The sequence below is a fragment of the Argiope bruennichi genome, chromosome 1 (genome assembly GCF_947563725.1).
Source record: "Argiope bruennichi chromosome 1, qqArgBrue1.1, whole genome shotgun sequence".
NCBI lineage: Eukaryota > Metazoa > Arthropoda > Arachnida > Araneae > Araneidae > Argiope > Argiope bruennichi.
Window position 1 is genome coordinate 32643314 of NC_079151.1, and position 251585 is coordinate 32894898.

General features: G+C 28.9%; 3 protein-coding genes across 6 annotated transcripts; 2 read left to right on the forward strand and 1 right to left on the reverse strand.

Annotated features, from left to right (window-relative positions):
• The first annotated feature begins 9016 nt into the window (after positions 1-9016).
• LOC129964814 (unconventional myosin-Ie-like) lies at positions 9017-102881 on the forward strand. Of its 2 annotated transcripts, none has more exons than XM_056079134.1 (29): positions 9017-9232; positions 75342-75467; positions 77055-77144; positions 77235-77329; positions 79167-79254; positions 79476-79565; positions 80785-80862; positions 81725-81809; positions 82085-82188; positions 83255-83387; positions 83588-83784; positions 84609-84776; positions 85048-85221; positions 86756-86836; positions 87479-87564; positions 88524-88605; positions 89582-89688; positions 89781-89879; positions 90534-90678; positions 93414-93528; positions 94255-94424; positions 94521-94580; positions 95613-95698; positions 96087-96236; positions 97003-97151; positions 98291-98458; positions 99565-99727; positions 100480-100655; positions 101730-102881. In XM_056079134.1, the coding sequence occupies exons 1-29, from the start codon at positions 9230-9232 to the stop codon at positions 101804-101806; spliced, it is 3345 nt and encodes a 1114-aa protein (XP_055935109.1). In that variant the 5' UTR covers positions 9017-9229; the 3' UTR covers positions 101807-102881. The 2 variants fall into 2 exon arrangements, with proteins under 2 accessions (XP_055935109.1, XP_055935108.1); XM_056079133.1 differs by lacking the exon at positions 9017-9232 and adding an exon at positions 44635-44809.
• A 6391-nt stretch (positions 102882-109272) lies between these two features.
• Positions 109273-213089, reverse strand: LOC129977851 (trace amine-associated receptor 1-like). 2 transcript variants are annotated; one of them, XM_056090592.1, is made up of 8 exons: positions 212959-213089; positions 202975-203157; positions 175883-176370; positions 122500-122608; positions 119199-119531; positions 116937-117060; positions 113322-113390; positions 109274-111441 (listed from the first exon to the last, which is right to left on the reverse strand). In XM_056090592.1, exons 3-8 carry the CDS (start codon positions 176338-176340, stop codon positions 111047-111049), a joined length of 1488 nt encoding a protein of 495 aa, XP_055946567.1. In that variant the 5' UTR covers positions 176341-176370; positions 202975-203157; positions 212959-213089; the 3' UTR covers positions 109274-111046. The 2 variants fall into 2 exon arrangements, with proteins under 2 accessions (XP_055946576.1, XP_055946567.1); XM_056090601.1 differs by lacking the exons at positions 202975-203157; positions 212959-213089 and adding an exon at positions 199564-199785 and having other exon boundaries at positions 109273-111441.
• Positions 159125-238783, forward strand: LOC129978115 (WAS/WASL-interacting protein family member 2-like). 2 transcript variants are annotated; one of them, XM_056090621.1, is made up of 6 exons: positions 159125-159223; positions 228456-228665; positions 230215-230352; positions 231928-232839; positions 234350-234439; positions 238142-238783. In XM_056090621.1, exons 2-6 carry the CDS (start codon positions 228479-228481, stop codon positions 238270-238272), a joined length of 1458 nt encoding a protein of 485 aa, XP_055946596.1. In that variant the 5' UTR covers positions 159125-159223; positions 228456-228478; the 3' UTR covers positions 238273-238783. The 2 variants fall into 2 exon arrangements, with proteins under 2 accessions (XP_055946596.1, XP_055946587.1); XM_056090612.1 differs by lacking the exon at positions 159125-159223 and adding an exon at positions 223427-223720.
• The last annotated feature ends 12802 nt before the right edge of the window (positions 238784-251585 follow it).

Genomic DNA, 251585 nt, shown 5'->3' on the forward strand with positions numbered 1-251585 from the left:
GTTTTCGTTGCCATACTCCTCCGAAACGGCTTGACCGATTTTGATGAAATTTTTTGTGCTTATCCGGTATCTATGAGAATCGGCCAACATCTATTTTTCATCCCCCTAAATGTTAGGGGTAGTCAATTATTAATTAAAAACTAACTTTCCCGCCAAAAAAATCTTCCATTTTTCCCAACGCCAACTTTTCCGCCAAAAAAATCTTCAATTTTCCCCAACGCCAAATGATTTAGGCTTTAGTTCTTTTTTTCTCCCAACAGTAATGAGGCTAGGGTTAAGATTTTTCGGCGGATTATTTCAAACGATTCTGTTTATTTTCTTAATGTTTTATGCATTTAAAATTAAACATTGTTAATTAATCCATGTTTCAGATTCATTCTGAAGTACTTTTGAATTAAAATAGCACAGAATAAAGGAAATTAAAAATGTCTAATCTTCATAGCGTTACCCCAACTGGCGTAGAAAAATTCACGCATTTGCGTTACGTAAAAGGCGAAGAAAATTCACGCATGCGCACTGTGTTCTGATCGTTGGCATGGCAACCCTTATCAACGGACGATTTAAATTACTTTTAGGTTAGTTGTATGCTTTTGTAAGTAAATTGTATTTATGTTATATATTTTTTGTATATGCTTATAGTTTTAAGTACATCGTTTTTTAAGTAGTTTTTTTTAACCTGTTTACAATGATTTAAATTATTTTTAGGTTAGTTGCATGCTTTTGTAATTAAATTGTATTTATGTTAGTTATATATATATTTTTTATATATGCTTATAGTTTTAAGTACGTCGTTTTTTAAGTAGTTTTTTTTAACCTGTTTTCAATGATTTAAATTATTTTTAGGTTAGTTGCATGCTTTTGTAATTAAATTGTATTTATGTTAGTTATATATATTTTTTATATATGCTTATAGTTTTAAGTACATCGTTTTTTAAGTAGTTTTTTTAAACCTGTTTTCGACAGATTATTTTAAACGATTCATTTTATTTTCTGAGTGTTTGATGCATTTAAAATGAAACATTGTTAATGAATCGATCCATTCATGATGAATCTGAGAAAATTTTGTTGACAAATGCTTGAGATATTACATAAATTAAGAAAGATATTCTTTAGTGCCCATAAAGTTTAAACGCTCAGTGACTCTATTATCAGTAATCATATTATTAAAAAAATGCTTTGTTTCAGTAAAAAATATTGTTATATTAATTGCAGATTAATCCTTTACACTTTAATTTAAAGCATAAATTCTACGAGGGGTAACAGAAAATTAGTGAGATACATATCACGTTATGACTGAAGGCCTTTATAATATTATGAGTGAATTATATGACTATCAAAATTTGAAGTTTTAAAATATTTTGCTGAAGAATAAAATATTTTGCTGAAGAAGTTGGAATTGCATAAAATATTTAATTATTAAAATTTTAACGAACACTAAGATTGGCGAACAGGCGGCTAGTATATATATATATATAAAGAGAGAGAGTTCCCAGCAGCAGTTGCCTTTTACATTTGCAAATCAATGTTTTAATGTATTTTTACATTATAATACAGAATTCTTTTTGTATGTTTTACCTAACCTTAAGCTTTTCTCCTGATTTTAGAAACATCCTGTATAGACATAATTAGGGATTGCAATACCGGCAATACCGAATACCGGTATTTTGAGCCATTTTACAATTTCGTAATACCGGTATTCACAAGTTTAAATACCAGTTTTTCGGTATTTACTAGAAATTTTTTTAAATTGTCTCCACTATGTGTTCAGGGATCGCAAACATAGCAAAATAGCATACGTTTTTGCTTTTATGTCTCCCAAACTGGCGAAATTAATTAGCTAATTAATTGCTTAAATCTTATTTAGCGAAACATGGATTATCCTTGAAAGAAGATATTGTATCTATAACGACTAATGGAGCAACAGTTATGAAAAAATCTGGTAAGTTGATTGGTGCAAATCAGCAATTGTGCTATGCTCATGGATTTCAATTAGGGGTAATAGATGTATTATACCAAAAAAATAAAGAACAGAAGATTCCAAATATTGTGGATATAGAAACTTCGGATTCCGACATTGAAGAGAGTAAGAGTGAGAGTGATATTGACAATGAAGATAATGACAATGTAATTGTGGAAGAAGATATTGCTAATGAGGATGAAATATTAACCCATCAAGAATTGCTTCCTATAATTTATAAAGTTCGAAAAATTGTTAAGATATTTAAACTTTCCCCTACAAAAAACTCCATATTAAAAAATATATACTGACTGAAAATAAAACAGAATATATGTTAATAATATATTCTAAGACACGTTGGAACAGTTTACTCCTAATGATGGAACGGTTTTTGAAATTTAGAAATCCAATCCAAAAAGCAATAATCGACTTAAACTTGAAAATTAATTTTTTCAGACAGTGAATTCGTCTTAATATCCAGAACTATATTAGCTATACTTCCAATAAAACTGACTATAGAGGCATTATGTGGGAGAGATTTTAATTTATTAACAGCTAATGCAACAATAAATTTCATGTTGCAATCATGAAAAAACAGCACAAATCACTATTTGAAGAACGTAGACGTAGATGCCGAAAGAGCGGTTTCGACAGCTGGTAATTTTTACACAAAATTACTTTTCAGCTTTAATGACAGTACAACTGATGCATTATGTTTTTTAAGATCACATTTCAAAAATTTGTAATAGTATCACAGACTGAATAGTGATATTTACACTTTTTTTGTGATTTAAATAAATAAGTTGTTCCTTTTCTTTTTTGTGATTCTTTATATACTGTTATAATTTATAAGTTCCATATTCTTTTTTGTGATATTACACTCTCTTATAAAACTGACAAATAAAACAAAGAAACACCTTGTTTTCTTTCTTTTTCTAAAATTTCTAATCCCGGTATTAAGATCTAAAAAATACCGAATACCGGTATTGAAATTTTGGTCCGGTATTGCAATCCCTAGACATAATCTACTTAAATGTAACCAGCCTCATTTTACAAAGCTATTCTTACAAGAACATTTCTACAAGAACAAAATTAATAACACAAAAATATTTATGGGAGCTCTCTGCACACCTCCTGCAGTGGTTTCATAAAATTAATCGAGAAAGCATCCACGATAAAGATTATGCATGACGATGAAATGATGAGATAGATTGAATTTGGATTTTTAATATTATTAGATAAAGAAAAGGAAGAAGTGTTGTTGAGAATAATTTAAGGTTTAAACAAACTCATTGAAAAATCCAGGATCAATACTGGGCTGTTGTTGTCACTAGGATGAGAGAGATGTAACTTCGGTTTTTCACGGTTATATAAAGAGCTAATAATCCATGAAGAAAAGTTTAAAAAGGATTGTTGCAAGTATTAAAAAGAGAAATAAATTTTCCAATGTTAATACGACTTAAATTGGTCAGAAATAAATTACAAAAAAGGCGTAATTTTGGAAAAATATTTCTTAATATTTTTTCGATGAGAGCGATTTTTTTTTAAATTCCACTTAATTATGAGTTACACAAAAAGAAATATCTAATAAGAATTTCAGAACAATATCTGCATTATTTTTCAAAAACGCTGACAAAAATAGTTGTCAAAAACTGCCTTTTGGTATTTTTCTATCTGTCCTTACTCGCTGTCAGTGAAAAGGACTATTCTGAAAAATTTATTTTACAATTTCAGGGAGATTGATTACAGAGGTCAGTTAAAGAAAAAGCGATTGAAACACAGAAAATGATAGAGTCGAGCCGTTTATTGAAAAAACATAATGAGCTCATCGTTGCATTGCGTCCAAATTAGCGCCGAGAAACGCCTCTCTGTTTTTGTATTCAAAACTTCAACTTCTGTCCAGTACAGGTAAAAAAGCTGATATAAAAACATATTTTCTGATATTTATAAAAAATGTCTATTTTTATTGAAAAGTCCAAAGATTTGAATAATATCACGGGGGCTTTTTGTCCACCATTCCAGTTTTTGTCCACCAATCCAAGACAAAAGTTTGATTGCTCTCAGTTTCAATACACTTGATATAATTAGCTAATACCAATTGCAAAGTTTGTTTAAATCAAAAGTATTATCTGTTTTAGAAGAAGATTCGTAATTTATTACGAATAAGTTCCGAATTACTACGTCATATGTATTTTTTTTTTCATGTAATTGAAATAGTATTTAAAAATGACTGAAGACGAACTTTTCAACTTTGGAAAATGCAACTTTGCAAGACAATACTGATTACGTTGATTTATTTAATAACATCAAAGTTTCGAGTTTTGCTCGTCAGAATTATAATATTTACAAATATTATAATATTGTCTGAAAACAACTTGTTTGAATTCCATCCAAAGTTATTTATTGCTCTGAAGAATGAATTCGTCATCCCTATTAGCACAAAATACTCAATGTTATCTTCATGATATTGTATACGCCATTCAGAATATCGGACAATATTGTGGAGATATCACACAATACCTATTGCTAATAGGTATTGTGTTAGCTATCATCTAATCTAGCTATCATCTATTACTAATAGGTATTGTAATAGGAACAATTTATACCATCGCATTTCCAGTATAAACCTGTCTCAAGATTAAAAATAACACAAAGAATATTTCAGATCTAGTATTAATCACGAACAATTTTACTTTTTAAACACTTTAAATGTTCAGTATAAATTTGAGAAAGAAAAAAAAAACCCAATTTACGTATTATGATTTTAAAATCAACGAATTTTCTCTGAAACGGGTAAGAGAATGAGACAAAACTCACATATTGTACCTTTTCAAGTAATTTGCATAATAAATTGTATTTCATAAGTTATAAGAAGCAGTTATTTTTGTTATTTTATTTTAATATTTGATATTGATTTGTTATTTGACTTTTTTAAATCAGTTTCATTATTTATCGTTTTTGCGTACTTCATACAAAAGCGATAATTTAACAAACATAAATTGTTCATTAAAAAGAGTCAAATACAACAAATTATCATTTGCTGTCTGTAATTTCCTTCATGGTTTCCGCTTTTATTTGTGCTACACTTGTCCTTCCTTGAAATGATACGGAGAAACAGATCCCTTTCAGATTTTTATCATAAAAGGTCTGCTTCCAGGTGCTGCTGGTTTTTGCTGTTGGTTTTGCTGTTGATGGTGAGACGAGATGTAATGCACACATTATGAAGATGTACGGGCCAGTTGGACCTTTCTTTGTAAGAAAGGGGCCTAGAGCTAGATGCAAAAAATGCATTTGAACTTATTTAAAAAATAATAAAGAATCGGATTATTTTTAGAATCATTATGGATTTTCTCTTTCCTTTCATATTTTTAAATCCATTTGCTGATCTATGTTATCTTTCGTTTCTACAGCCATCAATATTACGAAAATTCTCATAAAAACCAGCGGGAGTAGTCTCCCTAAAACTTTCCCGCCTACTCTTGATTAAAAATATTATCACAGAGAACGTCTTGCATAACATTGGCGTACAATACTAACGAAATATTAACCTTTGGCGTGAATTTAATATTTTTATTGAATGCATCGTATGGAGTTTTTTGACGATTAATAACTGGCATGCAGTAAATAGTATCCAAAAAACGAATTTGTGTTTTAGACGTGCGTTTTAAAACCGACTGAAAGAAAACTTTGACACAAAACTACACATGTAGCCAAAAGCAAATGAAATTTCATATATTTAAATCATTGCCTTTTTGAGTTATCACATTTAAATGTTAGACGGTCAATCCAATACTAGATATGGCAGAAAAATTGACAGCTATGTAGACTATAGATGTTAAATCTGTGTATCGAATTTAATTTATTTAGCTGCCTTTGTGTTGTAGTTATCGTGTTAAATTATATTCGAACAGTTGGGCAGACAGACTTCCTCACAGCAGCTTTTGCTCTAAACACGACAGGAATCTACAAATTTGGTATAAAGACAGTATACCAAATTCCATGCGTCTAGCTTAAAGCGTTTTTGAGTTATCCTTGCAAAAGGCATATGGACATTTTCCGAAAATGTGTTTTTCGAACTGAAGGAGGGCTAAAACGTGGAGATTCGTCAAAATCCCGAGTTTGAATTTTTTGACGATTACTATACTTTCTTTATACTATGTGTACGAGAACATAAAAATAAAGAGAGGAAAGAGATAAAAAAACATATTGTAGTCACTTCTCGTAAGGATCGCTTTTTCCTGTATAAGGGGTGATCTCCCTTCCGCTTTGCTTACTGAGAATTTTTTATGGAATCAATAGCCATAAAAATCTGAATGTTTTTCTCGATCAGGATTTGAATGGAAGAGGTAGATTGTTTTTGACATAAAATTAATAACTATTTGTTTGAGAAAAATACGGGAAATTCCAACATTTATCTGCAAGAATAAGTTCTCCCCTTACTCTCATTCTTTCACATTAATCCAGAGAGGTTCATACTAGCTTATAAATAAAAGAGCTCACTTCCGTTTGGTAAAATGGCAGACTGGACAGTTGGCAATCAGTATAACAATTTGATTTTGGGATTACAACATTTGTGAAATAGGATTCCAAATGGACAAGTCGTAATAAATTTATAACTGAACTGTGTAACTGACCTAATTTGAACGTTTTTAATCGTAAATTTATTGACAGTTCGAAATTTTCTCTATCCCATTGACAGTTCGAAATTTTCTCTATCCCCTTGAATTTCTCATTAATATAATTTTGAATACAATTTAACATCTTCAAGATGAATTTATTTTGTTTAGTAAAATCAAGTTTACAAATTATCATTTTTTGGGGGGAGGGGGTTTCTGAGTTATTATTATTAGTTAAATATAATTGTACTTTATGTGCATGTGATCAGGAATAAATTACTTTTTTCATTTTGCTCTTCAACAAATGTATCCAATAAAAAGAACAATGAAAAAATTCTGAATTTTTATTAAATTTATAATAATTTTACCTGAATCTAAAATTTTAAAAAATTATTAAATTTTTATCAATAAATATTATTTTATTATTTTTTGTAAGCTTTTTGGTTTATTTAGTCATGTTATTCACTTTAGTAATATATTGAATGAATCTCCCTTTCCCTATTTCAATTTTAAATTCATCGTTTTAGTAAAAGTTTTTCTTTATTCAAATTTTGGACAAATCGAATTTTTCTGGAAGCTTTAAAGCAGTTAATTCTTTCCTTTTTGTCATTTTGCATTGGTTCTTTTGCATTAATTGTGTACAAAAATATAATTTATTTTAATAGATCTGCAAATGTACACAGAATAAATTACCATTGGAAGTTCAAGATAAAATAAAGAAAGAAAGCAGATATTTCAAATTTTGCGATGACAAATAAGAGACAACTCCTTCTACCGATCGAATGCCATAATGGCAAAGACATAATGATGAATAAAAATTCGAGTTTATTTGAATTTTGAAACATTCTTTAAACATCAGAATCATTATTATTTTTTTAAATTGTTTTTAGATTACTTTGATAGTCTGAAATATTACCTTTAAACTCATTTCCACAAAGTGATTTAAATAATAATATATATGTTAATTTTAATCAGGAAAATATTTATTTTTATAAATCATGCATTTCATGTACTAATGGAATTTTCATTCACTTCTTGATGTGGTAGAGTTTTGAAATGATTGGTATTCTCCGCTTTGACGTGCACAATTTCAGTTTTTTTCAGAATTTACTTATGAATTGAAACTTAATTTCAAATCTTAAGTTTTATTTCCATGTTAATAGTACCACTTGATAGAGAATTTGAGAGAAAATTTTCCTTTTAAGATTCCATAATGTATCTAATTCCATAATGTAATAATATTTAATCACTAACTTAATTAAAAAACATTTTTTTTTCATTATTAACGCGCTTTTTCTATTAAATGTATTTTATATTCTAGGTGAAAGTTGGCTGAAAAACAGGTGCTATCGAAAATTCTTTCCATTTGGGCCCCGCACAATCTTTCCCAAAGACAAATAAATGGGGAATTCTGTGGATGAGTTGAAAAGTGAATGAGTTGAAACAGAGAACGGCTATTCATTTTTCTCTTGGAATTTATAGACTCGCTGCAATTATTCCAAACAGCATATCACTGTAAGTGATGTTATTCACTGGAAAGAGTTTGAAATTGCGAAAGTGTGGTAATTGAAGATCTCCAGAAATTCTGTTTTATATTTGTGGTTTGTGATATTGCAACCAAAGCATATTATATTGCGAGTGCCGCCTATTGACAATATGTAGTAAAAAACACACAAATTTCAAATAGAATATAATAAAAAGAAATGTAATTTTTTAATTTTTTTTCAAAACATTTTTGTCAGAACAAGATATTTTAAAAATTGATAATAGGATTAAAATAACAATGATTTGGAACAGATATTTAAAAATAACTAAAGTATAAATATTACTATTGCAAGTATCTCGGATTAGACATTTCCTACAACTATTCGCCATTTGTTCTTATTTATTTACAAACCTTGGAACTTTTCCATGGGCAATAAGAATTGCTTTAAACAGAAGCTTTCATTTGTGCACTAGAACTCTAATTCTAATTCTTGTGTTATATAATAATGCTACTTATAATATAGAGAAATGGGTGAAATCAACAACAGCAACAGTATATTTTTATTGCTTTTTTATATTTAAAACGAAGTTTCTAGTAAAATACAGCTTGCACAAGTGTGTTTTTATTCCATCTTATAGTTATTTATTGTTGCTTTAGCTATTCAAACATCTTACTTTTCCCATTTTTACATATGATTTCTTCATAAAATGACAGTATTACTTTATAGTTTTCTATCATGTATTTTAATTTGTAATTCAATTTTAAATCTAGGATTATTTAACTTAGCGTCTTTAGTTTTCAATTTCTTGCTTGTTCAACAGTCACATTCATTTTCCTATCGACATCTAGTGGCAAATTTAATAACTAAAAGGATTTCTAACGATGAGTAATACGAAACTGTGAAAGTAATTTCCTATTTCAGTTAAGCTGGAATTGATTAGATTTTCAAAAGAAAAATCAAAACATTACTCAACTTTATGAATGAGAGTGAGAACTGTTGCGCTCTCTATATTTATTGAACCGACATCATTACAACAGATATATGAAATTTCAACATGATTTTACTCAGCGCGGAATTCGTTTTCTTTTAAAATGCATAGTTTGTAGCGAAGAAAAAACAATTAGATTTCATTTTTGAGTCTTTATTTAGAAAAATAAAAACGAAATAAAATGGTGAGTCATAATTCTAGAATTTATTTTTACCTGAGAATTTTGCATTTCCTATTTTTTTAGCAATTTTATTATTGATGCTATTTATTTATTATTTCTTGTTTAGTGATCGGGGGAAAAATTAATTTTTTTTTGTTTTGTTTTCCATTGCATTCAATTTCACATGTTTTTGACAGATGATTCTGAATATTTATTAAAATTATTAACCTAACTCATTTTCTAGTTATGTTTTAATTCTGATTTTTCCTTGCGGATCTGTGATTTCTATTACACTGTTAGATCTTTTATTTAAAAATACAAAATGAGGGAAGAGAAATAAAAAGTTTTTAGAATTATATTTAGTTTACCATATTTAAAAAAAAATGATTTTTTTATAATCTCTTAATTGAATTTAAGGGATAAAATATTATGCAGTATTTAATACAGTTGTAAATTGATATTATTTGTTGCAAACTGTTTTTTTTTTTATTTAAATGCAGACACAGAATATAGTTTGAAATAACCTGTCATTCATTCTAAGAAGGATTTTTAAAAGGAGTGATTTACCGTCATTTGATTTTTTTTATTGCTAATATATATATATATATATATATATATATTGTGGAAATAGATATGAATAACACAGTCATAATGGGAAAACAGAAAATTTATTTCTATCCAGTTGTTGTAATCATTAAGTTTACCTATGTTTATGTTTTTTAATGAGATAAATAAACATATCAAGAAATTTTACCAATATTTTCTTATATAGCTTGTGCCATAAATACAGATTGGCCATATTATTGTGTATTATACCCTTTCCTGATAAATTTTTTTTCACAAGATCTTAGAAAGTCAAATCAATATATCTTTATAAAATCATTAAAAATGTAATTAAAAAACAAAAATCAATTCAAAAAAATTTTCACTTTTAAAATTATACTTTTGTGCTCGAAATGGGAGGTGTAATATTATTAATGAGCATTTTGTTTTATTGAAAAAGGATTATTTTTATTTTATATAGTTTTAGAATTTGTATATTCTTGTATGTTATAAGTAATTGATATTTAAGGGCAGAATATTCACACATTGTTAACGGACTAATAAAATGTATTTTGTTGAATTCATAACAGAAAAATTTCTTAAATATTCATATTTTTGATTCATTTATTTATATTCTCATTGACAAGTTTTTCTCTATAAGGTACAAAGCTTATACATTAGTTTGAAATTCTGAAGTTGGTTTAAATAAAAATTCATATTTTATTATTTTACTTTTGATGACTGATGCTATTTTTCATTGTGAGTTACAATTGATGGCTAGAAAACATTCAAAAGGCTACATGCACATTAATATCATAGACTTTTGAAGTTTGGACTTCTTAAATATGTAGATATTCATATATTTGTGCATCTGATCTGATTATCTGAGATATATTTGGGAAATGGAATTTCAACTGAGATGTTATCTTCATCATTCAACCCTGGACATAACTGCAAAGTTCTTTTCACAACAATAATTTTATAATCTTGAAAAATGCATGTGTTCTATTTGCTGATTATGAATACATGATGCTTTCATATACTATGACAATTTTTCCAGAACTGAGTTGGTTTGCTTTTTCTTCCAATAACAGTTTCCTTAGTTATTGCTGGTAAACATCAGAATTGCAAAGTAATGATTAAAAAAAAAAAAATACTATGAAGGATTTTTTTTAACCATTTCAAAATATTTGGATTTTTTATTATATTACATTTTTATTTATTATTTGGACTGTTGGATATCTACAACAAATTCATTTTTAAGAAAGTATATTTAAGGAAGTATTAGTATTTTTAAGGAAGGGGGAGGGAGTCAAATTTTTATATTAGACAATCAATAAATAATGTAAACAATGAAATGTATCAGTGTTTAATCTGATTATGAACATTAGTATTATAGTTACCTAATTCATTGTAATACATTTATATTGCTTTTAAAATGAAATTCATTATTAGATTGTACACATCCAATACCACTCAATACTTTTGTTTAGTTGGACATCAATGGCAACAATACCACTGGTAACATTATAACTGTAATTTGTTTTCAGTGATATTATTGAATGAATGCATGAATTTTCATCTACCATTGGATTTTAAAAAGTTATGTTGTTAAGTATTGTGCTAATATGATTATATAGATTGTGACTCAGAGGCATATAAACACATGTGCAAAAAAAAAAAAAAAAAAAGATATTTAAGATTTGATATATGAAAATGTACTAAGGAGACTTGGGAGGCAACTCGACTGCATACATCATATGTTGGACTTGATAACTTTATCACTTCATCAACAACAAATTAAACTAAAATTTTAAGTTATAAAGAAAATGAAATTAATAGTTGAAGTTTTAATGTCATATTTAGTTTATAATTTTAATTCCCAACTTATACAAATTGGAAAATAAAATATAAGTAATAAGAAACATTGGATAAATTCTAAAAAATTAATCATAACATACTCACAAATATATAAGATTTAAGTGAAACATACTGATGTATTTCATAAAGACTAATGGTGACTTATGTTTTCATATATATTTTGTAGATTGAGTAAATCCTTGATTTTTCTGATAATATCAATAAAAAATTATTAGTTAGAAAGTTATGATGTTTTGTTTGTATTTCAGCTTTCTCTGTTTATCATTTCAATATATCAGTTATTTTTAAATGGGAAAATTATTTTCTCATATTAAAAGGCTTGAAAATAGGCTATAGTCTTCTTAAAATTTATAGTTATTTTTATATTAGTTCTACTTTGTATTTTCAGTAATTAAATTTAATTAAAAAATTCTATAATCCCTCCTAATATGCAATCAAATATCCTTAAATACAAATTTAAAATTGTAACAAAAATTTATATTTTTTCCGGTGAATTTTCATGAAGAGTCAAGTGGAAAAACATGATATTTGATTATTGTAACAAATACAGCTCTTTCATGCAAAATAGTTTATTAAAAAAAATTGCATTGTATTTCAAAAGTTGTTAGACTTTTTTCTTTTTCTTTAATAATATTTTATCAACTTTGGAAATATTTATAAAATTGAATTAAACCAAACTGTATAAATTTTTTATAAAGTCTCATAATTGATAGAAAACTTAGAAAGTCTGGAAATTTTGTTTCAGAAAATGCATTAAAGGTGTGAAAAAGTAAAAATTATAGTTATTAATTTTAAAATTAATTGATTATAAGGGAAAGGATGCATATATTGTTGCATAGTGAAGGACCATTTATTGTTCAACTCATATTTTCATTAAAACTCAGATTCTTAATTTGATATTTGAATCTGATAAAGTTCATTTTTAAAATTAAATTTGAGTTTGATTTCTGATTGATTCATTAAGTAATTTTGATTTTTTTTAAAATTATAATATTAAATATTATAATTTTTTTTTGTTTATAAGGCTTTCAGATTTAATTTTAAATTTATTGACATTTTTTCTTAGGAATGGAAAAATATATTTATAACATTAATCTCTGTATTTTCTGAAATATAGTAAATAAGTGAAGATCTCTTATTCCCTCTCCTATAGCCACTTGCTCCCCCCCTCCCCTTCCCCTGTGATTAGTAGATGCAATTTTTTCTATCAATCAGAAATGAAAAAGTAAAAGTCCATGCTTACAACCAGTGATTATTTTTTTAATTATTATTATTATTATTCAACAATAACTTTTGAATTAAAAGAATCAGAGAAAGCCTCCTGAAAAATAATTCGCCAATTAAGTTAAAAAATAAAATAAAATAAACCAAGGTAAATAATGATGGGAAGGCGTTAATAAGTAAAACTTTCAAGACAATCGTTTATTTGCAAATTTTTGTGCTGTGTTTATAATTTCTATATTTGAAGAATTGCTGTTTGAAAAATAGTCATATTTTTATAAAGTGGTCTCGCTAGATTCTAAAGTTCTCCAATCCAATTACTACTCCAGTTATTCGAAGATTTCAGAAGAGCCAATATGCGTGAAAGGGAGTCGATATACACGTCGATAACTGCAATATCATATTGTTAGATTTTGTGACAGTTGTGCTATGATTTTCTGCATATTTTTCTATACTTATAGAATTTTGTAAGAATTCTTTTCTTTTTTTCTTTAATATGTGTTTTATAAATTGCCTTTCATTTCTCCGGAGCTTTCTTTTATCAGATAGTTAATTCATCCGATCCCTTCTGAATTACCTAGAGGTTTGAATTTTCATTCCTCATAACTTCTTTCCGATTGATCATAGAAAAATAAATTAATTTAAACAATTTCCATCTCATTAAGTTGAAAAATTTTTGTATTTCGACTATTTTTAAAACAATTTGTATTGCCATTCTAAAATAAATTTATAAAAAAACTTATATTCTTGCTATCTTTTAATTTGGAATTATTTAAATGTGCAGGGATTAAAGTTTAATGACTTGAAGAAAATTGATTAAATAAAAATAAAATTTCAGATATTTATTTGCAACATTGTATATAAAAGGTCAGCTTTATAAAATTTCAGAGGCTACGCGTGCTTTAGTTCTTTTGAATGCATTTGATTATAATTATTTATGTATTTAAATGTGTTAATACAGATCATGTTGAATATTTATTTTGCAATAAATGCTGAATTATGCGAAATTAATGTAGTTATTAATGTGCTCTTCAACAGGCAATATTCCATTGTTTTTATCTAAGCATTAAAATGAATTTCAAAGTATTAACTTAGTTGATAAAGAATCATCTTGACCTCCCAATTTGTCCTCAGGGATTTTTATAAAATTAAAATTGTCCAACTTTCTTGCAATATGAGGTGAATTATTTAAATCACTACTTATTTAAGCAGACGAATACAATAGTGAGTTTGTTGAAAAGATTTTGGTTCTGAAAGAATTCGTTCTATAACCGAGATATTTAATTTTCCATTCCGCAACACTTCGTTTTAGTTAATGAATCATGACCTAATATCACCCTCAGTTGTTTGGGGCTTCTGGGTTATTATTCTGTAGATATACAAGTTTCAAGGTGATGGATAGGATGCCCCGACGACTAAGATACTTTTATTTTCTTATCTGAGCATGGTTCAAAATTGCAAAATCTATTTCTAATTCGCATTATTTCAAAAGGGCGCTTTATTATAATGGATCAGTTAATTAGTTAACCTTGACTTGAATAAGTAGGTCAGTTCTATTCCCAAGATTATTATTTTTTTTTTAAATCTGAACTATAAAATTTGCTGGATTTTTGCTTTCATTTTTGTGTATATTGGTTTGAAGAAATAGTTCGAGGGCTATAAGAAAATTGTTTCTATTAAATTGCTGTTTCCATTAATTGCTATTCTAATTGCTGACTTTTCTAAAGAATTGATGGTAATTTCTTGTAATCCACAAATATCTATGTAGTGAATCCAATTTCCAATGATGGTTTCATGTTCAAATTTCATTTCTTTTTTTTCTAAAACTTAAATCGTCTTTTATTTCTTTTATAAATAGAAAACAAGATTGTTCCATTGGAGCCATTAAAGAATATCTTTCTTTAAATGCCTTCGAAATGTTTTTTCCCCTCTGGCAAATAAATCCCCACCTTGTTTCGTTTTTAGAACAATAAAAACCAGACTTTTCTTCCACATATATTCCTCGATGTATAAATACATCATTCGGCCTCAGAAGCTCCTTAAGTGACCGAAAGCGAAAAGCGAACGAGTTTATTGTTCTCTTTTATTTCTCGCACTTTATTTTTTCTGTTCTTTTCATTAACGTTTTAAGAGAAAGGTTGGAAGATAACTGTTAACCTGGATGTGTCAAGAATGGGGCGGCCGTGACATTCACCGAATTGCTCTTGGGTGGAAGACAGGTTAAAACGTTTGCTGCTTGGGGCTGTCCTGGTTCTTAGATATCCCTGCCTGATAACTTAACAAATAGGTTAAGATTTGATCTTGGGCTATTAAAAGATAGTTAGATGGATGATTTGTTTGTTCGGATCAGCTGGTTGCTGCATGCGAAAATGCTTTAAGATGGTATTAAGACTGCTGGCAGGATGCATGGAATGCATATTGAAGCCATGAAACGGTTTTTATCTGATTAAGTATTACTTAAGGCTTACAACGTGTAATATGAAAAATGTCTTGTTTTTCCTCTGCTTTTTCCGCCATGTTCGTAATTTCTTATCTGAGTGACAGCTGCTGTTTGCATTGAAATTGGAGTAACAGTTCATTAGAGATTGATCTTCGAATACCTATTTTAATTTTTTCAGTATTTGTATCCGCTCAGTATTTTTCCCTTTAAATCATGACTGATAGAGTTGATATAACCTTGGAGATTCATTAAAATATCATGGCCTAATGTTTTTTTAAATTTTTTTTTAAATAACTGCAATATCCCCCCCCTCTTCTAAGATTTCGTATATGAGGAAGTAATACAGTAAAATACTTCGAATATTTGCATATAGAAACAATCGAGCTCTTTCATTTTATTTATTTATGTCATCAACTGTGTTCTGCTGATAACTGTTGGGGTTTTTGACTTGTCAATAGTGCTAGGCAAAGTCGTAAAATCTTATAATTCTTGTACCTTTTGAATCTTATTTATCATTAGTCGTCTTTGGCACGATCTGGTTTGCTTGGAATATTAATTATATATGATTTTAGTTAAATCGTTTAAATGTATTTTTATGTCGAAATTTCTGCCAAATTGTCAGGCTTTAAAGCTCTTTCTTTGCAATTGTCTTACATATGTTCTCTTCACGGTGTACATGAGCCTTTCTAATGGAGAACAGTCCCCACAACGTAATAGTGCTGTTAAGTATGCAAATATCCGATTCATCTGTCTTCTGAATTTTGAGAGAATTATAACTTTATATATATTTTTTTATTTATAATGTAAACCACATAGATATTAAACATAATCCTTTTTCTTTAGCTTTTCCCTGAAATTAAAACTATTTTCATTGTTTCATCAAATATTTAATTGCTTCATTGTTGAACGGAAGTATTCTGTTTAGTATTTATGTAGTTTATAAACAAGTAAAAAAATGAATAAAAAAATGTAAAGTTATAATACCGCGAAATTCAGAAGATTCATTTACATTCTTAATAGCGCTATGATGATATAAGATTATTCTGTTTTAGGGAAATTATGACTGATTTAATTGATTGACTGATTAACGGAATAAATTGAACTTCAATAAGAAAATTAAAATAACAATATTTAATTGTTTGGTAGAATCATGGCCATGAAGCTCTATCTAAACGTTTTAAATAACATTAACTTTAACCAATATCAATAGTGAACCAGATGATAGCCAAAGTTAACTAAGCTCTGTTTTTGAGATATGGATTGCTAAGGCGTAATAATGCAATCTGCTTTTCTAAGTTTAGAATGCAGAATTTTTATTTTATTCATTTATTTTTTCACTCTCCGGTCATCATTCATCGCATTTTGTAGCATGTTCACAGTGAATGAATGCAATTTATAACTTAAGCTCCCCCCCCCTCTTTTCCTAAGACTTTATAATGCATTATTTCTTTTAAGACCAAAAGGTGATTCAACTTGTAATTCTCAACCAATTAATAACATCCGTTGACGCTGAACTTCAAATGAGCTATTAATCTATTGAATAAGTTGTTTAAATTAAAGCTGCGAATTTTCGTAATCGCTAGAATTGTTCTGGGTGATTATTGCTTTTTGTAAGCTTTATTTGTTAAGTTGCTTACTTTCAACATTACTTTACCTTTTTTAAGCGGATGATTTTTCTAAAATTATTCATCCAATGAATCAAAGTTATAATTTCACAACGTTGTTGTTTTTTCCCCAATCGTTTTAGATAATTAATTAAATAAAAAAAATTATGTATATTAGTCGATGGTCTTTTCTTAAAAATTTGATCGCCAGATTTAATTTATTTCCTGATTTTATTGGGTATTGTTTGCTGTCATTTGAAACGTCGTATTTTATTTTGAACTGTGCTTTTAATTTATTATTTAGGAATCTTTTACTTGTAAAAGATATGTTTTAAATTGCAATATATATATATATATATATAAATTTCTATTTATTTTAAATTTTAATATTTTAATTTTTTGGCATCACATTTATGATTTTTTTACTATACTGCGGATCCAAGTCTAATAATACTTCTGAACTCAGTACACTGATTTCGGCCCAATTGGGAGCAAGTGATTCAATCAGCTAGAGGCTGGGAAGGAAGGGGGGGGGGATTTTTATTTCCTTGCCCAAATGCATTTAAATAAATTCATAATACAGTAGACTCCCGATTATCCGCGGGCGGGTTATCCGCGCCTGCCGCACAAAGTTTTTTTTTTTTTTTTGACTGATTTCTTCAAAAAGGTGCAGTTTTACAGTTATGCTTTTGTAATTTCATAATACATTACAGTATTAAAACAGTATATATGTATTAATTTTTCTGTGTATCCTTGACGCCTCACGTAAGTACAAAGCACTTTTTCTGTTTTCATTAACAAAATGCATTTTAGGTTAGTTTTGAGTGATATACTAAAATATTAAGCTTTAGTTAAGCATTTCCTGCTGTTTATTTTACGTTTTATTGTACATAAAACGATTTTTCAAAGTTGGAATGACTGTTTTCTCTTTTACTAAACCCGTTTTTAGCTTTTTTCGGATTATCCGCGATTTTTGTTATCCGCGGCGGCAGCGCCACCCAATTCCGCGGATAATCGGGTGTGTACTGTAATATTAATTTGATAATCAGGAGCAGAATCAATAGTCTTTGAGGATACGTGATTTTAAACTCTTAAAAGGGAAAAGATTTTCTGTTACTTGTTAGAACATTGTTGCTTTTTTAAGAATTTATCAAAACTTGAACTAGCTTACATCAGCAAAGATTAATAACTAAATGACAAATATATGATTTTCTTTCCTTTTTTTTTAAATTTCTTTTCAAGCATTATTGCATAGTATATACTTGTATATTGTTGCGTTTAACCATATGACCAGTTCTGAGAATCCATCAAATTTTATTGTGCAATTTCAGGACCGCAACCGAAATTAGCCCAAATTTTAAGTTATGTTTCTGTTGAAATGAACTTTTAATTGGGAAGATCCTACTCATTTGTGTGTAACGAATTTTTTTAATAAGGACAAAGAAATAAAAATCCCAACAGCCCTATTTTCAGTTTCAAAATTACATCGTTGACCTCTTCCTTGGCGTTGATCATAAATTTCGCGTTTTAGGAAAGCTGGTCGCAATTAACTTCATTAACGAGCGCGATGCTCTTTTTTTCTTTAGTTTCGCTGAAACAGCTTCCTTTTGTACAAACTGGCCGAGCATGAAAAGTACGCCAATTTAGTTAGTACCAAAAAAATAAGTAGAGCTTGTCCAGTCAATGGCTACTCTTCAATCTGTGAACTTTATACACACAGTCAGTGGATTTTTTTTTTTTTTTTTTTTTTTTTTTGTTTTAAGTGTCGTTGGAGAGAGCAGGTAATTAGGTCAGTGGCTATGTTGTCCTCCAAGAATTGACCGCAGTGTAAAAATCTGTTAATAATTCCGCGAATGAAGGTTAGAAACATTCTCAACTAAAAACCGATCTATAGGTACAGAAATGGTAGATGTCTAGTTGTTACTGTTTTGTGTTGATTATATTTTTAAGTGTTTGCTAATGTTCTCTCTTCTAATGCATTCTTTGTAGTAAAGTGAAGCATTGGTCCCTCGTGCCTAATTGTTTTGGAGTTCACATTCTACCAATAAAAATCTACATAATGAGGCCGTAACGTTTCTTGATTTCGACAAATCCAACCCCTTTTTTTTCGTGAAGCGTATAATTTAAATTTTAATTAAAAAGATATTTTAAATCATGAACATAGCATAATGTAAGATCCTCTACTTTAATATAAATCCTTTTATATAATTTCGTTTTTATTTTTTAAAAATAATGTTAACTAAAACTAAAATAATAATAATAATAATAATGTGCAATTGAGATTATTTTACCAATGTTATTTCGTTATTAAAACATGAAAATGCATTTTTCTAATACTTGAATTTCAATCTTGTACAAAGAGCGTATAATGTTCCATAAGAGTAATAAGAGCGTTTATGATTATGTTCCATACAATATCATTGTATTGTAATATATGTTGATAATTAAATCTTATCGTTAAATCTCGCTGCTGTAAATATTTTTTTTTTTTTTTTTTAAGAATATCGATCCATTTCAGAACTTTTACGAAATTAGTTAATCATAAAGAAAGCCGTAGCGTTTGACGATATTGCATTAACATTGTTTTTAAATTTCCGTAGGTGTGCGGATTTCCGTTCTCTTTTACATTATTTTTTCTTCTTTACCGCAAAGAAAGAAAGACAAAAAAATATTGCTTCGCTTCAAACTCCTCCACGTTTAAAGTTTTTTTTGGGGTTTTGTTTTTAAAATTGTTGATTTCACCATATATCTAACGAAACGCCTCTTTATATATATATATATATATATATATATATATATATATATATATATATATATATATATATATATATATATATATATATATATCCGCGTTATAGATCTATTCGAAAAACACATTTTTGGAAAATGTCCGTCTCTGTGTCCGTGATAAAGATAACTTAAAAACGTTTTGATCTAGATGAATGAAATTTGGTGCATGATCTTTATACCTAATTTGTAGATTTCTATCAAATTTTTATTAAAATCTGCCCTGAGGAAGTCGTCTGTCCGACTGTTCGAATACTTTCAAAAACATGCAAACGGGATAATTCAAAAACGCAATAACTTATATCAAATTAGGTGTAGGATTTTATGACTACAAGGGCCGTTTTGTGTGACATTTTTGTTTCAATCGATTGAGAAAAACGTGTCTAAAACACAAATTCGATTTTCGGATACTATCAACCGCATGCCAGACTTTAATCACGAAAAAACTCGCCAAGGATCACAGGATAGATTCGGTAAAAGTGCTAAATTCTCGCCAAAGGTTAATGTTCCGTAATTATTGCACGCCAATGCGATGTGTGGCGTTCTTTGGCATGATTAGTTTATTAGAGAGTATGAAAAAAAGTTTTGGAGTGACCTTTCCAGCTGATTAAATTTATTTTTATGTTTGTTTATTTATATTAGTACATTACGGGAAAATGTTGAAAAGAAAACCTGCAATTTCGAGTGTTTTATGATTTTATATTTATTTCTTTCCGGGCATCATCACCTAATGCAAGATAGTATATTAATTTTAATTACACTTTTATGTACCGCGCTTTTAAAAAGACCCACAAATGACCCTTTAAAATAACTTTTAATATCAATATTACTCTCCCACCGATTACATAATGAATTTTTAGATGTAACGAGTTTGTAGAATTTGCACGAATTTAAAAGAAATGCAAATTTTATTGCTTTTAAATTAAAAGCATTCTCACTTTTAACTAAATGTTTCTTTATCCCTCGGTATACTACAGAATATATTGGAAGAGATTATTAACCTATAATAGAATGAAAGCCGTTTCTTTTTTCACAGTCCATTAAGATCTTCATTTTTATGATTTATCAGAAATCTGGTCTGATGGTAAAACGATGGAAAAAAGAACGTAACATGGCAATGCCGCTTCCGGAAGTAGTTATCCGGAAGGAAAAGCGTGGCATTCCTTTCTCTGTTTTATCTGCTGCATTTACCTGCAGGATACCTGAATAGTTGAATAATATTTTCACTAGATTTTTTTCCCCGTCTCTTCTGCTTTTGATAAATGTGTATTCAAACTTTTTTTTTCCCATGAAAAACGTTTCTGAAATTTATTGTACGCGTCGTAATGATGTTTAATTTAATGATAAATAAAATTGGAATTTAATAGAGCAAAAAATACCAAAACGAGAAAAAAATTTAAAAAAATATATTAGGTTTTTTTTTTTCTCCCTACTTTCTTTAAACGTGTATTTTCTTTGAAAAAACTTCGCAGAACGTTCTTGTACGCTGTTATACATCTTATATTGATGTTTAATTGAATGGTACGCTGTGTACAACAAAAAGCGAATTTTAAAATTCTTTCAAAACGGAATTTTGAAGAATCACGCAAAAAAAGAAAAAAAAAATTATTTGAAAATATCACTGAACCAGCAATAGTGGTTCCATCTCCCTCAAAATAAATAATAAATAAATAAATAAAAAACACTTTTTTTCGCTTACTCTAATAAGGGTGTTATCCAAGAGGACGTTTTGAATGGCATTGGCATACAATAGTCAACGAAATATTAATCTTTGAATTTAGCATTTACTAAAAAAAAATCTATCCTCTCATCTGTGGCGATTTTTTTTTTTTTTTTTTTTTTTGCTATTAATCCCTAGTATGCGATGAATCGAAATTTTGTTTTATTGGTGTTTAAAATCGAATTTTTGTTTCAGACGCTTTTTTTCCCCTAAAATTTGACATAAAACTACACTTGTAGTCACAAAATCCCATACCAGATACTGATATATTAAAGTTTCTGCGTTTTTGAGCTATCACGTTTACATGTTTCTGAAAGTACAGACCGATAGACGGTCAACTCCTTGTTAGATTTGTCTCAAAATTTCGTAGATCTCTACACTACAGATGTTAAATCTGCGCACCGAAATGTATCGATCTAACTTTGTTAGTTTGGTAGTTACCGGAATGTTTATATCCGAACAACCGGACAGATAGACTTCTTCTGGACGGATTTTGCTCAAAATTTGATGGAAATCTACAGATTTACTTTAAAAACCGTATACCAAGTTTTACCCATCTAGTTCAAAGTGTGTTTTGAATTATCTTTATCACAGACGGATATATTCCAAAAATGTACTTTTCGAACTCAGGGAGATCTAAAACGCGAAGCCTCGAGTTCGAATTTTTTGACGATTACTTTCTCTATACTAAGTATACAAGAAAGTAAAAAAGTATCCATATTATTCCTACATTGACATAAACTCCAACATCTTGAATTTTATAATATGTTTAGTGAGTTGTTAATAATCTGTCAGTGGAAAGCTAAATTAGAGTTATTTATAAGTATTTCTTTAAGATGGGGTTCCAGTCATTCATTTTGGAGTCGCAGAAGCGAATATTTCTGTCTGAAGATTCTTCAATTATTAAGAGTGGGACTAGGATTGTTCTTTTCAACATTTTTCTTATTTTAATGTTTGTATGCTCCAAACGGTGAACAACTTGACTGAAAAGCTTCAAATAACATCAAAATACATTGTTATGTATGGAAATGTGTAATAAATGACTAAAATCTCTTCTTGATATATATGCTCGTATCCTGCTTCTCTGCTGACACCAGTTTCCTGTCTAATTTTCTGTTTTTTGGGTGTTTTATCAGCCACTTGATAATAAGTTGAGTTCGAGTGCAAAGCTGCCATTGGCGTTTTAATTCAAATATTTAACTGATGCTTTTCACTGTAATATTGCTTTCAAAATATCAACTTTACTTTTTTCACATCGACTTGTTTTTATTTAGTATTCCCAAATGTTTTAGTCCCATGTCCACCTAAATGTTGAATAACGGTCATAGCTAAAAAGATACGGGGAATGGGGAGCTTTCTATATGTTAAAATGAAAATCGAGTATTTCACAGCAGATATTTGACCTTTTACAGAAATAGATTTCCAAAATATTTAATTGTCCGTGGTGAAGAATTCATTACATTCCGTCTCCATTACGCATGCATAAAATTTTAAATTTTATGTCTGTTTTTCGTACATTAATACGTGAGAACAACTGCAGATGCATGAAAGTTTTCTCCGTTCTCCTCCATTGACTAGTTCATTTCATAACTGCTAGTTCCGAATTTTACTGCATCCACTTATCGATATGCTCGAAAGGACTCCCCGATGCGAATTCGAATTGCTGTATCATTTTGTAGCGCTCCAAAGGTGGTTATTAGTTGAACGCTTTTATCGTTCGGAGTGCTATTATGCATCTGAAATGGAAGGGGGCATGTTTGGAACAATGATTTCTCTTCCTGGTTCGTGTCTTACCGTTAGGGAATCTGGTGCGTCAATGACCTGAAAGTGGCAACAAGTGGCTGTTAGTTGGCACTTAGCTGGTAATCTGATTAGCGTGTTGAGATGGGGCATGTTTATCGCGCTTTGTATTCCTCCTCCGTGCTTCTGTGGAGGAAGATTTAAAAGAGGTTAAAAGAGCCACTCATTTGGACATTTTGCTTTCTCCCTAACCTGATTTTCGTTATTTTGCATCGACTCGTAAAAGTAATAATTTGGGAGAGGGTGGAAAATAGAGCAATTTAAGTAGAAGCCCAAAATGATTTCTAAGTACCGGTGAATGTATAACTCGTTTAGATTTTAAGGGATACTTGTTATTAAACAGTATTAAATATTTATTGCGATTTTTTTAATAAACACTATTTTAATGTTTCTACTGATATTTTCATGTACTGCATGTTTCTACTGAAAATTGATTTTACACCTGCTTTCTTTTTCGAGCGACTCGCAATAAATAAATAAAATAAAAAAATAAAAATAAGTTAAAAATGTTAAATAATAAACAGTTGATGGTAAACGCATCGATCTACCGCTTCTTAGACTTATAAACTGATATTAAATAATTAAATGATTCTAGGATGCTATAATTTGGTGGAAAAACAAATGTTTCAAGTATTCAATGGGTTTTTCATTTTATTGAATCAGCAAGAAAATATATTACCTAAACGGAAGGTGTCGTCGATTTTTAATTAAATGTTTTGAGGCTTCTGTACTTTTTTTATGAATCACACGATACATAGTGCAAAAATTATTTAAAGTGCTCTACAGGAGCTCACTATTGGGTCTTTATCAAGTGTAAGACGCAGTTATTTCTTAGTTAGAATAGGATTTTTTAAACTTTTGATTCGATTTTTTGACATCAAATTTAAATATGTTTTTCATTAGTTAAAAAATTATTCAAATATTGTTTGTTTTATTTTTTTTTATTAACTGTAGAACATAATATAGCACAAAAACCTTTTTTTTAACATTATTTATAAAAATTGTGAAGCGCATTTTATTTTTGTATTGTAAATTTTATTATTCAACGGCTGATGCAATAGATTCTCCATTGGAAGCTGAGTAATCGTTTAATTGTGGAGTCGGCTTTTACAGTCTAGTTTTGAATGGGAAAAAAATCAGTAAATTTGAATTTCAAATTTAATGGAAGTGTCTCACTATATTTCGAGACACAAAACATTTATGTGCAGGACTCTGAAAATAAAAATATGAGTTTTCGTGGCGTACATATCCTTTCTCAATTCTCTCAATTTTTCTACGGGAAGAAGAGGAATAGTACTTGCTTTTGAATTTGTGAGAAAGTTTCGCTGGATTTTCATTTCTGTTGATTAATCTGTTAAATTTTTACACCCTGGCTTGTCTTTTTCTGTAATTAATATTCAATCCTGAACAATTAAAATATGTTTCTCACCTCCTGTAAAATCGATGGGTAAACTGAAACATTATTCAACTTCCGTTTTTGTAAAAAATCCATTCTTGATATAGCTGTTGTATTGCTGTCATGCCAGAGAGAGACACATTTATTAGAATATTTATGTAAAATAAGATCCATTTTGACTGTAGACTTCCTATTGTCATTTTTTAAAAATTTGTTACGTATACAAATGCGATGCATTTTTCAGATAAAATATTTCGGAAACTATTTAAATGGCTGTCTAAATTTTATGATACATGAAAAGTTGCTAATTTTTCTTGTAGGCCATATTAAAACATTAATTCTCTGGGGGGGATTTTAATTTGCTGTCTAAATTTCTACGAAAACTATTTTTCGAAACCTGTTTATATTGTTGTTTAAATTTTATAATACATAAAAGTAGGTAATTTTACTTGTAAACCATATTAAAAACAATCTAAATTTCATGATACATAAAAAATGGCTAATTTTTCTTGTAAACCATATTAAACATTAATTCTGTGGAAAAAAAATTCTAAATTTGCTGTCTAAATTTCTACGAAAAATATTTTACGAAAACTATTTTTGAATAATTTTTGCATTGCTGTCTAAATTTTATGATATATAAAAAAGTAGCTAATTTTTCTTGTAGGCATCATTAAAAGATTAATTCTCTGAGAAAAGAAAGAAAGAGAAAATATAAATTGTACTATATATTACAGTTGAAGAAACAAATGTTAAGAGCAACATTACCAACATCTCTAATTTTCCATGTGAAAAAATATTACCACCATTTTCTTCTACAATATATTTCCTCTTTTACAAGCTGTGTAACAATTTATCCTCGTGCAATTAAAATTAAATAGCGTAATGAGGTCCTTGATCCTAGGAAACGGAACTTCCGAACGGCCCTCTCTCCGCCCTCTTCAAGAAATATTCCTCTCCCTCTCAACAAAGGTACTTCTTCACCATCTTTTTCGAAGAAATGAGTCGAAAAACCTCTTCACTCGATTCCTTTTATTCTTCCAGTGCCATCGAAACTGCATAAGTGACCGGAGACGGCGAATTAACTGGATGCCTCTTTTACGAATTTATCACCCTATTGTTTAAACGTTTGTTCTGTGAAAGAGGACTTTTTTTTGGCGAGGAAAAATTCTTCGGGAATGTGTTTATTCCCTTCCAGAGTCATTTGGCTATTACACAGCCGCCCCGCTTGGCGTGGCTATTTTGGACGTGCTAATAAGGATATGGGTTTGTGAGTTACTAAAAAAGACTGCTCACTCTGATTGGCCTAATTTGTAAATGGTGAGGAATAAAGAGAGAGAGAAGGGGGGGGGGACAGAAAAAGTCGTTTGTTAATGACAGTTTTTTTGTCGACAAAAAGCTGTTTGATGGCTTTCTTTAACATATCTTTTTGACTGTTATGAGCGTCATCTGGGATTCTGCTTTTTTTCGTACTCGTAGTTCTTGAGGACATCTGATGTGGGATGTTATGGTGATCCTGTTATCCCACTCGTTTATGATATAAAGGTCAAAATTCTCTCGCCTGTAATGTTTAATTGAGTTCCAACCTTCCCACATTCATTGGTAAATCGATTTCGGCATTAAATTAATTTAACCTGAAGGAAATCTTCAAGTAACTTAAGGGGACAGCCGGCTTTGAAATAAGCAACTTTATTTTTATGATTTCATCTCCATAATATATGTTTATATTCAACTAAAATAATGTTATAAAAATGGATTGTTCAATAAAATATATATTTGAAGGGTTAAGAGAAAAAAAAGTACATCTTAATGATTTCTCAAAATGATATTGTAATTAGATTTAAATACTTTCAAAATGTTCCAGGTGTCTTGATTTTTGAAGAAATTAAATGAAATTGGTAATAAAGATTTCGATCAAACATTAAAAGAAAAAAAGGTATGCATTTTATGTTTCGAGGTTGTTTTTTTTTTAACTTGTTAAAAGTCAATTTTAGTTCAGTAAAACATAAAATTCCTATGAAAATTCACTAAGTGTGCATAAAAATACTTCTAAAAAATCAGCCTTTAATTGGAATGACAAAATCATACGTAGTTTTTTTCCAAAGGAATTTACATTGGATAATAAGAAAAAATACTAGAAAAAATTAAATCGCCTGCAATATTTTGAATTTAGAAAAAAATTATGTATTTTTTAAGTTTTTAAAAATTAATATATTTTGTTTTAAAAAGTTTTTTAAGAAATTTGACGTATTTATATTTTAGTACATAGACATAAAAATTGTTATAACCCTAACTAAATAATTAAAAAAAGTGTCTAATAGAGTCCAGTGCCTCCTTAAACGAAATTAAAGGAATGATTAAAACATAAAAATGCGTTAAAACGGAGTCAACAAACATCATTTTTATCCACCTGTCTATATTTTTATTTAAATTAAATATCTGGCCAAAAACTGAATTGTTCTTTCCTGTCGTTCTTTCAATACACGTGAAGAACATTTGAAAACGAAAATAGCATTCAGAACCCTCTATTGTTTACCTTTCTCATGAAGTGTTACTGATAAGCTTCGTGGAGATTGCGCTATCCGGTAAAGTGAAAATAAGCTGTGACGAAGTTCTAATATTTCTTTAACAACATAATTTTTTTTAATACTTTGGATGAAACTTATTTTTTGCGAACATCTGATTTAATTAAATTTAAAAGATTGTCATGTGTGATTCATAAAATTATATTTTAGAGGGTTTTATTTTCTTTTTTAAAAAAATCTTGGTATGATTTCTAATTATTTATTTGAACTTATTTGCTGTATATATATATATATATATATATATATATATATATATATATATATATATATATATATATATATTCTAAAACTAAATCTGTTTTATTTGCTTTAAATCTGATAAAATTGCGTAATATTATTTTACTTACGTGTATACGAAAGAACTAAGAAAATGCACTAAGATACACTAAAAAAAGTATTTCAGTCGATAAAAAAAAATCGATGTCGATGTTTTTATGAATCCTCACTTTTCAGATAGCGGCGGCGGCTCGAATTCGGGACTGGCGGATTTCAAATTTGATTCCCAATGCGACTAATGATATGTCATGTATGCGTGCCTAATGTGTATTAAATCTAACGTTCTGGGCCGAACGTCTGGTGCGAAAGGTTGGAGAAAGTGTGCTAGCTCCTCTGAAAGTGTGCTTATCCTCTCTATCTGACCGGGGTTATAATTGGGAGTTCAGTCCCAAGACAGTCCTTGTGTTGTTTCAAAAAGAAAAAAAAAAAAAAAAAAAGAAAAAAAAAACGCCAATATATATAACTAAACTGAATTCCACATTTCAGATATTTCTGAATCCGAAGAAGCCATTTTTGGATTTATGTTTGTCTGTCTCTCAGTATAAACGATAACTCATAAATTAATTAGTAAAATATTGGACATTAAATTTTCAAATTTTTACTCGAAATTCATCTGCTAATTGACTGCCTATTTTTCGATTTGTTTAAATGCGTATGAATTCGATACCTGAAAGCAATTAATAAAAAAACTTTTCTCGATTTGTAATAAATTTTAGTTTAGATTTTTCTGTTTGTTCACTATTTGTTGGTAAGGTTGTTCGTGAATACAATTACTCAAAATTGTAAAAAGCTAGATAAATGAAATTTTGCATGAAGACTATTATCATTGATCTTTATTTTTGATCATAAATTTTTCACCCATTCGGCCGAGGAAAGAAATTTAAAATCACAATTTTTTTTTTTTTTTTTTTTTTTTTTTTGTATGCAAAGAATAAGAACGAGAAAATATTGCATTTTTCAAAAAAATTATACATCGAAATTTTGATGAATCTTCACATTTTAGATCTCCCTGAATCTTGAAAACATGCTTTTGAAATTATGTTCATTTGTCTGCCATTCTTTTTGCGAGCTTTATCTTTAATACATTCATTCTATAGTTTCATCCTTTGAACTGAATTAATCAAACTTTGTATATGGTATCAAAGTGGGTATAAAAAATATCTATATCAGATTTGTGTATTTTTATCAAATATTGAACGAAATTTTTTCACAGGAAGTTTATTTGTGTGAAAGCAGGTGAACTTCATAACTTTCAAAACGAAAAAAGCTAGATAAATAAACTTTAGCACACTGATTTAGCATCTACAGATGTGTATTAAATTTTGCATGAAATCCGTCTACGACTTAAAAATCAGGTCTATACATTCGCAGACATGTAAACCGATATTTGAAAAACGTAACGACTTACCTGAATGAAATAGCCTTGCTACCAAAACTGCATCAAATTTTGATTTCATTTTATCAGAAAAAAACTCCCCCTCCTTCCTTTATACCACGAAGCACAAAACGCTCATATTCAGGACTCTGAAGATTTTTAAAAAAATCTGAGAAGGGAGGAAGTGATGGCATCTTTATTAGGACATACTTTTAAAAAGTTTTGTGTAAACCATTTCCGTTTTTTTTTTTTTTTTTCATTATAACACGAAACTAAACGTGTGATAATCATATTGTGAAAGTATACAAAAATGTGAAGATAGAATACTTTCTGCCAATTAAAGATAAACCTGCCTTTCAATATTTGAAACGAATATTTCCGAAATTAGCTTATTCTTTTTTAAGTGAGAAATAAATAGTTTATTCTGTTTGTAACCTTCGCTGATTTCTCAGGCGAACTTTTTTGTAAATCGAATTTCCCGCTGAAAGCAGCCGCACTCTTTCCTTCTTTCTACCCTGTAATTGGCAATTTGTATCACTTATCTTGATCTACTGTTTTCTGAAATTCCCATCGATGGACCGCTTTGTTCGGTCATTGCGGGAAAAAACTATTTTCAGTCATTGCTCTTGTTCCCCTTTTGTCTTTTTTTAACTTTCTCGTATACGTTGTATAGAGAAAGTAGAATTATCGTCAAAAAAATTCGAACTCGAGATTTTGAGGAATTTCTACGTTTTAGATCTCCTTGAGTTTCAAAAACACATTTTTGGAGTTCAGTTTAGTTTAGTTATATGAACGTCCCGTTTGAAGCAACACTAGGGCTATTTTTGGACGGACCTCGTCATTTTGAACCGCGGTCAGATGACGAGGACGACACCTGAGCTGGCACCCCCCTCTTCACACCACACCAGCGGGAGGACGTTTGGTCAGGACGGATTTAACGTGCAACAGACCCCCTTACACGACGGTTCTTCGGTGGAATCGGGTCTCGAACCTGAAACCCTCCAGTACCGAAGCCGAGACCTTACCACCAGGCCACCGCGGCCTTAACATATTTTTGGAAAATGCCTGTCTGTTTGTGACAAAGATAACTCAAGAACGCTTTGATCTAGACGGATGAAATGTGGTATGCGGTCTTTACATCATATATGCAGATATCTATCAAATTTTGAATAAAATCCGTCGAGAGGAAGTCTGTTTTTCCGACTATTCCAATACAAGTTAACACGGTAATTATAAAACGAAGAGAGCTAGATGAGCACATGTATAACATCCATATTGCATACACGATATCTATCAGATTTTGAGCCAAATCCAACAAGTGTTTGACTGTTTGTTGGTCTGTCCTTTCAAAAACATATGAAAACGATTACTGAAAAAACGCAATGGATCAAATATATCACATTTGGCAGCGGATTTCTTGACTGTAAGCATGGCTTTGCGTGAAATTTTTGTTTCAGTCGGTTGGGATAAGCGCGCCTAAAGCACAAATTCGATTTTCGAATACTATTAACTGTCTTCAGTAAATAATCGCCAAAAAAAAAAAAAACTGGCCAAGGGAGACACGATAGATTCAGTACAAATGTTAAATTTAAATTGACGAAAGATTAATATTTTCTAACTGTTGTACGCCAATGCGATGCAAACGTTCTCTGCGATAATACATTTATTAGAGAGTAGCGAGATAGTTTGGGGGAATCCACTGCCGCTGATTATCGGAAAGAATTCATTTATATTTTAATGCTTTGATAACTTCATTTATGCATTATTGAAACATTAAATGTTTCCATAAATAATTTTAACCCTTTCTAGGACCGTGGGCAGTATGCTTTCCACCAAATTTTTCAATCTTTGTATGAATTTATGTAGGTTGGCATAAGTTCTAACAATTTTTTTTAGAAAGACAAAAACTTAGATTCTTTAGTTCTTTATTTTACACAAAATGATGTGTCTTTATTTGTTACTTAATTATTAATTAACCAAATTAATTAATGAATCAAATTAAATTTATCTACTTAGTTAAATGAATCCCTTTTCTTATTCTAACCCTTAATAGGGTTAAAGGGCCATTTTTTTCTAGTCATATTATGTTAAAATATTTTTAGGCTTGAAATTAGAATATGGAAAGGGATCCATTTAGCTTATTAGATAAATTTAATTTGATTCATTCATTAATTTGGTTAATTAATAATTAATTAACAAATGAAGACACATAATTTTGTGAGATAAAGAACTGAAGCATCTAAGTTTCTGTCTTTCTAAAAAAGTTTGTCAGATCTTAGGCCAACCTACATAATTTCATACAAAGATTGATAAATTTGGTGGGAAGCATACTTCCCACGGCCCTAGAAAGGGTTAAAGCAACTTCTTGAAATTAAATTATTTTTAAATAATTCCTTTACCATCCTATTGTAGATTTTTTTGAAAAAATCATTACTTCGACAGAATGTTTGCAAATGAAGCGATCTACTTTTGAAATAAGGGGTTATGAAATTCACCACTATAATAATCAGTATAAGGTCAAACACACTACTGCACGGAAATTGCGATTTGCAGCAAAATATAGATTAAGGGAACATGGCGGTAGACGCATTTGGTGATTTATAATTTTGTTAAACAAGGGCCTGCTCATAACAAGTTGCTATCGATTGTTAACATTGTAATTTCTTGGGAATGAATAATTGAATGAATAGCTTTCAGAGGCCGATGACTTGCATGTAATCTCTTATGTTTCAATATGAAAGTAAAGGCAATCATGGTATTAAAATGAAAGTCTCTCGTATTTGTAAACTTTACAGCGGATTCCAAAAAAGCCAAGAAAAATGACTAATAAAACTTTCGATCAACTTTATTTAGCATGGCATAATGGTACTGAAATGAAGCAATGTAAAGTTCAATTATATTTTTCTAACACTGAGACAATGTCTTTTCGCCCACCATATTGCATTACGCGATTCATTTTGAAACGATCAAATTCCAGTTTTTTATTAGCAAGGGAAACCGAAATTATTACATATTTAATTCATGACTATTTATTGGATTTTTTTAAAGGAATTATATGAAACAAACAAACAAAAAAGCTAGGGACTTTAAAGTCAGAGCTCGAGGCTCACTGCCACAAAATATCCTCCGCATATTGCATTATATATACGTGCCGTTTTGACAGGCTGTTATTTATTTATTTATTTGAAATAAGCACATTACAGAGATTGGTTCCGTTTACAGAGTGCTTTTATCATGAACACAAAAGGAACTTAAACCGCAAAGCAAATTTAAACCCACATAAAAAAAGAACAGCAAAGTATAAAGAATTACGAATTCTAACCCATTTATAAATAAAAATGTAAACAGCTAGCAAGACTATAAAAAGAAGTAAGGTCAAGTCGATAAAAGTTGAGAACAAGTCGCCTTAAAAACGCTAGGAGTCATATGATGAATGTCAAGTTATTCTGTTAACAATATCTTAGATTTAATTGCTACAGATGAACTAACGAACGTTGAAGTAGAAAGTCTCGAGAACATTAATAAAGTGCTTCAAAAATAAAAAGAATTATAATTTATAGCGACATTTTAGATGTAGTAACCTTAAAAGTTTTGTTTCCTTACCACTAAAACCAAAACTAGTCATTGAAATTGGATCGAAACGATTAATGATCTACTAACAGAAAGAAAATGCAATGCAAAAGAAAAATAGTGATGAAAGAAAATTTTTGCAATAATCTTCGACTGAGTTGACTTTCTTATTAATCTGCATAAATATAAATTAATAAGAAATTATGCGGATCTCAGTTCATTGAATTTCAGTCCAGCATATAAAAAAGGAGTGAATAAAATATGAAATTCCGATCTCATAACAAATTTTCATTCGTGCATAAGTTTATCTCCAAACGGGATAAATCAACTGAAACATTAATATATATATATATATATATATATATATATATATATATATATATATATATATATATATATATATATATATATATATATACTGTCTGAATTATTTTACTTCAACATAAAAGTTGGGATAGGTTCATCGGATAATTACGGAGACCAAAGAATCGATATTTTTAACCGGCCAAAGTTATAGATTTTGTTGGACTTTTCTCTTATAGATGATCCGCAGAGACCTCGTTACTAAAATCAAGGCTTAGGAGTAAGACGGAGATATAGAGAAGTGTCCATAGGCATGGGGCATACTGAATCCGTTGAGGATCAGACATCCTCCTGGTGTATTGTGGAGCTTTAGAGACAAGGTGACGTTGTCGGTTGCCATCCTCGTCATCTGAAAAAGATTTAGAATATTTAGGCTTGTCCAAAATAGACATTTGTTTCATTTCAAAACTAGACATTAATATAATTGAATTAAACTACATTAAACACGAAAAGGGAAAGAAAACGGAGGGATTTTAAAGAACGTATGTGTAGACATTTAATGTCAATTTATTTTTCAAATATCTATCTGATTTGAAAAGCATTAGAATCTAAGAATCGGAGTGTATGTGAAATATTCTTATATACTGGTTGCACACTCTGACCGGAGTGCGAAAGATAATTCCTAATTCTTCAGATATAGGCATATAGATACGAATGAGAACATGCTTTAACCCTTTAAAGGGCCTTTTTTTCTAGTCATATTATGTTAGAATATTTTTAGGCTTGAAATTAGAATAAGAAAAGGGATTCATTTAGCTTATTAGATAAATTTAGTTTGATTAATTAATTAATTTGGTTAATTAATAATTAAGTATCAAATCAAGGCACATCATTTTGTGTGAGATAAAAAACTGAAACATCTAAGTTTCTGTCTTTCTAAAAAAATGTGTCAGAACTGAAGCCAACCTACATCATTTCATACAAATATTGATAAATTTGATGGGAAGCATACTTCCCACGATCCTAGAAAGGGTTAAATAAAGTTTTTTTTATATTCTTTTTTTCTTTTTCTTTTACTTTCTTGCAATCAGCATATATATTGCTGAAAATATTACTTCATCTATTTTTTATACACTTCCTTTGTTCTATTGGGCATAATAAGTATTTAATAAAAAAAAGTACTCGACATATTAGCATTTTAAAGCGCAAAAAAGTTCTGTTCTCAAAACTGACCGAGATATAAAGCTTTGGATTTATTTAATTTCTGTAGATCCATCAATGATCACCTCGAAGAAATGGAGTCCTTTGATTGGATGATCTTCTTCCTATCAGTCGTTGCAATAGTTTAAAACAGTGATGTTCAAAGCTTCTAATTGAATTTGAATGATGATGCCAAAATATTTTATTAAATTTGAAGATCGAGAATTGTTCTAGATCTTATAAGATCGAGATTCTAGATCTTATAAGATCGAGAATTGTTTAAACATTTAAGTGTCACATTTTTTTAGTAGTACGTTCCCTAAATAAAACAACGTAAAGTATTTTTTTAACATCAGTTTGTTTTTAAGTTTTAAGAATTATTTATTGGGTCGAGATTAAAATGGACACCCTATATGAGTCATGTAATGAGGCATGAAGTCTTATAAACCGTTTTTGTGGTTTGTTTTTATATCCGTATCGTATTTTCATGGCTGCAGAGCCTTATCATCTTTTCAACACAACTCAATCTTATCCTAATTCTAAAATTGATCTATCTGTTTTGGAACACCGTCATTTTTCTTGTTTTCCACGGGCTCGAAACTCCATGTTCGTCACGGATATGTGAACGTCTATGATTTCGAGTGTTTAACTGCAACCATTGGAAAGCGGAAAACCATTTTGTTCAGGTGCCTTGTTTCCGATGATTTGGGTCAATCAATCACAGCAGTCGTGTTGTTTGCCGTGCACACTTTCTTTTCCGAACGCGTTCCAATTTCGGCACGAATTTTCCGAGAGCCTTCCGTGAGCGTTCAACACGTAATAGTGCCCAGAAGGGTTATTGGAAATTGTTTTTCTGAAACCGAAGATCTGCTTTTATGGCGTCGGGGAAAAGAGGGATTTCTTTAAGAAGTTTTATGTGTGGAAGACAAAAATACGATAAACCTGTTTAGAATCAAGGTCTTTAGAAATTTTATTTCTGTGTCTTGGATTTATTGCAGGATTAACTAGTATAGTTGGCTCTAGGGGAATGCAGTTATTTTTTTACTTTCTCGTATACGTTGTGTAGAGAAAGTATAGTAATCGTCAAAAAATACGAACTCGAGATTTTGACGAATCCCCACGTTTTAGACCCCTCTGAGTTCGAAAAATCACAATTTTACAAAATGTCCGTCTGTCTGTTTGTGACATAGATAACTCAAGAACACTTTGAGCCAGACAGATGAAATTTGATATACTGGCTTTATACCGAATTTGTCGATTTCTGTCAAATTTTGTGCAATATCCGCTCAGAGGAAGTCTGTCTGTCCGGCTGTACGAATATAAATTAACATGGTAACTACAAACGACGAGAGCTAGGTAAGATTCGGTGCGCAGATTTAATAACTATGGTGCAGATAGATACTCAGCAAATTTTGTGCCAGATCCAACTAGTGATTGACCGTCTGTCGGTCTGTAGTTTCACAGACATGTAAACGTGATAACTCAAAGATGCCATGATTTCAATATATCAAATTTGGTATTGTATTTTTTGAGTACAAGTGCAGTTTGAATTAAATTTTTGTTTCCATCGGTTGGGGAAAAAGCGTCTAATACACAAATTCGATGTCCGTATATTATTAATCGCATATCAGGGATTTATAGCCAAAAAAATCGCTAAAGATGACAAGATAGATTCAGTGAAATAATTCACGGCAAATATTAATTTTTCATATCTATGGCTCCAGTGCCATGCAGGGTGTTCTCTGAGGTAACATCGTTATTAGAAAGCATGCTGGAAAGTGATGTATTGTTGTTGTTTTTTTTCCTAAAAATCGTATAATTCTTGAAAATTAAGTTATAAAAACGCTTTCAGAGCTTTTTATCAAATCTGGCCTTTTCTTCAAGCCCCCTACACTATAAATTCTTTAAACTTTTGATTAAGGTTTTCTTCTAAAAATTACACTTATTTTAATAGTTAAAAATGTTTTACTTCGTGGGCATTACTTCTCATTATAATTGGGCGTATTACATCGACACACTATCCGATATTCGGTTTAATTCTTTATTAACCCGAATACTTAGGCAGGGTGGGGTTTGTGAATATGTTACATCTATTCAATGAGGAACAATGCTTATTTTATGAATTTCGATTCACCGTCCGAATGTGAATATTTTTTACATGTAATTTGAAAGACAAAATGGAAACAACTCCAGTCTGTTATTCCGAAGATCACTAATGTAGTAATTAAATTTCGAAGTTTGTAACATTTACATGCGTTTCTTTTTAAATTATATTTAACGTTTTGAAAAGCAGGTATATTTTAAATTGAATGAGCTTCATCAAGAATTCTAAATGCACATACAGTGTTTACAAATCGCGTATTAGTATATAGACTCTCGGCTTTAGTTATAACGACCGTGGGTAATCTTCCTTCCACCTTTTTTGTATAACTTGATATTATAATACTTTTGAACAAAAATTCAACTCACGTCTGCATTTTTTATGGTAAAATTAAATACCAAATTTCATTCATCTAGCTCTTTATGTTTTGTGAGTTTTCACGTTCGGTTTACAGCAGATGTAATTTATAAAGTTGCCTTCTACGGTTTTCGCTCAAAACTTTACAGGAATTTGCAAACTTCGTGTTAGAACCACATACCAGATTTCATCTCTCTAGCTCATTGCGTTTTTTTAGTTATTATGTTTAGACAGACAGACACATTTTCAAAAATCTCAAGTCGGTGCGTTTTGAGTTTTTTTTTTGATGATGACAATATCATTTTTTAAAGTAAAAAAGCAGCGAAAGACATTAAATAAATCAATAATGTAATCTTATATTATTGAAATTAGGTTAAAAAAAGAAATTAGTTCAAATTATTGTTATTATTAATAATTCCCACAGGGAAAAGAGTGTTTGGATCTTTCCCTCTTCAAATTACTTATTCACTTATGTCTCTGAAGAGATTGTTCCGTATTGTTTTACTGTGTCCTATTTACAGTCAAATAAATAAAGAAGTAATATTTTGACATAAATTTCCACAAATAAATCTAAAAGTTTCATAATAATCATTCAATTTAAAAGGTAAACATTTAAAAAAATTTCGTTTTTTGTATAAACTGTAATATTGATTGATAAAGATTTAGCAGACTGTTAGCGCTAAAGAAATTGTGTATTCATGAAATCTTTCTTCGCTTATCAGTTTTTAATCTACGCCATGCAAACACAGCGAACTGATACAGTAACCCTGATAAAGGACTAAGTAATCGATGCGTTATTCGACGCACCTGTAGTTTCATTTTATCGCAATGGTTTTGTAGCGTTTATTGGTAATAGCTATTTTCACATTTTAAGGTTATTTGTAAGGCATGTAATGGCGAGATAAATGATAATGAAACTAAATTTTGTTCTCGGAATCATCTCTAAAATTCCTTTTTATTGTCTCGCGTAGATAAGGAAAAAGAAAAATTTTAATTGTCAAAAAATGTGACGTATATCCCGAGATTTTGAAGAATTTTCACGTTTTGGACCTCCTTCAGATCGAAAAACAAATTTTTGGAGTGATGTCTGTGAACTCAAAAACATTTTGATCTAGACAGATGTAACTTGGAATATGATCTTTACACCAAATTTGTTGATATGTGTCAAATTTTGAATGAAATCAATGGATGGGAAGTCTTATCTGTCTTGCTGTCCGAATACAAGATTGGCTACCAAACGCATAGAGCCTAGATCGATAGCATTGGTGCATAGACTCAACATCTAAAATGTAAATTTGTGTTGAATTTTGAACCAAATCTGTCTGCGGATGGATCGTTTGTAGGATTGTACTTTTTTATGTACGCGATAATTCAAAAATCGCAATGAAATAAATGATATTTGTGACCATAAATGTAGTTCTATATCAAATTTTAGTTTAAAAAGATATCAAAATACTAATTCGGTTTTCGATGTATTAACCGCATGTCAGTGATTAATAGCCGAAAAAGTGTTTTTGTAAGTTTTTCTTTACAACGAAATATATGTTTCATTTGCGGGACTCTGAAAATAAAAATTTGAGTACTCGTAGTATTCACAGTCTTCGCCAAGATCCGCAATTTTATGCAGAAATGAGGAGAAGGATAATATCTTTATTAGAAAATTTGTGAGAAAGATTTAGGAAGACAACTGCTGCTGGTTTCTGCTCGTTTTGATCGGCCACAGTGGCCTGGTGGCAAGGTATCGGCTTCGGAACCGGAGAGTTTCAGGTTCAATACCCGATTCCACCGAAGAAGAACCGTCGTGTAAGCTTGTCTGATGCACGTTAAATCCGTCGGGGCCTCCCACTGGTGTGATGTGAAAGTTTGGAGAGGGGATGCCAGCGCAGATGGCGTCCTCGTCATCTGACCGCGGTTCAAAATGACGAGGTCCGTCCCAAAATAGCACTAGTTTTGCTTTAAAACGGTACGTTAATATAATTAAACTAAACTAGCTCGTTTTGATGAAATTTAAAAATTAATTGCTCAGCGGTTTCATAATAATTGACCATTTTTTCTTAGATTCAGTATTCAAACTCAAATCTTCTATTTCAAATCTATATTTTTAGCTGATCTAAAAATTTCTTAGCTTTCACCAATGGAGTAATAGTAGGCTATAGCTGCAGTCTCAAAACAAAGATAATCCTTAATTTATACTACGAATTAACCGACTAGTAAATTACGTGTACATTCTAGATTGCGTAGTATTTATATATTATTTTGTTATGCCTGCATTTTGAACTTAAAATGTTTACGTTTTTTTTTTTTTTTTTTTCCCTTTCATTTATATGAAGTATAAATAAAGTATTGTAATAATCAAAAAATTCGAACTCGTGATTTTGACAAATCTTCATATAATTGACTTTCCGAAGTTCAAAAATTACATTGTGGCAGTTATACCTGGCTTTAAAAAGATAAAACCGCTTTGAGCTAGAAAGATGAAATTTGGTATATGGTCTTTACACTAAATTTATAGATTTCTATCAAATTTTGAGTGAAATCCATTTCGAGGTAGTTGTCTGCTGTGCTGTCCAAATATAAATTGACATAATAACTGCAAACCGTGAAGAGTTAGATGGGTAACATTTGATACTTAGATTTAGTATCTAAAATGTAGATACCTTTCAAATTTTGAACCAAATCCTTCAAGAGGTTGGTTGACTGTCTGTCGATCTGTTCTATTAGCATGTAAACGCGATAGCCAGAAATCCAGTGATTTAGTTTTCTGAAATTAGTTATATTATTTTCTGATTAGAATTGCAGTTCTTTCTCTAATTTTAGTTTCGAGCGATAGAAAACAAAGCGTGTAAAGCACGATTCGTTTTTCGAATGCCTATTGCTAAATATTAGGGACTAATCGACGTAAAATCGCCAAGAATCATGCGATTGATTCAGTAAAAATGCTAAATTCTCGCCAAAGATCAATATTTCGTAACTATTGTTCACCAATGCAAGGCATTCAAAGTCTTCCCGGGTCCACAATTTTATACAAAGGGAAGGGGATAATGTATTTATTATAGAGTATCTGTCTTGTCTTGTCTTTTTTGTCAACTAAATGGTTGTTTTTTTTGACAGCTAAAATACATATATTGATCAAATAGTTAATTTCATTCTTTCATAAAAAGACTATGAGTGAATGGTGTTTCGACGAAAGATTATTTTGGTTAAACTTTGTGGAAACAATTTACTTTACCTGTATCGCGTGATGCAACGGTTCTCGGTAAACATGTGAGAATGGAACCGATTGGAAGTGGCGTGCAGTGAATCGTTTTTTGTGAGCGAAAAAATACAACTGCTCTGAAATTTATCGGAAATCGCATTAAATGTACAATGAAAATGCAGTGTCACGGCAAATTAACTCGAAGTCGTGCATTAAGCTTGAGACTAGACGCACATGTATTGACGACGCTGAGTGTGAAAAAAGACCATCAAATGCAACACATTCGGAGATCGTTGCTCGCGTGAATGGCGTTTGATGGGATTTCTTTGCAGAATGTTTTGAAACGCTTGTGTCAGCTTTTGACAAATGTTTAAATAACGGAGGTAATTGCTTGAAAAGTAGATCTTGCATGGAAGTTCAGGATGCAACCGAAGTTATTGCAAAACTTCGATCATGTTTTCTTTTCTTAAGCAGTGCATCTTACTTTTTGACTGACTCTCAGAAATTGTATTTGAAACCTTCCGATTGCGGTCGCAGTATGTTAACCCTTTCTAGGGTCGTGGGAAGTATGCTTCAATTTTTATTTATTTATCAATTTTTGTATGAAATTATGTAGGTTTTCATAAGTTCTGACAAATTTTTTTAGAAAGACAGAAACTTAGATGCTTCCGTTCTTTATCTCACACAAAATAATGTGTCTTGATTTGTTACTTAATTATTAATTAACCAAATTAATGAATGGATCAAATTAAATTTATCTAATAAGCTAATTGAATCCCTTTTCTTATTCTCATTTCAAGCCTAAAATATTTTAACAAAATACGACTAGGAAAAAAATGGCCCTTTAAAGGGTTAAATAAAAGGTTTTTACTTTCTCGTATACGTAATATAGAGAGAGTATAGTAACTATCAAAAATTTCGAACTCGAGATTTTGATGAACCTTTACGTTTTAGACCTCCCGAGGTCGAAAAACACGTTTTCGGAAAATGTCCGTCCGTCTGTTTGTGGCAAACATAACTCGAAAACGCTTTGAAATACAGGATTGAAATTTGCTGCATGATTTTTACATCAAATTTTTAGATTTTTAACAGATTTTGAGTCCAAATCGACAACAGGTTGACTGTCTGTCGGTCCGTACTTTCAAAAACAGGCAAACGGGATAATTCAAAAACGCAATGACTTAAATATATCAAATTAAGATGGGATTTTGTGATTACGAGTACAATTTCGTGTCAAATCGTTGCTTCAATCGATTGAGAAAAACGTGTCTAAAACACAAACTCGATTTTCGTATATTATCAACCGCATGCCAGGGTTTAATCGCGAAAAAACTTGTCAATAATCACAGGATAGATTCAGTAAAAATGTTAAATTCTCGCCAAAAGTTAATGTTTCGTAATTATTGTACGCCAATGTGGTGTGTGGCGTTCTTTGGCATGATTAGTTTATTCAAAAGAATACGAGAAAGTTTTGAGGAAGCCACTTCCGCTGGTTCTTGTCAAGAATTATGAAATTCGATTTTGAAGAATGCCAAGAAGTCTATAATTTATTCAATACAGGTTTTAAATTTATTAGGGTGTTTTTTATTGCTTATTAAATGTAATAGTTAAATATAGAAGTTGTACGTTTGTATCTGAACATTAAATCCAATTCGGGGAATATTGTCCTTTTCTGTCCAAATTGTCTTTTACCATATGATAATAATTATTTCCATCATTTTTCATTATTTCATTTCTTCTTGCATTTTCCATTATTTACTTTAGTTAACGTGACAAAAACAAAAATTATGCTTGTAAACAAACCTGTTCTAGAAACGAAAAAACAATTTTGAACTGAGCAACCTAATTTGTCTGAGTTTGGAAATATAGTTGTTGAGAATTCATACGCGAAAAGATGCATGACAATCTTCCGAAGTTTATTCATTTAGAGGAAATCGGAAGCTTCTACAGAGAAGAATTTTTCTTAAATATTCTTAAAATTCTTTTTATAATACTATCGTAAAATATTATATATTATTTTGGCAAAATATTTGCCTATTTATGAAATATTTATTTTTAACTAGTCGCCTCTGACGACCATTTAGTTCGAAGGGCATATTACTTATACTTAATTTCAGATAAATTGTTAAGAAATAACTCCATTCCATGATTCTGCCTAATTGTCAGTCATTAAAGTCTTGTTATTATAATGTCTTGCTTAGCTTCTTTTCATCGTGTTCATAAGTCTTTCGAATGGAGACCTGTCCTATCGTAGCTCTAAAAAATTGTCCAATTCATCAATCTAGGTTTCAGGGTAATTTAACTTTACCTTTTTATTCGTCCTCTAAACCACCCAAGTGTTAAACAGAGTCTTTCACCATTAACTTTCAACAACGGAAGAAAATCATGCAATTAAATACTGAATGAAACAATGAAAAAAGTTTGAATTTCAGGGCAACAATGCAATCTATTATCGGAAATTAGGCATGAATAGATAAATAAATTTAGGAATGATTCAAACGACTGTTAAATTGCTATTATTAAAAATACACTTTTTTTTTCTTAAATTTTAAAATAGTATAAAATTTATTTTTGTGCGATAATACTTTTGCCAAAATTGTGCTTGATTTTTTATGAACTCAAATTTCAAAAATTTCCACCTTTGAAGGTATTTATGTGCCAAGTTTAGTAACTATTAGATCGAATGGTCTGACTTGTAGAGTGCCAACACATAGACTCACACACATATCCAGCTTTATTATTAGTAGAGATGAAATAAAAAAAAGAACATCCTAGATTTTAATGATTAACAATAATTTTAAAGAAATAAAAATTTTATGTAAAATTATTTATTGTTTTTAATTTTCATTACTATGTTCCTCCTGTTTTTTTTTTTTTTGTGTGTGTGTGTGTGTGTGTGTGTGTGTGTGTGTGTGTGTGTGTGTGTGTGTGTGTGTGTGTGTGTGTGTGTGTGTGTGTGTGTGTGTGTGTGTGTGTGTGTGTGTTTACTTAAATAAAGGCCAAAGTTTGGAAATTTGTCCTATATAAACATGCGGTAATATTGTTTATGGCTGAAAATCGAAATCTGACCTGGAATTTGAATCAAAATTGATGTGCCATGATTAAATCCATTTTTTTAATGTCGTATAAATCGACATTTAGGACAAAAATAAACTAATGAGAGAATAATAGAGATTTATTTTGTCTTATATGATACCGCTATAACGAATCCTATTAACAGCAGGTCTTTTTTATTTTTGAGAGGGATAAACTTTTTAACCTTTACTCTTGATTTGCTTCAGTTTTTACCTTATAGTTTTATGCATCTCATTTGAATAACCCTAGCCTAGAATCAGAATAAATTATCCATATAATTATTTGTAACCTATCTACTTTAATCTAATATTTAGGTCATTAATAATTAATGCTGCATTTCTTTTTTATTTTCGTGAGGCTTTCGGAGATTATGTTTACTGATCCGTATCATTGAAGTGCATATGATGGGTGAGCATTGTTAGCTTTCTGAATAAATAAATAAGAGTTTTAATGATATTGAAAATAAAGAGAAGAGCACTCTTTACAACTGATGAGGAATTATTACATTTTCTCCTATTTGTTTAATGTTATTATTTTGTTTTAGAGTCACGGCACATTTTCGTTTACGAAAGTAATGATTAAAAGTTTTAAACATTGAGTTCATGTTTGCTCTATTTTGGTGCCTTCAAGTCGTTTGGTGTTTGTCGGTCAGTGATGACCGGTACGATGTGGAAGAGAAGTTGTCTGTGGTATCTGGCTGTCTAAGTAGTTCTTGATATTGTAATAAATTATGCTCTGCAATGTTTATTTAATTGTGTTGGTTTTCCGATCTGTTTTGATTGGTTTAAAAAATTGTAAAGCTGGTGTGCGGCTAATTAAATTTTTTCATATTTGGTAGATTTTTACTTTCTCGTATACGTAATATAAAGTGTAGGGATCGACAAAAAATTCGACCTCCAGATTTTGACGAAGCTCCACGTTCTAAACCTTCATAAATTCGAAAAAAAAAAAATTGGAAAATGCCTGTTTGTTTGTGACAAAGATAACTCAAAACCCATTTGAGATTGAAATTTAGTATATGATCTTTACACCCAATTCGCAGATTTTTATCAAAATTTGTTCAGAGGATGTCCGTCTGTCTAGGTATTAGAATATCAATTAACACCACGTGTAAGTTTTTAACCGCTTGACATAAGAATTTTTAAAACTTTTTAATTAAATGATACATCCTATTTGGAACATTTTATTATTATTTTAATTCTTATAATAATATAACGAGCTTTGATTTATTAAAATGTTACCGAGGGATTTTTTTTTTGCATTTAAATTACTTAATATTTTCACGTAAATTAAAAATTAAAATTAATCATTCAGTGATTGGATACGCGTTAAATAAATTGCGTAACGTACTATCTTCATGCCTCCTCTTAGACATTCATCCTGAATATTTAACTTTCCTTATTTCTCCCCCCCCCCTACGCACACACACACTTTCAAACTACTCCACTTCATCTAAATATGCCTTCTGTGGTAACTGAAACCACTCCTCCAATTGTTGTTACGCCACTGAACTGCAGAAACTTACAGAAGTGTAAAATATGCATCGACGAAAAGTTCTCGATTTTCTTAATCCTACCGTTATATTTTTGGCACGATTATCTCCTTTTATATACTCCATTAAGCTCTTAATGGAAAAAAAAATGTCAAATTCTACATACATAGACCTTAATTCTTACGCATCCCTCAATTCATCAAAGTGGAACATTTTCATCAAGCATTTTCCTCCATTTACTACACAAGTAATCGCAAACCATAAATAACCATTTAGAACATCGTTCGATTATCTAATTACTGTCCATCAGTTGCCTAATCCAGCCGAGACACACTTAATCCAAACCCACCTCTCGCTTTCACCGTCCTCAGAATTTCGGCGAGGGGCGAACGTAGGTGCTGCTACCTGTGGAATCAGGGTGTAGGAGTGGGCCGCCTAGTGGAGGTCAACACTCTTCCCGAGCGGCAGTCCATGACGAGTTGAGTTGCCGCCGCAGACGACCACTTGTCGTCAGATGCAACGGACGCGAGGGATTATTCTCTCTGGAGTGTGTCTCGCTGGATTTATCGCCTGTTTCTTTCTTTCCGTGTTTTTGTGAGCGGTGGTGTTTACATAGACAATGGGGATGAAGAAGAAGAAAGCAGAGGACTATGAGAAGGGTGGATATCGGATCAAACAGGTAGGGGAACGTATTTTAATATTTGATAATGTGTATTTTTAAAACCGTTTTTCTCTGGGGCGGGGTAGACGATACTCAATTCGTAATTTTTTCATTGAGTTTCATAAAAGTAAAATATCTTTGTATTTAATCTTTCTATTCAGTTATCTTGTTTTAATGTTGTTTTTTTTTAACGTTTATTGTAATTTCTTAGATCATTCTCTAGAAAAGTGATGCTTCTCCGTTGGTTTTATAAAATTATGCAGTATGTTTGTGCTTATCATTTTAACTAAAAAAAGTCAAAAACTCTAACTAAAAAAGTCACCTCTGTTGTTATGAAGATGCCATATAAAAGCCGGCTGATGTTTTATCGATTTGATATTGAAATTTTTTTAATTTTTAAATTGTTACTGACGGTGCTTCAGATACTAACAAATTTAGAATTTAACATTTATTGATTGTTTGTTTTATTCAAAATTCCTCTCTAAAATTTTCCTTTAACCGACGTTTTTCTTTTCTTCCCTTGGTGGTTAATGCCATTGTTTTCGTTCCTGTAAGTAGCTTATTTGTCTTAAACGCGTGTTTTTTGTGGCATTTTTCTTGCATAAAAAAATATGGAATATTTTGTGCCAGAATAATACCCACATCAATCAATCTCGAATAAAAGCTTAAAATTCTCCCTTTAGTTCTTAAGTTTAAATGCATTCGATGTGGCTTTTAGTTACTTTTCTGTCTTTTAATTGGTAATAAGTGTGTTTGCTTACTATTGCGACATCAGCTTTATTATGAGGATATTCATCTTTTCTGTAAATTATTAAATTTTAGCTTCATTTTAATTTTTAATGAATTGGATGAAATTTTCTGTTTAGTTACAGAACCAATTTGTTTAATCAGCAGGCACATCTATCTGAATTTTCTACGATTTTTTTTAATTAGTGGATTTTATTACTAAACTGTATGTCAATTATTTAATTATAAAACGCCTCAAAACTTTAAAATTCGCCATTTTACTGACATATTTACTGCATTGAGTTATTTTAAAGATAAATTGAAGTCAGCAGTTAACAAATCGCAGGTTATCTTGCTCTAACATGGATTTGGATGTGCGCTTAGTTTGGATCAAGTTTGAACCAAAAAATGCAAATTATTTTTCCAGTTATCTCTGTGTTGATTGTGAAATATATTTTAATGTAACCAAAATCATATGTTTAAGGAAAACTTCCAAAAGTTTTGCAACTTTTATGTTTTAAATCCTCTATCAAAAGGAAGTAGGCTCCTTGTGCAGTTCTCGTGAAAACGTTGGTACATGTTTTATTGGGAATTAATAGTTAATTGTATAAAGAAATCCCACTTTAAAAAAAGGGTAGACTATTCTTTTTGTTAAATTAAAAGGTTGAAACCCAAAAGCTTATGTCATCACGCGGTTCTCATGCTAATTTATAATTTAAAAAATATATATATATTAATTTTTGTCAATGGTTTTAACAATTTTTTTATTCAGTGAAATTGGGTTTTTTATAAACCAAATAGGTGAAATTATTAATATGTGGATTTAATTCCACTTTTTGACAATCAATATTATAAGCGAAAGATAAAATTTTCGATTTACTCTCCTTTTGACTTTCTTATCATTTCCATATAAGAATATCATGTATAATTTGTGGTATAGCTTTGTTTTATTTAGTCTAGGCTATGTTTTACAAAATTTCCGATTCGTTTTATTAAAAATATGATACAAATCATTGACTTGCTGTTTTCGAATTAACATGCTTCCCAAAGTGAAATTCAATAGCTTTCAGAGTGGAACTTTTTATTTCTGTTTCGAAGTTTTTTGAAAAAATTAAATTTGATATAGCTCTGACAATGTGGGGACAGATGAATGTATTTATATATTTTCTATAAGAAATCGTAAAAGAACGTCGAAATGAAATAAATAACTAAAAATGTATATGTATGCCTTTCTACAAATATAAGGTTATCGGGCAATTTTTTTTAAGTGTACTTACCAAAAATGAATATAATTTTCCATTGACATGAATGGCAACATGCGAAATAAAATAAACTTTATAAATTTGCATTTTTTCAATGCAAATTGAAGAAAACTGCATAAAAATAAATCCCTGTGTTGGATTTGGTCTAAAATGTGACGTATGTATAAAATGCTGATGGGAAAAATTGCACGCGAAATTTCATTCAATTTCAATTAACTCTGTGTCTTTTTTTATTATTATTTCTTTCATTCAGTTAATTTTATTTCATTTAGTTAGTTAAATTTCATTCGGTTAACTGTACTTTCTTTTTTTTTTTTTTTAGTTATTGTATTCATTTTCACAGACACATTTCCCAAAATGTTTCTTTTAACTATTTTAATGCTTTAAGTATCTGCATTTTGCGTATGAAAAAATAAAAACGAAAGTAAACTATACTTTGGGGAAAAAGTAGTGTCTATTTATCTTAACCAAAGTCTATGCATATATATATACTGTGTCTCCTCCCCTCTCTGTAAATATAATTGAAGAATTTAAGAAACTAATACATTTTTGAAAAAAAGGAAAACAGCATTTGATTCACGAATAACATTTGGCATAAGGAAGTGAAATAAATTTTACGAAAAGAAAAAATAGAAAAGAATATTTTGATGTGACAGATTCATAACGTTTCAAAAAAAAAATAATAAAGAAAGAATATATTATTAACTTAAAAGTATTGTCTTTGTCAGACTTCGCCAAATCATTTATTTTTGATTGAAATTTATTTAACGATAAAATTTTAAGTAACAGTTTCTCAAATTATTCAATGTCATTATAGTACAGCTGTATACCAATTATGCCTTCATTTCGAACAACAAACTTTAACCTTGATCTATTTGAGCTGCTTAAAAAATTTCCTACGTTTTCGAGCCTTCTCCTATTTGAAAAGAAGAATGGAAAGAAGAAGAAGGAAAAAAAAAAAAAAGAAAAAAAAAAGATGCATATTGGATCATTGATACTGGCCTCTGTGAAACCCTAAACCTTAAACTTGGTGACACCCATTCATGTTAAGAGAGGTCCTTGGAGGGGTTTTTCTATTGTGCTCGTATAAAAAGCGTTCGAAAGTTGTGTAACATTCTTTCAGACGTTGGCATACCTGAGTTTTTTGCTGAAGAGGGTGTTGAGTATTTGAGCTGTAGCTTCATGGTTGATAGTTTAGAAAACTGTTTCCCAACGGGGTTAGTAGACTTTCTTCGATATTTAAGCCACTATTGCAGCAAAGTCGTTTCGGATTATGTGATAGCTTTATATCACCAACAAAATATATCATCAGATTTCTGGACTGATTTTTTTAATACATTTTGTAAAGTCAGGCAATTTATTATAAAGGATCTTAGAATTTTGTGAGGAGGGGGATCCTCCTTCTTTTCCATTGCTAAATTTTGTGTAAAACAGATATAAGTTACCATTAAATGTTACACGTATTGGGCCAGTTACACACTTATTGGACCAGTTAGTGGTGCTTTAAAAATAATTAGTATTTGCTGAATAAGCAATCAAATATAGCCGGGAGGAGAGTTTAAGGTAATTATAAAAAAAAAACATATATCGAATCTTTAATCCAACATCATAGCCTGATAATATAGCATCATAGTCTTTAGTAGTATCCCGCTGGTGTGGTGTGGAGAGGGGGTGCCAGCTCAGGTGTTGTCCTCGTCATCTGACCGCGGTTCAAAAGTACGAGGTCCGTCCCAAAATAGCCCTAGTGTTGCTTTAAACGGGACGTTAATATAACTAAACCTAAACTAAACCATAGTCTTTAGTATCATAATCTGATAATATTCTTTTTTCACAGTTTGATCGCATCAACTGTTACAATCTGATCTGTGTAACGATATTTACATAGTTTACATCACATAGGTTTTTTTTTTTTTAAGAATCTCAGCCTAAAAAGAATATCATGTTGTAAATGTGAAAGCGAATTTTTTTTTTCAATTATATTTTTATTATAACATTAACAAAAGCATACAAATAAAAATATGATGGAACGACAACATTGATTTAAATTTCATTACAACATTAACTTTTTGCTTTCCGAAAAGTTATAAGATATGATACATATGTGGATGTAAGATTTCCTTTTAATACGTAGGATGCTTTAAGATGTAGTTATAAGTTTGTTATAATTCATGTAAATTAATATAAGAGCTTTTGCTGATAAACAGCTTTTATATTAATCATTATTTATCGAGAATGTGAAGACGATACTTCCTTCAGAACGACGAATCATATTCGACTTTGGAGTACAAACTATCAAAAAGCATTTTTAAAAAAATGTGAAAATATATTGAAATCAAAGAAAATATATCGCAAATGAAATGGATGGTACTAAGAAAAACTAATTATTTGTATTTTAAAGTACAAAAATGCTTTTCGTGTGATTATATGCTTCCAAGATGTCGAAAATAAACGTTAACCATTCGAGTGATTTTTTTAATTCATTAAATTTTAAATTAAAAATTTGTAAAACCTTTTCTTATTGAGCATCTTACTCAAGATGCATTCTGCTCGTAACGATATTCGTGCAGAAACATTATCGAGTTAAAAATATTTAGAAAATTTCAACTAGCATTAAATGAGTTGTTATTTAGATGTGTTAAGATCTCACGATTTATTTTTTAAGCAACCCGTAAAATTCTATGTGTAGTTTGTGTTTTTAATATGATAATATTCGTTTCTCTCCTCATTTATACTTTTTAAAATAAACATACTTTGAACGAAAGTGCGAATATTTAGAACGAATTAGAGTTTGTCGTACTCATAAACTTTCTTCAACTTTTGATGATAACTCGGAAGGTACTGTGAGTGGGACTTCGGATAACGGTTATAAGAAATAGGAAGGTAAAGGTTAGAAACTGCGGGTAAAGCCTATTTAGGTTTTTATAGCATTAACAACCTGTATAATATATATATTTTTGAGAGTGAAATGAAAGGATTTTTAGTTTGGAGAATTACATTAATTGTGTGAATTATAATGTAAAAAATTATTTGTCCTTTTTTTTTTTAATAGGATGTCTTTTTAAAATAACACTTTCCATTGCTATGATATTTTTGCTTGTCCTCTTTCATTTTTCTTTTTGCGAAAGTTTGGAGAGGGGGGTGCCAATTTAAGTGTCGTAGTCATCTGCAACGGTTCAGCATTACGAAGTCCGACCAAAAATAGTCAGCATGCTGCTTCAAAACGGGATGTAAATATAACCAACCCGAACTAAAATTCACTTTTCTTTTACCATTATTCCTGCACTCTAATCTGAATGCCATGTCTTTATCCTAACCCTCATTGGAATTTAACATTTAATTTTAAATATACGTTTGATACAACTTCAAAACTGTTTTCTTAATCATGTAAATATTGATAAGGCTACTGAGCAAAAAATTATTTTGTTTTCGTTCAGTGAAATTTGTAATGCTTTATCATACAAAAAGCATTACCTATCTTTGAGTTATGCGGATATTGTCATTTTACGAACGATTTAATTCAAAATTCGAAAGTAACTTTTCAATTTTAATGTAAAATACAAAATTCTATTTATACAGTTAGTAGTTGTTTCATGTATCATATTCACAAGCAAACGTAATTTTTTAAAAAAAAGAACAAAGAAAAATCGGAGTCGAAGAGGTGTAAAACGGTATTTTTCATCACAATCTCAATATTTTTTTTTATATAATTGGAGTTTTTTTTATACATAATTATTATGTTTTTTCTGCGCAAAAAATGCATTTTCCTTAAATTATTTTTTAAATATGGTATTATTTTAAGTGATATTCTGACGATTTTTTGCTACTTAATGCTAAAATGCCAATAAAAATAAAAGGAAATAAATTATTTACGTAAAAAAGAATTTTGAGTTTTGCCTAAATTAATAAACATAATTGACATTAAAAAATAAAAAATCGCAATGAAACAAGGAAATAATTTGCTGAGAACAAGACACTAAACATTGAAAATTCGCATTTTTAACCTTGGCTTTTCACTAGTAGCATCGTAGAGGCATCTTTAAATTTAAAAATTTCAGCATCTGTATGTCTTTTGATTTTTAACACAAATTTATTCGATGGTTTTTCCTGTGATGAATGAATTTCACTTGGCGGCATTCAGTACTTATTATTTTACGTTACGTAGTTAATATTAAACTTTCAAACCGAAAAATAAGATCATTTCTCTAAACATTTTTGCACCTTGGAAAGTCAAAGCTTTATTTTTTAATCAACAGATATAATAATATGGTTTGGCATTCTCAATACTATCAATATTTTTTTTATTTTCTCGAATATGAAATATAGAAAAAAGATCATAATTATCAAAAAATTCGAACTGGAGATTCCGACGAATCTCCAAGTTTCAGACGTCCCTCAGTTCAAAAAGTATATATATATATATATATATATATATATATATATATATATATATATATATATATATATATATATATATATATATCTGTTTCTGACAAAGAAAAGTGCATTTAAACTAAACGGATGAAATTTGGTTTATGGTATTTACATCATAATTTGTAGATTTCTGTAAATTTTGGGCGAAATTTATGCAAAGGCTGTCTGAATATTAGTTAACTACAAAACAAAGAAACTAAATGGATAAAATTCGATGCTCAGATTTTAACATCTGTATTGTAGACACTTGTCAAATTTAGCCAAATAAGTAGACACCTATTTTGTAGCTAAATCCAACTAGAGGTAGAACACCTGACGGTCTGGGCTTTCAGAAACATGTAAACGCTATAACTCAAAAATGCAATGACTTAATTTTATCCATTTTGTGTCTCAACTGTAGTTCTGGTTCAAATTTTGATTTTCGGGTGCCTATTATTAAATGCCAGAAGATCTTCTAAAGATTCGGCCTTGATATTTTGGTGTATCTTAATATTTCAAACTATTTTTATGCTTTATAAAACGACATTTGGATTTGACATTCTGTTAACTTGATAATTTAAAATCGGGATTAGATAATTATATGAAATTTAGTATGTGGTTTTTACATCACAATTGAAGATTTTAAACAAATTATGAGCAAAATCCATCTATGAACTTTGACTCACTATATAGACGGAAACGCTATAACTCAAAAACACGGTAAGCTAAATGGATGAAATTTTTTAAAAGGTTTAATCTGTAGAATTGGTGATATCTAGATTATATTTATTAAAAGATTAAATTTCTGACCTTTTGTGGCATATGTGAATTCAATGGGTCAGAAACATAACTACATAAATAAAATGATATATGCGATCTTAACATTAAAATTGTAGCTGTATATAAAATTTCGTACAATGTTTCAAACAGCAGTCCAAACATTTATTCGACTCTCTTTACTATGCTAGAAACATAATAGCAAATGCACCGCATTGTGCTCCAATGCGAAAGAGTCGAGAACAGACCATTTCCTAAAGGTCACGTAACATTTTTTTTTTTTTAATTGAGACATCTGTAGACGAATTCTAACATTAGGTTCGGAAAACTGTAAAATGATAACGTTTGAGATTTTATAATGTTCCTATTTGTGTGCGTGTTATTTTTTAAAACTTACTCTTAAACGTTCGCCGACAGCGACCGTCCATAATATTAATAGCATTCATTTGGTAGCCTCGGCCATTTTGGATGAATTTCATTTTATCGCTTCAAATGAAAATACTATTTTAAATTATATTTGCACAGTAATCATAGATCATCCTGATTAATTGCTTTGGAAGCAAAGTAAAAAAATTAATTGGTGAAATCGGTCCAGTTCTAGAAGCTGGGGTCTAGATCAAGATTTAATTTTGTGATATGTCTAAATGGGAGGGAAGATACGCAACTATTTATGACATGAATAAAAGATCATGAACTTTTAAATAAAAAAAAATGGCAAGATCAATACGGTAATAAGAGCCGGAGAAATTGGCGTAGTTTTTTCGCTTATAGGATGTACAGTAAAATAGTGTTTTTAAAAAAAATTTCTCGAAAAATGAGAATGGTAGAGAACAGGTGACCACAACGATATCTAGGAATTGTAAGTTTTCATATGAAATAAAAATTGGCGTAATCGGACAAAGGATAGAATTTGGAGGATATTTTTTGTGTGGTTATTTTAAGTGTGTAGCTTATATCAGTAATAACGTGTACACACAATCTGTGTTTAATAACGTTACAGCGCTCTTGTGTATAAACGCAGTAAATGAAACAATGAAAAATATTGTTGTAAAACCAACTTAATGAGTAATTGTTCTAAACTTGTAAAATTCAAAAATGTATTAAAATTTGGGAAACAGTTCCATGAAACTAAAATTAATATCATTATATCACTTTTTAAATTTAGTGGTGTAAAATTTTATGTTTCGCAGTAATATTTTTCGATTTTCATAAAGATACATTCATACTTGGATTAATTTTCAATTGATTCAAACTGTCTTGAAAAATCCTCTCTTTGTGACTACTCAATAAAGAAGTACCTGCCAAATTTGGTAGATGTCGATTTAACGGTCTGCCCTCCCCCCTAGATCACTTCACATCATACGTTCCACATCATATAGTTTACAAATAATATCCTACCATTAAACATGGATCTTATTAAAAAATCTAAATCTATTCTAAAGCATATTTTAATGTCGCGAAATAATTCTTTAAGAAGAAAGATATTAAAAACTGTAAATATAGCTATTTAAAGTGCGAAAACAGTTTATTTAATACACTTCTCATGAAAAGGCGGATACTCAGTGACCGGAAACCACCGAGCACGGAATTCTGAAATTAATAAAACGGAAGCTACTTTCAAGGACAGTTAAATGCTGAACCTAGTTTTACATTTTTAAAGGAAAAACAGCCTTAAAATTTCCACGACGACTTGTTAAGCTCTTGGGAACGTACTGAAAACACGACACACGCCCGTGACGGAATTAAAAAAGAAAAAAGTTAAAGTCTCAATCATCCAGGCATGCTTTTTTTAACGTAAAATTTCTGTATTTTTCCTGCCTTCTCATCTGAGAGAATCACATAAACCACTCTTCAGTCAACCGATTTAAAGGAGGCTTTCATTGTTAAGCCTTCGCGGTTAACTGGTGTTACCGTTACGGTCGTGCGGAACCAGTCTTGCTTATCCTTAAGAATGGATTTTGTTCTTTTTTTTTATCCTTCTTTTTTGTAGTGATTCCGTTAAGAATCCGTATTTAATACACTTTTCAATTAAATGCTCTTTGTTTGATGTTTTTGTTTTGTTTGGAATCTTCGGAATGTTTATTGTATTCATATCTGAAAATCTTGAAACGTGCATCTGTGATAAAGTATTAATATTTACAGTTTGTATTGTAATAGATTTTGTTGGTTTTTAAAGGCGTTCATTGGTTTTTAAAGGCGCCTTTAAAAACCAATTATCCGCTATTGGTAAATAAATAGCGGATAAAGTCGGTTTATCCGCTATTTATTTTTTTCTGAAATATGCTGTTTTCTATTTTAGATATTTTGTTAATGAAAATTTTCTTTTTTTCTGAAAAACAGACAAGTAGTGCTCATCAGAGGAAAAATTAAATCATGCATGTTCTCAATGAAATGGAAATAATTCGATAGAAAATATATATTATTTTATTTTATTTATTTAAAATTGGTATTTGTAAAGATGGGTGGGATTTGAAAATTTTTTTGCCATAATGCAAAAAACATTATTTATTTAAGAAAAAACTGTGCATAGTTGTTAAATAATTCTTTCTTAAATTCTGACACTTTAATTAGGCAACACTGTAAAATTTGAATTAAAATTTATTATCAAGGAAAAGCGACATCGTCCTTTTTAATAAACTTTAATATTTACCATTTTTTCATTATATAAGTACTCATTACAAAATATGAAAAATACTAAAAATGTTTTTCTCGTCTTAAATTTAGAGTTATAAAGAGTGTTTGAAAAACAATTTTAATTTATGGCAGTCGCAAAATTTATCTCCATCGTTGTTTAATATATTCACATTGAAGTTACCCTTTGTAGCGTGTCAGAGGGTGTTACGGGCAATTCAACCCCGAAATATCTTAGCTATCTATTTTACCTTTTTCTCTCTTCTCTTCTCTATCTCATTTGGATTTGTGATTGGCGAAACAGAGCCAAATGTGGCACTTACGCCACTAAATCCGCTAGCAGTATAATCAGGGAGATTTTTAGTATTGTTTCTTGAATTTTAAATCGTAAATTTTGAGATATTATTAATGATTATTAAATAAGATAATTTTGTTCCCCTTTCTTTGTTATTACAAGAGAAATATTAAAAGTATTTATTATATACGCATTTAAAATAATCAAGAAAACTCAAGGACCAGTCCCCATCCCCAAGGATTCATCCGATTTCGCCAATATTTGTTTCATAGCTCATGATCGCTAAATCCGTCACCAATTGTCGTCTGCGCTCCATAGCCTTCCATTTTGGAGAAAAATCTCTAAAACACTATTTCACTATATATTCTTTGAGGTGGCAGTTACAGATCTCCCAGTCACAACCACTGTGCCGATTTCGATAATTTTAATTTCACATAAAAAGAGTTCGACCGTAGATATCTTGTTCATGATCACCTTCCTCCCCCTCCACACCTGTTCTAAAGCCTGGAAAGATATCGTAAACGAATACTTTAACAGAACTTCCACTCTTAACTATTGGATCGGTTTTACCAATTTGTTAACTAATGACACTGTTCTACTTTTATTATTCGTTTTATTTAAAACTGCATTTTAGTTTGCTGTGATAAATGTGGTTCATTAATACTTTTAATATGGTTGACGAACAACTGATCGCTTTAATCGGCTAGTTATTTATTATACATTTTTGTTAAACTTTAAATGAATTACTTTATTTCTCATGTGAAGTTTCATTATAAATTTAATATGTTACGACTAGCGAAAAAGATGGAAGAAGTGGTATGATATGAAAGTGTTGACTTTATATTCTTCGACCTATTTCAAACGCAGTTGTGTAAACATGAAATGCTTTTTCCAGGTCAGTTTTAATTTCATTGTAGTGTGTATGTTTTCTTAAGATGCTATTTCACTGCTGCGCATTAGATTTGAAATATAAGGTCAATAGTTTTAAAGTCCGCTTCTTTCTGCGTTTCGTAAATATAAATTTTAAGAATTAAGAGAAATATATAAATTATTTCTTTAAATATTAAATTATTTCTTTAAAGAAGCTTTTTTTTTACTCCAGTTCTTATTATATTTAAAAAAAACTATTTGAATAATTTAATTTAGTATATAAACGTAATACAAATTGTTTCAGTTTAATTTTAAGTTTTAAATATATATGGAAAAAATTATAATTTTATGGTACTTTTTTACAATACTAAATAATTTAGTATGTAAAAAAAAAAAAAAAAAAAAAAAACTTTTATGAGCATGCGTATCTTGAAACCTCTGTCTCGATGCCTTTTTCCCCTTTGATTTTACATACAGATACATACTCACCCCCCCCCCAAAAAAAATTATTATTTGTTTTGGGTCCTTTTTTCTAAATTCTTCATTAATTTAATTTCATCTATTAATTTTTTATTTTGCTAACATCTTTATAGATAATTATATTTCTTGAATCTTCTTTTTAGTTGAATTAAATTTCTTTGTTAGTTGAAAAATCTCACTTTACGGTTATTAAATTCTTTGCTGTTATTTTTTTCTTAATCAAATACAATTTTGAGATTAATTCCAATGTAATTATAATGCGAAGTTGGTATAAGTTCTTAGAATCAAGAAAAACACGTGACTGCTATTCTGTTGTTCTTTGCCAAACGAGTTTCGTTGTACATCTGCTTCTAGCTGATATTATCACATTTCTTTTTTCAAATCACCATCATGAATATTTAAATTCAATACGTGAAGTTAATAGCGCACGTTCATAATTACTTTTATATTACCTTTCTCAATTATTTAAAAGCTAAAAATTCTATAAAAAATATATTATATAATTAAAAAACAATTTCCTGTATTTAATGATAAGGTTAGTTGGCGAAATTGGTTGGTTAACTCATGAGTCAAATTACCCTTGAAGATTTCCGGGATTCATTTACATCCATTGATTCTCCTACCTTTTTATTCTGCCTCTTCCGTTCAACAAAACCGCAGCTAAACTAACAAGACAACAAACACCTCGAGATCATTCTTTCAGTAGCCGAGTCTCGGATAAGAAAAAAAAAAAAAAAAAAAGAGGAAAAAGCCGAGGTTTGTCGTTTATATGGTCATGAAAGCAAAACTGGCATGACACAAAGATTTCCGTCCCTGAGTCACAGTTTCGTCAAGGTCGTACACACACACGGGCATGGAGCTAGCTCACTGTTTCCAAAGAAAAGCGGGTCATGTTCAGTTTCCGGATTGACTAAGACCGAAATTAGCAGCGTGTTTTACGTCAGATGAAAGGGTATTGTGTTCGCCCCGCGGTGGTACTCACAGCTTTTATCCCCCTTTTTCGAACCCTATTCCTGTAACAAAGTCACGTATTATGTAAATGAGCTTAATCCGATGAAGACGAAACTTAAGATGCAGCACTAATGTCCCGAGATGACGTGAAAACGGGTCACTAGCAAAAAAGCTGGCGTGTGTCGGGATTCATAATATGTTTACCAGTCTGCGCTGTTTGTAATTCATTTATCTAGGTTTACCTAAGTTGAAGGATAAAAATTATTTATAAAGCATGGATATATGGTCAAGGTTTATTTTTTATAAAACTTAACGTGACTTTTAAGGCTTGGTTTAGTCTTAAATGCCAGAAACTACTTTTAGAAAAAGCGCCAGTTTAATTTCTAAATTAGTCAAGAAGAAAATGATATGAATGGTACAGCATGTGTAGTTACGTTGCAAAATGACTGTGACGTCATTTCATTGACTCCATTCCTTTGTAATAACAGCAAAGTGAATGAAAATAATTTAACTGAAATGATCATGTTTTTTACCTATCAACATGCACAGTGTCTTTTTGACCCCACGCTTTTCTTTTTTTTTAGAAATTTTTGGATTTTATAAAATTTTATGTCTGTTATTTCATATACCTTCATGGAAAAGCTAGAAGAAGATCAGAACATGAGAAATCAATAAAACAATGTATATCTTTTTTTGACAGGATAGTTGGGGTCAAAATGCCCCCTACGTGCACTGACGTTTCAAATTCTTTTAATGCTATATGAGTGAGCAGAGTATATTCAGAGATATTCTCTGAAGTCTTTCTACTTATAGACAAAATGATGGCAGCTCAAGTTTGTCTATATTCATGAAATTTTGGAAAGTGATCATCATACAGAATCAGAACGAATCTCAGTTTCTGAATACTCTGCATAATCTCATCGAGTCCTTTCCTCCTCGTAAAAAAAGTCGCAAATCCTTATATAAAGGGCATTTTTTTATAATATGAATAAATTGTCTTGAAATTTATGATAACAATTCATTTTATTCTGAATGATTCATGATAAAACTATTTTTTGAATATGTATATAAAAAGGAAAGACAAAGTTATGAATTTTTAAAATTGTACGTTTAAGCTCCTTTCTCCAAAAAATTTCAAACGCAAACTCTATTTAAAATATAGATTTTCTTATTCTTCCAATATTTTTATACAGGAAAAATTACTTATATTAAAAATAAGGTTTTATATGTATGGAATGGGTGGGGGGGGATGAATACAGAAAATATGTGGAAAATAAAGGGCTAAATTCACTTTTGGGTTGTTGTTTTTTTAGTCGTATTTATATTTTAAATAGGAATATATTTACATATAAATATATATATGACCATATTTTATTTTTATACAAATAGCCAATAACATAAGGGATAAGTGTCTGATAATATTGGGTCAAAATAATCTGCTGATGTTCAAAAAAAGGATGCTTGTGCTGAAGAGTTAAACACCACACACTCCGCCTTTCTTGTATATTTACACAGTATGACACGTTTATGTTTAGAATCGAGAATGCGTTTCAGATTTCTTGTCACCGGTCGAGTGGTCTAAAATTTGGTTCATCATCTGTCTTGGCACAGCATTTCGTTTCTGAGTTGTCTTGTTCGCAATATAGCTGAAGAATATGATATAATAGTCATCATTTATATAGCGAATATACTATTTTCTCTCTGTATGCTATTCATACTCAATTATATTATTCTTTGATATTTTACACTAATGTATAATATATGTGCACTACTGGGGTCCATCGGTGGATTGCGCCGAACATGGAGAGAAATCTACGGTTTTACTTTAAAGAAGCCATATCAAATTACCTTTGTCTTTCGCTTTTCGTTTTTGAATTAACATAATCATCGACAGAACGTATATTTCGAAAAATGTGTTTTTCGATCTTGGGAAGTCCAACACTTGCAAATGCGTCAAAAGCACGAGGTCAAGCTTTTTGACAATTACGATAATATTTTCTTTTTGCGAGGGAGAAAAAAGTGGAGGAGATGAAGAAAGCATGAAAAACAATACCGACATCTTCTGTTTAAAGTTCTTTTAAATAGTTTCATGTAATATTTTTCCATTAATTATTATTCATAAAATTTCACCTCAGTTCTTGAATCGATCCAAAATTAAAATGTTCTCAAAACCATTGTCTGTTGTATCTCGAACCGGGTGAATCCGCATGGATTTGCTATATTATGATGGAAACTAGATGTTTTGGCCAGTGAAAATATTTCACTATTTTTAAATTCTTAATACAAAAACTATAGAAAACTAGATTCTTGAATACTGATTTGTAAAAGACAGGCTATATAGCTGTCTGTACACAAAATTATAAAATCACACCCACATACTGAACCCATCCATTAACTACTATTCTAACAATACCTGACTCAACATATTTTCGTTTTAATATGCTTGTTCATTTGTTAAATATGATAACGATTTTTCAGTCACCTACATTTATTTTTTAAAAGATTGAAATATTTGAAAATGAAATTGAATGGAATACATAAATCATATGATGTAAAATTTCAATTGCAAAGAAGGCTTTCTATATTAACTCGCTGAAAACTGGCTGAATTTAAAATTTTGTTTACAAGTATAAGCGTGTTTCATTTTTGTTATATTGTTTAAATGTTTTCTTTTCCGATTTGCGAATAGTCTTTGGTTTGAAGTATCGTAAACTGCCGTGCCATTTCGGCATAAGATTTTAATAGTAATGAAAATAAATTATAAATTTAACTGAACAATAAAAATAATTTTCTATTTCCCGAATGTCATCAGAATTTTTCCGATATTATCTGTATCTTCATTTAAAACAGTGATTTTCATCTTTTCAGTCGCAAAAGAATGCATTTTTTTTTTTTTTTTTTTTTTTGTTGTTGTTGTTTAAAATGTTACAGTTGAAATACTATTTTACTAAATGATTGAATGACTATGATTGAAATGACAGGAAAACTGTATCAAAAGTTATATTTCTTAACTTTAATATATATATATATATATATATCTAATATATAAAATTCTCGTGTCACAGTTTTCGTTGCCATACTCCTCCGAAACGGCTTGACCGATTTTGATGAAATTTTTTGTGCTTATCCGGTATCTATGAGAATCGGCCAACATCTATTTTTCATCCCCCTAAATGTTAGGGGTAGTCAATTATTAATTAAAAACTAACTTTCCCGCCAAAAAAATCTTCCATTTTCCCACCGCCAACTTTTCCGCCAAAAAAATCTTCAATTTTCCCCAACGCCAAATGATTTAGGCTTTAGTTCTTTTTTTCTCCCAACAGTAATGAGGCTAGGGTTAAGATTTTTCGGCGGATTATTTCAAACGATTCTGTTTATTTTCTTAATGTTTTATGCATTTAAAATTAAACATTGTTAATTAATCCATGTTTCAGATTCATTCTGAAGTACTTTTGAATTAAAATAGCACAGAATAAAGGAAATTAAAAATGTCTAATCTTCATAGCGTTACCCCAACTGGCGTAGAAAAATTCACGCATTTGCGTTACGTAAAAGGCGAAGAAAATTCACGCATGCGCACTGTGTTCTGATCGTTGGCATGGCAACCATTATCAACGGACGATTTAAATTACTTTTAGGTTAGTTGTATGCTTTTGTAAGTAAATTGTATTTATGTTATATATTTTTTGTATATGCTTATAGTTTTAAGTACATCGTTTTTTAAGTAGTTTTTTTTAACCTGTTTACAATGATTTAAATTATTTTTAGGTTAGTTGCATGCTTTTGTAATTAAATTGTATTTATGTTAGTTATATATATATTTTTTATATATGCTTATAGTTTTAAGTACGTCGTTTTTTAAGTAGTTTTTTTTAACCTGTTTTCAATGATTTAAATTATTTTTAGGTTAGTTGCATGCTTTTGTAATTAAATTGTATTTATGTTAGTTATATATATATTTTTATATATGCTTATAGTTTTAAGTACATCGTTTTTTAAGTAGTTTTTTTAAACCTGTTTTCGACAGATTATTTTAAACGATTCATTTTATTTTCTGAGTGTTTGATGCATTTAAAATGAAACATTGTTAATGAATCGATCCATTCATGATGAATCTGAGAAAATTTTGTTGACAAATGCTTGAGATATTACATAAATTAAGAAAGATATTCTTTAGTGCCCATAAAGTTTAAACGCTCAGTGACTCTATTATCAGTAATCATATTATTAAAAAAATGCTTTGTTTCAGTAAAAAATATTGTTATATTAATTGCAGATTAATCCTTTACACTTTAATTTAAAGCATAAATTCTACGAGGGGTAACAGAAAATTAGAGAGATACATATCACGTTATGACTGAAGGCCTTTATAATATTATGAGTGAATTATATGACTATCAAAATTTGAAGTTTTAAAATATTTTGCTGAAGAAGTTGGAATTGCATAAAATATTTAATTATTAAAATTTTAACGAACACTAAGATTGGCGAACCGGCTGGTCGCCAAAGGCGGCTAGTATATATATATATATATATATATATATATATATATATATATATATATATATATATATATATATATATATATATATATATATATATATATATATATATATACAGGGTGTTTATAAAGTCCCGGACCCATTTTGATGTTTAATAACTCATAAAATAATAAAGATATAAACACACTTATGGCATTTATTGATGGAATAACTCATATATTTTCCTTTTCAGGTTTGAATATTTTTACTTTTGTAAATATCGTCTGCGCGTGTGGTTAATTTCATATAATTTCATTTTCCAGTCTAAATATCTGTACTTTTCTAAATATTGTCTGCTTATTAATTGCATTTTTCTCTCTTTTGTTTCTGGCAACTATTTCAATGTTATGTTTACTTTTGATGTGTTTGTTCTATGTAGTACTTTTGTATGTGATGTTTTATTCGAGCGGATATTAAGGAGAATGCATACACCACAAGAGAAAGCACAGATTTTATGGGGGTTCATAGAAATGAAATCGATAGTGCAAGCACAGAGAAATTTCAGAAGAATTTACCAAAAAGATCCTCCAGCCAAAAACAGCTTCTTGCGGTGGAAAAAGAATTTTCTAGAAATTGGAAGTATCGCAGATAAGAAACGTTCCAGACGTCCTTGCACAAGTGATTTTGATGTTGAGCGTGTCAGAGAGACATTTTTACACAATCCTAGAATATCTGTGAGATCAGCGGCAACAGAATTGGATATGCCAATTTCGACGGTGTACAAGGTTCTTAAGAAAAAATTAAGACTGCATGCATACAAAGTTCAAATTGTTCAAGTTTTGGAACCGAACGATAGGCCTAGGAGGATGGCCTTTGCAACAGATATGCTAAGGAGGATAGAAGATGCTGCTGATTTTCTGAAGAGCATAATGTTCTCCGATGATGATCCTTTCATGTTTCTGGCATTGTTAATCGCCATAATGTGCGGAAATGGCTCTGTGGATGCCGACATGCTTGCCGCTACCTGGCGTGAAATTGACTATCGACTTGCTATTCTCCGTGCGACGAAGGGGGCACACGTGGAAGTTCATTGACAAGGGTCATGAAACTTTTTGAGTCTATTTAACCATTTATGTTATTAATTTAAATCTATCTTTACTATTTTATGAGTTATTAAACATCAAAATGGGTCCGGGACTTTATAAACACCCTGTATATATATATATATATATATATATATATATATATATATATATATATATATATATATATATATATATATATATGTTTATTGACTTATTTAAAGCATTTTTCCAGTTACAACTATATATCTATCTCCAACACTTTGAAAAAAATAGTTATTGGACCATAATAAAAGTGAGAACGCTAGGTATGTTTCTCAATGGAACAGGTACCTCTATTTACGTTTCTGCAATTTAGAGGAAATTACATGTGTATATTATCTTGTTAAGCATTATTCTCATTTGAACATTTTATTTCCTTCTGCATTCGCTTTTCTTTGTTCTAAAGTATATAAATGGCTTATTATTCTTTAAACGACCATCTTCGGTTTCATACATTATTTAAGTAATAATTGGCTTATTTGTCAATTAATTATATTGCTTAGTAATAATTAATTTATTACGGTTAAATTGGTTCAAAACATTTTTTAAAATTTCAGAATATGTCATTTTGAACGGTTTGTTAAGATTTTTCGGTATTTTGCCGTCTTCTTAAAAGTGCTAATTAACAAACAAAAAAAATTAAGTATGCAATTAAACCAGTTGGAAAAGGTATAAATAAATAAGCACACTTTTAATGCATTTTCTGTCAAGATTCAAATAATCTCGTAAGATATTTTAAAGCATTAAAATAGAATTAAAATTATAATTGCAAAACATATACAGTACACTCCCGATTATCCGCGGAATTGGGTGGCGCGGCCGCCGCGGATAACCAAAATCGCGGATAATCCGAAAAAAGCTAAAAACGGGTATAGCAAAAAAGAATCCAACTTTGAAAAATCGTTTTATGTACAATAAAACGTAAAATAAACAGCAGGAAATGTTTAACTAACGCTTAATATTTTAGTATATCACTCAAAACTGACCTAAAATGCATTTTGTCAATGAAAACAGAAAAGTGCTTTGTATTTATGAGAGGCGTCAAGGATACACAGAAAAATTAATACATATGTACTGTTTTAATACTGTAATGTATAATGTAATTACAAAAGCATAACTGTAAAACTGCACCTTTTTGAAAAAAGTAAAAAAAAAAAACTTTGTTCGGCCGGCGCAGATAACCCGCTCGCGGATAATCGGGAGTCTACTGTACTTAAAACTTACATGGATTCAAAGCGGAAACGTCATAGCTAATCTAAACAAAGAATACAATAAAATGCCTTAATGGAAATATTGCAAAAGTTGTCAAATTTAAAAGTGTTTATGTGTTGAATCACAAAAAAAGAAAAGTTCGACATGTATGTTCCTCTTTGAGAAATCACAAAATCTCCCCTGGGCATTTTAAAGATACACAAATGAAAAATAAAAGTGCGCAACCTATTTCATATCATAGACGTCACTTTGTTAAGTAAGATGGGTCTTTTGCTGCGGGGCGCTTACGTCATATCTTTCTAACAAGATGATCGCTGTCTCTCCAGATTCGGATGATCACCGCCCCCAAGGCTATTTTCATTTTAAGGGGATTTTATAAATGTAGGTTGCGTTAAAAAGGACGATTCATTTAAAGCCGCTTTGTTCGAATGACGGTTTGTTCCCTCTTTTTCCCTGTCTCTGTATTCTGTACCTTGAACACAAAAGCTTCATATTCGTCACATTATTAAGATTTTCTTGTGATATAGTTTTTCTTGAAAACTCTCTTTTATATTTTTTTGGCTTTGTTAACATTATTCAACCAAATCAAATCCTAAGAATATCATTTTCCTACTGGATTAAATTGAAATTGATGAGTAGAATTTTTTTTTTTTGTTATAATTCTGTCTGTATTGAAATTATTTTCTAAATAAATACAGGTATGAATTACCAGTTTTTTAAAACGCGTTGAATATCAAATCTTTTTTAAGCCGATGTATTTTAACGCTATATATAAAAATGGCCCTCCTCCCTTTAGTATTATTTATTCAATAATATATGCTTCAATAACCTATTGTGACCTTGACAAATCTGTTATTGAAGCGCATTTAAAGGAATTTGTTTATTATTATTATTGTTGTTGTAATTCCGTTATTTGATGGGAAATACAAAATTTCGTTCCCTTCATATATTATTTTATCGAACATTTAAGATCGGTAGATTTATGCATGAAAAAAATAATAAATTTTGTATTCTACCCTCTCTTTTTCTTTGATGTACGAAAGATTATAATTTTATAAGGAAAATTTATTATATTTTACGAAGCCAAATATTTAAAAAAGGAAATAAAAAAGATGCAATTTCTAAATTTTGATGAACTTCTACATTTTACATTTTTTTGTGTCCAAAAAGAAATTCTTGATACGTATGTAAAAACCATAATTAAAATTCGATTCAAGTTCGAAAAATAAAATTCACAATATTTGTGTAGTCTGCATTCTGAAATTCTAGATCTGTATTAAATTTTTGGTACAATCCGTCCATGGAAAGACTGTCTGTGCACTCATATTTATATGTAATGGTATTTTAAACTCTTAATTTCAATTTAATTAATTTCCAAGGTTTTATCTTAATTTAGCCCATAGTAACTTTATTCTAAAATATTCTCTTGGTCCAATTCCACTGTCTTTACTTAATTAATTCAAGAGTAGCTATTTAAAATTGCTGAATCGGCTAAAAGCCTAACTTGCCCACACTCCGCGTGAAGAGACAAAATACTGTTGATGAGACAAATTCTTTTTTAAAATCTCCCTGTGTTTCCCCTACCTCGCCGACGCATGTAACGAAAATCCCTATCGAAATCTCATTATATATTAGCACTATGAAGAAATATTTTCCCTATCAATTTCTCTGGTTATATAAGACCAGGGATAAAATGTCTAAGAGCTTTTTCCTCATATTCCTTTCTGTGTCGTTCTGTGTGCTCATCGCTTGTACATATGCCTGCTTCTTCAAAATGAAATAAAACGATGTCATGAAATCAAAAGTATCTTCACTGTCTTCAAACTGTATTCTGCTTCACAACAAATAATGTTACATATATATATATATATATATATATATATATATATATATATATATATATATATATATATATATATATATATATATATATATATATATATATATATATATATATATATTAAAGTTATGGATCTATATAAAACTTATTAACTAAATCGATGTTGGAGAAGAAGAATTGTTCCTCTTCCATCCTTGTGCGGCGATACTAATCTTAAAACGCGTCACACATTGTAAGTATAAGAAAAAAGCTGAGCAGAAAACACTTCTTCTGGTTTTTAATATAATACGCAAATAGAAAACGCCACCAAATCTACATATTCTGCAGCAGTTCATGTGGCTTACTTTTCATAAAACCAAGGACAGGGATAATAAGAGAACTGGAAGTTGCCGCATAAAGTTATGTAAACATATTTTCAGCTCCCTTGGTGACTTAATATCGATATTGTGGTTGGTTAACGGACCCATCACCAATAATGGGATATACCTCCCTTGGAGCTCTCCATAATGAAGTTTATTTTGCATGAAGCTGAGATCCCATGTGGTTTTGCTATGAAAACGATCCTGACATTCAATTTCTCCTACATCTTCAAATAGGATGGCGTTTTTATTTATGACTAGCCGCCTTTGGCGACCAGCCGGTTCACCAATCTTAATGTTCATTAAAATTTTAATAATTAAATATTTTATGCAATTCCAACTGTAATAGATTCTTCAGCAAAATATTTTAAAACTTCAAATTTTGATAGTCATATAATTCACTCATAATATTATAAAGGCCTTCAGTCATAACGTGATATGTATCTCTCTAATTTTCTGTTACCCCTCGTAGAATTTATGCTTTAAATTAAAGTGTAAAGGATTAATCTGCAATTACTATAATAATATTTTTTACTGAAACAAAGCATTTTTTTTAATAATATGATTACTGATAATAGAGTTACTGAGCGTTTAAACTTTATGGGCACACAAGAATATTTTTCTTAATTTATATAATATCTCAAGAATTTGTCAACAACATTTTCTCAGATTCATCATGAACAGATCGATTAATGAACAATGTTTCATTTTAAATGCATTAAACACTAAGAAAATAAAATGAATCGTTTAAAATAATCGGTATAAAACAGGTTTAAAAAACTACTTAAAAAACGATGTACTTAAAACTATAAGCATATACAAAAAAATATATAACTAACATAAATACAATTTAATTACAAAAGCATGCAACTAACCTAAAAATAATTTAAATCATTGAAAACGGGTTAAAAAAAAACTACTTAAAAAACGATGTACTTAAAACTATAAGCATATACAAAAAATATATAACTAACATAAATACAATTTACTTACAAAAGCATGCAACTAACCTAAAAATAATTTAAATCATCCGTTGAAAGTGGTTGTCATGACAACAATCAGAACAATGCGCATGCGTGAATTTTCTTCGCCAGTTAGTTAACGCAAATGCGTGAATTTTTCTACGCCAGTTGGGGTAACGCTATGCAGATTATACATTTTTAATTTCCTTTATTCTGTGTTATTTTAATTCAAAAGTACTTCAGAATGAATCTGAAACATGGATTAATTAACAATGTTTAATTTTAAATGCATAAAACATTAAGAAAATAAACAGAATTGTTTAAAATAATCCGCCGAAAAATATTAACCCTAGCCTCATTACTGTTGGGAGAAAAAAAAAACTTGAAGCCTTACTCATTTGGCGGTGGGGAAAATGGAAGATTTTTTTGGCGGGAAAGTTAGTTTTTAATTAATAATTAAAATTCTAATTAAAATTTCAGAAAAAGGGACCCCAGGTGCACATTCCCGACCTCTAAGGTATACATGTACCAAATTTGATAGCTGTATGTCAAATGACCTGGCCTGTAGAGCGCCAACACACACACACACACACACACACATTGAGCTTTATTATAAGTATATAGATTATTCAACGAAAAAAATTTATATGGAAATAGGAAAAATTCAAACACTTTTTGTTTTAATATATGTAACTATTTTGAGATTGTACGTATACTACAAATTTGGAGGGGCAGGGGAGGGCATTCAATCTAAATTTTTCCTTCCACGTTATTTTTTTTAATATTTTAAATTTATTTTAATTTAATGCCATGTATTTGCATTTTGTCCTTGGCTCCTTTACTTGAAATTGACTTTCAATTATTTTAAAGCTGATTACCTACGATGTCGATTACTTTATAGCTTAAAATTATTTGAATAATTTCCATTGTCTTAACAGTTGATTGTAAGCATACCTTAAAAAAAATGAACAACAAATTTATTTTGAACAGATATTTCCTAATAAAAAGAAAGTTTTCTAAGTATGCGACCGTTATCAACTGCTGAAGAATTATATAGATATATTAAGAAGTTTACCAGTTTTCAAATATCCGTCCACGACCCGTACATTGAATCGTAGCAAATCTATAAATTGTTTCTAAAACTATTGATGCTGAATGTTATCAGATTAGCATAGCTTGAACATTTTGTTGTCGAGGATTGTGTAAACGGAAATGGATACTGAAATCAAAAAACGATCTACTCAGTCATTTCTGCGTTCTTTAAATGCCGCACGCTGATCGTCTTCGGAGCTCAGATGGATGGCGATAAAATCTTGAATAAATCTGATGAATAAATATTATAGAATTAACAAAAGAAGTATTTCATGAAAATAAATAACTTATTGCAACAAAATCCCTCGTCACGCTGTACATTTACATATCAACAATGCCCATCAATTGCTATGTCGACATTGAGAACTGTGTTTGATTTCCATAAACTAATACTGCAATGATTCTTTTTTTTATTATTGTTTTCTCGGATACGAAATGCAAATTCACTTGTGTAGTTTTCTCTCTTAAATTGGTTATCTCTCATCATGAGTTTCGCCAGCCCTTTAAAAATACTGAAGTAGTGTTTTTGTTGTTGTTTTTCAAATTAAGAATATTTTCCCGTTTCGAAATATAAAAATTCTCACAATTTATTTTATTCTCGCTTTCTACATTTTGATGCTCACTAGTGGGATGCATAAATTTGAGCTTAAATTTTCAATATGATCATGGACTAATATCACCTAAAAGTTCTTCTAAAAATGATAATTTGATCGTTAAAAAAGAATACAAGGGGTAAAAAAGTTTGAATGACCGCTGTTTCTCAAACGAAAATGGCAAGACATATAGCATTTCAAATCGTCTATCATTACGGAAATATGTTAATCCTTTGGAAAGCTTAATATTACGCATATTATGTGAGCAAAGAATCTTATTTTCTTGCTCGGTATGCCACTTCTTCTCTATCTTAAAAGTCAATTTCTCAAATTTGTCAATGTTTCTTCTGATTACTAGATTATAATTACCACTTTAAATATTTTTCTTTTACAATAGTGTTTTAATACATTATCTACAACGTCACAGAAGCCATTATTCATTATAATATTCTGTAGCATCATCTAGTCGCAACGGAAGTAAATGGGACGTTGGCTTCTTTTATTTACCTTGATTTTTTTTCACTATCATTGTTTTTAATTGGAAATTATTTGCGTGTGATGACTATTTGTTGATGAAACACAGAATGGTCATGCTCCATTTCTTCCTTTCGTACAAAAGCATAATAATATCTTGAATAGTAGCATAGCTTAACTGAAGTTTGAAGCTATTCGATTAATCTACTTATTCGTATTTTCGAGTGCGCTAATTCTTAATGTTTGAAAATTTTTAAAATCACTACTTATATATAAATATTTTATTTACCATTTCAAAATGGCTGTTCTTAAACGTTGTGAATACCGAACATTTTTGGAAATATGATACATTAATGAAACTTGTCTATTTTAGGCTGTCATTTACTTGTCGCTGTTCGAAATGATTAATTTATCAGTGTTTGATTAATTATCTTGTGGTTTCTGTGTTAAAACGTTTTAGTTTGTGATTACTTACTTCTAGGTACCCAGAAAACGGATAGTTAAAGGGGACCTCCAGCCTGGTGAATGAGACTTCGGTCTCCCCCCCCCCCCTTTCCCCGCCGGGCCAATATTTAATCGCGTCTCGTCTATGAATTCAAATTTCTCTTCAAAACAAGTTAAACACCTTCAGTCTGGTTTTTCCCACCATTAAGTGAAAATTATTTTAGCGTCTGAAACCGCCGGTACCATCATTATAGGGTTAGAGCTCAAAAATGTGGTAAATTATTTTTTCAAAAACAAATTCTAAAAATAGTCTTTACAAGATAGTTTTTTCTAGTAATTTGATGTAAATAAAAATTATAGTGTCGGGTATAAAATTTCGCTCGCTATATTCGATTTTTTTTTTTATTGCAGTATTTTGTGCACTGTATTTTCTTTGTCTTTTTAATTTTTTAACTTTTTTCGAATAAAATTGCTAAAACTGTATAGTTCTGGATTGAACCAGACGATCCTAACAAGGCAAACATTAGTGTCTTTAGGAAATTAAAATTCAGTGAATAATGTCATTCATGGAAATTTCGATGAAAATCTTGCATATAGTGTTTTTTTCAAGTACTTTAAAAATGTTTGTGCCCAAACTCTTATAAGAAGAAAAAGAGAAAGTAGATTTAAGTACTCTCATGTAACAAAACATATTTATGCACTCATATACTATTTTATTATTCAAGGGTTCATATCTGATGGTTGTGCAGTCACTAAATTTTAATCTGTAAATATATTGCTGAAAAAATTATGATTATATTATTATTACACTGACATTTTAAATGTAAAAGTGGCACACTGTTCTTACCAAAAGTGACCGATTAGGAAACATTGAAATGCGTTATGTGAGGCATGTCAGCAGTTATTTCTTGGAATTGTTTTTGCGTTGATTGGCTGATCTTTGTCGAGACAGCTATTGAAATAGACCGAAATCGTCTAAAATAATGATATTAGATGATCATATCTAGGTCAATTTTAATTGAAGAATTTTTTTTATTTATTTATTTGCTAAAAATATATTTATATTTCTAAGAGTGCTTAGGGACCCGTATAAAAATTACGATGATATTTTTTCATCAAAATATTTCTGGACTCAAGGAGCATAAAATATAGTTCTTAGCTTCATTTAGAATCGATTTCCAACTGGAAGTGCAAGACTCTTCAAATTAAGTTTCACCAGTTCAAAGGACTGTGGAGGTTGTCCTATTAATCCAAATGATATGAAAATCAAACAACAAATATTTCAAATGATGCGCTTGATAATAATTAAATAAAAAAATTCTAAATTAAAAAAAATTCTTAAAATTATATATATACGGATTTTTACGATAAACCTGGTCATATAGCCACTAGCCATAAATCACATGGATTAAGATCAGGTTTGCTAGAAGACCAAACTGTTTTCGCAGCAAGTATCAACATCATTTCTTAAGAGGGAAGGTAAACACTTTTGCTTGAAAATTGAGTTTTATATGCCATTGATGTAGTTGAAGTTCTGGGATTGCAAAACTTGTGAATAAGTCATGATAGGTTTGCCCAGTAACTAAATATATTTGAATCACTGTAGAAGTGACCTCTGTAAATAATAAGAAAAAGGCCTTATGATTTTTGTTGCTTTTTCAGATCTTCTCAATCTTTCTTTTTAATTTTCCGAATAATTTGAATTTTTTATGCATAAACTTGCATTAGCGGAGGTGGAGGGGGGGGGGGTCTCGTATACGTATTATAGTGAAACTATTGCAATTGTCAAAAAATTCGAACTCGAGGTTTTGACGAATTTCCACGTTTTAGACTTTCCTGAGTTCGAAAAACGCATTTTCGGAAAATGTCCATCTGTCTGTCTGTTTGTTTGTGACAAAAAATAATCCAAAAACGTTTTGATGTAGACTGATGAAATTTGGTATACGGTCTTTATACCAATTTGTTTATTTCTATCAAATTTTAAGCAAAATCTGTTCAGAGGAAGTCTTGCCTGTCCTGTTGTTTCAATATAAGTTAACACGATAGTTACAAAACAAAGAGAATCAGATGAATAAAATTCGGTACACTTATTTAATATCTATAGTGTTGACACCTGTCAAGTTTTGCCCCAAATCCAATGAGGTCTATTGGTCTGTACTTTCAGAAGCACGTATACACGATAATTCAAAAACACAGTGATTTACATAAATGGAATTTCTGATTATTGAAAAACTACATTTGTGACCACAATTGTAGTTCTGTGCCAAATTTTTATTTCATTCGGTTCGGTTTCTAAAAATTCGATTTACAGATTCGGTTTACAGAAATTCGATTTTCGAATACTATAAACTGCATGACAGGGATTAATCGCCAAAGATGACACGATATATCCTGTAAAAATGCTAAATCCACGCCAAAAGTTAATATTTTGTAACTATTGTACGCCAATTCATACTAGGCGTTCTCTGGTATAATACTTGTATTATACAATATGCGAAAAAAATTTGCAGAGACCACTCCTAATTTTTTTGTTTGTTTGTCCTCCCCCTTCAATTTAATAAATGATGAGGGCATCATCTGAAATATATGTTCAAATTTCGAATCTTTTCGACTAAATGAAGTCGAAAGAAGAGAATCTCCACAACCTTCTGAATTAGCAACAATTAATTTGAACAACCCTATAACGCTTTAAAAAGTATATGTTTTATGGCTACAATTACATTGGATATCTTGTATCATTATGCCTGTGAAAAATTGTTGTTTGTTTTCTATTAATTTGAAATTTAAAATTCGAAATGGTGATTTAAAATTATGTGAATACTAATTTGTATCGTAAGTTATTGTTTACTTGAGAATATATAATATTTTACGCGCCTTAGGATCAATCGAATCATTGTTAAAAAATTACCTTCTATATATTCTAGTATTTATTGTATCGTATAAAATATTTATTTTTGCCAAAGATTGTATCGGGTTTGTTGATATGATGAAGATTCCATTCTGGCTGGAAATGACAGATGTTACCTCAGTTCAACTGATCATCTTTTAGATCCTTTAGAATACATTCAGTTTCGCTTCCGTAGAGTGAATACGAACGCCACCGCTTAATCTTCCTCAACTGCTATCATTTTTTTCAATACCTCTTTTATGTGAAGTGAGATAGCGTCCGATTTTCACTTTTGGATTGCGATAACATCTGTTTTACGAACGAGCGCACGCGGCAAGCGCTTCGCAAGACTGCAGTCGTACCTAGTGAACCGTTATTGAAAAATTGTAGCCACCTCGCAATGCTCGATTTCAGTGTTACATCTGGGCGACCTCTTTGAACGTCGACTTCCTTCCTCTGAATAATAATACAATCATTCCATTTATTGGCTTTTGCGAAAGCGGTCGTGATCTTTGGCGCAGGCGTGGTCAGATCATTGTTACAGGCCACCGTCTGTGTGCGTCTGTCATTACGTCAGACCCGGTTGCGAAGTCTGTTGTTATTTGCTGTGCACTCGCGTCACAGGGTCGTTCATGATTCAATTGTTGTAACCCTTTTTTTTTTTTTTTTTAATCCTATTTCACTCACACGTGTTTTTATTCTTTAAAGTTACTGGTCCTACGAAGAATCGTTCGAAAGATAGAGAACGATTATGGGAACATGAAATCGTTCTATAAATATTTTTAGGTTTATATCCGGCAGTAATATTTCTGATTTTTTTAAAAAAAATAAAAGTATTATTTATGTGCGAAAGTAATCTAATGTCACATACACTCGAAGATAATCTTGCCTAGATGGGCTGCTATCATGTTATTAATATCTCAGTTTAACAGGCGAAAAATAATGATAGAACATCCTATGCAAGTTGGCAGAGGGGTTAAGGATTTTTTTTAAATTATAATTTGTAACACACTTCAGATGTAAATATATAGTAATATTAAAAGTAAACAATAAAAATATGGAGTTCTATATACTAAAAACACTTCAAGAACATTGAAAATGAATATAATGAATCAGCATTAATTATATAAGGTAATAATTTAAAACGCATCGAAATAAATAGTGATCCTTTAATAGAAAAAATGCGAAACCAAATACAAAATTTTAAAAAATGCTAAAAGAAAGTATTAAAATTTTTCCAAATCGTCAGTGAATGAAGAATATAATGAATCAGCATAAATATAAAATAATAAAAATGCTGACATCAGCATATTATCTTTATTATTTTATTTACATCATCTAGCATAAAATGATGTAAATAAAACTCCAAGTTTACAATCCCGTTACTAATTTTTATTCATAACTTTATTTACATACCGATAAATCAGTCACTTTAAACATATAAAACATTCTTCTTTAAGTTGCTTGACACCAAACGGAAATTGAAATTTGCACATTCTATAATGTCCTAAATAAAATGGGCGGTGATATTTTTAAACTCCACCCAGCTATACAGATGGTGGGGGCTTATTCTATTATCGATTACGGCTGTGAATTCCTTTCAATTGATTATTTTAATTGTATTAACGTTCCGTTGTGAAGTTACACGAGGGCTACTTTGGAATGGACATCATAATTTAGAACAGTGGTCAGAATGGCGTGAGCAACATACCTTCCATTCACCCCTAGCCATTGGTATTGTGTGGAAGTTTCTAGGGAAGGGGTGAGAAAATGATCGCTAAAGTATTGTTCTCGTCATCCGCCCAGCATTCAAAATGATGAGAATTGTACCAAAATACTCTTTATGTAATATCAGAATGACATGGTAACTAAACTTAACTAATACGTATTTGTGTTTTATGTCAAATGCGCTTGCTCAATAAGAACAATACCACCGCTAATTGTCGTAAGTTAATTGGAACTGTGTCAGAGAGTGAACTTATATCTAGGCCTCTTCTAACCCAAAAAAGAAAGGGGGAAAAAAGGGAAATTTATCAACTATTAGAAATTGACGTAAATGTAGATCTTTGGTGTGTTTACAATTTGGAAATGTAATAAATTGAAATGATTTTTTAAAAGTTAATTCATGTCATAATCTTACTTTTTAAGATTTGTTAAGTTCAATGTTGCTAATTATTGCTGCCTAACTTATGGAATAAATTACTATATACCCATAACTCCTATAATATCTGTCTAATAAACTTTTTATTAATGCTTTTATCAGTAGTACTGTATTTATTTTACCCACACTACATAATGTGGCTGTTAGATGGAAGTTGTAACATAAAAGTAAATAATAAAAGCTTCATAAAAAAATGGGGTAAAAAAACGAGAACCATTTCAAAATAAAAGTGATTCCACAGGGAATCCATTATGAAGTGCCACGTGTCCCAGAAAAAATCCAATATTGTAGAGAAAACTCCGCATCTTCTCAATAACATCAAAATGAAAATATGCTGTGGAATACTTTAAATTCGTCACTGATAGAAGAGAGAAAATATGAATTTTATCTTAAGAATCGTTTTAACATTTTTTATCATTATTCTTAATGTTCTTGTCCATGTTTGTACTGTACATTATAGTAGAATTATTTCCCCTAATAATTCATGTAATAATTTTTAATCTTTCTTGTTTTTTTCAGGTGTACCACTGGCAAAGCCACCATATCAAACACAGCGGTGTGGATGATATGGTGCTGCTCACCAAAATTACAGAACCAGCAATTGTGGAGAACTTGCGAAAGCGGTATCTTGATGACCAAATATTTGTATCCTTTTCGCATTTTATGTAGTTATTGGGGTTTTTATAGAAATTAGCAACTTATATATTCATACTTCTCTTCAATATGCAAATAAAATGCTTTTAGTACTATAATTTAATTATTTATTAATTTCAATTAAATGAAATGTGCGAAAAGTGTGCACGGTTTTAGAGATGAAGATTTTTAAGCACTGCTATTAGGAATGGAATGAGTAGTTGGGAGTATTATTTATGCCATAAAATAAAACGATTAACAGAAAAAAAAATTACTTTATGAGAGTCTTTACTAAATAGCTGAATATATTTTAAAATGCCTTATATGTAATTATTATAGTATAAATAGTTATAAACCAATTATTTTTCATAAATTACAAAAATTTATAAATTATTAAAATTATCCATTTTTTTCAAATAAATTCTTAAAATTAAGTTATTATATTACTTAAATCGCTTATCATCTGAAAGATAATAACCAGTAAACTTTCAAATTGCCAAAAAAATTCTTTTTGTTAATAATCTATAATTTGGCTCATTGAAATTTTTTTTCTATCTACTACTAATCTAGCACTATAAATTCGTAATGGGACCAAATCCTCCGATTACAAACGTTGTTTTGCAAATGAATTATAACTATCATTTTCGCTTTAGAATATTCAGCTAATTTTGTCTTCAGTGAAATATTTCTGCATTGGTATGATGTAGAAGTTTGGAGAATGAAGAGCCTACTCATTTATGAATCTTCATGTTCTAACGAGGGCCGCGGTGGCCTGGTGGTGAGGTCTCGGCCCGTGAGCTGTAGGGTTTCAGGTTCGAGACTTGATTCCATCGAAGAACCGTCGTGTAAGGGGGCCTGTTGCGTGTTAGGGCCAAACGTTCTCCCGCTGGTGTGGTGTGGTAAGGGGGTGCCAGCTCAGGTGTCGTCCTCGTTGTCTGACCGCGGTTCAAAATTACGAGGTCTGTCCCAAAATAGCCCTAGTGTTGCTTTAGAACGGGGCGTCAATATAACTAATCTAAACTGATGTTCTAACCTGATGATTTCACACCAACTTGATGGCGTGATGTTTAAGTTTCGATATTCGGAGTTGAAAATCTCCGGGTTTGATTTTATTTGATTTTACCAAAAATCCACCATGTATATGAGCCTGGTTGACGTATATCGATTATCAGATATCTTCTCGATGGTATGGTGTTGAGGTTTTAAGGAGTGTCAGTTTAGGTATTGTCATCTGTCCATGTTTCGAAATGCCAAGATAATCCCAAGTACCTAAATTATCTTCTCATTACTTCAAAGTGGGATATGAATATAACTGAATTAAATTAGTTATCCCATCATCGTTGAAAATCATAAGATCCATTGGCAATATCAAAATATTAATTGAAGTGTTTTCATCTAAAAATGACTTTCTAAGAATTACGTTCGTAAATCTCTGAATTGAAAATTTTCAAATGAATCGAACTACAGAGCTATTGATAACGAAAATACGTTAAACATATCAGTCACATTTTTGCGTGTCTTAAAACTGCACATATGTATTTTACACAGAAAAAAAAAAAAAAAGAAAGAAAGCATTAGATTGCCCTTAATTATTTTAAGACATACATCGGTCCGGTGCTCATATCAGTCAATCCTTTCAAACAGATGCCATATTTTACAGAAAGGGAGATCGAGCAATACCAGGGTGCAGTAAGTTAAATTAATTTTACCATTACTTTCATTATTAAATTGTTTTAATCAAACCGAACTTTATGTATTAATATTATTTTATTTTTACAGGCATCCTATGAAAATCCACCTCACATTTATGCCTTATCTGATAATATGTATCGTAATATGCTGATAGACAACGAGAGCCAGTGTGTTATCATCAGGTAAAACTTTTATCTGTTATCAAAATATCTTTAATTAATTATAGAAGAAGCATTATTAAATCGGAGTGATGGTGTTAAAACAACAATAACAATTAAAGTATAAATTGGTTTGAAATTTAGATGCATTATAATTAAGTTTTAATTGTGATTAATCTGTCCGTGATAAAGACAATTCACAAACGATCTGAGCTAGACGACTGGAATTTGGTATTCGGTCTTTACAGACAAATTTGCAGATTTCTATTAAATTTTGAGCAAACTCTGTCCGGCTGTTCGAATATAAGTTAACACGATAATTAAAAAACGAAGAGAGCTTGGTGGATAAAATTCGGTGCACATATTTAAACATCTATATTGTAAGCATCTATCAAATGATGAGTCAAACCAACTACAGGTTGACTGTCTGTAGGTCTGTGCTTTCACAAACATGTAAAAAAACGCAGTAACTTTAGTATATCAAATTTGATATGGGATTTTGTGACTACAAGTAGAGTTTGTGTCAAAATAGTGTTTCAATCGGTTGGGAGAAACGTGTCTAAAACACAAATTCGATTTTTGGATACTATGAATGCATCCTAGGGATTTATCGTCAAGGATGACACGACAGATTCAATAAAAATGCTAAATTCATGCCAATAGTCAATATTTCGTAACTATTGTTCGCCATTGCCATGTAAAGCGCTCTCTGACGTGACAAGTTTACTTGAGAGTATACGAGAAAGTTGTGGAGAGACCACTCTCGCTGATTATGTTTTTGTGTTCAAATCAGTGCACATTTAAGATATTTTACGTTTTTTATAATTATTTTAACTTGTCTTTCTTAGTTTTTGACCATTTGATAAATTTACTAATGATTGGAAAAATTTATTGTTCTGAGCTATTTCACTGATACCCCCATCTAACAATCATAGAAATTTGAATTTGTTAACATCTGCATAATTTACATTTTCACACTCATATTTTCACAACAACAAAATATGAGAATAATTTTCCTTTTTTTTTTTTTTTTTTTTTTTTTAATGTTTTATGATAGAGTTGCCCTCTCCCGCGTCATTAAATATAGACAAAAACATGAACGTCACGAGTCCCCAGAATTTTATTTTCGCTGTCTTTCACATGTGCGTTTTGTGCTTCGAAGTGTAGTGAAAAAGATCGAATATGCGTTTTAGATATATCTTTACCGAGCGATTAAACCAAAATTTAATGCAGAACTACAATTTTTGCAGCAAAATTGCATACCAAATTTCATTCACCTAAATCATTGCTCTCTTATGTTATTGCGTTTATATTCATACGAATGTGGAGACCTCTAGGCGGTAAAGCCATCGACGGATTTGGTTAACAATTTTATAGGGATCTACACTTTAGATGCTGAAACTGTGTATAAACTAGCGGTATCATCCATCTAGCTCATTATACTTTGTAGCTATCATGTTCACTTGTTCTTGGACTGACAGTTATGATTTTGTGTAAATAGATTCGGTTCAAAATTTGATATACATGTGCATATTTGTTGTAAAAAACATGTATCAAATTTCATCCGTTTAGTTCAAATCTTTTCGGGATTATTGTGTTCAGAGACTGGCATAATTCCAGAAATGCATTTTTGGCCTTATAGAGATCTGAAATGTGGAAATTCGTCGAAAACTCTAGTTCGTGTATTTTAATCTTATCTGCAATCTTATGCTTTGTGCCGAGTCCGAACCAGGGTGAATTTTCATTACAAATGGGTCTTATTTTATAAATTAAATCGCTGGAAAGCTCAGTTTTAATAATTTATTGTTATAAGTTTATCATTTTACTAAAACTTATTCTGTTTTAATTCTGTCCATTTTAGTGGTGAAAGTGGGGCTGGTAAAACAGTCGCTGCAAAATATATTATGTCGTACGTATCACAAGTATCCGGTGGAGGATCTCGAGTCCAGGTTTGTAAACAAATTTTATGTGAAGCAATTTATTTTTTTTTGTTGTTGTTGTAAAATTATATTTTAGGCATTTATTTCTTATCTTCGATTGAAATTTTTAAAAGAGCATAAAAAATGATTCAAGAATATTTCTATACAGCCGTTAGTTATACTTAATCACATTAAAATGTCTTAGTTATTATCAAATTCATACTTAAATGGAAAAACGAATTTTCTTTCAGAATATTAAAGAAATTATTTTAGAATCAAATCCTTTATTGGAAGCTTTTGGAAATGCTAAAACAGTGCGCAACAACAATTCATCTCGGTTTGTAAGTATTTTTTATATTATTTTAGTCATAATAGTTTTTATATTATTTTTATCAGTGGCAGTTCAAATTAGCAATTCATAGAAATCTGAGGGTTCACTAGTGAAAGTGCAAGACTTGTTTCTTAACTTTTTACGCCGGGAATACCTTTTGTATTTACTTTCAGTTAAAATCTCTTATGAGTAGCTTGATGTTAAAGATTTCCTTTCCCCCTTTAAAAAAAGTCTAAGGATTAAATTGTGGCAAACTAAAGGTTATTTTAACAGCCTTACACGTGTTCTATTTATTATGTATATGAACAATCCTAATTTATTCATTCTGTTAATAATGTAATTGCCCAGTTAATATATCTTCGAATTTCCGTGATCCTATAATTTCACTCGACTCGTATTCACGGCGTTCTAATTCCTCATGTAAACTGCACTGGAATCTTTCTTCCATAGCTTTCAACAGTGGAAGAAAACCGCGCTTTTAAATATTCGACGGAATAATAAAAGCGGTTTGAATTTCGCTTCAATAATGAAATTTATTTTTGAAAAATATACAAAAAATGTTATTAAATTACCGGAATGCTGAAAATTTTTTCGCGATAATTAAATAGACATTATTAAACTGACGATCACAAACATGGTGTAAAAATTTGTGTTGTGCAATGCTATTTTCGGTAGTTATTGCCGAAAAGTGCCAAAATGTCGCTTACTTTTTTCATTAATTAAATGTGGAGTTAAAAGTTTTGAAAAATCGCTCAGATGTCACATTTTCATCCTCCAAAGTATATCTGTATCACATTTAGTAGCTCAGAAAAATAATCTCGGTTCTTCGCATTACCGTTTTGTTATGATTAACTATAAAATTAATTTACCCATCTTTTTGATGAATATCCATAGAGACGAATATGCATCATACAAAATTCTGAAATTACAGATTGAGGGAGAAATATATTCATCTAATTACGGCAGTGATAAAAAGTATAGTAATGATTTTTATAATTTTAATCTTAAAATCCAAAATTCATCAAAATCATGAGTCGAATAAACCTAATATTAAATCTGGTACAACCATTTTTTATGATGTATTGACATTGTTTGAGGGATTAGTCGTTGTGGTACACATTACAGATTTCTTTGTTCTGTTAATGTTGTAAATTGTCACTCATCATACTTCACTGTATTTTCTTCATTTAAAAATTGTAATATTATTGATTCAAATTTATACTTAACAGGGTAAATATATAGAAATACAGTTCAGCAAAGGTGGTGAACCAGAAGGTGGAAAAGTCTCAAATTTTCTGCTGGAGAAGGTAATTACAAATTTTCTTGAATTTTATCAAAGAAAAATCGAGTCAGTTTACTTATAATGGAATTTTTGATAATATGATTTTTATACTGGTTATCTTCAGCAATTACCATCTTCACTCATATTATTATTTATGACATTTCAGTTATATCAACAAAATTTAAATTGTAGAAATCACTGGAAAACAGTTGTTATTGTTGTATTATGTTGTAATAATTTGAAATTAAAACTTTTAAAAGAAGTAAACTCTTATTAAAATTTCTGATCAATTGATATTTTGTGGAAAAAATTTAGTTCATTTTTTAGATGTAATAATTCTAAAATCAGAAATGAAATGTAGGTACATCCAAAATTAAATAGATCGTCACATTTCAAACTTTGTGAGTTTGTAAATCAAATCTAAAGTTGACAAAATAGCAAATGTATTTTTTATTTCATTTGCAATATTCTAAGAAAATTCTAAATTATTAGCTACTGTTTATCAAATATTGATTTCATTGTCTTGTGTCATCACTCTCCTTTTATAAATGTTTTCAGTTGGGAATAAATTTGAGTTTCCTGTTTTTCAGTTTTCAATTTCCTGTTATTTTTCAGTTAATGTTGTTGTTGATTTGTACTTTGGAGTTATTTATGTTTAATGACTCCTGCTCTGATAAAAAAAACACATATAATAAATTTATGCTCAGTATAGGTTACTGTAATTCATTACAATTTATATATAATTTGTGTAGTTTCTTATGAAATGCAGCTTAGAGTTTTTTTGTTTTTTTTAAATCTCCTTGTTGAAATTTATTTTTATAGAAATGATTATTGATTAAATTTATTATTTGTTTAAATCCGTTTATAATGAAACGATTTTTTTTCAGTCTCGTGTGGTGAATCAAAATGTAAATGAGAGGAATTTCCATATATTCTACCAACTGTGTTCAGGGGTTACACAAGACATGCAGCGTAAGTGTTTTTTTCTGATTGCAACAATTTTACAATTTGATGTGCTACCTTAATATCTGAATTTTATATTATTTTAATAATTCTTTGTTTGTTGTATTTGGAAATTTAATTGTTTAACAATATTGTAAATGAATTTTTAGAAATAATAACATATTAATCTTTTATTGTAGCATTTCTAAGCAGGCTGTTTTTCCTTTAAATTCTATTTTTTAAATTACAGTTCTGTCCTTTTATATATTTTTAAATATTCAATTTAATCATGATAATTTTTACAGAAAATTTGGGTATAATGAATCCTGACTATTATTGGTACTTAAATCAGAGTGGTACGTTTAAAGTGGATGGTACAAATGATGCCCATGACTTTCAAGAAACTTTGGTAAGTGTGATTTTGGGGGGGGAGAGGGGGATATTTTTATTTAAATATTTACTTAAGAAATTTCTTAATATTATTTTGTATTTTCATAAATTGCTTTATTTTTAAATTTATTAAAACTTAAAAAAATATTTTTAAGAAACCACTTTGAACTACATTATCTGAAATTGTTTAGCACCTTTATAAAGAGAGATATTTGATTTTTAAAAAACATTTTAATACCACTTAAATTGGATTTTTTTTAAAGCTAAACTGTAATATATAGTTATAACATGATTTATCCTGAATTATTTGTACCAAATTGTTTTTAATAATTTATCTGTAATAATGTTAACATTTTAAATTAATAATTATTATGTTATATTTCTATGAATTTTTCAGAGTAATTGTAATGTGGCTTTCCAAAAAGGAATCATGTTTTATTGAGATTTACTCAATAAAATATATTAATATTTTGCTTCAACTTTTGTGTGCTAATTAATAAGCAGAATATCATATTATGCAGAATTGCATATTAAGAAATATAACGTGAAAATACAAGAAATGAATATCTCTCTGATTGTTATAAATTTATTTTCTTTATTTGTTTTTCATATACAAACACATTGTATTTTTCGTTATATTAAATATTACTGCAGCCAATATTTCTAACATTTGGTTTTTAATTTATTAGTGTATCAAACATATAAATCACAGGTTTTTACTCTCATCTTCTGAGATTTTTGTTTATTAATAAAGAGTATTTTATATAGAACTTGGAAGTCATGTTTGCCTTCCCCCTCTCCATAAATGAATTGCCATTTTTAAAAGAAAACAATAGCATGTTTCAAAATTAATCTTTATTTATACTAAAGGCTGGAATTTTTTTTTTTAATTTTTATATGGTTCATCGTTTTTAAAATGTGAAAATGTTTTATTTTATAAACATAAAATAACAATGTAGAAGTAATATGTTTTTTTTTAAATTTAAATTAAATAATTAAGCTGTAATTTTTAAAAATTTTATTGTTCTTAGTTACATCCATTCAAGTTTTTTAATGAATTATATTAAATATCCTCTTCAATATAGAAAGCAATGACAATCATGGGCATGTCAGAAGAAGAGCAAATGAACGTTCTACAAGTAGTAGCTGGTATACTACATTTAGGAAACGTTACATTTGTCGAAAGTGGAAACTATGCTGTTGTTGAAGATGAGCAGTGTGAGTTCTTGAATTTTTTTAGGTCTCTATTCATCTTTTATTCTATTGTAAATGCAAAATGCATCATTATTCTAATTCAGAGTAATTTTTGAATAATGTTAATTTAGAAATGTCAAATTTATATTTCTCAGTTTCAAGTATAATATCAGATATGATTATAATTTCATTCCAGTTATAATTATGTCTCAATCTTGATTCAGTTTTAGCTTTTCCTGCCTATTTATTTGGTGTTGATGCCGAACTGGTTAAATCCAAACTGACCAGTCGTGTCATGGACAGCAAATGGGGTGGACAGTCAGAGACCATCCATATGCAGTTAAACTTGGAACAAGCAAGTTATACCAGGGATGCTTGGGCCAAGGGTCTCTATGCTCGCCTCTTTGATTATCTAGTCAGCGTATGTAGTGAATTTATTTTATAAATTTATTTTCTTTCTTTAAAGGCAATGTAATAGAAATAAAATTAGTTTTACAAAATTTCTATCTTGCTAATGTAATTTTGAGAAGTAATTAGAATAAAAATACATCTTTAATTTAAAACATTTTAGAAGTTTTTTTTTTTTTTTAATTACTTACTTACTTACTATATTACTTAGTTTACTATATTTTTCTACTTTTTAAAAATGATTATTGTTCTTTTCCAATCATTAAGATTGTCATAATACATAAAACTCTTTAATTCAAAATTAAAGCTTGTAAAAATTCAAATTTGGGGGATATATTTGCTATAAATGTAGGCCAAATATTTACATTTTTTTATTTATTTGATATTTAAATTATTTTAAATCATTAAAGATTTATTGGATTTTTGCTCTATGTATTATTTCCTTATTCATATATTTTATTTAATGCTAATTAGGTTTCCTATTTAAATATATTATTTACTTTTGAAGTAAATTTCTGAGCTGATCTTATATTTAATTTGATAGTATTTAGATATTGTGAAGAAAATTAATGAAATTTTAGCAAGTAAATATAAGAGTTAAAATTAAATATCTAATTATAATTTTTCTTCTAAATATATTGTTTTAAAATAGATATCATAAAAAATACTATGTTTTTGTACAAAATGAAATTTTATTTGTGTTCAAAAATTTATTCAAATGTGAAAATTCTTGCATATTTTAAAAAAATATATGTGTATTTGTATATGTATGTATTATTAAATACTTATTATTTTTAACTTCTTATTTTTAAAAGAGGTATCATTCTTATTATACAGGTTGTAAACTCAGCCATGAAAACAGAAGTGTCTGAACTTACAATTGGAATTCTTGATATTTATGGCTTCGAGATTTTTCAAAAAAATGGTTTTGAACAATTTTGCATAAACTATGTCAATGAAAAGTTGCAGCAAATATTTATTGAATTGACTCTAAAAGCAGAACAAGTAAGTTTTAAATAGTTTATTACAAGTTTTTGTACTGCAAATTATGTATTCTTGTCTTTTCAAGTTGATTTTTTTTTGTAATTTTTATTTCATTAATTTTAAATTAATTTTACTTATTAATCATGTGATGATGAAAGTCTAATTAAGCTAAAAAGGCAAAAAAAAAAATCTATTCTTTGAAATGAATTAAAAGTTAAATTTGTTTTATACTAGTGATTTTTTTCTCAACATTAAAAATTTCTTTATTTAAAGAATTGTTTCTACTTTTTAGGAAGAATATATTCAAGAAGGCATTAAGTGGAATTCCATTGAATACTTCAATAACAAAATTGTGTGTGATTTAATAGAAAATAAAACTTCACCTCCTGGTATAATGCCAATTGTAGATGATGTCTGTGCTACAATGCATGCTGTTAGCGAAGGATCCGATGCTCAACTTCTTGGTGTAATATATTTTTCTGCCTTTTTTTTATTTCAAATTTTTGTTATTGCTTGTAATTCTAGTTTATGAACTAAATTCCAAATACGTAATTTTAACTATTCATTATCAAAATGAAAAAGAATCCAATATTATAAAATAATTACTTCAAATTTTCTTTTATGAGTTGCAATTATATTACAAACTTTTCATATTATTCATAATTTTGAACCAATTTTAACTGCCATTTCTGTGTTCTAGAAATATGCTTCTATTAAGGCATTTTTGTTGCTTTCCGTCCTAATCTTTAAATACTCTTGATGCTTTACTTCATTATCAACCTTGTTATGGTTTGGCATGTTTTTTCGTCTTTAATATTCAAAAAATCTTTGAATTGAAGTAATGATATTAAATTAGATTATACCTATTTTTAATATAATCTATATAAATAAAGCTGAAACATTAATTTACCCCTATAAAAATTCAAACTATTAAGTACAAATTAAGTACAAACTATTAAGAAGGTCAAGTCAAAAGATTTGTCATTACTTAAATAATTAATTTATTAATTGAAAATTATGTTTCCATTTTGCAGATGCATTATTTTTCAGTCAAAAACTATAATGATATCTAAGATTTTAAAGTAAATAACATTTAAAATAAGTAAAACAGACCAATCGAGAATTTTATTTCTGCCTTATTAGTATGAGAAAATGTCTAACCAAAATTATTTTGAGTTTTCCTGTTACTTAAAAATTAATTCAAAATTTGACTATATTTGCTTTTAACTGTCAGTGAAGATTGTAATTCATTGTTAAATTTGGTTGATTTTTTTATACTATATTATAAACATGTATTCATGTTAAATTGTTAATCATACTTAAAAAATTAATAACAATTATGAAAAGTAGGTTTTAAAAAATTGTTTGCGACAGTCTGTTATTTTCGAGAAATAATGAGATCTTTGGTGCAACACATCTTCTAATTTTAATTAAAAAATGAACTTAATTGGCATAAGGTGATTTTATTGATTATAATATGTTAATTTAATGTAAATTTTACTTTCTCTTGCATTCTGTGTAATAGCTGATTTAATGTTTATTAATTATAAAATCTGCTATAAATATTTGTTCACTAAAAATATTATACGTTTTGCTTTCAAATATTGAAGTATAAAAAATATCTTAATGAAAGTTTTTTTGACAATTCATTTTGCACTAGTTAAAAACATGGAAGTAATTTCTTCCAGAGTAATGCTGTCAAAAATAAAAATAATAATAATAAAAGTGAAAATCAATCTTCATATCAAAAATAAAAATTTAGGAATTTATCCAAATGATTGATATAGAAGTTAAATAATAAATCTTTATTTCTCATTATTTGCCTGAATTTTTTTTATATATTTCTTAATTCATGTCTTACTTTTTTAATAAATATTATTTAATAGGAACCTATAGCTATTTGTATAAGTATATTTGGACTGTAAATTTGATACAGTTTTTGTTATTTGTTTTAAGTTTACCATTTTATCGAATTTTCTCTTTTTCTGCCTTTATTATAGAAATTGTGTAAGGCTGTTGGTACACATGCTCATTTCCAAAGTGCTGGCGGTGGGTTTGTTATTCATCATTATGCTGGAAAAGTAAGTATTGCACATACATATAACTACTGCATATATTTTTTATTAAAACAATTGTTGTTATTTTTAATTAAATATTCAAAAACTTCAGCCTTTTAGAGATAAAAAGTTATTATTTAATGCTTATGATTCTTAATTTAATTTCCACCATTTGTATAAATTCTATTGATCGTCATAAAATTTATATATAAATTAGTTGGAAAACGACTTTTGGTTTCCTGTCTTATTCTGTGAGAATAGATAAATATAATTAGTACTTTATTATTTTATTTTTGACAAAGTTTAATGCTTATATACATACACATATATATGTATGTGTGTGAGAGAGAGAGGGCGGAGGTCACCAGTCCCATAATGGTGCTAATGAAATAATTTTAATACAAATGAACATACAATAGATTTCTTTCAAATAATATTCTTAGGCCAAATTGAAGCAAATGCCGAAAGGTCACATTATATAGTGAAATACATATTAAGATCCAGATCTGTCAACTTTGCCAGTCATTTATGATCTGCATTACACTACTTTTCAGATTTGTACTGATATCAATACTGTATATTTTGCATCTTTTGTTATCATACATTTGATGCAATTGTAAATTTTATCATTTAAAGTAATTTTTTTTTCTGAATACTTCCTTTTAGGTTACTTATAGTGTTGATGGCTTCTGTGAAAAAAATCGAGATGTTCTCTTCACTGATATAATTCAAGTTATGCAAAGTAGTGAAAGGTAATACTAACTTTAAAATTAGATTTGACTTTAATATGAATCTCGGTTATTTCATTGTTTATTTGTTTCAATTAATTCAGAAGCAATTAAGTTGATTCTTTGGTTTCTTGGTGTTATATTTGCAAAAAATAATATTAATACTAATAATAATGAAAATAAAAAAAAGTTCATGAAAAAATGTAATGTTATTTTCAATTCATTGCATGTGAAATTCATTTTAAAGTAATTTGTAAGAAATAGCATGGATATTTTTGTTTTTATATTTTTAATAAACATGATGTATATTAATTTTTTATTCATTCATTACATGAATATGTGAAATTTTTTTGTAGTATTTTAATATTTATTTCTTTATTCTAATTTCATGGTTTTAGATTTGCTAATGGAACTGCATTAATTCTTCTAATTTAAAAAAAAATGTAATAATAAAAGTAAAATATAAAAATGTAATTAAAAAATGTAAAAATGCAATGTAAAGGAAATCAAAATTATGGTTTTAAATAATATATCTGGTTACCTGTAATGAAACAGCTGCTGACATTAATATATTCAGTTCATGTTAACAATTTTAATATCATCATTTTATTTAATGTAAAATTGATTACTGTACATAGGAAATTTCAAATTATTTTCACATATTACTGTTTTTCAACAATGAAATACAATGCAGTTTTTAAATTTAAAAATTATTCTTTTTATAAAAGGGAATATCTAACTCCACAATTTATGCATTTTTGAATTTAACTGGAATCATTACTATATATATATATATATATATATATATATATATATATATTAATGGTATTTGGAATTTAACACTATAATTTGAATACACAAGAATTTGAATTTTATTTTATGAAAACTTTTACAGAATTGATTGTTTCTAAAACTATTACATGAATTGTACTTTTTAACAAACTATGTAAATTTTCACATTTATCACATATTTTTATTTTTAGTTCCTTTATAAGAAATCTGTTTCCTGAGAATGTTTCAGGCACTGTTAGAAGCAGGCCAACTACTGCAGGCAGTAAAATTAAAGTATGTTGATATTTTCTTATTTCATATTAATCATTATTACATTCATATTTATCCTGAGGCATCTTGAATCTAATTTTTTTGTGCTTGCTTTACTTTTGCTGTTAAAACAATCTTTTCAAAACTGTTAGAAAAATTGAGCATAGATTAAAGAATCTCTTAAACAAAATTTTGAGATATGCCGCTTTCATAAAACAAAATATTAAAAAAAAATGCTAATACTAAATTTTTTCCAAAATTATTGATTGAATTAGGAATATTTAATTTTGTGAAAAATTCCATCTATTAAAATTTTAGATGCAAATAAAATAATTAGTTACAATTTCTGATAATGAATCAATAATCCATTGAATGATAGTTGACTCTAACTATCTATTAGTGGTTTCAACCTGAAGTAGAAAATTTTTATGGGAGATCACTTAGCTTGTTCCAATACATATTTCTTGAAATAGTGCTGGAATGAAACAAAATGTATTCCTAAATCTGGATTTCCATTATATTTATGAAAAATATATCCCAGTGATAATTTATTAAGGGAGACTATCTATTTAAGTTTTTCAGGAGCATCTCATTCTTAACTCTGATTTACCATTGTCACTAATCTCATCCTTTTTTTTTAACGCTCTAGTAATGTTTCAAATTAAATATTACTAATCATTCGAGAATCCTTTTTTAGCATCTTTTTTTCCCTTTTTCTTTATGTTTCTTCTATAAACCTCTAAATTATCATGCATATTCCTTGGAAAGTACACACATTTTAAGTTGCAGCGAGTAATTAATTGCTATACAGTATACAATTGCCTTTAGATCCATTAGTTGAAAGCTAAAACATTAATGTATGATAATATTACATTAATTTTTAATAATTATTTATGAAGCTGTAATAGTATTATCAAATGCTCTATTATAGTATTATCAATGCTCTCTTATTGTATTATAAAAAAATTGTGTAAAAATAATGTGAATTATATCCTTTCAGACTCAGGCAAATCAGCTAGTTGATGCTTTGATGAAATGTACTCCTCACTACATTCGTTGTATAAAGCCAAATGAGACTAAAAAACCCCATGATTGGGAAGAAGACAGGTAATTTTATATAATTATATAAAAATTACTCTATTCAATTCTTTAATTGAAGTATCTTATGTGTCTCTAATCAATTTCATTTTTGTTTTCAGGGTTAAACATCAGGTTGAATATTTAGGTTTAAAAGAAAATATTCGTGTTCGAAGAGCTGGTTATGCTTATCGTAGGCCATTCCAGAAATTTTTACATCGGTATAATGTTTAATTTTCTACTGTTATATAACTTTGACATACCATTAAAATTAAAAACTCTTTCTATTAATTATTTTTATGGATTATTACTAGCCATATAAAATATTAAGTATTTGTTCAATTATTTTGAATTTTGATACTATAACTAGATAATGCAACATTTAATATTTTATAGATATTTCTGTAATTTTTGTAATAAAACTGTATAACAATTGTAAAATTTCAGTAAGTATTTGATTTTTATTATGATGGTTGAAGAATTGAATCTTTTTTTTGTTTTGTTTTTTTGTTAAAATTCCTTTAATATTTTCTAATACTGTTAATACTACAATAATATAATATTATAATAATAAGGCTATTTTCTAATGAAAACCTAATAAAAGCATCATAAAAACTTTCTTTCATAAAATTATAATTTTAGATTTTTGAATAACATTTTTTATTCAATTTTTTTTATTTAAATATAGAATTAATAGATAATAGAATGTTTTGATAAAGCATAGTTATTCTGTATAAAGTATTGAAATACATCATTATAAATTAATTATTTATATGTGTTAAACAAAGTTATGTCCATATCCCTATATTATATGATGCATCTTATTTTGTATTACTATAATATGCAATATAATTTTTTTATTATTTTCAATATAGGTATGCAATCCTTACAAAAGAAACGTGGCCTTCTTGGAGAGGTGATCCTAAACAAGGTGTAGTTCATATTTTGAAAAGTGTAAATATGGATGATGATAACTATCAGATGGGCAAAACAAAGATTTTCATCAAAGCTCCCGAGTCAGTAAGTTGGAGTTTTGATTTTTTTTAATAGTGTATCAGACATTTTTAAACATTTTGCTTTTTTAAATCCTTATTCAAAATTATAAGTTGCATTTAAAATAACCCATTAAAAATACTTTAATATAATAATAAATTTTCTAAGTGATTACCTCAACATAGTGGTCATTTGTCATATTTAATTGACCTATATTGTTGAAATAACTTCTTGGAACAGCCCTTCAAAACTTTGCAAATGACAGCACTGATTGCTGATTGATTCGATTTGTGTTCAATTATTTATTCCTGCCCTCCCCACTTTTTAAAATAAGAAATATAAACTTATTTATTTTTGTAAAAGAAAGGAGAGGGAAAAAAGAACAAAACAGCAGAAATTAAATCAGAATCTCTACTTTTATATACAGAGACTGCACCAAAGTTGGTTGTTATTACTAAACATAAAGCTAGGAGCTATTATCAAGTATAACCTTTTGTTCCCAAAACCATGTTTGAATTCTTGAATTTTGGCTATAGAAGTACTTTATTAGCACGATAACAGAAAGTTGACTGAAAAGCAGATTTATTAATAATGTTTAAAACTTAATTTAAAAAGAGCTTTCAGTTATAAAAAGATGTAGTTGTAATTATTATTTCTACTTTCAAAATAACCAATCCTTCAATACCTACTACCAAAGCAATCAACCCCTTCTGAATAGCAGATTTACCTTGGAGTGGAGAATGACCATTTCAGAGAGGTTTACTGTATTAAGAATTCTTGAAGATACATTAAAGTTATCTTAATAAGTGTGCAAGTAGGAACTCGATTTTTTAAAATTTTTTGGTCAAAATCAATTTTGTTGAAAATTTACTTGTTATAAAGATTGATTATCAAATATTCTCCATTACTATTTATGGTATTTTGCTTTTTATTGGGTAGATGATAAATGCCTTTGTGGTAATTAAAAAAAATAAAACCTGATGGTTTAGAAGCAAAATAATTATTGAACCATTTTCACGCATCTTAAAATTTTATGTACTGCTGAACTTTCAAATGCGAAGACATCGGTCTGGTTAAATGGTAATCAGAAATAACCAAGTCTGGAGAATGGACAGCATGCAGAACAATTTCTCAGCCTAAGGAGAAGATAAGTTCCTGGGGTTCGTTTTGCTGTTTGTGAACGAACGTTGTCATGCAACAATATCACTTTCCGCTTTTCTTTGTCATAAATAGTCATTTTTCCACCAGAACGTCACGTAATTGGATCAAGTGGGCCTGGTAACATTCATTTGTAAGTTCATAGTACATTACTCCTTTCCAATCCCATCAGACACTCAGTAACACTTTCTTGAAATGGAGATTCTTTTTTACAACTGTTGTTGAGGGATGGATAGATCAATCGATGCTCATTTGTGTTTAGGATTGTCATACAAAATCCACTTTTCATCACTTGTAAAGATTTTGTACCAAAAATTCTTTTGCACTGAAAAAACAAATTTGTGCAGCTATCAACTCTTCACTTTTTCTTTTCTTCTGTCAGTTTATGAGGATCCATTTTTCTATCTTCTGTAGCTTGAAAATTTTAATATTTTACTTGAATTTCAGCATCTTCAAATTTTTTTTTACTGCATCCAGACGTGGATCATCTTCAGGACTAAAATCTCCACCTCGATATTTGCAAACCATTTTACTGTTGAATGGCCTGAATTTCCAGAAATGTTCACCCAAAATTGAATTGATTAATTCCATAACTTGAACAGCATTTATTTTTTTATTATTATCTTTCTCCATTTTAAAACAGAAAAGAATACAATGGCATAAATATAACTTATCAACGCCTATCCCTCATGAAATTGATACTCATAAAATGACAACTTGTAAATTACTGAAACTTATGTCAGCAAAACCGCAATGACTAAGCTATTTATATTTAAAATGGTTAGCAAATTGGATGAATTTCAATATGTTTTTTGATACAACCAACTTTAGAACTGAGTTTTGACTTGCACAGTTATTTGGTAATTATTTAGGTTTATGAATTTCATAGGCTTCTGTGAATTTTCCTCTTAATTTTCATTGAATTAATGCTATAATATGTATCACATTTCAAAATTTATAGGGTTCTTTGCTAAACATATAGAAATAAATACTCATATGACATCAGAATTGAAATATGTATTATTATCTGTACTTTTTTTAGGATAATATACTTTATTATTTTGCCTATCTCACTAAAATTTCAGTAAGCATAATTGAATGCCTGGTCCTTTTGTTAAAAAAGAGGTGCTGTATTTATGCTTGAACATTTATCTTTTGAGCTCTCTGTTTCACATAATTAAAATATTTCATTCAAAACTATTCTTGCAGACCATATTCTTCTTTTCATAGTCCTGGACACATTAATGTTTGGTTGGATATTTTTTTAAAAAAATGTAATAAATTCATTGGAAACTGCTACCAGAAAAATGTATAAAAGGCTCATTTTCCCCCTGAAAGACTTATTTGATAGAAATTCTTAACCTTCAAAGACTCTGAGAGCATGAATTTTAACATCATCTGATATAAAATGATATTTATAATTTTCAGTTTTTTTAAGCCAGTGGAAGCTTTTTTGTTAATAAAATATATATAAATTTAATTTTTTTATTAATGAAATAAAAAAGGATTTAAAAATAACTTCTTCATTAAAATTGTTGAAAATGTACATTTTTTTTTTAATTTCATTTCTTTACGTTAAAATCTTTTCTGGATGCATTTTTTAGCTGTTCTTGCTTGAAGAAATGAGAGAGAGAAAATATGATGGTTATGCCCGAGTCATTCAAAAGGCTTTCCGACAATATTTTGCTAGGAAACAATACCAGAAATTGAAAGAACAAGGTAAATAATATAAATTAAATATCTCATGGTGTGTTTTGTAAAATGCTTTATTTGTTATATGTGAATTTTGTTCTTCAGCTGATTCATAGATCTTTGTAATGCAGTATTTAGATTTATATAACAGCCCTTATTAAATTTTCATTTCTTTTTATTTCATCATATTTTCTCTTCTAAGATGTGTACTTCTTAATTTTATATTTTTTCTGAGTGTAAATTAATTTTTCCTTTTGTAGATGTGTACTTGTATATTGAGTAATTTTCCATAGTTTTGCAGTTTATGTAAATTCTGTTTTCTTTATTTATTTCCATGTCTCATTTAATAATTCTTTCATATTGTATTGCTTAATTATTCAAGCAGCCTATTATTTTAAATTAAAATCTTTCTATTATGTGAATATTTTTAATTGGATAAACTATCTATTTTGTTATATAAATGAGTTTTTGTCAAATATTTTGATAATGTACTTTCTAAAAGACGTCATAACAAATGGATTAAAAATGTTTTGAAATTGAACATTAAAATTGAAAGAACTGGTTCAGCCTCTTGAAGAGTTAAATTTAAATGTATTGTTTCTGTTAATCAATACCTTGTATTAAGATATTTATTTCTTTTTAAAATTTGATAATATTATTTTTAAATTATATTTCACTTCTTCCCAGCTGTTTCAAATCATTTGTTTCATAATTATGTACACAAAAATGTAATCCTAAGTGTTCTTTCTGCAGCTTCTGATCTTTTCCTTGGTAAAAAGGAAAGACGACGCTATAGTATAAACAGAAATTTTGTGGGTGATTACATTGGATTGGATAATAACCCTGCTCTCAGAGCTTTAATTGGCAAAAGAGAAAGGGTCGAGTTTGCTCAAACTGTAAATAAATATGACAGAAGGTTTAAGGTGAGTAGCACATACAATTGCCACTATACTTTTATAAAGAAAGAAAATATATACTTTTTAAAAAATCTGTGGCTTAATTTTCTGTATTTTTTGCAGATTACGAAAAGAGATTTAATATTATCTTCAAAATGTGTTTATCTAATTGGTAGAGAAAAGGTAAGCACATGAATTTTGTTAAATTATTATTATATAAAATAAAATCTTGCTCTAAAAACTAGATATGAATTGTTCACTATATCACCTTTCCCTATCAAATGAGTAAAAAAAATTTAGATTTAAGTTATTAAAAGGTGAAATGATGCTTAAAATTATATGTTTTGCTCCTGTAAAATAATAATAATACTAATTTGTATTATATTACATCGATTAGAAAATTTATATTATTAGTTTTTCGTGCTCGAAATTGTGAGCTTAGTACTTATCTGCTTTAGTACACAAAGGCAGTGGGATATTTAATTATAAGGCTTAACAGATGTTCCCTATTATTAAAAAAAAATAAATTTTGAATATGTTTTTAATCAAAAAAAATATATGAAGTAAATTGTTTCACAATGTGTAAAAAAAAAAAAACATCTTGTTGATAATTTTTATTCAAAGATGAATGTTTATGCAACCTATCCTTATATTTTATTCCTTTTGTTAAATAAACTTTTAATTTCATGTACATCGGTTAGTTGAAATTAAAAAGTTTTATTCTGCCATACATTTCATAAGGAATCTTATTCTGTTTCATGTTATTTTTTTAATGTTTTCTCATAAAGGCTAATTAAATTTTTGTAATTTTACTTAATGAGTAAATTTTTATGCTAAAATTTTTAGAAATGAATACAACTATCGGAATGATAAAAAAAATGCCTTATTGTAAAATATTGCATTTTGTATGTGCTGATATTTAGTATCAAATATGTAAGTATACACTGAAGTGTGATCATGCATTATACAAGTTGTGTGAATACTATCCTGCTCCTCGTTTTCTCATACACATGGTCTATTGTGTTATAAGTTATATGTTAATTTAATTTTTACTTGGAAAAATGAATTGTGATGAATTATTTCCTGCCATTAAATCTTTCAAGATTAAAAAATAGCTTCTGAATGTTTTTTTCCCCCCTAGGAAATAAGCATTAAAATAATGAATGTTCATCACCTTTATGTATTCTTGTTTTTCATCTTTCAATTTTATTTTAGGTGAAGAAAGGTCCACAAAAAGGATACTATAAAGAAATAATAAAGAGAAAAATTGAAATAGAAAATATATCTCATGTTTCAGTTAGGTAATTTCTTTATGTATTTAATTACCATATTAGCTTATTATAGTTTCTTTAATATTTGTTTTATATTTTAACTTTGTAGGTATTTGAGTTTTGTACATCAAAATAAGGCAGGTTCTAAATATTATACTTTTAATGTTTGAAATATATTTCAATATTTTTTAAAGAATTACTTTAAAAAATATTATGTGTGAATAAATATATTTTTGTATAATTTTAATCAGATTTCTGTCGTATTCAGAATATATTAAAAATGAACTGCCAGGCTAATTGTGCATTAATTCTTGATTCTGATTTAAATAATTCTCCAAAATGTTCCATAGTTAAAACTTTTATTCAAAACTTATTATGACTTGTTTTTTTTTTTTTTTTTTTTTTTTTTTTTTTGTAGTACTCATCAAGATGACTTTATTGTAATTCATGTGAAAAATGACTACAGTAGCCTGTTGGAAATAGCCTTCAAGACGGAATTTCTGACACTACTGAATAAAAAATTTCAAGAAAAGGCAAATAGGGCGTTAAATATTCAATTTAGTGACTTGTAAGTTGAAACTTTTTGTTTGAATTTCAATACCATTTTTAAAATTTGTTTTATCATACTTACAATACAAGTTCCTTTAATTTTCTCTCTTCTTTAGTAAATGATGTAATTTGCCTTAATTGTTTTTCTTTAGTTTTATTAAGTCAACATTATAATAGATACCTGTACAAAAGGACAAAGTAAAAAAAAAAAATTCTTTTAATAAAATATGCTATTGATATTGAATTATTTCAACATAAAAATACCGTAAAATTACTTTTTTGTTGATTGGATCACTCAAAAAATAAGAAGTAGAAAGCTGGCATTTTTTAAAATAATTAAATAAATAAATCATTTTTTCAGATTTGCATTCAAGGTTTCACATATAATATTATTTGTTATTAACTTTATTTGCTACAAAAAAAAAAAAAGGAAAAGGATGCTTTATTGAGTTTCTTTTTTTCCTAAGTAATACAAATCAATTAACATTGAATTAAGTTTTATACGTTTATATAAGGTTTCACACTGTATAAGTATATTACAAATGAAATGTGGCAAATTATATTCATAATGTATAGCCATTTTTTTCAGAATTTTTTTAATTCATTGTTTTTTTGTGAAAATCATTGTGAAATAAAAAGCATATACATAATTTTTTTTTTTTTTCTTTTTTAAAAATTCTCTTGCTAATTTTATCCTTAAGATGTTGTTAAAAATTCAATGTGCTTTTGCTGTCACATTTAATAGCAGAATAATGTTTGTAATCTTTTTCTGTCTGTGTAATTAGACTGGAATTTAAAGTGAAGAAGGAAGGATTTGGTGGTGGAGGAACCAAACAAGTCAAAGTTGTGAATGGCCAAGGAGATCAGCCAGTTTGTAAAATAACCGGAAAAATACTTACAGTTAGTATTGGCACTGGCCTTCCTAAAGAATCAAGTAAGTATCAAACAAACTATACAATAGTCTGTCAGAATAGTTAAATCATTAGTATTCGGTAGCATGTGATTTAAAAACAAAAATTGTTTTAGATGAATATCTTTAATATCATTATAATAGACTTTTAGATTTACCTTAATATTTCAAATATTGTAAGAAACAAATAAAAACTTTTTTAATTGCTCTTAAAGAATATTCTCGTTTGTTGTGTATATTATTGAGATAATTTTAATACTTTTACATTGTTTTGACAATATATTATTGTGCCTAAAATATCTAGGTTATAAAATTATATTAAATCATATATTTAACTTCAATAATGCATATGCTCTATCTCATTAATAATATGTAACATTTTAACATTACTAATAAGACTTTTTAATTCCTCAACTGATTGGAACGTAGATAGTCATCTCAACAACTTTTGCCAGTTATGCCTGAAATGTAGAAAGTCGTTCTTTCTACATTCAGCGAGATACAGGTGCTGCATATTCACTGAACTGACTTTATAGACTTTTAATTGAATCAAAATGACAACTTATTTCAAAACAATATGCCATCTAGTTAATAGAAAAGAAAACTGTTGAATCAAGTGGCTAATACTATTATCTTCTTAAGGGCATTAAAATTTTGAGGAAGTTTTAGTGAGTACATAACAATTTTAAATCTAATATTCAAATGGGTTGTAATTTTCTGAAAAATTGCATTTATGCTAAACATTTGAAGGTAGTTTGAGCTCATAAAACTCATCACTCTTTTTCCTCTGACAGAATTCACAAGGGGCTAATAACAAAGTTATTAGAAACAAAAATAATAATATTTAGATCTTTAAAAAATATATGCATAAAAATGAAGCTTTTCCAAAATATAGGTTTTTAAACATAGATCTGATCTAAGATAGTAGTGTGGCGAATTGAATTGAGTGAGGATCGAACCTGGGACCTTGTGGTTCGCAGCCCAGTAACATGACCACGATACAAAAGCAATTGCTTGTGTAGCGTAGCTGTTTACTGGCTTATAAGCTTTCACCACAGTAGTATTAAAGTGCTAATAAAAACAATACCCCTCAAATATGGTGTTACTTTCTAAAGTATGAAAAATAACACTTTGTGATGTAAATGAAACTAATTTGTGTTTAGGACCTGGCAAAAGGGAATTGAATCTTAGGAACAGAAACTCTGTGCGACCCCTGGTGAATCAAAAGTCCAGGTCTTCCACTAGAATAGTTACTCGTAGAAATGCACCACCTCCACCTACTTCAAACCCAGCTTTGCAGTTAGCACACGCTTTGGAATCTAGAAAAATAGGTAATGTAATTTTTCATGCATCTATTTTAAGCATGAGAAGATAGGCTGTTATCCTTTTAACAATATGTGAAATCTGATTAAATATCAGTTGGCCTTGTCTCAGCCTCCATTATGTGATTCTGTCTTTTATTAACTTTTGTTTCTTTGCAGTGGAACCTTCTTTATCAACATAATGTTCATGAGCACTAAAATCGAATCAAGACAAATAATGAATTGCTAACAAAAAAAAAATGTATTGGCAAATGTAAAATAAAAAAATAATGAATGAAAATACTACCAATAATTTCTAACTGTTCTTGAAATGAGAATATAATGAATCGCCATAAATTTTCAGTCCTCAACTCATTTTTTGAGAAATCTAACATAAAATTGTAAATAGAATGGAAATTTACCATCCCATAGCTAATTTTGATTCATCTGTAGCTTTATTTGCACATAGACAAATTAGTCACTTTATGCCTTAAAAAAATTGTCATGAGTTGGAATTTATGCTTCCTATAATGACAAAGACCAAGTAGTCATGGAATATTTTTAATTCCGCCCAGCATTACAGATAATATGAGACAATTATATAAAAAAATGTGCTTTTTTTTTACATGTTGGAATTCTTTTAATTGAGTGAAAAAAGTTGTATGGTAACAAATTAAATTCCTTAAATTTATCACCTCTTTTTATTTGTTTATAAGAATTAGTATGATGTTAGTAGTGAATCAATTCAAACCAGAAGTTCTTTCTACTACTTTTTATTACGAATTGTACATAACACTAGATTACACTTCCAGAATTTTTATATTAACTCATTTGAGGTGAACTCTCAACCTTATCTAAACAGAACTAATAATCAGTGAAAATCATAGCATTGATATAATTTGTTACAGAAATAATTAATACCTTCTATTCTAATTTAAAACTTCCACTTTATTTAATATTATCAATTTATACTGTTGCATATATATAAACACAATATTTCAAAAACATAACACATTAAATAAATGAAATTTCATGTATAATCATATTACTAAAATTTCATTATGTGGGTCATTTGGAATATTTTTTGGTCGTTATTTGGAATATTAACAAGATAACGTGTTTCTCGTTTCTTTTAGCTGAAGCTGTCAATAATTCTAAAAATAATCAGAGGACTAGTGACAAAATGCCTGGTTTGACCAGAGCTTTCCTTGAGAAAAAGCTCAGTTCCCAAAACAAAGTCCAGACCAATGGAAATAATCCTCAAGATTTCTTGAAAACTCCTGAAGCAGGTGTAGCTGGGTAAGGTTTTTTTTTTTTTTTTTTTTTTTCTTTCTTTCTTTTGTACTTATTTATACAAATAATAATTTATTTATTATTTGTCAAATATTATTATTTTGCTTTTTATTATAATAATTAAATGAAGAAGCATTCTTTCATTTCTCTTCAGGCACAGCTTTTTTATAGTTAATGCAAATCTTTTGATGTAATTGTATAAACTTTGATTTACAGGTACATTATCAACAATCAGTGAGTCAGTGTTTTTTATTGACTGGAATTAAAAGGACTTTAATCTCCCTGATGTATGTTTCCACGTTGCTGAAATTTAAAATCCATTTTTAACTTGTGATTTGTTATTTTCACATTTAGAATAAATGGTACTTAGTTGTGAACAATATTTGTTTCTAAAAAGGAGTAATCAATTGAATACTAAATTTTTTTAAAAAAAAGGCAAAATGTTGCATGATTTAGCATATCCTGAATTGTTAACAGTATTTAATTAATAATAGATTATAAAAAGAATTCATTATTAATTGAATACTATCAATTATTTACATTCTAATACTTTAAATTATCAGCTTTGATAAATTTTAAATTTATCAAAACTTTTTATATCACTACCTGTAGTACTTACAACAGAACTGTAAAAATCAGTTATTTATATCTATTTGTTGTTTATCATTTCATTTGTATTTTGTTAAGAAATTACAATTGTTATAAATTATTATTGGTTATCTTCTGTTCTTTTTTATATTTTATTTTTATTAATGTAGTCTCCAGAGGCTGAATACCAGACAAATTAAACCACCTCCTGGTGGTGGAAGACCCAAACCACCAGCCAAACCTAAACCAGCTCTACCTCAGTGCAAAGCTATCTATGCTTATGAAGCTCAAGACACGGATGAATTAACATTTTCTGTGGATGACACCATAACTGTGATTAAGCAAGGTATGGCCTGTTTTTTACATAATGATATAAGCCTTTTAAAAGTGTTGATGGAGTTGATTGTCTGCCAGTCTGTATTGTTGCATGCATATAAGTGTGATATTTCAAACATGCAACAACTTAAATAAATGAAATTTGATATATAATCATGTGGCTACAATTTTAATTCTTTGTCAGAAAAAGGTACCCATAATATATACTCAATTTTTTCACTATACTATGTAGTAAAAGATGCTCATTATAAAAACTCAAAAAAAAAAATCTGAGCATTTGTGCCTTTTACAAAAATTTTATAAACACCTTTATTAGGTAATTTGCAAGAAAGTTTCAGAAAGATCGTTACCTCTTTATTTCTAATATTTATCCATCTAACTATGCTGTTAGATGAAGATAGTTTCAAATTGCTCTCGTATTTTAATGCATAGCATGTGAAATGATCTAATGCTCTCCATTAGAGAACTTTAAAAAAAGATATTCTCTCTTTGACCAAAAATATAGTATACATTTTGAAATAAGTTTTGTCTGAATGTATAGTAATCATTTAAATGTAACTGCGATATTGGTCATGTAGTACAAATGTATTAGCATTATTTATCATTTTGAGACCTAAATTTATTTCATGTAAAGATTTTTTTTTTTTTTTTTCAAAACATAACTGAATTCAGTGGTGTAACAGTCCCTCTCAATGAAGTTTGCTTTATTGATGTAAAAAACTTTAAGAATTTTGATTAATTGCTGCAATTTCCTACTTTATTTTTCCAAAACTATATTCTTTATTGAAAAAAAAAAAGTACTTTTTCTATTAATGATGGAAAGGAAAGTGGCAATATTACTCGTATTCAAAGCGTCTAACTCAATTCAAATTTAGATATTTATTTACTATCAAAAATTATCATTACTACTAAATACAAATAAAGCTATTTGATACTGTAATATTTATTTAAACCATTAATATTTATAATGTATACCATATTTTTGGGCTGAAAGAATATTTCATAAACCTCTGTCAACAATAATTAGAACATTTTTAGAAAGAATAATTTTATTGTTCTAAAATACTTTTTATTTTAATTCCAGATCCATCTGGATGGTGGCTTGGGAAACTGAAAGGGAAGGAAGGACTGTTTCCATCAAATTATGTTGAAATTATCTAAACCTACTGATTGTTTCATGCCAAGTTTAGATACTGAAAATGACATCCTAATAAGGAGTTCTTTCCCCTGCATCCATTTTGACACTTGAGAGCTGTTTAATTTAAACGATCATTCCAAAAATGATGAATTGTCTTAATAAGTCACATGAACTTTGTATATCCTGCTTTTCGTAGATAAATAACTGCAAAATTGTCATCCAAAAGTAGAGATAATTGACATCATTTTTCAAATTATGAAATTCTCTTTTTATTAGAAACTTTACAATCCAATATTTCTAGAGTATTGACTTCAAATTGATATTTTTTTTATCAATCTATTATTTAGCAATTAGCTAAGAAAATTTTTGTTATATGTAATTTTGCTGGAACTGTTTTTTATTATAAAATAAACCTGTTTTATCTTAAATTCAGGACATGAAAAGTTTTACTTGAATATAAACTAGAGCTTATTTTATTTTTAAAGCAGTAATCTATTCATGATTTTTTGGATTTTAAGTAAAACCTATCAATTTTCAAAATTTTGAACACCAGCAAAAAGAAAAATAAATGTATATGATATTATGATTTAAATAATGATGATTCTTAATATTTTCTTAATTTTATTCATTGTTACCTCCCTAGATAAATTTTTTTCTTTATTTAATTTATTTTAATAATTATTTTTAGTAATAATAATATCACAAATTTGAAATCTACAAGGTTCACTACACATATCTGTGATATTTCTATTTGTAAGTTAAATGGGGAGTTAAAAAAATGTATATATTTATGTAAAATTTTACATGTATGATAATAAAAATATTTTTTATGCATTATAAAACTTTCTACCCATTTATTACTTTTAAATTAATAGGTGCTTGTATTTTTTGTGATTTATGTGCTACCTTTAATCAAAAGGAATTTTTACAGTACCAGTAGGTGCCTTTAGTAATATGATATCTAGCACAATTAATTGAGCTTTAAATTAATTTTTGATTTTTCATCTTCGTATTGCATTATGTAGATCAAATCATAATTCAATAGCAATTTTATACGAATATGTTTTTTATACTGTACAAATATCCTACTAGTCTGTAGAGTAAATAAATATTTTAAAAGAAAAATGTTTTCCTTGCTCAGTCTTTCTTTTTTCTCTCTAAGAAAAATGTTATGTGCTTATATATATTTATATATATATTCCAAAAAATTTATTACTGATATATTATGAATGGAATATCTTTAACTCAATATACATGATTACATACTTACAGATGTGAGCTTACACAATCCATTGGAAAAGACCTGATAGTATTTATCTTTTTACATTCCTTAAAATAAAAAAAAAGTGTAGATATCTTCTCACATATAAATTCTTTTTGTATTGAATAAGACATATAACATTATAAAAATGATGTTGGACATTGGAGGTTAAAATGGAAAGAGAATTGAGTGAAAAAAAATTTAACTAGTAAGTACCTTCTTTTGAAATCAAAAAGATCAAAAGTAAACTCAAATCTATTGTAAAAGAAGTGTTGATGAATTTCAAGATATTAGAATATAATGTGCACTTAAAAGTTCATTTCCTATAAACTATTTATGAATTATGCTATTCTAATTATTATGCTGAAAATTGAAAAGCAAGAAGCGGGATCAAGGATTTCACCAAAAAAAATCAAAGAAATGCAAGAGTGATATCAGAAAAGGAAGAATAGACGTTTGTTTCTGGATAATAAAAAGCAGCATTTCTCGTTAAGTTTACAATATAAAACGCGAAGTTTTCAAAAAAGAAAATACTACTATAAGTAATTATAAAGCAGTAAACAAAATTAGTGGAACACCTCTGCAAATATTATTTAGAATTATAGTCTTCAAATAAATTGTTAATTTGATTATTGCGAATCGTTAGGTTTCAGGCAACTTTGAATCCGAATAAAAAATCATATCTAAATGCGAGCACCCCAGCTCTAAAATATAACGCATGCTAGATAGATGAAATTTGTTATACGTTTTATACATTAAAATCATTAATTTGAATGAAAAATTAAATCTTCTAAAAGAAGTCTATCTTACCACCTAAAGATGTACGCTCATAATAAAAAAGGCTAATGGATAAAATTTTGTACAGGCTTAATTGTCAGACTTATATATCTGTATCAAATTTTAAACTTTCAGTTCTATTAGAAGATGGTTAGATTAGTTATGACCGCTAAACTGTTCTTTATCGAACTTTTGATTCGATTAGTCGAAGAGACTAGACTTGAAAAATTATACTGAATGCAATAAAGGAAGAAGCTTATTTTATAGTTTATGGAAAAACAGAGGAGCTTAAAATCGTGAGCTCATTGAAAATCCCCGATGAATTATATGATCCTTTTAAATCCTTTTCATATTAATATTTAGATAGACATGTTGTCTATAAACTATGTGATAAGATTTGCGAAAACCACTCATTGAAACATAAGGGAGAAAAATTAGTACTATAAAGTTTACTAGTAAAAACTAGTACTAGATGGACAATCTGTAACAGAATGGTGGGGGCAATCAAAGCAAATGTAAACGAACTAAGCCACTCATAATATCATACTACAATTTCCAGAACTATGGTTTTTCATAGACAATATAAATAGAGGATACGAGTTCTTAACTGTGAGGGAATCATTTTAACAATATTTTGTAAATATCCTCCACCTTATTAAAGAAATTTTTTATTGAGTGTTCGATATTAAGTTTATAAATAATGTATGCTAATTAATTTCCTTATTTTATTGTTAATTAATATACTGAATGACAAGAAATGTTATTTCTATTTAATTATTTCTACAGTCAATCTGTCCAGCAATCAAATTTTATATCATTTAAAAGAAAAGAAAAAAAAATCTTTCATTTTTTTTAATAAAGCAAAATGTATGTTAAATTCAAATCGTCTGATCTGAAAATAAATTTAATATTTAATTAGCTGCGATATTATAAATGCTATGAAAGCTCATGCTTTATGAAGAGTAGTTTTATAAATACAAATAAATTTTATATACGGTTTCTCAAAAAAGTAGGTGTTACAAAACGCCTGCGGGAATTTACAATTTTTTTTTTGGGGGGGGGGGGGGGGAGCAATGCGTAAATTATTTGGATTGCGATATTTTAGCATGTTAGCTTTGCTTTCGTGCAAAAAATTTTACTATGTTACAATTCCCATTTTTCACACATTCATGTTAAAAAAAATCATAAAAAAATATTATATTTGTGTCATTTATGCATTTACGAAATGTTTTTTTTTTTTTTTTTCATTGAGTGAAAAGAAGTTTTGGAGAAAATATAATAGTTTCCGAGACATCGCCGAAAGCTCATAAGACTCATTTAAACACTGGAAGTATCATATTTCAAAAGCTTATAACTCTTAAAAGTATCATTATAATTCCATAAAATTTTATTGCAAGGTTAATTTCATGATAAAAAACTGATTCAGCAAAAAAAAAAATGTTAGCCATAATGGGAAAAATTCTAAGATAGTAGTTAATTAACTATGTTAATCAACTTAGTTAATCAGTTTTTTTTTTTTTTTTTTTTTTTTTTTGGAACAAACTTGTCCTCTCAAGTCATTTTCATCGACACCAAACTTGTGATCATGCGATAATAAATTAAAAAAATTAAGAGGGAATATTTTTTTCTATTAAAATTTTTTTTATTTGTAAATTTAGTTATTATGTAAATTATGATAAAGCTAGAATATAAAAGCAATGCATATATTTTAACAGTGATAAAATAATGATAATTATACCAAAGCATGTTGATTTATTTTTTCCAAAATATAAAATAATTTTGCAAAAAAAAAAATCCCGTAATTAAAAAAAAAAATGCATTTTTCGAATCATATTGGAAGATTAGATAAAAATTTTGCAAAATTGAAACAATTTCCAAAAATTATTATTTTCGTAGAAGTATTATCATCATAAGCAGAAACTTTTATAATTTTCTGCCTTTATTAGGAATGCATTTCATATCTAATTTTTGTATCATTTATATTATTTTTTTAAAAGTTTGCAACAAAACATTACATTTTCCTAATAAAATATAGTATATCGTACAAACTTGGAATTTAGATTTTGATGACAATTGTTTAAATGAAGTCAGATAAAAATAAAACATTGGATCTGCTGTTGCATCTAATATTATGTAATAATCCGAATAGTAAAATGCATATTTAAAATCTTTGATCGTGTATGACTTAATTCCATCTATAAAACATTTGCTTTTAAGGCAATTTAGAATGCTTCAAATAATCTTTTTTATTTATCTTTTTATTTATTTATTTAACAGTTTCTTATAATTACATACAAATAGTAATGACATACTTTAGATTTTATACATCTACGTCACTAAAAAAAAAAACAATTTTATTGATTTCAAAAGATGGAAATGTATTCACATACTATTGTTTTTTTTTGTTTTTGTTTTTTTGCAAAAAACAAAAAGCAAATAACATACAAAATTTTCTTCTAATGATTAATCACTTCAAATCAATTATTTCTCTGCCACTTTATTAATTAGGAGAAAAATTGCAATCATATTCAAATAAAAGAAGCAAGGACATGGAAACTATAATATTCCATTCTCTGTCATAGATTGTTCTCTTCATTGAATGACTAGAATATATATTCAATAAAACATAGATAATAACAATAACTGGATAATTACTGTAAATCAAGCAAATTATGACAATTTTATTAATACAGTAATATTTAATATTTTTAGGGCTAAAATTCGTATTGCGAAGACAATTTTACGCACGTCGGAAAATGACATAATAGTTTTGGATCATGAAAATTATGCTTTTTCTTTTCCAATCATTAAAATCTTTCGGTAATTTTCTTCGTTCTAATTCTTAATGTGTGATATGTCGTTATTTATATACAAGTTTTCTTTTTTGTTACAAAAGACCATTCACACTCCCGTTGCATGAATTCGATTTTCGAAGCATTGCTTAATCAGTGGAAATTTTAAAATTCTGTGAGTATTAGAAAGCTGCTTTTCGAATATTATAATTTGAAAATACCAATTTCGCTATGCTTAATTCTGTAGCTTTGGATGTTCGTTTTAGGTACTTTATTATTTTGAGAAATGAAATGGCTGCCATATTGATATATTTATCACTGTTTAAGGCGGTAGCAAATAAAAGTTGAGAATTATTAACCGTCTACTAGTCGCAATATCTAATAGATGCATTTGAGGTTATATAATTGATACTGATATAATTGCTGGTATAATTTTTTTCAGATAATTTGTTAATAATTTTTAAAAAAATACCCTTCAGTTTTCAATATCATGAAAACAAAATTGAATATTGCCCAGTAAAATTTTTCTGTCACAATTTAAAGCATTTTTGGCTAGCATTTTAACTGTTCTGCGAGCTTGGCGATGAGATCATACCATAGTTTTAAATCTAATTAATGATTATGAGTAATGGAGGGTTAAAGAGATTTTTTTCCTATTCGGATCCGAATAGAAACTGTTTGTTTGTTTGTTAAGAAACATTTTTTAGAAACTTGAATAAAATTCTATTATTCAAGGTATTCTATAGTATTTTGGGAGAAAAATTAAGATTTGATGCTCTGTCTGCAAGCAAAAGGACAAATTGCAACTTCATAGCTGAACTGACAACCAAGTGGATTTGATGACTGCTTGAGAGGGAAGGTAAGTGTATTGTAAATTTGGAGGTCCGTTTATAATATGAAACTTTATACAATAGTACACGGCATTTTACATATAAAATATCCTGTCTATGCCATTCGATATCCTTTTTATTGAATGTGAATTTATAAGATTGCGTATATTGAATATGTTTTCTTCCTGGCCATCCATAACTACTAACTTCAAAGAAAACTTCAAAACAAAATATTCATATTTTTATAATGTTTTCTATCTGATCAATCATTTACCGATATTTGTATCTTCTTGCCTTCAACCATAGACAGTTCATTCGGCACAATTTTTTCCCCTATCAAATTTTGCTGGCATTCTTCTTTGCATTTTTAGGTTCGGACGAAAATTTTTACTAGAAGAATGCTCCAAGATTTGATAATATAAACGTTAAAAATAAATCTTAGTATCAACATTTTCTAAAAAAAAAAAATAGAAAGCATTTACTTAAAAATTGACCATCTTTACTTGTTTGTTAAAATAAAGAAGAAAAACGCTGAATTTATCAAATAAAATCCTAATTCTTAAAATTTAAATTTTTTATTACTAACGATAAAGATGCGGACTACTGAAATTAAAAGTAAGTAAATGCTGTCGTATCAGTAAGATATTTTTATTCCATCCCCTTCATCGAATGAATCTGGCTTTTCATTATTTAAGAAGACCCGTTATTAAAGCAGAAATTCGGATCTTAACGCGATCCTTCACTGTCTAAAGACGAAAAGTGTCCAAAGGGTCATATTTACATAATTCGTAGTTTTTCTAAAAAAACGCATTCAAAAAATTCAACGACGTCATATCCGAATGTAACGATCACTTAAATATAACCTTATTTATAAACATGAAAGTTATAATTTATATCCTCATAAAACAAGGGCTGATTTTTAATGGGACTGTTTCTGAAAAATGATGCTTCGAATCATCATTAAAAAGAAAAAAAGAAAAAAAAAAAAACATAATTAAAACCAAAAAATGACACTATAAAGGATTGAACTTTTTTTTTTTTTCTTTTTGTAAACTCATTTATTATGTAAATTATGGCAAAGCTAGAAAATAGTGCCCGTTCCTATGCTGTTTGCACAATTTTAAAACCTCAGTACTAGATCAGGAAAAGTCGACATTTCAAAAATCACACTCCAATTAGCAAGGAGATTGTTTTATATTATTGTATAATCGTGTATTATTATTACCCCGTAAACAATATGCTTCTTGCTGCGCCTATTTTTTTTCTATAAAATTTCTTGCCGGGAGGTATTCCTGTTGGTGTGGAGAGGGGGCTGCCAGCTCAGGTGTCGTCCTCGCTATCTGACCGCGGTTCAAAATGACGAGTTCTGTCCCAAAATAGCAATAGTGTTGCTTCAAAACGGGACGTTAATATAACTAAACTAAAAACTAACTAAACTTGGCGGGAGGGATAGCATTGTCCAGGTCTGACTAGAAAACAAGCCACAAATCCGAAACTTAACTTCTGTATCGATATCTCCTTCTCTTGTATTGACTAACAATATCTCCCCCCCCCCAAAGAAAATAGTATAAAGAAAACCATAGGGACTTCAATTAAAGTGTGTCTTATTAAATATTTTTACAAAAATAAGTATAAATTATTTTTATCTCCATTATATCGGAATTAAAAAAAAATAGATTCAAAAAATTATTATTTTAAGAATTAAAACAAAAAATTTAATTTAATGAGAGCAAGTTTCAAAAACCATATTTACAAATGAAGCTGATAATTGGAATAATTTATAAACATCAAGAAAACTTTTATTATGATAACAGCTTTTTAAAAAAACGAGTTGTCAGAGGTTATAATGCAAATAAAATAATGATTCAAAAATGATATAACCTGCAAATATATATATTAAGAACAAAATTCTTGTATATAATTCATAAATGTAGCTTTTTTAAACGTAATTAGGTAATTTATCTTTGATGTTTAGTTATGAAAACTTGTTTGTAATATAATTAACTCTGGATTACTGTAAAGTAGTTTAAATTATTGCTAATCAAATATTCTAATGACTTTTTGAATCACAAATAATTCTTAATTTTAATATGACAAAAATTATTTCTCTATTTGCCACAAAATCGGATAGTGCTACGAAAATTCTTAAAACTTCAAGTCAAATTTCCAAAAATTTGATCTAGATTTCTTATGTAAATTTGACGATGCTTTTCTTTCTGGAGAACCAAAATGAAGTGTTAAGCATTTAAAATTTTCAAATGATTTGATTATTGGAAAAACTGATTTCATTTTTACAATACGTCGCTTTCTGCCAGTTGATAAATTACTGTCCAGACGAATCGTACAATGGTCGTCGATTTAGTCAAGTTCGCTAAATTTATCCGAGCAGTTCAAGGTCGTGATCGTGTACCGTCACAAAAGAATCCGTAGAAACAAAACGTAGAAAGTTAGAACAATAGAATGTTCTTGGTTATTCTCTTTCCGAAAACTAAAATAGCACTCCATCTGCCTTATTTTTACTTTCTGTTTTTCTCGTGGTGCGTCCTTTGATTCGCCCACAACAAATCCTATCGATACTGTTACGTTCAGTAATGGTGGGATGTTCGGCTGGACAAAAGAAGGTGCGACCTTTGATGTATCTTTATGGATATTCTTTAATTCTTAAAGTATTATTTTCTTGAAAGATTCGTATTTCTTCTGCTGTCGACGTATGATGAGGCTAAATACATGCATTATTCTTAAAGCATTGCATTATTCGTTATTTTTTAGTTCGATTTTCTCGAAAATTCGGAATTGTTTTCGGTACCCTCCTTCATCGACTCATAGCGAGAAATCGCGCTATGTATTTATGACAATTATGGTCCATTCTTTATTATCTTGTCATATTCAACAGGCTGTTGGAAAGTTGTTTATTAAAGAGGGAAAGCAAGAACGGTAAATTCATGAGTAACCGAAGGAGACCGCCTTCATGAGTAACCTTATCTTGCAAACAAGAGAAGGTCCTCTTCTTTTCGGTCTTCGAAATGCTTATAGTAAAGAGAAACTTGAATTTTTCTCCAGCAAACCATTATTTCTTGTTAAATGATATGGTCAGACATTTGCTGAATGCTTATTATTATTTTTTGAGTTTATTATTAAAGCATAAATATAAATAATTGCACTGAGTAAAAATTAGCTTGAGAGACATTATATTTACTCTCTGATCATTGATGCAATAATAATATGATGTAATAAATCACAGAGTATATGTAGATTAGTTAGTAAAAAGATGAGTTCACCATCTTTTTTGGTTAACCAGTCTTAAAGATCTACTCACTCGATTCAACTTGCGCAATCTTAGACATACAATTCTTTGTTCTACATCAACTAAGTCTACAAAGCAAATGTTTATTTGTGCGTTTCTGCGATATCAATGCTATTTCAGAAAGTTAAGAAGTTCAAAAAGAATAGCCTTCGTATAACACATGTTTATCAGACAGATACGTTAGTTCAATGCTAATTTCGCATGCATCCGTCCTATTCTCGACTTCTTAAGTACAGATATATACATGGTAGAATATTACCGCTTTTTGACAAGATTACCGAAAAGAATCATGCTTGTGCTTAGACACGGTCCTCTTCCTCAAAATCTTCTTGTATATCCCCATTTGGAGGACAGTTTTCACCACCATCTTCTTCGTCTTCTTCTCGGATCTCATGACTCAGTGAATGTCTCTTATTCGTATTCCATCGGGGAACATCGGGATCTGTCTGCGGCACTTCGATGGGCGAACGTCTGGGCCTCCAAAACCCACAAATTCCGCAATCGCTTTCCGGGACAGGAGACTCTTCAGGGGCCGGTGATTGTTCTGGTTCGGGATGGCTGTTGCTCGAAGACTTGGTCGAGAACGATCTTACGAGGTTGGGTATGAGTGGCATGCTTCTCCAGCTTGTCTGGGATAGCAGAGTGCGCTGTCTGCGGATTTCGGCCTTTGCAGGTTCGATTTCATGCGTTTTATCTATAAAAGAAGGTTAAAAGTACTTAGACTTTATCCATTTTAAATTTTTAATATATTGTATAATTTTTTTAGGAAATTTAAAATATCATTTAAACCAGACGGAGTGGTCTCTTGCATACTCTCTAATAAACTTGACATACCAGAGAACCCCCTACATGACAATGGCGTACAATAGTTACGAATTATAAATTTTTGATGTGAATTTGGTATTTTTGTTGATGGTATGGTAACAACATTAGCGAGTTATTTGGCGATTCATCCTTAGCATGCGTTAATAAGCATCCAAAAATCGAGTTTGGATTTTAGACACATTTTTCTCAACGGACTGAAACAGAAATCAGACACAAAACTGCACTTGTAGTCACAAAATCCCATACCAAATTTGATATATTTAAATCACGGCGTTTTTGAATTATTGAGTTTACATGTTCCTGAATGTACAGACTGACAGGCAGTTAGACTGTCATTGGATTTAATTCAAAATTTGACAGGTCTCTAAAATATACATGTTAAATCTGTGTTCCGAATTTTATCTGTTTAGCTCTCTTCGTTTTGTAACTATCGTGTTAACTTATATTCGAACAGCCGTATGGATGAAGTTCCTTGGAATGCCGGCGACCTGGCATAGGGGTAGCGCGTCTTTCCCTGATCTGGGCGTCCCGGGTTCGAGTTCCGGTTTGGGCATGGTTGTTTTTCCTGTTCTATCCTGTGAGTAGCAAAGTCGTACTCTTTGCCCAAGATGGCTCTACGATAAAAACAAGAGGCGCTCCCCCTTAGGCTTAGATCAGCTGTCTTCGAACAGCGGGCTTATCCGTGGCAAGTGCCATAAGAAACAACAACAGTTCCTTTGAATAGATTTCACTCAAAATGTGATAGAAATATGTAAATTTGGTACAAAGACCATATATCAAATTTCAACCGTCGAGCTCAAAGCGCTTTTGAATTATCTTTGTCACAGACAGAAGGATGGACGGACATTTTCCACAAATGTGTTTTTAATAAGCAGGGAGTTTTAAAACGTGGAGATTCGTCAAAATCACGAGTTTGAATTTTTTGTCGATTACTATACTTTCTTTATACTATACGAGAAAGTAAAAAACCGTTTGAGAAATTTTTTAAAGAAATATTGGCTTAAATATTGAGACAATAATCCAGTTATGATCAAATCTAGTCCTTTCACGTGACTGTATTCTGTTAAATATATGTTAACCTAGTTTAGTCATTATTTATTAAGGATGCTGAATTTAAAACTTAATTATTTGCTTATTTTAAAAATGTTGTTTTAAAAACAATTATGAATGATTATAGATTTCCGAAAATATGATAATTTGGCAATTCGAAAATGGCATGTAGTTTGATTCTTCAGATAACTAGTTTAAGTTAGATATTTGGATGTTTGAAAACAACTCAGAAATTTATCTCTACGGATTTATTTAAAAAAAAGTAAGTTTATACCAACACATAATGACATTTTTACATTTCTTTTATTCTTTGAAGTGACGGCCAAGAGGGTTGGCACATAAACGCATCATATTTGTCGTGTGGTGTTCTCTAAATTTGTCTTAGAGTATGATTTTAAGAAAAATGGTACTTCCAATCAAAATGAGATGATTTTTTTTCCTTTTAAAAATCACTTTATGGCCCAAGTCTCTCTTAACAGTAAAAACTATTAAACATCCTGGAACTATTTTCTTTTTAGACATAATATGACAATTTTTTACATCAAATATTTTCCCCCAATTACAAACAATAATTGGTTTTATGATGGTTGTTGTTGGTCTTTGAAACAAGAGAATGAATGCTGTAAATTATTTTCGCATGAAAATATTGTTCTATGTTGTAGCATCAATGATATTTTTCTTCAAGTGTGCAATACTTACTTATATTAACATTCGAACCAGATTTCAGTGATCCTCTGGCAGATCTCGAGCGGAAACTCATAGAATTCACTGAAAAAACAGTATACCATTATTTATTTACTTATTAAAAATTGAAATTAAGTTAAAATATTAAATGTTTAAGTAGCATTCATAAATAAATATTAAGAATACAAATTGCACAATAAAAATCTAAAACTGATTATAAACAGAAACAACTAAGTATTAAGAATTTATTTTCAAATCTTTTGTTAGTATAAAGTGGACACGGTTACAGAGTCCGAATCAATGCTAAAAATATCCATTTTGAAAAGTACTGAAAATCTCATAAAATATTACCAAAATGTCCTGATTTTTTTTTTCATTCTGATCATTAAAATGTGCACTAAAACTTCATTACTTATCAAAACTACTTTTAACAAAAATAGTTTGATTAACGACGAATTGTAATCAGTTTAATTTTGCTCGGTAAATTCTGTACGCTTAGGTTCAACTTTATTTAGTGAAAACGATTAACACATCTTAAGCAGGTTCTCACTCGCCAAATTCTTATCATATAGCGAGGAATTCTTTGCATTTCGCACGTAAAATGACTTCTGTGGAAAATAGCTATAACTTTTGAACTAATTTAATAATTTATAGAAAATGACTTTTGTTCCCTCCTGCGTTTTAAGAACTGTATGCCCAAACCGAGTTGAATCGTTTCCTGCTTAAGATATATCAATATAACTGTGTCCACTTTATCTTCCAAAAAAAATATTATTAATTTTATTCATTTGTTAGTAGTATATCATGCAAAACCATAGCACTTTAGTAAGCAGGCAGAGATCTATTTCACATATATCACAGTTTCTTGCTTAATTGTCACGACTCTCTCACACTCTTTTAAAGAAACAAAAGCTAAGACTTTGAAATATTAGTTTCTCTAAACAGTTTATTTTTGTTAGACCATCGATCAATGACATTGAAATGTGCAACTTTTGTGAAAAGAAATGCTGTCTGCTAACAGTTTTCTTTTCACTGGAAAATGAATGCGTTTTGCACAGAAATATTTTAGTTAATACAGACATTAGTAATCATGTCACGGATTCGTTTGTTTGAACCACGCCCAAAATAAAATATATTTATTATCAATGTAACAAAGGGTTATTAGAAAACTACTTATGAATTGTTTAAGAAGCATTTAAATACAACCTTCATTTGGGAAAAATATTTTTGGTTCTTTTGTAACCTTATAAAATTTTATAAGTGAACAAATTATCTATTTAGTGAATTAATTATTTTTAAAATTAGGTTCTTGAATTATAAAATATTGCTCAGAACAATTTTCTGGGGACATAGTAATATTGGACAGGAACAACTTTGTGACAAAAGGACTCGAGTTTAAGACTTCAATCCAACTTCGATCCACTGTGAGCGCAGCTTTAGTACACATTAAATCAGAAGGCTTCATTTTTCTCCCGTTGGTGTTGTGTGAAAATTCGGAAAAAGGATTGGTTCCGATGCTGTCATCATCTGATTACACTTCAAATGACGAGATCCATTCGAAAGTAGTTCTCTAGTGGCTTCAGAATGGGCATTAATATAATTAAGCTTATTTCATCATTTAGATTTCACCTTAAAGTTTCGGTATTGTAAAAGAAGAAATGAATACCAAAGAAATTAAATATCTCGGAGGAGTTTTAAAACTGTATTTTGTTTGCTCTCTAATCAAGTTAATAATAGGCGAAAGAATAAGAAGAAAAAAAGAAGAACGTTGCTGTGGCCTTAAAAAGAATGATGTAATTAATTAGATCTCGGATTTTAAAACTTAAATCATTTATTTATTGCTCCTTTAAAATTATAAAACTCCTAACTGCACGATTATAAAGCCTATTGCTGCGAAAGATTTTCGGTATCTCAGTACAAGTGCAAGTCCTCGAATTATATTTGTTCAGAAAAAAACTGAAGACGAAAACGACTGAATTTCAAAGAAAAAGTTTTATTTTGATTTACTTTTGATTCTACGAAGATATTCTTATAAAACATTTTATTACAGATCAATGCTCGCATTGCAAATGTTTGATGATGGTATGAACGCCAATTAGCAATTTATCTATGTTATGAATATTTTTGAATATCATTAGAGACATCTTAAGTAGATATATTTTTATCTTTAAAATTATCATTTGTTCTTTATTACTTGAAAATAAATACTGATATTGAACATATTTAATTTTATCATTGAGATAGTTAGATTTTTTTTTCTCTATTTCAAGAATATATGGATCATTTTTTTTCCTTTAATTTTCTTATTTAAACTATATAGTATTATCTTTACGAGTCCATTTGATATTTGTGCTAATGGCATTGCGGTTATAATTATCAATTGTTATTAGAATAAAGGCCATTTTCCATTCAGACAGCTCATGCATTACTCGTTAGTAACCGACACCAGACAAGGAAATAGTAAATGTTAGTAGGCTTAGTCTCTTGTGTTAGTACAGCCATTTACTGATGGATTCAAATGCAGCAGCTTATAGTGTTATCCAGCATAACTCGTGCAAAGTATTCCGCTAATTTTTACCTCCGCTGAGTCCTCAGAATTAGCAGATGTGTCATAATCAGTATCACAAAGCTGACTTCAAATACAAGAAGATTTCGTCGCCAAAACTTTTCTTTTTGAAGTTTTCTGCCTTGCCTTTGATTAAACTGGATGAGATGGGTGATTTCTTTTCTTTAAAAACTATTGATTCGACTAGAAATTTTAATACAAATGTTCGTGGTCTGTTTTATGTTTGGAATTATTGAAAACTAGAGCGCTTTCTATGTTTGTTTGTTTTTTCCTTCCTCTACTTTGAAAATATTGAATAGTTCGTTCTTATTAAGTTCTAACCAATGAATAGCGTATCAGACAATGCTCTAGCTCTCGTCGTTTTTGGATCATGTGACATTGAAAGAGTTCGTCGTCGAGAATTGTTCATTTCGTACCAAAAACGCATTTCTGAAAAATACATCAAACATGTTAGAAAATGAAAACATGATGGCGATAAAAACAACACTCACACACACAAAAAAAAATTAAAAAATTTGTCTATTAATTAAAAAATAACGCATTTAATTACTTTGTTTAGTTCTATAGTAATTAGCATTTCTATTTTAAGGTTCTATTTTCTTTTAAATTTTATCTGTAGTCTCATTTCCATTTGTATTGTGTTATTTAAATTTTCATGGTTTCCAGATTTTAAACTTAATGTCAATATTGAAGACAAAATACACAATGTAGTAAAAATAGATTTTAAATAAATTATCAAAATATTATATTGACTTTCCCTTTTCTAGCTTATCCGTTATATCCTTCATTTTTTTTAAAAAAATTCTATAACGTAATATCGTCGTTCTTTATTCCATCTCAAATACTGATTAGAGATTTTGCTTTTCTTTTTTTATGTTCTTTTTTCACGATAATGATTTTCATCTGCAAACGATAATTAAAATTATTTAAATATAAAATAAAAATACTTACAAATTCATCGATATTTGATCTGAAGATTTAATTATATTTGAAAGGGAGTATATTAAATCTAAATGTTTTATTATTTTGGTAAAAATGATACATAATAATTTTAAAATAATTACCTGCACTAAGCTTAGCAGATTGGGCTCCGCACATTATTTCTTTATATCCTTTCCTAAATGAAGGACTTCTAAATGCATATATGATGGGATTGCATGCAGAATTAAAATAGCCACACCAGTAAGCCTGAAATGATTCGAAATTATTCATAAGGTGCAGTACTAAAATATTCATTGGCTCAGAATGATTATTTGGTTAACACAAATAAAGCATTTGCTTCCATCAGTTAATGTAATTATGTTCACTGAAAAGATAAATGAGTTCATTCCTTTAATTATTAAATGAAAATTTCATTTTAAAAATAAACCTTTTCTATATTGTAGGATTTGAAATAAAATTGTTTGATTATTTGTTCCAAAAAGTCTCCGAAACTGATTCATCCTAAGAAAAAATGTTGATTGCAATAAATAACAATAATTTCTTGCTACATATCAAATAACTTTCATGGATATTCTACAAACATCAGTTTCCAGAGTTTTCAAAAAAAATTTTGAAATCGCTCTAGAAAACGAAAGTCCTACTTATTTAACTTGTAGTTATGTCCAATTTTTAATAATATAACTTTTGTCGTTTCAAGATATGGGTTTTAAAATAAGAGTTTCAACAGTAGTTAAGCATATTCCTATCTGCATTGATAATAAAGGTTTGGTTCCTTGTCTGTTTTAAGCATATTTTACAATATTTTCCATTATTGTGACGAAATTCAAATAATTTTTATTGGTATTACAAATATTTTATAGTGAGTTTTGTCCATTGTTGACTACCAAATTATGAAGTTAAGTCTTCTTTTTTCTTTTTCATTATATTAACTTCTTTTCAAAGTTGTGAATAAATAATTGTGAATAAAATTTTCAAATATAAGAAATGATATAAAAAATTTTATACTTAGAACAGTCAAAAATTATGATGCATTTGTCGTATTACAAATACCAGAACTGAATGATTTCAATTATTATTTTTATACATTTCATGCACATGTTTCGATTCAACAAACAAGTTATTGAGTTAGTTGAAGTCTCATCTTTTTCTCTTTCAAACTGATTTTCAAATATTTATTGTGATGATAGAGACAAAACACAATGAACAAAAACAAGAAAGTTTTTTTTAACATCCTAAAGCTCTTAAAATAATGCAAGTTGCCCGCCTATCAAAATTTCAGCCTAATATCGCAAAGGGGATATTTAGATGCTTTCAATAAATTTTAGCGTTTTTATTATATACATATTGTTTTTTTTAATAATTAAAATACATCTGTTAGTTAAAAAATTCCATATATTTGTGTATTATAATACATCCATTATTATTAATTGTGAACTGAGTGAGTTATTTGGAACTGTTGTCTAAGCCGTTTAAAGTGAAGATATATAACAAAATTGCTTTATCGAATATTACTTCTTGGAATCATCAACGTTCAAATAAGCTGGATTAACTATTTGTATGAGGATATATTTTTAGAACGTATATCCTTCCTTTTCCTGGAGAATAGGAAGGATATCAATTGGCAACCAGATCGGGTAATATTTTGATGCCACAAAGCAATCATTTGATGGAAAAGCAGGAAATATTAAAACGATAAAATTGTTCAACATTTTGCACTACCAATAACATATAGGTATAGGATAAAATAAAAGGAATACTTGTTAAAGAATTAAAAAAATCTATTACAAATGTGTTATAAACCCTTCTAGTAAAAATATGGCAACCCATTTTATAGATTATATGGAAGATATTTTAATTAAATTTTGTTTGTTAAATTGGAACAATATTTTAGATAGATTCTTTGTCGGGTTAATGCAGGATTTTGAAATGAACTGTGATTAAATTTCATGGAATAATGCTGAGAATAATTTTAAAATAAATGTGTACTGTAAAAATTTGAAAACGATTCCGGCAGGGTTCTGGATGTACGTTTGTATTTTTGATATCAATTTAACTTAGGCCTATGCTATTAAAAGTTTTTTAATAATATTTCAACGTATGTATACATTTCTTGGGACTTATAAATAAGTAATGTAAGTTATTGATTGTAAATAAGTTAGGCAATGTAAGTTATTGATTTTTCGTCAACTTTGGATCTAACATTTCTCCAAACAATTTGAATTATTTAAATTGTGATTTTATCTGATAATTGTTCGACTGGATGATGTACTGTCTCCACTCGGGACTGACATGAGTTTGGATATGCCACTATTATAATTCTGACAAAGAGAAACATTCTCATTTGAGATAAACTCAAATACTGAAAAGAAAATATGGTATCTCACCAAGGGATTCAGAATGGGAGGCAATTTGCTCTTATCCTTGACGAAAACCGCTGCGTTCGAATAAAGAAGATAAGGCGTCCAGCAAAGAAGAAAGCAGGCGAGCACCAGGAAGAGGGTGGTGGCCACCTTCTTCTGCTGCGCTACTGAGTTCTCCAGGTCGATGTTGGATGTCTCCCGGATTCTCTTCATGTGCACATGGATCTCTCGGAAGATCTTCGAATAGCAGAAAGTCATGACGCTCAGAGGGATGATATAATTGCTGGTAGTGATCAGAGCCGAATGGGACATGGCTGCTAGGCCTTTAGGGTAAGCTGGACCACACTGACTAGAACCCTGAATAGCAAAATATCGCATCATTTTACGAAATAATACATTTTTTGAAAACAATTATTGAAACATTTTGTGCTAAATATAAAAATATTCGAGTTCTGCGAATTATTTCTATAGATTCTAACATTTCCGATTTGCTGAAAGAGATAAAATTTATTTATAGATCTTACAATAACTCACAGATTGTCACATGACACCTTTATAATGGGTTGCTCAAAAGTTCTTAGGCATATTCCAAAAGAAAGTCATGTATTTGCACAGACAAGTGATTATTATGTAAGAATATACAGGTACAAATGCGCTGTACGATACTAGAGAAATCTCTATGACAATGCAATAAAAACAAGTACTACGGCGAACGCTCTGGAAATATTTTCTTCAAGAATATTCAACAGGTTCCTCAGAGGGAATGGCAGTAAGTATGCTATATAAGTATGTTTATATAACATATTTGCAACCACCATGTATTGCAACACAAGATGTTACAATGTTGCTCGTATTTTACAGACTTCAGCAGGTACCGGTTATGCACTGCCGTTTGAAAATGCACCAACTGCAGTGAAACACAGCAAGGCTAGAATAGCAGTTGATTTACTGTCTTCTGATAATCTGTCAGAGTAATCTCACTAATTATCGCCTGTATATATCTGACCATATCCGAAGGATTCTTAAATTTTATCTAAGAGCTTTCGATTCATCTTATATATACATCTTTATTGTTGCAATGATCGATAACATTATGATGCATCTTTAAATTATGTGTATTTGTGAATATAATAAGAACTGATAATACCCATTGAGATAATTAACCAAGTATAATAAATGTGTCTACATTGAAACTAAAATATTGTTACGAATCTGTGATGCTGCTTCCCAGCATAGTTGGTTCCATCATCTGAAAGACTGTTTTACAGTCATCTGTATTGGATGGAGTCCGGGTGTCGCGTCGGAGGTCCCGGAGCTTGGCGACAAACTTGGAGACCATTTGGTGACTTGGCGACGAATTTGGTGACTTTGGCGCCAAAATAGATTATACCTGAAACATGGAGAATTTTCCCGATCCGTCCATTAGGAACCGAGATACGCCTCGAAAGTTCCTGATTGGTTGAGGGGCTTCTAACCCCACCTCCTGAGACCTATAAAAGGAGGCAGACTGCAGCTGCCGGGGTGGTAGTCGGAATCGACGATATACAACGGTTCTTCCAGAGATTAGCAGAGCAGCGACGGAGTCAAGCTAGTGCTGAACTAAACTGTGCGCTACTGTCTGCAGTAGAGTCTTGTTGTGTGCTGCTGTGTGCACGTCTCGGCTGAAGATAATTGTCTTCTCCATGCTGTATATAGTTGTCGTCTTTGTGCTGTCCTGTGTGTCGTAGTGTCAATAAACGTGTTGTGTGTTCGTCTACTGAAAGGACTGATCATTGTGTTGTGTTATCTTCATACCATACACAACCACTAAATACACACAAGTAAACGAACCCGACGGATTGATAATGATAGAGGGAAATCCATAACAATATAGATAAGAATCCCGAAAACATACTAATACATTTCAAATATAATTAGACATTTAAAAGTGAAGAAACATTTAATTTCTGAGTGATTGCCGTGTAATCGATTGTGTCTGGAACACAAAATTAGAATACTTCGGATTAGGTTGAACCAAGTATCATGGGAAAAATACTGTCATTTAACCCAACTGTGACAACCTGATAAAGAGCCAGCAGAGCACTTCATACATCGTTGAATCAGACTAATCCAATGTTCCCACTGCCCGTTTAAATCATACACCCAGTCAGCTAATTTAAATCATAAATAGTGTTTAGAGACATTTTTTTCAAGGCAAACAAAAACATATTTTCTTAGTTTCAAATAATAGAATAGCATATATTTCGTTTTCTTAAAAACTAAAGCGTTCAAATAATGTAGAATTTAGAATGCATGAAAGACAAGAAATTATTAGTGGCATTAGTCAGCAAAATTGTATTTGGTCATTGAGCTTCGTAAAAACAATAATCGTCATAGAGAAAATCATCCCTATAATTTAATTGTTCGCCAAATAGGGAAAAAAATAATGAACTAGAAATCTCAGTAGAGTGTCTCAAAAATGATTAGATCCTGTGCGCTTCATTCAGTGAAACTCTACGTTTAGGAAATAAAATCGAGGAAAACTAAGAAAGTCTCGATAAATTCAAACGTCTCATTATTTTATCATAGCACCAATGATAATACAAGTTTGTCGTATTTAATTGAAATGAATGCTATCTGAAGAAATTTCCATCTTAGTTCATTGGATGAACATATTTTAGGCATAGCAAAAATTAGAGAAAAAAATTCTGATAGCAATTAGATCACACTGATCTAATTACTATTAATTAGATCAGACTAACCTAATAGTTTCTTGCAATTAGATCAGACTGATCATTACAAAAAGTTAGTAGGCAAAGCAGAACTATCTACATGCAAAAATCGTTGTAAGTAATATCTACCTCTATTTAATCGTTCTTGTGATTCGGAACATTCTATTGAAATAAATTCGCAGTGTTTTTCAAGCCGAGGAACAAAATCCAGGAATGCGCCTGCTAATTTGATCTAATTTGATTATCTATTATCTTATATAGATTTAGTATTTCACAGATCCTTGCACACAATCCGAACTACATTTTTTACAGTAAACTTAATAGATTAAAATCCAGCAGAGAAAAAAAAAATCATTAATACCGGAGACTAATTCTACTAAATTCACATATTAAAGAACTTTGAATGTTATCATAATAATCTTGGTTAGAAATTTTAATTGGGCTAATTTATATAATTAAAATAATATAATACTTTTTCTTTTTAATATCTTTTCTAACATGAGACTGAAATAAATCAAAATTTTTGACTTATTTCAATCTGTCGACTATTGAATTAACGTAATACAAATTTTAAAAGTGCATTTTGCTCTTCGTTTAAAGTGTTTGTAGAATACCTTTTTGTAAACATTCGTGTTCCATCCTACAAGGGGTCCAGTGGCACAAAATAGCGCCCACAGCCAGGACGCTAGGATCATAAGTTTTATTCGCCTCTGAGTCATGGCTCTGAAAGAAGAAAAATTGTATCTGACTTAGGAAACTGACATGGAAGAAATAACTTTCAAACATCAAAAAGTAATTACTAAACATGTTATTTTACAGAACTGAAAAGAGAACCAACTATCATATGATGGATTTCAGTTTCAATATTGCAAATTAGATCAAAACGTATAAAATTTGCCAAATAGATAATAAAAAAATACTATAATAAATAATAGATAATTTATCCTTCGATAATGAAGTGCGGAAAAAATACAGATTTAAACTAATTTTTGTAATTTTTTTGTAAAACTAGTTCATGTCTTAAACAGAAAATTTTGAAGTTAATTCACAAATTACATACTTCAGCCTAACCAGGTAAATGCATTTCGTTCGCGGATAATTTCAGTTTTAATAAATATTTAGCCTTCTATAATATGTATTCTCTAAATCTTTTGCTAAATGATTTACAATTTTCCGACAGTTTTTTATTGGCATAGAAAGAATTAGAACTTCTACCATAATGACTATAATACGTAATGAACGTTAAAAAATATTTTCAAAGTATTTGATGTTACTGTTTCATTTTTCAACAGCTGCTTCTTAATCTTTTAACTATATTTCCTCTATCTCAATTATTTTTATTTATATCAATATCAGTCGAGATTTTTTGAATTTATCTCAATTGTTTTATACGATTTACAATCGGAATCGCAGATTTCTTTCATTTGTTTATAATTTTTTTCTGAGTTTACAAGCCATAGTACTGGTGTATGCATATTCTCTTACTGGTATATGTATTGTTACGAAATTTCCGGGGTTCGTTTGGATAGTAGGGGTTATATGGTGTGAAGAACGCTCAATCACCAGGCGGCAGTAGAAAACAAAACAACGACGCTTATTTACACGAAGACACAGGACAGCACAAAAAACGACAACTATATATAGCACAAAAGAAGATTATCTTCAGCCGAGACGTGCAGCATACAACAGTATACACAGCAGCTCTACTCCGTCGCTGCTCCGCTAGTCCCTGGAAGACGAGTTCTTCAACGTCGATCCCGACGACTCTCGACTACTACTCAATTCACAACCACTCTCTCCGATCTGGTTCACGACCACTCAATTCACCATCGACTCCCTCGGCAGCTGCAGCTCCTTTTATAGGTCCAGGAGGCGGGGCTAGAAGCCTCTCAACCAATCAGGAACGTTCGAGGCGTAACTCTGTTCCTACTGGACGGATTGGGAAAATTCTCGATGTTTCGGGTATAATCTATTTTGGCACCAAAGTCGCCAAATTCGTCGCCAAGTCGCCAAATGGTCGCCAAGCTCTGGGACCTCCTATGGAACCCACTATGCTGGGAAGTCGCATCGCAAATTCGTAACAGTATGAAAGAACATCTCGCTGATGATGCAACTGGCATACGATCTTTCACGCTCTTTTATTCCATAATCCTATTCTAAATTCTTAATATTATTAAGAGAAATTCCTTTGAGTCAGTACACGGTTTGAGATATGAGGGTCCCAAAACTGAAAACTAATCAAGTTATAATGAAAGAAATAAAAATTGAGTATCGCTGTCTTTAACAATTGTTATCGATGCGGTTATGCATTATATTAATAAAATTTAAAACATAAATTCAACTCAAAACAATCAATGCACACTGCAAGTTGGTTTTGTTTTTAGAGAAATTTATAGTTAATTCTATGCTATCTTCAACCAGTTTTTTGCTTAGATAAGGAGATGTTAATGTTGAAAGCTAATTTTATACAGTTAATTACTAAATGTTATAATGATTCATGATTCACTTTCTCGTTGAGGTTTTATAACATGATAGGAGCGATATGATGTTTTGATAAATTTCTCAAAAATTACGTAAGAATGAATGATTCATTCAACGAATTAGAAACACTTTCATCACACCTTTTAAAATTTATGTCTAACTTTACGTAATATATTTTAGCTCGCTTTTTCTTCTTGGCTGATCCCATAAACTTAAATTCTTCAAAATATTTTTAATATTAATTTTTATGTATTTGCTTATTTATAAAGTAAATGGTTTTATTATTTTACCCAAGGAATTTTTTTCTTTCATTTTGATATTACTATTAAGTATTTTCACGTTCTCTACTTTTTTACTTTTAAGTTCATCCTTTACTCTAAAGTCAGTGATCCCCGATGTGTAATACGATTTTTTTTTTTTTCATTCGCATTTGTCGTCAGTGACTTGGCGAAAGACGAAATTAGTTTTTGACTCTTTCGTCATATTTTATTTCAAAATCAGTCGCCACCAAATAATCTGACATTAAATCTGTTTTATATTAATTGTTTTACTTAGGTTATATTTATTGGGTGCATGTACTTTCTAATGGTGACAATCCCATATCATTACAGCTCTATTAAAAATGAAAATAACCTGTTCATCATTTTTTTTAATTCCGCAATGTTGTAACTTTTTTTATTTGTTTTGTAAATTACACAAATATTAAACAGAATCTTCCTCCTTTAGCTTTTAACAATGAAAGGTAATCACGCATTTAACTATATGATGAAACTATGAAAATTATTTGAATTTTAAGAAAATAATGTAATCTATTATTTAGTTACAAAGCAATATATATATTTAAAAATTGACAAATTTCAGAAAAAAATTTGCACAATCATTTATTTTATATCGTTAAAAAGACATTTGCTAAAGATTTTAAGACAGTGTAATATTTATTTTAATGTTATAATATATTCGAAAGTTATCAAAAAAAACACCTCCAAATCCACAAAAAAACTAATTTTTAATTAATTAAAATTTTAAAAAATATCGCCCCGTTGTTCCCATTCTCACCCTCTTTGGTTATACAGTAGACTCCCGATTATCCTCGGAATTGGGTGGCGCGGCCGCCGCGGATGACAAAAATCGCGGATAATCCGAAAAAAGCTAAAAACGGGTATAGCAAAAGAGAAAACAGTCCTTCCAACTTTGAAAAATCGTTTTATGTACAATAAAACATAAAATAAACAGCAGGAAATGTTTAACTAACACTTAATATTTTAGTGTTATATTATATATATATTAACTTAATTAACTTAATATTTTAGTGTTATATAGTTATAATATTAACTTAATCTCAAAACTAACCTAAAATGCATTTTGTTAATGAAAACAGAAAAGTGCTTTGTACTTACGAGAGGCGTCAAGGATACACAGAAAAATGAATACATATGTACTGTTTTAATACTGTAATGTATTATGTAATTACAAAAGCATAACTGTAAAACTACACCTTTTTGAAGAAATCAGTCATTTGTGTTTGCTTCTTGCTTTGGAAGCATTTTCTCTTTGCTTAGAAGCAAAAAAAAAAAAAAAAAAAAAAAAACTTAGTGCGGCAGGGGCGAATAACCCGCCTTCGGATAATCGGGGGTCTACTGTATGTGCCAGATTTGGTGACTATAGGCTCTGTCTGGCTAATAGAGCGCTAACATACACACGCAAATTCATCTTTATTATTAGTAGAGATAGACATATGATGGAAGGAAATAAATAACGTTTTGCCTCCTTGGCTCTCTTTAAGATTAATGCCCGGCATCTATAATTCTCTTTGACCCTAGTCATGACTCTTCTGTCTACAGTTGATAATCATAGTTTGTTAAAGTTATAATTTTAAAGGAAAATAGTAGAAGTTTTGATTTACATTATCTTGCGATAAAAGACTTAAAAGTACGACTCCTGCATTAATAGAACTGTAACTTAAGCTATTAAAACTGCAGTATATTGTTGCTGCAATCGACAAGTGATGTGAAAAATACAAATAACGTATTCTAAATGTGGCTAATCGGTTGATGCACGGAAGAGAAGACATTTTGTCCTCTACAGAATTAAAGAATTTTCAAACTTCTATTCTTAAACATCTTATTATTATAATATTTTAGACTTGGTTCGTCAGTCGTGTTTTGGCCTGGCTTGATTGCATCTGTCAATGATTTTGTATCTAAATATTTTTCATCAAGCCTGTTTAAAGGCTGAATACGAGCCTCAAAGTATTATCTTGTTAATAAAAGCGAAAATTATGCTTTGGAATGAATGTTCATATAATTTGTAATAATTAAATTAATAATTATTTATTTAAGAAAGCAATTTTTCTATAATAAGTAATGCCATAGGAATAAAATATTTGGTGAGACAAAGTTGGTTTAATGACACTACGTCCATAGAAAGAATAGTTAAAAATTAAAATTTCATATTATCACTATAATAAAAAATTATCATCATATTTTATCATTTTATTAATATATTACAATAAATATGTATAATATTAATAAATATTACTTATATTCTTATGACTTAAAATATTATTAATAATAATAAAATATTATTCATTTAATATTATAAAATTTTAAAAATTTATTAAATTTGAGGAAAAATTATATGTATAGAAATAAAAATAGTATTATTGAAAAGCTAATGAATTTTTTAATGAATTTTTAAATGGAGTAAAATGATTTTTATACTCCTAAGTTACTAAGAGATATAATTTAAATTTCAGTAAATTTTAAATAAAGCGAGCCCTTTTTGAGTGTGCATCTACAATCCAAGAAATAGATATTAACCAAATTTAAAAGCCGTAGATCCAACGATTTGCTTAGAATGTTTGTAATGATTTTTGCATTATGCATGACTCAATTCGGAGAAAGTAGACCGACTTAAAAGCATTATATCATGTTAAAAGTCAATGGAGCGCATTAATTTGATTTTTTTTTTTTTTTTTTTTTCCAATTGGAAAAGTTTCCCCGAAATCAATACAGATGGCAGCACAGGTCTTATTACTTCATATCTGCTGTTTTCAGACAATTGAGCATATGTTTCTGATGCACTTCTCTCTATTCAAGACGTTCGCTGTTATTATGAGTCAGGTTTGTGAAACGTATCATCTATCATATCAGATAAATGACTCCCTTGCTATCTGTAAACCTCAGCAGAGAAGGCGTCACCTGTTTAAATAGCAAGTGACGTCACTAACAGCCAACGTGTTAATGATTTCTTCTGATTGATTATAATCATATTTAAAGAATCTTGCATTTCGGAGTTTACCAAAATTCCTTGCGCTTTCCAAGTAGGATTATTGATGCTTGGTTGCATTTCAATGGTGGCCAAAAAATGATGGATTTCTGATTAGGCAGACTAGACAGCAGTCTAGGGCTGCCAAGCAAGTCGATTACAAAATTGTAAGAAAACTATAGTTTTGAATTATAAGCTATTTTGGTCTACAGTTTTTATACACGTCGAATTATGAAAATCATTAATTCAGCAATAAGAAATTGCTTTTTATAATATATTGGAATATTCATTTATTGGTATATATATTCAATATATATTCCAATGGTTATATATATTCAATAACAGTTATAACATATAAATTGTTCATAAACAGTTATGCCATATTCCATTAGGTCCTGTAAAGTAATTATTTTTAAATTTATATTTGTTTCAAACTTAATATTTTATTTTAATCTTACATTATAATTAAATAAATGCTTATATTTGTAATAAATCATTAGCTAATAATTATGTTTGGGTTTTCAAAAGCTTTATTACTTCCGTCATTTTTTCCATAATATGCAGATAAAAATAGATAAATAAATAAAAGCATTGTTAAGGACCGAAAAATGCCCCAACCCGCCATTGCTAACCAAATATATTTACATGTTTAGTCTGGAACAGAGTCTCGCAACTCAAAATATTTTACATATGTCTTGGTAATGTATTCTTTTGAATCAGCCAACAAGATCTCGTAAAATTTCACCATAAAATAGGAATAAAAAAATAAAAAATAAAGATTTGTAGGTCTTTTATTAAAATAGCAATAAAAAAATAAAGATTTGTAGGTCTTTTATTAAAATAGCAATAAAAAAATAAAGATTTGTAGGTCTTTTATTAAAATAGCAATAAAAAAATAAAGATTTGTAGGTCTTTTACTAAAATAGCAATAAAAAAATAAAGATTTGTAGGTCTTTTACTAAAATAGCAATAAAAAAATAAAGATTTGTAGGTCTTTTACTAAAATAGCAATAAAAAAATAAAGATTTGTAGGTATTTTATTAAAATAGCAATAAAAAAATAAAGATTTGTAGGTCTTTTATTAAAATAGCAATAAAAAAATAAAGATTTGTAGGTCTTTTACTAAAATAGCAATAAAAAAATAAAGATTTGTAGGTCTTTTATTAAAATAGCAATAAAAAAATAAAGATTTGTAGGTCTTTTACTAAAATAGCAATAAAAAAATAAAGATTTGTAGGTCTTTTACTAAAATAGCAATAAAAAAATAAAGATTTGTAGGTCTTTTAATAAAATAGCAATAAAAAAATAAAGATTTGTAGGTCTTTTATTAAAATAGCAATAAAAAAATAAAGATTTGTAGGTCTTTTACTAAAATAGCAATAAAAAAATAAAGATTTGTAGGTCTTTTACTAAAATAGCAATAAAAAAATAAAGATTTGTAGGTCTTTTATTAAAATAGCAATAAAAAAATAAAGATTTGTAGGTCTTTTACTAAAATAGCAATAAAAAAATAAAGATTTGTAGGTCTTTTATTAAAATAGCAATAAAAAAATAAAGATTTGTAGGTCTTTTATTAAAATAGCAATAAAAAAATAAAGATTTGAAGGTCTTTTATTAAAATAGCAATAAAAAAATAAAGATTTGTAGGTCTTTTATTAAAATAGCAATAAAAAAATAAAGATTTGTAGGTCTTTTACTAAAATAGCAATAAAAAAATAAAGATTTGTAGGTCTTTTACTAAAATAGCAATAAAAAAAATAAAGATTTGTAGGTCTTTTATTAAAATAGCAATAAAAAAATAAAGATTTGTAGGTCTTTTACTAAAATAGCAATAAAAAAATAAAGATTTGTAGGTCTTTTACTAAAATAGCAATAAAAAAATAAAGATTTGTAGGTCTTTTACTAAAATAGCAATAAAAAAATAAAGATTTGTAGGTCTTTTACTAAAATAGCAATAAAAAAATAAAGATTTGTAGGTCTTTTACTAAAATAGCAATAAAAAAATAAAGATTTGTAGGTCTTTTACTAAAATAGCAATAAAAAAATAAAGATTTGTAGGTCTTTTATTAAAATAGCAATAAAAAAATAAAGATTTGTAGGTCTTTTATTAAAATAGCAATAAAAAAATAAAGATTTGTAGGTCTTTTATTAAAATAGCAATAAAAAAATAAAGATTTGTAGGTCTTTTACTAAAATAGCAATAAAAAAATAAAGATTTGTACGTCTTTTACTAAAATAGCAATAAAAAAATAAAGATTTGTAGGTCTTTTACTAAAATAGCAATAAAAAAATAAAGATTTGTAGGTCTTTTACTAAAATAGCAATAAAAAAATAAAGATTTGTAGGTCTTTTACTAAAATAGCAATAAAAAAATAAAGATTTGTAGGTCTTTTACTAAAATAGCAATAAAAAAATAAAGATTTGTAGGTCTTTTATTAAAATAGCAATAAAAAAATAAAGATTTGTAGGTCTTTTATTAAAATAGCAATAAAAAAATAAAGATTTGTAGGTCTTTTACTAAAATAGCAATAAAAAAATAAAGATTTGTAGGTCTTTTACTAAAATAGCAATAAAAAAATAAAGATTTGTAGGTCTTTTAATAAAATAGCAATAAAAAAATAAAGATTTGTAGGTCTTTTACTAAAATAGCAATAAAAAAATAAAGATTTGTAGGTCTTTTATTAAAATAGCAATAAAAAAATAAAGATTTGTAGGTCTTTTATTAAAATAGCAATAAAAAAATAAAGATTTGTAGGTCTTTTACTAAAATAGCAATAAAAAAATAAAGATTTGTAGGTCTTTTACTAAAATAGCAATAAAAAAATAAAGATTTGTAGGTCTTTTAATAAAATAGCAATAAAAAAATAAAGATTTGTACGTCTTTTACTAAAATAGCAATAAAAAAATAAAGATTTGTAGGTCTTTTACTAAAATAGCAATAAAAAAATAAAGATTTGTAGGTCTTTTACTAAAATAGCAATAAAAAAATAAAGATTTGTAGGTCTTTTACTAAAATAGCAATAAAAAAATAAAGATTTGTAGGTCTTTTATTAAAATAGCAATAAAAAAATAAAGATTTGTAGGTCTTTTACTAAAATAGCAATAAAAAAATAAAGATTTGTAGGTCTTTTATTAAAATAGCAATAAAAAAATAAAGATTTGTAGGTCTTTTATTAAAATAGCAATAAAAAAATAAAGATTTGAAGGTCTTTTATTAAAATAGCAATAAAAAAATAAAGATTTGTAGGTCTTTTATTAAAATAGCAATAAAAAAATAAAGATTTGTAGGTCTTTTACTAAAATAGCAATAAAAAAATAAAGATTTGTAGGTCTTTTACTAAAATAGCAATAAAAAAAATAAAGATTTGTAGGTCTTTTATTAAAATAGCAATAAAAAAATAAAGATTTGTAGGTCTTTTACTAAAATAGCAATAAAAAAATAAAGATTTGTAGGTCTTTTACTAAAATAGCAATAAAAAAATAAAGATTTGTAGGTCTTTTACTAAAATAGCAATAAAAAAATAAAGGTTTGTAGGTCTTTTACTAAAATAGCAATAAAAAAATAAAGGTTTGTAGGTCTTTTACTAAAATAGCAATAAAAAAATAAAGGTTTGTAGGTCTTTTACTAAAATAGCAATAAAAAAATAAAGATTTGTAGGTCTTTTAATAAAATAGCAATAAAAAAATAAAGATTTGTAGGTCTTTTACTAAAATAGCAATAAAAAAAATAAAGATTTGTAGGTATTTTATTAAAATAGCAATAAAAAAATAAAGATTTGTAGGTCTTTTATTAAAATAGCAATAAAAAAATAAAGATTTGTAGGTCTTTTATTAAAATAGCAATAAAAAAATAAAGATTTGTAGGTCTTTTATTAAAATAGCAATAAAAAAATAAAGATTTGTAGGTCTTTTATTAAAATAGCAATAAAAAAATAAAGATTTGTAGGTCTTTTATTAAAATAGCAATAAAAAAATAAAGATTTGTAGGTCTTTTACTAAAATAGCAATAAAAAAATAAAGATTTGTAGGTCTTTTACTAAAATAGCAATAAAAAAATAAAGATTTGTAGGTCTTTTACTAAAATAGCAATAAAAAAATAAAGATTTGTAGGTCTTTTACTAAAATAGCAATAAAAAAATAAAGATTTGTAGGTCTTTTACTAAAATAGCAATAAAAAAATAAAGATTTGTAGGTCTTTTACTAAAATAGCAATAAAAAAATAAAGATTTGTAGGTCTTTTATTAAAATAGCAATAAAAAAATAAAGATTTGTAGGTCTTTTACTAAAATAGCAATAAAAAAATAAAGATTTGTAGGTCTTTTACTAAAATAGCAATAAAAAAATAAAGATTTGTAGGTCTTTTAATAAAATAGCAATAAAAAAATAAAGATTTGTAGGTCTTTTACTAAAATAGCAATAAAAAAATAAAGATTTGTAGGTATTTTATTAAAATAGCAATAAAAAAATAAAGATTTGTAGGTCTTTTATTAAAATAGCAATAAAAAAATAAAGATTTGTAGGTCTTTTATTAAAATAGCAATAAAAAAATAAAGATTTGTAGGTCTTTTACTAAAATAGCAATAAAAAAATAAAGATTTGTAGGTCTTTTACTAAAATAGCAATAAAAAAATAAAGATTTGTAGGTCTTTTAATAAAATAGCAATAAAATAATAAAGATTTGTAGGTATTTTATTAAAATAATTGATGTGAGTAGCTTACAATTTAAACAAAAACCTTTCTATATCAAAATGAAATTTAAAAAAAAAAAAGGCTCTCTGAAAATAATCACGTAATTTTTCAACATTTTGAAAATTAGACATTTCTGCTCTAAAATGATGAAATGAAATAAATGAATTTTGCGTAAATATATATAAATGAATCATAAACTTGCACAGTTACAGTGATATCGATTTATTTTTCGATTAAAACAACTTTCGTTTTTCGGTTTTAAAAATGAGATATGAATTAATTTTAAAAGCACATTTTTCGTAATATACTTTAAAAAGCAAACTTCCAAAGTTTAAATTTTTTTCTACTTTTTAACTAATAATTCATTACTTATTAGTATTAAATTTTATTGTCTTTTCAAATCATTTTTTTTTTTTTTCAAATTTGTTGTTGCTACTTATGGCATTTTTACAAGCCTGCTGACGAAATGTCAGCGCTTTAAGCCGAGTGTGCAGTAACTTCTGAGAGCAAAGCCCTTGAGCACCCGAGGGCAGAAGTTTGACTTCCATCTCACTTCCAAGATGATACTCACATTCGATTGCACAACCCTTTTTTACAAGGGGGAGGGGCTGTTTCACATATCTCACAGATAGAACTCAGGGTAGAGAACAACCATCCACGAACAAGAACTCGAACCCGGGATGTACACATCATGGGAAAGACACGCTACCTTTAGGCCAGGTCGCCGACTTCAGATTTATAATCACATTTGGATAAAAATTTGAATAAATGTATCGACTAATTGATAGTTTAAAAATATTTTAATGAATTATTGCCATCAAAAAGTGTACAAAATGTCAAATCTCTGGTACGTCAGGAAATGTGTGAAAAATCAATCACAACGTTTTGAATTTACATATATGAAACAATATTACACTCTTACATATATGAAATAAATCAAGTTAAACAAAAGTGTATAAAAATGAAAATAATTGGTCGATCATTGGAAAATAATTGGTCAATTTTATTATTACAAGATTAAGCGTATGTTGCTATTAGCGACAGGCGAGGATCGAACTCGCAACCTTTGGGTTCGTAGCCGAGTAACATGACCACAAGACAAAAGAAATTTCTCATGTCTCGTAGTTGTTATCTGGCTTATAAAGCGTCACCACACATATATTAACATTCATAGAAATAATGTATTTTGATCACCAGTTGTTGCTAATCAATATGATTTAATTAAAACACACTTTTTACGAAAATTACATAGGTGCATCTCACTATTAAAGCTTTAATCAAAAGGTCAGCTGTTCAAATATCAAAATAAAGACACAAATGGCCTGTGGCAGAGTCTCGGCTCCAGAATCAGAGGACCGTTGATTCGAAAGTTGCTTCTACGAAAAGCTCATCATCATATCAGCCTTCTTCAAGTAACATCCGACTTCGAAGGTGTTAAACATCAGCCGGCAGAAATTTGAGAGTTCAATGCTAAATGTTTTTAAGGTCTGTCCTTAATAGACTCCGTGTTGCTTCATCACGAGACGTTGATCAAATTAAATCAGTGACCCAAAATTTTACTTGTTATGCTGTTGACGTTGTTACTGATTAGCTATCCTAAATCTGTTTTCCTTAACTATTGTAAAAATTCTTATCTTTCTTTTGAGAGTGATAGTTAGGCTTTCCATTCATATTAAATAACCTTAGCATATAAGTAAAAGTTACTATGTTCCGAAATTGATAACCACAAAAAAAAAAAAAAAAGGTCGTAGATATATTATTCGATCTCTATATCTTAGAGGATATGTCCTATCTTTATGAATGCTATTAATCTCTTGATCTACGAATTTCTTTAACCTTCTGATTAGATGGCGCGTTTTATCAGAGACGTGTATTGTTATTTCAATCTGTAGAAGAGCATAAAGAACACCTGAAATACTTTTGCGTGTCCAATTGATTTTGCCCAAATTACTCGTTTAACTGAGTGATAGATTTATGAATTCAAAATTCTGGAACTCGATGAATGCAACAGGCACTTTAATATTATCAAGAAGTAAACAGATATTTTTATTAATTAAAATTTCTTTTTATTTATTATTAAAAAGCCAGCTACCTCCGTGAGCAGCTGATTCGCCAAGAATATTAGTTGTATTTAATTTCAATTAAATCTATAGTGCAAACTTGATATTAATAGTTCCCAAAGCAAAAAATTTTTGAAGATCAAATTAGGTCCCCAACTACAAAATATTTGAATAAATCCCATTAAATTCTAATATTTTGTGCAACTTAATAGCAGATTTCAGATTCAGAATTGTCCCAAATAAATAATTTGCATCTCTTAAAATAGGCATTTTACAATATTCTTGAGACGCCCTGCTGATTGACTTGTCTAATTATATTAACGTTGCATTTTGGAACACCACTAAGGCTATTTTGAGACATTCCTAGACCTTTTGAACAACGGTCAGATGACGAGGACAACAAATGAGCCGGCTCTTCTTTCTAGGTATTTCCACGTCAGCTGGAGGACATTAGGTCTAAGCGGATTTAGCAAGCACAAAATCCGCCTCCTTTACGCTTTTTCGTATAATCGGATTTGGAACCTGGCACCCTCTAGCCCCGACGTTGAGATTTTACCACCAGGCCACTTTAGTAATGATTCCATGTCGATCGAAGCGCATACAGATCTAGAATAAAGTTTCAAACTTGCACAATAAACTTGAATCACTCTGATTACAAATATTTACAAAGTGGCAAAATCAGTCCAATTGTTGAGGATATGGAACGCTGCCAAAATTTTATTTTCTGATATCTTTGATTTTATATATACAATATAAAAATGAGGGGAGATAAGAAATAGACAACCATTAATTATGTATCCAAGAATTGTAAATTTTCATAAAATATAAAAATTAGTAAAACAGTTTCATTGTTTGTATCGGAGAGAATGGTTTTTTGGTTTTTGTCAATTATTTTAAATATATAGATGCTGTAAGCCGGCAATTCAACAACTCAATCCATGTTTACTTCAAAAAGCCACTTATTAGAGCTTAAGGGAGATTAGGTTATCGAAACAAATCGTTCCAGGTAGCTGAAGGATCACCCTCTAAAGATGAAAAGCCTCAGTAAAGAATAGACAAATGACGAATACGCTACTACTGAACCTTTCACTTTCCTCTATTTTGTATAAATTATTTTTGAAAATAATGTTTTAAATTTATTCAAGCTTAACATAATCCTAATAAATAATTGTTACACTAATTAAATTAGTTAATTAATGAACCTAAAATCACTTCATTTCCTTATTTTTCTTTTCAGCTTATATTTCGGCCAGTTACTTAAACTCACGTCATTGCTATTCTATACAATATAATTACTTTTAATTAAATATCTAATACCTATAACTAGATATATAACAAATTGTATTTTCATTAGCACTACTTTAGTATCATATTTACAAAAACAGTTATATGTTGCTTAAACTTTAATATATTTTTGCCCTTTTTTCCAGACTTGATTCCTCGTGTTAATGATATTTTCCCTTTGCTTAGTCACGCATAACTATGTTATACATAAATATATTTCAAAATCTTTCTGTACTGAAAAAAATCTATTTATAAGCAATTTAAATTCCACTGTTGATTAGTGACAACTATCTGAAATCATCTAGAACTAAAAAATCAAGTAGTCAAGCTTCATTGGTTTTCAAAGCAAACTCTGTTGATGGCCTAGCACTTTAATCCTCCAGATCAACTGTGTCTTGCAATAAAGAATGCCTATTCTTTAAGGAATGTATTTTTTTTTTAAGGAATGTCTATTCTGCTCTCAAAATTTTATATAGTGCAATCATTTATTGAGAATTTTTATGCATAAATTTCTCGAACATAAAAGTTTTTTCAACGCCTTAGATCGTATCAACAATATATGACAACCATGAAAAGAATTAAAATATAAAAAATTCGAAATCTCGTAAACATTCAACGATCTTATCAGGCTCATTGTCTCTGGTGAAGAACAATGATTCGCTAAAGGGTAAAAACACATGTTTTGGCAGCTTTTATTTTCCTTTTTCAAGGAAAAATGGATGCCATTCTTTGTGTTAAAAGCGAACTGATTATGTGTTATCAAACGGTTTTTTGCTCGGTAACAACAGCGGAGTTTGTTTAGGTCTGGAGATCAAGCAACGTGTGAGCCCTGTTCAGCAAAATATTCTCTGTTTTTCAAAAATGGGAGATGTAATCCACACATTAATCAAATTAATTCAATTTGGTATGCTCTGAAATTCGAGTTGACAGTCTTATCTGGAAAGGAAGAGGGTTTGGGGCAAAATAAAAATAAATATATGAAGGAAATAGCTCAATATTTAAAAAAATTAAGCTAGAAAATGGTAAAGAAACACAGATGAAATCAGTGGCGGATTTATACATTTTGCAGTGCCAATTTTGATTCTTTTATTTTAATGAATGGTCAATGCCATTCACATTTTAAATATTTTTAAAATTTTAAATTTAAAAATTTTAGCTGAATTAGAATATTTTAATTACAAATCTAATTAATATAAAAGAATTCTGAATATTTATTTATAATTATTATTTAATGATTTATTTACATGCAAATAAAAAATCTTAATTATTATAATAGGTTATTATTAAAAAAAACAGACTTTGAACAATAATAACATCGAAAATTATTGTTTTACTGAACCTCTCATAAGAATATATCACAATCAATTAAATGAATAATTAATATTTCAATATATTATTAATAAATATTTTTCTTGATTTATTTAATAATGGTTTAATGATGCAATTAATCTTAATATTTTATAATATATAGAAATTGTACTCTTTCAAAACGTGTTTGCTATAAAATTAATAATATTTCTTAAACACAGTATAACACAGTATTCTTAACAGTACATTTCTTAAACACAGTATTCTTAACAGTACATTTCTTAAACACAGTATTAACACAGTATTCTTAACAGTACATTTCTTGAACACAGTATTCTTAACAGTACATTTCTTGAACACAGTATTCTTAACAGTACATTTCTTGAACACAGTATTCTTAACAGAACATTTCTTGAACACAGTATTCTTAACAGAACATTTCTTGAACACAGTATTCTTAACAGTACATTTCTTAAACACAGTATTCTTAACAGTACATTTCTTAAACACAGTATTCTTAACAGTACATTTCTTAAACACAGTATTAACACAGTATTCTTAAACACAGTATTCTTAACAGTACATTTCTTAAACACAGTATTAACACAGTATTCTTAACAGTACATTTCTTAAGCACAGTATTCTTAACAGTACATTTCTTAAACACAGTATTAACACAGTATTCTTAACAGTACATTTCTTGAACACAGTATTCTTAACAGTACATTTCTTAAACACAGTATTCTTAACAGTACATTTCTTAAACACAGTATTTCTTATTTAGTGTAGTGGCCTTAGGCAGCTAGCTGCCAAGTCTACCTAATCAGAAATCAACCGTTCAGTGGAATATATTGATATTATTTTTCCTGCAGGTTGACTTATGTACGTTGATCATTCTAACAAGATACTATTCTAAGAAAATTTGTAAATATTTTTTTTAATATAAACTAGTTTAGTTATTTATAAATGTAAAATGGAACTTTCTTAAACATTTAATACAATTGCAAGATAGTTTTTTTAATCCAGTACACTCTTGAAAAGATTAGAGGTCGACAATCGGATCTTAAACTTTTAATCTGGGACGTCGGTTAAGATATGTGCATGCAGAAAATTTCTGGGAAAGAGGGAGAGGAGGTAGATTAAAATAAGAGAATTTCATTTAATAGAGGAACGAAGTACAATGATTAAACTCAAAATGGCGAGTCATTTGTAAAACCGAATTCTTCAGAAATAATATATAGGATGTTTGCTGCAACTGTAACCCCTACTGTTAATTTCCAAATCGGCAGAAACAGACATATCCTTCCAACATAAAAATAATCCAAATGTTATATTTTGTATCCTTTGAGTCAATCAGGATAGATCTCAAAGAGCTGAAAAATCAAAATTTTTATACCCTTCCGTAGTCCTAAAACTTACGTTTAGAGAAATATTCATGACACATTAGTATTTTAAACTAAAAAAAAAATTCCACTCTAAATGATCACGACTAAAATTGTCCGTATTATGAAGTTTTGAATTTCAGAATTTTTAGAAAATGAATCAACGCATCGAGAGAGTTTTGATTGGCGTTCGTTTGATCCGTGCTTTGATTGGCAAATCTTCTTAGCGACGGTCATTGAAATTATTTAAAATCACCCCAAATAACAACATTCAAAATTTTATCAATTTTAGTTGCAGAAGGGTGGAACTTATTAAAAGAACAATTGGTACACCAAAAATATTTTGCTAAATATGATTTAAAGATGGGAGAATGAACAAAAATTTAGATGTCATAATTTTTTGAAATATACATGTATTGATTTATAAATAATAATAATTTTTTTGTGTCATTTAAAGTGTTTTTTCAGTTGGGAGTGCGTAGCTATGTCTAACGATTTGAAAAAGTAGCGACTGAAAAACGATAGATACCCTGCTTAAAAAAGTTATCATGCCGAGTAATACAATTATAATGTGTTTTTTTTTGTATGGAAAATAGCAAGCCTATTACAAGACAAATAAAATAACTGAATCCAATAATTCATAAAACAAATTAGTTAAAACATTACAAACTGAATATTTCTAATGTTTTTCCGTTTCTTTACTATCCAAAGATTATTTATTTCTAAGAAATTTTCAATGAATATGTTTTTTTTTTTCTTTTCTTTTTTAAAATTCTGAATATTAATCCAGCTAATAAATAATGCACGAAACAAGCCCTCTCTTAAAAGTCCACTTAAAATGTGCTGATAAAATAGGCTTAATACCGTCCATATATCGTCCCAGTCATATAACAAATGTAATTGCGCACTCTCTCCAGTTTGATTAACTGGAGTGGAGTACTTTATTTATTTCATATCACTTTCATAAACTTTAGTATAAAAATTCATGCAAGTCAAAAGTAAAGTACTTCATAACATATACTTAGAAAAAAGAATATTGCGATTTTTATTTTTACTGGCAAGTGCTTATATATTAATTAGCAGTTACTAATAAACAAGAACACTTTCTAATTTGAAAAACAACAATCATTGATGTCTATTTTAACTCACGTGTTAGAATTTGATCTTTCATTACATTTTATCCGCTATTATCTTTCAAAGAGACGATAAGTATTGTGTTACAGCTCCCCCCCCCCCCTCTTCGCTTCCTTTGCATTTACGCATTTGCCGATTGGAATTAGGTTCGAAACTTTTCGAAAAAACAATAGTTTTATCGAAAAGCTTTTATTCACTAATAGAAATACATTTTTAAATAAAATGAAAAATCGGTTTTGTAAACACAAACAGGAAAAAAAGTAACTACAGTCGGCGTTTTATCTGATGTAGTGATGTTGTAAGTGAAATGAATAAATAATTAAGCATTGATGATTTTGTTTTACTTCAAAAGAATTTGTTGTTACCAAAACAATAAACAAATTTTTCTGATTCTATATATGAATTTTATAGCGTTGGTTATTGTTTGTGACTTATGGCACTTTACAAGCCCACTGACAGTTATCTATCAGCAATTTAAGCCGAGTGAGCGTCTCTTGTTTTTATAGTAGCGGCAACTAAGGCCAAGAGTACGACTTAACTACTTTATGCGTCACATTCACTTACACAACCCCTTTTTACAAAGGGGTACATTCACACACTTCACAAATGAAAAACAACCAGGCCCGAACTGGGACTCGAACCTGGGAGCCCAGATCATGGGGAAGACGCTCTATCCCTATGCTAGGACGTCGCTTGTAGCTTTGGTAAAAATTTGAATGATTCATTTGTCCCGCAATTTTACAATCCCGATAACGGAAAATAATACAGAAAAGTCCATATCATAAATTAATTCTAATAAATCTCCGTTAGTCGTAATATCTAATCGATACACATGATTTCTGTATCTATTAACTGTTTAAACGTATTGCAATGTGAATTTTTCTAAATCAACGCTTACTCTTTTCATTTTCTTTAGGGATAGGTAATTATGCACACAGCTATTTTCGGTAATAACAACCGAGGGATAGGATTTTTGATTAACTATCTAAATCTAAAAGAATATATATATTAGAATAAGCGTTCTCACCATCTGATTCCTCGTTTTTACAAGAACATTCTCGGATAATTGAAAGAATACACTTTTTCCTTAGAATTTCGGCCCAGCGTTTTTTTTAATTCAGTAGGTCATTTTTCAGTCAATTTAGCGAATTTTGATTGAAAACAATATTTGTTGAATGAATAAATTCTGTGTGGGATAAATGCAAGTATTATGACAACAGTACAATAGTATCCGGTATCAAAAATAAGTGCTAGGTAATAACACCGTACCAAAAGTTCTTTTAACTAATGGGTACTTTGTTTGTTTTATAAATATCTACGAATAATTTTACATACGAAATTTTAATAAGGGGTCTTGGAAATCAGGCTCAACTTCAGGCACTAGTGAAGCTGTTTTATAGGGAGATCGAAAAATCAAGAAAATAGGGAGACCTTTTGGAATTCCTGAATCCACCTCAGTCGTGGCAAATTTCTACAATCTTTGAAAACCGCTTTATAATGAAGGTGGTTTTCTCGATTTCCTAAGCACAAAAATTAGCTCAACACGCTTTGAAAACAGCCATATGATTCTGTGGGCTTTCGGAAGTTAGCGTACGATTTTGCCTCAACCAATTCAAATTGATATTAATAAATCAACAAAAATAGGTGTTTTGGTTAGTTGATATTATTTCTTTAACACTCGCAATTCATATTATTAAGAAAACCCAAACCAATAACAATATCGATGTCTTAACTAAGAAGAAATCGGAAACTAATAAAAAAAATTCTAGGCATTTTTTAAAAGTACAAATTAAACGAAAAATGAATTTACAATGTAAACAGGGAAAAAAAACTTTGCAAAAGCTTACAAAGATTTTTGAGACAAAAAAGAAACGGAAAGATCTTAGAATCCTTGGAAAGTGTGAATAAAGATACAGTATTTTGTGCTTTCAATGATACAAGAATCTGAGCTCTCAAAATTGCAAAGATAATAATGAATTTAGTAATTCAGTTTGCTTCGATGGTACACGTAAAAATTGCTGCGGATGTGAAAGCTGTCTGATATTCCTTTAAACATGTTCGTTATTTAATAATTAGTATGTTTTTGTTATTTTAGCAAAAAATGCGAATTTCAGAAAATTTATAAAACCAAACATTTATAGTTTTTTTATAGAATTCATTAAAAAATTAGTTTATTCTTACTTCATAAAATTTCAACTCAAAGCCACAAAAGCTGAATTAACCCCTTAAACAATTATACAAATATTTTGGGGGGGAGAGGAGAGTTAAAACTACATAAATTTCAATGTATAGGTCGGTTTATTTTTGTTTTAATCCCTTAATTATAATCCCCGAATTCGAACATCGAATTTTATAATTTTAAACCTATAATCCAAAATTAAGATATTTATAGGCATTATTATGATTAAAAAAATCACGGATAATGCGTAAACAACTCAAGTTTTCTATCAATTTTTCAGCGAATTAATCTATGATAATTTCAAAACTTTAAAGCGTCATCTGATTAAATAGCAGAAAAAAATAACACAATTAAAAGTTCAAATTAAAAATTAGTAAGTACTATCTATGTTATTGAAATATTCTTATGTTATATTTTTGAATATTTTATGTTTTTAACACTTTAAAATTAAATCTTCGTGACAATGTCTAATCTTACATAAAATGGTATAATAAAAGTCAATGAGTATCTTTGTAAAGAAAAATGGGAACCTCATAAAAGTAATTATCTCAATGCCTTTCGTGGTACTTATTTATAACTCAACGCTAGCGATTATCAATTGTAGTGATATATGATCTTATCTCGTCCAAATGCAATTTCATGACAAAGCAATTTAGATTTGAAATAAGTCATAAAGTGTTTCAGAACCAGCTCGAAATTATTTTTTTAACTGCATTCGGATGAATATAATCAATTCAAATTTACAACAGGATTTTTATTTTTCAAAATTACCAATTTTTTTAAAGACTTAATAATGAGCTTTATGGTTCTAGACAATGCACATTATATGTCCCTTTTTTTTAATAAGGTGATAAATTTAATTTCATGTATTCATTTTTAACATGTTAATCATTTAATTATATTAATCTGTTTTTTTTAAGGGCCCGCGGTGGCCTAGTGGTAAAATCTTGACTTTGGAACCGAAAGGTTTCAAGTTCGAGACCAGATTCCACCGAAGAACTGTCGTGTTAGCTGGCCTGATGAGCGCTAAATCCGTAGAGACCAAATGTCCTCCCGCTGGTGTGGTGAGGACGCTTGGAGAAGGGGGTACCAACTCAGGCGTCGTCCTCGTTAGCTGACCGCTGCTCAAAGTTACGAGGTCCGTCCCAAAAAAGACCTAGCGTTGCTTTAAAATGGGACGTTAATAAAACGAAACTAATCTGCTTTTTTTTAATTAAATTTTTATACGCCAATCTTAACAGTCATATTTAGCTAAATATTCTTGAAATACTAACATTCAAAGCAAATTAACTGACTAAAATTGGCCGAATTATCAAGATTTGAATATTGTTATTTTAGACAATTTTAATAATTAACAATTCCAGATAATTTATATCATTATCTATAATTTCATATAAAAATCTTTTTTTTTTAATTTTAGGAAACAAATTTTAAATTTTTTTTAATTTATAATTTTGCAAAAAAACATATTATTCCATACTGCACAGCATGCACATCTGTATACAATATTATTGAAGCAGGAATCCAAAGTTTATAAATATTCCAATTACTAAATGGACGTGATAAAATATGTGGGAATCTGACCAATTACGTTTCATTAAATATTAATAGTATCTTAATCTATACTTATAATAAAGCTCAATGTGTGTGTGTGTGTGTGTGTGTGTGTGTGTGTGTGTGTGTTGGCGCTCTACAGGCCAGGTCATTTGACATACAGCTACCAAATTTGGTACATGTATACCTTAGAGGTCGGGAATGTGCACCTGGGGTCCCTTTTTTTGAAATTTTAATTAAAATTTTAATTATTAATTAAAAACTAACTTTCCCGCCAAAAAAATCTTCCATTTTCCCCACCGCCAACTTTTCCGCCAAAAAAAATCTTCCATTATCCCCAGCGCCAAACGAGAAAGGCTTCAGTTTTTTTTTTCTCCCAACAGTAATGAGGCTAGGGTTAACTTTTTTCGGCGGATTATTTCAAACGATTCTGTTTATTTTTTTCATGTTTGATGCATTTAAAATTAAACATTGTTAATTAATCCATGTTTCGGATTTATTCTGAAGTACTTTTGAATTAAAATAACACAGAATAAAGAAAATTAAAAATGTATAATCTGCATAGCGTTATCCCATAGCGTTCATGCATTTGCGTTGCCGTAGGAGGCGAAGAAAATTCACGCATGCGCATTATGTTCTGATTGTTGCCATGGCAACCATTATCAATGGATGATTTAAATTATTTTTAGGTTAGTTGTATGCTTTTGTAATTAAATTGTATTTATGTTAGTTATATATTTTTTTTTGTATATGCTTATAGTTTTAAGTACATCGTTTTTTAAACCTGTTTTCGACCGATTATCTTAAACGATTCATTTTATTTTCTTAGTGTTTGATGCATTTAAAATTGAACATTGTTAATGAATCGATCTGTTCATGATGAATCTGAGAAAATTTTGTTGACAAATTCTTGAGATATTACATAAATTAAGAAAGATATTCTTTAGTGCCCATAAAGTTTAAACGCTCAGTGACTCTATTATCAGCAATCATATTATTAAAAAAAAATGCTTTGTTTCAGTAAAAAATATTTTTATATTAATTGCAGATTAATCATTTACACTTTAATTTAAAGCATAAATTCTACGAGGGGTAACAGAAAATTAGAGAGGTAAATATCACGTTACGACTGAAGGCCTTTATAATATTATGAGTGAATTATATGACTATCAAAATGTGAAGTTTTAAAATATTTTGCTGAAGAATCTATTAAAGTTGGAATTGCGTAAAACATTTAATGGTACGACCGGAGTTTAACCCCCTGCTTGGTGCAATTTTTAAAAATCACCAACAACGGCCTCGCGAAATGTTCAAGAGCAAAGGAGCAGATGTTCAATTATAATGCATAATAAAGATTGCCAGCTTTGGCGCGTTATCGCAACTTGGCGAAGAAGGGGGTTAAACTCCGGTTCAACTTATTTAATTAATAAAATTTAAACGAACATTAAGATTGGCGAACCGGCTGGTCGCCAAAGGCGGCTAGTATTTTATAATTTACAGAATTTGTAGTTTTTTTAACAAATTTATTTGTTTGACAGTTAGGGAAATAAAAATTTTAATCGACTTTTTTTGAGGCGCCCTCTTAGTCTAGCGAACCCTAGGTAGCTGTCTAGTCTGCCTAGTTGAAAATCCGTCACAGAAAACAACTTGCTTAAAAGTTCACTATCGGAAATTAGAAAGTTACATTGTAACTTTAAAGTTACAAAGTAAAATGTTGTGAAAACTATGAAAAGTAAAAAAGTTGCGAAATTATGAAAGATATGATGTAAGACGCACTTAATACATCATTTTGTTGATAAACAAATCATTCAATGGACCATTTGACTTGTGAAGTGATATTATCTTGAAAGTGTTAAGCTTGAAATATTTCTCATTAATAATCCCTTGATAAAAAATTATCGAAGCTTAATATTATGAAGTAGAATTTTGAGTGTGTTTAGATCATAACAGATGTAAGGAATTTGATGATAAAATAACTTAAATAATCTAGATGGGCGATCAAACTTGTGAAACTGGAGACTTGTTCATTTTTAATTCATTGTTTCTCACTTGGCATTCTTTGTGCTTTTCTTTTTTGTTTACATTTACGTTCAATGTTTTTCTTTTGTATCCTTTATTATTTTATTGATATGAAGTCTCTTTTATTTTTATTTTATTATAATGTTTGTAATTTGTATGTTTCTTTTGTGTATATTCGGTTTTCCATTTTAATTGTGATTTCAAGGATAATTTCTAAACCTTCAAAAATAGATATAAATTTCAATTCGAAAAATGCTTTAAATGGTGTAAAGAATTGTATTTTACTTGCATTTAGTAAATTTTTATACGTTTCTCGGATCTTAACAGTCATATTTAGCTAAATATTTTCGAAATGCTAACATTTTAAGCAAAAAAAGCAAATTCATTCTGACTAAAATTGGCCGAATTATTAAGATTTGAATATTGCTTTTTAGACAATTTTAATAAGAATTAACAGTTCCAGATAATTTATTTCATTATCTATAATTTCATATAAAAAAATTATTTTTTTGAATTTTAGGAAATAAATTTTTAAATATATAAAACTTTTAATAAGTTTTAATACAGAATTAACGAGGAACTGTTGACTAGCGAATCAATTGGCCAACTACAAGAAACAATTACTAATCAATAAGCGATTTTAAAAAAAAGAAAAAAATTCTTAGAATAGTGTTCTAAATGTAATCAACACTTGATTTTAATTTAATTATGTTTTAGCACACGGCCATAACAAATCAAATCAAATCCCGAAACTAGATACCCTTAGAAATAGAGAAGAAAATTCTGATGTTCTTGGGGGGGGGGGCATGGTCCTCTAAAGATGTGGGCCTCTAGGCAATGTCTAATTTGGCTATTTATTAATCCGGCCCTGTAAGCAGCTAATCGATATTAAAAAACAACAGCACAAAACCCTCAGAAAATTTGTTGGTGATTAACTCTTCAAAGAGAGATTCACTCGACTGCTTTTTTCAACTCTGTCTTTCGGGATTTTATAGTTTCTATGATGGGTCAAAGAAATTTCTAGATCTTCGCTCCTGATCGATTTAGTTCTAAAATTATCAAAAATCTTTATTTTTTTACGCCAAAGTCGCCAAATGATCATTGGCCTATCAGCCATACAATAACAATTAAAATATCTGCAAAACTATCTTATGGTGAAATGATGTAGGGAATTAATATTTGCAGATTCTTAACTACATTCTATCCTCTTCTTTTGACTTACCAACATGATATTGTTTCACTTTAATTATAGTTTAACAATAATGTATGGTGTTTTATTATTTTTATTTTCGTCTGGTATTTATTGTTCATTTGATATGGTTTCGTTGAAGATTATTGTGAAAAGTAAAGTTAAAGTATCGTTTTAAAAATTGCCATAATGAAAGAAATGAGAAAAAATTCCTCAAACTAAAGAGAACTGAGAGAACACACACTCACAGTTACCTAAATTATTGTTTAATGGTTGAATAATTGTTCCTTTACATAATAATGTAAGTGAATTTGAGTGATTAATTACAAAAGAAAGAAAAAAAGGGGGGGGATTTTTGAATTGTAAAGAAAAAAAAATATTTTAAAAAATAGAAATTGTTGGGGAAATTCGCATTTATCTTGTCAGACTTCTAGTTATACGTAATTTTAACTTGCCAGTGTTTATATTGGACCGAAAAAACACTAATCCTTCAGTAAATCATTTATAATGGTTCCTCGTCAGTAACTTCCTGCATAATTTTTTTTTTTTTTTTTGCATTTTTAAGAGTTTTTTTTTTTATTTTATTTATTTATTTCAAAACACCATGTTTGTTTGTTTTTTAATTGTTTTACTCTATTTAAGCTTAATCTTTGTTTTGCGAAGCATAGGGAAGATAAATTTGGTTCTATAATCCATAAACAAAATTATCGACTACAATTTATAACATTATATGCGTATTAAGAAGAATCTATAGTCCATTTTAAATCATGTCAGTTAGCTAATGCTAAACAGTCATTAGCAATGCTATCGAAACAAAAGCTACACAAAAGTTCAACTCCAATTCATTTGAAAGAAATATCAGATCCTTGTTCGTCTAAAAAAAATCTCCAGAGGTGCTGAATACCCCACTTCAAGATACTTTCAGACACTTTGAGTCCACATTTGTTTTCTTAACTAAAAATTCATCTGTGTAACGCAGGAGGCTAGTCACCTCTCGGATGTTTGAAAAGACACAAAAGCCACTGTGGACGTCGCGCTCCGCAGAATTTGCTTTCTCATGACAGCGCTCGCTTTTGTCGTCTCTCTGACACAGTTAACATACGTCCCGCCACGCGATTTCCTTTCGCTTTCAGTACCACTCAATGGAAACACCATACTATCGAGCACGAAATGTAAACGATGGTGTAATTTCAGGAGCTATTCAGTGTACCGCCGGGAAAAGCAGTCATGCAAACGAAATATCTGCAAAAAATGCATGTACGCAGTAATAATGCCGGTTTCGGAAAATCGCAGCTAGATTTTGAACCATCGCTTTAAAAAAATAACGAGTTGCCTCATTGCTAGTTCATAGCATAGGCACTAAGTTATATAATCTAAAGAATTAATCTCTAGAAGTAATAAAAGCAAATGTATGTCTATTGCTACTATTTAGGACGGACTGTTAACCTAGAGTACCAAATTTGGCATAAGCTTACTTTAAAATATAGAATGGACCTCTTAAACCAATTTTTTTTCCAAATTTGAATTAAAATTAAAATGAACTATTAAACAAGATTTTGCTATTTTGTTAAAAAATAATTTTTAAAAATAGCATTCAATCTGAAACAATTATTGCCGCATTCAGCAATTCAAAATTTTGTCTTTTCGACTATATAAAATTAGTAGACTTTCGATTTTTTTTCCCTTAACTCTTTCTAGGGCCATGGGAAGTACGCTTCCCACCCAATTTATCGATCTTTGTATGAAATTATGTAGGTTGGCATAAGTTCTGACACATTTTTTTAGTAAGTCAGAAACTTAGATGCTTCAGTTCTTTATCTCACACAAAATGATGTGTCTTGATTTGTTACTTAATTATTAATGAACCAAATTAATGAATGAATCAAATTAAATTTATCTAATGAGCTAAATGAATCCCTTTTCTTATTCTAATTTCAAGCCTAAAAATATTTTAACATAATATGACTAGAAAAAAATGGCCCTTTAAAGGGTTGAAAGAGGGAAACATAAAAATATTTGAAAGTAATTCGGAGTCTAATTACTCTCTAGAGTAATTAGATTCAGATAAAATTTATTCATGCATGTGAAATATTTATTCGCTTATTACTCAAATAAATAGAGCTTACAGCATAATGTATTTAGTGAGATGGACCACAAAATGGCTTAGAATCGAATAACCGTTAAAGAGGATTATCTGCTTTTAAAGAAAGTAGAAATGATTCTGTTACTTAATTACTTGAGCTCAAGAAAAGCATTTTAAAACAAATTCAATATTCTATATAATAAATAAAAATTGATAGGAGTCATAATATACAAATTATAATCACTTCCCTACTAAATTTCACCAGATAAAAATAATTTTGAAACTCAATTCAAACATATTTAAAATTTAGCATTGGGTTGCGTACCTTTCTTCGAACTTATTTATACTTTATACCATTAGATTTAATCATTTTAAGGATATTGTAAAAACATAGATGCAGAAATTGAAATAAAACGAAATTTTAAAAACTATGCTGAAAAAAAAAAAAAAATTTTAATTCACAATAAGCAGGAATTCACTTGAGATGAAGAGCTTTGGTTCCAACTCACAAGCATTTTTCGTTGTTGTCGTGAAAATTCTTTCTTCTTTTTTAAAATTTATATTTATATTTAAAAAAAGGAAAGGAAAGGAACAAAGTATTACTGTATTCAAAATTTAACTGGAATTCAACCATACATCAAAGAGTGTCAATTTATTGGTCAATATGTACTGCATGTGTTTCGAAGTAATATCATCTGACTGCATTGTTGCATTCGGTTAACATTTTCCCCAATTCTTAAAACCGTAATTGTAAAACCCTTCATGGTCCGTATCGGATTTTTTTTTAAAATTGCAACAATAGCCTCAAAATTGGGAACACTGTGCAGAGACAGTTTCAATTAAGAAATAAAAAAATCACATGGTGCCATATCTGGTGCATATGAAGATCGGGGAGCCATCTTTGTTCAATTTATTGCCAAGATTTTATTTGAATTTTATCAAAAATTCGAATTAACGTTGCTATGATAGAGCGTGCTACAGTAGTGTTAAACAATCTCTCGAACTAACTTGACCGGAAAGAAATTGTTTAATTATGAATTAAAATTTTAAATAATTATCAGTATGTACCAATTATTAGATCTAATTGTTATTTTGATGATCAATCGAAGTAGATGGTTCACGAGAGAATGATTTCTCTACGACGATTATTTATCTTATTCTCGACTACTATTTCATTGTTACTACTCGAATACTCTCTTTTTTATATAAACAGTCATCTATAAAGCTTCCTTTAATGCTACAAATATTTTTACAGAAGAATTTGCACAGTGGGAATAAATTATAATGCGTATTTTCTGTTCAGCTGCATTCGTGATCTTAAAAAAATCAATAAATTTAAAATTTTTACGTTATTAAACACAAATTTATTTCCAGTTAATAATATGAAATAAAATACTGGCTGTTGCCAGATGTTTATATGAATCGTAAAAATATTTGATAAATGTTTGCAAATGATATCTACTATATATGTATTTAATCTGAAACATTTCCGGTTCTTTTGTTTTTTTTAATTCTTGTAGCGTATTTTTTAAAGTGTCTCTTGTTTCAAATTTGGTAAAATGCTGATATAGATACATTCTTTTGTTGTAAGAAGGTTTGCCAAAATTCTTCCTTTTTGTAAAATTTTTGAGTTATAATATTTACAATACTAATAGTATGATATATTTCGGAAATAATTTTACCGAACTCGAAGACGTCTGAAAAGTCGATATCTATCGGAATTCGGGAATTATATTAATTCATATTAATTTTTAAAAATGCAGTGCATTTTCTTTCAAAGAATTTATATTTCTTTCCTGTTTAACCGCCATTTATCTCGTATGGTCGTTCATTCTATCACCTTCCATGATCAAGAAAACAAAAACATAACTCATCCCATTACAAACAAAAAGAACCATCTTATCGCCGTAACTTTTGATTTCTCAAGCCCACCGATGCATTTCTGCGATATTCCGGATATCGGATTTGAATCACATCATTGACAAAAGGAATGACTAAGGAATGACGGATTAGAACGCGAGGTATTCCACTCCTCAGTCGGATCGGAGAGGTTGACACATCGTTGCTTACTTAATACGCGTGTTTGTTTCTGCTCGAAAAGTGCGCCACGTGCGTAACGCGGACAAGGTCCCCTCAAGCTGCGAACAGATCCGTCAGTGGTCAGTCGCGAAGGTCGCTTTCGAGGAAATGACTCTGCAGTCTTGTCACACTTTGGATTCATGTACACGGTTCCGGTTAATTGGAGAGCGTTACGAGAATGGGCCGTTGCTCCGTTCTTACCTAACGTCATTCCGCGGCGCCTTCATAAACACCTGCTCATTAGAATTCCAATCCACTAGATGGAGTTCGAGATTGCCGTCATCGAGTATTGTTGCCTACATGCTTATACCGTAGTTTTAGTTCTGAAATAGTTAGTGGGAAATGGAGCAAGCAGGAATAATTAAGGGTTGACAATGAAAGAAATGTTTGATTCTGAAATACCATAGATTCCAGTAGTGCTATTTTTAATACACGCGTACAATACGCGCTTTTAGGTTCGTACCAAGGTAACTCTTAGGTCCCTGGTTGAACTGCCAAAGTTATGTCCTTTCCCGATGCGTGCTCGGCATTTTTATTGATTTTTCATTCCCTCCAGTAACAAGTATCCTCTAAAAATTTTTTAAAAGATTAGAAGATTTTTCAATTTTTTTTAATTAAAATGATATATTCTGGAAAAATAATACGCGCATTTAATATATTTATTGGTGATTTTTCAAATCCTTAATTAAATGTAAACAATATGCCATTAAATAAAAAATTCTTGCATGAAGAAATTATAAAAGCATACTTCACTGTCTTTTGCCCATCTTAAGAAAAGAAAAACAAATTGACATACACCAAAAATGAGATCTGTCAACCAATCAGCGTAATTAAATTAAATTTGAATATTGCCTTGTTTCTGGCTGATAAATAACAGTCAGTGAGATTACGTATCAGTGACCGACCCATTTATTCATATTTGCAATAGTATTGACGAAGAATATTCTAGACAACAAATTAAACGTATCGATACTACAACTATTGCAAGTATGTATTTTTAAAAGATTTTTCCTTCATTTGTAATTTCTAATTAGCAAGAAAAAGCTTATTTTTCAATTCTTTTTTTTTAATTTATTTATAAAGTAGATTATAGCACCTTAACTTCTTAAACTATATCAATGATCATTTTGTCCACTCCCTTTGCCTGCATCCTTAGCAGAGGTCAATTTTAGCACTTCTTGGTACAGTCCTATTCATAGATGATATTTTTCGTCATCTAATCTGTAATATAATACTTGTTTTACAAAACCAGCTTGACGGTGTTCAATTTGTAATGAAAAGATTATCTTCCATATTTCTCACATTGTATTAAAAAGATTTTAATTTTTTTAGAAATTTTGCAAATAAGAATTTAACAAATTTGACTTTATTTTAAATACAACTAACTGATTATTTAATTTTGAGCAATCTGACAACTGACCATAAAATTTTGACAATCTGATAATTGACCATAAGGCACTTGCACCGCCCTATCTTACATACATTACGCCACTGCGCGTTGCAAAATTTAATGTTATAGATACAGTGACTAAAAGTACAATCCAAGACATTGGTTAGTTCAGAGGAAACTGAGCTTGGACAAATTCAAAACAATTAAATCGGAAACATTAAAATAATAATAAAAAAAGGGAAATAAAAAAATAGAGCATCACAAAGGAACATGAATAAAATATCTTACTATTACTTTAATTATTATTCTATTTGGTTGATTAATCTATCGTTAAGAATATATGGAATGACTAAAATAATGGTGACATTATTCTTGTTAATAATAAAGAATTTGGTACCATATTTTCCATAAACTAATTATTTGAAAAATTAAGTCTAATTAATCTTTCATAATATAAATTATTTACTGAGTACTTTAAAAATAGAATATCAATATTGCGTCATAGATCCAGTTACAAAAATTGGTATCCCAACTGGTTCTCTGAAGTGTTTCATAAATTTGACTATTCATTACTTTTAGCACAATTACAACAAAAGTATTTTTTATTCTTGAATCAATATGTGGCATTGCAAATACTATATAATTTTTTTTCTTCTTCCTTTGTCTCCTTATATATGACATAAAAGTGCATCGTGTTAATTTTTAATCTTTTTGAAACCAAGATGTTTTAATGCTCTTGCATCGGATTTTTCTCCAGTGGTTTGTTTCATTTTCAGACTGCGGTGATAAATTTTATTAACTAAATTCCTTCTGGAATTTCCCAATTAAAGCAACTCTTTGTGGTCCAGTCTACGCAAATGTTATAATTAAAAAAAACCGTTCAACTTCATCTATAAACTATTTTAAGAAAAATAATTTAATAAATTATAATAAGTTTCTTCTCTAAGGATTTAATAACATATTTTGAAAATTACTTTAAAAGCAAAGTTAGGCAGCGTATTTGATATCATTAAATTATTTACTTGGTGCTATCTAAATACCTGTATAAAATCTTATGTAAAAATTTGATAACTGCAACCGCGTAGCGCTTATCAATTAAAATTATTCCACAAATCACTCTGGCATCGTTGCTATTCAAGATGCTCAAATACTTAATAAAATTAAAATTAAGATTTAGATAATTTAACAGAATGTCTGTACGAGGTATCCCCTTTATGCGTATGCTCATAAAGCATGATTGTTGAAATAAATTATTCATTTTCCTTTATGATATTTATACTCGGCATCATGCACTTTTCAAGAACTTACTTAAGAAAAATTACTTAAGGACGAATGATCACCTAAAAACCCTAAAGTTCCTGCACTTCTTCCGTCGCTGAGAAATTAAACTTCAAATATAATTTAAAATAATTATGAATGTTGGAAATTTTATACGCTTTCTCGCCTTACTTTCAATCGTATCGCTTATTATTTCAAACTAGTCGCCTTTGCAGGCCAGAAATATTTGCCGTTTACTATCATTTAAATAATTTGTTTATGAATATAAATAAACATTAATAAATTTTCGGACTATACCAAATGCATTTTTAATTTAATATAAGTAATATTAAGAGTAATTTATTTACAGAAGCAATATGAAATATGAAACTGAAGTAAGAATATTTTTAACTAATAGCAGGCAATTCCAAAGAGTCTGTTTTTGATATGCATGTGAGCTGAATTGAGAACTGAAACATTGCCAGTGAGAGAATAGAGACTTTTCATCAAATTATTGATAAGAAAAATAGTTAAAGTACAAACTATAAATAAATGATACAACTTTTATGTTCCAAACATCTCTTATTCATAACTTAATATATATGATTCCGTCCAAAAAAAATATTTTTGCGCACAGAATTGCTGCAGACATCCAGCCGTGTTATTTCAATGACTTCACGTCTGTGCTGTGAAACAATGAAAACGATGTAAATTTCAATCCAACAATTAAATCTAGTGTCTAGAATTTGCGAAAGAAAAAAAAAGAATATTTAAAAAATTGCCAAGATTACAGAAAAATTTGCACCACATTTAAATTGTAACATTCGGAAAATAATTTTACTTTTTAAAATAGAGTAAAATTTCAAATTTGTGCAATAATATTTTCTGAAATTATATAGAGAGAGTCAATTTTTATTTAATTATTCTAATTAAATTTACATGAAATTAATTATTCTAATTAAAAACGCCCCTAGATGGACTTTCTAATTCTACAATATATATATCTGTCAAATTTGGTAGCTCTAAATCAAATGGTCTCCCCTATATTACGGCAACATATATGCGTACTCATTCTGCTTCACTATTCATAGAGATGATAAAAGTGCATCGGTGATTGTAAAAGTGAATCGGTTAATTTGTGTTCTGACGGACAGACTACTACCAGATTTGGCCCAGTTATACTTTAATGAGAAGAAATACGTACTTCGGGTTTTCTTTCAATTAAAATTTAAACTAATTAGAAATCAAACAAAATTTTGATGGTTCTCGTTATAACATATCATTTTGCAATAAATAAATAAGTAAAAATAAAAATAAAAATAAAATCTCTTACTGTCCTAACCTTTAAAAAAAATTATCTTTCATGTTCTAGTTTAATTTATTATCGAGTAAAAAATAATTCACTTGACCCCGTTGGAGAAGACACGTTGATAAAAATCCTTCCCTACACATCAAGCTTAATAGCAGCAAATGACACAAAACTAAATGACTATTGTGAAACGAAATCGTACAAATACGCAGGTGTATTGCCAGTGAAGGTCGTAAACTTCTCATTAGTTTGTTACAAAGTCTATTCGGCATTGTTAAACAAGTTTAACGTCGATTGCTACATCTTGCTTGCTATTATTGACATCGGAATTGTAATTTTTTTTTTTTTTTTCGGTATCGGGAGGAGAATATGAGAAAGAGTTTCGACTCTCTTCTGTTTACCAAATAATATCATCCTAGACGAAAATTTAATTTTAATTTCGTTTTCTCGGTTACGAAATCCATTAAATCCTTTGACCTCATATGCCAGCTTTGTGAAGTGTATTTTTCTCTTTTGTACTTATAAATAAACGAAATAATTTATCAAATATTTTTTTAACTAAGACCTGCCTTTTAATCATAACTCAGAATGGAAATTCTAATACTTTTATACTCTGTTGCGATTCGCTTTATGAATAAAAAAAAAAAAAAAAAAATTTAAACCGAATTTGAAAACATCGTAGAATAAACATATTTTCAGTTTGATTTTGTATTTATACTGTTTCTAAAATTCCGAAATTCGATAAAAATCAACAATTTTCATGTTATGATTACAAACCAAATTTGTTTCATTCGTTCGATTTTTGAGTTATTGTATTCGTAGTATGGAAGACGTAATTCTAGAAATATTTTTTTTAGGGTTCATGAGATCCGAAAAGTAGAGATTTAACAAAATGCAGGAATTAAATTTTTTGCACGATTGCAATATTTCTCCTTGTATATTTCTTATTTGAGAAAATAAAAATATTTTCGAACTACCACAGATAAGGGACGAGTTCGATTATTGCAGCTGTCCAAAGTTCCTATTACTTCATCTTAATTTCTTCCTTTTTGATTCTATATTTATTCTTTCTGCTAATATTAACTTGGTATTTTTACTAATTTGGTTATATTACACACACACACACACACATATATATATATACATATATTATACATATGATATATATGCATATATTATACATATGATACATATACATATAAGCATTATTTTATATGAAGCAGAATGCAGTTTCGAAGACAGTGAAGAGACTTTCGATTTTGTGACGTCGTTTTATTTCATCCCGGAGAAGCGCGTATTATGTACAAGCAGAAGCGACGAGCAACACACACAACACAGAACGACACAGTAAGAAATGAGGAAAAAGCTCTTGAACATTTTATCCCTGATCTTATATAACCTGAGATATTGATAGGGAAAATATATCTCCATAGTGCTTATATATAATGAGATTTCGATAGGAATTTTCTCTATACGCGCCGACGAGGCAAAGGAATCACAGGGATCTTTTAAAAAAGAATTTGTCACGTCAGCGGTATTTTGTCCCTTCACTCGGAGTGTGGGAAAGTTGGGCTTTTAGCCGATTCAGCAATTTTACAAAGCTTCTCTTGAATTAATTAAGTACAGAAAGTGGAATTGGATCAGGAAATAACAGAATATTTTAGAATGAAGTTACTACGGGCTAAATTAAAATAAAACCTTGGAAATTAATTAAATTTAAATTATAGTTTAAAATATCATTACATACATATATTATACATATGATACCTATACATATATTATACATATGACATATTTTTATAATATATATATTTTATATATTTACATATTATAAAAATGTTGGCTATTTTTTCTGAATTTAGGCATCAAAAATTCTCGCCAAATTACTATCAAAGAATTAATTTGTTTTCAAAAAAACGTAAGATAAAATTGTTAAGATAACAGAAACATTGCTATTATTTTTAAAAATTCCAAATCCATTTGCAAACCACATTGCTCATTAAAATGACGTTTTGGAGATAATTTATCGTTTGGTTTAAAAAAGAGCTGCGGTTTAAAAAACCCTCCTCAGAAATTTGACGTTTCGTGTTTATTCTGCAGAACTGTACCTCACTAATGACGCATCAGGTTTAAATGGTTATTGCACTTCCTGTTGTTTCCACTCAATTTTAGTTAACCAAATGGTTATTCTAGCTCTTGTATTTCTCGCTCATACTGTTATCACAAGATAAGAAAAGATACCTGCTCTCAAAAGATAAATTGCATTTAGGAACTTCTTTTGACTCTCTGTTAAATTTTTAAAATGTTACTAAAAATAATTTAAGGTATAGAATTGCATTTCTGGTATATTTCGGAATCGATTTAATGCCTAACTTCAACTGTGATAAACGTAAAGTAAACTTTAATGATATCAATTTCAAAGTTTACCAAAAAATGTTTTAGTGTATTCTGTAATTGCAAAAAAAAAATCTATATATTTACTACATTTTAATTAGGTATTGAGAATTTTATTATGTAAATACAATAAAACAAATACAATCTCATCTCTGATTTCGTTTCCGGACACATTTTTATGCGACAGTCTTGATAAGTTTTCATATATTATGCTTCCTTGAATCCAAAAAATGTATTTTAATTAAATTTGTGTCTGTCTGTCCAGATGTCCAATAACCACAATAACATATAGAACAGAAATGCTGAAACCCAGTACATATCTATCAAATTTAGAACAAAATCTGCCAAAGAGTAATTTTTCTGATTGTTAGTCAATCTATACTAATTAAATATGGTATGTGGTCATCATTAACTCAAATGATCTGAACAATTAGTACCAAAAGTTTAACATGAACAGATACTGTTCTGAATGTATAATCTGTAAGAATTATTACTAATGGCTTTAGTCAATTAGTATATATATGTTAGAACACGATAACTCAAAAAAAAAGAGCAGCCGAATTTAATTTGGTGTGTGGTCGTCCTTAACTAAAGTGATCGGAGTAATTGGTATCAAAAGGTCAACATGAACAGGAACAGGTCTGAATGCATAGTTCTGTAAGAATTATTACTCTTGGCTAATTGGTTTATGCCATGGGTAAGATTCATTAAGTAATCATGAATCTAGATAGTGTTTAAATATTAAAATACTTATGGCTAGAAAGTGCTTAAGTAATAAAAAGCTTCAGCAATGTACCAAACCCTAATTTTTTTTAACAAAAAAAATTTCCAAGTGTCTTTTTATTGAAAGGAACAGTTTTCCTCAGATCAATCTGTGTTAAAATGCTTGTTAATTCTTTTATCCTTTTTTAACTTACCACTTTGTTCATTATCATATTTTTTGACAAAATTATTAATGTTAAATAAAATTTTGAACTTGGAGTTCAAGGAATTATTTGTAATTTTCATATATTTATGAAAAATAGAGATCTTGGTAGATACTATTATTAATATTTTAAATGATCGAAATTCCTTAGGTTGATCAGATGAAATGTTCGCTTTTCAAGTTAAACATATAATTACACACCATGAAACAATTTGCGTTCAGTTTTGTAGAATAGAAAAAAACCGAAGATGTACTTTAAATCTCTTATCTTTTACCGATTTGGTCCATGACTTGTCACAAATCTACCAATCTGGCGAAAAGATCATATACTAAATTTCCCGATTCTAGCTTTTTTAATTTATCATGTCCGCATATATACGAAGAGATTGTAAATTGTCAACCCGATAACAAACTTTTATATAGAACTAGAATTATGATGATGAAATCATCTATCAAACTTCATGATTCTAATTCATTGTCTTTTTAGAATTGCCATATTCAGATAGACAAAGATAAGCAGTCATTTATTTTACGTCTAAAATTTACAGATAAATATGGATGTTTTAAAGACTTCCTGCCAAATTTCATCTATCTAGCTTAATGCATGTTTGAGATGTTACACTCACCAACAAACAAGCAAATATATTTGAAAAAAATTCTGGTCAATGAGGGAAATCCGGAATGGAGTTCCTTTAAAATCTCAAATAAAGACTACAACATCCACCTATTTGGATATTTCATATATGACAATTAAAGTCACTAATTAATTAAAATTTACACCATTTTATTAAATTTCATTATTTATCTTCGCAATCGGGTAATTTAATTAAACTGGTACATATAGATTATTAATACATAAATTTCGAAAAATCTAAATAACTTTTAAACTAAGCAATCAATATTCCCAAGAGTCTACAAATACGACGGAGGATTCTTTCAATTACAGATTCATAATTATTCTAATAATTCTTTTTATGAATGTAGTGATATTTTCGCAACCGATAAACGGATCATTAGCAGTAAGAAGGTAGTCATTAGCACTCATTTCAGTTTATCAACTCCGGGCTGCAAATGAATATCAAAATTCCTATAGCGAAGACCACATTTCCATTAAGTCATCAAACAAGTCATTAGCACTTTCGGTGGCTCAAAATGGCAGAATCGATGATTTTTTTTTATTTATTTGTATATTTGCGCATGTGTGTATAATGGCATTTAAATGACAATCTCATCGATCATACTCTTCAAAACTGTCAGATGAATGGTCTGGAACTTCGCGTACTTTTCGATTGCGAAGAGTTCGCACAATTTACTGCTTTGTCTGTGAAAGTGGAAGAAAGGGAAGTTAGCATAAGGTAAGATGTTATTTTCTTTTAAATAAGTAAGTTCGAAATGAATTTTTTGTAAAGAATGTAATAAATTACTAATGTTGGTTTAATTGTGGCATAACACAAATTGAAATAAAACACCGAGAAAATATAAAATTCACCAGCTAAAGGCCAAAAGAAATTTGAAAATCGGAAGAAATATTTATTTATTTATTTGACTAAAAAGAATTATGAAGATCCAAAATTTATATTTCAAACATTTATCAGATCTGTTCAAAATCGTGTAAATACCTTAAGAAATATATCACCTAATTCCTGTAATAAAGAATATAAGAAATAAGTAATATTTATATTCAATCTCAAAATACTAGGACTCGACTAAAAATAACATGCCGTTGTTTTAACAGTAGTATAATATGAAATAATGATAACATCATATTATTGTATATATATATATATATATATCTCTGTGTGTGTGTGTGTGTGTGTGTGTGTGTGTGTGTGTGTGTGTGTGTGTGTGTGTGTGTGTGTGTGTGTGTGTGTGTGTGTGTGTGTATTGATGTTTTTAATGAACAGACAGCTTCTGCAAGTTCCAGAACTAAAAGATATATTTAGAAATTATTAGAACAAACAAATTTGAATAAAAAATATACATTATTGTTATGAAGTTTTTTTGTAAGTCGTTTTTGTCAAAATTTGGAACTGGAAAATATAATAATTAAAACTGTAAATATAAGTATTAAAATGTAAATAATACAAATAAAAAAAATTGTAAGTTTATAAAATATGCTCACACGAATAAATTTCAGACGGTTTTATAAGAAAAACTATTTAGAAATTAAAAATTTTAGATTACAAAATCGATATTTTAGCCAAAAATCGATTTTTCAACGTATAGACATCGATTTTCTAACGTAACTTTCTAGGCTATAACTATTAATTGAAAGAGAACTGTGTTCAATTTTGGTTCTGTTCATAATTCTGAATTCACGACATAAAATCGCCAGGATATTGCAGACATACACGCAAACATTTCCTTTTTTAAGCCTTAATTATCTCAAAAATAGATCAAAATTAATTATATTCTTTTATAAAGTTGAAATTCACATCTAAAAGCCAAACTTTTCGCAGAAAATCATTCAAAAACTTGAAACTGTGCAACTCGCGCAGATGGAAAAAAAATCTGAATTAAAAAAATTCTCGTAATAAAAGCGTATTGCTTAATACGTCATATCAGTTCATGCGAAGCCTTAGTATACTCAAATCTAAAAATACAAAGCAAGACTTAATTTGGAGCAGTAGAGAAAGCGCTCGAGCCGTGTCATTTAAACGCCCTTGCAATTTTCGAACGTTAACTTAGATTTGATTCTTTTTATTCCTTTTTGTAGTAGAGGAAAAGAATCTTTTTGGCGCATCTGTTCTTCATCATGAATGTTTACAGAAGAAATTCAATTCCATCTGTCGCATACTGTCATGCTTGCTACAAAAACTAATTAATTTCATGGCTTCTGAATAAATCAATTCAATTGGACAAAATGATATTAAACTCTGACTTAAAAAAAAAACAGCGGAGCAAAACTTATTATTAAAAAAAAATACGCGTCCCCCCCAAAAAAAATTTATATTAAGTACAATAATACGAAGCTTTCATATAACTCTACTTATGTTTTCTAACTTGTATTAACATTATATCTATAGAAATTTATTTTTCATTCCATTTATTTTTTAATCCATCCTATCAAATTCTTACGTTTCTATGTAGAATTTTATCAAAATGAATAGGAATAAATCGAGACCAAGACAAAATGGCGTATTAACGACGGCGACTGGTGATGCATTGAATGAATTTCCCCCTTTAAACACATTAGCACAAAAAAATAATTCGAAAGACTTCAGTGCTGATTCGTTTTTAAGATCTTTTAAATTGCGATTCGAAGAAATGTTTCAAAATATTTTATCTTATATCTCGTCTGACCTGTGTTCAGTAACTTTAGAAAATCATTATCATATTTATAGGCTTAAAATCTTACTGTTACGTTAGAAAGTAATAAATTTTTCCTAATGTCACTGTTATTAAATTGAGATGTTAGCAAAAGGCATTTTGGGTTTAATCACTTCAATAACAGATAATAAGATTGAAGGGAAACGTTAAGTTTCTGTTGTGATCTGATTTACTTTCGTTGAAGGAATTGAAGCGTTGAAATAATCTTACCTACACTCGTATTTCAACTGTAACCAAATTAAGAAAAACGAAACATCTATAAAATTCAAATATTTAAAGAAAACCCGATACGAATTTAATTGCTTTATTTCTGTTATCGGAGTCTTATCTTTCAACTGTAAAGCATTTTATCTTAACATCGTTATAACATAAGAAAGATTTTGAGGATTATTTAAAATCTATGAAGCCATCACATTTTTGTGGCTTACCATTAATGAAATAAAATAAACCATAACAAACTATTCTTTTTTTTATTACTACTTTAAAGAGATACTTGTCTCCTAAACTACTCAAGCTGTTTCGAAGCAACAACGAATTCAGTGGACGTTTGAAGATAAATTTTTATAGGAGTCTAGAGAGAAATTATAATAATACAATAAAACTTTTCTCACTTGAAGGTACTTTGAAGGACTCTTAATAGTTTTCTCAAATAGTGAGACAACTCGTAAATTATTAAATGGACTTGAGTAGTTGTCTCCTAATCTACTCAAGCCGTTTCGAAGCAACAACGAATTCAGTAGACGTTTGAAGATAAATTTTTATAGGAGTCTACAGAGAAATTATAATAATACAATAAAACTTTTCTCACTTGAAGGTACTTTGAAGGACTCTTAATAGTTTTCTCAAATAGTGAGACAACTCGTAAATTATTAAATGGACTTGAGTAGTTGTCTCCTAATCTACTCAAGCTGTTTCGAAGCAACAACGAATTCAGTAGACGTTTGAAGATACATTTTTATAGGAATCTAGAGAGAAATTATAATAATACAATAAAACTTTTCTCATTTGAAGGTACTTTGAAGGACTCTTAATAGTTTTCTCAAATAGTGAGACAACTCGTAAATTATTAAATGGACTTGAGTAGTTGTCTCCTAATCTACTCAAGCTGTTTCGAAGCAACAACGAATTCAGTAGACGTTTGAAGATAAATTTTTATAGGAGTCTACAGAGAAATTATAATAATACAATAAAACTTTTCTCATTTGAAGGTACTTTGAAGGACTCTTAATAATTTTCTCAAATAGTGAGACAACTCGTAAATTATTAAATGGACTTGAGTAGTTGTCTCCTAATCTACTCAAGCTGTTTCGAAGCAACAACGAATTCAGTAGACGTTTGAAGATAAATTTTTATAGGAGTCTACAGAGAAATTATAATAATACAATAAAACTTTTCTCACTTGAAGGTACTTTGAAGGACTCTTAATAATTTTCTCAAATAGTGAGACAACTCGTAAATTATTAAATGGACTTGAGTAGTTGTCTACTAATCTACTCAAGCTGTTTCGAAGCAACAACGAATTCAGTAGACGTTTGAAGATACATTTTTATAGGAGTCTAGAGAGAAATTATAATAATACAATAAAACTTTTCTCATTTGAAGGTACTTTGAAGGACTCTTAATAATTTTCTCAAATAGTGAGACAACTCGTAAATTATTAAATGGACTTGAGTAGTTGTCTCCTAATCTACTCAAGCTGTTTCGAAGCAACAACGAATTCAGTAGACGTTTGAAGATAAATTTTTATAGGAGTCTACAGAGAAATTATAATAATACAATAAAACTTTTCTCATTTGAAGGTACTTTGAAGGACTCTTAATAATTTTCTCAAATAGTGAGACAACTCGTAAATTATTAAATGGACTTGAGTAGTTGTCTCCTAATCTACTCAAGCTGTTTCGAAGCAACAACGAATTCAGTAGACGTTTGAAGATAAATTTTTATAGGAGTCTACAGAGAAATTATAATAATACAATAAAACTTTTCTCATTTGAAGGTACTTTGAAGGACTCTTAATAATTTTCTCAAATAGTGAGACAACTCGTAAATTATTAAATGGACTTGAGTAGTTGTCTCCTAATCTACTCAAGCTGTTTCGAAGCAACAACGAATTCAGTAGACGTTTGAAGATAAATTTTTATAGGAGTCTACAGAGAAATTATAATAATACAATAAAACTTTTCTCATTTGAAGGTACTTTGAAGGACTCTTAATAATTTTCTCAAATAGTGAGACAACTCGTAAATTATTAAATGGACTTTAGTAGTTGTCTCCTAATCTACTCAAGCTGTTTCGAAGCAACAACGAATTCAGTAGACGTTTGAAGATAAATTTTTATAGGAGTCTACAGAGAAATTATAATAATACAAAAAAACTTTTCTCATTTGAAGGTACTTTGAAGGACTCTTAATAATTTTCTCAAATAGTGAGACAACTCGTAAATTATTAAATGGACTTGAGTAGTTGTCTCCTAATCTACTCAAGCTGTTTCGAAGCAACAACGAATTCAGTAGACGTTTGAAGATAAATTTTTATAGGAGTCTACAGAGAAATTATAATAATACAATAAAACTTTTCTCATTTGAAGGTACTTTGAAGGACTCTTAATAATTTTCTCAAATAGTGAGACAACTCGTAAATTATTAAATGGACTTGAGTAGTTGTCTCCTAATCTACTCAAGCTGTTTCGAAGCAACAACGAATTCAGTAGACGTTTGAAGATAAATTTTTATAGGAGTCTACAGAGAAATTATAATAATACAATAAAACTTTTCTCATTTGAAGGTACTTTGAAGGACTCTTAATAATTTTCTCAAATAGTGAGACAACTCGTAAATTATTAAATGGACTTTAGTAGTTGTCTCCTAATCTACTCAAGCTGTTTCGAAGCAACAACGAATTCAGTAGACGTTTGAAGATAAATTTTTATAGGAGTCTACAGAGAAATTATAATAATAGAATAAAACTTTTCTCATTTGAAGGTACTTTGAAGGACTCTTAATAATTTTCTCAAATAGTGAGACAACTCGTAAATTATTAAATGGACTTGAGTAGTTGTCTCCTAATCTACTCAAGCTGTTTCGAAGCAACAACGAATTCAGTAGACGTTTGAAGATAAATTTTTATAGGAGTCTACAGAGAAATTATAATAATACAATAAAACTTTTCTCATTTGAAGGTACTTTGAAGGACTCTTAATAATTTTCTCAAACAGTGAGACAACTCGTAAATTATTAAATGGACTTTAGTAGTTGTCTCCTAATCTACTCAAGCTGTTTCGAAGCAACAACGAATTCAGTAGACGTTTGAAGATAAATTTTTATAGGAGTCTACAGAGAAATTATAATAATACAATAAAACTTTTCTCATTTGAAGGTACTTTGAAGGACTCTTAATAATTTTCTCAAATAGTGAGACAACTCGTAAATTATTAAATGGACACCATTTTGCGGAAGAGCTCGATAATGCTGATGAGGAAATAAAATACGGACATTTGGAAGAAATTATAATGAGGAGGTGAAAATATTACAACAGATTTAGTACGATAAAGCAGTGGTTTTCAAACTTTTTAGACTCAGGGCACCCTTCGAGCTGTATAATCTTCTGATGCAACTTTACTCTCTTCTCCAAAAATATCCAAGACGTTTTTTTTTTTTTTTACGTTACATGGGAACTGGTAGTAATGAAAGTAAAAAAAAGCTATGTAACTGAATTTAAAAATCGCATGATGTTATATTGTTTATCTACTTAATAATAGCATAATTGATGCTTCTGGGTGTCATTGACTCTTATATCATTGCATGTAGTGACTGAAATGAGCTTGCATTTTCTTTAACCTTTTAAAGGGCCATTTTTTTCTAGTCATATTATGTTAAAATATTTTTAGACTTGAAATTAGAATAAGAAAAGGGATTCATTTAGCTTATTAGCTAAATTTAAGTTAATTAATTAATTAATTTGGTTAATTAATAATTAAGTAACAAATCAAGACACATCATTTTGTGTGAGATAAAGAACTGAAACATCTAAGTTTCTGTCTTTCTAAAAAAGTGTGTCAGAACTGATGCCAACCTACATAATTTCATACAAATATTGATAAATTTGGTGGAAAGCATACTTCCCAAGGCCCTAGAAAGGGTTAAAACAAACAATCGAAAGTCAGCTCTATACGTTTTATAAGCAGCCGCATTTTGTATTAATCATTAGGCTTTCGTTAGAATCAGTGTTTTTGATAATGAGAGGCTTTCTTTACTTTCTTGTATGCGAAATAAATATAAAGAAAGTATTTTAACATATTGACAACCGCACCAATTTTGTACAATTCAATTTATATGTGCCCGCCAATCACCAGTGATCCCCATGGAAGTCAATGTGTCAATCGTCAAAAAAATTCGAACTAAAATTTTGACAAATCTCTACGTTTCAGACCTTCCCGCGTTCAAAACACATTTGCGGAAAAGGTCTGTCTGTCTACCCATGATAAAGATAACTCGAGAGAGAACGGGTGAAACTTGGTATGTGATCTTTTGCACTAAATTTGAAGGTAAGATTGAAGAAAGATTCCTGTTTGAATGAACTTTAATCAAAGGAAGTTTATCTATTCGTCTGTTCGAATATAATGTGTTGCTTCTAATGGCACTAGTCATAGACAAGCCCACTTACTTTAGAAGTCAGTGATTTTAAGCCAAGGGTGTGTCTCTTGTTTTACAATAGCGCCATCTAGGGCCAAGTGTACGACTTAGCTACACACACGTCACAACCCTTTTTAAGGGGCGGACTTCATTCATACATTTCTTTCACAGATCTTAATTTAGATCTGATCCAGTACCCCCAGTGGAATTACTCTCGACATGAAGGACTTTGTGACCACAACAGATTTATACGTGCGCCATCCACCACACGCACGGAGAGTCTTCGGTTGGCGAGGTTCGAACTCTCAACCTAAGGGACGAGAATCCAACGCCTTACCAACCAGGCTATCCCGGCCTTTTGAATATAAGTAAATACGATAACTGCAAATGAATAGAAGTAGATGGATAAAATTCGATGCACAGATTTAACATCTGTATTGTAAGCATCTGTCAAATTTTGAATCAAATCCTACGAGGGGTTGAACGTCTATCGGTCGGTACTTTCAGAAGCACTGGGGAAAAATGTCTAGAACACAAATTCACCTTTATTACAAAATATGCGAGAAAGTTTTAGGGACACTGCTACCGCTGGTTTCCATTTGCGGAATTCAGTTTCGTGATAAAGAATGAAAGCGAAAATTTAAAAAGCATAAATAAAGGAATATATGAATTGCGACATTTAAATGTCATGAAGCTTGCTTTTATTAACCTTTTTAGTTCCAAATTGTTGAATACAAGCATGAAAATGTGCTTCTATATTATCCAAGGCTTTTGAAGCTATTGTACCTTGTTAATAAGAATCAATTTTAATTATATTAACATTCCGTTTGGAAGCAAAATGAGATTTGTTTTGAGATGAATCTCAAAATTAATAATGTCCTCATGATATCATCAGAAGAATATGTCACCACCATGTCAGATTCAAAGAGCATCAGGTTCAATAAAAGCGGAATTAATTGCAGAATCGTCTTGAACCAGCAATCTTGCGTCTGAAGTCAAGATCTTACCACAAGTACCACAAGCAATCACGTATTAGTAAGAAGAAAAATGATTGTTATCAGATAAGAGTAAAAACGAATAATTATCTTCTGATAAAACTCCACATTTTCTCACAAGATAGACATAGCGACCTAAAGGCCACGGTTGATGACATTTCTCAATTCACATGGAAATTGTACCAGTTTTAAAAATGTCTGTCATGTTTTATAAATCTTTAGCAATTAAAAAATGGCCTCACAGAGGGTTGAATCAATCCCCATTCCCATGTATCTCTATTTGAATCAAATTTTGGATGCAATTCGCCATACATAAAATGTCAATCTGTTTATCCATGTTTATATGAATATAAAAACGCAAAGAGTTATAGAAATAAAATTTGACAAGTCATCTTTAAATTAATATTTTAGATTTTATCAGGCGTTGGAACATATCTTTCATTGGTTCGGCTTTCTGTCTTTCTTTTCTAATATACGTGAACACAAAAACATCAGCCTGATTCATGAAATTTGGTATGCAATCTTTATATTGAAAGTGTATATCTGTTTCAAATTTTGGATCAAGTCAATCAAAAGGAAGATATTGTATCTGTATTTTGTATTTGTATCTGTATTCTGTATTTGTATTTTGTATTATACCATGAAACTAAGCACAAAACGCACCATAATGGAGAAAATACTTGAAAAAACAGAGGGAAAACTCTAATTTCCAATAAAAACTTTTCTATAATTAAAAAAAATTGTAAAATATTCAAATATTTAAAATAGAAAGAAACTTTTAACAGCTCTCTATTATTTGCTTGTTTATGTTTTTAACTTTCACATTTAAATTTTATCTTAATGCAACTTTGAGAATATTAAGATATCATTCAAACATTATTTAGGAAAAACTCTTAATGATCTAGATGTGAAGAGGAGCACTTTGAAACTTTTATTTTAAGCAAATCACTCTGGAACAATAGAGTCCATAAGTGCATTAATTTTTATTATGGAAAATTATGGACGACAAACAAGTTAATTATTTTTTCAAGTTTCGTTCGTTACAAATTTTCAGTAGTTGCTTCTCAATTAATTAAAATTCAAAAATGGCAGAACATTCCCACACGTTCAATGCCTTTGACATTTCGAAAGCGCACATCAAGATCTCACGGTTATGATGGCATTTAGGTAATGCTGTGAGCAATTTAATTTCTATGAAATATTTAAATTTCTTTGTTTTCTGCGATGCTCAGTGAAGTGATGTAAAATCACGTGATTCCTGTGAATTAAGATTTGCAAAAAAGAAATTTTACGTGAGAGACGCAGTTGGCCTAAAGGCTGCCCTGATATCATTTGTTCGTTGACAGGATACGCATGTAAGCATTTCGGGAGATCTTATCTTTTTGCCTGACTGTTTTTAAATAGTGGGTTCACAACAGTTCTCAGATATTTTCATTCCAAGGCAGAATGGTTTCTTAATTTATTATAATTAATGCTAGTAATATTATGAGTTATAAAAAGGTTCGTTCATTTAAAGAAAGAAAATAACATATTTCATCTCCTATGAATTTTCTGATACTTAATTTCAATGAACTTTTAATTCTGCATAGAATATGTTTGTACATCACACACTTTTAATAATGACACTTTTGCGGATAGTTTTAGTTCAAAATTTTTGAAATTCAATTAAAGACTGGCTTAATTTAGTAATATTCACAACCCTTTTTGAAGGAAAATATGATCTATTCTTTGAGTGGACATTACAATTTTGAGCAGCTATCAGATGACGAGGAAAGTACTTCCTTCAAATAACCCATGCTTCACTAGCGAAAGAATATTGAACTCCCGTGTCAGATTTAGCACATATTAAACTTAAATACAGGACAAATCTTTTGTATGAAGCAAGTCTCAAGCCTGAAATCGCAAACCTTGGAGTCGAGATCTTACCCTAAGTCAGCATTAAAAAATGTATTCGAAAATATCTAAAAAAAACTTTCATTGTGAATGATTTCAAAATTGTGTAAAATTTTGACCCAATGTGCAAAATTATAGTTGCATTAAAATTCTGAAATAATTAAAGAGAAAAGATAGACAAAATGTGGCATCTTATTACAGTCAGAAAAACTTATCGAAACATTTTTTCACTATTCTCCTGAAAGTAGTAGAGATTTTACAAGTTGCTGATTAAGAACATTGTAAGAAATATGCAGGCCATTTCTTAAATACAACAGCTGGAATAGCTATCTAGCAGAAAGAAATTTACTGCTTAACTTTTCAGGATTATTTTAGAAATTATTTTAAACCAGCTTATTTTTGCTTGATAAACAAATAATTAATCTGAAAAATTGAGAAACAGTTTCGAAAGAAAATCTCTACATTTTCTTTTCACTTTTTGTCTTTAACATAAATCGTATTAAATAAATTTGCATCTATATATAAAAGATAAATATTAATCATATTTTATAGTGATGCTTCACAAAATCTAAATATATCGGATAATATGAACCACATTAAAAAAAACTAATAATTTGAAAAAAATATTAATTTTTGGGATACAAATTTCTGTATTTTGATTTAAATACAAAATTTCAATATTAGTAGTAAATTTCCATACATTTCTATCGTTATTATTTATCAGTTGTTTAATTTACAATAATCAATATAGAATACAGAATAATTTATTTAAAAAAAATTTTACCTTTGAATTATAAAACATTCAAATAAATTGATTGTGGTTCCTTATGTTTTAAATCTGAAAGTTTTCTCATAAAGGCTACGCAAAAATCTTCCCCATCTATAAGTATTTACTAATTATATTTATGTAGCAAATTTAACACTCTGCAACGTCTTATATAAAATTTAGACTTAAAAACGAAATCAATTTGAAGAATGTACATTTATTCTTGTCTATATTATTCAAATCGTAAACATGCATCAAACTTTGTGAATATCTGTATACCATCAGCCTATTTGTATGTTCACTTGTATTCAAACGACGTCATTCAAAAATGGAATGACTTAGACAAATGAGATTTAGTACGTAGCCGTTACTCCATAATTGCACATTTGTATCGAATTTTGTAACCAGTCAATCGTCGAAAAGAAAAACTTCCAAACTGTAGGCATTGTTTTATTTTAATAAAGTTTAATAATAATTTACTTTTACTTTTATTTATTAATACAATGTCACGATAGTGATCTTATCGAAAATTTATCGCACGAAGTTTTTATATTACTTATCCTTTATAAAATTGTGGACCTTGGTCAAGGAAGTTCATATATTTAGTTTCAGAATCCTGCACATAAGAGTTTTATGACTTGTAGTGTAGTAAAAAACAATCCAATACATATTTTCACTGTCTTCTTTTCTGACGATTAAAACCAAAATTTGGCACAAAATTATAATTTTAATAACAAGATCACATATCAAATTTCATTTATTTAAATTGTTGTGTTTTTAAATTATCGTGTTTACATGTATACGAATGTAAATACTGAAGATAGGTCATGCCGTTGATGGATTTAGTTCAAGGATTAGCACAGATCTACACTTTACATGCTAGAACTGTGTATCAAATATTTTTTTTATGTCTTTATATTTTGCAATTATTTTCTTCACTTGCCTATGCACAGGGAGACATTTAATGAACGAATTTCATTAAAATTTTATAAAAATCTACAAATTTGATACAAAAACTACATATCACATTTTATCCTTAAGGCTTAAAACATTTTTGAGATATCGTTTTCTCAGACATACAGACATAGTTCCAAAAATGTGTTTTTGAGACTCGTGGATGCCTGAAAAGTGAAGATTTATCAAAATTTGGAGGTCGAGTTTTTTGACGATTGGATTAATTTATCTTCTTTCACGAAAGTAAAAAAGCAGGATAAATCAATATATTTCCGTTATGAATAATTTGCGTAGTAATATCTGTTTTTTGAAACGAATTTTTTAAGCAATTTATTGGTTCTAAAAGTACTTGGATCTATAGTTTTTCTTGTCATTTTACAATTAATAAATTTTTTGCTGACCTACCTCAGGAATAGCCACATATAAATATTGGATTTGAATAAAACTCCTTTTGAAACAAAGGCTATCCTTTTGAAAACTATCTAAAGAATTTACAAAACTGAGGAAAATTTGAAAGCCATTGATTTAGAACAATAACCATGAAGTCCTCTATGTTTATATAATGGTTATGATCGAGTTTAAGAGGAAAATATTTTATATCGTGTGACGCGATGAATACAAATAGTATGAAACTCACAATGGTAATGAAAAAAAGCAGCTGATTTCTTCCTCAAATCCCGCAATGCAAGAAGGCTGCGTCTGCACGAGACTTGTCGAAACTGCTGACTCAAGTTTTCTTGCCCAGCTGTATAAATAAACTATTTTTAACGCTCGTATAGTAAAGCTCATCGAACTGTTGGTTGAAGAATTTATGCTTGTCAGAAGTGTATTAGCATATTTTCAAACAATGGCAGGGCAATGTGTTTTGTGTGTAAGATGTGCTGAATGGATCTTGAGTTCATACTTCTTTTCTTATTTAAAAGTAAATGCAGTGATATTGAATTTTCTTTGAAGGTGTAAAGGTATGTTCTGAATAAATAGTCCAGTATCCGAGAGATTGCTATAGAGTTCTTTGAAATAGAGAGTAAAATAAAGCAATAAAGAGAAGAATGACACTTTTGATCGAATAGAAGTATTTTTTGTTTAAGCACTTTTCAAAAATCGGGCAATATTTTTTACCAATATTACAAATATTTGTTTTACTTTTGCAAAAAAATAACATTCTGATTGTTTATATTTGATTTAAAATACATTCATTCATATATAATTCTCATATGTACAAATCCTATATAAGTTATTGAGTTATTCATTTTCGGAGTGAGATAATATTTCTTTTTTAAAACAAAGAGTCTACTGGTGATATAATATTTATAATTCCGTTTAAGGATTTAAAGACCTCGACAAAATAAAGGATTTGAATCTAGTTGTATGTTTATTGATATCAATTTTCTGATAAATAAATAAAAATTAAAGATATTTTATTGCATTTTTTCTGATTTTCGAATCCATTTCTGACATGTTTTGTTGAAATGGAATTATGAATCTCTCCGAAAGCTAAACGGTGGAGGGGGGGGAGGGGTAAACAACTCCTACTGACTGAAAACCCTTAGAATACTGTTTTTTAAAATAAAAAATGGATGCTATCTCATTAAGAAACTTTTCCTAAAGACATCAAAAACTTTCTTTGAAGATATTCATTGCCAAATAGAAGAATATGAATGAATATGTAGGACATTTTATACTTGGTTCATTTTACTTCTGCCTTGATTGCATCAGTCACTGCATTCTTTACATAATGTAACAGACAATTTCGAAAAAATATCCCAACCTAAAAGCATTATTTTGTTGTTGTTGTTTTTAAATACATGGTTTTTGCACTATAGTGGCCTTTTCTTTCACGTTTCAATTTAACACATATGGATCTAGTTTGTCTCTACTTGCAAGCAAAATATGAGTAAATAAATTTGTGGTGGAGTAGTGTGAGGTTTACAGGTGAAGGTGAAAAAGATCCTACATATTCTTCAGAATAAATTGCAGGTCGTTGTTCGGAGATCTATTTTTAAGTGATTGGACATTCTGCATTGTTATTTTTACTTGTACAATGCTAACCAAGTTCTATAATTCTTTTTTACTAAACATTCATCCAACCAGCAATTATCCTACTCCCATTTTATTTTCATTTCACGATGCTATAAATTAATTCTACAATTTTTTTAAAACATGACTTAAGCTTGCGAATCACACCCAAGTGTTTCAATGTTGCTGCCTATAATTTATTTTTTCATGGAATCACTTTTATTGCATCCTGTTTTTCCCATAATAGTAATGTATCATAGTGACCAAAACCATTTAGTCAATTATTTAGTTTCACGGTGTTGAGTTATAAATGCTCTCTGACATTTAACTGAAGATCTCCTTAAACTCTATTGTAACATAATTTTTTAAAAATAAAATTTGAAAGAGATTCCAAAATTAAAGTAGTGCCGCATATTTAATATTAGTCATGTGAGAATGATTTCATTTTATCAACCAATTCCACTACTTTCATTTAGCTGCATTCTGAATTTTTTAAAATTCTTAACTGTAAATTGACTCTCGAAATTGTTTCACAATTATTTACATTAATTTTTACAGAATAAAAATTATCTTCGATTTTTATTCTCTACTAGTGATATACTAGTAGCGAAAATATCGAAGTTTCTCTACTAGAGTTTAAATTTTTTCATAAAGTTAATTTTAAAAACTTTATGAAACAAAAATGTGTGTGTGTGTGTGTGTGTGTGTGTGTGTGTGTGTGTGTGTGTGTGTGTGTGTGTGTGTGTGTGTGTGTGTGTGTTAAGAAGAAAATATTTAGATAGAATCACACATAGATAGCATATGAATATTTTTCAATCTTACCTACATATGAACTGATCATTTAAATTTAAAAAAAAAACATGAATCCACTTAGTTTAACATGTTATTCGAATTGGTTAACACAATTATGACATTGTTGATATTGGATGTGACACGAACGTATTCGTATTCGGATAATGTCATATAGCGCCATCTTACAAAAGTTTGAGGTACCAGGAAGTTGTCATCCTATAGGAGCAATGCAAGTACCATAAAAATTTACGAGATGGCGCTATATGACATTATCAATATGAGAGCAGATAGAAAAAAGCTCTAATAGGTATTAAAAAAAGTTTTGTATGTGTATGTAAAATCCCGTTTTTTTTAGAGAGGACACCAATATACTAAAAGTAGATAGACCAATATACTAAAGTAGATAAAAAGCAAAACCTTATCTAAATATAAAATTTAAACCAAAGTGTTAGAGCCGTTTCCGAGATACACGAAATAAATTTATATATATATATACAGGTATTGCTCTTTTAAAGTTAAAGATTTCTGGCAAGTTGAGTTTTCTACAACATAAGACGCAATATATCAAAAGGCCTCTTCCGCAGCATTATATTCTCTAAAATAACATCATTTGCTTAAATTTAGCTACATAAGAGATCTTTCGAAAAATGACTTCTCGCTCTCTCCTTTGAATTATAGCATTTCACGGAATAGTAAAACTGAAATAGATTTCCTGACTCCAGATTTCTTATTAAAGAGCAAGAAAAGTAGAAAGAAGAAACAGGCTGTTACAAATTGTATTCACTGAAAAAGCACTCTATTATTTACATAAAACTCAAATTTAAAAAAATGATTTTACATACATTATCAATTAAACGAAATTTATCATGATAGATGTATTTAGTTAAAAAAATTATATTTCCATCTGGAATTCCAATTCATATAAAAATTAAAATTTTATATAAAAAAGTATAAAAATATAATATATATAAAATAACAAATTTTATACAAAAATTTTTAATATTTTTTGGAAAGAAATACTTGTTTGATTTTCATTAAACAAAATCTCATAAAATTAATCTGCATCGAAGTTTTATCTTCTAATTAAAAAAATAAAGCGCTTAGAAAATATTTTAATTTTTTTAAATCGATGAAGATGATATTAAACCAGATATCGATCAATCTTAATGAAATTCCTAAATTATTCGAGATTTACTTAGTGCCTCTTAATAATAAAGTATCTTTATTAAAACAGCTATTCTCTGTTGCAGCTGAACTGCAATAAAGAAAGTAAAGAATAATAAAGTAAGTAAAGATAGATTTTTTCATCTGCTATATATATGAATTAAATTCAAATTCACCAAAAAGACAAATAATTATTGTGATGTTGATCTCCAATTTTCTCGATTACCAATATAGGCGGAAATGTGTTCTTACTTCTTTTATAGGACAGAACGTTTGACTAAAATCACCAAATTTGCTGCAAATATACTTTGGTGTTGAGAAATGTGCAACATGGAGTGATTTTTTTAAAATCTAAATTAAAAATCAATATAATTTTAATTAACAAAAATTTTGGTTTATTTTGGCGTGGGTTTTTTGTGCTAATTCCAGAAAATATCATCTTACAAAACAAATTTTTATATCACTTTAGAATTTAAACAATATTCTTTTTAACAACCCCCGATTTAAATATCATACAAATTATATCCTGAATTTTGATAATTTTTGAAATACTTTTCTCTAATTTTCAACAATTCAATGAAATAATGGCACTAAACTTCAAATCGTTTTCAATATTTCATCAAGTATGTAACAGATGGAATATCTTCCACTTGACAGCTAAGGGAAAAAGATTATGCTTATTATCTACCCAGTATAAAATAAAGATCAGTAAAGAATATTAAATTACCTCAAAAGGTAGTGTTCAGTTTGATTACCCAGACATTTAATGGCATTTTAATGTCACTGGACTCTATTAGGAAGGTTCATGTGCGCAATAAGATGAACAGAATAAAGATATTAAATTAATATGGATATAACGACTGTCACAATTACATACTTAAAAAGAATTCGTTGCAAGAATCATGAACATCAAGTCACGCGTAAATGAATTTTAAAGTAACTAATATTCTCGTTAAATAACTCTTTTACAAAAGCGGTTGGGTTATCATAAAATTAAACAGTTTGTATCTATTTTAATGCAGGTATCTATTTTATCATAAATTTTCTTTTCAAATCAGATTCAATCTTGAGAAGATTTCGGAGTATCGTTATTGATTCAAAAATGGTAATCTTTTATATTTCTCATCAATTATTAAACAACAAAAACACACCTGAAAATGAATAAGTTTTTTTTTTGTTTGAATTTTATTCGCAAGATCCTAAGTCAGATATTCTACTTCATGGAAGGATTTTTCAAAGAAAAGATTAAAATATCCTCTGTTGTGTATATAGTAATGTATCGAATAATACTAAAATTATTTCAGATATGTAACTTAACGATTTAAGGTAAGTAGGTATATATACAATAAAATAAAAATTCTAAATAAAATGGATAAAAATCAATGGCTCTTAGAAAAGAAAACCCTTTAAGTTTAAAATAGAAATATTCTAAATGATAAGAAATTTTAAAAAAAGTTCAATTTAAAAACTCACCTGGAGAATGGTCTGGTGATAGATATGTATTTGTGCACCGAAATATACATCAAGGTATGAATGGAACAAATGAGAAAGAGGGCCATCGTGAAGCCATTTAATTTGCAGAGGGCGTCTCCAAACACCCATCGACCTTCAATGATTGTTATCAAAGACACTGGCATGTCCAAAACCGCCACCAAGATATCGGCCACCGCTAAGTTTACTATGAACATGTTAGTTCTTGTCTTCATGCCTCTGTGCCTTATGATGGTCAAAACGACCATAACATTCCCACCGACTGCAAATATAATGATAAAGATCATTATAATAGCCATAGGTACGACCACAGGATAGCCATAGAAGAGGTATTTGTCGTCCACGACCACCTTCGTGGCATTCTCATCTTCCAGAGACAGTTCGAATTCGACTGAAAGTGGTAAATCACTGCTGTCTTCTGTGGTGTTGTTGGTGAACATGATGATGCCGCTTCAGTCTTCCGATGCAAACTAGAAGAAAAAGGAAAATTTGATCAGCGATTGACATATTTCTTTTGGTGCAATCAATTATGCAGAAATTTGAATCAGAAATGAAACGTCAGCAAAAAAATTGGATATTTATTATTCTAACGATTTTTCCATTTTCTTTTATATTGCCACTCTCATCTTTTAAAATGAAACATGTCGTTTACGTTTAATTGGTGAAAATTATCTGTTATATCTGGCAAAGTTCATAATAAGATGAACTGTGATGCAATTTTTGAATTTGGCAACAAGAAAATAATCTAAAATCGTTCCTAACTTTTGGATGCGATGCAAATCATCTGAATTCTTTTTATGTTTACGATATGGCAATTAAATTGTTCCAGTCCATTTGGTGTGTAATTTTTGATTGATGCGAGCACTGTTTTATGATTCAAATCTTCTCTGCCTTTCCTTTCATTTCTAAAATTATTCATGGGACTATGAACAATTCCGTTAAACAAATATAGCTCACAGGAGTGTTCTATTAATATACAGTCGGAAATCTAAAAAAATAGTAATAAATTTCTGGCAGAAAACATGTCCTTTCCTTTGAAGTGTAATTACTGTGTCGTTTTCAGTATGTAAAACACCCAAGAATTGCAATTTGAGTCTTTTTTGTTGTTGTTGCTTAGTAATGACGCTATCAAAATGGCGATCAGCGAAAATTTCTTTTAAAATTCTATTCTTATTTACAACTGTTTATCATTTATTCTATCTTACTGTTACAAGATCCAAAAAGTTAAAATATACAATCGAAAATAAAATGGGATAATTTTTAACATTAACATCATCATTAAGTAACGACTTTACGAAAATTGTGATCAAATACTTCTAGATTATTTCTTTTCTTTTTTTTTTTTTTGCTTTTTTTTTTTTGTTTGTTTCCCTTTCGGAAGTAATACTAAGTGTTTCAGAACAGATCTTATAATTTTTAACCGTGATCAGATGAAGGGAGGTACTTCATCTGGCATTCCTCAATCCAAAATTCTGCGGCATGTTAGAGAGAAAATATTTGACACTTGATATCAGATTGAATGTATAACAGACCTGAATACACGGTAGTTTTTTAATGGAATAGGGCTTCATGTCTGGATCTTCGGTTTTAAAACCAAAAACTTAACACCAGACTACTATGATTCTAAATTTTCTTCAAAATTCCTTTCTTGTTTTAAACTATTTTGCTTTCCATAATATTTTAATGCTTTGATGATGCGAATTATTAAATAGGGACATTAAATAGAGCATCCATATACCTCAAGACATTCCCTAATCTAGCATAATGCATCTATAATCAAAATACCACAGAAATCTGTAACGTAAAAGGCGGAGTTAAAAATATCTTCTGCTCTTTGATCTGCATCATGATTGGATGAGCAAATTCCAATTTCTTTGGTATCAAGCAACTCAGATACTAGGGTATCATGTTACTTTAGTCAGAAGTTATGAAAAACTACCTATATCTATAACGTATTACATACATAATATTATAAATTAAATCCTAAAATAAATATTGGATGTTTATAATCATGCACATAAAAAATAAATATATTTATGTAACACATAATTTAGCAGTTGCTTGGCCAAATAGAAGAAATTTTTAAAAATTTAAAAATTTCGATTTATTTCATCCCGGGAGGCATAATTTGTACAAGAAACGATCATAAAAGATGCGTCAGTCTACATCGCGACACAATAGCAGAAGAGACCAAATGATTTTTCCCCTCAATGATTTTACAATGAGATTTTGACAGATATTTTTTTGACACCTGTAGACATAGGAATGGGACATGTAGGTATTTTTGAAAGAATGTTGCAAACATTAAGGACTTTTTTTACTTCACTTATCACGGTGTGAGAACCTGCTGAATTCAGCAGTATTACAAAGCATGTGTTGAATTAACTAAATAAAAATGTCGGAATTGTATCGGTAAATTAGAGAACATTATAGAATAATGGTTAATCTGGGTTAAATTAAGATAACAATTAGGGAAATTAATTAAGATTTAAATTAGATTAAGAGATATCATTACTTATATATATGCTATTAAAGTACTTTTTAGTCAGGAATTTCACTTTGCACTTAAGCAATGAAATTTTATTAACGTCTCTTAACGTAGAATTTAAACGTTTGATGAACAGCTAGAGTTAGACAATCTATAGCTTTATTTGCAATTTATTTTACAGAGATCGCCTAATTTCAAACACCTTTTCGCTGCCCCATTAATTAGTTAAGAGAAGCATTGAATTAAGTGCTGCAGTAAAATCATTCAATGAAACAGTTTGAAACATTCATAAGGCGGCTTGTCCATATTTGACTGTTGATATTCGAGAATAAGTAATAAAAGCAATTTTTGTATAGAATATGTTAACGTTTTATAAATGTAGATGTTTGACGGATTGAATTGATTGATTTATCGGTGCTTCTATAAAGCTTATAATTCCACAGAAAATTTTAATTTTGAAGTTTTTTAACGTCTATTGAATGAACTCTTTTGGCATTAAGGGATGATAGCCTTTGTTGCCAAAAATCCCATTCTCATCCCATTTCAATCAATTAATTTATGTAACAAATCAGTTATGCGATTGTAAGTTTCACATTTTATTTCCATTTTATATACCGGATTGTAACTAAGGTCAATTGCCTGAAATCGGCGATTTTTATTATTTTATATCTATCCTGATTCAATATATTCTCACTTCACGGACCTATTTGTCGAAATCTTGACATCTTATACATAATGGAGCTAGGCAATCTTAGTATAACCTGAAAATTTTCAAGTAAACCTGGGTCCATACAAAATAAACAAGTATAGAAATAATTTTCTTGTCATCGATGTTACGGTAAAAAGTATAGTGAAGACATAGGCAAAATTAGATGCACTACGAAATGATTCCCAACATTTCTATAAAATGTACAAAGCTTCTCACAATAGAGAGGGGAAAAAATGAATCACTTTTCGCCAATGAGAAACAGCCTTTTCCATCTTCCATATCTGATTTCAAAAAAGTTTGATAATTTAGCTCATATTGGTTAATGTTTCGAAAACCATATAAGAAAGAATTAATTGCAAGAATCAAACCATTATTACACCGACAGCGGAAAGAGCTGCAACAGTTCGATTTCACAAGATATAAAAATCGTATTTTGGCGTAAAGATTCGTGATATTATGTAAAAAATTAAAGTAATTTTGACATTATACCTAATTATTTTGAATTATTTGATAATTTTCGAATAAAAAAATTAAGTATTATTCGAATTCTGATAAAATTCTGTTAGATACATTAAAGAGTGTATTAATTACTAAGAATGTTTATTAAAATAATTTATAATACAAATTTCTAATAATCATATAACTTTAAACGAGCGATTCTTGTATAAATTTGTTTTGTGAATCTTGGAATCAACTCAAACGATTTGGATCAAATTTTATATTTATATAAGGTTTTGCTTTTGAAGTTTATATAAGTGTCTTTCCTGAAATAATGCGATTTTACACAAACACTATAACTAAATATTGACATGTAGCTAGCTATACATGACCTACCTAAGTGTATGAGAGATGGAGTAACGGTTAGGGCTTCGGACTAGATGCAATTTGATTAGATTTCGCTTCTAACTTTAAAAGAGCTATAGAATAGGATTTTATTTACGATTTTACAAAAGAAAAAAAAACTTCCGAGCGAAGTCTGGTATTTCAGGTACTTTGAAAATTAAAAAATGTTACTATATCTTCATTTATAGCATTTTTCATAGCGCTTTATATTTGCTTACATCTCAGCTGTCAATACAGTTCTCATTTCTGTTTTTTTTAAAAGTTTTAAAAAATAAAGAAATATTTTTGCAAGGTAAAGCAAATTCTCTGTAAACAGTCTGAACTGGATGCTAAGTTTATCATCTCTGTTCTCTCGTTCTCTCTATTCAGCCGTGCCAGTTCAATGCGCTGATTTATACAGTGAAAAAAATATTATTCTTTGAATGTAAATGTTTAGGGAAAAGTTTTCTTTCAGTCCATTCATTCTCTTGTAGAGTACGAATTCCTTTTTATTTTTCTGCGTTGGAAAAAAATTCTCTTTTAGAAATCTGAAAGTAACAATTCAGTTCAAAAATTGTGCAATAGACAGCATGAAGACTGTCGTGAAAGATTACTAAAAGATTTAATATGAACAATACTTTAAAGGCTCTAAAATAAAAAATAAAAATATCATTCATATTTAGAGGGTGTAAAAAGCAATATCTTAGTTTAATAAATGAAAAGAATTCTTATAACACTCCCTTCTCGGCATTTTTGATTTGTATGCTTGTTTTTTATCAGTTATAAAAGTGAGCATTTTATAACACGCCAAAGAAAAAAAAACTTAAAGGAGATTCGAACTTTTAGTCTAAAGTATCGAAACATGATCATTTTCAAGTTTTATTCGTTTCATCGTTATTTTTAAAAAAGTAAGTTTTCATATATTTTTTATTTTATTAAATTTGAGAAAAATTTTAAATAATAGCATTGATATCATGGGATGTCTTCTTTTATTTATTCTAAGTTGGTATAGAAATTATTTTTGTGCGATTAATATCTTCCGAAGTTATTGAAACAAAATATTAAAATTATTAATGAAAAATTTATACTCTGATTAAAATTTGTAAAAATCCTTTCTTAATGAGTACAGGCTACCTGAGAAATAATTCTAAGTTTAAATATCCTGTTATTTAAAGCTTTTGAAAATCAAGTCTCAATCTACAAATGCCAGCTTAAATGCTTATCATGTTAAAATTTAGAAATAACACTTTATTAATGAAAAAAACTAAAAGTCAATGATATTTACTTTTTTGAAACAAAAAAAAAATGAATTAAACTTGAATAATGGAATCTTTTCTAATTTTTAGAAAATAAATTCGCATTACTGAAACATAATTACTTGAACATAAAGATAATTTATTTTAGTGCTCTTTAACGTATAAGTGAATTAAACTTTTGTTCAGTTAATAGGAATTCTAAAGCTGTCTTTCTTAATCACAGAAGATTAAAAGTTCATCTATTCCATTTAAAATGTATATATATACATATAGGTACTTTGTAAGGATTAGTGCCAATGTATATCTATTAAATTAATGTAAAACAATGTTTTTTTTTAATTTTTAGGCACTTTAACTTATAAAGTCTCATTATAACAAAAGAAGAATTAAAATGGATGTAACTAATAAACAAAAAAAATTGAGAAAGGAAAACATTCAATCAGAATAAGAAAAAGTACATTCAATCGATATAAAGCAATTTGCCATTAAGGTTAAATATTGTCTGTTTACTGATACGAAAATTCTCAGTGTTTTTATGCATGCCCCAGCCAGTTTTGATTTCACCAATATAGATATGAATTGGCAAATGGAGGAAATGATGTTTAATATTCATAATAATATATCGAAACATTATAAAAATTTCGAATTAAAACAAAATTTGATAACTGAGAAATAAAATGGGAATGAACATCGGAAAATAACAGTAACAGAGCCTAACAAAGAATTACGGGAAAATGCTCTTCTTACTCATTATACCCTCATTATCACCCTTCTTCAGAGTAAAATCGTTCAAAAGTGATAGGCAAGGGGAAACTATAAATACATACAATGAAACAAAAATATTGCACTGCGTGGAAGCCAGTTTTAATGATGCTAATGTTATTTAATGATCAATAACTATATACATATTTTTAAAATAAGGATTTTTGTATAATAAAATTGTTATTATAAATGATTACCAAAATACAGTCGGATCACGATGTGCTCTTGTAAGTTGGAATAAAATACATACGAATCACGGTTTACCTGTAAAGATAAATAACGAGCAACAAAACACGAGTAAAGTTGTAATCCGTTCGCGATATTTCTTTATTCCAAATCTTTCATGTATTTTTATACATTGAAGACAAAAAAAATAAATTGTTTATTTTTAAATCTCACATCTAATTTCTAGTCAATCCGCAGTATGTTAAAATAATGTTCGATCTTAATTATTCTATTGATCTAGAACTGTATACCCTTCCAAATGAATTGTTAAGAACCGAATGAAACGATTAAAACTGTAAATGTTTCTGAATTGCAACTTTTTGGGAGAAAATTCAACAAATGTCATTGATAAGGCTATGTAATGATAACTGGCATGGAAAGTTCGACCCTACATATTAAAAAAATTCAGATCCGTTGATGTAATAACATGCTAAAACAAACTGAGTAGTTCTATTTATATCAAGCGATCATTCATTTCTATAATTACTAAAGCTATTTATTTATTTTTCTAGAGCCTAAAGCTATTTATTGATTTGAAAATCAATTTGAACTTGATAGTTTTTATTTGTGGTGCTTTTTTCTTTGTGATCGAAAACATCTCCAAATTCCATCATGTAAGAGTGATAAAAGGAAATCCGCATCCAGCTAGCTGACCCAAATGAACATAACTCCATGTATTTTGCGGCAGGAAATGGGTTTGGAGATATTGTATCGCCCGATTAACAAAGCTTTCCGTCCTTTCGAGTTTAATGACCTACTTGAGAAATAACAACACAAAAATAACGGTCTTAAACAAACATCTGTATATTGCGTGTCATCCGAACACACTCAATATTCCGGACTCATTTGCGGTTTCATTTTTTCTTGCATAAAAGGAATGCTTAATTTTCGCATAAAAAATGTATTACAAAGGAACCTGTCATTTAATATGATTTAATCTCTAATTTGCTATTTTGCACGTTTGTATCTCCACGACTATTTGGGATAGTAATTGAATTCTAGCCATTAAAATCATGACTTATTGGGAATTTATTTTAAAATAAATTTTAAAAGTAATTATTCTTAACGTCATGAATTTATTTACGAAGATAGTGTGTTGTTTCATGTCACCCAATGATATGGGGTGAATATGATACACACATTTTTTAAACCATATTTATATATTTTTAGCACCTTAGGAATCATAAGTGGTTTAAACCGCATTTACCTGGATTTTGACAGATTTTATGAATGAGAACTGTTGTAATTACTTAAATGCCCTTTTTTGAAATTTTTAGCCGGGCAAGTTATATACAAGCATAAAAAGCTGTGTAACCATATAAGTATATTCAAATTACATTTTGTTATGAAATTATTCTATATTTTTGAAAAATGTATCGTTATAAAACGATTAATAAAATCAATTAAAAAAATAAAAGGCTTAGTAAGTAACAGATCGATGCTATGACATCTAGATTACATATTTATTTGCAGTCTTTCATTATAATATAAAAACCGAACCAAAAATATAATGCTTCAAGTATAACAATTCTGTACCGTTGAATTTGTTCTTTCGTTGTAAAGAAGCGAAGCATAGAATGCGCACTTTCTGATATACTCAATATTGGCTGATATATAAAGAATGAAACTAAATCAGGCGTATCAGATATATTTTTGGCTTCGAGTGTTATGTATAAAATTCCAAAATTTCCAAATGGGGATTATGGCAACTAATTGGTTAAAAATGATGCAGAAACAAGAACGATGATGGCTCCATGCGTACCAGTGAAACGCACAAAATTTTCTACGTTTCAACAATATTATTTCTTTAATATAAATTTATAATGCTATATTTTAAAAAAATTAAGTGGAATTCTTTCATCTACTATTTATTTCTTTACATACATTTACAGCTTCTAAATCATATCTGGCATATTTAGAAATAATATTATATAAATTTAAATATAATAATATAGACAAATTAGAGATTTCAAAAATTGTACAAATATGTCCCAAGATCTATTAAACTTAACAAATATAGAGTTTTAGGTAAATGCAGAGTTCAATGAATTGATTAATATTGTTATACAAACATCTCATATTATTCTAATTCTATAAACATACTTTTGAAATGACAAATAAAAGCATCTTAAAAGATATTATATTTAATAGATTTCAATTTGGAATATCGAAATTTAATAAAAAGAGGTAAATATCATATAGCTTCAAGATAGCTTCAACACTCCAATCTTGGTCCTACATTATATCATAAATGGCTTTGTAATTTTGCGTTCCATTGCACTTTTGAAAACATGCAAAACAAAGATTATATATAGTTCCTATATGCTTTATTATGCTCATTTAACTATGGCAATATTTACAAAAACCGGGCATCACAGCATTGGATAAAACTTTAAAAATATTGAAGGCAAATATGAATGCCATCAGGTCATGTGTCATAATCTCAACTATTAATAAAAAGAAAATGTGTGTGTGTGTGTGTGTGTGTGTGTGTGTGTGTGTGTGTGTGTGTGTGTGTGTGTGTGTGTGTGTGTGTGTGTGTGTGTGTGTGTGTGTGTGTGTGTGTGTGTGTGTGTGTGTGTGTGTGTGTGTGTGTGTGCTATCAAATTTCGAACAAAGATACTTTGGAAAGTGAGAATGTGCGCCTCATTGAGATTTTTTTAATTTAATAAGTTAAAAATTCAGCAAGATCTTGGCTTTCTACCGCTATAACATCCAGAAATCATATTATCACAAAAATTATTCTTACGCCATTTTGAATTTCAAAAGATTATATCATTTTAAATGCCGTGCAATGATATGTTTAATGTTTTTTTTAATAATTTTCAATACTGCTTTTGCTTATTGCAGTGAAATTCAAACTATTTTCATTGTTTTTCCATTGTATATAATCGCTTTAATTTCGTCCTTTGTTGAAAGCTAAGGAAAAATTTTGCACGTTATCTGCGCGGTTTGCACAAAAGAAGAAAAGAACTAAAGTTAAAATACCACGAAAGATAATATGCAATTAAAAGTTAAATTACCAGAAAATTTAAGTTTTTAACGGCACTGTAAGGTCATGAAATGCGACTCCATGTGTCAGTTTTATGCGCGCAATAAACAGAACAGGATTAAGGTTATTAAAATAACATATATTTAATATCTTGTTAGATACTTGAGATACTTAGGGAATACTTGTTTGATACTTGGTAATACTTGTTTTATACTTGGAGATACTTGTTAATTGAATTATGAACATCAAGTTATGCATAAGATATTTAACTGAAATCTATCAGAACCAATATTTCAGGCGAACCAGCCGCCAAAGGCGGCTAGAAAATAAATAAATAAAATCGTGTGCCCTATCATAAAAGTTGCTTAAATAAAAATCATACTAAAATACGTCATTAACGTGTTTTCAGTTAAAAATGGGCTAAAACGTGAAATTAAATTAACCAATTTATCAAAATTGGTACCACATAATGTGCAATGTCTAGAGTAGCAAATTTACTAAATCCTTCACCAGACGATCTCCGAAATTTCTAGATTATCTAAAACTGAAAGTTTTGCTGCCCTTCAAAATCGAGGTAAATGCATGTTCACGTGATATTCGTAAAGTGCGCAATCTCGATTTCAACTATGAATCTATTCATCACCTTGCAACTGGAAAAAATCGTGACATCATACATATAGTTAGGCAGTCTGCAGAAACATGCGCAGTTCTATTTGCCGTGTGAGGTATCCCATAATTTGACTCCATTGGTTCATAAAAATAGGTTCACAGTTTTAAAAGAATTATATGAAATTCCAAGGTATCTAAAAGGAAAATATAAACCCTGAAGAATACCACGCGAAAAATATGTTCAAAGCAAGAATTATCATTTTCCTGCTCATTAAAATTCATCTTCCTGTAGGAAACATCAGTCACAGTAAAAAAAATGATTTGCTCAAAAAAATAAAAATAAGAGGATTTATTTCCTTAGAAAAGCTTTAAAATGGCGTATAAAACCAATTATTTGAAAAGTTACTAATAAAATGTCTAACTTGAAGAGGCTAGTTACGATTTGGAAGAAAAAAAATCAAATAAACTTTTTTAACTACAAATAAATTTCGTTATATAACTTACAAATAGCCATTACGACTTCAAACCATTCTATAAGAAAGCCCCAAACATACCAGAATGAAGCAAAAGGTCAGCCGTTCTCTATGTGGTCAATAGTATATGTTGTCCAACCCTTTCAACAGCAACACGTTATGTCAGCTGCCAGTGCAAGAATGGCTTTCGATGTGAGAATAACCGCCCGCTTGGGGGTTTGCCGTCCATGCATTTGACTAATAAAGCACTCTGCATATTAACTTCTATTATCGTACATTTTATCTTGTTTTCTCAGGCAACTCCAGACGGCACGCGCCGGAAATTAAATGAAAGCCCCGATCCGAAAAAATGAAGTCACGCGATTCTCACGGGGGGCTTCCAGTGGAGATATTTAAGAGCATTGTAATTAGTAAACAGTCTAGGGCTGATAAAGGTAAGCTTCATACCTGCTGCGGTCAAAGACTTATCTCGCGTTAACTGTATATACTTAATTACGCTTTTGAATAATGTAAAGTAAAATCTAGATGTGAAAAAAACCACACTGTGACAGTGCGGTTATTCATTCTTGCTTGAAAGAATATGTTTAGGGTAATTACTCGAGTTCGGGGTAATTTGATTATATTAGTATTATAATAATAATATATATAAATTTTAAGTCAATTTCCTCCTTAATCATTTTGATATAATTCATTTTAGCCACTTCTCTTAATAATGAATTTTATGATATTAAAAAAAATATTAGATGTTTTACAACTTTCCCAAGGACAAGAACGCATTATTTTTTTTAACTTCAATATGGATTTTAATTTCATAAATAACTCAGAAATATTCTAATATCAGTAAAGTAAATGCTCAAAAATTAACTTTAAAAAAATAGTTATTCTATTGAAAGAAAATATGATTTAGAAATTTCATTTTTTTTAGTCATTTGCATTTAGCAACTTGATGTTCGTGATAATTTCAATGATGTATGAGTTTGCCAAATGAAATCGAGTCCCATAACAACATAGTGCCAATAAGGAAGCGTTTGTTTAATTTATTTCAAATTGCATGTTGCTTTCTGCGGTAGTGTCACTTCACTTTCTGATTCCTCATGTAAACTGTTTCAGATAATTAACAGAATATTTCTCCCTTAGTTTTCAGCAATGGAAGAAAATCGTGTTAAAAATGGTGAAAGGATGAAAACGATTTGAATTTCATAGTAACAATAAAATCTAATTTTGAAATGAAAAAAAAAAATCAATATTTTAGAAAAAAAAATTTTAAGTTGGGCAGCAATTATATTAGTGTGATTAAAAAGATATTTTTAAAATGTTGCGAAATTAAATTATTGTTATAATATTTAAGGAAATTAAAGAAGAAAAGCGGAAAATTTTTGCTTGACTTTTTTAATTAATTAAAATTTTAATGAACATTTTTTAAAAAATTACTTGGAGATGCCCCATTTGCACTTTCTAAAATATGTCTGTGTCACTCCAGATCTAATAGCCTATCCAGTAGATCACCAACACACACACATGCAAGGAAACAATCACTTTATTTTATATGCGTGGGGCAGCATTCTCCTCCGAAGCTGCTTCCGCTTTATGTAAATTATTTTTTAGGAATTGACCATATTTTAACTGTCATTTAGTAAATTTTTTTTTTCATTTCATATGTGCAATTTTGTGAGCTACAATATGTCAAAGGCCATTTATCCTGATTATCCCCCGATCTAGTATCAAATAATTTCTTTCGAGAATCAATTTATTTCTGGTTCTCTTTTGAAAGACACTGTCTCAAAAAATGAAGTGCATGAAGAAGATACATTTTTTTCCAATTTTGCCTTGTTCGCATAAATAAATAAACAAGGAAATGTATAAGATCGCTTATTTGACACAAGGCTGACTAAAAAGGAAGTCTTTGATTTCAATAAAACGTTGTTGCATGGTTTCACGTCATTGAAAATGCCCCAAGGCACGAATCCATGTCAAAGCAAATCATCGAAATGACCCCCAAACACCAATAAATCTTAGTTTGGATGACCTTTATAAAAAGATTTGGTGTGATTTTCCTCTAATTGCCTGATGGATTCTCCCCTTTATATTTAAGATTTGAAAGATTTTCAAGTTATAACCTTGAATTAAAATGCTATTCTACGCTATAAAAGAATATGAGCTCGTTGTCAGAGCTCTTATTTAAATTCTTATAATATTCTTTAAATTTCAAACATTTATTTTCATTATAAGAGAAAAAGAATCTTTTTTTTTTTAATTTTAAATATTGCAAAAAAAGTTAGAATATTTTTAAATTAGTAATAGAAATTCATTCATTTTTTTTTCATTTCTTAAAGAGAAAAACATAAATCCAACAGAAATCAATAAAAAAATATTTAGCAAGAAAATTTATCTTCTACTACTTCCTAAAAAGAAATTTTGTAATTCTATTTAATGTTACTTTTTAATTCACACGATTTCTAAAGCTAAAAATTATTAAAAGTTTTTTTTAGTATCATAAAATAAAAACAACTAATATTTTTAAAGATATAAAAAATACAATCATAAGCATCATTGCTTTAAGGTATTACGAGCTGTGACAGATATTTAAGCATTTTTCTAGCTATTTCATTATTTGAGTTTTCTCAGTAATTTTGACTTGTAGCTTTGATATTGTTAAAAATTATAATAAATAAGCAATAAGTATGTATAATCCCATAATAAGAGGAAAATTAGTTAATAATTAGAACGATTAGTAACAGTTCGTAAACAAACCTTTTCGAAAAAATATCTTTTTTTCATTTAAGAAGAGTTACTAGACAAAGCATGTGGCAGAATTAATGATTCTGAGATGTTTTGAAATTCGCTTTTTAATGTTAGATATTCGAATCGTTTTAAGTCTGAAAAACAAGAAATGCATTAAAATTTTACTAACGATTAAATTCAATGTTATATTTCAATTAGTTTTTTTTCTTTTCTGAACACTATTATCCGTTCGCAATTTTCTCTATATTCATATATATTATAGATTATAAGCATAGAACAGTGTATAGCACACACGATAGTCTAGACCAAAATGCCACTTGTCAAAATCAGCCGAAATTATTCCCTCAAAAGTGCAGTTCTCAGGAAGGAAATCAAAGCCACAGAACCCAGATGGATGCTACAGATTTCTGATTCTACAATGTTTGTTTATATGCGTGTACCTGTCATACAAATGTTGATAATGTAATTTATCATTTTTTTCCTTTTTTCCTTTCCAATTAGTAATCTCATTTCCCTGTAAGTTCAACCCATTGTCACCATTTGTTTAGGTATTCTTGTTCTCTCAATATAATTTTTTACTGTGCCAAATCTTTGAATATAGTTGTGTAGGATTTGACACCGATGGGATTCTCTCTGGAGATCCCTGGATGGTTTGAGGTCTCTTTCTTTCTTTAATATCTTTTTTTTACTTCTTCTTTTTTTTTTTCTTTTTTTTATCCTTCCATCTTGTGCTCATCCAACTGGTTAGATAACTTAGTATTATAGGCACCGGAAGCACAGGATGGCGTTATGTTATGTATAGAACATATCATCGGTTAAATTATTAAAAGCGATCAAATCGAAAGGCAAAGAACCTTGCAGCATTAAAATGTCGTCAATGTAATGGAAAAATAGTGTGTATCTCAATGTATCATCAATAATCAAGATTTAGTCACTTTTTGTATGATTGATTATATGAGCAGAATGTACGATGCTGACGATATATTGATATTATTATTCAGATAATGATATGCTAACGATATATTGATTGACATGATTTTTTTTTCTACTACAGAGAAGATATTTTAAAATAACAAGAACATTGTAACTCCTTTAAACACTTTTGGCTATATGCTGACAAAATGCATTTGTATTTAAAAATAAAATATGTCACAAAATGTTCTACAAGGGTAATTGTTCTATATGACTTTCAAACGAAAAAGAAATAAGTTTTAAATGTGTGTACAGTGTATAATAATTTTTTTTTTGTTTCAGTGTATTAATTGGATGTCTTTTTAATATATATTTCATTCCTGAAAAACATCGATTAATATTTTACAGGCCAAACTTTCTGGTTTTAATTACTTCAAAGTGTACTTAAAAGAGTTCTTATTTTCAAAGAAAAAATGTTTCATTTTCAAAGAATTCTCTTCCTCAAATTTTTTAACAAAAATTGTTACTTTCACCTGGGTATCACAACCAGAACTTCCCGCTGGGAAATAAAACCCAAGTTCCGGTGATAAGCTTTTTCAGTTGGAAAACACTTAATGGAAAGCGATGAAGGGTTAGAGACAATTTGTTAGCAAGTCTGCCCTAAGAAAGAACCTTTGCTTGTGTTTCAGCATCTGACGACAGCTGGAAATACACGAAATACTCTTAAAATAGATTGTGGGCTTTCTAGTTCAAGATGGACGTTGTTTATTGATTAGGTTTTGTGGTTATCTACCAGACATCGAGTTCGGAGAGAAAAAGGTGACGTAATGAAAGAAGAACCAATAATTTTACACAGTTTCCAAGGATAATGATCATTAATCTATTTTAAACTTTTCTTCAGAAACTTCAAGAAATAACTAATGAAACCTCTAATAAATATTTAAATTTGGGTAGATTTAGTATAAGTCATATTTCTCTTTTGCTGAAGAGGAGTCTGCGAAATAGAATTTAAGAAAAGGGTTCTCAACCGTTTAGTATGTGGAAGTCAACTTTCTATATTAAATGAAATCTCATTTCGTGTCAATTTGTTTGATAAGGAAAAGAGTTATTGTTCGATTTAGGACTGTTATACTGTGAAAAAATACGTATGACGTCCGTTTAAGTCTCCGTTAAAAACATCTCGTTGATTAAAATCATGAGCTGTTAAAATTCGAAGATACATTTAACACTATATCGCATTGAATATGCCGTGATCTTTTATCAAGATCGTACTATGATCTTTTATTCTTTTAGGAATAAAAAATCACAGTACTATCTTGCTACGAACCATTTATGTTTCTATCATGTTGCTATCTGCACTTATTTACTAATTTATAAGAATAGTGTTTTTTTCCTAAAGAAATTAAAGATCGCAGTACGATATTGCTACGAATGATTTGTATTTCCAGCATGTTGCTATTTGTACTTATTTACTAGTTTATAAGAATTATGAAACAGTCTAATAATTTCCTTAAAACTTTGTATAAAAAGTTCATGCAATTTAAATAACTCTTACTTTATTAATGCTAGCAAATGTAAATTATTCCAATGTGATTAAAAACAATATCAAATAAACAAAGAGAAGTTATAGAATTAATAGAAAAGCCAATAATTTCATTAAACTTTTAGTGTAAACTCCATAATTATATTTACCAAGACAAGTAATAAGCATCTTATTGTTATTTAAAGACAACACCAACTATTTGTTACAAGCTTCAAATAAAAGTTTGAACAGTATAAAAATGTAAGGTTTTAATTGTTCATTTTCATCCTAACTCTTTTGCTACTATTAGAAATTATTGTACTAAACTACATGCATTCCATTAAATCAAGAAAAATATTTTAATTCATTTAAAGCTAATGATGATGAATCAACAATCTGTGGAATATATTTTGGTAATTCTGAAAATACAATTCATCACAATTTATAATTATATACTGGTTAGTACAAAGTTTTTCTCTGGTTATGAAACTCTAGTAACAAATAATAGTTTAAAATAGTGATGCAAATATTTTAATATTGCATAATCCTGTTAATATGGAGTTTTTTGTCGTTGAGTATATAACACAAATAGACTATAAATATATGCAATATATCAAAAATTAATTTTTAACAAAATGTCGTGTATAAATAAAACAGTGCGATATATTATGTATATGTGTTTTACAGGCATTTTCTTAACTAACTAAAGTAAATCATATTGAAATTTACTATATTTTGATTTTATTACAAACTTGTTAAAGATATTTATAATTATCAAAAATAAAATGTCTAATAGTCTTCACTCAATAGTTTTTGTGATATAGGAAAAAATTTCTACTTTCTATGTATATTCAGATTAAAAACGCTGAAAATCAAATTTTTCCTTAATGTTTGAATCAGATCGATTGCAAAATTTTAAACTCTAAGAAGCAAAATGTGTTCAAATTTTAATTAATATAATTCGAAACTTTTTTTAATATTGCTTTCTAATAGCACTTTAAAACACCCTCACTTTTAAATAATCATTTATAAAAATTTCTATAACAATAATTTCCTAAAACTAATATTCACCTTGCCCCAAAACTTTTAAATTTTCCAAAATCAAGGAAATTCTACAATTTATTGAATCTCGTTAAACTGCAGAGGTATTTCAAAACACTTGTGGAGGTTACTATGGAGATAATCAGTTTAAATTTGTTTAAAAGGGGTAACAAAGCAAAACTTTTAGAACAATGAACTAGTAATTAAAATCAAATTATTTTTCAATACGAATTTTTTTAATCATTTCTCAACCGCATTCCACAATTATAGTTTTGCTTTTCGCTCTAAAATTCAGATGATCTCATGCTTTACAGTTTAATGATTCGTAAAGTACTTAAAACAACTCGAAAAAAACAAACTTTCAAAATCTTTGCTCTTTTAAGAAAAAAAACACATAATTATAATTACAAATTTAATGTTTATAAGTGATTAAATGGGCATAAAACGGATATACATTCAACGGAAACAAAATTTCAAAAAATTCTGAGATGGAAAACGAAATTAGATTATATGACACCATAACACTAATTTGTCCTATGACCATCATACGTTTTTCTGTTTTTCCCCCTTTTTAGAGGAAAGTTATGAAAATCTCTTAAGTGTAAATTATTAAAATGCATTCATTCATCTGTATGCTTATTTGATAGGAGACTTCGAAATATTTTAAAGCTTATTCTTTTTAATTACATATAGTTTGAAGCGATCTACTAACACACAATATCTGAATTTTCTTTTATTTAAAATAAACTGTATATGGCACCTTTAAATAAAGTTTTAAGAAAACTAGGAAAGGTAGAAAAAAAAATGATTTCATAAAATTTTATGAGTGATTTTGAGGGTATTATTAATAGATTTTTTTTAATTTATTGATTATTGGTGGAAATCAAAATCTATATGCTTAAAAATAAAAATAAAATGTTTTTTTTTTTTTTTTTACCAAATAGTGCATTTGGCAAAATACATTACAACATTGAACTGAAATAAAGAAATTGAAATTGATTTGTTTGAATTTTGCTCAATGAATAAGAACTAAGAGAACTAAACAAAAAGAACTAAGTCTTTAATGTTTGATTAAAGCTATCTAATTAATAAATAAGTACATTTTTAATTGGCGCTTCCAAAAGTATTTAACATGCGTGCTGAAAGTGGTTCTTGAAATATAAGCATATATCTTAAATGCAGTTAGATTGTTTCATAACTTTCATTTTAACGCCCGTTTTTCTTTTATTCCTTCTTATTTTAAAATATATATATTCAAAAGAATTTTATTCTCCAAAATTAAAATTTTATAAGATAAAAAGATAAAAACGATTGAAAAAACGATTTTACAAATGTTTTAATGAATGATTACTTAATTAACAAGCATTTCAGGATAAAATATATTTTCGGCATACCAAATGCATTTCCGTAAAACGGATAGAGAAATTTTGATCTGCCCTAACAGTTGATTCAAAATATCAAACGCTGTATTTTTAGATTTGAGAGGATGTTTTGGAATCTAACCCCAAACGCAGCCATCGAAAATCTCACAAAGTGTTAAAGAAAAAGCATGTATACCTTCTCACATTATAGTAAAAAATACGCATTATGATGCATGAGAAGTTGAAAAAAGAAATCATATGATTACTTACTACACACAAGTGGTCCTTCAAGTTCTCTGTATTTAAATACTACCTAATTGCCCAGAGCAAGGACTCTTCGTCACCTTGGGTACGAACTTTTCATCAAATAAGAGAAAGTGTTTCATGCCTTTTTATCTACTTTTTTAAAAAACAAAAATTATTGATCTGAAGCAATTTCTGTGTGATTGGAATCTGACGCATCTTAGTTCCCCACCCCCATACCTCCCCTTCTAAAAAGCATGATCTTAAGCATTTGTTAAGCTTTTTTTTTAGAAGGTTCCAAAACCGGTTTTTAATGCAAGATATCGAATTTGTTTCCTCTCGTGAAGTGAATCTTCAATTAACGATGCCTAAACAAGTCTCCCCTAAAAGTTTCCTTTCACCCTCCCTTCTAAAAATGGAAGATTTTCCGCTCCGTTTTATCTCAGTAATCTCTATCACGCGAAAAATTAATATGCAGTGATGATTAAATCGTTTATACACTTATAAACTTTAGTTCTCGTGTTTTAAATATATAAAAATAATATTTCATTAAATGGAAAATAGTTTTTTATATTCTCGTCGTATGCGAAAGATTCTCCATAAATAAAATGAGTGAGGTAAAAAAAATATTTTCAGCATTATATCTGCCTATCTGCTGTAAACATCGATAACATAAAAACACTTTCAGCTAGATGGATGAAATTTGGTGTATGAATTTTGAGCCAAATGTGTAGATCTTTGCCAAATTGTGAGCGAAATTCATTTTCAGGAAATTTGTCTTGTCTGTTCGAATACTATAAAAATCAATAACTACAAAAACGTTCGAGAATTAGATAGATAAAATTTGGCACACAGGTTCAGCATCTCAAATGTATAATCTTATCAAATTTTGAACCAAATCTGCAAGAGTTGACCATCTGTCAATTTGTGTTTTCGCATGCATGTTAACGCAATAACTTTGCAGGAATCAAAATGACTTAAATCAATGAAATTCACTATGTGATTTTTTTTTATTACAAATGTAGCTTTTTATCAAATTTTAATTCCAGTTGGTTGAAAAAAAGCGTACAAAATGCATATTCGCATGACAGATTCAGTAAAGAAGTTAGATTCACACTGAATATCTATACAGGGTGTTTATAAAGTCCCGGACCCATTTTGATGTTTAATAACTCATAAAATAATAAAGATATAAACACACTTATGACATTTATTGATGGAATAACTCATATATTTTCCTTTTTAGGTTTGAATATTTTTACTTTTGTAAATATCGTCTGCGCGTGTGTTTAATTTCAGATAATTTCATTTTCCAGTCTAAATATCTGTACTTTTCTAAATATTGTCTGCTTATTAATAGCATTTTTCTCTCTTTTGTTTTTGTCAACTATTGCAATATTATGTTTACTTTTGATGTGTTTGTTCTATGTAGTACTTTTGTATGTGATGTTTTATTCGAGCGGATATTAAGGAGAATGCATACACCACAAGAGAAAGCACAGATTTTATGGTGGTTCATAGAAATGAAATCGATAGTGCAAGCACAGAGAAATTTCAGAAGAATTTACCAAATAGATCCTCCATCCAAAAACAGCACCTTGCGGTGGAAAAAGAATTTTCTAGAAATTGGAAGTATCGAAGATAAGAAACGTTCCAGACGTCCTTGCACAAGTGATTTTGATGTTGAGCGTGTCAGAGAGACATTTTTACACAATCCTAGAATATCTGTGAGATCAGCGGCAACAGAATTGGATATGCCAATTTCGACGGTGTACAAGGTTATTAAGAAAAAATTAAGACTTCATGCATACAAAGTTCAAATTGTTCAAGTTTTGGAACCGAACGATAGACCTAGGAGGATGGCCTTTGCAACAGATATGCTAAGGAGGATAGAAGATGCTGCTGATTTTCAGAAGAGCATAATGTTCTCCGATGAAGCATCCTTTCATGTTTCTGGCATTGTTAATCGCCATAAAGTGCGCAAATGGCTCTGTGGAGGCCGACATGCTTGTCGCTACCTGGCATGAAATTGACTATCGACTTGATATTCTCCGTGCGACGAAGGGAGCACACGTGGAAGTTCATTGACAAGGGTCATGAAACTTTTTGAGTCTATTTAACCATTTATGTTATTAATTTAAATCTATCTTTATTATTTTATGAGTTATTAAACATCAAAATGGGTCCGGGACTTTATAAACACCCTGTATTTCGTACTTATTGTCCGCCAGTGTCATATAAGGCATTCGCAGCCTTATGTAAAGGTCTAGAATTTTATGTTAGGGAATAACACCTTTATTAGAAAATAGGCGAGAAAGTTTCGGGAAGACCATTCCTGCTGCTTAAATTTCTCTATTCACGTCTATTTTCTGGCGGAAAGAACCTACTGGTTTCCATTTGCATCTAACCGTGCACCCTTATATACTTGTAGCTTCTTGTGGTATATGCATATACAGGGTGTTGGGGTTTCCGTACCTCATAACTTTCGAATAAAAAATATTATGCAAAAACCGATTACGTATTCGTAAATTATAACTCAAATAATTTTATTAATGATATTAAAAAGATTAATGAATTTGCACATGGTTGCCCTTCATGGCTCGTAACACATCGAGACGAAATTCGATTTCCCTCCAAGTGTTCTCCAGCATTTCTGGTGTAACATTTACAATTCTGCGCTTTAGTTCATAATGCGCTAAGATCGCATTGTTGCCACGTAAAATTCTTTGAGTTGTAATTTACGAATACGTAATTGGTTTTTGCGTAATATTTCTTATTCGAAAGTTACGAGGTACGGAAACCCCGACAATAATTAATAAACACCCTGTATTTCACATTATGGCAAGGGTGTTTTTTTTTTTTTTTTTTTTTTTTTTTTGTATAGCAAAAAGGATGGAATCATTTCACTTACTGCACTTTCGAATCTACAGATTCATATGCATTCGAAAAGACAGAATCACAAATAGTAAAAAGTTGATGAATTTTATCCAAAATTTGAATATAAATATATATTTTTTAAGATTAAACTGTATGATAAACTTAGTCGATTTAGTTCGTTGCGTTTTGAGCTACCATGTTCATACATACATAGATGGTTCTTTAAAAGATTTCACCCAAAACCGAAAAATCATATGCCGAATTTCATTTGTCCAGATTATTCTTGTTCTGGATTATCATCTACGTAGACATAGATATTATAAGAAGGGTTCTTCTGAAAATAAAAAGGTCTGACAGTTGCATTATTTATTCTTTCTCTATAATTCATAAATGAGAAAGTAAGTTGGCCCTTCTATTAAATGATAGACAAGAAATTAAAGAATTAAAATAGATAGAAAAAAATCATAAATAAAAATTATATATTGTATAGAGGTATAAAAAAGATAACTTAAAATAGTTATTTAACCAATTATTAACAGTTATTAACCAGAATTTTCCCCATTTTTTACAATAAATGCAATGTAAACTAATGTAAGATTTCAATTAAAATTAGTTTAATAAGGGCATATTTTGTTATCTACAATACAGAAATTTCAGTCAGGGGTATTTTTAAACCCCCTTGAAAAAGTCTTGAAAACCCCCTTGAAAATTTCAAGAATATTTTCGTACTTATTCTGTTCATCTATATTTTAATAAAATATAAAGATCGAAAAACTCAGATTACTGTAAAACAAAAGAAACTTTTTAAATCCAGAATAGCAAAATTTATATGTTGATAACTTTTTTTTTTTTTTTTGCAAGTTTTAGCCATTTTAGTGTTTATTTGTATAATAATTTTTAATCCGACTACATCATATAAATTTGTTATATTGTTTCATTATAAAAGGATCATGAAATTGGATGCTTAAATTCATATTTGAATAACAATTTTTGGCGACTGCATAATCAATGACAATCTTAATTTTTTAAGTATTACAAAAAAAGTTTAAAAAAATAATACTGAATCTAAAATAAAAATGTAATACTGAAACTTGTAATTTCTTAAAGATTCATAATTGACAGAAACTATCTTATTGATATCAAAAATTTCGATATCAAAATATTTTTGTTAAAAGGCATCAACTACCTCAAATTGATATAAATCCCAAAATCCTGAAATGGCGGAAAATAACATTTTCCTTTTTTAAAATCGTTTGAGCAAAAAACTTGGCTTCTCAACCAAAATATTTAATTAATCATTTCTTTATAAAAACATTCTCATCAATTTCAAAGCTTGAGTAAGATTAATTGTATAACGATTAGTATTTTTTAAACATAATTAATTCTTCTTACTTTTCCCACAAGAACTCAAATATTTTGCAATTAATTCACAATTAAGGGGAAAAAAGAACATTTGATACACCGCTTGAGGGGAAACAGCAGCGCACAGCTAGATGGAATGGGCACAATTTATATTTAAAAAATAAGTTGTTCTTTTAATAAGACACTGCTTACCCGATAATATTAATTTCAAATATTTGGCACTTCTTTTGGAATTTGTCCTTTATCCAAGCGCTAAAAAGTGTGCCAACTCAACCATCAATTTCAAGAGCATATCTGTCACAAAATGTCATCTGTTAAAAGCTGTGATGAGTTTAGATGAATCCGAAACCTTTTAGTTTAGAACATTTCAGATGATTCATTTTTTTAATATAGCAAATAATTTATTATTAGTTAACAGCAGCTACACGGTCGGATTTTTTTACAACACGAATTATTTGTTCTTCCAAAAATAGTTACTTGTTTACATTTCAGTCATGTTTAAAAATCATGCCAATAATATAAAGCAATTAAAGTTAAAAAATGCGAATCAAGTGAAATAAAATCTTTAAATATAAATTCGCAAAACGTTTATTTAAAATTCTATTTTGTATCATTTGAAACTAAAACTTTGAGATTAAATATTTTAATTCAATATTTAGTTCACATTTAGTATTATAATAAGCTTGTGATCAGTATGGCGTTTTACAATGATTATAAATAACATAATTTATTGCAAAATTATAACAATGTAAAATACTTGATCACCTTTAATATTATCCACGATGTTGTTATAATTACGTAATTATTGTAAAACAAAATGGAATGATTAGAAAAAATCAACATCTAGTTTTTACTTATGAATAATTTTCCTTTCTGAATTTATATCAATATCCATTTCTTTATATTAAAATAGAGATTTTAAATAAAGGTATCAATATTTAAAACAGCAGTTTATAAATACAATATAAAACAAAAGAAATACACAAAATGGGGAAGTAAAAAAAAAAGATATTGGATATAAAATTAGATTTACTAACGTTTATCTAAATATAAGAAAGGTTGAAAACAAGAAAGAAAAACTCATATGAGCTGCATATCAGAAATTTGAATTTTAAAAGAACATTATTTTTTTAAAAAAAATAATTTTCAATAAGATTAATAAGTTGGTTAATAAGTTGTTATTCTTATTGATGCAAAAAAAAACAACGTATTCGTATTGATCTAAGTTATTAAGATATTTTTATTGGTCTAGAAAAGAAATACTTACGGCTCAGACGACGATATTCTAAAAATCATTTAATTATTATTGGCTCGTCAATAGTCATAAAACATACAAATAAATTACCTCTACACATCGATTTTTAAGGATGTTGTTACATGTTTTTCCAATTATAAACTTTTTAGTACTTAGCTTGCAAATTGACATCTTCTCAATATTTCCTAGAATAAACTTGTCTATCGATCAGACATTAGCAACCAAATGTTCGATGATAAAGCTCATTTCCAGGATATATCGGAGCGCAAAGAGATCAATGTCGTTCTGAAACCCTTTAATATATCCAAGTAAATGTTTTATGTAAAGGGCAGGGTGACGCTGTCATTGGACAGTTACATATTGCTAAGAACATAATTTATATGCGTGCCTATGACACGAGTAATTGAGTTAAAGCCAAGAGCAGCATTTTCCTCATTTCCTTTACATTCGTAAGCAAATTGGGTAATTTTTCTTTCTGAAGACTATATATTACAAAATTTAAGTCGTTTTTATTTAAATGTTATTTATTCAATACAAGAATACAATAGTTTTTCTTAACTTTATAATCTTTCGAATATTGTTCATTTGTTATTAGTTAGTTTATTTTATCTGGAATCACTAATTTTGAAGGAAAAATTTTTCGTTTTCGAAAATAAATTATGTTTTTTTCTATGTTTTTCACCAAAAAAATCTACAGGTATCATCACTACCGTCATAAATGCTCTATTTTATATTTTTAGATAGAAAAATGTGCAAATTTATGTTTGTGTAACGTATGAAATTCGAGAATATGCATTTGGTATTTGTTGTATGTTTTATTTTTATATTCGAAATATTTAAAGAAAATTAATTGGTAACAGTTAGGCAATCGAGATGAAACTACCATTTTTCAAGTTTCAAATTCACATTTGTAAACTGTGCCAAAATTAGTATAATTTGCTAAGAAATGAGAAATCTAATTCAATTCGAAATGAGTAATCTAATTCAATTCGAAATGAGTAATCTAATTCAATTCTTTTTGCACAATATATTATTATTCAATAATTAATTTCGGAAGATCTAACTATGTTCCTTTATTTTAATTCTTGCATTATATTATGAATAGCAATGAATTGACAATAAAATAGGAGTAAATAGCCTTTCCCATAGAATATTTCTTGAAATAAGACCTAGATCACTTTTAAAATACTTTTGGGATTTTTTTTTCAAAAATGTATCTTCCATTCAAAAAATTCTTGTCGAATACAAGAAGACAGTCCAACTTAGAAACTAACTGGTATCTTCATCCGGATAAAGAAAAAACAGGATGTCACGCCATTGCATAACATAAAGTCACTGCACAATGTGAAGCATACCAATATATGCTTCACATTGCTTCACATGCTTCACATACCAATATATACCAATATATAAGCATACCATGTGTATGTATATTTATATTCGGATTGTAATGTATTTCGAATTTACATTACATTGAAATCTATATCAGTAAAACATATGTTTGTTAAAATTTCTAGAGCAGATTCAAGCAAAAAATTTTATCTTAAGTTATGTATAACTCTTTATTTTAATTTATTACAATACTGTCAACTTATTTTACTGGGTTTTCATTAGAATTCGCTGATATTTTAATTCTTTTATTCAGGATACATTTTATTTCGTACAGTTTAAAATTTGCATTATTTTATATAAAATTAGGGAAGTTCATTTTAAATATCCCCAAATGTTGAAATAAAGAGGATAAAATGTCTGATTAGAATTACTTTTATAATAATTATCTATTAATTTATAATTTAACATTAATGTCGTTTTACTTCTAAATGGTTCAACATTATACGAGATATTTATACATATTATGCAAGCTCAGATATATTTCTATTTGAATTTAAAATATAGTTATTAAATACATTAATTGAGAGCGTAAAAGAAAACACCGCGCACTTCTTTTAAAATTTTTAAAGTTTTCTCGCGTCACTCACGCTGTTGGGTGTGACCATATTTCAAAACGAGCGCGGAAAAATGCTAGAACTGAGTTTTGAATTCATTCTTTAAAGTACTATTCACAAAGCTACAGTTGTATTTCCGCTTTCAGCGAAATGCTTCCGCAATTCTGACAATATAAACCGGTAGTTTTTTTCCCTCGTTTTGTAAACAGTCATTGACGCAGTTACTAGAGCTCCATTCTTTGAAATGAACGCGTTTAAGTCAAACCACAAAAGAGATTCGAAAATTATTAAGCTAGAAAAACTTTTTAATCATGTTTTCAGTAATATATTTTATTAGAGGAATTTTAATATGGTTCAAATAAATGTATACCATATCTGATCAAAATGCGAAATAATTTAAAGGATTACATATGTTGCATCTTTCTTTTTTTTTTAATAGTTACCATATTTAAATATCTAGTTTTTAAGAATTTGAGAGAATGTAAAATATTTAACGTTTTATTCTTTTTTATGTCTTAAAAGAAATAAAGAATTTCAAAATATTCAAAAAATTGAATTAACATTTCTATTTTTGACGTAAGAATATGTTTATTAATGCAGTTTTACACAATATAGCCGGTCTTAATGAGTTTTTTGTCGATATAATCTATATGAATTATAGATTATAGTAGATCTAGAAGAATAGAAAAAGAAACCTCCCTCATTAAAAATAAAAAAAGCATTACAGAAATACTACATAATCAAATCCCAAATAAATTTCATGAAAATCCATAAAAGAATTTTTAAAAATTAATAAATATTTAATAATATTCTTAGTATTTTTTACAATTACACAACATAATATCTGTAAGGACATTTTACTAATATGTCTTTTAATCAATTTCCTTTTTAAAAAAACATCAATTTCATCAATTTAATTTTAAACAAAACAAAAGCTGTTATGATTGAGAAAATTTTCGTAAATTACGGAACTTTTAATCTACATCAACTTCTTCAACACAATCAGAAAATGCGCAACTTTATATATATTATGGAAATTATAATGATGTTTTACAGTGTATATCTTATGCTGATTTGCTGATATTTTAATCTTTATGACAGCTTAATTTGGTCTAAACCTATAGAATTTGTAAAATTACAATTAATCAGATAATCCATGATTTTAGATCCAATATTATAATTGTATTATGACATAAAGTCATAAATATTTAAATTAAACTAATATAAAATTTTGTAAAAGTAAATTTAAAATCATTAAAAAAACACGTAAAAAACATAAATCTGTAAAAACACATCTAATAGATTTTATAATAGAGATAATAGATTTTGCCATCCTTAAACAATTCTGTAAAAATGCTCTGACAGTTTATAAAACTGTTTCGAGTTGAGCCAAGCGTTCTTTAAAGAAATAACTAATGACTAGTAGGCATGATTGTATCGAAGTGTGCTGATACTGAGGAAAACAGAATATACATACCACGACAGTGTCTTCTTTCCGGAGCATATTCCTGGGAAGAACTGCCAGAGCTCGCACTAATGCTTTGGCGAAGGAACTTCCACTTCCTCTGTAGGTGTCCGCATCCCTCTTCCTTCCTCAGGTGAGATCTGCGACTTGTCTATCGGCAACATCGGCTTGCGAACCACAGAAGCAACCAGAAAGCTTCATGGGAAGAAAGAGAGGGAAAAAAATTATGTCTGAACGTTGGTGAACTCAAAAAATCATGATTGATGTACTTTAAATCATTTATTCCAAAACAGAATTTTGATACATTGTAAAGGCCCTCTTTTAAAACTCCATATAATTCATAAACTAATTCTTATTTTGGCAATAGTGAAGCAAGAATTCGAAATTGAAAAATGGTAGTTTTAGAATTAAAAGAATTGAAAAAGTAGAAGTAGAAATTCCTATTAACTAAATATATCCGTTATCGAAACAACTTATTTATAATTTGCGAATATGTTGTTTTAAAATCTGGGAGTAGAATAACAAAATATCATTGTATAAAAAATATCTTCATTGGAAAATAATAACAAATTTCAATAATAATAATAAATTTAATCAAACGACTTTTTTCTCTGAGCCATTTTTTATAAATTCGAATTCAAATCTAATGAAAATTCCAAAGAAATTGCACTTTATTTATTTTCTATACGAATGTAATCGAATTATATTTTTAATAGGAAATATTTAAATTTGAAAAAAATAAAACGGTAAGAATTACCATAGATCGTTCAGAATTACTTGAAGACTATTATCACTTCTTTAACAAAGCTTTCCAGAAAATAATTAAAAATATCTTCGAGGCTATATCATTTAATTAGTTTTAATATTTACTTGCGTTACACAATATATAATATTAACGAAAAATTTAGAGAACAGAAAATTCTACTTATATTTGTTGCCAATTCAGTTTCAAAAACTATTCGACAAAAATATAATTTTTGTAAGCGCACTAAGCTGTAAATAAACATTTATGTTTCCTTTTTGGCATTATGGCGCGGATCTTTTTCTTTCACTGCTTAAAAACTTTACATTTTATATTTCATGATAGAAACTAACTCCTTTCGATCCATCTCTTTTTACAAAAAAAAAAAAAAAAAAAAATATCCTTCATAGCAAAAGTTAAATTTTTTTTCTTCTTTTTTCTAAATAAAATTAAAAGCTTTAATTTATTTAAATCTGATGTGGAAATACTAGGACCTTGATACAAATGGTACACTGTAGCTTTCTGTTGCCCAAAAACCACATTTGATGTGTTATGGTATTTTTTGGATGGTATTGCTGACATTTTGTCATATACTGATAAGTATTAATAAAAAAATGAAAAATTAATACAAACTTAATTATTTATGAAAATAATTATCGCCGATTATAAGAAGGAACATTATTTTTAACTAGCATACACAGAAAACAAATCTTGAAAATGTGGATATCAAGAATTCGATTCGATCATGAAAATTAATATTTTCCTCATCGAAAACAGAAAAATAATTACACCTACCAGAAAAAAAATTTTATTGCTTTGAATTTTCTAATTGAGTTTGACCATATTTGATGTGCTGACTTCAAATATAAAAATAGTTTTTCTTTATAAGCTCTACTTTTTTAAAATTCGAGTAACTAAACTATAAAATATTTAAGAAGGGTAAGAAAAAGTTATTCCTCGAACAACAGAATTACACTGAAGAATAAAACAGAAAGAATAATCGTATTTGTTCTGACACAGAAATTTACTTGATGAACAAAAAATAATAATAATATACCATTCTTTTGTCTTGTGAAAGATTAAACTTCGTGAGCTATAAGTGGTAATTTGTATAAACTAAGAAAAACGTTAACTATCTCTTTAGTCAGCTTGGAGATCACATGAAATACAGAGGGTATTTACACATTTTTGGAATGATTTGGTTACCATTTAGTTTATCTTAAAAGTCAAAGGCTATTTTTTTAAATATTCGATCTGATAGGGGTTTTTTTCTGAACTATAAGTCTGTATCGTGACTTCCATGATAGAAGAGCTTTCCATAACTTTCCAAATATACTGATTTAAATTATTCTTCTGCTATTATCAAGAGTTAATCCACGCAATGAATTTGCTCTTAAAATGCGTACTTTTTTCAATAGACCAAAGACACAATAGAGCAATTACAGCAATTAAGACTTTGCAGGGTTACGTTAAAAAGGCATACAAGCAATATTTGTATATTTATATCAATCATTTTTTTAAGGAATGCGATGGTAATTTTCGATGAGTATCTTGTCAGATAGGTGACTAAGTTAAAGAGTCGATTTTCAGCAAAATTAGGATTTTTTTTTATTTAATATTGTTTACGTATCTACAACTTCTGTTTCAGAATACAGATCGGATATTGCAGTGTCGCCAATATCTGAATGGAAGTACCAAAAATTGTGAAAGGATATTGAGACATTCATGGGAAATTCCGAAATAGACAAATGGAAAAGGCGGGAAAAGGAAGATAACTTCAGAATTCTTTCAAATCGTTAACGTTTTATCAAAATGGTGTAAATCGAATTCACCAAAACATTATATTGGTGAAAAACACTTATATAGATTTACTGCATCTAATTTCAAATTTTTGCAAATGATATCTAATTATTGGATACTAATCACCTTTGATCACAGATTGGTTCACCGAGAATATTAATTACATTAAATTTCAGTTAAATCGATTAGATTTAACTTCATGTCCATGTTTCTCTCAAATTGGCAGACTTGTTATTTTAATTGTTCTTCCTATGTTCCGTTTATAAAGTACACGAATCTTTCTAATGAAAACCAATCATATATATATCAATATAATATCACGACGCTGTTAAAAACGTAAATGTGCGTTTCATGTTCCTTCTAAATTTTTGGGTATTGTAACTTCACTTTATTATTCGTCTTATAAACTACATAAGTATTAAACAAAATGCTTTTTCTTTAGCTTTCAACAATAAACGAAAAAAGCGAAAGATGCTTGGTGAAACCATGAAAAAAAAAAGATTCGTACTTTAGAACAACAATGTAATCAATCATTGCACAAAATTAAGCAAAAAAAAATTTTTTTAATTGCCAAAATTCAGGAAAAGTTTGCACAATTATTAAATTGGTATTATTGGTATTATTAAAAAGACAATTTTAAATTTTCAAAATACGTGAATACGGGAACATCATTTTGGTATCGTAAGATTTTCGGGTGTTAATGCGGAAAAATGCCAAGACTTCGTTTCATTTTTAATTAATTTGCATTATAATTTCAAATACAACTCTCCGGGGTGTATGTTATGTCTTCCAAAGTATATGTATACCAGGTTTAGTAGTTCTAGATTAAAGGATCTGATCTATAGAGCGCATTCTTTACTATTAGTAAAGATTATTATAAAATACTATATGTCACTCGAGATTTTAAAACTTTCCTCAAAGTTTCTTAAGTTTTACAGTATAGGAGGACGGTTTTTGATATAGAAAGAGAACAAACTGATACTTTCCAATTATTAAAAAGAAAAAATAGTTATAATATCTGTCACTTAGATGTACATAAATCCATAATATTTATATCAATAGAACTATCATACGAAGTCTCCATTTATCTGCTGAAAACTGAAGTCAGCCTCAGCTTACTTTTAGTGTATCAAGAAACAAATCAAATGAAAATAAATCTATACTATGCTAATATAACTCATGATATCACAAATATAAAGTAGAAGCCGCTATAGCAAATCTAAATATCTTGGACTGTCTGCCAGACTGTCTATTATCGCATATCAATTAACGTGCTAATACAGAAACCAAATTAGCTAAATGTGGGAATTTTAGAGTGTGATCTTTGCTCTGAAACTGTAGGCCTATACCAAAATGCAAATTCTATCAGTTAGCAAAGAGTGGTCCAAAAATGCACATTCTATTGCTTTCACTACACTACGAAGTTAAAAATAAAACTCTCCATATTGTGTAGATATGCGAGCAAATCGAATATTCCCTCTCCCACTGATTGAATAAATTTTTATTTTTTGTATAACATAAATTTCCACAACAAAATATTTTTAGGAACCTAACATTCGTGTTAAATAGGGGCAACTTGTAAATCGGTTCTAGATTTGTACAGAAGATTCTTCACATCTTTATTTAAATACAATTAATGACATACCAGAGATTCGTCTCGACAAACCAGAACAAATTTATTACAAAGTTCGTGGTCACTGTATATGATTTGACATTACAGGCAGAAGTTTATTACAGCTAAATGAAAAGTTATTACTTTCAGGAATGCGGACTAAAGCTATTTTATTGAACTAATCGTAACCGATGAGCACTCTGTCGAAGGAAGACAGATAGCCGAGTTCAGCGGAAAAGCTCATTTTACTGAAGGGCTTATAAAAGAGTTCTTTGAACGCTTACGACTTAATTAAAGGTAACATTTTTTTCAAAAACTTACTCCGATAATCAGACGAATTGCAAAACTATTCAATTCCGTTAAGTACAATAAATTATTATTTGCAAAAAAAGGAGAAAGGAAAATGGTCCTTATAAAAAGTGTTGAAAAACTCTGCTGCAGCTGTAAAAAAGCATGCAAATAAAGGATTTGATTTTTTAAAAATGATATTGGAGGGAATCATCAATGAAAGGTATTACTATAAATTTTATTACAAAATTATTTATGTACATTTTTTAACTATAGAAAATAATTTATAATTATAGAAAAATTTAAGAGAATGTGAAAATGCATTAATATATTTCGAAGACATTAGAGAAAATATCAAAATTTTGTTTAATTTATGATTCATAGAAACTTTCTAAGAAATCGCACTAAAATGTGTATTTCCTTCCTCCAAATGCATTTGTGCCTAAATTGATAACTGTATCCTCAACAATCTGTTCTGCAAAGAGAATGTCACACACATACATTCTTTCTTACTACACAAGCCTAATGTTTGACCTGCACTCACTAAATATTTGAAAAAAGGCCAATAGTTTAATTGGCAAGGACTTGAGGATAAACTACATTTTTCGTAAATTAATTTTCATATGAATGTGCCCATTGTCGTACAGATCTGTAAATTCAAAACAAAATCTTTTATCTGACCTGATCTTGAATCTTACTCACACAAAATATCAAACGCCAATTCTTTGATTTCACAGCTGTAGTGGATGTTTAATAAATCTAATACAAAAATTACCACACAAAGATCACGCAAAATAACCAAAGAGTGGTCCAAGAAAATATTTGTGGGAATTTTTATAATAGAATAAAAAACTTTTTCTAATAAAGGATTTCCTTCTAAGTATGCCTATACTGTTACCCTTTTGTGGAGAAGATGAGATGATTTTTTTCTCTCCGTTTCAGAGAATTATTTTTAGTAATTCTCTCATGCTTAAGCACATTAACAAATACAAAAAATGTAGCAAATTGTTAAATACAATTTATTAAACTATTTTTGAAATTTCCCTTTCTTGGTGAAATTCTGTTTTCAACTTAGAGCAAGAGATCAGCAAACAAATAGGTCTCCATTATTAGGACAATTATATTAGGTCCTATTTATATTAATAGCTCATTTTCACATCGCTATAATATATATAAATATAATTATAATTTATATATAAATATAATTTATCAGAAATTATTATTTGCTGATCCTATCTACCAAATTTACACTTGTTTGTAAAACATATATGGACTAAAGGACACCATATGGATTTGCTGATTTGAGGGGAATGTTACGGAGTTTTTGAACTCAAGGTTCTTAACCTCCAGACATAATAGGTGAATAGAGTAATGGCATGGAAATGAAATTACTTAGTATGTGGTTAACACTATACTGAGAATAATTCAAATTACTCAATATAAAAAGACTGTTATAATAGTTATTGTACAAACTTTAAAATTTGTTTTTTTGCAAAATGAAATTGATGAACTCTGTTAATAATTTCTATGAAAGAATTGTATAATTGCCTAAAACGTTCACTGATAACAGAAAATTTATCTTAATATAAAAATCAGAGTTTTATTTTGTTCTCTAGTCTTCAAATATACGATAACCATCAAACTGTTATTAAAGATGCTAGTAAATTAACATGTGTTACTTCTATTAGTAAATTGAGTACATGTAAACACATGCTAATCTTGAATAATTTGACAACTGATCTAGTTAATGAAAATGGCAATGGAATCATTTAAGTTAATGTGACATAACGGAAAGAAATTTTTCTTTTTTTGCTGAAAGAATTATGTATAGTTATGTATAATTTTATGTAGACATTAATATTGCAGCTTTGTTCCTGACCAAAAATAGGATGTTATCGAACGAAATCAAAAAAGTAAAAATCGGGGGAGTATCATACTTCTCATACTTCCAAAGATGCTGTAAAAAAACGTATCAATGAGGTAAAAAATATTTTTAGGTGAATCGTCAAAAATGCTATTTGAGGATAGTGGAGAAATTCGAATTAGAAAGTAAATGTCCCAACGTATTCGGAAATGTGGAAGACCAAATTATCACGATAGAATAAAACAGGAAATTCTAACCAAAGCCTTAGAGGGTGGTGTAGTTAATCTGACAATGTCAAAGATTGTTGTGTTTTTTGGAAAATTAGTAATGGAAATCTTGGAATAAAAATGCCCTGAATGGTTGTAGAGCAAAGAACTCAATAATGTAAATTGAAAAATTAATTCCTCCAGTGTTACAAAATTAAAAAAAAATCACTTTACTTGGATTTCCTTCAGATATGGGTTACGTAAAATATAATTAATTTAGTTTTTTAGATGGTTCTTATATTACACAATATTTACATAACCCCAGATATTTTTAATAATAATTACATATGACAGTAAATATAATTTTTTAATTACAAAATGCAGAAAATTTACCAGAATATTTCATTATTAACAAAACATTTCCGTAAATTAGTTCTGTTTTACAAATTTGATACAACTCGTAAAGTTAGTAGTCTTATAATCAATAGTATGTGTCCTTAAAGTACTGAGATTTTTTGATATGAAAGATGGTGCTTTTCGATAAAACTTGTTAAAATACGGTGTTATTAGAGTATTTTTTATTTTATGGAATCCAGAAAAAATTCGAATTGCCAGTAGGTATTTAATTAAAAATTTTACAACTTTCCAGCTTTGTCTTAGAGAAACATAAATACCTCTTTAGATCAACATATGATGCAGTTTGCAGCCATTTCCTTAAAAAATTCTAGATTTATGTAAAAATATTTAATAGCTTTGTCAAGTTTTCTTTTAAGATGACAAAAAAATTCAAATCAACAAAGTGATTTGAAATCAAATTTGTGGGACTGATTTGAAAACTTACAAAATCTTATTTCTATTTTAAATAAATAAAATTTAAAAATACCAGAAGTTTGTTCAAATATAATGCTTCTTTTTAAAGCCTCTGACTTCAAAGATAATTCATTCATCTACTTCTGCTTTGAACAAATTTGTAATAACTATTTACTCAATAAGACATAAAGGAAATCTTACGAAACGAAAATAACTCTCTTTTTATCCAAACATACTTCATCTCTTATAAGATTTTTAGAAAAGTCTTATCGCTAATTCAAGTACTTACTTGTATAGGAGAGCCCCTGGTGATTTCTGAAGAGTCACAACGCCCACATAAAAAAAGCAGAAAATTCTCGCTAAAAGACTTGAAATAGCTAAACCTACACTTTCAGGTAAGGTTTGCATAAAACCCAAACGAAACTGAAGTTTAAGGTACTATCCCTTAACAGCCCCTAAAAATTTTTAAGCTCTTGGGTAAACAGAAAAGTTACGGCAATCTATACACTCAGCCTATGAATTTATTTAAACTACTAACCTCATTTTACATTCTATTTGGATCATATATTATTACTTTTATTCTTATAAAAAACACTCAATATATTTTAGTGCTTCTGAGTGCTTTTTATCTTTTATATTAATTGCCACTTTGAATTATTTACAATTTAGTTATCAAAAATTCAGCATCTTTTATATACCATTGTATAAGAAAAAATACAATTCTCATGAAAAAATTTCATTTTCCAATAAAAGTATATTTATGTTCCATTGTTAAATAGCACGTTTATTTTGGAATAAATCCTGTAATTTCGAATCATGATCAGATGATGAAGAAACCAAAGCAGCAATACATTTTCCAAACATCTGAAAAGACTAGCATGAGGGCATTTGAACACATGGTAGAAACTGAAATTCAAACTCGTGATCATCCAATTCCAAATAAATACCATATTTCCAATCAATCTAGCTCGAAAACAATTTCTTAATAAATTCTAACTGAATTCTTAATGCTAGACACTCTTGTACAATCGTCTCAACTATTGTTGCTTTCTTAAAAAATGATTAAAAGCCAGACGGATCATTCTCATTTCAATCAGGATTTTTTTTATTGTTGGATCAGGAATTTCAGATCATTGGTTTTGATTTTCCCACCAAAATTTCCCACCTAAGATCCAACAATTTATTTCCCTTTTAAGTTCAAAAGAAATTGAATAAATAATTCATGGTATACAGAGAAAAAATGTTGTAGTAGCGTATTTTTAGTCAAAATTTTGTTGAGGTAAAAAAAAATTAAAAAAAAAAAGATTGTGAAGCCGCGATTTTATTTTGCAAGTAAAGATTTTCCTTTACCTTTATTAATATATTTGACAACTTAGTTTAAAAGTTTGTTTTCGAAAATTTTCAGTTAAAAAATCAACGAAATCTTTACGCGAAACAAACATTTTTTTGTTATTGATTAAAAGTTTGTGGAAACATCTCATGTTTTCCTCTAAACGCATAAAAAAATTTTATTTCAAGTACTTTTGTAATTTTTCCTTATTTTCATTTCAGACAACAATAATATCTTTCACGTGAATCTCAAGAGTATGTAAGACAAAAGAACTACAAAATATATCAAAAATTATGAAAGGGAAAAAAACAGGAAGGGTATTAAACTCTAATAAATTATTGCGTAAAAATTTTTATGGTAGATAAAATGATGAAAATCAGTAAAATATTTTCATTATAAATAAAATCATGCATGTAAGTGATATACAGGTCCATTAATCTTGATTTGTTCATTATCAGTGGCATAGATTAAAAGAAAGATCAAGTAATGTCATTGTCTTATGCAATACCTAAGTAAAATAATTTAAATTTTCCTTCTGAAAGTCAGACATAAAAAAGGCTGAATTTGCCACTAGTTCGCTGTTATTGAGACTTTCAATACTTTTAATTAATTCTGCATATAATTTTTTTTAAATACAACATTTGGATGAAGCAATTATCAGTTGACTTATTCAATTGATATATGTTTAGTTATTATTTTTTTTTATATAATTTGGCGGTATTTCAGCAACTTACTAATCTATTGCCATAAAATATGGATGTAACTGAATTTCGACTATTATACTAGAAAGTTATTTCTTTAATCTTAAATGTGAATAAAAGTCATTGGGGCTATATATGTATTTTTTCGCATCTCTTCTTGAACAAAATTTAATAAATAATTGAATAGATGCAGACTATTTAGAAGCAAAAAAATTTATAGATACGCCTTTGCTAGTGAAAGATGAGACTTTGAACGACTCTACCTTTATTTTTGTCATTTCTGTTTTATTTTTTCAAATATTTTGGCAACGTTTTTTATTATGATTATTATTGATTTTAAAAGACATTTCGTACAATATTTGAAATAATATAGTTTTATTGTTGAACAGCAAGAACATATGCAAAGAACTATAGAAAGAGCACGTTAAAAAGATTTTAAAGTAGATGATTAACAATTTATATCAGGAACAGTTAACTGATTTTCGTAACTAGTTCAATTGATATTCTCATTTTAATTTTTTTTAATGTATAGTATTTTATACAAAATGAGATTTTACATTAAAATAATTACACATGAAAGTATTTCAATTTTGAGTAACACAAAGTACATCTACTAATATCAATATAAATATGAGGTACTTACAAAATCGAAATTGCACGTTTGTTATATCCTCCATTCAAAAGTAAATAGTGCAACATCAGTTTCTATTGCAGTAGCTACGATTTAAAGCTTTGAGAATATGGCCCAGGAAAAGGCAGTTAAGCATTTTAAAAAAGGTTTCAGAGTAAAAAAAAAAAAGTACGGAAGTTACGAGTAGCTAGCTAAGAATGCAGTAGTGATTCATTTGTCACAACTTTCTGTTTACTGACATCCTGTTAGAACGACATCGATTGTGAATGAATTAAAAATCAGTAACCTAAAATCACCCCCAGTAGTTTCACTTTCATTAGGTGAACCTTGTTTCGATATTTATTAGATGTTAATACAACGAGGTTGCTATACAGGTCATTTGTATTGCAGGTCATTTCAAATCAATTCGACTGTTATGGTAATAAATGGCGTTATTTGAAGTTTATTAATTTTTGTTCATAAATGAGTGAATGCTGATGTGCAATATGAAGTGGCATATGATGAAACAATCCATTTGCTAAGCAATAGCAAGGCTGATCTCAAGGAACAATCAAATAAGATTAGTAATGTTAACTTACTCATTGAAACTTACTCATCGAACATTATAACTTACTCATCGAAGTTCAATGAATAGCAATAAAAAGTTTTCGTGGTCTTGATGCTTTTCAAGTTATGACGTGATATAATTTCTAGAAAATATCAATTTGCAAGTGAACTGATATCATGATCTTTTTAAGATAATGTTGTCTTTATAATAACCTGCGTCTAGCTTTCTTTATAATAATTATAATTTGACGTTTTATTTATAGTAAGATAAACCTATAGTTGTTGATTTCAATCAGAAAGGGAGCTTTCAGAAATCATTAAATCATTCAATATAATCACAAATGGGTTTCCCCCATACTGTCCTCTACCCAAGGTAAACTGAATGATTATTGCTCGATGACATCAGCGGAAACTGAAATTTGAGTCCCATAGAAATAATCGGATCAATCCTTCGCGTAAGAAGTGCATTCCGTCATTGGTGTGGAGGTAATTCTACTCTGCAACATTGCTATATTCAACAAAGAAAAGCGAATCTATTTACTTTTGCGGCAACTTTTCATTGTGATTCCTTGGTGGTATGTTCATTCAGTGTAAGTCAGTTAACAATAAAGGTGAGGTAATGGCATCTTCTGAAAATTATAGGTAAAAAAAAATGCGCATTTTTTAGAGTCGTCTTCAGGAGTAATATAAAGATAGTTGGATAATTTGACAATTGAAAATTTTAACATTGAAGTGAACTTCGTGCAAGAAAATTATGAACAGATAAACGATTTACACTGACTGGCTTTTCAACTCTCCATCTTTTTCTGTAGCTTTTTTCTCGTTTTTTTAAGCATCACATTGCAAATTAATACTAATTTTTTGCATAAAATTCGAATGAATAATTTTAAATAGCATAATTTTAAAGAAAACTATGCAAAGCAGATGGAAATCTTGCATTTCGTTTCAGAACTTTTACCATTTTTAAACCTTTTTACAATATTGAATTTAATAACTAGATTTTTGTGATGCCTTCGCTTAAGTTTCCAATAATTTAACTGAATGAAATATTTGATGCTTTTTGCGTTTGAAATTGTTGGCGCCAAATAACATCACCCGATATCATATCCGATGTTATTTTTGATTCACGCATATTTCCGTCCCGTTCAGAGTTTTACTTCCCTCTCCCAGGAATATTTTGTCCTTTTTTTTCCTCACCTGTAGAATGCTTATCATCGTTTCACATCATTCATTTCAAGCAAAAAATTCCACTTCTGTTGGAAAATACCGGTAGGATCATTTTCAATAATTTTGTTTCTCTTTTGCACTTTTTATTTTTGTTTTGAATGTTTTTAATTTAATTAATGTAATCTCCTTTAATAATCAGCTGTTTCGCACCGTTAAATTAGTTGCAAAAATTCTATTAAAATATTCAGATAAAAATTAACTGTTTTCGTTTTTTCCAAAGACAAAAGCAAAGCTACAGTTTCTTCAATATGTAAAATAATTCATAAGCTAAAATAAATTCACCGGTGAACATAGAGATTTTTTTTCCTGCTACCCTAGCTAGGGTTGGGAGAGCATGAAAGAGGCGGAAAGAAATATTTTTGAGTCGCCCTTTTTATCCCGAAAACTAGCAATACAGAAAAGATTACCCCCTCCCTTTCTTTTCTTAATTTCATATTTAGATCGAATTAAAAAATAGCGCTGATTGAAAATTTATATGGCATATTTAGTTTTATCACATTTTTTAAATTAGGCCAGACTTCATTTGTGATTTTGTTTTTTTATAAAATCTGTCTATGTAGAATTTTGATTTTTTTTTCTATTAATAATGGTAAAATAGTATTGAATCGGGGAAAAAAAATATCATAAATATAGGTTATTATATAAGATTAATATAACCAGAACTTAAGTAAAATAATAATAATAATAAATGCATTGTTGATTTAAATGGGGCTAATTTTTTTAAAGATTCTAACGACTTTAAATAAAGAGAGAGAAAAAAAGATTTTTCTGTAAATTCTTAGCAGTTTACAGCATTTTATAATGGCAGCTAGGCCAAGTATCTCGACTGTTTCATCCTAATTATATCATCAAAAGTGGGCCCTAAAGAACGCGGTCCAATTGAGAGTATTCGGTTCAATTTGCAAAACGTCCTTAATATAAAATTTAGAACCAAATGCATCAAGAGGTTGACAGAATTTTCGCCTGTACTCTTGAATCCATATAAATGCGATAATGGAAAAATAAATTTGTTCACAGTTAGTTCACAATTTTAGTATCCAAAGTGAAGACCTTGTCAAATTTGAAAACAAATTTATCGAAATGTTAACAATTTGTCAGTCTGTACATTCACATCCATGTAAATGAAACTTAATGTGTGACCTTGTGAATATAATTTATTTCTGCGTCAAATTTTGGTTTCAGTTCGGTCGGAGAAAAAACATCCAAAATATAGAATTAGCTTTCTTCAGCATACTACAACGCAAATAATTTGCTTGTGTGGAACTCCGAAAATAAATCTGAGTACTTAAGACGTACACACCCTTGTGAGTCGACATTTTATAGAGAAAGGGCAGAAATACAATATGGAAGAGGGTGAAAAACACCTTTATTACAGAAAGTTTCAAGAAGACCACTCATATATTATGGCATGATATGGTTATGGCTTCAATATATTATGGCATGAAATGCAAAACTCGGAGCATTTGAAAATTTTAAATGTCTAGGGTTTTCTAATGGCATAATATTAAATTAAAATTTCTCAACTAAATAAATCGTTATTTTTTTAAAAAATTAAATTTAAAAAAAAACAAATATTTAAAACAATGATTATTGTAAATAAAATATTTTATTCCATAAGAGAAGTCAATTGTATAACAAAATATTTTGAAAGAAGTTTACTAAAAAAAAAAAAATAAATAAATAAAGATCAGTTAAGCAATAAAATTGTTCACAAAAAACAACTATGTCTACTGACAAAACAGTAACTATCTCAAACAGCGTAATCTCTTGAAAATTTTGTTCAATCTCATTAGTTAGAAAATTCTGATTAGTTTAAATTGAAACTACAAGAATGGTTATTTATAATGAGTGCAGTTATTAAATTAAATTGTTTCTCCCTTTCCTTAAAGTGATCAGATGTTCTATATATAAGAAACAAGACTTCTAATATGTATTGAAAAAAATATAAAACACAAATTAGTAGATATAAAAAATAGAATTTTTTTTTTTAATTTTATCGAAAAGCTAAATAATTATTTTTAAAAATTTTAAAAAACAATAAGATATAAAGAATCAAATAAAATATTTCGCTGTCACTTTATACATTTTCCCAGAAAGTTAATTTATCCACATTGGTTTTAGCAAGATGGCTGTACTTTATGTATAACAAGATGGGATAAAATATAATTGAAAGGATAATTTTACTTACTGGAAAGGATTATGTTAAGTACTGAGTATTATATTTTAAATATGAATTATTTATTGATAAATGAAAAACGAGACACATATTTCATTCACAATCAGGTCAAATCGGAGGCAAAGAATCGATGACTCAATAAATAAAACAAAATGATAAAAACAATTGTTTTTCTAAATTTAAATCCATAGCAAACGCAACATCTTTTTTGCAGACTATTGCTTGGATTGAAATGACAAGAATATGTTCAGGAATTTATATAGCTATGTTTTTGGCCTATAAAAGAATTTTGCTGGCCAGATTTTAATGTTTCGCTTTTTGAATGTTTATGGAAGCTATAATTTGTCTTTGACGTTTGTTATAATTATTCTTGAGTAATGGCTAAATAAGAAGTGAAGTGGAATCAAAATAATTGCTTTGGTTAAAATATAACACGCGCATTATAAAAAAAGCATATTTATTAGATTAAAAAATACGATTATTTTTACACTGTTTCTCATAATATAATGAATGAAAGTGCAAATTTTAAACATTGTCTGAATTCGAATGTTGATTTTGATTCATCATTTTGAACTCAGCCAAAATAAGTCTATGAGAAAATTTACCCAATGACTCAGTTTAAAAACTCTATAAATTGATTTAAGAAATAAAATATATAAGTAGAAACACAATTGATGGATAAATTAACTACAGTTGTGGATATTATTTAATAAGCATCTCGTAATATTCTCTTAGTTCCATAATATCTGTTTTAAAAATCCTTTTTATAATACACTGATTAATACTGATTACAATAATAAATATTTAAAAAATTAGGGAAAAAATTTAATATTTTTTGTCTTATAAAAAAATTACAAATTTTTGTTGAAGATAATTCCCAAAAGCTTATAATTTTATCTATTTGAAAGAGCTACTTACTTATATTTTGAGTGTGGATAGGCTTTGGCCAATCATCTGGTAAGTTGATATGTACTGACTACTAAAATGTTGGATTCTTCTTGTGATTTTTTTGAATCACTGATTTTTCTTGAAGCCAGAACATTCTCTGGGATAAAAAAAAAAGAAGAAAATACCATTTAATGAATACTTCTCGTAGGCCAATCAAAACTGTTTTGATAAAAATCTAGTGATTGTATGCAAATAAAGAACTTAGTCGAAATAAATTACCATTTTTCATAGTTATTTATTTTCCTCGTTTTTTAAAAAAATCTGTCGAATTTATTTTACTTTTGAATGATGAATATATTCAAAAATATATTGCAGACGCACAAGTTCTTTTTTTTTATGTTTTTTGTATCAAAAAAAAAATATTAAAAGCGTCAAAAAAGCGTCTGTCTATCTGTGTCTGTGTTGGTATCTCAACATTACCTTAAATCTCTTTCTCGTTTCTCACATGCGAGGTATGCAAAGACGAAGTATTATAATTGTATATGATTGTGACGAATCTCTTACATCTCAGATCTAACTGAATCCGAAAACCACATTTATCGGAATTATTCCTATCTCTGAACTCGGTAACCAAAAAACATTTTGAACTATATAGATGAAATTTGGTATATAGCTTTTAAACAAATTTTGCACATTTCTATCAAATTAATTATATACATTTCAAAATCGATAAATTTCACTGTCTTTAGGAAAAAACAAATGAACAGAATACTACAAGATATAAAGAGCTAGATGAATGAAATTTGGATCACAATTTTAATATCTAAAATGTAGATCCGTATTAAATTTTAAAACAACTCCGTTAATGAATTGTCCAGGGGTCAATTTGTACAGCAGCATGCATATAATTCTAAAAAATAATGTCTTGGGAAAATGAAATTTAATGTGTGATCTTGTTGCTAAAATTCGACTTCTTTGTCAGTATTTTGGTTTAATCGGTCAATCAAAAGATGTCTAAAATGCCTATTAACTTTCCTCCATTATACCACAAAGCACAAAAAGCTCATCCACAAGACTCTGAAAATAAAAGTCTGAGCACTCTTGCGGTTCATGTCCTTTACTCAAAGTCCACAATTTTATGTGAGATAGAGAAAATATAACACTTTTATCAAGAAATAATCTAGAAGTTTTCGAAAAAATCACTCTCGTTGGTTTTTATAATTACCGGAAACATTGGTAATTATAAACTTAATTTCAGTTTTTGGTTCAAGGAAAATTCTTATATTTTCAAGACAGTGGAATAAAAACTATAATTTTTGTGAAAAATAAATTTAATGATTAGAAAAAAAGTTTATCTATTCTAAGAATAAATATTTATTTTCTAAGTGTTTGCATGCACTTATTTTTCTTATCTCTAAGACCAAATTGTAAAAAACAGATGGTTCACTTATCTTATAAGTATTTACACTTCATCTTTTTAATCGCTAACATATTTTCAAATTGGTTTCACTTTCACACAAATATCGAAAACATTTTTTACGTAACTTAAATGCACTTCTAGGAGTTTTGTTTTGAATTCAATATTACAGAAACATAATAAATAAAGAATTATTTAAATAAGGATAAAAAAAATTTAGATCGATGCAGTACTAAGTGGAAAACTGGAAAATTATTTAGATAGATATTATACAAACACTTCTAGCCGTTTATCATTGCAAATTATTTTTAATCAGCAATTAAAAATGCAGGATTTTTTTTTTTTCATAATTCATTTATTATGTTGCCACTTGCACTTTTAAAAAACGATTGAATAAATAAATAATTTAGAAAATAAGTAAATAATTGCATAAATAATTGCTCTTCAGACCTCCTTGAGTCAAAAAACATATTTTTGGAATTATGACTGTCTACGAGCACGATAAAGCAAAAACACATTGAACTAGATGGGTGAAATTTGGTACGCTAACTCAACATCAAATTCATACATCTCTGTAAACTTTTGAACGAAATATATTCAGAAATTTATCTGTCTGTCCAAGTGCTAGGAAACACAACAACTAAAAAAAACCTCAAAATCTAAGAGGAAAATATTTATGCATAGTTTTAGTATCTGATGTGTAAATCCGTATGTTTTTGTACCAGATTCGTCAAGGGTATCGATTTGTACATCCATATACATGTAAATGAAATAAAAAAAATAGCGATTTAAATAAAGGAAATTTGATGTGTGATCTTGTCACTAATATTGTAAATCCAAGTTTTAATTTCAATCGGTGAAGTCTCATCATCGGTGCGTCCAAAATGGTTTTTTTTTTTTTTTACAACTCTAAGAAGCTTAAATTTGTCATTTGTGAGGCTTTGAAAATAAAAGTCTAAGAATTCGTGGCGTTCACTGCCTTACCCAAGCCTCTGAATTTCTATGCGGGTGGTGACAACGGTAATATCTTTATTGGAAGCAAGCGAAAAATTTTCGGACATCTCACCCGCTAAGTTTTTTTCAATAACACTCATAGTATTTCCATTTTCTTTTCTTTAAACTCAGTATAGACTCCTCATACTCTTAAAAACAAATTATACTTCCACGAATGCCGGCGTCCTGGCATAAGGGTAGCGCATCTTCCTCGTGATTTGGGCATCCCGGGTTCGAATCCCGGTTCGGGCATGGTTGTTCTTCATCTGTGTTCTGTTTGTGAGGTGTGTGAATGTGCCCATCTGTAAAAAGGTGTTGTGCAAGCGAATGTGTGTGAGTTTCATGAGCTAGAAGTCAGACTTCTGCCCTCGGGTGCTCGGGGTCTTTACGCAAAGAAGATACTGCACTCCCGGTAACGTGGACACGACATCATCATCATACGTCTACGAATAACTAACAGGAATGCTCTCTTCTTTAAATTGATATAGGTGGTCTTGTTATTCTATCGGGCCCCAACCTTACCAGATTACTTTCTAAGTTTACTGAAGCGTGTTCACTGGCCTCAACGGACTTGAAGATTACACATTATGTTAATAACAAAATCTGTACTGTACAAGCATAATCTGAATTTTTAAAAAAACTTAAAATTCTAAAGGATTTGATTGTAATATGATGCGGGACAACATTTGTGAACTCTGGAAAGAGCAGCACAACCAGAAGACGCTGCGACATTACTGAGAGAGAGATTGGATCGTCCAGTTGTTCTAGCTTTTTATAACGCTTTCTTTATACCAAAGCGCAGACAAAAAGCGTGCAATTGCCACAAATGCAAAGCTTTTTTACTTTCTAGTATTTATGAAGTATACTCGTCATGTACTCGTCAAGAAATTGAACCTAACCTAGCAATTATGACGAATATTTGAGTTCTTAAAACACATTTTTCGAATTATATCTGTTTGTCTGTGCGCACAATAACTCCCAAACGCTTTGAGATAAATGGATGAAATTCGGTAAGTGGTCTTTACACTAACGATTGAACATTTGAACAAAACAAAACATCTGAAAATTTTAACATTTTGAACGAAATTCATTCTGAGAAAATCTGTCTGTCCAGCTATGAATGAGAAGGATAATTACAAAAGGTAAAGAGCTAGAGAGGTAATATTTAATAGACGATTTGGCTTCTAAAATGAAGATCCGTTTCAAATTTGATATCAAATCCATCCAGAGGCTCAACATTGTGCATGCATATAAATGTAATAATTTAAAAACGTAACAGGTAAATGAGGTTTGGTTCATATTTTAGCATCTAAAATGCAGATTTTTATGAAATGTTCAACCAAATCTGTGAAAGGATAGACCACTTATCGGTGTGACTTTCTCATACATCAATATTACAGTATCAATTAACAGCAAATTATTATATATAGGTATGGTAAAAATTAGCATTATCAAATAATTTATAATAGTTTTGATTTTATCATATCATTAGGTCTGGTGTGAAATTTAGCAATAAAGTTTAAACATAACTCCTTAATATTACCAATTTATTTATTATTGTAGTAAAAATATTGTTTTATTGACTGATCAATGGCGACAATTCTCGTAACATCACCGAAAAGTAATTGCGCATGTCTTGTAACATTCAACTGCACGTTGCCTTATATTGAACTGCGACATTAGATCTTGTTTCACTGTAAAGGCATTACAAAATTAAATGAGGTCAATTTTTACTTGTTCACGTGAGCTCAAACTGACTTTGTGTGTGTGTTGATGTGTTTATTTCTATTCATTTCCGTTCATACGTTTATTTCTATTCATTTTGTCTTCCTTTGCAGCATTAAATTGCAGTCAAACTTTAATTCCATTGAGAGGCTTATTTTTGCATTAGTGATTCGATACCTAAAAGATATTCAAACTGAATTCGTTAAGAATTATATAAAATAAAGCATGAGAGAGATTAAAATTACAGAATTAATTGGCTAATGCAGAACTGTGATTAAAATAAATTGTTTGGCAAGACGATTATAGCTCTTGAAAGTTAATTTCCTTTTGCTTTCTACTTCTTTCTTATTATTCATTGAAAGTCGTCACTTTTTATTTATTTATTTATTTTGCATAAGAAATATACCAAAGAAAAGCATTGTACTCATAAAAAATAGAACTTTGATTTAAAGATTTTGATAAATCTCTACGTTGAATCCGAAGCAAATTTTTGGAATCATGCTGCTTGTCAACTGGTCTGTAAATAAGGAATAATTAAAAAAAAAAAAAAAAAAAAAAAAAAAAAAAAAACAGCAGGTTACACATATAAAATTTCGTATGTGGGCTTCTTATAAAATTTATAGATTTATTTCTGACAAATGTCAGACAAAAATCGTCTAAGAAATACGCATCTCTACATTTCTTCATGCCCATATGAATACGATAACTCGTAAACGGAAATTTCCATATGAATGAAATTAAACCAATGAAATTGCAGATTTGAGTCAAATTTTGGACTCTTATCTAACGAAGAGTTAACGTTCATATATATGAGCGTTATTACTGAAAAACAGAACGTCTTAGTAAAATAAAATCCACCGCATGGACTTATCATCAATATTGTAAATTTGTAACACATTTTGGTCAGGATGGGTAGAAAGAAAGACACACACTATCCATATTTAGCTTTGTTTATGGTATCATGAAATAAAAATACTCTTAGCATACATGAAAGTCTTTGGTAGAATTCTCTTGATTTGCATATATTGGGCTCTACCTTCTAAAAAATATTATATCATAACAATAAATTATATTTGCTTTCTGATTCTTACAAATTCTTAAATTCACTATGCTCTAGAGCGATTTTCAAATTATCTTATCTATTTCAAGCATCTAATTATAGCTCAGAGGGTATTTAAAATAAAGAAATTATGCCATAAATTGAATTCTTAAGTTTGCTCGTCTTTAGCTTTCGAATTCTATTAATTTAAACTAATTTAACAGGATTTATCAAATTAAATTAATGTTAATGCTAATTAAATAAAGATCTAGATCTAAACTAAGACCAACAACATTTTTGTAAAATTTTTGCAAAAATAGTTTAATTTGTTTTTGTGCTAGGCAATTTTTTTATTAAAATCATTGTATCTTTTTAAGCCATTTTTTCTATACCTTAATGAAGCGGGCCAAACTTTATAGTGAGATACAAAAACTAGTGCGTATTAGAAATGAACTTTGGCATCATTGTAAATGAAATCTGAAAGTTGTAAGGTGTAAAGCTGAAATAGATAAGATTAATATGTTGTTAAAAAAAGGGCTTAGCCTTTTCGTTCTTAAGCCATGACAATATTTATGAAAAACATCAGAATTAAAACCTTTAATTAAATTAATTTTATTTGCTGCTTCAGTCTATGTTATGCTGCTTGGCTTTCCAAAAAATTTTCCGTGGTGTAAATTATACGAAAGTGTCACATGAAAAAAACCATCTACGAAGTCCAAAAATATTATTCTAAACATGAGTTATTTTCATGTCCAAGTTATGGGTAAATATGAACTTTAAAATGCATATTAAATTTGAGTTATTAGTTGGTTATGATTTTGTAAAGTAGTAATTGCTGTGTTTATTTCAAGATGATAAACAAATGTTATCTATTTGACAATATGCATTTTTTGTTGTGGGTAATTTTGCATTACAGTATTTTATAAAAGCAGAATTTTCTATCAAATCTCACTTACTAACTGAAGTTATATTATTTAAATTAATTAGCTCCGTATTTTTGCATTCTTTTTATTTGTATTGCTGGCACAAGCGTTGAGTTCTAACTTGCTTTAATGACTATATTTGTGTTTTAGCTTTCTTATTTTCTTTTTTGATTATTAGATATAATTTAATAACATGTTTGATACCTGTATTTGCATTACAAAATCAATACACATTAAATCCTGGTTATTAGAACTTTATGAATAATCTACTTGTTTACTTCATATATCAAGGTTTTTTTTTCCTTGTATTATCATTACTGATATACTTTCTGAAATTATATAGTGACGCCTTATTATATTCAATAAATATTTTTTTGCTTCTATTAAATAAGATGAATATAAAATTTTTCTCTGGTATTTTGTATATAATATTCTATCTGATTTTAACCCTATGAGTTTTTTTTTTTTTTTTTTTTTTTTGTAACTAATTTTAAATAATGCATGTTCTTACTCTTCTACAGTATTTTTTTTTTTTTTTTTGCCTGAATAATATAATTGTTTGTTTTTTTTTAATTCTTTTTGTTTATATTGTTGCATGATTAAGTTAAACTTACCTGAAAATATATTTTCTTAGCAGATGTAATTAATCTCTTAAAGACTACACATATAATCTTTGCAAGCATTATAATGATTTTAATGTTGTATATTGAATTTCTTTGAAGTATTCTGATAAATTTCTTTTATAATTTTGTACTAATCTTTTTCACAAAATGTTAATGAGTTTTGGGAGTTTATATTCAAAAATTTTAATAAATTGTATACTCTTTGGAAACAAAAACCCATGCTAGAAACTATTGAATTTTATTTGCATGATTGAACTTTCATATACTTTTACTGGTTATGTGTATTGACTAAATCCATTTTTATTTACTTCATGAAACTGTAAATTGCTACCTGCAAGTCTAAATTCTTTAAAAAGTTTTACTATTATTTATTTCTGTACATAAAAGATTATTTAGATTTAGTTAAACATAAATTGCTTTATCATCTTTTTGTTGGTATGGATATCTCCTATAAGAAAGTTTATTCTGTAACTGTTAATGGCTTTTAGGACTCAACCTGTTGCTGTTGCGACATCTTGGTCATTCAATTTAACTGTAATCCTTTGAGTAGGTCGAGATATCTCATTTCTATTCTTCATCTTTTTATATTTTCATGTTTTCCTTAATACTTTAATTAAATTGCTACTTAAACTAAAAATAGTGACCCACAATAGGGTGCACAGTAAAATATTAGGTGAGAAGCTATAAAAATTCTAACATATCCAATTTCTAAACTTTTCTATGTAAAAAGTTCAACAAAACCATCTTTATATTAAAAAAAATTGTGTTAAAATTTGTTTTTAAATAATTTTAAAGTTAAATTGTCTTATTTTAGCATAAGTGCTGTATTTTCTTATTCTTCATTTCATTTCAGATACAAAAAATTTTCTCAGCCTATAAAGTTGCTGTAAATGAAAAAGTTTTAATAACTATTTCTCGGATTATTGAATATCTCTGTGATATTTCTTATCTTGTCTCAGTTAATAATTTGCAAGTTAATTATGTAATTAATTTTTTACACAAATAAATAGATCAATATATGATTCTTATTTAGTAATACGTTGAGCAATTTTCATAGCTTGATTAACACGGTTGATCTGATATATTAAGGATATTGGAATGGTTTTCCAATCTTTCAAATAAGGGAAACAGTTTTTCTTTTATTTCCTGCAATAAAGACAGTCTTCTCCCCCTATTATCCTTGACTAAATTTTGGATTTTTATATGTAAAATAAAACTAATTTAGCATAGTAGCATTTAGCATTAATTCATAATGTTAAATTTCTGGAAATTTAAATTTTTGATGCTAACTTTTCTTTAAAAAGGAATTTCTTTAAGACTATATTCTGCTAAGTTTAGAGAAATTGCTTGTTGGTTGTATAATATTTTTACATCCATAACTATATTTTCTTTTGGGGAGTGCTAAATTACATATTATATCATTTATAGAATCATTCTGTTAATTTTAATTATTATCCTTGTGTCTATTTTGATAGATAAGTTGCATTTGTATGCAAGATATGTTTTGAAATTTTATTATGCTTTTACCTCTAGTTCATGTTTAGGAATATTGGATCTTTTCAAAATATGCAATGATTAATTTCAGTTAGACATTAAATCAGTTCATATACAAAAATTATTTTTATGTCACTCAAAATGCTGAAAGTTTTTAATTAGGTGTTACGGAATAATACTTGGAGAAATATTTTCAATAAAATGTTTTATTTCTACTATTTTAGACAAACATATCAAACATAACTAATCTTATTAAAATGTTTCTCATATATATATATAAACTTACTGTTTGATAAAATATGCTTATTTCAAGCTTGTTTGATATTTAACTAAATATTAATCCAATTTTTAAAATACTGTTTTGGCACCGACATCAGTTATTTATAACTTTATGCAGTTTCTCGAATTTATAACTTTCAAATTTTACTTAAAGAAATCAAAAGAATTTATAATCTTATGTATTCTTATATAATGAAAATCATCCTTAAATAATTTTTGCTTTTCCATTCTTTTGGAATAACGAAAATCACCTGCTATCTTTATTTCATTTGCTTACTGCTAAGCAATTCATAAAATGTAAATTCCTGTTTGATTTTTGATACTTTTTACCTTCATTCAATAGTCATTACCTAAATTTGTATGCAATAATTATATAATTTTTATTGTAAATAACATTGTTTAACATTTGCTTATATTTGGAATAGACCAAAATTTGAGATAAATCATTCCTTCATTGCAATTTTACTCCTTAACTTGGGCCCAGTTTAATTTTGCAACTCAGATTTCAATAAATTTCTATTAAATTATAAGCACCCATATTATTACAATGAAACTAAAGTGAGTTTTCTGTTTCAAAAATAATTCTAAGGCCAAAAGAAAAATCAAAGTGATGAATAACACTTTAAAATCTGATTAAGGCCCAATATATGCCATTTGAAAATATTCTATGAGTTTGTGAATACATATTGACTTATTAGTTAGAGCAGTAGATTGTGCTTATGTTAGTTACAAAGATGAAATATAATAATCCTGTAAATTAAGATTAGTTGTTAACAGTTTAAAATAATTCCATTACTTTATAAATATTTGAAATCATATTATAATATAAATTATACTATAATCGCATAGAAAATCAAAGGCACAATTTTTTAATCAACTTTTATAACTGAGTTGTATTTCTTTTTGTTATATTTGTAATTTGATATTTTCAGTTTAAAGTAGGATTAATTAACAACAGTAATACCACTTATAAATTCATATTCAATAAAATATATTTTTAAAAAAAGATTCAACTCTTAAACATGTAGAATGAAGATACTGAAAACTCTTATCATGGATTATCATATTTGGTAGATAATATAGAATAAATTGTATTTTTAGACAGTTGTTGAAAATATTAAATGTAAAACATTACATAAATTAAAAATATGTGGTGTATTTTTAATTTTGTATAATGGTGTATGTATGTTTTAACTGAAACCCATTGTATATGTAGATTCTAAAAATGCATTTAGAATATTTGATTTTCTGCAGTGTTGAGATTTTATACAGTTTTAGGTATTAAAATGCTTCAGTGAATTTCAAGATGTCTTAAAGTTCCTGCAAATGAAAAGACTAATTTTTGGTTTAAATGGGCTTGAAATTGCTTCAAGTAAGAATTAATGCACTATTTGACCATTTTGCAAATAAATAGATCATTAATAACAATTATGATGAACTGAATTGTAAGATTCAGATGAATCAATGAATGTTTGAAGACTTCCTAAATTTTAATTCTGGAACTGTGGCCCAGTTATTGTACTTCATGATAGGCCATGGCTGTTTGAAATAACTGTCATGCTATGTATTATATCGGTATATAGAACCAATTTTTCTGCTCTTTTTGTAATGTGACACAACCTATAAATTCTCTCTTAATCACCGAACAAACCTGAAATTATATTTTTGTGTCAAGCTGGAACATATAAGATTTCTTTTGTCACATTTCTATATATTTTCTACATTGTTTTTGCATTCATCAGAACTTCTGTTATTATTTTTATTCAAAACTTATATGACACTTCCATATATATTAATTAAAAAAATTATTTAGTTTGTATTTTTAATTTTATAAAGAAGTATTACTCTTAAATAATTTCTGTATCTGATTTTCAGTATCAAATAAATTAGAAAGAAAGTGAAGCATTTTTATTCCTTGTGTTTGATAAGGCATGGAATGGTCATTTTTGGTTTTATATATTTATTATGTATCATAAAACAAACAACTTAAATCAGTTTTTTTTTTTTTTTTTTTTTTTTTTTTTTTTTTACTGTGAAACTCTATATGACAGTTTTATTTTCTGATACATTTTATATTTTTAACATATTAATTAGAATTTTATGTACTGTAAATTTCTGTCATGTATTTGAGCTTTTATTCATATTTTGTACATGCTCATTTAGAAATTTGTATTTTCAGAAAAACAAGAGTAATCAGTTAAAATGCCTCCTCCTCCGCCACCTCCTGCACCTCCTCCTATTCCAAAGCAACCCTTAGGCGGATCTAGTGCCCAATCAAAAAACAATTTTGAACCTCCTCCTGACAGAAATGCTCTCTTATCCCAAATCAGAAAAGGAGCTCGTTTAAAAAAAGCAGAAACCAATGACAGAAGTGCACCAATTATTGATGGTAAGTAATTTAATATTTACCTGATGTTAATCTTACTAATTAAAATATTTTGTTGTAGTATATATTAGTAATTTTGTAGATGTAAATTAATATAATCAAATAACTAGTTCTACATTCCCTTTATTATTATCAGACCCTAGAAATTATGATGTAATGCTTGTAATTAATCAATTAGCAGGTCATTTTTTTAAGAACTTATTCATAAATATCACTTTCAAAGTCTTTGTAAAAATTGCAATATCATTAATATATCCAAGGATGTAAATTTGAAATTTTATTTGCTGATAAAGGACGTCTTTTAAATCTGGATACTGCTTTGATCATTGTATTTTTTTCTAAATTTATAAAATGAATTTATTCTTTGTTATGAATCTGTAGGGTTACGAATCTGTAGTATCACAAATTTTATTTTTATTTATTGCATATAAGTATATAGGTGAAATTTGTAGTTTCATTCTCTACCCCCATTTTTAGTTCTTTTTATAATTCAGTTGAATATTGGCCTATATTAAGATGCCTTAACTAAATTCAGAATATTTAAGGAAATCACCGTGAATAAAATGTGAACTTTTTTGAATTTCTTGATTGAAAGTGAAATGCATTTAATAATTCAGTACAAGAAATTATATTTATATAAGGTATACTTTTCATTGAGTCTGACATACTTCTAGGATTGCAAAATAGATTATGTATTTTTTGATGACATCAAAGAATGCTCATTTGTTAAACCTGATTATCATTCAGGAATGTAATATGTTTGAGTGATTAAAGTCAGATTAATTGTTTCATTGTTTAAGTGTTATTTTCATTTTATATACAAACAGGTTTTTGTAAGCTAATATCAAGGCAGCATTTAATGATAAATAATGAACCACATTGGGATGTAAACAAATGAAAAATATAGATTATTTCTAAATGAATAATTGCATAATAGCTAAACAAAACTATATAGCACGTTCACTACTGTGTTGGTCATCAATGACCAGTGAGCTGTTATAAATTACATTGTAAGAAATTCAATGCAGCAGTCAAAGTGTTAATGCCATATAGAGCTTTAATTTTTAAATTTTTAATTGACAAATAAAACTTAGTTTTCAGAGAAATTCTATTTATGTAAAATGGATTACCAGAAAAGTCTTTAAAATATGCATTAGTTTTTACATAAAGGTTCATCTTATCCCTTAGAGAATTTTATTTTTATATATATATACTCTTGTATAATTGAAAAACTATAAAAATTCAAATGAACTTTGAATATCTTTATATCAAATAATTTTACATTTTATTGCCCCACTAATCAATCTCTTACTTTTATTTTTAATCTTGCCTCCTGAATAAAGTTAATTATATGATGTATGCAAATTATTTATTTTTTGTGATTGAAATTATACTGTTGTAAATTTTAATGTAGTGAAGAGCTAGTAATAATTGGCATGGATTCTGCAGAAAAACATATTAATAATTAAGTAAAATTAATTCAAATAATTAAATCCTTTGTATTGTTATTATTTTAAAGATTAATAATGATGAGTAAATCTATTTTTTATAGGTTCAAAATCATCGTCAACAAATGGTGCTCCAAAACCATCTGCTGGAAATAAAGCAAATGGTCCCTTTCCACTTATTCCTCCTGGAGGCTTATTTGCCCAAGGCATTCCGAAATTGCGACCTACCACACCAAGAAATGGTAAAAGCTACATATACTTATGTTTTTTTATTTGATTTTTGTCAGCAATTGCACTTGATACAATGTTTACATGTAAACTGTTGTTTGTTGCTGTTGTTATTCTGCCAAGGAGTCAATATCTCATCTATTACCTATGAAAAACATGTAATGCTGTAATGTCAGTACCTATTTCTTTCCTGCAAGATTCTAAAATCAAATTTCTGCAGCATAATTACCAATGACTCATTTAAGTTATTCTGCCAAGGAGTCAATATGTCATCTATTACCTATGAAAAACATGTAAAGCTGTAATGTCATTACCTGTTTCTTTCCTGCAAGATTCTAAAATTAAATTTCTGCATCATAATTACCAATGACTCATTTAAGCAAATCCATTTTTATTCTAATTTTATTTGGCTTAGTTGTAATAGAATGCTGCTTTGAAACAATATTCACAGGATTTCCAATGACTGTTGAAATTCCCTTGAATCTTTTTTGGGTCTTAAAAAGACACTTCATTTTTCATCAGGTACTTGAAAAGTAAGCAAAATGCACATGCATTATTTTTTAAGAGAGAAGAAAAACTAGATCGTTATGTGGTTTTTCTTGAATTTTCTCCCAGTATTAAAAGAATATTGATATGGTCATTTGTCATTTGCTATTTTTTCCTGTGTATTTCGGTGAAAAGGGTGTTAGTAAATAAGATTATTGCTTCAAGTATTAAAGATTTCTCATCAGATTTAACAGCTGGAGATAATACTGTGTCATTCAGTATGACTGTTAGATGTAGAATTGAAGTGGCCTTATAAGTATATGAAAAATTATTATTTGGTGAGCCTTGTAAAGAGATTTCTTATTTGTTCCAAAAAGCATTCCTAGAAAGCAAGATGCTAAAAATTCTATTATTGGCCAACTAATTGCTCATATTTAATTGCATTATTATACTTATTGTTTATTAGCACTACTCTATACATTAAAGTTGTTTTATTTAATTTATCTAATGTGTGTAATTTAATATTTGACAAAGTATTCAACAAATCTTTACAAATAGATTTACACATTTAATTTTCAAAAGAAACAAAAAAGAACACCAGATATGTTGTTTAAACATACATAGGTCTTTCAACAGACATTTTATTCAATGAAAAAATTGGATTTGAGGCAAGCTTTATATTTTCATCAGAATTTTTTTTTTTTTTTTTTTTTTTTTTTTTTCTTATTAAATGTTGAAATGTATAATAATTTTCAATATTCGTAATTATATTCTGCATGCTTTCCACAATTCAATTAAACTTCACAAAATAATATTCACATGGGAATTGACCTTTTTTTTAAAAAAAAAAAAAAATCTAATATGTATTTTTCTCTTGAAGATTCACTCTCAAAAACAGGCAATTGCCAAAAATTTCAGAGAATGGAGAACTTCCCAAAATATATTTTATTCCCAGTTGATTAAAATGTATTTTTAATGCATGTCAATTGAGTCTCTAAAATGAATGTCAAAGGCCTTTTAGCTTTGCTATCTTTTATATTTTTCTTATGTACTTAACAATACTATTAAATTTTAATTGTTATTATTATTTTTTTAATCTTTAGGAGAAGGCTTATCACAGTCAACATTGAAAATACAGAGTATCAAAAGTGGCAGTAGTACTTCCTCTCTGGACCATCTACGAGTTGGACAACTGAGTGGAAGTCGCTCTCAGCCTCCTAGTCCTGTATCAAAGCCTCGAATGACTACAGGTGTTTCTTCCTATCGAACTGCCAACTTGGATAATTCGAACACACACGGTGGTAATCCTGATTTCCCAGATGATCTTAATATCAAAGGACCTGCTCCAGCACCGCCTCCTGCAAGTCAGAAACCAGTCTTTAAAAGTAATACAAATGCTGAACAAATTGTAAACAAGCCCTCAACTGTGAAGCGTTCTGCCTCTCAGACGAACCTTGGACAGAGGCCACGCCTTACTCGTCCTCCACCCAATGTTAAGCCTCCTCCACCTCCGAAGAGTAATCCTACTCCTGCGCCTCCCCAATCTGGTCCTCCCCCACCTCCATCAAAACCACCAAATATCCTCAGAAGACAAAGCTTTGGAGTTGGAGAGAGTCATAATTCGCGTTTTGCTGCCAATAAACTGTCTGTTGCGAACAATGACACTCCCAAGCCTACTTCCAAAAGCATAGGGCCCCCTCCACCACCACCCCCTCCAAGAAACAACAGTGCACCTAATGACCTTAATCAAATGGTCACGAGTTCCTCTCCTAGTAATCAGTGGAGTAAAATGAGCACGGCTCCACCACCTCCACCTAATCGAGCTGTGGCAACAAGCAATAGGAATGGGCCAATAAGGCCTCCACCTCCAAGGGCACCTGCTCCACCGCCACCTCCACCACAACATCAATTCAGTTCTCATCCTGCTCCGCCTTCCCAGATGAAGGCAACACTTTCAGTGAATAATACTCCACCCCCTCCTCCTGCGAGGGTATCATCTATGAAACAAACTTCAAGTAATATTTTTTTTTCCTTAAAATTTCTTAGTATTTAGGGTAGTAATTTTGATAAATTTGTTTTTTATTAATGTTGAAATTTGTTTTGGAATATCATTCATAGCTTGTCTTCTGTGAATTTTCGATTTTACATTATACGTTTCATAATGGCTTCACAAACTTTTTCCATTCGTAATTTTTTATGACTTGGAACTAAAATATTTTATAAGATATGAAAATAAATTGAAAGAAAAAATCTGACAAAAGAAAAATCCATGGAATTTTTTTCCAACTTTTTTTTTTTTATTCTGAATATAATTGGAACCAATAAATGATGTTAGACTACGGTGAAGATTGCTTTGCATCACATTTCTTTATCAACAGTGTGATGTATAGTAGAAAGTATCCTTCACTTGAATAAGGTTAAGGATTGAGTTGAAACAAAATGTTATGTTTCATTAATTTTTATTTAATTTATATATCAAACATTTATATTTTCATCCATGATAATGAAAAAAGTGTTATTACATTTTTATTGGAACTGATAATTTTATACATGTTATTAACTGAACTCTGTATAAATTATTTATTTTTAAACTTGCTTGTTATATAAATTATTTAAGAATTTCTTGAATATAAGGAAATTTTTTCAATTCATCCTCAATCAGCCATTTTTCATTGTAATTGTAAAAAATGAAGCAAACTATAATAATATTTTAATAAGGAAGTTTCAATGTATTTTATTTTAGTAACCTTTAATTACATTGTTTTATTGTCTTTGATTATCATTGAGTGTTTCAAAGCTTTATAATTATAAATTTTCTAATGAAAAATTTATCTTTATTCTAATTTTTTTTTAAATTAAAAACGTTATTTTAAAACTTTTTAAAATCTTAATTACTTCTCCTAGTGGGCAGTATCTCTGGAACATCGCCATTTTTTAAATAATTATGGAGCTAAGCTTATAATTTTCATATATATTAAATATTATCCATGAATTATTTGAACAAATATAAATATTCAATTTGTTTAAACTATTTTTTTAATTAATATTTACCGCATATTTGACAGCGGGAAAAGTAAAGAGCTGCTAAATGTAGTTAATAATTTATTTGAACCTTTGTTCTTTTATGCTGTTGTGTATGCACTCGTAACATTCTAATTACAAAAATCATAGTTTTAATACAACAAAGTAAGTTACAGTAATGAATAAAAGGTGCTTTTAATGTTAAGATAAAATGTAAGTATTAGATTGTAAAATTAACAATAACTTCTTCTCTGTTTTGTGATCAATATAAACTTAATATCCTTTGTATTTTTTTTATGAATGTTTATAAATATGCTACTGAGTTTTTTAGTTCAATTATTCTTTGTTCTACTTCTAACAGTTATTTACTCTATCATTTATTTCTTATCCACTTCTGATTGGTTAGATTTCTTTATCTTGGATATCATTCTTTTCTGGTTTAAAATTTAGATAGTAAATACATTGAATTTCTTTTTGATTAAAAATTTATTCATGTCTTTTTAGGTTTTGAAGAGAGGTTCAAGTTTCATCCTGCACAATCTTTGCCAAAACCAGACAAATATCCTAATACTCAAAAGACTTATCCTAGTAAAGGTATGTATAAATCTTTCAAATACATGTTATATTGTTTTAGGTGTTTAAAAAAGTGTTTTTCAACTAACATTATTAAAAAAAATTAGAATTGCAACTGCTTATTTGTAAAATTATATTGTTGATAATTCAATTTAACCTGTTATTTTATTAAATTTAAGTATCTATTTCATTATTACCTCGTGTACGATGTAGTAGTGGATTTGGTAGAATTACTTTTCTTCACTACATATGAGACATAAGGGTTCAAAACTACATTGAAAATATAAGGAAAGTGCCACTGTTAAGTAAAATATAGATTTAATCTATTACTTTATTTTGATCCCATTTTTTTTTATCCTAGATTATTTTTAATAATTTTATATTCTAGAAATTATTTCATTCATTGATAATGTTTGATTGTAAGTAATGGTATTGAGGAACACTTTCATTAGCCTAAATCTGATATTTATTTTTTTACTTACTTTTGTCTTGAGAAGGCAAATATGACTTCAGAGCTGGCAAACCTGCCTATGATGTAGATTCCCCCTCTCCCCATTCATGTTCCAAAAAAACATGCAGAAAACATATCTGGAATGGAAATTAGAAAATGAGAGATAAATTACAATTTTATCGAATTGTATATATGTATTTACTATTATCCCTCCCCCTCCCCTTACAAAGAACATATTACTTCCATCAAATGGGTGCAAATAATAAATTCACGTACCATAATTAATATAAAATCATAAGCAAAGCACAGTTAATATAATAATTTTCCCTTATAATTTTTCATGTGTCTAATCCTTTGACAAGCCTGAAATAATCAATTAACATGTGTGTGTGTGTTTTTAATTTGTATTAATGTCTTTCTTCTAAATCTTGGTAGAATCATTCTGTATATTCAGTGCTGATAGCACTGAGATTTCCAGAAACATATTCAGATAGATATATAAAGCAGGGAGAGCAACTTTTTGTATATATTTTGTATTTTTAAAAGTTACAAGCTTTATTTTTTCAAAAGATAGTGTAGAAAATACCACAATAAGATGCTTGGAATTGTACTTCCTTTTCAGCAGTTTTAACAAACTGCTTCATGAGCTGAGATAGTTATATTGTTTTTTCTGTTAAGTGTCTCATGTAGAATATGTGGATTATCTTGCTTGATGGCCAGTTTCTTGTCATCTAATTCTTCTTGCTTTATCCGTTAAAGTTAATTAATATAACTCATTCATGAGTTTTATATTGAAACAGTTCAAATGCACTCTTTATGTAAACTATATTTTATAAAGAGGAACTGAATGGCAAATTGGGACTGATTTAAATGAATAATTTATGTAGGAAAAATGCTTTTAGTGGCTAATGAACAGTTTCTGTTTGGTTCTATTAAGCTTCGTAATTCCCAGCTCCTCCGTTGAACATTGTACGTCATAGTAATATACAGGTCATGATCACTCCTATACTATTATTAAATTTCATTTTCTTTGTCTCATAATTATATGATTCTCCATCCCAAGAAGATTTTTTTCCCCCTCCTTATGCAGTCTCGATATTTAAAGTTCTGAAGTCTGTCTTTAAAAATGTCCTAAATCGTTCATTTCTAACTAAACAAATCCTTTATCATCAGTTTCGGCCATCTTGAATTACAAAATTGGTATTGCTGTTGTTGCATCCATTATCATAATCATATAGCTTGCTTTGCTTTTGGTATCTTCTCCAGTATGACTTGGCCATATTAATCATGTAGGGGGAAAACCTGATATTAATCTTTATCAGTAGGGGAGAAACCTGATGCGATATAAAAAAAATAAGCTAGAAAGTTAATTTAAAAGTATTTCCCAATATAGTATATAATAGATCAGAATACAACTATCATGTTGCATCACAATCAAAAATATATTATTTATTTCATATAATGTTAGAATATTTTGATAATGCCATGGAATCGAGTACAACTTTCTGCTCAACGTTATTACAATCTTTCAAATAGATATTTTTTATTTGAAATAAAAGGGTTATCTAATCATAAGTTGTTGTTGTTTTTTGTCATGGCTTTAAAAAAGATAATTTGTATTTAATTCATGCTTAATCTATTTATTATTATTATATACATATTTTTAATTTTGTATCTTAAACTTTAACCCTTTAGATAAAAAAAATTCATTACTTTTACAATAAATATATGTAGTAACAAATGATAATCTGTCAATGCTCAATGAAACTTCACTAAAATACATATCTAATAACCATCTGATAAGATAGTGCTTAAAATATTGGCATTTTAATTTTATTAGGTAATTTACTATTTATCAGTAGCATTTTCTAAACATTATTTTAGAAATGTAGAATGTTGTTCGGTATGTTCCAAAAAAAAAAAAAAAAAAAGTAAGCTCTAGTCACTGTACATTATTCATGTCATTCTGCAATATATATTTGCCAAAATGTAAATGCATTTTCAAAGACTTCCTATATATGGTTTATTTTCACCTGCATATATTTTTTTAAAACAGTTGCCTCTCGTATAACTTAGGGTAGTATTTATAGCTGAAACATCTTTTAGCAGTGTACAAATTGATTTTAATAAGGCTATATATTTATATCCATTATAATATTTTTATTTCAAAAGAGTTGCTTTCCTGAATATACAATAATGTATTAATGAATTTACTGTTGAAAGACATTTTTACTTTTTCTGACATAACTAATTTTCTTTTATGGTTATGAAGTTGCTTCTAAAAAAATTCTTTCATGTAGTGTTAGAATATTTTGATAATGCCATGGAATTGAGTAAAACTTTCTGGGGAACATTGTTACAATCTTTCAAATAGATATCTTTTTAAGTGGAAACTTAAACTGCACTTTGGCACAAATGTTTGACTCCAGAATTCTCAGGCTCAAAAAGGCTTAGTATAGGCCTTATTGATGAATACAGGATCAAGAAAAATTATTTGCTTAGATTAATTTATATTAATTATATTCTTTCTTTGGTAAAACTACCTGATTAATGTGTTTCATCTCTTATTTTTTGATACTAGAATTCTGTACTTTAAAATCATTTAATGTAGTATTCTTGCATTTACAAGAGACCTGTCCGGAAAGTAAGTTTTTTTTGTGTATGTGTGTGTTCTTAAAAATATTTGCTAGAACAGACGTAAACATTGTTTTGTGTTTTAATATATTTATTTAAATTGAGTCAACATAGCACAGAATGACCAAATATGGCTTTTATATCATTAAACAAACAAACCAAACACAGCAAACAATCAATTTATAAATTTTTATGCCCTAGAAATATGTTGCTTATGATACAAGTTTGACTACAAGGTTATTTAATTCCCACCACTCACCATTTTTAGAACAATTAATACCTTGTGACCGTGTTGAGTAACTAAAATCAGTATTTAGTTCGGCGCTATGGTTCACATCAGTACCTTATGGCTTTTATCATTAAATAATGACTGATTGCTAAGCTCTTTATGGTAGACATTTCAATTACCATCCAAAAATAAACTCCTCCTCCAACCAATTACACATGTAAAATCATTTGCGTGTCCTGTAGGCATATTTTAAGTATGCACAGTGTCCTTTTATAAGACAAGATTTACCATATATATCTTCAAAATAGAACAATTACTTTCTTGATTCCCCCATATTTAGTTTTATATATTCTATTCAATATCTTGTTATCTACTGTTTGATTAAACCTGATGTATTTTTCTTCTCTAGCTAACAGACAAAAGCAAGGTTCTAGGCGTCAGCCTCCTCCTCCACCTCCCCAGACTGCAGTGGATCCAAATCCCAGACTTCATATCCAGTTGAATTCTGGGATTTTTACCAATAACTATGCTCACAGCTAATTCATCTAATTGTAATACTACTGAGATAGGGAAACTCACTTATGCTTGTAAATATATATAAAAAGTTTTCAAATGGATTTTATCCTGGTGTGCCACACCCATGTTATGGTCAAAGCCTTCTTCTAAAGAATACAAACCAAGTTTGTGCATGTTTTTTTTAATTGATGGTTTTTAAATTATCGCATGTTTCTAAGGTTTTGTACCCTTGCATCGTGTGGCTTACTGGACTGTATGTTTTCCTGTAGTATACTTGTTTCCCAATGGGACTATTTAACCTGCGGTATTGTTATGTAAAATGGTGAATATATTTGCACTTGTAAAGAATGAAATTGTTAGTGATATTTGAGAGAAATTAATTTTTTGAGAAAAAAAAAGTATATTTCTAATCATTGTAAAGGAATCTGTCAATCATTGATTGTGGTAATTGAGTTTAGAGAGATTCCTGATGCTTCATATTTTTAATACTCTTCTGCGTTGATTGTAGTCAAATTAAAATAATTTCTTACTAAAATGGTTGTCTTTCCTTAACAGAGTTTATAAGACGATTAAGCTTTTTATTGCAAAGTGGTTTAAATTTGAATTGCATATGAAACAACCCCTTTCCTCTCTTCTCTATATTTCCATAACATTTCATTATTAGTTTTTTATTACTGTAAATAACTTCCATTCTCAATAATGGAAGCAACTGCCACTGAGAAATCTGATTTTAAAATGTCTTAACATTAATAAAAAATACATTAACAGTGTTAAATGAAAATTCAAATTTATTATTAAATTTAGACATTTTTTTTGCTTAAAGATTTGTATAATGTTATCTATGAAAAGTTCTTTTTGAAATTTATTTTGAGCACTTTATTTGTAATGATGAAAAATGAGTTTTTTGTAAACACATTGACCTAAATGATAAAATAGCTTGGAATCTGAACCTGGTTAGGGCAGGTGATTCAAGATTTTCGTTAGGCAAAGTGTCAATTTATTTATTAGTTTACATCTTAGAATTTTGAAATTATCACTCAGAACTTTCTTTATTATTAAAATGGAAGACATGCAATTTTTAGAACAAATAGAATTCATTTAAAAGAAATATATTGGTAAAAAAATTTCTTTAAAAAATATCTTGTATACCATGTCTAACCAGTGAAATTAAATTAGAAGATGCATTTGGATTTTTTTTAAAGATATGTTCAGCAAAAAATTAATCTCATTTTTTTCGAATTGTATTATATAGGATTTCCAATTTAATTATGGCTCAGTAATTAATTTCTAAACGGTTAATGGCTGATGTATAATCCTGCTGTGAAAATTCTCTGAATGATGTAAAGAGTTATATTTTATATTAGTTAAATCAATATATTATTGCAGAAATTATGATTGATTGATCTTACTTTTTATAAAATAGTGCGAGTCTATTAGTTTAAAATCAGTTGAATGAATCCAACACCATATTGACTGAATCAAAACATGCTTATAGGGGAAAAAAATAAATACATGAAATCACGTACATTTAATTTACTTAATATTTTAAAGGCCCTTTTTATATATTCATATTTAATGAAATGAAATTAAAAATTATAAATTTAAAATTGACTTATAAATTTTTCTTTTTTATAAATTTTCTAAATTTAATTTTTTTTTAAGTACAAATTATAACAATCTCATGGTTTCATTAAAACCTTCACTCTCATGGCATTGTCAATGCTAAGTTATGATTAAAAAAAAAAAAAAAAAAAAGTTATGTGGAAACAAACCCCACAACAATGTTTTTTGTTTTTCTTTTTCTATTATCTCGTAACAAAATTTTAACATACAACATTTTGACATTCACATGTGGCATTCAATGATGTTTAATCATACTATAAAATTCTATTTGATTTTTGTAAATTTTTTAATTATCCTAATGTTTACGGTTATTCAAGATTACTTAATGAAAGCAAAACTTTAAAAAAAAATTATTTTTTTAAGCAGGAGTGGTTATTCCTAAAATTTTCTTGCATACTTTAATAAATTTGTCATGCCAGAGAACATCTTGCATAGCATTGACCTACAATAGTTACGAAGTGTTAATTTTTCGTGTGCATTTAGTAGATCTATCATGTCTTTTTTTTTTTTTTTTTTGCGATTAAACCATGGCATACTGTTAATAATATCCGAAAATCGAATTTCTGCTTTAGACACGTTTTTTTCCAACTGATCGGTACAAAGATTTGACACAAAACTGCACTTGTCACAAAATTTGGTGTTATTTAAATCATTGCGTTTCTGAATTAGTGCGCTTACGTGTTTCTGAAAGTATGAACCGATAGAGATCAATCCGTTGTTAGATTTGGCTCAAAGTTAAATAGGTGTCTATACTATAGATGTTAAATCTGCTTACCATATTTTATCTATCTAGCTCTCTTCTCTTTGTAATTATCGAGTTAACTTATATTCGAACAGCCGGACAAACGAACTTCTGAGAAAATTTTATTCAAAATTTGACAGAAATCTGCAAATTTGGGATAAAGACCATATACCAAATTCCAACTGTCTAGCTCTGTTTGAGTTATCTTTGTCACGGACATAATGCCAAAAATGTATTTTTCGAACTCAGGGAGATCTAAAACGCGGAGATTCGTCAAAACTTCGAGTTCGAATTTTTTGACGATTACTATACATTTTCTATGCTACGTATACGAGGAAGTTAAAAATCGGGCTTAGCTCAGGTGTCGTCCTCGTCATCTGACCGCGGTTCAAAATTACGAGTCCGTCTCAAAATAGCCCTAGTGTTGCTTTACAACGGGACGTTAATATAACTAAACTAAACCTGGTCGGGCTTACTAACTCAAAAAAGAAGGAAGTTGTACTTCAGCTCACGGCAATAAAAACCTCAACCTAAAAGAATTTTTGTTGTTGCTTTAGTAATGATGAATGAAATCTTAATTTCTAAAATTATGGATGATGTAGTATTAATAGGATTGTCATGGCACTTGGAAAATAAAAGGAAATTAAAAATCATCTAAACGTAAAGGAAAATTTTAATTTCCATAAAAACCGGGAAAGAACTGGGAATTTTCAGTTTCTTAATTTATTTTAACTCTCTTATAAAGGCCGATTTCTGAATATTGTAGGAATTAAAGATTGTAACTAGTGGCTTAAAAAACACCACCATTCGCAATTGTGTAACCACCGAAACTCGTCCCTTTTTTATTTTTACTCGCTTTTTTCTGCATACGTATAGATTAAACATATTTCGATTTGAAAGACAGTTATTCTTTTTCATGAGATTCACGTATTAGAGCTAATGAGCATGCGCGAGACTGCTATAACTATGGGAAGAATAGGTTAAACTTGTCTTTCTGGAATTAGCAACCAGCATTCAATCTGTGGAAGCATCGCTGTGGTGTTTAGTCACTCACGCGTAAATTTATTGAAAGATTTATTTTTTTGAGAAATTTTGAACTTATTTCAAGTAGATTAAAGATTTTTTTTAAAAAAACAGTGAGTTGCCCAAAATGCGTATTTAACACGGATTGGATGAATAAAAATATCAAATCCGACTTTACTGAATGTGTTACAGAACTTCCTTTTGCTGCCTACTGCTCGCTTTATAAGAAAATAATAAGTTTAAGTAATATGGGAAAACAGACACTTATTAGTGATGCCAAATTACAACATGCAAAACCACATGCTAGTTTTAAAAAGTTATCACGATTATTGATCTTTAATTCTAAAAGGAATATAAGTGAAGAGGACAGTTCAAGTCTGGAAATGTCAAATTTGATGTTCGAAAATAAGCCTATTTCGAACTTTTCAGTTCAAGAATAAAATTTCTTGCATCACATTCGTACTTGAATGCGTTTAACCCTTTGACTACACATTTATTTGAAATGCAATTTTATATTTGAAGCACATTAAATTTTTGGAACATGTGAAAGCAGTAGCTTTTACGTTAGAATTCATTTATTTCTTGTTATTCAGAATATGTACTAAATGATATTGAGATAACTTAAGCTAATTAGAATAACGAAAAAAAAATTGAAACATAAATTCAAACAAATACGGAACGTTCTGATATGTCAAATGTGTACCCAAAGGGTTAATGATATGTATTTCATCTTTACGCCGTGGCCTGGTGGTAAGGTCTCGGCTTCGGAACCGGAGGGTTTCAGGTTCGAGACCCGATTCCACCGAAGAACCGTCGTGTAAGGGGGTCTGTTGCACGTTAAATCCGTCATGACCAAACGTCCTCCCGCTGGTGTGGTGTGGAGAGGGGGGTGCCAGCTCAGGTGTCGTCCTCGTCATCTGACCGTGGTTCAAAATGACGAGGTCCGTCCCAAAATAGCCCTAGTGTTGCTTCAAACGGGTCGTTAATATAACTAAACCAAACCAATCATCTTTACGCCGAAGTTTTAACGATCTGTCTTGCCATTAATGAACTCGCAATTCCAGGGATGAAAAAAAAATTATTGGTATAAACTCCATGGTATTCGAACATTGCTTAGAATTAAAAGGCGGATGATCTCGTAAAAATGGTCACGGAGTCGTACCCATACTTTGAGTGGATTGGTGTTGAAAATTTAATCCCTTACAATCAAAAGTAAGTTGAAATATTTTTTTTTAATTTAACACAACTAAATTTATTAAATTTGAAAATACCAAGAAGCTGTAGGCGATATTCCATCCATTCGTTCCCTTACCACATGGCTTAAAAATAGAAGAGAAGGTGTAACAACAACACGTCTTATTACCCGGAAGATTATCACCCCGAGCTCTACTGAATAAATTTGGACTTTATAATAACCCTGATTGTCTCGCCTCTAACTAAGAAAAAATCATTGAACATATTCCCTTGCATTGTTTAAAGTATTCAACTCTCAAAGAACAAACTTTTGAAGCAAGCTCACTTTCAATCGCCAAGAAATTTCGTCTCTTAAAATTTTCCAAATGATCCAAAAAAATTGTTTTTCATAAGCGCTTTCTACAAATTTACTGAAGTTTTTTTTATACTTATTATTTCTGACTTTCTAGTATTAGCAGATGACGGCCTTTGCTGCTAAAACTCCCAATTCATCCGTTTCAGTAATAACTAAGCAAGGAATTATCATTAAACATAATATGTATACACATTAAAAATTTATTACTTCAGAAAGTAATGGTGGATAAATAAAATATGGAAAGATGCTCATGCATTTGCTGCATTATCCTAATGCCCAGTTTTAGGTGAAACTCCAATCAGTAAAGAATATCTTAGCAAAATTTTGCTACTTTACCAACGACCTATTAAGCAGGTTCGTTAGAGAGTTAACATGAAATTCCAATAAAGATTTGCATTCAATGATTCGGAACAAATACTCCAAAAAAAACATTACTTCCAGGAACTGGCTGCAGCTCGCAATATCGAGTGCCATTTCAGAATATAATGGAGTGCCGCGGTGGCGTAGTGGTAAGGTCTAGGCTTCGGAACCGAAGGACTTCAGGTTCGAGACCCGATTTCACCGAAGAACAGTTGTGTAAGAGGGTCTGGTGTACGTTAAATCCTTCGGGACCAAATATCCCGCTAGTGCCGTATGGAAGTTTTGAGGGAGTGTTAGCTCAAGTACCGTCCTCGTCATCTGGTTGCGGTTCAAAATGACGAAGTCCGTCCCAAAATAGCCCTAGTATTACTTTAAAACGGGACGCTAATATAACTAAACTTCAGAATATAATGATGGAAAGTTAAAAACACGATAAAATTTTAGAGAGTAAATTGCCTTTCAAGCATTTCCATATCAAAATATTTATAAATGTAATACGCTAACGTACGCGCACAGAAATCTGCCTTATTACTTATTATCGAATGGCAACAATCAAATTTAAACAAACTGACGTAAACATTTTTATAGATACACTTAATTCAAGACTTCGCTTAACTAACTAATGGAGCTGCAAAATATGAAATGCTCGGAAAAGTGTCGTGGAAAATCCCATTAAAAAAATATGTAAAAGAAATCAAGTTTCTAATTTTAAGCTGAGAGCTTAATCCAGCGGAAAATGTGATTTAACCGTCGTCAGACAGGTAATCGCAATGATTTGTTTACATTGTTAAAACATAAAATTTATAACTTCATAGAATATGATATTTCATAAAATAACTAGAAATTCTATGAAATAACTGAATTATGCATTTTAATAGTAACATATACCCTTTATTAAGATTAATGCACTGTCGCAAAATTGAATTACTTTGGGGTGATTTCTAATTAAATGTAATCTTGATTTTATTGCAACCCTAAAAACCATTTACCATTTCTGGTACCTATCCAAGATGGTGAAATTTTAAGCGAGTTTTTAGATGATTGGAACGATTTTGATGTACGTGGCGAGAAGCCGTATATGAATCTTGCCTACACAATTTAATTCGTCCGAAAAGTAATATGCTTTAGGTTGGCTCTATTCAATTCATATTTTTCAGTAATATTAAATAGCAAGATGAGGTTTTAATAAATGTTTCCTGAACAACCAGAAAAATCAATTTTCTGCGAGAACAAGCTGATCGCCAAAAGGGTACTTACGTATTAACGCCACCGCAGCTACAGATTTGGCGGTTTTTAAGTGCCGCCAATCACTTTCAAAATTCAACACCCCGTTGCTGTGTGCGAACAACAGGATTGCTCTTTATTGGCGCATTAGCACAAAAACCGCCAAATCTGTGGCGTTAATATGCAATAGGATTGCTCTCTATTGGCGCAAAAAACCTCCAAATCTGCAGCTGCGGTGGCGTTAATACGTAAGTACCGCCAAAAGTAACTAATTATTTTACGTAATTTCACTTATTATAGGAATTCACTTATTATAAGTATATTCCTTTCAAAACTTTTATGAAAATATTACAACTTGAACTGAATAATCAATCGTTGCTGGAACTGTTGTTTTTGATATAGAGTAAAAACAGTAATTTGAATAAAAAAGAATATATCTTGAACATAAATAATGCTGTTCTTTGTTGTTAAAACAGCGTTTTTGTGCATTTTATGAATTGGCTTTCATGAAATTCGACACCTTGACACTTTCCGCCTTCATGTCTTCCCATGGAGCTGTGTATCTTTATCTTACAGCTTGTTTTAAAGCTGTCATCTTGGAATCTCTTCTCCAATGGGAAGCTCCAAGCACTTAAAATTTGTGATTTTTATGTGAAACAGGAATTTGTCCGATTTCCTGATTATTTGAAACTTGCTTGCGAAGAATTTAAGTTTTACACTTGCTAAAACTTCAAATTTAACTATACCTTGTAAACAATTCTACCATAGATCTCCTGACCTAACAAAATTCCTGGAGGAATTGCTCAGAAATTCGCTCAAATTAATAGACGTGCACTGTAACATAAAATTTGATTTGAAAGCTTTGAGAAATTCCAGAGAATCGCGTAGATTGAAATTGCATTTTTGCTCTAAGCATCGCTGGCATGAATTTCTTGATAAAAGGTTTAACCCTCTGACTGCGTATTTTCTTAAAATCAATATTTAAATGCGATGTTTGCAAATAAGTTCGAATATTTTTCAAACGAAGTGAACTGATTCTATATGTGACACGATAATAATATATAGAAAACTGACTGGTTGCGAGATTATTTTTAAACTTTGTTGTATCTTTCTTGTATCTGGCAACTTCTTTTTATGAGCACTTCTGTTTTTTCAGTTTTTATGTTTTTCATGTAATGTTTTGTGGGCGTCGTAGTTTTAGATATTCGTGAATGTAATTAGATGTAGTTAAAGTAAATTAAAAGCTTTTGTAAGTTTTTAAAGAGTATTGAGTTTTATATACTACATCACATAAGTATTGAGAATTAGGAATATTGATCCATAATAGAGTTTGGAGATCGATATCCGACAAATATGATATAATAAAAATCTGTAATGGTAAAAATAAGAACTCTAAACTGCGAAAAACGCGGGATGTAATAGAAAATGGACTGATTGCCAACCCGGAAATTGCGGGATAAGCAAGCAGCTGGAGGGTTAAAGATTTAGACCTCTGTATTTTCTGGAACATTTTACTGTGCGTAACACTATAAGCCAGCATTCTGTGAGGGCATTGAGACTATACTCGCACGTTGTCCTTCTCTTACTCCTATAGGATATATTGACTCATTGCAACCTGTAGCTCTGATGCATCGCACATACAATTTTAAACTGAAACTACGACGTTGTTTTTGGTCAGCTTTACATCCTTCTCCTATATGGATTAAAGATACAATATCAAATCATTTTGATTCCTAATATTGAAAATGGCGCTTCAATACGTATTCCTCGGAATGTATTTTATAAATAAAGGATACCAAAAAATTAGTTTCTTTAAATATTACTCAGTATTTTCGGGGTGATTTAGAATCAGTCTTCATTAATGTCTTTCAAGAAATTGGAATTAAAATACCCCTTTGGATATTAGTGTGCTGTTGCACTACTGTCCAAATATGGGTCACTCAAAATAATTGGAGGATAATTCACGGAATTAGCTAAACCTGCTGTTAATCTCCCTAATTTACAATGATTAAGATTTGAAAACAGTGTTTACCAAAATGTGAAACCATTTTTACCCCTTCTCCTTCAACTGCAATCGATTGACGGATTTGTTCGTAATAAGAACTCGCACTTTAATGATGTGACCATGGGTGATTTTGATGAGAGGAATTCCCTTTCAAATATGAAAGTGACTTTTGCTTCAAACATTTGCTTTGTGTGCATAGACAGCTCCAAAGAGTTTCTTCTAACTGCTCTTCAGATGGAAAAGATCGAAATTGAATCCGGTTATTTACCTCAAAATCTTGTTCAGAATGCTTTCGGTTTTTTATTGATTATTATATAGGCATTTTCAGCACATATATAATCTGGAACTCACCCATGGAATATAATTGACGTTTTAAATATTAATACTTAACATTTTATTCTTATACATGGATTTTTACTCTTGGTGAAAGTAAGTGAGGTAGCTCTATTATGTTATGTTACAGTTCGATAACCATCTCGTTTCCTCGAACTTAAAAAAAAAAAAAAAAATGATATTAATGCTATAAGATTTCAAGCAGCCGTTTTCCAACTAACCGACAGTGTTAAAATAATAATTTCGGATATAAAATTGTATTTTTTGAAAATACAATTTTATATCCCAAATTTAAGCAAAATAAAGTAAAATCATTAGTGAAGAGATGCTATTCTTATACTGTTCGCTTCAGAATCCCGAGACTAGTATACTTTTCGGTGCTTGCACTTCCCTAAGGGATGGTGCGCAGAAAGATGAGCTGTTATTGTGCCTCTTCATTCCGTGAATAATCATAGTTCACCCTTTTACTAAATATAAATATCTCCTCTTTTTATCCTTCCGCGCATCCCTTTTTTGGCGAAATAAACGCCTCCTAACGCATGCTCAAAAGCACAGCGGTTTTCAGAATCCAAGACAAAACAACACACGAGTTTTTTACGCTTTATAAGGAGTTTGACGTAATATTTTATGATAGTTCTATTCTGTTATAAGAAAATTCATTAGATCTCTAGTCGTTTTTTGAATCTGAAAAATACTTTTATATAGACTTCTGAAAATAGCAGTGCCGTAAAATCTCCCATGCCTGGTGCCTAATAAACCATTAATGTTAAAATAATGGTTCTTTTAAAGGTATAATTGTATATTTGATATTTAAATTATTAAACTGAATTTTAAAAAAAAGCTTTGTGAAGAGGAAATGTAGACTTGAGTGAATGTCAAAAAGTTATTCCCTTCTCGTTTTTTCTTACTGACGATGAAATAATCGAACTTGTATTGGAAAAGAAAAAAGACAATGAAGAGAAAAGATGAAAATGAACGTAATTCAGATCAAGAAAGTTACAAAGAAGAAAACAGATGTAGGATTATTCTCACTCATAAGATTCAGAAAGCAATATTCATTTGCCACCCCTTATATATACAAGGCTATACTAAACATGCTATTTATTTTACAAAAGCCACTATTTTTATTCTCAGGATATATCTTCCTGTTTTTCTGAAATTCCACCGTGACCTGTTTTGTGTTCTGTCAATCGTCTGATTGAGTGCGTTGGCGTATTTGACTATATTCATTTTGCTGTGCCTACCAGAATCCGGTACTTGTGTATTAACCGCATACCAGTGTTTAATCTCCAAAGATGCCAGATTTATTGAAATTAGATGCTAATCACCACAAAATATTTCCAATATCATGTTTATTGCAATTAATTAATCTACATGATAAAAATTCTCCAATGGTATTAAGGTAAGCAGAAAGATCGCCAGGACAGACGGTTTAATAAAAGTTTGGCAATAGTATACGCTTAACACATAAAGACCCATAATTTTTTTTAAACATGCGCTTTTTTGATTATGTATTAAATAAATTTAACCATTTTGATAATTCTCTGTATGTAAATTTTACAAGTTTTATGAAGATCTTGATGTTTTTTAAATGTCCTTTAATATTTAGAAGTTTTCTATGTTTACAGTTTTTATCCTTTATGTGATTGATACTAACTTTGCGTCGTACAGCATTTTATAATTGGAGTTTCTGCTGTGTCCATATTTTTCAAGTAAATGAAGACTGGGAATAGATAATGCAAAAAGTGTCAAATTGCAAATTTTACAGGAACGTGAAAAATCAGTTTCAGGCCAGTTTTGTCTTCATTTTTTACTTAAGGAACCCTGCCACTGATGGCACTTATATATATCTTTCACAAAATTTAGATAAAATATCGATTGCGGCATTTCTATCTCGCACATTTCAAATATTTAGAGTATGGGGGACAGTCAATGACATTCACAGATGGACACTCACAGGGAAAAGGGGTATAGATGACCTGGGACCAACCCTTTAACAGATTTGGTTCAAAATTTGTTTAGATTCTACATTTCAAATTTTAAACCTATGTACCAAATTTTGTTTACCTCGCCATTTACGTTTCGGAATTATCGAGTTCACTTGTATTCGAACAGTTTCCTGTGAATGGATTTCACCCAAAATTAGATAGAAATCTACAAATTTAGTCATAATTTCGTATACTAAATTTTAGCCATCTAGCTCGAAATATTTTTAAGTCATCGTGTTCACAGACAGACATAAAGCCAAAAATGTATTTTTCCGAATCAGAGAAGTCTGAAATGTAAAAATTCGTCAAAATCTCTAAGTTCGAAAATTTTGGTGATTACATTACTCTCTCTATATTTCGTGCAATATCATGAAGAGCGAAAAAATAATACCATGTCCCTAGCGCCATCTGTATTCTATAAAGCACAGATAACGAGACTAAGGTCAAAAAATATTATGCCCCGGGTTTCTGTTACTTTCAGTAAGCCACAGTGGATAATTCCATCGCTTTTCAGACAGACATTCTCGTTTATTTATTATGTTTTGACGCCGGAAACATTTTTCTGCTCACTTATTGCGTTTTTTTATTTCCTGTCTTCAAATCATGTCACGAGACTTCACAATAATGTTTTTTATTTCTAGTGATAATCTTTCAAGCAAGCAAAATTGTTAAAGTTATAATAATACTTGTATATTAACCGTTTGCCGGTGATTAATAGTGAATTAATAGTGATTAACATAGTGAAAAAATAATTACAAAAAATGTTGTGTTAGTTGTAGCTAAAATTTGACTATGGTCGTGTGGTGAAAGCTTATAAGCCAGTTAACAGCTACGCTGCACGAGCAATTGCTTTTGTATTGTGGTCATGTTTCTGGGCTGCGAACCACAAGGTTCTATCCTCGCGCATACGAATACACTACAGTCGACAAGAATAGGCAGTTAAGTCAAAAGTGGTAATAGTTAGCAATTAATATATAAGTAATTTTATAATGTCACTCATACTAAGACATTACATAATATCTAATTACATAATGTAATGTAATTTTAAATTACATTACATTATGTAATTAGATATTATGTAATAATTTTAAAATATTGTTTAGTTTTGTTTTGTTTTCCTGAAATTGAAAATTACGCTAATGTGATTTAATTTCAAATAATTTATACAATTTTTGTGGATATTTTGTCTGTGTGGCCACAAAGTATTCTCAACAGTCATCTCGTACTGTAATTCTGTTGAATGAACAGGTGGGTTATACTGTCTGTTTTCAGATACAGGAAGCTTTTGGTCGTTTTTGATTTCACTAAGATATGAGATATGAACCAGAGGTAGTGGTCTCTCAAAAACTTTCTCGCACACCTTTTAATAAATTTGTCACGCCAGAGAATGGCACGCATGACATTGGCGTACAATAGCTACGAAATATTGACTTTTGGCGTGAATTTAGCATTTTTCCTAATTTTATCGTGATCCTTGGCGAGTTTTTTGGCGACTCATCCTTTGGCATGCGATTAATAGTATCTAAAAACTGAATTTCTGCTTTAGACACGTTTTTCGCAATCGATTAAAACAAAGATTTGACACAAAACTGCATTTATAATCATAAAATCCCATACCTAATTTGATATGGTTAAATCATTGCGTTTTTGAACTATCGCAGTGATAAATTTCTGGAAGTACAGACCGATCCGTTGTTGATTTTGCCTCAAACTTAGACAGGTGTCTACGCTATAGATGAATCTGTGTACCGAATCTTATCTATCTAGCTCACTTCGTTTTGTAGTTATTGTGTTGTGTTATATTCGAACAGACGGACTTCCTCTGAACAAAATTTGATAGAAATCTGTAAATTTTGTGTAAAAGCCGCATACCAAATTTCAACCATCTAGCTCAAAGCATTTTTGAGTTATCTTTATAGTTTGTATCTTTGCTTTTTTGAGTTTGAGTCATGTGTAGTTTGTCAGATTCCTGTGTGTTTCATTATATTTACTTAGATTTTACAGTATTTATAAACAGTGTCTGTTTAAATAATCTTAAGCGCATAAGTGGATGTTGTTCAGTAACATGTTATAATGAGTAATCGTATACATTTTCACAAAATAAAATAAAAATATCTAGCCTAAAATAAATTAACATGTTATTTAAATTAATAACATGTTGGTATATGAAACTAAAACAACCAATTATTAAAAGAGGCATTTTATAAGGTGCACCGATTTGAGATGGAAAAAATAATATTTTGGAATACATTCTTTATAATATTGCTTTGAAAATAACATTTTAACTGAATTTGAATAATAACTGTTTTTGGTATTAACTGAAATAACTTTGTAATGACACGAGCGTGTTATACTTCTTAAAGCAGACATATAACTCAAACAAAACGCAGAACTCAGACTTTTCTTTAGAAATATCTATTTAAATTCAAATCTAAAGCACAACCATCATTCTCTCTCCGCCACACAAGCTTTTCCAATCATATCATATAT

Bases quoted from the DNA above. Each gene is read 5' to 3' on its own strand.
- LOC129964814 (XM_056079133.1), top strand. From the start codon at position 44,750: ATGGGGATGAAGAAGAAGAAAGCAGAGGACTATGAGAAGGGTGGATAT. The intron at 44,810-75,341 runs GTAGGGGAACGT...TGTTTTTTTCAG, and splicing joins GTGGATATCGGATCAAACAG to GTGTACCACTGGCAAAGCCA. The intron at 86,837-87,478 runs GTAAGTATTGCA...ACTTCCTTTTAG, and splicing joins TTCATCATTATGCTGGAAAA to GTTACTTATAGTGTTGATGG.
- LOC129977851 (XM_056090601.1), bottom strand. From the start codon at position 176,340: ATGTTCACCAACAACACCACAGAAGACAGCAGTGATTTACCACTTTCA. The intron at 119,532-122,499 runs GTATTCTACAAA...TTTGCTATTCAG, and splicing joins ACACGAATGTTTACAAAAAG to GGTTCTAGTCAGTGTGGTCC. The intron at 113,391-116,936 runs GTAATTATTTTA...CTGTTTTTTCAG, and splicing joins ATCTGCTAAGCTTAGTGCAG to TGAATTCTATGAGTTTCCGC.
- LOC129978115 (XM_056090621.1), top strand. From the start codon at position 228,479: ATGCCTCCTCCTCCGCCACCTCCTGCACCTCCTCCTATTCCAAAGCAA. The intron at 230,353-231,927 runs GTAAAAGCTACA...TTTAATCTTTAG, and splicing joins ACCTACCACACCAAGAAATG to GAGAAGGCTTATCACAGTCA. The intron at 234,440-238,141 runs GTATGTATAAAT...TTTCTTCTCTAG, and splicing joins AAAGACTTATCCTAGTAAAG to CTAACAGACAAAAGCAAGGT.